Source organism: Rissa tridactyla, chromosome 5 (genome assembly GCF_028500815.1).
Source record: "Rissa tridactyla isolate bRisTri1 chromosome 5, bRisTri1.patW.cur.20221130, whole genome shotgun sequence".
Classification (NCBI taxonomy): domain Eukaryota; kingdom Metazoa; phylum Chordata; class Aves; order Charadriiformes; family Laridae; genus Rissa; species Rissa tridactyla.
Genome location: NC_071470.1, coordinates 3394342 through 3682699, shown reverse-complemented (window position 1 = coordinate 3682699; position 288358 = coordinate 3394342).

Below are 288358 nucleotides of genomic sequence, written 5' to 3'. Positions count from 1 at the left end.
GTCGCCATCCCTGGAGGTAATTAAAAGACGTGTAGACATGGTGCTGAGGGACATGGTTTAATGGTGGTTTTGGGAGGGTTAGGTTTATGGTTGGACTTGATGATCTTAAAGGTCTCTTCCAACCAAAATGATCGTGTGATTCTATGATTCTATGATTCAACCAGCTTAAGCATTAATGTATTTAGCTCCTGAATAATCTCTGCTGGCCAGTAAGAGGTCAGTCAGGTGTAGAGCATCACCTCCCATAATTTTGGAAATGTCTGACCTTTGATCTTGCCATGTTGTCGTGTTCAAGTTGCCAGCTTTTTCCTTAAAGTGTTATATCTTCCATGCCTGTGTTTTTTCCTCTCGATTCCCTGAGCTGCCAACTATGGTCATTGCAACAATTTCTCTTCTGCCTGTGTTATTACTTATTTCACGTGGCTCCCGTTCAAGTACTCCCAAAGCTTAACAACAGCCTTCCCAGCAAGACAGAGCCAAGGTCACGCAGCTGTGGGGCACCAAGGCAGCGCTGGGGTCGGAGAGCTCAGCTCGGGGGCTCTGGGTAACATTCTGTCTATAGTGCAGCTTGGCTAACTGCTTGCATTATAACTACACCTGATGTCGCTTATAAATTAGCAGTCATAAATGAAAACTTCTGTAAATATTTCATTCTGTAGTCTTTATGAGATAGGGTAAAGAATTTTATTTCCAGCATATAGTGCTGCATGATTATTCTGTCTCTAAAAAAGAGATAGAGGGAAGCACTTATGATGTCTGGAATAAGTATGTATATATATTTATTTATTTCTACAAATCTTTCTTTGAAAGCATGCATTTTCAGATTTTGGAAGAAGGATTCAGATACTTCCTGGTGTTTTCTCCTGGCACCCACAGCAACAGAAAACAACATTCTAGTAACAGAGCCTAAATGTGAGCATGTTTGATGATTTGGGCAGTGGGTGTTAGAGTACGGCACCATTGCTGTATTTCCTCAGCATTCTGAGTTTTGCTGAGGGGGGTGGGAAGGTAAAATGAGTGTGTTGCTGTTCTTAACAATACTTGCTTTTCCTAATGTTGATTACTAGAGCTGATGGCAAATCTCTCTCTCTCATAGGAGGAGGGGAAAAAATCCTAATAAAGACTGGAGAGGTATAAACCCAAGTGTTTTATACCCTTCAGGTCAGCGAATACATTTAAAAAGCAGGTGCCTAAGGGAAAATATAGAAAGAACAGAAGAGAAGACAGCTAGGTTTTGGAATACATGGGAACAGAGAGATTTGGCAAGGGCAGTAGCATGTGCTGGAGGGTGAAACGTAAAATGGAGAGAGAGATCGAAAGTAAAATGGAGAGGGAGATCAAAAGTAAAATGGAGAGGGAGATCAAAAGTAAAATGGAGAGAGAGATCAGCTTTAGCCAGAGTGGGAAAGGCAGCACTAGAACAGTAATAGTTTATGCAATGAGAACATGCCACTTTCCTGACCCAGAAAATCTGTATTTATATCACTTCAAAACATTGGACCTAAACCATTGTCTTGAGCCATTTTTTCTCCGAGGTTAAAAGACGGTTCTATGACATAATTATTCAGCGGGATTTAGCATGTGTCAAGCAGTGATTGCATACGCTTGTTTGTTTTCAGTGAGCACCAAATTTCCAGCCAGAGTTTTTGTTTTAATCTGAAAATAAACCAGACTCTCAGTGACATTGGCGCGACTCTGGCACTTGTATCCATTCTGTCATAACAGTCTGCACAGATTTCCATTTCAGCCCCTGGCAAAAGAGTCTGTGTGCCCAGTTCTCACTGATCTGAATGCGCGTCAGGCATTTGGGGATGTTTCGTGGGCAGAGAAAGTTGGAAAACTCCACAAATTATCATGAAAAATGAGAATGCCAGGTTTGTTTCTTTCCTTTTTGAATTGCCTTTTCCCTTTGTTTCTGTGATGAGCTTAGTATTGGTTTTAGGCAGTTGGCAGTGAGAACTGTTGGTACTTATTAACTTATTCTAGTTATATAGCGTAAAACTAGCATAGGAAGATGGCTGTCTGCATTAAGTGTGAAGGATGCATCTCCTTTAATGTTCAGAGAGCACTTTTTAAGTAGATTCCCTGATTTTTGTCACTTTCTGTGCTTTGATTCTTGATGCCTGGAAACACAAACTGGATTTGTCTTGGATGAAACTTAACTGGATCGTGCTCCAGAGGTGCATTGCACACTGGTTGCAAATGGGCAGGCAGGCAATGGCTGCAGCCAGTTTAAAACAAATGAAGCCCAGCCACAACCAAACCAAATCCTGAAATGTGGACAGTGTTTGTCTCAGCAGAGCCACTGTCATTGGTGTGCACAACTAGATGTATATACTTACTCTCACACTTCCATCACATCCCGATCAACCATGTCTCAGTCAAAAAACTTTATTTCAATTCAGCCCAAGCCTCTGCTCCGAAGGGCCAGGTGCCTTGGGTAGCTGAAATGGTTATCTACATTAAGAAAGCAGCAGGAATGAAATCATAGAATCGCCTAGGTTGGAAGGGACCTTTGAAATCATTGTGTTTGTCTTCAGGCAGACTGAGTGAACTACCTTTTGTCACAGACGGTGAGCGGAACCACGCTGGCGGTGGTGCAAGAAGCAATGCTGATCAATAATGTAGTGCCTGGTTGTGGCAGGGTCACGAGTCCTCACTTAAACCCAGAAGAGCAAACCGTGAACTCAATACTCGTATGACCATAAACATACATCAGATTTTGTGATGCTGTCAATTCAGATATGTTCTCGTCAGATCATAGAATCATAGAATGGTTTGGGTGGGAAGGGACCTTAAAGCCCACCCAGTGCCACCCCCTGCCCTGGGCAGGGACACCTCCCACCAGCCCAGGTTGCTCCAAGCCCCGTCCAGCCTGGCCTTGAACCCCTCCAGGGATGGGGCAGCCACAGCTTCTCTGGGCAACCTGGGCCAGGGGCTCACCACCCTCACAGCAAAGAATTTCCTCCTAATATCTAAGCAAAATCTCCCCTCTTTCAGTTCAATACTGTTCCCCCTTGTCCTATTGCTCCACTCCCTGATAAAGAGTCCTTCCCCATCTCTCCTATAGGCCTCCCTATACTATTCCAATTCTAATTTAGGGCTGGCTGTTGATTTGTCAGATGCCTAAGTTCACTTGTTCACAAATACTGTACAGATTAATTCTGTTAACAATACTCACGCTGCACTTCCTGACTGCTGTAGTCATTCAATAACTTCTTTCTGAGCATCTAATGAAAAGATTAGGACACCTTCCCCTCTATCTCTTCGAGTCACAGATTCCACTCTTTTTTCACAGAATTTTGGTTTTTTTTTTTTTTTGGGGGGGGGTACTGTAGATTTTAATAAATCATTTTGAGTAAAAGTCCTTCTAAAACTAATAAAATAAAAATCCTATGCTGATATTGCTTCTATAATGAAACCATATACAAAGAAAAGCAGCACATTTCACCAGAGTATTTTTAAACCATTTTCTTAATGAAGAGAAAAACCTCAATTTATAATCTTTGCATTCAAGAGCAATTTTCATTACTCATTTAAGAGGTCAGCATTAGATTGATGAATGTCTCCAAAAAGACTGACAATAACCTTTCTATGCTTACTCTTCTGAGATTCTGCCCAGCTCAGGTAATAAATTTGTTGTGACCAAAACAAATAAATAAATTAAAATAAAACTTTTGAAATTTTACACAGAAGTGCAGAGTAAATGAAGGAGAAGAGTAAGTAAGGGCTGGCTTTTTTCCATTAAAAAGGAGTAACTCCAGTGGCTAAAATTTAGGGTGAAAGGCAGAGAATTCTCCCATGAATCATATTTATATTAATCTACTTTTTCTTCAGGTGGTAGGATCTTTTACAAGAGGAAAAATAAAATTAATACATGATAAGATGTATAGGTGTAAAGTAGAAATTTACAACCAGCTGACACATTTAGAACCCTTTGTCTGTAAGTAGTACTATAAGAATGCTTTTATGGGTGGCTGTGGAGCTGGGTTTCAGCTCTGTGACTTCAGCTTGTGACTAATCATTCATGAATGAATATATTTATTAATCCAATTATAGATCACGGAGAGCTGCAGCTCAGCAACTCCAAAAAAATTTATTTGCTCCTCGCAGATATGTAGGTATGAGATAAATACATAATGTTCATACGGATCTATAGAGGATTACACAGAATTATTGCTCTGTTATGGAAACTCAATAGCGGTAGATTTTTCATATTCTGAATATTACATGGGTTTTTTCCCTCCAAATTTTTTCCTGTCATTCAAGTCCCAATAGAATCTGTTTGTATTTTGCCCAAAGCTTCCTGCTGTCCATGACTACCTGCTGTTTATTCCTCTTTTTTTTGTTGCTTATGGGACATGGATTAGGGAAATGCTTTTGTGTTGAATTACACAAAATGCAGTAATTGTCATGTGAGGAAATCATTTGAGTTATTGCAGGAAGTTTTTACCTTGGTAATTTTAATCCTTTATGATAAGTGTTCATTATTTTGAAAGAACCATTTCTTGACATCGCTCAGTACTACCCAGGTCTCATGCATGTTCTGACCTTGGGAAACCAGTTATGCCCACTAAACAGGTTACCACAGTCCTATTAAAGGCTTGTTCCTCTGAAAGTTCAAATACAATGCTACCTTCAAGCCTGATTTAAAATAAACAAACAAATAAATAAATAAACCTCTGTGTAAGTCAGCACTGGAATTTTTTCAAAGCTATTCGTTAGTTTTAAAAAATCCAAAGAGGGTTAAGAATCCTGTTGACACATGAATTCCCTGTTTTCTCAAAAATTTTGATTCGGATATTAAAATCCTGTTCCCCTAGAATACCAAATTGTAAATGATTCTTTCACTATTATCAGACTGACATCCTTTTGGTTCGTTCCAGTTAGACATTCTTTGATCATGAAGGCTCTTCTTGCATTATTAAACAAAACTACTGGAGTCTTGAGGTAGGCAGATGGGAAATTCAACTCCAAGCAGTTTCCATAACCTCTTACTTGATGAAGTTATTTCTGAACAATTTGTTAAAGCCTATTAAATGGAAACATTTGGGCATCACATACTTGTGTGATGTCTGACTTAGGCAACTGTGGCTTCAGGCCTTAAAGGCTTGGTTCAGTGCAAGCCCGCAGTGCCACTGATGAACAAGTCTGCCTCCGGCTCTGGGGCCCTCGACGTAAGAAGGACATGGACCTGTTGGAGTGAGTTCAGAGGAGGTCACGAAGATGATCAGAGATCTGGAGCCCCTCTGGGGGAGTTGGGGGTGTTCAGCCTGGAGAAGAGAAGGCTCTGGGGAGACCTTAGAGCCCCTTCCAGCCCCTAAATGGGCTCCAGGAAAGCTGGGGAGGGACCCTGGATCAGGGAGGGGAGCCATGGGACGAGGGGGAACAGTTTTAAACTGAAAGAGGGGAGATTTAGATGAGATCTGAGGAAGAAATTCTTTGCTGTGAGGGCGGTGAGCCCCTGGCCCAGGTTGCCCAGAGAAGCTGTGGCTGCCCCATCCCTGGAGGGGTTCAAGGCCAGGCTGGACGGGGCTTGGAGCAACCTGGTCTGGTGGGAGGTGTCCCTGCCCAGGGCAGGGGGTGGCACTGAATGATCTTCAAGGTCCCTTCCAACCCAAACCATTCTAGGATTCTATGGAAAAAGCATTCTTACTCCTCTCCCTGCCATGCCACGTCCTGTGTTCCCAGATTTCTCATTGTGTGTGAGCCAGGGATAAGCTGCCTTGCAAATACTCTCTGCATCTGAGAGGTCTCAGTCAGCACTTTGGGATGAATGCACCCGTCAACTTGATACTCACAGCCATCTTATCAAAGAGAGTCATGCACGGATAAACCAAACGCAGAATGATGGCATTATTTTGAATTCACAACAAGAAGTCATAGGCTTTCCTCGCAGTAAAAGAAAATGAATGGTAAAATATTTCATGTCTATTGGACTTCAATATTAATTAGGGAAATATAGACATCAAAGTTCGCAGAATGTGTAGGTTTGTGTGTGTATTAGATATTGGTCAAAATGTTGTATTTGTAAAAACAAAAAATGTTGCAGCATAGTCTTGATACATGCAATTTTAAAAATGTTTGTATCTTTGTGAGCGGGTGATATATTTTCATGAAACTGAACAAACCTCATACTTTCAGTTGTTTTCGCGACAGACACCTTGGCACCTTGGCACTGACAACTATGTAGGCTTAAGAGAGAATTGAAAACACCCAGGATGAGGTGTCAGGAAATAATTGCTTCATCGAAATAATGTTTATCTCTCAGAGGTCACAGCTTTTCTTAAAAAGAGAACTATCCATACAATACCAAGGGTATTGTATTTGTCCTGAAGAACTCACAGGCAACATCACTTGAAAACTTTACATTGAATTAATGTGAGAGACCGACCTGCTATTATATATGGCTTTCTGCTTTGTATTACAGTAATGTATAGTTTTGATAAAAGTCATGAGGAAAATTAATACGAGTAAGTGCATTAGATGCTGTAATATTTAAGCTACTTAAGAAACACTGTGAACACTAGGGTCAATTACCAGATAAATATGTCCTGGAGTGCTGATTCTCCAAATATATTAGGAAGTACCAGGTTTTGGTATTTTATTTCTGTCTTTTTTTTTTGTTGTTGTTGGGTTTTTATTTTTGGTTTGGGTTTTTTTTGTGGTTGGTTTCTGCCTTTTTTTGTTGTTGTTGTGGTGGGTTTTTTTATTGTTGTTTTTTCTGTGTGTGGAATGTGATTCTTGCCTGTTTATAGAAAGAGAGATTAGTTGAGCTAGATGACATTTGGTAGTAATAGATCTATTCAGTTTATCCAGGGAGTGAACGACCGTGTATATGCTCCAACCAACAAACCTGAGCTCTAGAGAACCAATTCAACCTGTCCTGTTACAAGCCTACATTTTGTTTATGAAATTTAGTGCACGCTGCCTGAAGTTCCAATCTGCTTTCACGCTTTTTTTCCAGGAAGAGCTGCTTTAAGCTTGGCATGCATCAAGGATGGTAATTGTCATATCAGAATATTATTGTAGCCAATTAGGTTTTGAGAACTTTCACTAATGAAAAATGCAGCTGAAACCCACTGGGGAGGACAGTTCTGGTGGTTTCAAAGTGACTGGATAATATCGTCTGAATAGTTTGATGGCAATCTTTAGATGAATCTTGTACATGGACCTGAACTTTCCCAAATCAGCAAACTTGAAATAAGCATTTATTTTTAAAACATTTTTTCAGAATTTAATTTAGGCTTTCCAAATCCTCAACAACTAATTTCACTGAAATTAAAACAATGTGACATTGCTCAAAACACTCCTCAAGTGTACATAAACAAAAATGAAATTAAGTAATATATAACCATTAGATGAGTAGCTCTACAGGAAAATGGGTCTAACTCAGCAGTAAGAAGAGTGACACTGGCCAAAAAAACAAATTAAAACTCCCCAAACTAATTTTTGTCCTGTATTTTGAAGCAGCTCTATCTAGAGCAAGAAGCTTCTCTACAGGTTTATTGGTCAGAGGCTTGATCCTGTTTTTTATCAAACTATACAATGAAATTATAGTGACAGTAAATAATTAAATCAAAGCAAAATCTCTGGGAGATTAATTTAAAAGTAACAAAGGATAAAACACCTGGCTTTTTTGAGGCAAAAATGTGATTGGAATTATATCTAGGAGTGTGCTCCAGGTAACTGTCTCTAATTAACACCTCACATCAAACATGGACAAGATGGCAAACACGCGGCCATTTGGGACTGATGTTAGATCCACAGAAAAAGCTTTCTACCCTGGCAAGTAATTACAGAGGTGAAGAGAGGGGGAAAACTACTTATACTGAAATTAGCCACACCAGTGAAGCCTTTACAATTGAATCAGCAATCAGAAAAAAAAAGTAGATGGACCACAAAAATGAACGCATTTGTTTTCTAGTCATAAAGCAGATATTCAGAGTGCTAGATGGTCTTCAGAGTATTTAATTGCTGATGTGGTGAGCATCTATCACACATTAGTGCTGTTAGGGACGTTGCTAAGGGTTTCATTTTAGTCAAATTGTATAGCCCTACTTGTTTGAGTTGTACTGAAATAGATGACATTACTCACCTGACTAAGCTTAGCAATATTTGACCCATTAGCTCTTCATTTGTGGGTTAAATTTCTTTTCATAAATAGTTTATAGGCATCATGTTGCTTATTGCACATTCATTTCCTTTTTCAGAAACTCATCTTTGAGTCTTGGTTTATACTGAAAGCAAATGGCCATTATTATTATTATTATTATTTTTGCCTTCATGAAAAAATAACTAAGTAGCACTAATTCTGGTTTCCATGGTTAGAGGTTGTCAATAAATTATTAACATGAGAACGACTGGCCTTGGGGAAAAATGATGGCTGTAGAGTTAATGAAAAATTATAGGCTTTTTTGAAAATCATTTTGAGCCATTTATGATTAACGTTTCTGTAGGTAGCTTGAAAGACTTAAGTTGGTTTTCACGTTAGATGAATTTTTTATCTCACATGCAGATATTTTCTTTAATAATCAAATTTCATTGCCAGCATTGTGAGTCGAGCTCCACCAACTCTGACTTTTTCCTCTGTGCCTCTGTGGGTTATTTTTCCTCCTGATAGTCTATATTTTCACCTAAAATAGAATAAAGCACAACTCATTGTGCTTTAAAATAAATAAATTAAATATTTTTGTGTCTTGATTATGTACACAGACGTGTTCTATATGCTCTTTAGTATGTTTCTGCTTATGACCTGCAGAATTTGTCTGGGTTATATAGTATCCTGTAGCACCAAAAATGCTTTGTCTTCCATATAAATAAGTATTGGAATAAATATTTCAAAACTTCCGTAAGGTATACTATGTAGATTCTCAAGAATCATTGTCCTTTGCTTCAAACTCTTTGTTCCTTTATTGAGACGTGGTCTAAATCATGGAACCAGTCCTGTTTTTTAAGTGGAATTGCGGTGGAGGATGTGTGTGTGAGTTGCACTCTGTTCTGCATTTACCTAGGTACTTGAGATAACAGTGCGCCAAATGACTAGAACTGACAGTTTTTCGTGAAGAAAGAAGATACTCCAGGAGCAGGTAAGCAGAATGCTGAATTTTCTATCTGATTGTGAAACTAGTTTAGAACGCCTAATAACAGACCCATTTTTATCAAATGGTTTTTCAGGTTGCTAAATATGTGAGCTGTGCTACTCTCCAAAGGCTTTCACATCATTTGCTTTCAAATCTTGCAAAGATTTGCCCTTTCATTCATTGTTTGCTTTCATTTACCAGCCATTTTAGCAGCTTGGTTCTTTTAGCTTATGTGATGGCACTTGTTTATCCATGACAACTCACGTTACTAATTTCACATATAAAACATATCATTATGAAAAAAACCTGCCAAAAAGCTGGAGCTGTAATAAAACATTCATACAAAAATGAGTTATGTCTCTGAATACCATAAAAAAGTATAAATTTTCAGCACCCAAAACTTCAGAATTCATCATTCTTTCTGTTTTCTCATGTACTGCTGACACTAAATTATTATCTAACAGATCTTTTACAAATCAAATGTAAATTCTGACTAGCAAGGTTTTTTTAAGCACACTATTTAAAAACAAAGAAACAAACACAAACAAAACCCACCAGCATTTATTTTCTTGTGTTGGTAGACTACAGGAAAACCACATTTTACATAACTAACTTGACAACTGCTTATTCCTTTATGGACAAATTCTGTTGCTTTTCCTCACACGCATGAGATAAATATTATAGTTTTGCCAAAGGACAGTCCTCTGTGTTTGTGGGACTAACTTTCTGCAGTACGTTGGGTGCCACACTTGACATCTCCCTTGTCAAAGCTTTCATCCAGGTTTCGTGAAGTTCACCCAGTATACTCAGTTATAGCCATTTACTTCTCACTGAAGTAACGGAACACGTGCACACCTGGTGACAGTATACATTCCAATGGACATGCTTTTTCAGCTAAGACCTTTATTTTCAATTCTGTTTGGTTCAACCCTCTGTTTTTCCTCATTTTGTTAATGTAAGGATGATTTTTTATTACTTCTTAGCGTAACCCACCTTATGTATACGTGTGTATATGAGTTGATGAGTATATGTGCAAAGCAGAGGTTTAGGTATTTTTAAAGTACTTGGAGTTCCAACCACCCACGAAGGAAAAAGCTGTAACTGAATTCAGGTTAGAGGGAGAAGAAGGAGAATGGGACCATTGAGGAAAAAATGTCCAGGTAGCCGTGCTGCAAGGTGTATAGCTTCCAAAGCAATGCTTTAGTGAGTAGAAGAACTGATTTTGAAATAAAAAGACCTGACTATATCCTTTAAAAAAGAGCAGAAAACTCACTATTCATCATACTTTTCTAGGACCTAGGAAATATTACCCTTTGCAACAGCAGTATAACTCTTGATATTACCCTTCAGGCAATGCAATTCCTGCTCGTCTCCGTACTGAATGTAGACACACCACAGGTCTTTCAAGTTGTTAATCTATCTTATAAAATCCAAAGACACAATATAAGCCCATCAGCTATTATTAAATTTAAATTGTATACTAGTTGTGCACTTAATTTCTAGCATTATAGAATTATTCCATAAATTCGCATAGTATACTTCATTGTCTGCGGTTGCAAGATAGCAGATTTTAGAGATAAGAATGCCTCTGAGTTCCTGATGATATAATTCTGCATTAGAAAATATTTTCTTGGGATCATATAATAGTGAGCGCTGATTTAGAATCATAGAATCATAGAATTGTTAGGGTTGGAAGGGACCTTAAAGATCATCCAGTTCCAAGCCCCCTGCCCTGGGCAAGGACACCTCCCACTAGATCAGGTTGCTCAGAGCCCTGTCCAGCCTGGCCTTGAACCCCTCCAGGGATGGGGCTTCCACCACCTCCCTGGGCAACCTGGGCCAGTGTCTCACCACCCTCATGGTGAAGAACTTCTTCCTAACGTCCAGTCTGAATCGACCCATCTCTAGTTTTAATCCGTTCCCTCTAGTCCTACCATTAACCGACATCCTAAAAAGTCTCTCACCAGCTTTCTTGTAGGCCCCCTTAAGATACTGGTAGGCCACTAGAAGGGCTCCTTGAACACTAATAAATTAAGGCATCTTGTTTAGTTAGAATCAGATAAAGCTTCATTTATACTCATGTGAATGAATTTTTTATCAGAACTAGAGCTGCATTTCGTTCAACCTTTATATTGTGGGGTTTTTTAAACTTTAGCTGTTATTTTGAAAATTTCCGTGGATTATGTTTGTATTTTTTAATTATTATTGCTGTTGCTGTCCTGAACTTGGGTCTACTCTCACTTTAACCAGAACTCCAGTCCTGCAATCAACAAAACTTTGAGTTTAGAGGGAAACTGGTTGCCATCAGAAATGTCACTGTGCTATGATTAAGCTGTTGGCAGGTCTGACAAGGCAACATCGTTAACGTTGCCATGGCAGAAACTCCATGTTATTTAGCACTATAGGCCTTTGTTGTTTTGGTGTTTCTTGCTTTTATGTATTGCTTGAGCCCTGTGTACACAGAGATAACATTCATATGTATTGCATTGCAACTCTGGCTTTACTTTGGATTTATAAATGATTCACGACAAATTCAATCACCCCGTATGGCTTTGAAGGTATGGTATTGTGTGAATAATCAAGTTCTTAAGGTAGGAGGAAAATTATTGCACGTACATTTGAAATAACTTCGGAAGATCAGTATTATACAGTTGAGGGTGATGACAGCATTGTATGTTCTAGAGTAAGAGAATATGACAATATCATATAATTATTTGAATAACTGAGATACAAGTTTCCACTCTCTTAACAAATGAAGCAATTTAAAATGTAAGATGAACAACAGTAAGGAATCGGGAGGTTTAAGATGAAGCAGAAAAAAAAACCAGACAGCAACAAAAGACAGAAAAGCAATGAACTGCACAGGTGAAAGATTATTTATTAGGAAAAAACCCTAATGTGTCATTTCCCAGTGTGGCCTTGTCTCACGCTTATGAATACTGAACAGTGTTTACGGGTATTTAGAGCACCCAAGTGTTGTCTGCAACTCTGACATGAGAAATCGGACGATGCCGTACGCAGGGGAAGTTAGAGTCACTTCTCTGCAAAATATGACTGAGAAGGTTTGGAGAGTGTGCTTTTACTTCAGAGTATTTTTGAAATGAGTACTCTGAATCATCTGAAAACTGGCTGGAGTGAAAGGAAACTCACATGGCAAAGAACAGTTCTTTGCAAAGATGTCTAAGTTTCTAGACAGCACTGAAAGGAGCTGTGTTTAGCTAGTGTTAGGATTAAAGTTTCAAAGAATGGTGTTCATTCTTATGAAAAGAAATATAACCCTGAAAAGAGTTAGTCGGCGAGATGACTAAAGGAAAGTGTGTTCAGAACGGAACAAGTCCTAGGTGTATATGTGGGAAATCCTTTTTCTATGAACAGAAGGGTCAGTTTTTGAAATTGTCAGGCAAAAAATCCCAAACATACTGAGGTCTAAGTATATGAAGAGATTAATATTCTTTAGATGATGTAATAGCACTCTCAAAGACAAATTAACTTTTGTAAAATTAGGATTATAGTACAGTCCTTGTCATTAGACAAATTATCTCAGAGTTCACAAAACTCAACCAGCTTCTAAGAATTAAACTGTTTCTGGCTAAATCCTTCCGATGCACCTTTGTAATGCTTTATTCACTTTCACTGCAAAGTTTTGATCCACTTTTCATTTGAGCAAGTCTTAAATTACTTGAACTGGAAAGTCAGTTTGGTAAGTTTATTGTGTTGGTATATTAAAGACCATCATATTAATTTCAGGCATACATATGAAGTAGCAACATTATTATCAACCATTCATCTTATAATTGTCTCTATGTGACAGTGCAAGTAGTTTAAAATTATTTTAGGTCGGTTTATAGGTTTTGCTGGCCTCATAAACAGAATTTTTCCCTTTTTTTATTTTTCTGAACTAAATATATTCACATTCAGTTGCTGTAACGTTTCTGAAAGTAATGAAATATAGCATTAGGTGAGACTTTCAGTACTGAGAGCCAGTTCCTGAGGAGAGCACGCTGCTGGTGTTTCTCTTCTTGTTCCTGGTATCTCCTTCACCGTTAGTGACCTTTGCTGTTTTGACAAGTGCACAAGCATTGCCTTGTAACCCAGGGAATACTGAGGCACAGTGGTAACAGGCTTACCGGATTTGTGTTAAGCTAACAACATGGTCTTCGCACACATCAGGACTTGCCTTGAGCAGCTTGGAGCTGTGTTTTAGCTTGTAATAGCAAGGATCTAATGACCGAGTGGTTATTACAGACTTCATTTAACTTTTGCTTACTTTGGTATAACTTTGTGGTGTAATGCCTTCTTACATATATTTTGTAACTGTGGTGGTGCAACACACAGCTCTTTGGCCACTCGGTGCTTGGTGTGATTCCCCATCGCTGGGCCACTTACCAACCTAGGGGACGGCAGGCACGAATTGCGAAAGATAAAGGACCAGAGCGTTAAGGCACTCCCTTAACGCGCCTGGCTCCTACTTCCCTCCTTGCTTGGGACTATCACTCCCCGACAACAACATCCGTACCTGGGTCATGGCCCAAAGGGAAGTGATACTTGCTAAATCTGCAAGTTCTGGACTTCCATAACTGGTGGAAAGTACTGGAATATTCCATCATCCGAGTTGGGCTGGAGTGGAAAATTACCTGATGAAAGTCAATTATCTCAGACCCTATAAGTAGCAATTCTAGCGAGATCCTTTGAGCTCTCTTGGATCGCAGCGGGCTGTGACCAGCACCTCCCCAGAGTCAGGATGCTGCTCAGGCTGACACCTGGAGGACGGAAAGGCCAGGGCGAGTCAACTCCCCATCAAGTCCCAGTTATTGCCCATTGAGGAATGCTTATGAATTGTGAGTATTTGCTCTAAACTAGAAGAGGGAAATTTTAACTATAAGCTAGCCTCTAATACACATTAGCTCTTACAAGTCTGGACATTCTTTAATTTTACTGGATCCAAATATTTGTCCATGCATGTGCAAAAGGGGGACCTGTCAACTCATTGGAGTCTCCTGTTGTGAAGGGACCTTTAGTCCTAATAGTTAAAAGCTTGGTTGTAAGATTGTGTGTGATCCCTTAAATGTTGTGTGTTTCTATGTTTGCATTTATATGTATACTTATTGATTTAGGATACCTTATAGTAAGTTAGTGTGAATCTTGCTATCTTCAAATCTGTAATTAAGTCGCTGTTCAATTATTTTGTTGCATCACCTTGTAAATCCTTAAATAGGTTAACGATTATGTGCTGCTAAAACTCTTGATTCACCTAAAATCATTAATAAATTTTAAATTGCTACTAAATCCTAACCGTCTCAAATATTTCCCTCCATGACAGTAACCAACAGGCAGTAATAGCAAGTATTTACCCTGGGTAAACAAGAGCTCTCTGTGATCCTAGAGTACAATACAGCATTGAGGAGTACAGGCATGGGGTGACCGCAGGAACTTTAAAAGTACACGAAATTTCTACACCAAAAGGGTTGTCAAGCTTTGGAACAGGCTGCCCAGGGAAGTCGTAGAATCACCATCCCCGCAGGTATTTAAAAGCCAGGCAGACGTGGTGCTGAGGGACATGGGTTAGTGATGGTTTTTGTCAGAGTTAGGTTGATGGTTGGACTTGATGATCTGAAAGGTCCCTTCCAACCAAGGCACTTGTATGATTCTATGATTCTACAAACACCAGTTAGTACTGGAGGCCCCAGGGCCTCACCAGTGGACATGACTGGTCATCAAAGAGATGCAGTGTTCAGAGCTATGTAAAGACCAGTTTAAAAGTCATGAAGACATTAAAAAGGAAACAAATACCTGCAGGGATGGTGACTCAACCACTTCTGTGGGCAGCCTGTCCCAACGTCCGTTCCAAAGATTTTAAATCTATGCAAGGATTTAATATCTTTTTATGTATTCTGAAAATATCTTCTAGATTTAAACGACTATGAAGTGAATTAGCTCATTCCATTAAATGTTTGTGTTTCCCAATATTTCTGGACTAAGTTTTCTTGAAGTCTGAAGGTTTCTGTTTAGCATTGTGTCGATGCTGCTCTTTGCTGAGTTTAGAGATCTGATTTTTCTGTATATATTCAACTTCTGTTTGAGCTTCTGTTAAAATAGTCTCATTTACTTTCCCATTCAGACTAGTTTCTCAAGCTTAAATAGCTGTCATTCTGTCTTGAACACCATCAGATTTTTAGGGAATTTCTTTCATAGCTTTCACCAATTTTTTTCCTCTTTGACTTAGTACTTGCAAAGGCTTGCCTGGAATTAGTGCCATCTCTACAAATCATTGACTGCAGAAAAAATGCTTTCTGTGGCTTTGTGTTTAGACTTTGGTATATTTTGGTGTGGTTTTCCTTCAAAATGGCTGTGTAAATTATTTCTTTTGTATAGAAGGCATTCAATCACGGGAGGAGTAAAACTATTAAGGTATTTTAAGTCTTTCTCTCTCTCCCTATTTATAAAATATCTTACTGCATATCATGATACTATATATCTCTGTATATGTGGTGCATACCGTGGGAATTTAAACCTTTTTTTTGAGAAAAAAAACGTGTTTTAGAAAGTGTCCTGTCATTGCACAGCAGCCTTTCCCATTCCCATCACATCGCTGGGCTCAGTGGCGTAGCAAGCACTTGTCTTGCAAAACGTACACTCTGACACAAAATGAATGATGAGGAAAGATGTAAAACAGGCAAACAAAACTAACATAAAGTCGGTATTTTTGATGGCCTGAAATCATGTACTTTCCAGTTTTTTCTAGGCATTCTTCTCCCAGTTGTGTTACACACCCCTCTGATGTCGTCCAGTCACCCTCTGTGTTCGACACGTTCTCTTCTCTGTGTCTGCCCAAAGAGCTGTCACAGGCTTCTGCTTGGGTGATGATAGACATAGGCATGGGAAACAAAACCGTTTTTACCTCGGAATTCCACCCTATTCCTGGTGCAGCATTTTATTTCTCAAAATTTCTTGATGAGTTGTATTCTGCTCTGCAGTATGGATCTTATTTGTCTGTGTAATCTTTGAACCTTTTTATTTGTTCTCACCTTCCTGTCATCTTCTGCAGAGACTTCTAACAGTGAACCCTGTAATTAAATTGCCCTTTACCTTTTGAAGACCATCCCTGAAACTCACTGTAAACTCACTTTTTTTCATGAATTCTTTAACTTGTGTAATTATGCAAATACTGGCTTGCATTACAAAATAGATGAGAAATGAAGTGAGACGGTAAGTGTCGTATCCTTCTGAAATAGACTGCTTAATGATGCCCCCTCCCACTTGTATCTTGTTTGCTTATTTCTATTTACTTTGTAAACTGTACAATAAAATGGGTTTTCAGGCTTAGCTTATTTGTGCAATATGAGAACAATTAGTTGCTTGTACTACATTCATTAACAGGTGTATTATTTTATAGCATATAGGTATGTTTTGACACTATAGGTATGGCTGTTACCCTTGATGAAAATGTTCATACTTTAACTAGACTTAGGTTTTTTTCAGAGTATCATCGTTAAACTTCTGGTAGTTTATTATGATTCAATATTGGATGAAATACACTCTTAGAATGATACATATTATGCCAGGGTACATCCTATTTCAAAGAATTCTTTGCATTTCTTTCATTGCCATCACAGGAAAAACAAGCAAAATGCAAGAATTTTAATTAGAGGAAAAACTGAAATTACTTCTGTCTTGAAGAATTAAGGGACCGGCAAACTGTTAAACCAGATGCACAGTCCATTAAAAGTAAAGTAAGCTTTTATTATCAGTATTTTTCAAAACCAGCTGCAGTTAAGAAAAGTGTTATTTCCAACTATAACTTATGAAGGATACTGAAAGCTGCCTTTGCATGTACTTTCAAGCGGAAGAAGCATTTTCTAAATATCAGCAGTGTTTGAAATACTGAGGTTTTGCCAACAGAACAGGCTGTACTGGAAAATGGAAGAATGCATATTTACTGGCATAAATATTGTTAATATGTTTAGACTACTGAGTTCTACTAACTTTGAACACTCACAATATGCTGTTTGTACTTCTAAGAAATTTTCTGGATCTAAGCGAATTGAGTTGTTGGTAGACTAAAACATAAGTCTATTATCCAGAAAAGTTATTATCTTTTCTGCTGACTGGAAATGAAACATGGGATATTTTTCTGAGATTGGAATTTTGGCTTGTTAGATTTTTTTGATTAGTAAAAAAATTGCTAAGTTAAGTTGCAATATCATGAATTGGATGATATATTGAGAGTGGAACAAATTAATTTAAGTGGATATTTCATTTTGTAATAAAAATGGAAACTAATTAAATAGATAAAAGTCATAATTAGTTCTTAAGAAATAGAGCCAAGGGACAATTTTGGAATATCAGCAGTCTGTCAGAATCTTGGGAAGCAGGCATATCTAGTTTTATGTGTTCTATCTATTGCAAATGAAACATTAATAACAGATCTTTCAAGGAAATTTGGAGAATAGGTAAAGAAAAACTGTGCTAAGCTGCCATAATAAGCACTCCTTCCTCAAAGAGGAGTTGCCATATTATATATTGATTTCTGCTTCCTCATCAGGTTTGTTTAGGTGGGAGATATTCAACAAATTTCTCCTTCTGTTGCAATGAAATTCCCAAATAGCTTAAACTCATGAAATTCTCCATAGCTTCCATTCTAGATTTCCAGCCCCTCTGACGTAATTAACCGATAGGCTTTTTCTCCTGCAAAATTGTAATGAGGTTACTGCCTAACCATATTGTGAAACGCTGCGTGCAGGATGAGTCATTTTCATCAAATATCATGAATGGCATTAAAATCACCGATGTTTTTTGAATTTAATGGAAAAATCATTCAGATTTTTAGCATCATTCAGAATGTATTTTTTAAAGCTGTATTGGCACTTCTTACCGAGCACTTTTTGTTTTCTTAGTATAAAAACAAGGCAATAATGGTTTCTTGCTTCTTTCATTTGCATTTCTTTATTCCAGTACATACTCTATCTCTATTTTAGTTGAGTCTTAACATAAGTTTCCTCTGATAAAATCATTCACCCTTCAAGCCAAGCCTCAATAAAAATGTTTTGTTTCTTTTTTTCTTCTTTTTTTTTTTCTCCTAGAAGAAACAGGAGTCCAAACATAGCTCCAAGTTTCTCCTCTGTATTTTCACAAGGCTACATACAGAATTTGCTGATCTGGTACTCAGAAGCTGATTTCTAAACTTTCAATAACAAAATGTAACAAATCACAAAATTCTAGCTTTCACTGGTCCTTTTTTTTCTTCCCTTCAACATGCATTTTCATGCATTTCCTTCCTGGACTTTGTTCTATTCTGGACTTCTCCACCAAACTGTCTCACTTTCTCAAGCATAATCCTAGTTCTTTTGAAAAAAATAATATATTGTACGCTTTTAAATTACTGGTTACGTGATGCTTTTTGGTTCATATGAGTCTGTTGTCAATTAAAATTATTTTTATTTTTTAAAAACTTCTATTTTCCTGAAAAGTCTGACCATAATAAAATAATAAAATTTATAGTGGGTTTGGTACTATATTTGCCATGGAGGGAATTCATTTTGAGCAGGCCCTCCTCTAAGAAAGGCCAGTCCTTACAATATATAGAATTTATTTCCAGCAATCAGCAAGAAAAATGTTGCAATGAACTTTATCTCCCACATGCAATGAACGTTTTGTTCATTTCATTAAAACTATTTCATTTGATAAAGTTTTCTCAAACAGTCTTTGCAATCTACTTATAATTACTCCACCAATGGAAAATGTGATTTATTTCAGTGTGTTGATTCCAGGTGGTTGCTGTTGAAACATATGTAGCCATGAATCTTGTACAGTCTTTTATATTGCTGTAGTCAGCATCCTCCTGTACGCATCGTCTTTAAAGCTATGAAATCCAAGAAGCATTTGAAACAACTTGAATATTACAATCAGTGAGTTTGCAGATGACACCAAGTTGGGTGGGAGTGTTGACCTACTTGAGGGTAGGATGAGTCCACAGAGGGATCTGGACAGGTTGGATCAATGGTCGAGGCCAAGGGCATGAGGTTCAACAAGGCCAAGTGCCGGGTCCTGCACTTGGGTCACAACAACCCCATGCAGCGCTACAGGCCTGGGGTAGAGCGCTTGGAGAGCTGCCTGGTGGAAAAAAACCTGAGGGTGCTGGTGGACAGCCGGCTGAATATGAGCCAGCAGTGTGCCCAGGTGGCCAAGAAGGCCAACAGCATCCTGGCCTGTATCAGGAACAGTGTGGGAGTAGGACTAGGGCAGTGATGGTCCCCCTGTACTCAGCTCTGGCGAGGCCCCACCCCAAGTCCTGTGTCCAGTTTTGGGCCCCTCACCACAAAAAAGACATTGAGGGGCTGGAGCGTGTCCAGAGAAGGGCAACGGAGCTGGTGAGGGGTTTGAAGCACAAGTCTGGTGAGGAGCGGCTGAGGGAGCTGGGAGTGTTCAGCCTGGAGAAGAGGAGGCTGAGGGGAGACCTTCTTGCTCTCTGCAACTGCCTGAAAGGAGGGGGTAGCCAGGGGGGGTCAGTCTCTTCTCCCAAGGGACTGGTGATAGGACAAGAGAAAATGGCCTCAAGTGGCATCAGGGGAGGTTTAGATTGGATACTAGGAAAAATTTCTTCATGGAAAGGGTTATCAAGCATTGGAACAAGCTGCCCAGGGAAGCCATCCTCCATCCCTGGAGGTATTTAAAAGATGTGTAGACGTGGTGCTGAGGGACATGGATTAATGGTGGTTTTGGGAGTGTTAGGTTAATGGTTGGACTTGATGATCGGAAAGGTCCCTTCCACCTAGACGATTCTATGATTCTGTGATCTACACATAAGATAATAGAGTCGTAGGTATTTCGTATTAGGCTTAAATCCTGGTGTTGAGCAGTTCTTGTAACATAACAGAGATTAGTAAAACCAATAGATTTTGGTAGCAAATGCTCATCATAGCACTGTGAGTTTGTCTGTATGTGCTTGGTTTATGTATGTGTATCTTCTAGTGCAGCATTTCTGGTAGAGGGAACGATTAATGACTTCAGAGAAAGGACGCATTTATGACGAGGTTGTGCTAGTAAAAAAAAATATTTATGCTGTTGGGAAGCTACAGCTTGAAAGCTGTTGAAGAAAAACAGAGGATCTCCAAAATCACAAACATGAAAATAGCACAAAAAGAAAGTGCAAGGTGGTGTCAGGGGCCCCAGGAATATAAATAACTTAGAAATGGTCAATGCTGCGTCATTAAAAAAATGCAACATTGGGAGCTGGTGGGGTTTTTTTGAGTAGTGGTGGAGGGGTTTTTTATAGTGAGGAGAGGAAGGAAAGGTTGACTGCGCCACATACAGAAAATTCAGGTACAACATGGAATTATCAAGTAATGAAGTAAAAGCAATTATGTTGTCTATGTTAGCACTGTAAAAGTGCTGCATTTTGGTCACAACAACCCGAAGCAACGCTACAGGCTTGGGGCAGAGTGACTGGAAAGCTGCCCGGCAGAAAAGGACCTGGGGGTGCTGGTGGACGGCCAGCTTAACATGAGCCAGCAGTGTGCCCAGGTGGCCAAGAAGGCCAACAGCATCCTGGCTTGTACCAGGAATAGCGTGGCCAGCAGGAGCAGGGAAGTGATGGTGCCTCTGTACTTGGCACTGGTGAGGCCTCACCTCGAGTGCTGTGCTCAGTTCTGGGCCCCGCTGTACAAGAGGGACATTGAGGTGCTGGAGCGTGTCCAGAGGAGAGCTACCAGGCTGGGGAGGGGTCTGGAGACCAGGTCACATGAGGAGAGGCTGAGGGAGCTGGGCATGTTTAGCTTGGAGAAGAGGAGACTGAGGGGAGACTTCATTGCCCTCTACAACTCCCTGAAAGGAGGCTGGAGAGAGGTGGGGGTTGGCCTCTTCTCCCAGGGGAATAATGACAGGACCAGAGGAAATGGCCTGAAGCTGCGGTAGGGGAGGTTTAGATTAGATATTAGGAAGAATTACTTTACTGAAGGAGTGGTCAGGCACTGGACCAGCCTGCCCAGGGAGGGGGTTGAGTCACCATCCCTAGAGGTGTTTAAGAAACGTCCAGATGTGGCACTTCAGGGCATGCTCTAGTGGCAGAGATTGTAGGTTGTTTGGCTGGACTCGATGATCTCAAAGGTCCTTTCCAACCATGAAGATTCTGTGATTTTGTGACTCTGAGTGACACTGACTTCTAGAGTGAGAAGGAAGAAACCACTGACATAAACACCATGTTCCTTCTGGCAAAGAGAAGGAAGAGGCCACCCGAGCCATAGTTAACAGCCAGCTCCTCCCAGAGAAGAACACAGGACTTCCATTTGTTGCAGTTCCTGCTGGCACTCCTGGGACCCAGGAAGGGTGAAAACACTGGAGAAAGGGGTCAATATCAGAAAGTTTATGTGTATCATTTTTCATTGTGCTATTGGGAATGAGCTGAATAATTGGGCAATCTGAATGGTAAGTGTGAATATAATTGTAACAAGACTGCTAATGACTCTGTGATTAGACTGTTTAGACTTAGGCTAACAGTAAATTCTTGACTTTGTTTAAAATTGCCCAGGTGTTTGATCCGGTATCGGTGGCCTGGAGGGCAAGCTGTTAACCTGGATGCAATGTTGCTTTCTTGACAGGAATAATATTTCTAGCAGGCAGCTCATATTTTTGTAAGGAAAATGGTCAGGCGTGATCTTCTGGAAGTAGATAGGATAATTTTGCAACAAAAATGGCGGTTTCCAGCATCAGGTTCCTCTCAAAGATTTTATTAGCAAGAAATTATTCCTTTATCAATAACAAATAAATTTTGCTAAAAACTGATAAATACAAGGACCTACACGGAAATAACATGTGTTTACACATGAAGAGATTACCGCAATCTAACCTTTTTCTCATTCAATCCCTAATATTGCAATCAACCAATTTAAAAGATTCTAGTTCTTTGTGATACATAGTAGAATTTGTCTTGCCTGAAAAGCCGACAATGCTAGTGATTTCTTTAAAAATATCATTTATTTATCTTAATTCAAAATATTCTAATGAGCATATTTTGTTTTGTTTTGTTTTGTTTTGTTTTTGTTGGGTTTTTTTTTGGTTTGTTTGTTTTTATAATACAGAATTTGTAGGCAGTGGTCACCCAAATCCCTGACAAATTAGCAAAAAGCTAAGAAGTAACTCTGCAGTGCTATGCTGGAAGTATGGAGTTCCTCCTCCTGTTTTGAAGTAGGTGGTGATAACTAGGACTCCCAGGTGCTACATATTATTGAAAACCATAATAATAATATAGTGCCTAGTGCTCCAGAACCACCAAGATGGAGCTCAGTGCTTGCCGCTAGTCTTTCAGCTCCACAGGGAACGTGACAGATGAAGTGAGGAACACAATCTTATGAAAAATCTCAATAGAATTAGACCAGCTGTTTTCTATAAATATTCAATAGCATCCAATAAAAATAACTTCAGAATTTTTTCATGGAGAGACGGTATGTAGAATTAAAGAGCCGAGTGTCTCTCCAGCAGGCAGTGCATCCCTGGCCGCTCTAAGGGAGCACCCACAGGAAGACACCGTGGGTAGGGTTCCTCTTAACTCTCTCTTGACCTCTGCAGATAGGGAATTATCTCAGGCTTCCATTATAGTTAATTGAACAAAGCAGATATCTTAAGTGACTTATCTGATTCTGAAATTGGTTTTTAAAATCACTTGTACTACAGAAGTAATTATCTCCTAACTGTAAAAGGACGAGGAGCAGAAAAAGAGTACTCTGTGATTTTTGTCTCATTTATGCAAGGCATCAAGAAATTCAGTACTCCTTTAAAAAGTCTACATATTTTCCTGTATGCATCAAAATGCTACCCAGAAAAGTAATTTCCTTTATGTATAATTTAATCCTGGTGAGGGTAACGTCATAGCAGCGCTACAATATACTCTGTGTGTACTGCAACCAGAGGTTGCAATTCTTGACAGTCCTTTGAGACATCATACAAAAATAAAAGCTTTGGATTACTGCAGAAAAGGTTTAGAAATTGTTAATCAGTCACATTCTAGCTCCAAGTTCATTGTTTGCTTTCTTTCTTTCTTTCTTTCTTTTTCTTTCTTTCTTTCTTTCTTTCTTTCTAACCTCTAGAAGTTGAAAATTCTAACATATCTTTCTACTACAAAGTTCTGCATTTCCTACTCCTGCATATCAATTTATTCAGATGTGTTTATCCATTAACGAGCAGACTGTAAGGCCAGGTTTCTAGATCATTTTGTCACATCTCTTGCACTTATAGGGGGCTAAGTGTCATAGTTCCCCTTGTACTAAATATGTGGGTCTGAAAAAACACAGCATCTATTTGTCTAAAACCAAACTGTCAGAAAGGAACTCTGTTTTAGTGTCAAAAGAGGAAAAATTTCCCCATTTAGTCTGTCAGGTCGTTATATTTCTTAATTAAGAATAATGTAAAAAAAATTTGGTTGTATTTCCAGCTTCCATTTCTGTGAACTCCTGTCATGGTCAATTGTTCTTTTTAGACCTGGTTATAAGATTAAGAGAATACAAACCCAAATATTCATGCCAAATCCACAACAAGACATTTCAGTAATATTGACTTGAGTAACATAATACTCAACTGTTAGTGTGATGCTCCTTCCTTGACTTTAGATTTTAAAATTTGAAATGGTTGTGTTAAAACTGGAAGCACTACTGGTAAAACTGGAAGCAGCTGAAAATCAGTAATACAGATTTCCTTCTAGGCAAAAATCCCTAAGTCACATTTATTTACATGACATTAAGTGGAAAAAAAAAATGTTTTTATTGTAGGGAATCTTAATTTGAGAAATTTGTGAATCTGAAATTTCTTGTTAAAGCTGGAAAATTCCTGATAAGGCATAATGGCTGAAAGTTCTATTTTCTTAGTACTAAGGGAGAGTTGTTACTTGGGACATGACAGACATCTTTTTCTGGATCAAAGCATGTTTGTCGTGGAATGAAATAACTTGACATTCTGTCATAATGTTTATCAAAGCACCTTTGCTTCTTGCAGGCCAAGCAGAGCCACTTAGATCTCTAAAACAGAATGTTTCAATCAGTACTAAGTGTCAATTATTTTCAAAAACAGAATTATAAAAATAAAAATATAAAGGAAAATACAGTTCTGATACACAAGTTTTAAAACCTTAAAAGCTTAAGAGCAACCCCCAAACCTAAAAATTAAATTCTTTAAAATATCTTTCTTTGTTCAGTTCAAAATAAAATACATTGTAGGTACTTTTAAGAAAGAAAACTTGCATTTTTTAGTTAATTCAGGTCACTTATATTTTATTTTAAAAGCTTTATCATATCAATTCATTAAGATAACTCTCAATAACTTTTAAGATTTGTCAGTTATCAGCTCTTAACAAATTTCATGTTTTAATGTTATGGAGACGCTATACAGTGGTTATTTTTAAACCAGAACACTATTAAGTGCAATGTGGAATTCCCAGTATATTACGTATTTAGCTTTGTTTCACATCAGCTATTTTCCAAAAAAACATTGTGGAATAAGATTAAGTATGTTGCTATTCTTAAATCTTTATTAATTGAATCTCAGATCAATTTTTTCATTGTTTTAGCTCAGACTTTATGGAAGAGTAATAGCCTGCAGTTATTGGGTCACTTTCCTGCTCTTTTAAGTTGTTGTATAATACCACCAGCCTTCAGTCTGCTGTAAATTCCGTGGTATTCCAAGATTTATTAAAAATTTATATCATCATTAAATGTTTACAACATGTAGATATTGTTTTATACCTCTTTGCTTACTAATGGACTGGAAAGTACTTTACCTTCCTTGTGCGATAAGAGGATTTATCATGCTGTTTCCTTCTGAGTAAAGAACAGAAATATTTATTGAACTCTTCTATTTTCTTCCATCATTAACTGCATTACCATTGCGTTCTAGTAATTAGTCTTCGTATGTTTTTACTGTCATATTCTTCACACACTTCTCTCTGTTTTCCTTAGTCTACAGTCCAAGGATTTCTCTTTGGTAGTATGAGCTCCCTTAATCAATTTTCCAAAGTGATAACTGTATTCCCTTTTTTAACTCCTGCATATTTCTTAATTAGTAGTAGCATTTACCTCCTATAGAAACAGGCTAGGTATTTAGATAATGGCAGGATGAGCAAGATGTCTTGTTTAGATGTATTTTTATTACATGTGGTAAAAGGCCTGATGTTCCACAGCTAGTAATGTGATTTGATTTTCCAGTGCCTGTTTGGGCACAGGAACAGGGTGAATATTCAAGGGATCTGTTATTTCCAGTTGAAAATACATCTAGCCTCCATGTAAAATACCATTTGAATTTTCTTTCTTGGAGCTGCAAAGTATTAAGGGTATAAAACTGTAGTTCTCAGTCTTCTGTACTTGCAAAAGTCTAGATTAATTCAGAGTGAAAGGAAGGAGATTGACTCTTCTGTGTTGTAGGCCAATTGCAAATTCGTAACAACACAGCCTCCGTTCCCAATTTCCTTGCGAAGTCCCAGAACGTGGTGAATACACAACCAACATGGCAGTCTTCCTTCCTACTTTATTGAGTGAGGTTCTGCTATTGTATGCAGGATAAAAGGAACCACTCCTAATTAAATCATGGGCAGTTAAAATTCTATTTAGTATTGATCATGCATTTAACAGCAAAGACTCCAAGATACCAGATCACTATCTATTGACATCCGAGCCCCTTGAGAGGTAATTAACGATGAAGCCAGCGGTATCGGATTAAACATTTTGCCTGTGGTTTATTCTCTGTGTGGGATTTTCTTCTGGCGTTCTTTACAATGATCACACTTGGGAATAAACCAACAATTTTAAGTTAAGGTGCCATAACTGTCATATCAAATAAAAAAGTCTGCCATTTCTTTTTGCAATGATTAAATAATGTTGAAAATTTAAAGGGCTTTTTAAAAGTACTTTTGACTGTTTGTACAAAGTATCTTCAATAATAACCATTTGTGTAACTTCTAAACCTATATGTCTGAAAAGAACCCTAATGAGAAGAAATGAATTTTGTATTTACAAAATCTATTTTCATGATCTTTTTAATAATCCAAATGCATAATTTTAAAGTAGCACTGTCAAGCTAAGTACTCTATATTAGGTCTTTGATTTATTTGTTTGAGAGGGATGTTCAGTGTTAAGAAGAGAGAATATAGTCTTGTGATTTCATTTAGCTAAATTTTGACCTGTGCTTTTTTGAGATTAATTAAAATACACTATGGAGAAAGGGGAGCAAATATTAGAAAAGTGAGAAAATATTAAATACTCGCTTCATGATAGAAGACTGATATACAATTCAAAGCTTTTATTAGTTCTTTAGTATGTTTAAAATACATAGTTTATTAAGAACATATACTTTAACTTTTTCAATCATACCTCACAGAATAATTTGCCAGTCAAGAACTGGAACTTGAAAACCTAGGCTTGGTTTTTAAAGGTAGCCAAAAAGCTGATGTAATACTAAGGACTGAAGGAAATGGAGAGCAGAACAGGAAACATGGTTATGTCACTGAATAAATTTATAGTACACTTGCAGCTTGATTAATGTGTGCTGTATTGAAAGATGAAGCAGAAAAATAATAATTTAAAAAAAAGAAAAGGTATGGAAAAAGATAAAAACAATCAAATGTAGAGAGCTTCTTGTGAGGAGTAAATAAATAGGTTTGGACTCTTCAATATGGAGAAAGGGATGATTCATGGGAGGGCATGATCGAAAGCCAGAAACTCATGAAAGCTGTGGAGGAAGAGAACAGGAATGTACTGTTCCTTGACTCTTCAATCCAGGAATGAGGTGGCACTTCATGCAATTAGCAAGGGAGAAGTTCAAAATAAACAACAGGAGGGAGCTCTTCACACAACATGGGATTGAACTGTAAAGCTGCTTCATGTGGATGCCAGCAGTCTACACAGCTTAAAATTATGAAAGAAAAACCTATCAAGATAAAAAAAAAAAAAAAAAAAGGATGGCATGTTGCTCAGAATCACTGAACTGTGGATTTCTGGAGGCTGAGAGAATATTCTGGGGAAATATCATTATATGCTTGTCCTATTATACTTTTTCCTACACATTACCCATTGGCTAACGTAATATTATGGGCCTTGTAAACTTCTAGTCCGATGTGGGCATTCCTGTCTTTTTATATTTAAAGGATCCGCTCAACAAAGATGTAATTATGTTTGCAGAACAGTAGTTATCAGGGTGTGATGAAAAATCTGCCAAAGTCTTTATAAAGAGAAGTCAGCCAACAAGCTATTAACTGAGTTCCTGCAGGATCCTACCTATTTGTAAAACTCAGCTAAAATAGCTTCAATGGACTCTATATACCAAAAAGTCCTTAACCACACCTCTCCCCCTAAAAAAGGGGGTGTTCAGCCTGAAGAAGAGAAGGTTCCGAGGGACCCTATTGCGGCCTTTCAGTACCTAAAAGGGGCTTATAAGAAAGATGGGGACAGACTTTTTAGCAGGGTCTGTTGTGATAGGACAAGGGGTAATGGCTTTAAACTAAAAGAGGGTAGATTTAGACTAGATATAAGGAAGAAATTCTTTACTGTTTGGGTGGTGAAACTCCAGCCCAGGTTGCCCAGGGAGGTGGTAGATGCCCCATCCCTCGAAAGACTCCAGGCCAGGTTGGACGGGGCTCTGAGCAACCTGATCTAGTTGAAGGTGTCCCTGCCCATGGCAGGGTGGGTGGACTAGATGACCTTTAAAGGTCTTTTCCAACCCAAACTATTCAATGAGTCAATGATTCTACTCAGTTGCCTTGTTTGTTTCTTCCACTGCTTCTATCATTGACACTTTCCATTTTCCACCAATTATTGGAAATCAGAGGCCACTAACACCAGTCCAGAACTACCCTGATTAAAATCCAGAGAAGATCCTTGACTGCTGTGGAGTTTCTGCATTAGAGCAAAGTATGCAACAACAATGAATTTTAATTATTTTTTTTAATCAAAAACGTACTTCTTTGCAAACAAAGGTGACCATAGAAAACTATATCAATTAATTATGAACTACATTGCATTTGACATTCATATCTGAGAAGTTTTATTGGCTTCCAGAGGAACAAGCCTCCTTGTGTGAATAGATTATATAGGTTTTGGCCCAATCTAGCACATTTTTATTTTTTTCTTTGTAGAGAAACGTTTAAATAACATTCTTAAAACATTCACACAAAAGGGAGGATGTTCTAAATAAAGACTTCCTACTGAGATTTAATTCTATTGTTCCGAGACATTGCAGCACATATTATCTCTTCCTACTGAGATTCCACTCTCCCTCCTACTGTATTTTCTAATTGAAATCTTTTTGTGGAAAAAAATGACAATTCTGTAATGCGCTTGTAATTTTAAATGTCAGCAAATTATGTCAGTAAGCAACCTTCAGAAGGGAGTTTGCATTAATAACTGTGAGTTTCCTATGAATTGAGTGACGTGTAAGTATTTGTCTGTAACTCCTTTGGATTATCAACCATGGCATTTCAGGGATTAACACTCTCTCTTCTCAGAATCTGAGGAGAATTGGTCAGGAAGCAGTTCATGAATTTTTTTAGTTTGACATTTTTGGGCTGTGATTGCCTGTTGACCAAGACGTTATTTGGGACTTAATATTCACAGCAATGTCAGTGGCCACCTCATGAGATAGTTTTTTTGATTAAAAAACCAAAACCAAGGGCGCTCCTAAAGCAGCTGAATGCATAACTGTGTCCCATGCACAGAAATGGCGGTCCTGCTTTCGGAGAGGAAGGCAATATACATAAACTGAAATTAGGGGTCAGGAAGGGCATCACACGCTTTGTGTGTCACACTGTGTGTGTCACATCGCATAGGCATGGCCTGATGCAATCCCTGGCTGTATAAGCAGGGAATAGCACTAGGAAGGTAATTACCTGGTTTTATCTCTAAATATTTATACAGAAGTATTTACTATATATTGGCTTACTATAGGTATAGTATAGATCAGGCCAATATTGAAATCTATTTATGATGATTACCATTAAAAGAATGAATAAAGTAAATAAGGAGGCATACGGACACTAGTTTGATAGATTTGGAGAGACTGAAAGCACCTCATCTATTTATCTTGTCAAAATGAAGAGGTGATTTGATTACAGTCCATAAATATTTTCACAGGGTGAAAATAAAAGATTCATTAATTTAGCAGGAAAGGGCATAACAAAGACAGCTGGCAGGCAGATGAATCCACACAAATTTGAATAGAAAGCTAGAATTTAATGGAGAGTATAGTTGATTCTCTGTTAGAGTACCTGGAGAAGCAGTACCTTCTATAGCTCCCATGTTTCAGATGAGAACAGTACCTCTCACAGACACAGATTTTTGTTACTGTGTTTTGTGGGACTCCGTTCACTATAGCTCCAAATGTTTTTAAATATTAATTTCTAGGTGACCTGGAAGGTCCCTTCCAACCTAGGCAATTCTATGATTCTATGATTTCAGCTAACCCAGAGTATTCTCTTTTTTTTTTTTTCTTTTTTTTCCCCTGAGTAAAATGATCTGTTTGCAGTAGAAGGAAATATTTTAGAGAGAGCACTCTAGTTTTTCATATTTAGGATCATGTCCTGGTTTCGGTTGGGCTAGAGTTAGTTTTTTTCCTAGTAGCTGATACAGTGCTGTGTTTTGGATTTCAGATGAGAACAATGTTGATAACACACTGATGTTTTAGTTGTTGCTAAGCAGTGTTTATACTAAGTCAAGGACTTTTCAGCTTCTCAGTGAGGAGGCTGGGGCTGTACAAGAAGTTGGGAGGGGACGCAGCCAGGACAGCTGACCCAAACGGGCCAAAGGGTTGTTCCATACCATATGATGTCATGACTTCTTTCCCTTCTTGTTCTTGTTCTTGTTCTTGTTCTTGTTCTTGTTCTTGTTCTTGTTCTTCTTGTTCTTGTTCTTGTTCTTGTTCTTCATCTTCTTCTTCTTCTTCGTCTTCTTCTTCGTCTTCTTCCTCCTCCTCCTCTTCCTCTTCTTCTATTTCATTTATTAAACTTTACTTATCTCAACCTTCAAGTTTTCTCACTTCTAGCCTTCCGATTCTCTCCTCCATCCCACCAGGGGCCAGGAGCGAGGGAGCTGGTGTTAAACCACAACAGATCATTAGATAATTCTGACTTTTATATCTTAATGTCATTGTTTAATTTTCTATTTTATTGTTATTTTATTATTTCACTTTATATTTCCATTGTATTATTATTTTGATAATAATATCAAAATGCATTACTTTTCCATTTAAAGATTTTTTAAAAATTAAAAAAAAAAATTGAACAGTGCTAAGGCAATTTCTTCTTCTCTTTTTTGCTTCCTTTCCCTTAATCACTCCCATATCAAAGATAACTGAAAATCAGACCAAAATAAAGATGGTTCGGCAGGATTAAAATATTTTTCTGTCTTCTGAAAAAGAGATTTGGCCAAAACATTTTTCATAGTTTGAATTCATTAAAGTTGGCGTTTAGTTTGCAAGTTGTTAAATTCAAGGTAGGCAGAAATTTAATAGTAAGAAGTCAAGCTTTAAGAGTCTCATTTGGAAAGTGGAAGAGTTTGTACCGGAGGTATTATCAAAACCGAAAGAATGGGTGATCCCATTTCTGGAGATGGCAAGTTGCTTTGCAGGATGATCTAGTGCTCTGTTCCTCTTAGAGTCAAGGTTGGGAAAGGTTACAGCCCTGCCTGTGGAAAGGCTCAGGCTGGCTGTATCCAACTAATACTTCTCCAATACCCAGCCAGAGTTTCTCTTTCATCTTTTTACTGGAAATCTCAGATGAGTTCACCTCTTTTTTCCTCTCTTCTGAGTTTCAGATCAATACAGCTGAGGGTTTTGTTTATGAAGCTACTTGTCAAACGGGCTCCAGATAATGCTGAGGCACTAATGCCTTTTTAAAATTCTGTTGTGTTATATTTAGTTAATAAACTTGTTTAGTTTACAATCAATACAGATGAAGGACTGTTTGTATGATGCTTGCTAAGTGTTATTAAAAAAAGATGCTGAGTGAGACACAGGAATGGATATTTGGTACTTCTACCTTCCAGAAAAAAACATGGGCCAAAGTAACTTCTATCTGTAGAGATAAATATATCATTTCTCCTTCATTGTAACGTTAGACCCAAATTTAGACAATGATAAATCTTGAAAATAAAAATGAGGCCTAAAGCATTCTTGTGAAGAACTCTCTTACTATTTCTCAAAGCTATCACGACGGAAGAAATATTTGCACAGTTTGCAAAAGGCACAGAAAAGAGAAGGTTATAGGAAAGAAGAATTATTAGGTTTCACAAGGCTTTATTTATGGAAGAAACAAATGTCTTGTTTTCAGCGGAGTAGCTGTGTTCTCAATTCATATTCACTTTGTGCTTTTGCCCCCAGTCCTTTGGTCACACTGTGGACAACATTTGATGTTATGCGAAAGAGGGCTAAGACTGAATGCATGAGAATTCTCCAAGTAGACATAGGAAAACATTAACAAAAATTATAACTGCACATAATCTACTTCAGCAAGTATTAGTTATTAAATTGACAGGTCAATCAAGGTCTTCCAGGTTTATGCCAACATAACGGCACACACTCCTGAGAAGATAATTTGGGCCATTAATATATTATCTTAGATGATTCCTTAATGCAAACACGTAAATTGCTAACACTGAACGACATTAATTAAACTACATCTCATTAATTACTTGTAGACTTCTAAAAAGGCAGTCAAATGTTGCAGATACCAGTTTATAATCTTTAATGATGCCCTGTTATAGGAGATCCCATTATCCTGCCGTGATATCTTCTATAAATTGGCTGCTCAGTTTCATCAGCACAGCAGCATTACAGATCCTGTGCATGGTGTTCTGGATTTCTGTTCTTTAGACGCTTTGTACAGGCTGAAAGGAGCATTCATGATAGAAAATCTTTTTGATTTGAGGATGATTCTCTATCAAGCACACAGAAGATGTCATGACACTGCATACCTCCGTTTCAGCCCACCGTATTTAAACCCACCCACTTTTGCCACCCTTTTCCTTACTGCATTGTAAGTGAATCTTCAAGTATCCAAAATCAGAAGTTAATTCTAGTAGTACTAAAAAACTACAAATGCCATATTTCCATGCTATCTTTTGAAACCTCTGCTCTTTTTGAATACCTAGGACATTTTCCTATATTATGGTATAAGTAAGAAGGATTTCTTTTTTCCCAACTTTCTTCAATGTACTCATGAGAATGATTTTAAGTTCTTAGCTCATAATTTCTCACTGCTTTAACCTTCATGTTCCTTTTCCCCATAGATTCTCTCAACACACGCATGCAGTATAAACTTTGCCATGTTTAATTTAGAGTGTAAGATCCGAATGACAGAGGTCTGTCACTTTTTTTTCCTTCTGAGAGAGGCAGTGTGCCCCTGGGAGACTAGAAATAATAAAAACATATAATAAGACTCAATATTAACACATATTCCCAGGCTAATTTCCTTGTCCCAAGATGTTTTTGGCTTCTTATCCTTGAACAAAGAAAAGCATATATTGAGATTACCTTGTGTATATATTTTGAAATTAGAAAGTACATTCAGTTTAGTAGCAGATATTTCCTTTTGCTTAGCTTGTGTTTCTGAAACAAAGTGCCAGCAACAGTGAGAGGTGATAATCGGATGACAGAGTGGGAAAGAGGAAGGTGCCCAAAATAGAATTTATTAGGTGCTATGGGAGATTAAGAGAGAAATTTTAGGCAGGAAAAATGAGCACAGAAAAGAGTTTTGATTGGGGGGGGGAAAGGATGGCATATTCAACTACAGTTAGAGAAACATTTGCGTGACAGAGTGGGGCATAAAGATCCCACGTATAAAATAGTCATTACAAAATGATTAGTTATAACGAATTCATAGAAAAAAGAATAAGGATGGGAAGAAAGAGGGAAAAGCTAATTTTGTATTTTGCATTGAAAACCTAAGCAGAATTCTTGCTGATTCTGTGTGGTGGAATTCCTATTTTTAGAGCTTAAGCACTCACCAAATTTTCCAGAGTTTCTGTGAGCTGTGACTGGTTTGTCTCTTTTGGAAACACAGAGACCGCAACTCTCTGGCCTAACCACTGCAAGCAAAAATGGGTGCTAATGAAGCAGATTTCATTGAAGCTAACAAGACCTGAATTTTCAAGAAGTGGGCATTATTTTCCACGTGTCTGTAAATTATGTCACGGCCACCTTCCTCCTCACTTTTCTTATTAACAGTTATATAGTCTGACTGGCAGCAAAATTTCCTTTCAAAGTTTCATTAAGTAGCATTTATTTTCCAGTACTGGCCACACTATTTTTTGGATTCAGCAAAGATGCCTCTGGTGCCCTCAAGATGATTTGACTCTTTTAAACTTACTGGCCTGGGCCTTAAAATCAGAACAGACTGAGGATAAAGCGTTCTTGTACAGACAAGAAAAACAAGTGTACAGAGAAGTATGTACATTCCTTTCGGTGGTTTAAAAAAAACAACAACAACCAACCAGACTCAACATTGCAGTATTTGGAGACACACCCACCCACCCACCCACAAATCTACCATCTGAGATGTGATGCAAGTTCTTCCAGATGGAGGGCCATGGAGATGCTGGGGGGGCTGGAGCCCCTCTGCTGTGAGGACACGCTGAGAGAGCTGGGGGGGTTCAGCCTGGAGAAGAGAAGGCTCCGGGGAGACCTTCCAGCCCCTTCCAGTCCCTAAAGGGGGCCTATAGGAGAGATGGGGAGGGACTCTGGATCAGGGAGCGTAGGACAAGGGGTAATGGTTTTACGCTGAAAGAGGGGAGATTTAAATTGGATATCGGGAGGAATTCTTTCCTGTGAGGGGGGCGAGCCCCTGGCCCAGGGTGCCCAGAGAAGCTGTGGCTGCCCCATCCCTGGAGGGGTTCAAGGCCAGGTTGGACGGGGCTTGGGGCAACCTGGGCTGGTGGGACGTGTCCCTGCCCAGGGCAGGGGGTGGCACTGGGTGGCCTTTAAGGTCCCTTCCAGCCCAAACCATTCTATGATTCTATGATTTCGTAATAAACTAGTACAAAGAACAGAGAAACACATAGCCCCTGAAAAAATATGCAACGTTTAACCGTGGAACCCTGGGATACAGTGCTGCCATGGCTTGGTGGAGGTCATAAGGTCTGTACAGAGTTTGCAAGGCCTCAGCGCTGGGTTTGTCAGTCTTGCTCTGTGTGAACTTCTCTTGACCTGCCTGCAGCTTTGATTTACTTGATTTAGCTGGGACAGCAATTTCTGTAATAGACCAGGGGGGCCATAACATCAGGAAAAAGAGCAGAAACTCCAAAAAGTGTGCATAACAATTTTAACTGTGTTATTATGATGGTTGGACTTGATTATCCTAAAGGTCCCTTGCAACCTAGATGATTCTATGATTTTATTACTATTCTTTCTTTTTCTGTTACAATTATATCTGGACTAATGATTAGACTACTAAAGTTTCAGTTATTCTAACAATGAATTTTTGGCTTTCCTTACGTACGGGGTGTGCTGCTTCTTTGCCCAGGAGCAACATTTTGAGCTTAACAATTGCTCAAGGGTCAGATCTTGTAAATCACACTGAGCAGCATAACGTCACACATGTCATATTTTTGTAAATTACTTCAAAATATAACCTAGTACTTCTAAAAAACTAATTTTTAGAGGTGAAAAATATTGGCTTTTAATATTTTTTTCTAACCATAATGAAATTAGTTTAATTTTAGTCTGTTTTAAGTCAGTGAAAACTCTTCCTGATCCTAGTGAAGTACTAAAGATAATGACAAGGAGGAAATGTTTTTCAAGGTTTCAGTTGAAACCTTTTTGAAATATTTCTTTCCTCTCCTTGCTGGAGCCTTTCCCTGAAAAGTACTGTGAAGTTTTTAAATTTGGTAAATGCGAGATCAAAAGAGAACCTTTCACCGTACCATAAGCATTTCCCTTTTATGCACTTAAACCCACTTACATACACTTAAAAACACTGACTAGATCATACTGAAAATTTTTCCTCAAAGTACAATAAACGTGCTCTTTTTCTAGGGTCTGCTACAGTTCCAGGCAAGTCTCTCCCTGAATATAGAGGCTGTGGTGATTTTCTGCTCCCTGTCAGTAGGGACAGGGCTAGTTCAAGCATAAGTTAAAAGGAGTTAATGCATTTGGACATGGTATACATGAAAGAATTTATAAATTTCACCCATATCTTCCTGTGGTCACTGTACTTCATGGACACTGAAGCCTTGATTTGAGACAGACAGAGACTCCAGGAGACTATTTTAGCTGGTTTGGGTATAAAAAGTGGTGCATCTCTTAAGAGCCGTAATAAAGCAGGTAAAAACCAAAGTTTCTGCCTTTTTGTCAATGCTGGTGGAAGGAGAATAAAAGTCAGGCCTCAGCAGGCTAATAGTCAGCCTCCCGTACTATTTGCTTAACAGCAGTGCCTGTGAAAAACAAGAATCCAAATCTGTTTTTTTTTTTTTTTCCTTAGCATGGTAGCACTTCAGAATTTTGCATAATGCTCTAAAGATGCAGAGAAGTATTATTATCTCCATTTTACAATTGTGTAACAGCAATACTGACACTTCACTGAAATTATGCATAAAAACCTGCCAGAATATAAACGTGAAATTAGATCTTTTGAGTCCTCCATTAGCTTCTTTCGTGCCACTAGCAACTAGTTTTCACATCAGTATGCTGGGTTGCATTGACTGTGGTGTCAGATTACCTTGCCTCCAGATTCAAGATCAGGATCCAAAAAAAAACAAACAAAAAAATAAAACCAGGTGTAAACTGTGCAAAGAATGACACACGATGCACAGTATGGAGGAACTGCTTCCTCTGCTGAGCTGCTAATACAAATCGGAAGTTCCCGACCCACTGCTGATCCGCTCACAACACTCATTTAATCCACATAAATCTTGACTAAGAGATTTTTATATTATTTTGTGGGTTTTTTTAAACTGTGAGGTTTCAAGGAAGAGCGGATCGTCCTTGTACGTTCCAGGGACTGCCGCTAGATAAAGTGAAAATGAAGCGGATTATGCTTAGCTCTGGCATTGTTTCTTGTCGTGCAGAAGAGGTTATTATATTATGTAAAAAAAAAAATCAGAAAAAAAAGTCGATTCACTGTTAATAAACCAGATATGGAGAAATATTTTGACAGGCGTTTAATCTGGAGCTGATTCACTTATGCATGAGAACTTTACAGTTCAGCTTTTTGTGGGTTATTCGCCCACTACACTGCTTTTATTGCTTGGCTACAAAGCAGTTGCTCGTGATTAACAGTAGTCTAGACTAGAGGAGATCTATATCCAGGCTTCTGTTTAACTAACCTGAAAGTTTTTGCCTTGTTTTCTTTTAATTTCCCATTTTTTATTGTTGTTTAGAAACCAGGCGAGTTTGCCTGCTTCGTGTTTTGTTCTGCGTATTTTGCTTTAATATAGTCCAAACCCAAAACTTTAGTTCATTTCCTAATTCCCTTGGTTTTGTGGTATTTTTTGATTTTTTTAATTCTTATTTTGTTTTTCTGTGGTTTTTTTTCTTCCCCCCCCTCCCCAGTCTGCATTTTAAGTAACAAGGTTTGGGAGAAATTATTTTGCCAAAATTTGAAATCCATCAAACATTATGAGTTAAAATCACCCCTCATGTGGTTTTGCTGCATTCATTAGTGCTGTGGCAGAGATTAATTTGGCCTCCTGAGTTCTTATTTTGGCAACGAGAATAAATTATTAAGATTTGTGCTCTTGGAACTGTATAGCTTTCTTAGGAAAATTGTAAAATAGAATAACACAATGAATATCTACCAATAACTTTGCAAAATCCATCCTTTCACCACTCTATTTCTTTAAAATGTTATTTAAGGAGCCGTTATATGGAAGGTCATAGAATCAGATGGATTTTTCACCTGTGCCTTTAGTTTCCTCTCTTTTCACACATGACGTTACAGTCCCACACCTCTGTTTGTTAGTTGTGGAACTAACATTATTTTTCCTCTTTCTCAAACATCAAAAAGCCTATTGTGCTTCTCCAGAGAAGCTCACACTAGAGATATATGAGAAACAACAATGTTATTTTGACATTCTGTCCAATGCTAAAGTCGTGTCATTTATCATTTTCCATTCTTTAAGTGAACTGGATAAGGATTTTTAATCGATAGTTGCCACCTCTAATTGCATCCTTTGTTTTTTCTGTCTCTCTGGATTCCTACTAAATCATTTAAAAATCATATGCTCCACCATTACTCATAAGAGTATATTGAAAATATTGAAAACCCTAGGTATCTTGTAAACGGATGGATAGAATTTTAACAGAATGGCACACTTTAGCTTTTGGTACAAGTATGTTCATTTACTTTTTTCGGTGGAAACCTTGGCTTTGTATTCAATATTTACATTTACTTGAATAACCAAAAAGGTTAAGGATTATTTTAACCTTACACGAACAACACTAACAACATGTACTTCATGCTGATAATGATCTCGGGAAGAAGGGACTTCCTATTGAGCAGTTTGCTCAAGAAGTGACAGTATAAACCTAACAAGCACAGCTGAATGTATTTCTACTTATCGATTTTTTTTTTCTTGAAAATTAACCTTTAAAAATAACATAGCTTTGAAAAGGTAGATTTTTATTTTACCTATGGTTTTTTTTTTGTTAGGTAAACATTAATGCCAGCAGATGGAAATGAAATGCTTGTTTTTTCTCCCTCTCATTTGATGCTAAAACTTCACTTGTGAAGTACGGTCATAAAATAGTCACTTGTGCTGTCATAAAACTGTGTTTTTCAATCTCATCATAATCAGTCAAATACAAGCTCCTCTTTAGCATAAAAACATATATTGAGGTCTGAGAATTAATTACTAATCTTTTCCTGCTGAGTCCCCAAGTATTATTTATAAAGCTTACTAGCGTATGCCAAATGTTAGTATAATTAGAACATAATAAATTAAATTTACTAGCTAGTCATTTTATGAATTTTAATAATTCTGGATAAAAATGGAGATGACCAATTATTTATTTTTTTAAAGTTTACATACACTGTGTCTGCATATAAAGACAAGTTATCATAGTACATGATCAATTATTAAGTCTGTAATGGTATGACAGTTTTGGCATAATTCTTTTCAAAGTCACAGCTGTACTATGGCAGACTTCTTGCAAAATTCAAAAGGTATTAAGAGGCAGTAAATTTTAGTCATGGATTAAACAATATTATTTTTATTCTCTGTAAAGGACTTATGTCAAAATCTATAAACTTGATCTTATTATCAGTGTTATATCAACCTACATTACTTTACCAGATGTTGTCAATTTGTAATTTACACTTTCAAATAATACACTAATTTTAAATGCTGCCTCATCAGAATTATAAATGAAAAGGTGTTTCTTCAGTCTATTGTTGTTGAATAATAAAAAGCAAAGTGACATGTTGCTAGTATGATTTTTGACAGCATTTTTAATTAGAAATAGTTAACCTTAATAGATTCAGTAGATCATGTGCGTGAATGCTACTGTCCTAGTTTAAATTTCATATTAAATCTGGTTAGATAAAATAAGGTTAATACGCTATAAAAGAATAAAATTGTTATTTTTCAGAGTAGGCTAGAGGTAGAGTTAATTATTTCCCTAACTTGCACATTATCAATGAAATTCGTAAGATGATGCAAAATTCTCAGCTTCATCTAAAGCAGTTTCTTTTATTTTTCTAGTGAAATGCTAATGTACGCAGATGGATCTATCAATTTGCAACGGCAAAAAAGCAAGAAGAAAAAGAAATACTTTGTTTTTACATCACCTATCTGACAGTTGCTATTGAAAAAATTGCTTAAGGCTTTCATTGACATAATGATGTAAAGAGTGTCATCTAGGTGTAGATCATTCTGCATGCAATTGGGTATACATCTATTTATTTTGAGTGTGAGAGTGGGAAGAAGTATCTGGCCTTAAGGCTACTCTTTTGATCTAGAATAAAATTACAGTTGTAGCTATAATCTTTGTTGTCAAAGTATATTTTTCCTTTCCGTAAAGTAAAGAGTGGATGGATCACATAGTTAGAACAGTGGCAGATTCGTGAGATCTCCACCTGTTTCCTCCACAATTAAATGTACTTTGGCCAATGTGAGTTGAAGATGACTGTGTCCAAGAGTTTAGAGTAATAGAGCTGATAATCCTTTCAGGTAGCTCAAAAAGTCGTTTGAACTATAGTTTCAGCGTGTTCGTCTGTCCAGTCAGGGAGGCATTGCATTAATCTGTGTTCAGAAAAACGTCTTTGTAAGCAGAAGGAGTATGATTCTTTTTTAACCTGCAATACTGTTGTTAGAAAGAGAAAATATTATTACAATGGATAACTCTTTCACTGTGTTAAACCATAAACACTACTATCACTAATGAAAGAGCTATCTGCGCTGTGGTTACAAAATAAATGTTGTTTTGATTCAATGTTTTTTGTCAGAATTCTGCCTTGGATATCGTTTTGGACTTTCCTAAAGCCCTGTAAAAGCTTTACTTTTGAAGTAAAAGCAATATGTATTTATTATTTTTTGAAAAATACCTAGTTCTACTTTTTTTTTTTTTTTCATTTAAAAGAAAAAGAAAAAAGAATGGTTCATGTATTTCAGTCTTGTTGGAACAGCACGTCTACACCGGTGACTCCCTGCAGGCAGGTAATTTAGGATTATGGAATCCCATAAATGTTTGGAAGGGACACCTGGGGGTCTCTTGTTCCAGACTACCTCCTGAAGTGGGAGCACTGCCAACACCAGGCGGGTCAACACCTGGAGCTTTGTGTAGGCGAGTGTTGACAAACTCCAAGGGTTCCGCAGACTCTCTGGGCAGCCTGGCCGTTGCTGCAGTACCCTTGAAGTGAAAAGCACATTCCTAATGGTGAGCAAAGATCAAGACAACAGCAGGATTGAGTCCTAAACTGCGGGCACCAACGTGTATTGTTTTGCGGTGCACTGTGCCATGGAAGCTGTTTAAACTAACCTTCACGGTGGAAGAACTGCCTGCAGTATTGTCCTGGTTTGAGTGCCACAGGACAAATTTCTCTTCTAATGTGTGGGAAAACTGCACTTTTAGAAGACTCTAATGTCTGAATTGGTGAAAATATTTACTTTATACCCGGTTCTGGTGTGTGGGTTTCAAAGCCTCAGTGTTTTCGAGCTCATCAGGTGTGGGGATGAGGAGAAGCGAGACCCGGGCACTTGACCCAAGCTGCCAACAGGGTTATTTCATACCATGAAAGTCACATTCAATATGCATTGGAAAGTTTACTGAGGAGTTCTCTCTCACTCCCTTGATGGCTGTGATCCAAAGAACTTCCTCACCCCGGTGCCAAAGGCCTGAGCCCTTCCTTTCCTCCCGCAGCCGCAGCGCTCACAGGGTCCCACATTGGCCCTCCCTGTGGGGAGTGCACGGCTTCTGCTGATGGAATGGATAATCCTTGTGTATTTTATGTTGGTATCAGGATCAATATTGGTTCTTCAGTGTTATTAATGATAATTATCTAGGCTTATTCTATTAAATCTCTTTATATTTCAACCCTTGGATTTCCTTGTTTTTCCTGATTCCCCTTCCCGGGTGGGGAGGGGTCATCGGGTGAGAAAATAATTGTCTAAACGACAATAAATTGCTGTGGGTTCCTCAAACCATAACAAGTATTCTCCCCAGTTGTTCATTTTGAAGCACTCCACACGATCTGAAGAAAGCTGAAGCACAATCTTTCCAGCCGAGGGACCTTGGTCCAGCTGAGCTGCTTCCACAGAACCTCATTGTCATCTCATTGGTAGTTTGCTTCGCTTCTGTGTGCACTCAGACAATTTTCCATGGAGAGCTTATTTAAACGGCACAATACAACGTTGAGGCTTTTTGTCCTTTGGAACGGGAACTGTGTCCTTTACAATATGCACCAGGTTGGCAATTCACTCACATAGTTGTGAGAATAATTGTAAGCCTGTGAGAAAGAATGTAATCTTTCTGTGCAAGAAAGGCACAAAGCAGTACGATTAAATAGAAATTGTAAATGCTTTGTAAAGTGGAGAAAAAATATCATTTCAGTCAAGCTGTCCCGCTAGTAGTGTCAAGCTAAAATGGTATTTTAAATATTGTTAGTCTTCTCTAAATGCTGCCTTAAACATTCTCTTCTTGGCAGCTGCAATATTTAACACTTCAGACATCACAACAAAGCGTGTATAATAACAACCATTAATAAATTTCCTTATAAGAAGCCAATGAAATATAATTATATTTCCCTACTTATGCTTTAATATTTGTCACAAAAAAAGGTTTGATTGCTCTAATTCACAATTAAATTCTTAAGTAAATACAAAATTACATGATTTTCTGGTTTTTTTTCCAGTGCGCTCCTGTGTTCTGACCTTTAATTGTTTTATGATGTTGAATTTCAACCTCTCCAGGGTGGACTATACGATGTGTGGCATTTGGCAAAGGGAAGAGCATGGTGCCTGAAGTACTGAACAGATAGTGTAGTGACACCAACTAATAGGAAACATTTGTTTTCTTTTTTCTTTAAATTTAAAATTATTGCCTGTTTTTACCAGTTATCTCCATCACCAAAGCCACACAACCTCAAAATATCTCAGGGACCCAGGATTCCCTGTGAAATAAAAGGAAGCTGAAGGTAATTGCCGCTTTTCAAAAGTTCAGCATCTATTATCTTTCATACAATTAGCATTTTATAATTAAAACCTTTTCGTGTTTCAATCCACACGTAGAATCTTGACTCTGAAAAAGCACTATGGGCTTAAATTCCATTTCTTGAAGTGAGAAGATCGACACTCTAAGAAATAAAGTCCAATAGGCACTAACAATGAGAAGTTCTCCCTTCCTTGCCAAAGGCCTGAACTGAGGCTATTTCTCTGCAGAGGAAAGAGTAACTTCTGAGTCCATCTGGTCTTGGTCCTTTCCTTGGACATTGTTCCCAAGGTTCTCATTCAGGTTCCTCTACAAAGCTAACGATTTTATGCTATGAGTACTGTACACGAAGACTGGAAATTGGCCACCAGTTCATGTCGTATCTGATTATCAGTCTCCAACTGAGCAGCCAGTTGGCTGTGATGGGAAGGGATGGACGGGACAGAAGAGCTGATGCTCAGGCACGAGCTAACCGATCTTTGACAGGAGACGGCATCTCTTCCAGTAATGGTGAAAAATGAATGTTCACTCACGATAAATGGCGACTCAGGCAAAACCGGCCACAGAAATCCACAGAGAAATTCAGAAGAGGCAGAGCAAAAGCAGAGCAAAAGCAATCTGTTCATTCACGTCCCAAAATACGGAGCGTACCCGATGCAGCCTGTTAAAAAAGGATGATGTCTCACTGTGGCTGCCATTTGATTTACCAAATAACTAAATCTCAAAGTAGACTAATTGAACAGATTAGCAGGATATAATTGCTACCCTTATTACCTGTTCTTGGAGGAATTATAGTGAAAATTGTCTCTCTAGCATTACCTTCTCCTGCAAAGCATCTGTTTGAAGTGAAACAAAAAATGAACGTGTGAAATTGAAATGATACATGCACACTCTGTCACTCTCAAGCGCGCACACACACACACACACATTCTATGCGACTTTGGAAATATCAGTAATTATGTCTCCAGATGCAGTGGAACAGCGGGGCAAAAAGCAAGGCTATAGATGCAGATTATTTAAACCTTGAAAGGCATCAGATGGTAACTTAGATCCAAATTTGGCTTTGTCAGCTAAAAAAGCCATGCTGGATTGTGGCTTGTGAGATGAGATTTTTTGCAAAATAGTTTTTCTTATTAGGAAAGACCAGTCCATAATGAAGTCTTCCGAAGAAATGGACATTTAAAATAGTAACGAAAGATGTTTTATTAACAACAGAATAGAAAAAAAAAAAACCAAAACCCAAAACTTCAGTCCTGAGATCAGAGGATTCCATTTCTAGAGAAAGATTTTATGATGAGATGGGAAGTATTTCTGGAAAAACAAATTAATCTGCAAAAAACCCAAGAGGTTCTTGGCACAGCACACCTCTCAACTGAATGAGAATTCACATTAAGATGTAGTGGCACACCTCAGCCAGAAATAGAGATTGATGTGCCAAACAATGTTCGTCCTTCTCTTTAAACCATACGTGGAGAAAGGAAAGCAACAGACTGGAACTTCAACTTAGACCTTTGTTAAAGCCGTTGCAAGTGGTTAAGTTTTCTTTTCCAAATGTTCCCTCTTTCCAAGCCTACCTTCTCAAAATCCTTTTGAAACCCTGATTATCTGAAAAATATTTTTATTTTTCGCCTTTCTTCTTCCTAGTCCTTTTTCAGAGTAAGAAACACAGGGAAAAATAGGGAGATGAATATATGATATAAGTAAAACCACGTCTTTCTAAATACATATGCGTGCACTTGCATACACATGCCCGAAAGGTTTAGAATGCAAAAAAGGTGCATCAGTAAATTACAGGGGTTTTTTTTGGTTCAGGATCCATATTAGTCCAGAAGTTCAATCTTAGATTTTATATTTGACTTAAAAATCATATTTAAAAGTCCCATTTAATTAATAATGAAAATCTCTTCTTCTCATCTTCATTTTTTATTAATGGAGAAGAAATTTTCACCTTCGCCTTTTTTCTTGTGGTTAAAGGTTATTGACACTAGAGCTGAAATTCTGTTCTTTCTCACTAGAGGATCTCACATGAATCTGTGCAGCCCTATAGCTAAACTTCATCTAGTAGCCAAATTAGTTAGTTTAATTGCTATGCTAGAAGCCACTTGGACTTTCCTACACTGTGTTGCATTATCGGATAGCGTTTGGTTTGGTGTGTATCAGCTTTTAAATCTGTTTACCTGTTAGACAACACGGAAGAGAATAAATTCAATATTGTTGCACCACAAAAGCATTATATAGTTGGAGCACCTGTTTCCTACCCTCCGCAGTATTAGGAAGACAAGGCCAATTAATATATTACATATAATCACAACCAAATTAAATGTTCAATGTGTTGTGAAATGCTGACTGGTTGACGGCTAAAGCACAGAATTGGCAGGCTTAAATAATTTTATAGTAATTAGAAAGAAATGGCTTTGAAAAGGGAAATTCTTTCAGGGATCAAAACTTTTTTTCACTCTGTGCCTTGTATAGCATCACATCACAGTGTTTTTCTATATTTATGAAACCCTAATAAAATATTACAAAGCGCAGAAGTTTTTCTGAGGTTAAGAATCTGAAAGTGTTTTTAAAGCTGAGCAAAATAATTGTAACTTAACAGTATTTTCAAGTTTCTGAAGTGGGGAAGTGCTGAATGAAGAAGTGTAGGTTTCAGAGGCAGGCTAATAAGGCCGTCTCTCTGTTGATACCACACTGTTCCTCATAGTCATTATCTAGCTCATTCGCCTGGTATTTGGGGCAGACCCGACAAAATGAAGCTCACACCATTTAAAACTTTATGAATCAGTTGAGACAAGGCCTTATGGGGGCATATATTCTGATAATGTTACTTTATCCTTCGGAGTAATATGCAAAAAAAAAAAAATAAGTCGATGGAGAGCAACATGGTATTTGCTGGGAATTAACTGTTCGAGGAAGGGAAGTAGATTACTGCAGCCCTCGATAAGGTGCATCTTTATTATTGCTGTCTCTGGCTCGGATTTGTTCTCGTGTTTGCTGTCTGCTACTAACCCTAAATCTCTTTCAATGCGCCAGCTTTCACAGCTCCTCCCAGTCACACTGTCCTGGGTTTGCTTTATTTTTCCCCAGATGTTTTAGCCTGTGCTTTTCTATGTCTATTTTGTTATTTCCTGCCTGTGTCTCTCATACTTCTCATCTCCCAGCTGTTGTCCTCAGGCGAGTATATAGTACTTCCCAATGTAATACTATATGTGAATTTAGTTCTGCTGTTTGCTGATCTTCAAATCATTAATGAAAACGCTAAATAACAACAGACCTAATATTACACCTGACACAAAAAGTACCTAGGAAAGTTCATGTGACCATTCATGATTTATCATCTTTTTAAAGTATTTCAATAAGTATTAAATTTTTGTTGCAATTACAAAAGTTTGTTCAGGTATAAAACCGCACAGATGTTATTTAAATGCTTACATTAAAGATGCACAAATATTGTAAAACTTCTGTTTCTGCATCCTAAGAAAAAAAATTACCTGCTTCTGGATAGTTAATTGAACTAGTAATTACTTTTGAACATGTGGGTTGGTTGTTTCCTGCTTGAAATAATTACCCAGTGAAGCCTATACCAGGGCTACCAGCAGGAAGCTAACAACTGGTGTATTGGTGAAAAGTTTATAAAGCACTCTGTGCTTTTTGTTCTGTTTTTTTTTTCCTTTTTTTTCCTTTTCTTTGCCAGACGGAGGAACAGATGGATGTGTAATGCACACAAAAACTAAGTACATGATCTCAGCTCTCAGTCAGCAGCCATGTGGAATGTACAAAAATCAGGTGTAGCTACTCCACAGTTGTTGGCTGCAAAGGGATTGACTCATTCCTCTAAAACCAGATTTCTAAAGTGAATAGTTTGGTTTTCAACTTCCAAAAGATCAATTAGAAAGTTCATTTCTGAGCAATAGAACTATCACCATCATTGGTGTGATTTATGGTTGCAAATCATGGGATAAGTGATAGCACACTGCTTCATTAATTCTTCAAGGTTTGTTTTATGGCCGTTGATAGGTGTTCTGCACTTGTGCTATGCTCTCATCTCTCTAAAATATCTGTGTTTAGTATTTATTTGTTCTCAGCACTATGATTAGAATGCTGATTTTCAGTAATGATAGTTTAACTATCAAGTATAATTCTATATGTTAATTTTTTTCGCCTATACATGCACTATTCCCTCATTCCCAATATAACTGACATTTCAGTCTCAGCACAGTAAGAACACAATCGCAGTTGTAAATGCATTGTCAGATTGTGCTTTGGTTTGCCAAAATGGCTCCTATATTAATTTGGGGTCATTGACTGTTAACAATATGAAATGTCATGAATATGAACTAAATCAATGTGATTACCACAGTGGAAAAATTAATCACCTAGCTTGTCTTTGTCATTTGACTACTAACAGATAGGAATCTATAAACATAAAGGCAACTAAAATGTACCTAGGTATGCTCTTGCATATTTATCCTCTCGATAATATCTTTGAAAAGAAGGCCATAAGGGACACATTCAACTTCTGATGTAAAAAACTGAGAAGTGAAAAAATATTAAGTAAATGAACGTAATTTAGAATCCTTTTTCCAACTCACAATAATTATTCATAATGTCAAGTCATAAAATACTTCAGGAAAGAGTCAAGGAATAAGTAGGGAAGGTATAAGGGAACAAACAAAGCAAGCCAGAAGGCTTTTATGCTGGTAACGTGGAGCCTTTTTTGTTTCCATCATCACCTGCAGAAAAAAATTTAGATATGCACAAGAAGACATGATAAGCATTTAAGGGGATTATGTTTGGAAAACAAAGCCAAAAGCTTTTGGTTGTATTTGTGTTACAATGACTGTTTAAAAAACAAACTAGGATAACATATTTGAATGTGCAACTGAATTCTAAAGCCAAGATAATAACACAGAAGTTAAATCAGTTGATCTGTTCATGCCATCACCACTCCTGAGAACAGAAACTTATGGTAAATGTTATGGTTTGTTACAGTCTGTGGCAGAGGAAGATATTTGGATGGGCTAATTCATACCTGTGATTTATTGAGTGTCTGTTTACAATTTTGAATATGAATTTCCTTTACACTTCCTCTTGAAAATTTATGACTAACAAGGTCTATTTGTCCCATTGTCTTTGTCGGTTGCTTGTAGCTTGGGTTTATTTACAAAGGTTCAGTTTAATGACACTCCTTTTTAACAATTCTCACCCTCCTTAACTTCCAGTAACTTTAATATCCTACAGACTCAACTTACATGAACAATTGGGGGCTAGGAAAAGGCTAAAAAAATGCAAATCTATATTTTGCAATCAACAAGTCCCTCTTTCATATATGGACTGGTATGTTTTAAAAAATAGTACCTGTGCCCATTCCTAGTTTTATTTGGCTTAGAATGTTTCCTCTGATAGTGCAGGTTTTGATAGTTCATCTCTTTTATAACTACTAAAAGATACAAAGGTTGTACTGAGCACTACTTTTATGGTCAGTCCCCAATGTCACCAGTGACCCTGAGAAGTTGACGTAATTATTCCCTAGATCGGTTCCCAACTGTGTGAACACTTTCATAGACCACCTCACTTAGACACACCTGAACATGCAATAAATGAATGTAATAATCAATACATTTCTTCCACAAAAAAGTCACGATTGTAACTCAGCGTAGTTCCATCATGAGACCCAAATCCAGGATCTGAAAACTGGCTTAACCTTGGTGGAAAAAGCTGAGAAAAGACAAATTAAATATTTTTAAATAATTTGAGGTTTTAGCACTGTGGATATTTCAGGGTATAATCACAAATTAGTACACTTTTTTATTAATGACTTGGTAAACTGAAGAATCCAAAACTTTGAATACAGTATGAGTTTCCTGGAGCAGTGGAGGCTTATGAGTTCCCCACTTAAAGATTTAAATTCAAAGTAGTGCTTCAAAAATAACTAACATTAATAGATAAACAACATATAGATGAAGACAAGAGTATTGGTGTACAGTACTTTAGTATCAGACAGTATACAGCAAAAAAAAAGTATACAGCGGGAAGGCACTGGACCCAGATAGCTTTATATGAACTGGGAATTTTACTCACATTTTTGTAGTTAAACTCATAGTTCCGGAGTATTTGTGAGCTAGCCAAGTACTGCTCGTTCCTTTTCCTCTGGATGTTTTTGAGTGCCCTTTAGACAGACTACGTTCCAGTAGGTACCAGCATGAACCAAGGAAAGAGACTGAAATGAGAGAGAATTCGAGCAGTATCCCGTTACGAAGGCAATTGTTTCTGCACTGATCAGTTTAGGACAGAAACAGAGGGAACCAGGACATGTTTCCGTGAACAACCTGAACCAGGACATCGTGGCCTGTGTCAGGAACAGTGTGGCGAGCAGGACCAGGGCAGTGGTGGTCCCTCTGTACTTGGCCCTGGCAAGGCCCCACCTCGAGGGCTGTGCCCAGTTTTGGGCCCCTCACCACAAAAAAGACATTGAGGGGCTGGAGCGTGTCCAGAGAAGGGCAACGGAGCTGGTGAGGGGTCTGGAGCACAAGTCTGGTGAGGAGCGGCTGAGGGAGCTGGGGGTGTTCAGCCTGCAGAAGAGGAGGCTGAGGGGAGACCTTCTCGCTCTCTGCAGCTCCCTGAAAGGAGGGGTTAGCCAGGAGGGGTCGGGCTCTTCTCCCAAGGAACAGGTGATGGGACAAGAGGATACAGCCTCAAATTGCACCAGAGGAGATTTAGGATGGATATTAGGAAAAATTTCTTCACTGAAAGGGTTGTCAAGCGTTGGAACAGGCTGCCCAGGGAAGTGGTGGAGTCGCCATCCCTAGTGTTTAAAAAATAGGTAGACATGGTGCTGAGGGACATGATTTAATGGTGGTTTTGTCAGAGTTAGGTTAATGGTTGGACTTGATGATCTGAAAGGTCCCTTCCAACCAAAACGATTCTATGATTCTATGTTGCTGAAGCTGAAGACAAATATGGAGGAAAACCATTTGGGCTAGGAAAATGCGAAGGGGCAATTTTCCCTAACACAGAGCAGGGACATGTACATGGTGTGCTAATTTCCAGCCTCTGCACAGAAAATTTATTATAGGAAATACTAACTGACACCTACAGGTTTACTTTTTGAGCAAAAAGCTGTACTCATGAAATCAACCAATTGCATTAATGTAACAAATTAAGGCTACTATTCTGTGCATTCATATACTTCATGAAGTGGAAGTGAACTGACAGCAAGGTTCACTTCTGTTTGCACACTTCTGCCTTTGTAACACGCATTGAAAATTTTGAGCAGAGTGTACAGAGGACTTTCTGTAATCAACATCATTGGGATATCTCCAGTTGGAATTTCTTTTGTTGGGTGTGAAGAAGGCCTTACAGAGTAGTCTTAGAAACATAGCAGGCACATGAGGGACTAAACCAAAAAAAAAAAAAAGAAAAGAAAAAAAAAGAAGGAAAAAGACATTCTGGTCATTTTATGCTGCTTTAATTAAAGAAGGAAGCCAGGATATTCCAAAGATGATCTTTGCCAGAATGTACATCTCTTGTTCTGTCCCAGGTCTACAGTCTTCATCAGTAGCTGCAGTACAAGTGGGACTATGAAGACAAGAGCTCCTGTGTAGTGACTTTCATTTAGAATGCATCATAAATGTAAAATTACCTAGTTCCATTTGTGTCATATTCATCAAAATTATTTAAATAGTTGGCTCTGGTTGGTTGGTTGGGTGGGTGTATAAAAATATGTATAGGGCAAATGAAAATAGATATAATAATTTTATATATTCTCATTGTAACAGTAACATTGAATTTCCTTCTGAATTCTTTTACTGCTACTAAGTACTTGAATAGGGAATTTCTCAGCAAATAAGTAAATTTCTGCTGTTGTATGGAGTCCTTCATAAGTATTCCAAACTGATATTTTTGATGGACTTTCTCACTATCTGTGGCTGGTTAATCCAGATATTTCTCTAGCAAAGGTAAACTCAAATTCCATTTTAAGACTGTAATACAACACACACAAAATAAAAATAAAATAAATCTATGTACATTGGAATTAATGGAAACTAATAACTCAGGAATAGAGCCCATTTTTCCTTTGAAATGCTCTTCACTGTTCACAGTTGTCTGTCCCATCATAAATCTTAATGTTTGGCCTCACTGTTGTTGAGGACAAGCATGCTTTGAAGACTGCAATAGTGGATCTCCAAGGAAGCCATTTGTCTGAGCTAATTTGAAAATGCTGATGTTTTGATTTTTACAGCTTTTAAAATTTTTTTTTTTAAACAATGAAGGTCAGTTGTATCGATATTAAAAACTGATTGTGAAATACAGAGTGATGAAGGTACGTGTTGAGGTAAAGCAAGCAGGATCTATAATCTGTCACTTGTAAAATATCTTAATTTTCTGCTGCCTTTTAAGAAAAATATCATATTTTTTTTGACAAGCATAATATTGTTTTTGCTGCCAGTTGGGTCCAATGAACAGACTTGCCACCTTTTCTTAAACGGAGTTCCGCATTTGCATACATATGTTAAATCCTTGTGAGATAACTGCATGAAATTCACCGTATAATTACATGAACTCTGGGTACAGAAGTGGCTGAGAAAATGGAAAAGGCAATTATTTGCTGGCAATAATCCAAAACTAACAAGAAATGCTTTTCAGGACTTCAGAACATATAGAGAAGCAAGTAAATATCATGACATTCAGGGAAAATAGTTAATAGGATCTTTCAGCAATAAGTTTGCAATTGCATATCTACAGAAAAAGACTACACCTACCTTTCAAAATCATACATTCCATAATGTATTTGGTTAAAGGAAGATTTTCATCTAAGAAGTAACTAATACTACTTTGTTCATCTTTCTCAGTAGAAAGATTGTAACAGGGTGTTTTGACTATCAACAACTTTAAAAATAGGGTTAATTCCTTATTCAGAAGCTAATAAAATTTTTCAGTAGTACTTCATGGAAAGTAAATTACAGAGTAAAGCATTTTGTCATACAGGCTTAGCATCATCTTTCTTGATATTTTCTTTTAAAGCATATTTTATAAAAATATATTGTGTTTTTATAAATAGTGCATTTCATATAATATAAACTCCAAACCCCTTCGAACTGAAACATAATCCTGTCTCTTATGTAGCATCTTTACTGATGTAAATTTACTCTGAACTGCTTGTGCGAAGGAACAGTGAATTAGAATAAAAGGCAGAGAAATTTCATGTTTATATGGTACTTCTTTTCCCTTCTTTCACACAAAGCCAAAACAGAGCTCTCTCTCCTCAAACTGATGTGACTGGCAACTGCTGAAGCCTATAACATCAACAGAGAGATGATGCAGAAAGCATTATTTATGTTTAAAAGTACCATTCAGTTATTATGTATGAATTAGATTTTTGTAAAACAAATTTTGAATTAGATTTTTGGAAGAATAAAATTTGCTGGGAAAAGAAAAGAGCCCAGTTTGAAATCCTCTGACATCTATTCGACTTGGGATGCAAATATATAAAATATGGCTGATGCAGATATCATATTTACTTCTAGTATTAATACTGAAGGCTTCTTCATTTATTCCTTTTTAAAAAAAAACAACAACCAACCAACCGACCGAATGTTCTTCTCCTTCACATGCTTTCCCAGAAGAAGCTATTCGGTTTTTCTCATTCTTTCAGATGTGGGTCTTAGAGGCAAGATACTCTGGTTATTCTGGTAGCGTGGCCGTCGGTACTCAGAGGTATATAAGTTCAGCACAATATTTCTAAAAGGCTTTCGAATCTACAAATCTCTGAATGAATACAGTATCATGTAATTTAAAATTACAAGTTTCCTTTAAGTGTTTTTACCAGTAAGCAGGAATTTAGTAAGTTGCATAAATATGCTTATAACAAACATCATCAACTGTCTTCCACAGATACGCTCTCTCTGTTAACTTTTGAAATTAATTGATGCATTTTTTTATGTTAAGTGTTATGAACAGCTTTGAAATATAGGCATTTCTTCTTCACTTTTAACTCTTAACTTTCTGTAAGGTAGTCAGAAGTAGATTATTGTTAGTAAAAATAAAAATGGATTTTTAAAAGGCATAACATCTGAAATGGTGTCCTTCTGCCTAGGAGACATTAATTAAAGAAAACTTTATGGTAGTCATTCAAGAATGGAAGGATGCTTCCTTTAGGTCTATGGAATATGGCATTGTTTATGAACCATAAACTGTACAAAATAACTTTAATAGCAGTAAATGTACATTTGTATTCCATATCCAGGATGGTGATTTGAAAAAGGTTGTACTTATACTTCAGCGAGGTGTCTTTCAAATGAAAAGTTATTTAAGGGCTAAAATCAATTGGTTATAGAGTATCGTGTTTTCTGATGGGAATTAAAGAGAAAAGATGACTGGAAGTTGTTTGTTACGATGATAAAATGAGTTTTTACCTCTGGTTATTATCAGCCCATACATTCATCATTATATACTACTCAATTTTTTTATTATATTGATTGATTTTATGGCTCAAGACAGTGTGTACTTGTATGAAATTCAGAAAACATTGATTTACTTAAATTATTCAATGCTTCAGTGTATAGCTATTATGTCATTTAACACTTTAGACAAATCAATACACTTTTAAAAATTGCTTTCCTTATTCAGAAGGTTTGCAAATGTGCTTTTCTGGAATCATTAGTTTGCTAGAAGGTGACGATGTTTTATAAATAATCTATTTTAAAACTATAAGGGGTTATATATATGTATAAATGCATAAATAGTTACAAGTAAAATGAATAATTTAAGTTTGCCTAAAGCATGCTGTGATGTAGAATATGCCTTTACATTTACAACATTATTCTCAAATCTATCATGGTATGGCCATATAAAGCTTTTTTGTTTAACTAGTAATCATTGCTGGATATTAAGAAAGTTTCTCTCGGTACTTTAAAGACTGGAAAGTTTGCCCTTTGGACACTTTCAGTTGTCTGCGGAAAGGGGATAAATCTTGAACATTAATGGATTTTTGTAGTTGGGCTACAGAGAAGAAGTATATGATCAAATATGACGAGCGAAAACGTCATCTACAGGTAGATAAAGCCACTATAAGAAAAGAAATCGGTGCCATGAAATGCACAGTCCTGAGACAATTGCTTTTGCACTCTGCGGGCACTTGGGCCATTACTCCTGGTACACAATCACTTACGGTGCCTGAACAGAAGTTGTTTTACAAAATAAGACGTCTCACATTGATTAAAAAGTGATTGATTACAATTAAAAAAACCAAACGACAAACATTTATGTTTTTTACTAAATGTATAACAGAACAAAGAAGCTGTTGAACAAGCGGCTTGTAGAGCAACCTTTCTCCTTTTCACCTGCTAAATAGAGCAATAGGCTGAGGGTTAGTTCTGAAAGCATTTATTATTCAAATTTCCATTTATTGACAACAATACACAAGCTTTCGTATTTCACTAGAAAGTAAGTATTTCAGTTCCACCCATTTTACAACGAAAGACATTATTCAAATCTGTTGGGGATACTTTTATTTCCCTGACTGCAAAAATCTCTAGGAAAAAAATCAAACAACCTGTATTTTGTTCCTTTATTGGTAATTTGCTTCTTCAAAATTAGAGTGCATGCTGAATATTCTTTTTGACTGGATTGTTCAAACTTCTTCATGCTTATGTTGGACATATGATGAATTAGCAGGATATCTTTTTTCCCTTGTTCCATCTATGTCCTATTCCAACTACAAGGGAAAAAACCCTTTACCTACCTATTAACCGTTTTCCTTTATTTGTTTCATCCCTTTCCTTAGCAATGTTAACTCCCACAGACTCACGATAACTCACATTAATGATCTGGAGCAACATCTCTATCACAAATAGCAGTCCACAAGATTATTTCTAAAGCTTAAGACTTTACATACAATCCATATGTATAATTCATTTCCATAGAGGTTTGAAGTTCAAACTTGCTGCGTTGCAAGATTCCTTCTGTTTTGCTCCAGGGTCCGTGGAGCTGTTTTAGATCTTGAAAATAAAAATACTCTGTAGGTAGCAGTATGGATCAGTTTGTTCAATAATCTGTCCTACCTGAAATAATATAGTGTGGTAGTTAAGAAACACCTTCAAGAATCTTAAACCACCCTATTTCTAGAGGTCGAATTGCATTTAAATTGAAATAATTAAAATTGCCTTGATTCTGAGGGAATTGTCTAGGGTTTCTACAGTAAGATGTATGTTTTCTGCAGTATCTTCCATATTACTGATATTTTATCAGATGTAGAAATATTTTTATTGGAAGGGCTGATGCTTGGGAATTATACAACTGTAGTGCAGGATCATATCGATTTATTTAGTGAGGTGTTGTAAGGAAGTACTCTACTATTTAAAGTATTAAAAAAAAACATTGGCAATTCTTAGGCTCTTACAGAGGTGTGCTCAATAACTAGTGAAAGACGTCCCTGCCTGCGGCGGGGAGGTCAGACTAGATTGTCTTTAAAAATCCTTTAGAACACAAATGATTCCATGGTTCTGTGATTCTATGCTCTACCTTCTGGCCACACGGAAGTTTTGTCCTACCTGGAGGGACACAGAGAGAAACGGCCAACTGAAAATTCCCACTGCCTTCTTGTTGCACTAAAGGGCGCTCCTAAAAAGTCAAGATACATCCTCTTCCGTAGAGGATCCTCTCTTCCAAGAGATAGAAGGTGTAAGATACAAAGTGGGTATATTGTGAACTGTGGGAATTATATGCTTCTATAAGGAATATAAATTTAATAATAAGCAGTCTAACAAAAATCAGGCTGCCAGTTTTATATTGTTCCGGGAGAGACACACAGATTGTTTGTGGCTTTGCTGGGCATGTCTTTCAAATAAACAAAGAATATAAAATGATATATATTGAAACATCCAAATATGCTCTTGGGGAGATTTTCGTTTTTATTTGCTGAATGATTGGTTTCAGTAGGAGATTTTACGTGGGGGGTAATGATGGTCTTGCCTGATTGAAACAGAAAAACCCACCAACGTGGTGAATAAAAACATGAAAATATGAGGAAGAAAGTGGAAGTTATCGATCTACCCTTTAGTGGTGTTCCCTTATGAAGTATGGGTTTTACAGAAAGTCAGGAACATGGGGCTCATCTGACACATTTAGTAGAGGATTGGAATAATACTTTGGATTTAAAACATTAGGAGACATTGTACTGGGCTATTCAAATAAGGACACTTATTTCCTATTTCTTGAAAATCCTTTCCTTATAACCATAGCATTCTGGTGGACTGAGCCACCAACAGCTCAGTTTATTCCATATGTAACCGTCAGGACCTAGTGCACCTAATTAATAAACAGATGACAATGGCCCTGTAGGTCCTGAAGTCAGTAAGGGCTTTTGTGCTCCACTGCCACAATATCCTTTCTTAAGGGATGCATATGCCAAGACTGGCTAATGGCACAGCAGATGCTTCATCTTGATTTCGGGATGGCAGGAAGCCAACTGAGATCCCAAGGTAGTGTCCAGACAGTTATGGAATGAGCTTAATCTTGTTACAGCGGGAGGCAGAGTTCTCCCCAAGAGTGCTGAAGAGGACAATCCAGTATGGAAGTCTTTTTTCAAATTCAGAGAGCAAGGAATGTAGTGGGGCCACCTCTTCAGGTGGCCCTGAAGGCGGCCCTTCAGGTGGCCACCTCTGCATGACCAACATCCTAAAGAAAGGCTTGGCACCCTCCACTCCGTTGAGTGTGGTGGTGAACTTTCTGGTTTAGCTCTGTCTGATGGCATTCACAGACACTTTCTGGGGACAGCAAATAAAAACCAGGTTGCAAGTTCTTGTCCAAAGAAGTGGGCACAAGAATGTGACAAAACTCGTCCTGCAGTGGTGAACATCTAGCTGAACATGTATTAAAGGCACCTGTAACTATAGCAGAAAATAACATTTTGCGGTGTAATTTTTTGTCACATTCAGGGCACATGATTTCCATATTATCAGTAAATGATATTTTGGGCAGAACCTTGAGTGTAAATATTGTGGTATGCACAATAGAAAATTTTATCAGATATACAAAAATCTAGCAGATAAAGGGACAGTATAGTGTCTATTTAGGTGACTGCTGTACCATTCTGACATTCAAGGAATTCGGGGACGCTAGGTGTCAAGTTGCACACTGTACAAAACCCCTCTTTCCTGATTTCAGTTTCTCCCAAGAAGAAACATCTGCGAGATTTAACCCCTATAACATGAGCATGAGTTCATTCTAAAGAAACCTAGCCATGTCAGTTGCTTTCTGTTTGTTCACAAGAGATCCATCCTGTTGGAATGGCCATCCAGTTGCTGTAGGACATAATCTTTGCTTTATAATCATGCCTGCTTTATTGTAACAGTCCATGAGAACTGAGTCCATGAGAAGTCCTATTTCTGGCCACCCTGTAAGTGCAGGAACTCTTAAGGCGATGATCAGTAGCTATAAACATAACCAAAGGTATCTGTAATTATTTAACCCAGTACGATACCAGGATGGACCACATTTTTGGGGGTTCCCAATAATGCAGGTTGGCCATGGATTTTCTCAGACAAGTAGAAGTTGATTCTTGATTATTATTTGGAGCCATTTATTTATTATTTTGCCTTTCACAGATACATTTTGTGTTTTACACTGATTTTTTTATTAGATTTTTTAAGTAGTTACAAGGGGACAGAAATTAAGCCAAAATGTAATTGGTTTAGGCAACTACTTTGCTTTGTGGCAAGCTGAATTAGTTTGGATAGAGAAAGCTCTCAGTTAAGAAGTCTTGTTACTTACCATGCCTGCCATGATTTCACTGTTATAGAATAGGCAGTAAATAAGGAAGCAGAGCAGAGGGGTCTTACCATTTCTTACCATCCTAAAGAACCCGTGTCTTCAGTAGCCTATGGCCTAGGACTGAACAAGAACATGATCTACAGGTTACTGTATTCTCTTGATATGAATACCATCTGCAGAGTCATGACTGACAAATACTATTAGTGCCATAGCTCTCTAGAAATACAGATTGTGTGTCTCATCCTTTCCTTTGCTCTTCAGGGAGAAGATTCCACCCTGTTGTATTAAACATCCTTTTATAGGCATGAAAAATTCTGCCTTGGTTCTTATAATCTTTCTGCTTTAATTGAAATTAATACTGTTGACCGATTCTCTTTAAAAAATCATATGCGAAATTGGCTTACGAGTCAGCTTTAGAGATCTGAAAATTGCTTAATGTAGCATTTAGGCACAACTGACTTCAGAATAGTCCTGTAATTGCAGGGGAGGAGAGAGTCGGTCACTTCCCTCTACTAGAAGTAGTGCTGTGCTTTTTTTCTTTTCTACTAACGCATTAAAATCAGAAAAGGAGCTAACCTAACCGGCGTTCCTCAGCAGTCCTGGGGGTGTGTCTACACTGAGATCAGCAGTGCAGTTATGAAGAAAATGTCCCCACCATCCCACTTATCATGGGATGACTCATGTCACCCAGCAGCTGCAGAGCACATGCACCAGGTTCTACTGGGAAGAAACTCAACTGGAGGACACGCTCCAGGAACACACCTAATGCTCATTGACATGCAGTCCGTCCACAGGACCAGGCTGGCATTAGCCTGAAGTGATTTAATTTGATTCCATTTTCACTATAATGCTTTTACTGACCTTAATTTTCCCTCCCTGGTGTCATGGTTACATGGTAAAATCTGTTGCTTTAGCATCCTTTTGGCAATCCTTTACCAAATGCCAACGAGGGAAAGCAGTTCTTTGCCTACTGCCTTGTTTCAGATGGTTCAGTAGTCCACGATGAAGAAAACTTTAAAGTCCCTTGCCCAAGTGGAAAAGTCAGATCTCTGAGTCACCACCCGATTTCTCAACTTTCCTTCTGCATAATCTTTCACTTCTTGTGGAGAAAGGTCTCCTCAGCTTCACAAATTGCAGGGTTGCAGTTAGCCTTTTCTGCCTGCCCTTTACAGCGACTGAACACATCAAATTCTATGGGAGCTGGCACATAAAAAAGGTACTATCTCCTACATATTCTTTTCTACTGTCACCCTGGGCTGCTTTTATTAACTACTTTTTCTTTCACTTAGGTCTTTTTAAAATCTTCCACTTTTATGTAGTACCAAACAATGTTCTCTCATCAAGCAGTCACCAGAGGACCTAAGATAAAGGTATCGCAAAGGCAGGTCTATGTCACCTACACAGACAGACTCTTGAACGCGATGCCAAAGAGCAGGGCTCCTGCTTGCCATCGGCTCTCCTGCCCGCGTAGGGACGAGCATGGGTTCTATGGTAGCTGGAAGGAAGACAAGGAGAAGAAAGGAGATTCTGCACTCTAGGAACCAAAAATATTCCCTTAGATGTCTGGCTTTGGCTATATGGTACAGATCACTTCAATGCTTAAGTTCTTCAAAGACAGATTAAATGGTATTTCAAATGCTTCGAGTGAGGTGGAAATTAACTCACTTGCTGGGTAAATGCCTCTACGATCAGGGGGAAAAAGTCTCTAGTACCAAACACTTTTGGATCAGTCTGGCAGAAACAGGCAGAGAAGAAGCACCACCCAACAAGGCAGAGATGCTCTGGTGCAGTTATTTCATGAATAACAACAACGCTACCAAAGATTTCCCAGTAAGGCAAAACTGGAGGCGAGTCCGGATATTCACAGTATGCTGGCTCCTGCCTTTATGGCAATTAAATGCATCATTGAATGCTATTACGGAAAATTTACAAGAGAGACGCTTTGTGCCATGTCTCCTAATGATTGTTTGGGCTTATCAATGACATAAGCACAAGATCTTCACAAGATCCGTGACATAGCGTGCCCGATATCCTCTAGAGTTCCTAATAGCGTGACAGTCGAGTGGCTGGAAGAAGTTACTTATAGCCAGGTTTTCTAATAGCAAACATATAGATAAAAGGTTTAAACCATTAATGACCTGTATCTATTCCCCCTTAACTCCAATTAAACCTTCCATCTTAAAGCTCCCACCTACCACCATTTGTGACTGATAGAGCTGAACGCGACCTCTCATTTCAACCTCTCTTCTCCTTGTGCATCTGTCTTTCAGCAGGCTGGGAAACCATTTTCCCTTGCCCCTCCTCTCCAACTCAGCAGTTTCAATACCACATTTTAGTATTCCCTTTGATTCTCGTACTTGCAGTATCCAGTGCTGGGCTCCAGACAGGACCTGTTTTCTGTTTAAATATTTGGTTATCATTTTCAAAAGACATGTGATGCTCACAAAGATAGTATCCTATTCTTGGCAATATTCTATTTCTTGGGGGTCTCCTTGTTTTTTCCTCCTCTGATTTAACCCAATACATTATCATATACATAACAACTTGGCCTTAAGAGGGATAGAGAAATCCTTTGAAATTAACCTTAAAATGTTCTGAGCACATTTTAGTTCTGCATTCTTGCGTTGTGAAGGTATATCATTCATTAATTTAATTTGTAAAGGGATTACTTCAGAGTAATCTCATTAGAGATGATCATATTACCAGATAGCCTTACATAAGACAATCTTATTAACTGTGCCTCAGGATGTCACTTTAGATATCTATTTCATACCCCAGATATAAATTCATTATATGCTTCAAATTGGCTTCAAACCTTAAACTGACAAGTGTTCTGCGTGTTGTGTGTTAAACACATGTTTAGTATCTTTGCTTTTGTAATTTGTAAATATAGATGTTTCCAGTAAAATTCTAAAGAATTTAAATGTGAGTGGGTGTTTGAAGTACTGTGTAACCACATACTGTAATTATGCTCTACCTCACGTAAGATATGTGATTCATATCTTCAAATGACTTTAAATGTTCTTGCTCAGACTTAGTTTTTCACCCATTTCTTTTATTGCTGCAAGTATCTAATATAGACTACCTGAGACTAGTAATGGACGATTCCTGTTGATTTTGAGAGGATTTAAAATTAGCCCTTCTTGTTCCTGATTGTACAAAGGTAGATTCGAACAAAAGAAGTGTCCTTGGGTTTACTGTAGGAGGAACATGTTTCTATCCCAAAACACGTGGTGAGGAAGGAACTGTGTTATGACACTGTGACACTGCAAATCAAGAAATGGTTTATATGTAGTTATCGTTCCTTTTTCTGTACCCTGGGTTTTTAAATGCAAGAAGCCAGCTGGCTGTGCCTTCTGGAACAAAGAAGGGTAATGTTTGGATTCAAGCTGATGGAAAAAGAAGGTTGATACAGACATAGTGAAACATGAAGAATTCTTCCAAGTTCCTCGGCTATGACTTTTTCTTGAGATCTTAAAAATATTTCCCTCAATATTCAGAAACTCTGCCAGTGAACTGCACAGTTAAACTGTTTTGCCAGTTTTTGGTGCCGACTGAATCTTTGGTGCTGATCTTCCTACTTCACTGAACAGGATGGAAAAGATTTCTCAAACAGCTGCTTCGGTTTCCGAAACTGGCAATCAAATAGACTGGCTTCATTCCCTCTTCAAACAGTTGTTCATTCAATCCAAAAGGATGGTGCCATTCCTCTTCCTCTGTCCCTCCTTTCCAGTACAAACGAACACACACATCAAGGATGTGCTAGTTACTTTTGGCTAATTGCCACAAAATATCCGTTATTTTTTTTTGTTTTTTTTTTTTTATTGTATGAAAAAATCCCATAAGGGCATACAATACACTATAATATGACAATTTTAGATGATCACAGATGATTTATGCTTTACAGTTTTGTTCAAGTTGTGCTTACGTGTTATCTGAAAGATCTCTCCAAGACCCTGGGAAATGTTAGAGAGCAGCGTGAGCCTTGCTGCCCTGGAGGAGAGCGCGGGTGTGAGAAATTGCGTATCTACCACCACAGGACTCTGAAGTCAGATCTATGATTTTAGGCAGTCGTATTGAAGGTCCACATGCAGGCGGTAGGAGGACTGTTCAAGTGACGTGCAGTCAAGTGCCCACATTATAATGATAACATATAGCTCCGCTTTGCCTTTATCTCACATAAGACTGCCACTGTCGCAGGAATGGTTAAAAGTGCTTGAAAAGCTGTTCTTGATGAAGAATGGCAGACTGAAGCACTACCCTAGCAAGACAGTGATTATAGTGGAAGACAGAGGAAAGAAAAATTGCAGAAATGGTCTAATACCCTGTCTGGAGAGCACAAAAAGCAGCTCATTAATTTAGTTTAAGGTTTACATAAGGCAGAGCGGCATTCCAAAGTAATGCTTTCTATCAGTTCTGGTTGGCTGGGAGACACTGCTGCATTCTGGAAGCCGGCTTTGTTTTATGCTATTTATGTTTGTTATTTTGTCAATTCTTGGCAGGGCCAAAGTAATGCAACATAGTAGAATTTGAAGCTAGAGTGCTGGAGTTTATCCAACCATCCCCGAGGAGTGTGAGGACAGGGCAGCAGAAACTATCATTATAGAGTATTTTAGCCAGCGATGCTCGTGCTTGAAATATCTAACACGTAGTCCCCAAAACTCGCTTTCTTAATGTATCTTATGGCATGGTATTATGGATAAGAATTTTACTAAAGAATGACCCAATGGTAAGACTTTCCTTTTCCTACCAAGACATTCCAGACAACTCTGCTGATGTTAGCTCCAGCAGCACCACGCTGGGAAAGGCGGAAAGAGGCAACGCAAACCTTATACACTCGTGTAGCTCCTAACAGCATCCTAAATCTACACTGAATACTCAATAATAACAAAAAAAAATCAGTGGCAATTTAAGAATTGAGTGTGATCTAGTATGAAGCTGCTTAACATGCAAGTTGTATTCACCACTAATTGTAGACTCAGTGTGAATTTACAGTGCAGTCTTATAACCTTAATGCAAGGATGGCAATAGAAAGATCAATACTGAGAGATTTTACTGAGCTCTAGAGAGAGCTGAGTGACAGAGGATGACCTGAAAGCAGGAATAATCAAACACAGGTGACTGATGGCAGAGGAACTCCATGAAAGCAGCATCATTGAAATTAACACCTGTGTTCACGGGAGGAGCAGTGTCAGACTATAATTTAAAATTGTAAAAGAAGTTCCCTCTCTATTTTCTTCGAATGAACTGATTTCAAATTGTAAGATGTTGTCTGTAAAATGGTAAAAATACGTGAAAAACATTTCTCTAAGCCAATGACCACCATGAATCTCTTCATCTGACCGGAAAGAAGGTGGAGGCAGAGCGACACTTGCAGTCCCCACTTGCACGTAGAAATGCTTTTTTTCTCACAGTTATTGGGGAAATGTATGCCCACATTTGAGAGCAGATTTGGAACATTTGCCTTTTGATATGTGGTAATGCATCTTATCTTTCTCTGTAATTGTACCTTCTAATATACGCTAGCTATAACCAATTTGTGTTATAAGGGTGTAAGATCAATGGGTTTTAATATACAATTCACTAAATTAGGTTCAGAATTACATAGTCAGTTCTAGCCCACGGTGCTGGAACTTTATCTGAAATATCTGAGAAAGTCTGAATGTCAAGATGGATGGTACAGGAAATGGAAATTACGTTACTTTAGAGAAAGAATCATGGTAAATGGAAATGTATATAAAATTCTTGAAATAAGGTTTACAAGAGAAATACAGTTATATTATGATATAGTTAATGATGAGTGTTACAACAAAAAGAATTTGGGTCAGGAAGCTGGACTTCTTACTGAGCTACGTCAGGGGTAGCAACTTTCAGCCCTTTTGAGGTGGTGGTTAACTCTGGAAGAAAAAACGTCTCTTGAGGTCAGAAGACAGAAGCAGGGAAACCCCTTAGTCCTTATCACAGGAGCTGTGCAGGCACACGGTGGAGCATGGGCCGCTCCATCAAAGGCAGCACGTGTCTTGGGGGAAATACCATCAACACAGGACATCCAAGGAACAAACAGCATGGCTTTGTTACTCGATTTTTCGTCGGTTTTTGTGTTGAGTAAAATGTGCTCACATTGGCCTTTTATGCCCTGATACAGCTTTTGATTCTCTTGCCTAAAAACCTGACGTTAGGGCTCTCAGTCCTGCCGTTCACCCTCCCTAACTGAGAATACCGTTGCTAAAACAATCTTACACATTTGGAAAATGCCAGAAATTGCACTGTTTTGCTGGACTGTTTACTTATAGAAAATGGAATGTTCTAGTTCACTAAACTAAAAATATGTCTAAATGAGCACATAAATTTATTCAGTAATTTTTTGGGACTGGGTAGCGTTATTGCAAAGGCTTGGTGAAATTGTTTGCTTAAGGGTTCTGATGAGATAGTCTTTTACTATACTTCCTATTTTTTAGCACAGAGTTGTGCAGTAATTACAGTATATCAACATCTGAAGAACAGGCTGGGAGCAATTGCAGTTTTCCCTGTGGACTTGATAAAAAATTGAGAATCACTATCCAAAAAACTACATTACCTTTCTTTACATCTGCAGAATTTTCCTATCTATCCAAAATGTCAAAAGGAAATACCTTTGAATTTGTTTCTACTGCTTTTAATAATTTAAATCCCAGAAATATTTTTATAAATAAAACAAAAACTGTAGCAGAGTGCTGAAACTTTAATGTTATCGTAAAGTGGGCTCAGTCTAACATACTCTGTTTACAGCGCTCTGCAGGAATTTTTATCTTACAGTGTTTCTTCTTGGGCAGTAGGGCAAAAAAAAGGCAAAGACAGAGTTTCTTCAGAAGTTAGTCTCCTGCCCAGTCTTAAACTTCTTCCCAGGTTTTCCCCAGTTCACTTATACCTTTGTGATTATTGTCAGGAGACTCTATGGCTTTATTTTCCTCATCAGCTTTCACTGTGTTACAGGCACTAGAATCCTATGTATTTCTGGTTTTCCTACATCCTCAAACCTAGGAAGTGCTTTTTTCCATAGTAACTAACCATCTAACGTCGTATTTCCAAACCTAGCAAGTGCTTTTTTCCAATATAACTAACCATCTAACATCATATTTCCAGATGTATAACGTTGATCACACATTTAACACATAATTTCCTTTGTAGACACTGCAAAACAAAAGCTGTGTTTCTGCTTTATCCATCAGCAGTGCCGTCTTTTTGTTCTCATGCGTGTTTGTAGCTGTCTGGATTGGCAAATTTTGGTTGTGCTTTATTTATTTATTCATTTTCCCCGCTTTCAATTCCGCATTTTTATTTTCTGTCACTAAATTGCAAAATTATTCAATACTTTTTATGTGTTCCTGTTCAATTGCAATATTAGTTTTTATATATTTCAATTAAGTTATTTTCTAGTCAGCTAAATTAGAGAAAAAGGAATATCCAAGTCTTGATCTGTCATCACAATTGCTTATCACACCCTTAGGTTTAACATTTTGGGAGACACATAAATCAGCACTTTTCCAGTGAGATTAGAGCTCAATCATGGGTCCACAGATTAAAAATAAAATAAAATTAAAAAAAAGTATTCTATGAAGGTACATCAGAACAAACAATATTTCTGTTCTTATCTTTTTTCATATACTCCAAAGGAGTCTAATGAGTCTAAGATAATGAATTATTGCGGCTAATGAGATTGCTTTACATTTTGTCATCATCTCGTTCGTGGTGGTGTTTTTATGTATTTTATGAAACTGTTAGTGCGCTTGTACCACTGAATCCTGACATACGAAATGATATTGAAGCTTCTAACCTAAATGTTCTTTCTGTGTTAATCTCCAGACCTCTCATTTACTCTCAGGTAATTTTGGTATAAAGTATATAAGTCAACACGACATCTGTGTTGGTTACTTATGTAAAGAAAAAAGCAACAAACTCCCTAATATTATCTGCCTCAATTCCTGACAAACCCACAGGAATATTGTCTTTGTTAAATGTTTGTCCCTGAAGAAGGAATGATTGCATATTTTACTAGCAAATTATTCCGGTTTGGGGATTTCTGTTAATTTATCAAATATATCATACATTTGCAAGAGGAAATACTTCTGCTGCTGACAGAAACAAACTTTCAGATCCAACTGCTGTAGCAAGAGATCTAATGTTTTCATCTTTTTTGGCTTGTAACTAAACCTTTCAGGCAAAAATTCTCATCTGCACAGCGTTGTCCGGAAGGAAGGAAGAGAAAGCTGTGCTGCAGATGGAATTCTTGCAAGGGAATCTAAAATGATGAAAAAATTCTGCAGATTGTCATCAGCTTATCTGCTCTACAACACAGGGCTGCAGCTTTAGCTGAGGTACACATCCGCGAAAGCTATCGGTTCTGATGATAGATTTCATCCTTTTGTATACCGCGTATTCCTCCTATGATCTTGGCCGTTAGTACGGGGTTGTCAGATTTCCAGCACTGGTTCACTAATTGTGCAGGCAGGTAGGTGTATTTTTTGCCCATGCCATCAGTTTCTGAATTCTAAGTATTCCCACGTATGCAGACACTCCGGTGGTTAACAAAGTAAAATGAACATTAGCAATACGTTCTCAATTACATTTCCTTCTGAAGAGGTTGAGTTGTTTCATTTCTGGACTCGCAAAGGTTATTTGGGGGAAAGAATCAAAATGATTTTTAAGGAAGTAATTTAAGTTATGCTAAGGCGTAAGCAAGAGGAATATGTCTGGTGGTTAATGTAAAACTTACAGAAAATTTTTCATTTCCCTCATGCTAGTATTTCTCAGGTAGAAATTGACTTTTTCACAGACTGCTCAGTCTTCTGTTTGTATTTGCGGTTGATAATATATAATTATTTAGTACATATTACTTGGCAGCATACTAAGCACAGGTAAATTGTTTTCTTCATTTAACTATTTATTTCTTTAAATCTGCAAACTTTCTTCATATGTAAATGTTCCAAAATCCAAAGTTCACCTCTTAGAAAAAAGAAATAGCAAAGGAGAAAATACTGTTTGTAAATAAGTAAATGTTCCCCAGTCCAATGGCTTCTATATTTTTTTCCATATAGTTTTCATTACGTTACTTTAATACTTACCCCAAAAGAAGTGATTAAAATAGTGTTTTGGGGTTATTTTTTTTTTTTTTTTTACAGTAGAGGAATAAAAATTACATCTTTTAGCAGTGGATCAATCTAAAAGAATTAATAAATAGGAGAAATTACCTAGATAAACTTACACAGTATATTATTATTTTTGTTATTATTATTATTATTATTATGGTGGTTTTTGCTGTAAATTTTGAAGGGAGCAATTTGAAAGGAGTTAATTATAATATGCCTAACAAATATTACATTTGAGTTATGCTTCGACATAGTTATATGAGACCGAGAGAATTAACTGTTCCTTGGAAGTACATTTTGAAGGAAATTCAGAGTGTTTTAAAAGGGTACATTGTGACGAGGTAAGAAACTCGAGTCATCTCTCTCTTCTCTAACAATCACTATAATATATAAGGCTTCGGTTTCTGTATTTTACTATAATTACTATTACTTAGGTGACAACGCATTTTTAACTCACATTTCTCTGTTATGATTTTAAGTGTTTTAATATTTCTTCACTTCAGAGGGAACCGAGGGGAGCTTGTATCGTCGCTGTGTTGTTCTTTTGATTTCTGCTAACAGCCTGCCCATTTCCACCCCCCGTTGAAAATGGGAAGCTTTGTTTAAAGCACTCTCAATCACGCACAAAATAAACTCCTTTTTGTTTTTGTTTTTGTTTTTTTTTTCCCCCCATTTGGAATACTTGATAAACAGTCTGCAGATATTTCAAAAAATGAGTACTTCACTGGCGTTATAGTACAAGTGTCCGTACTGAATTGTTTGATTGACAGGAATCAAAGATTCATTACTTTAGTGACAGCATTATTGTAGATATAAGCGACCAAAGGCACTTACACGTAAATATCATTTTCTTATAGTTCTATGCAGTAGTTAGGACTGACTGTAGCCTTTTATGTACATTATGTTTATGAATACACAAATACTCAAATATGCCAAATTTTCCTAAATGATACAAACACGAACAAAAACATCACCCTGAAACCCATTCACGCTCACAAGAGACTTTTTAATTAACAGTTACATCTGTGCTAGAATACTATATTTTGCAAAGTTAGCAGCAACCTAAACCATATTATTAAATTTTGAAAAAGAGTGCAAATCTCAGTAGACCTGTTTAACAATTCAAGAACTAATGTGGAATGATACCTCTGGCCTCCTGAGTCTAGTTTGGAAATAGCTAAATTTTCCATAATGATGACATTAAATATTTAATAGTATAATATTTTGAACACCTTTCCAACATAAATGACATTAAAATTTAACCTGTTTAAACTGTTAAAGGTTATCTGAGAAAATTCCATTAGAATACAATTTCAAAACCAATTAAAGATAACTTGATATTAAAAGATGGCTTTTGTGAAGAAATTGATTTAACGTAAACAATAAAAAACGAAGATCAAAGTGAACAGGGAGTTTTTTTCTGAAGTATTTTGTAAGGTTATGGAGTAAAATTATGAAAAATATTTTCTTTTGCAACATGGTACTATTGATCCGATGTGATCTGTATCAGAGTCCAGCCGCGATCCTAGTTCAACCACTCTATTAAATCATAGTAAAAGTTGTAAATATTCATAAGGGTATGAAGAAATATCACCCTTTTAAGACAAGGCAAATCTTCATTATATCTACAAAAGGTCTAAAATATTAAAATAAAATAAAGTTTAAATATAAAGGAAAATACTTATTATGTTCTGGCCATGAATTATCCCCTTGTTTCTGCTAGCTACCAAGAGATATTCTAAAGGGACTCTGTGACTACAGCTTTGATTTTGTCTTCATTTTTTTTGAATACCAACTATGTTTGCTCATCCGCCAAGGTCCTGTAGGCAGCAGCCTATGAGAATGCACACGAGATCTTATGGGAGCAGGAATTCCAGCAGAGTGGGCAAAAAGCAGTTCATGGACCCACTCTCTGCCTTCACTGGGTTGACATCTGATTATGATCCCCCGCATTTCTATATAATGGTACAGGATTTCACCGAATGGACAGAAAACAATTAGAATTCCCACATCAGCAGCGAGGAAGAAACATAAGTGTTCAGTCGCAAGAAGCCGAAGGCAGCATTTCAACTCCGCGTAGGCAACATTCTTCAGGATTTCACAGCCCTGCATCAGTTTGCAAATGCGACCTTCATGCTGAGCTCAAACACTTTATATTGCATTTTAAGTAAAAAGTGGAAATCTTATGGCAGAACTCCTCTTTTAGAGTTTTGCTCATGGAGAAGAATTAGAAATGCCAGGGAATTGACAGTGTTAGTTTATTATTTGAAATGTGGTGGTATGTATTACCAGCTTGATTTTTAAGCTGATAGTGGACAATTAAGGCAGCCACAAAAGCAAACTTTTGTAAGACTTCTGTTCAATAAATTTGCAGTTTATGGCTCTCGTTCTCCAAATATTTCTGTATAAATTCATTCTAAATAGTTGTATTGACTTTAATGGGGTTGTTCACGCATACGATTGGCAGAACTGGGTTTTATTATTAAATCTGTAATGTCACTCGGGATTCATGATGTTAGGTGATATATAATGGAGAATGTTATTGTCATTCCTCTGAGAGCAAAACACTGTCTACTACATTCATTAAAGATCCCTTCTAACCCAAACTATTCTATGATTCTATTATTTTTGGTTTTAAGGTAAGCAAAAATAAAGCGTGAAAGGAATCACAGACCATGTATCACACCCCACGCGGTATCAAATTACTCTCTTTTTGAAGCTCGGGTAAAATAACTCCATTTAATTGGAAAATCAATGGCAACTTTGAATTGTCTATCGCTGTCTTTAATTTAACAGGAGGGGACCAAGGGGAGGAAAAAGGCTGTGAGACTTCCTCCTACTTAAAAACATACGTTACAGCTTAAATCCATTCACTATGGCTCCTTGTGTGAGAATGAGTGGTCAGTAATTTAGAATGGATGTCAGAGACTATGATGATGGACATAGCTGTTAGGCTAGTGCTAACTCTGGGTTTACAGCCGCTTCGTAGGTGGAGACCTATGAAAGAGCCCTGAAGGAGCCTCTTCATGTATGTGGCTGTTTAAGGTCATGTTCACTGAGAATATCCAGCCTCTTAACAGTGTTGGTTTTAACTAAAGCAATATTTTGTTTTCCTTTTTGAAAAGGAAATTTGGTGAAATGATAAATATTCCTATAATTCCTTGGATATTTTGGACATGTAACACACTTAAGAATTGAGCACGGGCAGAAAATCTTGTAGACTTTATGAGGTGCGTGAGAAATTTGAGTGATTGCAAGCAGTAAAATGATAAGACCTTGCCTCCCATTGGTAGAACATCTTCCTATGAGCTCTTTCCTTTTTTCCTTAGCTTTGGTTTTGCTAAGGATGTGTGTCCTTTCAATAATTCCCTATGAATAAATTTCTCTGCTTTGCACTTTACTTCTTAAATAGAATACGAAGTGTTATAACAGATTTTGATTATGAACAGTCTCTAGATTTTTAGAAGAGGATCATTTCCACACCAAATCAGCTTTTATATCTATCTTCACTATCATAAAGCTTCTTTACTTTTCAGTTATCTGTTTTCTGATTGACAATCACCTTTCTGCAGCGTTTCTCTCTTTGAGCCATCTTCCGATTTCTTAATGGGCAGTTTCTCTTCTTTACCCTCTTCTCTCCATGATGCTTTATCTCATTCACTTCAGACTTTCCAGAAATATATACATTTAAGACAAAGCTTGAGAGATGATAGCATAGCTTTAGTCGAGTTCAGAGCAAGCAGTACTGTCAAAATTCAGGCTTTTAATTGGATTCCAACTCGGAGCAACAATATGAAGAATCTAGTCTGTTCTCCCTAAAGTACTATTTTAATCATAATTGAAGTAATCATTTACTCTGCTAGGGCCTGATTCTTCAAAAGTTATTGACTGCGGTAAGCCCTACTCACGACAGCCTCTGCCAGGCTTGGTGTTTAGCATGAGAGCTTGCCTCTAGCTGTAATTCCCTCCGTTCCTCTCTCTCTTCTTCCTGCTTTTTTATAGAAATATTTTAATCTGCACGCACAACCATCTTCACATCTAACTTTTTACATATATTTCCCGTAAGTAATTTTCCATTCTCAAATCTTGACTTTCCACTTTTTTATTTTATTATGCAAACGGCTTTTATTGTCCCAAGTTAACATTTACCTTAAAATGAATTCTAAGACAGTAAAAAATTGAACTCTTCTTTCATTACATAAATTCCTTTGTATTTATAACATGTGGTACTAATAATTTATTAGACAACATGTCATATTTTAGTCCACAAGAAACATAATGACTTTCACACTGGGGATCAGCATGGGTCTCGCCTAAGGGAAACTTGATTATTTGAACAAGACAGAAGACCTATTGATTTAATGTTCAGGCCTCCAACAATTTCTCTACAGCATGATATTGAAACATTGTGTGAAGCTCAACATTAAACTGAACACTAATCTTAGAATTAACCAGCAGGCACAGGAAAAAAAATGCAAGATCTTAATTAGCTCATCAGTTATGTAAGTACAATCCTTATTCACTTCAGCAGAAGTCATATATGTACGAACAGACAGATGCCATGGGGTTTTAATTTTGATTTTTCATTGTATGGCTATCTTTAATGTTGAACTAAGCTTTTGCAAAAAGGCTGATAGAATTAATACTGATAGAATCATAGAATCATCAAATTGCCTAGGTTGGAAGGGACCTTTCAGATCATCTCGTCCAACCATCAACCTAACCCTGACAAAAACCATCACTAACCCATGTCTCTAAGCACTATGTCTACCCGTCTGTTAAATACCTACACAGATGGTGCCTCAACCACTGCCCTGGGCAGCCTGGTCCAATGCTTGATAACCCTTTCTGTGTAAAAATTTTTCCTAATATCCAATCTAAACCTCCCCTGGCGCAACTTGAGGCCATTTCCTCTTGTCCCTTCGCCTGTTCCTTGGGAGAAGAGCCCGACCCCCCCTGGCTACCCCCTCCTTTCAGGGAGCTGCAGAGAGCGAGAAGGTCTCCCCTCAGCCTCCTCTTCTCCAGGCTGAACACCCCCAGCTCCCTCAGCCACTCCTCACCAGACTTGTGCTCCAGACCCCTCACCAGCTCCGTTGCCCTTTGTTGATGAGTAGGAGAAAATATTTGTGATGTTTTCCAATGATTTGCCAACTTTGCAAAGAACTAAAATATTTTAAAGCACGGTTTAGCTTTGGTTAGATTTAATTATTTGCAATGTTTAAAGCAGGACAGGTTCTTTCAAGAACCTGTAGAAGGTATATGTTCACACGTACAAGTCTTCCACTCTCAGAATTACTCACTCGAGTTATCCATTCATTATTCTTTTTTTTTTCCCAAGGCGAATTCTTATAGCTAATATTGTACAGCTGTAAAACAGACATGGGGCTAATCAAAATCCCAAATGAAGTGTTCAGACATCTTTGCAAATGGTGGTGGAAGGCGTCTATACCTTCTCTCTCTTCTGTTTCTTTTTAGTCCTGAGGTTAGAATGATGTAAGCAAGGAGAATGGGGGTTGCGGCTTTAATAACTATTGTAGATAGGTAACTTTACCATGGGGTTAGTTGAACAAGACTGTTCTTAATTTAGCTTTTGAATATCACTTGATGGACAGAACGTACCTACATTCATTTTGCTCTTCCTGCATCTTGGAGAAAATGAAGACTCCTCTGGAAAGAAAGATACTGAGTTCTTCTTTCAGCCAACTCAGCCTCAATGATTTGCTCTTTATGAATGGAACTCCACACATGCACAAATGTTTTCTTAAATCATTGATTAACACATGCTGTTTTTAGTAACTGCTTCTTCACACTGCAACTTGTTAATTCGTAAAGTGGTTCATTGAGTCTAGTACAACAGATCCACATTGGTCATATCGTCTCTTGAAAGAGCAGAATGACGCACCCCATCAATCTCAAGACTTCTTCCTCTCCTCTTCTTGTGTTGGAATTCAGTGCCCACCAAGCTTCTGTATAAAAATGATTCAGACCTTTTTCATAGATCTAGGCACTATCGTTAGTATCGCAGGCAGTAAATTACACAGTCTGCGATCAGATTGACTAATGGATGTTCTGCTAAACCATCTGGCATGCTTCTATTAAAAAGAAGTTGTTTTTTTTTCAGATGGAAAAGCCTTTCAGAAAAGTCTATCCATCATAGCTGAGCGCACTGCATCTTGAGTTCCTAACTATTGCATCCTTATTCTTTTCACATTTTTTATATTTATTACTGTTCCTAGACCCAGTAACTCTGTATTTTATATCTTTTGAACACATTTATTTGTGTATGCTCCTAAAGACTGAAAATTTTGAGTGAAGAAAAGGGCATTAGGGAATAAAAGTAACTTTAAAAATGTTTTTTATTCTCCTTTAAGGAATTTTTGGTGTAGGTATACAATTTCATGTGGACAGCTATCACAGAACATGACTTACTGTACTTGCTTTCTTTTCCTCCGGTGGTGATCAGCTTGCGCAGTATGTGTGGCCTTAAAATCCAAGCACTGTGATGCTCTAAGAAGAGATATCAACCATGAGGACACTATTTTGTCCTAACTTGTGTTCATTTTTAAAATATTTTAGCACTCCCTAATTTTATGAGCATATCCCTTAATATATTTTCCTTCTTTTAGTCTTATTGAAAAGTAATAAGACCTCATTTTTCTAACTAGATGTGTAATCATAGGCAACCTCCGGTGTTGTATATCTGAAAAACTCTACACTGTAAATATAAAATATATCTATCTTCACGCATTCCATAAAAGCTTAGTCTGACAGTTCAGTAGCTGTTTGAAAAGAAAAATGATTTCAGGTCAGAAGACAACCCAAGACTATGGAAGATGGAGTCGAAGAGAATTTGTTTCTTCTAAACTATGACTCCAAGAACGGGCTTTAAGTAAAAGCTTCTGACCCTGAGATACACACAGATGTTGCTTATTTCGTTGCTTTGAAGATAGAGAGGGATGAAAGTCTGAAAGAGGAAACAATCTAACTAAAATTTTAAAAGCCAAAGGGAGACAAGGCACATTGCATCTACCATGATAAGACTCTTCTAAAGCTTGGGCTTTCATTTACTAGATTAGTATTTATTAATGAATACATCACCTTGGCAATGCCGTGCACTGCAGATGTGCTATTTGGAAGATATTAAAAAATAGCTTCTTTCTTAGCCCAGATGACGTCTGTCAGAGCAGCAGAAGACAGTCTGTTGGTGCATTTTGGAATTCATTCATACAAGCACGCATCTTTGTGCTTGCTGACTTCCCAGCCGTAATTCTGACTAAAAGTTCAGATAATCATTAAAGTAGTTATCTCAGCCAGCAGTTCTTGTGTTATCTTTCTATTTGAATAGTGGCATCATTGGGGATTTCCTGTTAAAGATTACTTAGAAACAGCCGTTACCACCGGAAAAGGTTAGCAATGACATTTCACCTCTCTGTACGAGCTGTGTGCCAGCTGCCGTGACAATGCATATGCACATACGCACAAGGTATCTTTAAAACCCAGTTTTATATTGCCTAGATTTACCAAACTCCTACGGTTTTATGCCCATTCAAGAAAGCCTGTCAAGAGTTTGTCAGGGATAAGATTCACAGTACCTTTCCTCAGTAGCAAATTCACAGGAGAGGCATCTCCAAAAATGAGCATTAGTGCATTAGGAAGCTGTGTAAACCTTTGGTATGGCCTACAATGCGGAATTCTAAACGCACAGAAGAATTCCTCACAGTAGGCTTTGTATTTTGTGTTAAGTATGTTCTACCAGCTGACAAACGTGGTGTACTGCTACGCTTCCACACTGTTACAAATGACAACGCATGAAATTACCAGTGATTGTGCACAGTGGGTGACAGTACAGACTGAACATTCACCACAGAATAGAGAATTATTTATTTTTTTTTCCATTTTGAGTATATAAAATGTAGCTAAGACTGCTGTAAGAAGGAAATACAAAGATGGATAACCATTTCTAAGAACAACACATACTCTCCTCTCCTTGTGTTATAATGCAGAATTGTTATAGCACTGTTTTTTCAGTGCAACAGATATTTTCATGGAGATTCTTGCACTGGGCAACCCACATTCATTTTTTTGGCAATGCCAAAACTACCTAGTTCCAAAAGCTTTTGAATCAACTCCTCTGTGCCATGGCATTCAGTACTTCTATCTCTACATGTGCTGCTTAAACATTCTCTGAATTGTGTTAAGGCAAAGTTTGTTGAGGGAATTTAAATGTAACTCACGCTTCCTAATATGTATCTTCTAAGCAATGAATAATTTCATGTGTTGTGCTACAAAAGGAGCAGAAAAAAAATATTTTAGCATAGAATAAAAAGTTTTTACTTTCCATGACGGCAACACACCACCGTATTTCCTTAGTCGCAGAATACATGGGTATTACGATAGACTAGATTTCGGACTCTGCCATTTCACTTATCCCTGTGTTCTTGTGATGGTTGCTACCAGTTTGATTTATTATTTTTTTTTTCCTTATGGGAACACAGAACGAGAAAAGTAGGAAAAGTGGTGGGGTCAAGCTGAAAGAGGGAGAAATTCCAGTTACATATGATTGGAAAGAAAAGTTTCAACATCCTGAAAGGTGTGAGTAAGGCACAGCAGAGAGTTGGAAGCCCGAAGCTTATGCAGCGTCCTTGCTGAGAGAAGAATGCAGCGGGGAGATGGGCCTCAGCTATGGTGGAAAGAAAAGTGCCTAAGAGCCAGGGAGGGTTCTGGGGGTTTTTCTGAAACTCAGAAAGTCAACAAAATAACAAAAACCAGGCCTTGAAAAAAGGACCTCCCTGGAAGCACACAAGTTTAAGGTCTTTTTTTTCCTGTTTAGTCTTTCCAAATTCTTTCATATTAACTTTTGAAACATATGTGATATTCTAGGTTATATTTGCATATCATCTGATTTCTTCAGGTGTAAAATCCTCTCAATATTTTTAAAAAAATATTTACTACAGAGAAAAGTTCTCCCAGGTCTGACCATCCCCGGGGACTTCTAGCCTTTCATTACCATAAAGGACTGACATCTATGTTGGTGTTTATGATGTCGTATCTTGTCTCATTTGCAACTCACTAATGAGCAGCAGGCAGGTTTCCTGTGTTTGCTTGAAGTATGGTTGCCATTTATGTTTATTTAAAATTAAAAGTTATTATAGGGAAAGTTTTCATGCTAAGATCTGACTGTTACCTTAAGAGTTATGAAATTATATTGTAGTTTTAACACATTAACAATCTAATAATATTTAAATAACTCTCAAGAAATATCGTCACATAGCTGGAAAGACACTGTAGTAATTGCAATAATATCTAAACCAAGAAGAAAAGGTCAAAACTGCTTCTTGGATAATTTAGGATTAATGATCCTGGAGGGAGGTCCTTGCATTTTAGTGACTCACCAGAAACCATTGTAAGAAGGAATAATTATATTAAAAGACCAAACCCATCAATGCCTTCTCTGCTATAATTTTCAGACTAAAATTATCTCCTGACATAAAGGAACATATACCAAACCTAAAACTTATCTTCTGCACTTGGCAAGCATGTACAGTTAGTCAGCAAGGTATAAAAAAAGAAAAATAAATATTTTCAAATTAAATCTTGGTGTAAGCAGATCAAGGGTAGTTTTCTTTTCTTTTTCTTTTTTTTTTTTTTTTTTTTTATAGTGGCTTAGGTCTGGCTAACTATTTTCTATTTTTCATTTTGTAAATTTACTTTTTTTTACTGCATTTTCTTTACCGGCTTTTCTATGCAAAAAGTTTTCAGGGTAAATGATTGAGAAAGAACTTCATTGCTTTGGTGTGCTATTCCTAAAGTTGAATGTAGGAACACTTTCCAAACAATGTACCTATATATTATTCCGGAGGGGGTGTAAAAGGCAAGAAGATAACAGTCCTCTTAGGGGCATGGGCAAATGTGAGGCCATACCCATAAGATGAGGTACGTGAGAAAGTACCTGTTTGGCAGCTTTAACCTGGAAAGCTTCCGAATAGAAAATAAAATACAAAGAAGATAAATACAAAATAAATCTGCGAAAATAAGTTGTTGGTCCATTTTAGGCTTTGAAAATAATCCAGTTGCTGTGATTATAAGAGTAAGAGCTCAATTACACAGCATCAGTTTATCTCTATTGCAGTTCTCTGATTTTATTTTCCCTATTTTAACTTTCATTTATGAAATGCCTCTTTCTTTTTATATGTCTGTTTGTCTTTGTATGTATATGCACATAGTCAGGAACATTAATGTGCGTTATTTCTAACAAAAAGGCGAAATGTCTATTTTACAACTACACAGTAGTTTGGCAACCCTCTTGCAGGATTTTCTCCTCCTAGAAATGAATTCCCTAGTTGCAATAGATTCTGGAAAGATGATAGAACAAACAATGCAATAGTTCATGATCTTTATTTTCTTCTACCAAGAGCACATTTTTAACTCACATTCTCTTTATCTTGAAATACTGACTACTTTAACAAAACATAAAATGCACAGTAACCTTTGGGAAAAAGTGACCAAAGTCACATTGCGATTTGAAAGTACAGCACTTAAATCATTACTGGATCAAAGACTTGATCTCTTCCTGCCTCTAATTTCATCCTGGTACTTTATAGTCAGAGGAAATTGAAACTCTACTGATACAGTCATTTATCTATTGTAAGTAGTTAAGATGCCTAATAAAATATTATGTAATAACATTATCTTTGAAATATTTTTAGTTTAAATAAATACAGTGTCCCAGTTAAGTTAGAAGAACGAGAAAAACAAGTGGAAATACTTCCAAGGAAATGAAGAACCGGATTTTGCAAAAAAAGGAGGGCACCTGAGATTAGCACTTAGCAACCCTTTTAAATTACCCACTTGTCTCTGTGAAGTTCAGCACGGTGTCGGCTGACTCCCAGGCACCCATTTTCCAAAAAGGAGACCATCCGGGTTAGGTTTCCAAGTGTCCTGGAAGGCTCATGCAGAAAGCTGGGAGTCCTCACAATGCAATTCTTACCCAGAGCCAGTGCATTAAATGTCGAAGCTATTTTATCTGAAACATTAACTGGGGAGGGGCTGTTTGCAAGGGCATGTAGCGATAGGACGAGGGGCAATGGTTTAAACTAGAGCAGGGCAGGTTTCGATTAGACATTAGGAAGAAGTTCTTTACACTGAGGGGGGTGAGACACTGGCCCAGGTTGCCCAGAGAGGTGGTGGAGGCCCCATCCCTGCAGACATTCAAGGCCAGGCTTGATGAGGCTCTGAGCAACCTGATCTAGTTGAAGATGTCCCTGCTGACTGCAGGGGGGTTGGACCAGATGGCCTTTAGAGGTCCCTTCCAACCCAACACATTCTGTGATTCTGTGATTAACAGTTAGATAGAGGAGGACTTCAATTCCATTTCCCTGTGGCTGAATTTATTGCCTCGCGAGACATTGTAAGGAGTTCTTAGATGAGCTCAGAATTCATACGGCTTCATGGGGCTGGATGTAAATCTGTTCCTTCCACAGGAAAGCAGAAAGTCACTGTTTTCTTTAAACGATTTTGAGGGATGGTAGTGCAGCTTACCCTTTTGCAGAACAATCTGGTGTTAGGCCGTTCTCACGTGCACTTCAGTGCCCTTCTGTGTGTTAGGATGTTAAAAAACAGTCTGCCATTTCCTAGGAGAGTACCTAATGATTAAGCTTCAGGCGATTTTGCTCTCAAAGCTGTGCCACTCTGCAGAAATAATTTAAGACTCATCAGACCATAACTTTCTAGCTCAGTGAGTAGGGCACTTACCTAAGAGAAGGATAGGCTTGGATTAGAATTTCTCCCCCAAGCTAGTTGGTGTGATTTTTCATGAAATAAACATTCGAGAAAAGACTGAAAATGCACTTGTTTGAAGGATCAGAAGCTGAGACTTTTACAGTGAGGCCAAGGGAGGGTAGTGAGGGTCCCCACTAAACCTGAGGAAAACAGTGAATCTAGTTTGTCTTCCACCAGGTCAAATTCTCTATCCAGAATTTTGCGTCGAGAAAAGAAGATAGCACCCACATAGTTCTTCCTAGTTTGGGTTTTGGTTTTTATTTCTTTTTCAATACAAGTATCTTTAGCCGCATCTTTTGTCCAGAGTTTGGTGCTTTTAGGATGTTATGGTTATTTTTCAGAGCAGGCTAACTGCTCGAACTTTCAGAGGGCAAGAAAGACTGCCAACTTTGAAAATCACAGCTCTCCGAAAACTCTATTTTTAAGACAGGGAAGGGATCATTGTATACTGCCCTTAAGAAGTATTACTAGATAGAGTTTGAAACTGCAAAACTTGTGGACATTTAGATCATAAAGTTTTCCTACTTACATACTCTTAACATACCTAACTCCTTTCTATGGGTTTTGGGCTACATACCTAATTCCCTTTCACTTCAGCAATATTCAAGGGCACTTAAGAGGGTAAAAATTTGTCCCAACTACATACGTATTTCTTGTAATTCAATGAAGACAGCGTAAATACTTCTTACTCTCAGCGTGGTCATCAGTAGCAGGGGTATGCTGAGATTTCTTTGTAAATGATTTTGTTATTTGTATGTAAATAAGTAATATGACTGCAATCAGGCCTATTAACTTTCAAAATGTAAGAAAAACTCCATTTTCCACTTAGACTAGTCAATAACTGTAGCTGCACACAGCTCATATCTGCAGAATGCAATGGCTTCCTTCCAAGCTTTCCCTGTAGGACAGAAGATGAAGTGAACAAGCAATGCCTAGAGGCACTAACAGGGAGTCAGGACATACTAAAGTTGCACTCCAGATGCCGTCAAGTAACCTTAGATACCATTATGCACAAAAAGCCTATACTAAACCTTTTTAGAAACCTTTTTGTAAACCTTGTCATCAAATGGACGGTCTGACCCGTCTCAGAAAAATCGACAAGCTATCATTTAGACACAACATTTATGAGAAAAATCTTACTTCTTGATCTAATATCTTTGTGCCTAGGAAATAAATAACTAGGGGAAAGAAGAACCTGGAAAGCAGAAAGGGGTTCATTCTGCATTAAATTAGAAAAAATATGTCTTTTTCCATGACAAAAAAAAAATGGGTTTTATGCAGACCATGATCCTAGCTAGAATAAATAAAAGTGAAAAATTCTGAAACTGCTTTAATAACAGTGTTTTATTACCATAAGTTTTTAGGTAAGTCCCACTTTTTTATTTTTTTCCTTAATTGTAACCACCAATAAGAAGCTGTTACTATGCCTATCGTAATTAGTCCTTAATTTTGTATGCAATGTTCTTGGCCCAAAGTTATTAGTGGTGTCAAAATTTTGGTTTTTAAGATGAGGCTCATAAAAACAATCTTCTTCCGTCTGGAGGGTTTTAAAAGCAACAGCCAAATGTAAGATGTGAACTCATGATTCAGGAAGCGGGGATCCTTCTGTGTGAAGACTACAGTGCACTCTACAAGAAGAGTTAAAATGTCGCTACTGTACTTTAGGATTTTATGGTTTCTGCTCCAAGCACAGAAATTGGGGTAGCCCGTGCTCTGGTTACTCCTAGAATTGCAGTCTGTCTCCAGACGGAAGGAGGTCAACAAAGTAGAGGATCTTCCTTCACTCCAGAAATCTGCCACTACAATTATTTTAAGACAAGGCATTGGATCAGGCACCCCTAGGCACAGTACGGCCGTAAAATATTAATTCGTAGTAACAAACTTGCTATTTTGAATGGTTCTTTTTTTTTTTATGTATGGGTAAGCTGTCTAAAGCTGGGTTCTCCAAAATAAAGGCACCTGAAATCACACACAAAAACTCTAAAGCATAGAGCACTCTGAAGTACAGAAAATTCAAAAAAGTAGCAATATATATATATTTTATCTCCCCCATATCTGTCTAGTTATTAAAGACACACTTCAAGACATAAACCCAACAGCAAAGAGCATAAAGAACATTAATTAGAATCATTAGGGATGTCTCAGTTTGCCTCTTCATTTCCAAATCTACACAGAACCCCCACTGCGGAGTAGTGCTTGAGTGAAGAGTCATAGGTAATACACAGCTGAGCCACCTCGGGAAGAAAATGTTTCATATTGCCTTAAAAAGGCAACACCTTTCTTGCCTTACCACAGAAGAGGCGCCGTTTAGCTGGTTATTTTTCTATAATTTTTAAAGAAATCGTGTATCATGTTATAAGAACAAATTTTTATCTTCTCTGATGGGAAATTGATCTACATTTTCCACAAGTATTTCTTGAGATAGAAACATACCTCTTTTTTGGTCATCATTTATAAGCTCTTTTATTATAACTTCTTAGGCAAATGTGCAATTAGTGTGTTTAGTTGTGACAATTCTGGATTAAATAACAGGGCACAAAACCATCCAGAGTCAAATAAATATTTTTTGCGATATTTTAAAGGAATATTATGTTGCTTTGTACTGCATGTAATCAAACATGGGAACAATCTTAACCTGGCAGCTTGAGACAACCAGTCTCCACTGAAGGAGTTCTCTTCAAACAATTGTCTCCAGAAAAAACTTTTTTTTTGTTGGGAGAAAGCAATTTTCCTTTTTCTATTTTAAAAGTCTATAAAAGTACATACAAGTAAATACAAAAAAGACTTATTTTTTCACTCTTTCGGACAAAACCAACTAATATTTCAACAGGAATGAAAAAAATATTCATCTTAATACAATTTTGCTAGACAAAACAAACAGACAAAAAACCAAACAAAAACTCCAACCAGGAAATATGATACAGAAAATAAACACCTAAAAAAAAAAAAAGAAAATAAAAAAAAGAAAAATGAGGCTATAAAATACTATCTGAGGACTCTTCAGCACTAAATGTTGTGGAAAAGATTCCCACTAGCTGGGAAATAAGAGAAAAAACATAAAAATTAGAAAATACAAAAGTGACATTTTTATTACCTATTTGGCTTTTTTTCCAAATGAGGTATCTTCAAGGCAGTCAAAAGACTTGTGTTTCTTGTTGCTTTTTTAGCAACCAAAAAAAAATAGCCGTGGTATATTTAGCTATCAGCCATTCTTGTAGTCTGCTGTGTTTAGTTTCAGATTTTCTGTGTTTTCATTGAGTTTTGAAAAAAGCTGCAGAGTGATTTCTTACAGAAAAATGAAAGAATCTGTGGAAGGCAAAAAAAAAATACCTTATTACCTGCAAAGTGTAAGTTAACTGGACTTTTTTGAGAGAAGCCTAACTTAGAAGACAAAAATTTTTAAAAGATACATTACGCTGAAACGAAATGCACACTGCATGTATATTTAGTCTCTGTATACACAGGAAGCCTTATATAAATTCATCTTGTAACTTATTCTCCTAAACTCCATTGAGCTGTAAATGACAAACCCCTCTGCAGCCTGGGCTGCATCCCCAGCAGCGTGGGCAGCAGGGCGAGGGGGGGATTCTGCCCCTCTGCTCCGCTCTGTGAGACCCCCCTGCAGTGCTGCCTCCAGTGCTGGGGCACCAACAGCAGAAGGACACGGAGCTGTTGGAGCGGGGCCAGAGGAGGCCCCGGAGATGCTGGGAGGGCTGGAGCCCCTCTGCTGTGAGGACAGGCTGAGAGAGCTGGGGGGGGTTCAGCCTGGAGAAGAGAAGGCTCCGGGGAGACCTTCCAGCCCCTTCCAGTCCCTAAAGGGGCTCCAGGAAAGCTGGGGAGGGACTCTGGAGCAGGGAGGGGAGCCATGGGACGAGGGGGAAGGGTTTTACACTGACAGAGGGGAGATTGAGGTGAGATCTGAGGAAGAAATTCTTGGCTGTGAGGGCGGTGAGCCCCTGGCCCAGGGTGCCCAGAGAAGCTGTGGCTGCCCCATCCCTGGAGGGGTTCAAGGCCAGGTTGGACGGGGCTTGGAGCAACCTGGGCTGGTGGGAGGTGTCCCTGCCCAGGGCAGGGGGGTGGACTAGATGGCCTTTAAAGGTCCCTTCTAACCCAAACCACTGTGTGATTCTATGATCAACGTTAGACTTGGTTTGTTTCCATGCCTTAGGACCACCATACACGTTGTGTAGCGACACATTTAACTGGTAACCTGAGGTGGGCAATAGGCACAGAATGGTCTCACGTGCACATCAGCTATTAAACCAAAGGTTCAGTGGGATGTGAGAGATCCAAACATTTATTTAGGCATCTAGATTTCACATGACAGCATTCTCAGAGAGGTAACCTGCCTGTTACAACCACTTATCTTCCATTGTTGGCAATTATTAAATGAAAGAAAAGAGAGAATTTTTAGAATGCCTTTAGCTATTCCTTCAGTATTTAGATCTCAGCTTGTGGAGAAGTGATAACACTTCACGAACAAATCTATGATTTTGTAATACTTACTGTAATATCTTTCTGACAGACTTTATTACTGTTGGCACCAAGTCAAATGAGAACAGTCTGGCCTTACCGTTTCTTTGCTCCTGTCCTAACACTTTGTTCCTGCTGCTTTTCGAGATATTGCACCACAAAATTCATGAAAGCTGTGCTGCTACTCACATATCCTTTAAAGCTGGATCTACTGTTCAGACTGAACTGACGGAGAGAGCTACGTACTTTGAATCTTAACGTAATAAAGTTAATAAAGTCAGTTCTACCCATACAGGAGGTAACTATTGGTGTAGAAGGTCACTGTACACTCAAAGCTGCTCTTTGGTAGTGGAGTATGGAGGAGCACTAATAAGAACTGGGATTGCTGTGTCTCACCACTGCTCTTATATTCTACCTGAGGGACATTATGTCAAGGAATTCAGCCAAGATAAGATTTTGTGTGCACGCATTGTGTATGCAGTGGCAAAAAGTATAAATTCATTCAATTATAAGTTCATTCAGTCAGAGAAGCAATAAAACAGCTAATGTTGAAAAGGAAAACACAATACTGTACATTGAATGATACTCAGTGGCACTTCACTCTAGTGACCACATTACCCACATAATTCTGCCAAGGTCGGTGAGAGCTTGAGCTACCGGACACATAAATACTGGAAATGTAAGTTAAACTTTCTCCTGGGTCAACGTAACTTGGCTGCTGTCCTTTTTATGTTAGTTCTTGAATTTGATCCGTGAATGAACATTCCTATTCTGTAACGCTTTCCCCTTTTGCTGAACCTGTGGGTCAGTTTCAGCTTGCACCTTGCCCCACAGCACGGACATCAGTCCGCGTTTCATGCTCCATAACAAAAGCAAAACCAGAAAACCTCAAACCTTGCTGTATTGGTGAATGTAAAGTTGACAATGAATATGGTGCAGATTTTGCACTGGGGACACAGAGTACATGGTTACGATACTGGTTTGTTCTGTTCAAGCAGAGGAGAAACCCACTGTCCCTTGCATTTTCCTGTACCAGGTTATATTTTTCCCCTACAGAAAGTGTGCAAGGTTGCTGTCCTCTAGCCTAGCATCCATTCATTGTCTCTCTGGATACAGGCGCCCACTCGGGGGTTTTTGGAAGGTCTGACAGATGGAAAGGTGGCAGCATTCACCACTTGACACCTAAGAAGACAAGATAGTGATTCTCTTGCAGAACTCTATCACTATCTGGTGGCAGGGTCTTGTGCTTGTCATCGGACGCCTGGGGGCTGGTTTCCACCAGCAGATTGCTTAGAGAGGGAAAAGAACCTCCTTCAGCCCAGCGAAACATCTCATTTTCTCTGTGTTTCCTTTCCTATATGACTGAGAATGAGAAAAACTGGCATCTAGGAGAAAGAAGTATGTTTGAGTCTCTGGCACGTAGGGTGGAATAGCCTGGAATTCAGATGCAAGTTGGAAGTGATCATCATATTTTGGGGCGTGTATGGGCAATGTGAAATAATAATCAAGATCTGCTAACGAATAGGAGGGATCTCACAGGAATACATCACAGTGGACTTCAGCCACAGAAATCCCAGCAGTTTTTGTAGGGTGGATGTGAGAATTTGCCTTTTCTGATGCTGAAGTTTTGCAGAGCCCAATTGAGAAATAATGGCCTGCTGAAGAAGTTACATTAACACTTTCTTTTAGTTGCTGTACCAGCACTGTCACAGAGAAAGGATGTCAGACAAAGGGCTTTAAAAAAAAATAAATTCCTAGTAGCATTAACATTTGCACAGGTGCAATGTGAAATGTATAAATAAACACTAGAAAAGCATTCTCAAGTACCAGCTCCTCTATTTGCAGGTCAAATGTGAAAAATGTACCCAAGTTTTTCAGAGTTCCAATTCTAAATGTTATTTTTTTTCACTGTATTATATCTCTATAAACATCTGCAGTTCACTAGAGAATTGAATATCATCAAGGTCACCTTCCCAGTTTAATTAATATCTGTTAATATTCTCATACTAACTTTCTATCACTCAATACTGTCCTCGTAGATACTGAGATATTTGATACAGAGGTCATTCGATTTTGAAATTTTTTGGCATATTTTAGTATATTGAGTGTTCCTGTGAATCGAATAATTTCATGTGGTCACGAAGCTTAATGTGAATGCAAACTGTGGTGTCCTGGCTTGTTTCTAATCAGCATTAGAGATGTGCCAAACTGTCAACAGCTCATGAGCAATATGAGCACTATAGCTCTTCACACCCCTTTGAGTTCATATCAATCATTTGAAAATAACTTTTTTTTTCCCAGAATGAGCTGTCACTATCAATTTGAATGGTGGCTGTTCGGCTGGAATTCGTCCAGTTTTTCAGCAAGCCATTTGGTACATTACATCGTGGAGCAAACAACTTGCAAAAGCAGATTCGTTTCGTGATGCTTGTAGGACAGAAATGTATACTTAAGCGTTCCAAGCTTCCTTTGCCAGGTGAGACTCAGCTTTCATCTGTGCAATCTAAAGCAGATTATTCGAAGAAAAGAGACTTCTGAGACTTTATCTAGTATGTTACGATCCGCAGAACTTTACATACATTTTTTCAATATGTAATATTTTGAGAGAAGTAACAAGGTTAGGATCAAATGAAATAGGAACTCCCTGAAATGGTATATATATCTTTATCTCGTGCAATAAATAGTCTGTGTACAATTTTAAGAATCAGTTTAGCAGATACTTCCCCCCTGAAGAGAAAACCCCCAAAACCCATTATTGGTCATTGAACCTCTCTATTTCTGCATCTTTTGAGGAAATTAAATATATTTTTATCAATTTAATGCAAAATGGGACTTTTTTTCTGTTCTTTGCTTTATCACAGGTGCCTTTTCCTGCTTTACTTTGCCCGATTTTAATATGTGATAACAGTTTCTGGTGCCTAGAACACCATAGGAAGAGTAAAATTATTTATCTTTGAAACCTGTTAGGACAGACTATTTAATACCTCTCCAAGAGGCATACCAAAAAAATGATTCAATTGATGACTTTTCTTGCAAAATCATAGAATCATAGAATCATTTAGGTTGGAAAAGAACCTTGGGATCATCGAGTCCAACCATCAACCCCACTCTGCAAAGTTCTCCCTTACACCACATCCCTTAACACCACATCTAAACGAGTCTTAAACACATTCAGGGATGGTGACTCCACCACCTCCCTGGGCAGCCTATTCCAGTGTCTGACCACTCTTTCTGGGAAGAATTTCTTCCTAATGTCCAGCCTAAACCTCCCCTGCTGCAGCTTGAACCCATTCCCTCTTGTTCTATCGCTAATTACCTGTGAGAAGAGACCAGCACCAACCTCTCTACAATGGCCTTTCAAGTAGTTGTAGAGAGTGATGAGGTCTCCCCTCAGCCTCCTCTTCCTCAAACTAAACAGTCCCAGCTCCTTCAGTCGCTCCTCATCAGATTTATTCTCGGGGCCCTTCACCAGCTTCGTTGCCCTCCTCTGCCCTCGCTCCAGCACCTCGAGATCTCTCTCATATTGAGGTGCCCAGAACTGGACACAATACTCCAGGTGTGGCCTCACCAGTGCTGAGTACAGGGGGACAATCACCTCCCTCCTTCTGCTGGTCACACTATTTCTAATACGAGCCAGGATGCCATTGGCCCTCTTGGCCACCTGGGCACGCTGCTGGCTCATGTTCAGCCGCTTGTCAATTAGAACCCCCAGGTCCTGTTCCACCAGGCAGCTCTCCAGCCACACTGCCCCAAGCCTGTAGCGATGCATGGGGTTGTTGTGGCCCAAGTGCAGGACCCGGCACTTGGCCTTGTTGAAGCTCATACCGTTAGCATTGGCCCATCGGTCCAATCTATCCAAGTCTCTCTGTAGAGCCTCCCTATCCTCATGCAGATCAACACTCCCGCTTAGCTTCGTGTCATCTGCAAACTTGCTGATGATACACTCTATGTCCTTATCAAGGTCATCAATAAAGACGTTAAACAGAAATGGTCCCAACACCGAGCCCTGAGGGACACCACTTGTGACCGGCCGCCAGCTGGATTTAACTCCATCGACCACCACTCGATGGAGTCCAGCCAGTGCTTGATCCAGCAGATCGTATGCTCATCCAGGCCATGAGCCGCCAGTTTTTCCATGAGAATTCTATGGGGGACAGTGTCAAATGCTTTTCGAAAGTCTAGGTAGACAATGTCCACAGCCTTTCCCTCATCCAATAATCGGGTCATCTTGTCATAGAAGGAGATCAGGTTTGTCAGGCAGGACCTGCCTTTCATAAACCCATGCTGACTAGGCCTGATCCCCTGCTTGTCCATTATATGACTTGTAATGGCACTCAAGATGATCTGCTCCATGACCTTCCCTGCTACCGAGGTCAGACTGACAGGCCTATAGTTTCCCGGATCCTCCTTTCTGCCTTTTTTGTAGATGGGCGCTACGTTTGCTACCCTCCAGTCCATTGGGACCTCCCCAGTTAGCCATGACTTCAGGTAGGTAATGGAAAGTGGCTTGGCGAGCATGTCTGCCAACTCTTTCAGCACTCTTGGATGTAACCCATCTGGTCCCATAGACTTGTGTGCATCCAAGCGGCGTAACAGGTCACTGATCACTTCCTCTTTAATTGTGATGACCTCGTCCAGCTTCCCCTCCCTGTCTCCTAGCTCACGAGGCTGGGTGTCCAGGGAACAGCTCGTTCCACTGCTAAAGACTGAGGCAAAGTAGGCGTTGAGCACCTCAGCCTTTTCCTCATCCTTCGTGACTGTTTCCCTCTGCATCCAGTAAGGGAGGGAGATTTTCCCTAATCCTCCCTTTGTTGTTAATGAATTTATAGAAACAATTTTTGTTATCCTTAACAGCTGTAGCTAGGTTGAGCTCTAGCTGCGCTTTGGCTCTCCTAATTTTCTCCCTGCATAGCTTTGCTATATCCTTATAGTCTTCATGAGAGACCTGCCCCCTCTTCCAGAGGTCATAGACTCTCCTTTTGTTCTTGAGGTCCAGCCAAAGGTCTCTATTTAGCCAGGCCGGTCTCCTTCCCCGCCTACTTGTTTTTCAGCACACGGGGACAGCCTCCTCCTGTGCCTTTAAGACTTCTCTCTTGAAGTATGTCCAGCCTTCCTGGGCTCCTATATCTTTCAGGGCAGCCTCCCAAGGGATTTTGTCCAGCAGTCTTCTGAACAGGTCAAAATTTGCCCTCTGGAAGTCTAAGGTGGCAGTTTTACTAACCCCTCTCCTTGTTTCTCCAAGAATCAGAAATTTGATCATCTCGTGACAACTGTGCCCTAGATGGCCACCAACCTTTACTTCCCCCACAAGTTCTTCCCTGTTCACAAGAAGCAGGTCCAGGAGGGCACCTTCCCTGGTCGGCTCACTTACCAGCTGTGTGAGGAAGTTATCCTCCACACATTCCAGGAACTTCCTGTATTGTTCCCTCTCTGCTGTGTTGTATTCCAGGCAGATATCCGGGAGGTTAAAGTCCCCAACAAGAACAATGACAAGTGACCGCGAGATTTCCCCCAGCTGCTTATAGAAAGCTTCGTCCTCCTCACTGGTTTGGTTGGGAGGTCTGTAGCAGACTCCCATAGCAATATCAGCTTTATTGGCCCTTAACCTAATCCAAACACTCTCCACCCCATCATCAGTGTACTTGATTTCTGAGCTCTCATAGAATTCTCTAACATACAGGGCCACTCCTCCGCCTCTCCTTTCCTGTCTGTCCCTCCTGAAGAGCTTGTAGCCATCAATTGTGGCACTCCAGTCGTGTGAGACATCCCACCACATTTCTGTGATAGCCACTATGCCGTAGTTTTCCTGGTGCATCATGGCTTCAAGGTCCCCCTGTATGTTGCTCGTACTGCGTGCGTTGGTGTAGATGCACTTCAGATGAGCTAAAGATTCCAACACCTTTTTGTGAGTGTGGGCCCCATTTCCCACCAGACCCCTCCCAGGTGCTTCCATGATTTCTAAACGTCTGTCCCTTCTCTCAAATGAAATGGCAGAGCCAGAGTCCTTGCTAGTCCACCATCCTTCAAGCCCTGGGATGCCTCCCTTGGGTTTATTCCTGATGGGCCCAGTTATCTCCCCTTCCCCCCTCATATCTAGTTTAAAGCCCTGTCAATGGGCCTTGCTAACTCCTGCCCCCCTACCTTTTTCTGTGTCTTAGAAAACTAACAGAAGGTTTTCATTGACTTCTGTTACATTTCTGACCAGCCACAGAAATAAATCGTAAGCATCACACCTCTTCCTTCTTTCTCAGCAGAGAAACAGGGATTTGGACAACAGCGGGAAGCTGTTGAGGCTTTATACCCACCCTCATTTCATTTTGTTCAGGTAACTAATCTGGGAGGCTGGGAGAACCTTAGCCAGATGAGGAAGGAAACGTTTCAAGGACATGAAAGCTATGACTGTTCATTCCCTGGATACCCCATGGATACCTCAGCTAACTTCTGATTAATTGATTTGATCTTTTTTGTTACTAAAACTATTTTCTCAAAATCTGAAGAAAATGCAGCAATTAGTATTGTACATCTTTGTGTTATTCCAAAAGGGAAGGGGAAGGGGAAGGGGAAGGGGAAGGGGAAGGGGAAGGGGAAGGGGAGGGGAAGGGGAGGGGAGGGGAGGGGAGGGAAGGGAAGGGAAGGGAAGGGGAAGGGAAGGGAAGGGAAGGGAAGGGAAGGGAAGGGAAGGGAAGGGAAGGGAAGGGAAGGGAAGGGAAGGGAAGGGAAGGGAAGGGAAGGGAAGGGAAGGGAAGGGAAGGGAAGGGAAGGGAAGAAGGACTACTAAAACTTAAATTAACTAAAGAACCTCATAGGATATTACTTCATTTTGAATAATTTTCAATGAAATTCAAGGTAGGGTTCTATAAACTTGTAAAAAGTGTTATACTTGGGTATCGTATTTCAATAAGCCATTTAGAGCTTGATTATGCCTTACTTGTAAATTCCAATCTCCTATTTACCCAATGAGAATAAGAAGGGCAGCATGAAGCACGGAATCAGAATTGAGCTTTAATTTTTACTGCATCTACAGCAATATTTAATTTTCTAGTCATGCTGACCATCTTGTCAAGGTTTCCTGTGCAGTTATTATGTTTCTCTTTGAGTGGAACATAGAAATGAATACATGAGAAATTATCACACCGAAAACTCCTCCTAAGCAAAACTATGAAGCACCCAGATCTATTGAAATACAAATGTTAACACCTATTGTTAGAGTATTTCACCAAGTTGCAATACAGTTTTATCTGGTTTTCAAAGTGGGAGCTTCAAAAGAAATGCAGAAAACAAGGTATGTGATAAAGCACACTAATTAATCAGGTTTTCACAAATAAGGATCTGTAAGTGCCTACATAATAACAGTACCTTTTCTCCTCCCAGCTCTGTCCTCTGCGCTTATGAAAATAGCTTCATATATTTATGCCAATTTGTTATTGATTTTATAGCATTTTGCTATTTTTTCAATAAATATTACAGTGATTACCGAGCGTGACACCTTAAAGCAAAAATCCCCTGCATTCCAGCAATTAGGTATGATTTGTATATCATCCATTATTGATTTACTGTTCCATCTAGATAGTGTAATAGTTGATTTGAAATCTAGCAACCATTATGAAATTTATTACTGTCAAGAGAGTACAATAAGTAATAGGAAACAGCTTAGTCAAATAAAAGAAATACAGTCTGCACTTCTCCACGAAATGAAAATTCCTGTAACTGCTTTTAAGACGCTGTTGAGTCATGAGTAAGGTCAGGCAAGATAGCATCGTCTCAAACAGTTGAATGGCTGTATGAATAATCTGAAACAACAAAATGTCTGTGCTTGCATTAGCATCTGAATTTAGACACGATGTGAAATTAAAGGAAACTCTGCAAACGTGCAACAAAAAAGGATAGCTATTCAAAATACTCTGAAACAAAGAGCGTGTTGGCAAAAGCAGGAGAAGAGTTTACGGTGAAATTCTGAGCCGTGTAAGGACTTCAAGAGGAAAACAACATAAAACCACAGAATTTTCCTCTTGCTGGTCTGCATCCTTGGAGATGCAGATTTTATTGTGCCCTTCAGGTACCAGCAGCCTCTCAGAACAGACACAAATAGGAAAATCCCAGGGACACCTAAGTTTTTCAGGGGATTCCTTCCAGCATTTGGAAAAAGTGGAATTACCACGAGCCAGGTCCTGTCCTGGTTCTTTCTGGTGGGAAAATGCTTCTGTGTTACAGCCATGCGCTACTGCGCGGGGGAACTGTGACGGTCTTGCCTGGTTGTTTCATGTTTGCTTTTTCTATTTTTGATGGGGAGACTAAATAACACTTTCTTTTGAGAAATTAAATATCGCGGTGAATTTCTTGCCACGAATAGTAATATTAGCCTGACTCCGCAGGCGCTCTGCGTGCAGAATTCCTTCTGAAAGAACGGAAATAACTGCCCAGAATTGCACCCCTGTGGAGTGCAGAAGACTTTCACAGTGCCTCTGTGAGTCCAAACGGATCCTGGGAGGAAACGCTGGTTGACCAGACTCCATTAGGGTATTTTGCTATGATCTTGGGACAGTTTATCACTACACGAGGGATTTGCAAGGCTGCTAATTAGAGGTATTGTAACACAGCTGAGATCCTTCAACATCACAGTGTTTTGTCAAGGTTTACAAAGATACCTTTGGAAGAAACCAGACTAGAAAAAAAAAAGAGAGGCACTCTCTTTAGATTCTCTTTGTGGCTATTTTAAGGTCACTTATGAAATTGAACTCTGATTCACTGAGCATCACTGCGTTTATATAAAAGCCCTAGTCAGTGTTCCAGCAGAAAAGATCATAGTGACGACTTTTGGCCAAGGGATCTGTTCATATGGTGGCAACGTACGTTTTATAGGTGTATAGCAAAGAGATAGCAGTTTTAAAAAAAACTGACAGATTGGTATTATTTGTCCATGTCATGTTAGGCTACATCATTCAGGTTTTGCTATGTTGGAATCAACATGAATGCTTAAACATGTCTCTGAAATGTAAGAAATAATTGTCAAATATACATATTAACCTTTAGCTAGTCATGACGAACACGCCCTGCGCCCTGATTTTTGTAAGACTCTGCCTTGGAGAGTGCAAAAGTTTGTAGAGCTGGGTTACAATGATGAGATTCCAGAAAATTTTTGGCATTTCAGTGCAGACACAGGTTTACTTGAATACAATAACTTAGTATAATCAGAGCCAGTAGCATGATAAGACTTTTTATACATCACATCCACGTAACAGTCCCCTCTTTTTCCTTTCCACACTATTAAAAGCAATGCGTGTTTACCTTATGTCTTTTTTAATTCTCATAACACTGGCTTTCAACATTCTTTGCTGTCTAGACTGCTGGTGTTTTTTTTGTTGTTTTTGTTTTGTTTTGTTTTTGTTGTTTTTGTTGTTTTTTTTTTTTTTTTTTTAAGATTGCTCATTTTCCTAATTCATTCACAGTTACCTTGCCACGTCTATGCCTGAATCACTATTTCACATAATTACAGGAGACATGGTTTGGCCTGTTGCTGTCAGTCACCCACTTTCGCTGACTGCCTTCGTCGACATTTATGAGCCGCTGGTGATTGCTGCTCTAACCGTGCCATCGCGAACCTTTCCAAAGCGCTGCGTGGATGCGTCCAATTGTTCTCTCTCTGGCCGCTCTGCTGATGCCTACCAGACTTGTTCTCTAAACTTTAACATGCTATTTTTCAGATGCACTTGCCAAGGTGATCTAGCCTGGCCGTTTCTTGTTTGGTTGGTTGTTTTTTTTCTATTTGCCTTGATATTTTCTGTTTGTGCACCTGTTGACTGTCCATCTGTAGATGCAGTGCCTCGAGCCCAGATTTGAGCCTCAGATGATGAGACACAATTCCAACTACATGGCCCTGTAATTTAATGGATACCAGAGATGAAAGCTCCCTATCAGGGATTTCTCATATTAATCAAAGAATGCTCATCAGCAGCTGTCTTTGCTGGAGAAAGATAAAGTACACAGTATCAACTGATTGAAAATCATTGCTGCTTTTGCTTACAGTGGTGCTAAAAAAATGTGCTGCATTTGTTAAGTGGAATTTATTAAAGCACTATAGAAAAAAAGAAAAAGGAAAGACAAATCTTTCTGTTGCAAGACAGCTGATGAACACCCTGGAGGTGTTTAGTGGCTTCCTGAATGGTGATGTACACAGAACGCTTTGAGAACTTGACATGAGTTGGAGGGTTACTTTACGGCAAAAGTAGCTCAACTATTAAAAATTGGTTTGTGCTCAGAAACTGCAATTTCCACAAATTCAATAAATATTCATAACTCCACATTAAAACAAAAAATAAATACACTGTGTCAGTTCCTTGCCCATGTTCACTGTTATCTCTTGTTTCTTGTGCAGTTTATATTTCATAATAAATTCCTGATACGCTGCAGGGGTACCAACACTGTCTTTAAAGTAACATTTCTCTTTGAAGGACTGAAACCAAGTGGTCTCTCCAGGGCATCATAAATCTTAGTTTTCACTTGGAATGTGGAAACCATAAAAAGTATAAAACAATATTTAAGCTTCAGAGTAGACCAATTTTCAATATAAAGTGGGATTGTTATGACAGTAAAGAAATGAGCAGATGAGAGTAAGGATCCTCCAATTTACAAACCCCTGCCAGAAGGAGGATATAGGAAAGACTTGGACCCCAGGGACAGCACATGACAGAGCAGCGACCAGAAAGCTGAAATGACCCACAAGGATTCATTCATCTTTCTAAGGTGCATGTCCAAACAAGTATAAAGCGCCCATGTTAAAATACTGCACTTTAAAGTCTAATGAAGAATATAAACAACATATATTTTGTGTCATACTGGAGTACAATATGATTTTCGCGGATCAGAGGTCAGTTTGTTAAAAAAAATATATGTATATCTCAGAGGGTTTTATGGAATTAGGTCATTTAAGATTGTGTTCACTAATTGCAGACACCATCGTGATAAATTTAAGCCATTAAAGCACAGCAGGAGTCTTCTGAGACACAGCGTTTTCTGTAAGGCCTTTGAACAAATTCACTGGTTTAGAAGCTCTTGGAAAGTCAAGAAAAATAAGGGAAAACAAATCTTCAAATTGCTCTGGTCCCCAAAGTTCTGTCGCATTCTCTTTCGGAGACTCTCCAGGGTTTCCAGCAGACAACAAAAGTGGACAGGCTCAGAATGATCAAAGGAAAGGCTAGAAAAAATGTCTTTTTGGTAAGATAAGAAATATGCTTATGGTTGTTTAAAGTGCAAGCACAGGACTTAGCGCTGGGAATGCTTCTAATAACGGTGTGTGAAACAGTACGTGTGCATGATGGGGAAGGAGTGAAATGCCATGACAAACCCACCATGTTTGGCCTCATTTTGTACTGCTGGATATCTCTTTTCTAACTCGTCAAAGAAACAAAATCATTAAGAACTAAGGTGTTTTGATTGACGTCAACCTTCCCTGGGTTTCAAGGTTCATTGATAAAGCAATATGCACAAGTCCGGTTTTCAAGCCTGCCCAAAGATAATTGGAAGCCCTTGGCCAGCAATATTTCAATCACTTCCTTTCTACCACACTGAATTATTTATTCGCATCGAAAAAAGCATTGAGAGTTTTAAAAGGTTCCAATAAATTGTCTTCAGACCACATGAAAAGGTACTATTGATTCTAAATTCTAAATAATGTGAAGGGGACAAACTCAAAGATTTTCCTTTACAATGAACGTTATAGCGGTAATATTCATTTTGTTTAAAAAAGAAAAACTGGAGATATATTACTTCAGTGGCAATTTTTTTGCAATGAACTAAAGCAATAAAAACTAAAGCAATGAACAACTGCAATGGCATCATGCATGAAACAATAAAAATTAGAAATGGCTGGGCTGGGCTGGATGTTGGTTATCATTTTAGATATAACAGCTTTTTTGAGACTACGGTCTTAAAATCAAACATATTTATGAGTCCGTATTAAGGATCTGAACTATAGGTTATAAAGAAAAAAAACCCAACCAACAAACCAGCCAACAAACCGAATAAAGTAAAGAATGCAAAGGAAACAGTAACAGATTTTGAGAAGCTATTTCTTACTCAAACGATCCAATTTGGGTTGGAATGTTACCCATATGATCTGCAGGGTGTCCGTAAGAAACAGAGCAACAGCTGAATAGGAAATGGCATCTGTGGCTTAGGGAAAGACTTGGCAAGAAAAACAAACAAACAAACAAAAAGGTTAAAAAATGCTAAATGGCCATAAAATCACAGTCTTCCGTGAAGCATAGGGGTAGTTTAATTTCTTAATTTTATTTTCTGCTTTTAAGTAAAGACTGCTAGATAGAAAGAGATTCAAACTGCCATTTCCACAGGAAAAAAAAAAACCACAACCCAAACATGTTTTCTGCAAACACTTTATAAGTTTTATTTTACGTTTGTGTAGAGTAAGTGCATCAGTAAGGAATACAGCTCAGTGGTTACAAAACGCTGTTTCACAAATCTAAATATTGAAATTGCAGTGACTGGGGCACCAGGTCATTGCGGATGTGTTAAAGAGTGGGGGGAAGGAAGGCAAAGCAAAATCAGGTAAATGGAAGCCTATATAAAGGAGGAATGCAGCAAACAAAATTCCTCCACCAATCCCTAAAATCAGCAGAATGTAGGTAATTCCAAGCTGACCCAAGATCCTCTGATCTTGTACACAGCACTTTTCAAATATTCTGGAAATTTTACATTACAAAAAAAACCAAACCAAGAAACAAAAAAACTCTAGCAAACATCCCAGCACCAGCAAAAATTTAAAGGTGGTCATAAATCAATGGCTGGGAAATGACATTCCCTCATTTCTTTGGAGCTCAGCAGTTTGAACCTCGGAGGACTAAAACCATTGCAGCAGCCGTGTCCTGATAGAAGGCGAGGAGATTGTCCATTTGCTGTAGAGGCCAGGCAGAAGGAAATTGGAATAGCTGTGGTGTGATATAATGAAAGTTCAGACAAAATCCTACACGTGTGGTGTATCTCACCTGAATTCAGCCATGTACGTAGGATGGAGGAGGGAGAGGGTGTGCTTTCAATCCACGTACCAGAGACATCTCTATCGACATCTTTGGAGGCGCGTATTCCTCTACAGTGACGTGAGCAACTGTACAGACTAAACAGGTAGTGGTTTTTACTGGGACTCATTCTGTACTCAGTTTTTTGCCCTAAAAGAAAGGTCTGAATTCTTAAAATATTATGTAGTTGGCTTCAGTATTATATAAAAAATATAAACATAGAATCATAGAATCAGAGAATCGTCGGGGTTGGAAGGGACCTTTAAGATCATCGAGTCCAACTGTTAACCCAACACTGCCAAAACCACCACTAACCCATGTCCCTCAGCACCATACTCTATACAGTACTGACAGCACACAGACTTGACTGCTGAGGCATAAACGAATAAAGGGGTTTTTTTATCCTTATCTTTCTTCTGATGACTTGTAACCGTAAGTACAAATAACAGAAGGACAATGTATATGATCCAACAGCAAGTGAATATCTGCATTGTGAATGAGTCTGAAAACTGGGGCAGAGGCCCAAAAGAGAGGCTAATTGTGTGATAGATGCAATGTCCCAACAAAAGGCTGCTGTGTCGATAATTTGACATAATACTGACATAAACCTGATGTTGACAAATGTAGAGATGAATTAGTTAAAGAAACGCCGTTTGTAGATATGTGAAATATGTCACGCATGACATTTATCAGAAGTTTCTTATCAACCTAGGAAGTTAAGCACTTAATGAAACAAACATCGTGACTATACCATGTAAATAATTAATTCACAAGCTTAGATGACAGTTTTTAACAAAAAATTACTTTTCAACTAGGACTAATAACAGCTAAAATTTGGAACTGACAAAAAATACAGAGAATAGTGACAGAAAGTAAAAGTTTCATAAGTTCGCTGAATGCTTGATGTTTGAAATCCTGTTTTTCGGTCACTGCTGAACATACCATAGAGAGTTCCCGTTTCCCTGTTTGCTGATGGTACGACAATCGAAGACATTGGGAAGGCTAGGAAAGCACAGCCTTTGCAGACATGCAAAGTATGTGATGAATGACTGTGGCAAAAGGTTAGTCATAGCATTAAAAAAAAAAGAAAAAAAATATCAAGTTCATTTAATTCATGAAGTTGGTAGGAAAAAAAAAAAAGTACTCTGTAGAATTCTAGCAGCTCCATTATCATCTTGGCCATGAAACTGTGTATTCACATTATGGGACAGAGGGAGATGAAAGCTGATGGCTGTCTGCCACGTAAGTGGTGCAAATCTGGCCAGCTCTTACGAAAAGAAATTGAAAAGAAAGTTTCATAGAAAGAAAATGCATAAGACGCGTATAGACTATTTTCTTTCTTCCAGCCCTCAGTTTCCAAACTGCTAAATGTTAATGGCAAACATACAAGGAAATCCCATTGCTTGCGGTTTGGGGGATTTTTAAATGTTTTTGTGTGTGTTTTTTGCCATGTTAGAGATATCTCTTGGTAGTACTTCCCGTCTTCTCATGAAAGTCTAAAGACTGCGGTATATTTCTTTGGCATCTTGACCCCAACTATAGTTACAGTGTTTTTATACTTATACTGGTATTCTGTCACTGTCATAAGTAAGCCTTGGGTAGTAAAGGCGTTATATTATCTTCATTTTTAAAACAAACAAACAAGCAAGCAAGCAAACCAGAGAAAGTAAATAATTTCCTTGAAGTTAAGACAGAAAGTTTATGGATTCATTCAATTTGTTTCTGAATCTTCCGAAACGCAGATCAAATCAGAATGTTGTTCAACACTAATAAAAGAGAAAAACAAATGGTGTTTGTAAATGACCAAAGAAAAAAAAAAAAAAAAGCACCACAAAAACCAAACAAACCAAAAACCTGCATTGTGAATATTTGAATAAATTAATACAGCAGAGAGTTCACAAATAATCTATATGCATAAATATACTCATATGCAGAATCCATCAAAGAATTTTAAATAACAAAGTGCGTTTGTAAAATTCATGAGTGCTCATTGACAATTTGCAACCACACTCAGAGGCCAAATTCAAAGGATACATTGTTTTCAATGAATAATTCAATATATTCTCATTGTAAGCTCTTTAAATGCAATTTTATATTATGAATGGATTACTGCTTTACAACAAATTTTATTTCATTTCCTATTTTTAACTGCCTGTAAAATTCAAATTAATCAGTTCCATTTTGCAAAGCAGTAGGAAAGACAAAAGCAATAAAAAGTTTCTATTTGTCGCAAGTTCTTTAATAAAAATCATTTTTTTAACCAGTCCCTAACAAAATGTATCCCTTAGGGACAAGCATTTATTCATTTAAGTGTTTTTAACAAAAAAAAAATTTAATATTTGAGGCATTTTTGTGAGGTCAAATAAGAAGAAGGGTTAGAAGCTCCTTTATGTTATTTCTTATACATGAAAGAGACCTAACCTGCTGAGTTTGTTAATTAAACTTGCATATTTTGTTTCGAACGATGTTCGGGTTTGGTTTTCAGGTTTTTTACTTTCTTTTGGCAACTGATAATTCTAATACTATTATTATGTACACAGCAGTAACAGAATTCAATTTATGGAATGCCCCCAGCTTTAGCACAGAGAAATTACAGAATTTAATTTAGAAGAGCGCAAAGTTTTATCTAATTCATTCTTAACTAGATATTATACTCATGTTTATTACCATGTTCCTTAGCTTCTTGATAAGTCAGTATAATTTTACTAAGTCCATTTGAAGAAGAGACGAACCAAAGCTCATTGTATGTGGAATTTTTCCATTCCCTACTGCTCTTCATCTAAAATTCTGCAGTCATAGTAAAATTAGGATGTTTTTATAACCTTTTAAGCAACTTACCACAATGTTTTTATTGGAATAGGTACAGTAAGCATTCTTCTATTATTTTTTTTTTCTGGTTTTATTTAGCAAGGAAGGCGAGACTTGGTTTGAAACTAGAAAAAATACCCCAAGCCAGAACACTCCTCGGAGCCCCAACCCATGATATCTTGTGTGGGATGGCAGCTGACTCCGTCCACACTCAAAACTAAAACAACATATCCCGTCTCCGGTCAGAAAAATATTTAAAGACCCTGTTTTGTGCTTGTGTTTGAGTTCATGTCTTAATGAGATGGCCAAGTGTTTTCTGGAGTGGAGGAGGTACGAAGGAAAAGCCAACAATTATCTTGTCATTACGTGCGTGACTTACTTATAAGACATTTCCCAATGTGAGTCAGGCTGCGGGAAAGAAAACACATATTTGCATAGGCAAAGCCGTAAATGTGCAAAGTATGTGACGTGGCTTCTCCTCTAAAAAGACGAGTCTCAGACGTTAAAACCAATGAGTGAATACTGTTAAAAGCGGCTGGGGAGTAAGAAAACAAAACTGTGAAATGAGAAAAAAATATAAATAAAATACACTGTGGCCTTAGCAATTAAAACTCAATTTGTTTTCAGTACTGGAAATCCCGGATCAGATGACTAGAACCATAAAACTGAAAGCAAATGCTTAGAATTGAAGTCGACATAACAACAGCAGCAAAAACTTGGTGAGATTGTTTCAAAGAAAGCTTCAATAGGACTAAGTCACCCTTAACCATCAGAGTGACTAATGAAGATGAGTATAGGCTTTTTAAAAAAAAAAAAAAAAAGAAGAAAAAAAGAAAGAAAGGCAGAGCCAGAGGCAGGTGCCTAGAAGACATTATGCCAGTAAGTGACATCCCTGAAAAGTTTTAAACAAAGACAATCTGACAAGAGTAACAGACCACGCAAGCTCTAAATCAGTTAAGTTGAAACAAATCTTCTTGCAACTCACAGATTAAGCACCAATATCCCACTGGGAGGAAAAAATATAGGGAAAACAGAACAGTTAACCTACCTGTTCTGCAGTGTGCTAGCCAATGGAATTGTTAAGAATAGTGATGTTAGCATTAGGAAAGCAATATGTAGGAATAAAAGATAGCCAGAACTAACACGAAAAAAAAAAAAGAGAATTACCAGCCTTAAATGTTATCTCAGTGCTAATGTATGAGACGTGCAATGCTTGCAAGTTTTCTCTTTCAGGAACAAAAGAGACAACCGCAGGTAGAAACATCAATTAAGTTTTTTGAACGACATATAGAAAATGCCAGTCACTAATGAAGAGTTTTAAAAAATCTCACCATGTCTACGACAAAAAGGAAGCGTTTGGGACGGGCACTTCAGAAATGGGATACCCGCTCTCAGTGACGCTGTCGATAGAAACCAGCCAGTATACAGAAAGAGACATTTAAGAAAACTAGAAAAAGAGTATTAGCAGGCAGGGGGAGCAATCAATATCAACACCACGGAGCAGCTGAAAGCACAGGAAAATGACATGATGGAGCAGAAAGATAGAGTTTCTGCCCTAGGCACCTGTACTAGCTTGGTAAGGATGAAATGTGGTATAAAGACACATTAAAGTGAATGAAGCAGGTCTTTAATCCTGATATGATTCTTTTGCACTGCTTTAAAAGGATCAAAATCCAACCCAAAAGGACCAGAAAAGGAACCTCTGCTGGAAGAGAGTCTCTACTGGCATCTTCAGTGGGCTGCATGGTACCCATGCAACGGAGGGGTCTGGAGCACAAGTGGAGCAGGTGAGGGGTCTGGAACACAAGTCTGGTGAGGAGCAGCTGAGGGAGCTGGGGATGTTCAGCCTGGAGAAAAGGAGGCTGAGGGGAGACCTTCTCGCTCCCTGCAACTGCCTGAAAGGAGGGGGTAGCCAGGGGGTGGTCGGGCTCTTCTCCCAAGGAACAGGTGATAGGACAAGAAGAAAGAGCCTCAAGTTACGCCGGGGAGGTTTAGGATGGATATTAGGAAAAATTTTCACACAGAAAGGCCTGTCAAGCATTGGAACAGGCTGCCCATGGAAGTGGTTGAGGCACCATCCCTGGAGATATTTAAAAGCCAGGCAGACGCGGTGCTGAGGGACATGGGTTAGTGGTGGTTTTGGCAGTGTTGGGTTAATGGTTGGACGAGATGATCTGAAAGGTCCCTTCCAACCTAGATGATTCTATGATTCTATTGTTCCATGCCTTACAGTTCCTAGCAAAGAGGACCCATGTGTACCAGGCTGTGTCTGGAGCACCGCATTCTCAGTGGATTCTCAAGAACCGATCGATACAGATTTCTAAACCTAGAGCAGCTTCAGAGGTTCTCCTGCTTTGTGCAGGAGTGGCAGACTCCTTGGTAGCTTGGGGGACTTACAAAGTTCTCTTATTTGTGCTGAACTATCTTTGCCTCTGAACTTTCCAGTTCTTTGCTGAACATAATTCAACCAGACTCAGGGATTATGACCTGTCATTTTTGGTGATCATGAGATTTCCTGTGGCATTGCAGAGCAGTTTGTCGTGAATGAGTAAAGTGTAAAAAAAGAATTTAAAAATTTAAATAGTTTATGACATATTTCCAAAGGCTATATATATTAATGAATATTTGAGATACATTCATTCAGTGAACAAATGATTTGAAGATGTCAAGGAATGCATTTTAAGTGGAAAAAAAAATTCAAGTGGTTGATATACATCTCAGCATTGCAGTAATCTTTGGAATTTTAATCTGGAAAACTAAATCTGTCACCCACTGGTCGCTTTCATTAGATATTCCTAATAATGTCTGTTTCATAAGCTATACATCTTCTGCCTCACAGACTGTTTGCGTCCGTGGGTGAGACACCTCACCAAGCAGCTGGGAAACAGTGGGGTACTCAATGTATTTTTCTTTGATGGAGCCGATTCCACAGTCAGGATTATGTTAACTCACACAAACATTAGACGCCAAAGAAGCCACAGTAGCTTTTATTTTACTTCTTCTGAGATATAGAAAAGAAGTGGAACTGAGTTCAGTGGAGACGAGGTTAGATACTGTCCGATCTGCTTGTGCACTGGGCCAAACTTGTGTTAAATTCAATGAGTTAGCGCATAGTGGAATTACAAAATAATAAGAGGAGTCGAGTTCAATAATATTCCTTAAGAACTAGCATTTAGGAATTGAAAAAGATGAGAAAAGACACTTGCCCTGAAGCCTATTGACATATAAAATTATGCAAATGATTTCGTTCATATACAGCATTAGTACATTGATCATTCAAAAATACCGAAAGTTATAAGGTGAGAAAAATAGCATGACACTGATATAAAAAATAGGAGAAATCTTTAATTTGAATTATAACATAAGATTTTCAAGGAAATTACAATGTTTTCATTTTATAATAGCACAGGACTTATGAAATTTCTTTTATAAGCTCTAGGTATACTTACAGAAGAGCAGAGAAGAAACAAAGCAAAATTGTTTTTTAAATAAAGATAATTGCTCAACCAATTCGAGTCTGCAAATATCCGCAAATAAAGGAAGAATCGAATACTGCCAGAATTTGTTCATAAATGTTGAACTGTTTATGGGAGAAGACTTCTTTTAATTATATTGGGTTGAAAGAGTTTTAACTACAGCAAAGGACAAAATGGCAGCATGTTTCGACGACTTCTTTGTTTCCATCCCTTCGGCGTATGCTGTCCCCTCAATTTGATCCTAAACCAGTTCTAGTAAATTGCTGAAGGATAGAGATTTATTCCCCAATGACCTGGAGACAATCTTGTACACGCTTACAACAGTTTTAAATATTTAGCATATTAATAGTTAATAGTTAAAATGGCCAAATATGAAGCACCTGACCAACAGAACTTCTTGCTGCAGTGCAATATGTTTTGTTTCATTTTGGAATGTGAGTTTTCAGCTGTCTTTTCCCCTGGATAAGGAACATCTGCTAAATCTGAAATTTGCCCATAGTCCCTACAGAAAAGAAAATAACAATTAAGCATATGTCAAAAAGCTGGGAGAGGGAGTGTGTGCCTGGAAGTGAAATGGCACAGTAGGACTTGATTATAAGGCATGCAGGCACTTAAGAGATGGGGTGTGAGATAGCCAAAATGAGTTGCCGTGGTGTGTTGGGTTTGCATGGCAAGGTTTTGGTAGCAGGGCAACTACAGGGGTGGCTTCTGCAAGAAGCTGCTAGATGCTTCCCCCATGTCTGATAGGTCCTAGATGGACCCACCACTGGCCAAGGCCGAGCCCGTCAGTGATGGTGGTAGTGCCTTTGGGAGAACATATTTAAGAAGGGGAAAAAAAACCTGCATGGCAGCAGCCAGAAGAGAGGTCTGAGAATATGTGAAAGAACTCTGCAGACACAAAGGTCAGTGCAGAAGGAGGAGAAGGAGGTGCTCCAGGCACCGGAGCAGAGGTTCCCCTGCAGCCCATGGTGAAGACGATGGTGAGGCAGGCTGTCCACCTCCAGCCCATGGAGGTCCATGGTGGAGCAGAGATCCACCTGCAGCCCATCGAGGTCCATGGTAGAGCAGACATCCATCTGCAGCCCATGCAGAACCCCATGCTGGAGCAGGTGGCTGCCCCACGAAGCCTGGGAGCCCACGGGGAGCCCACGCTGGAGCAGGCTGCTTTCAGGAGCTGCGGGCCCGTGGAGAAAGGAGCCCACACCGGAGCAGGTTTGCTGGCAGGAGTTGTGACCCCGCAGGGGACACACACTGGAGCAGTTTGTGAGAACAGAGAACTCATGTTGGAGAAGCTCATGAAAGTCTCCCACAGGAGGGACCCCACGCTGGAGCAGGGGCAGAGTGTGAGGAGTCCTCCCCTGAGGAGGAAGGAGCAGCAGAGGCAACGTGTATGGACTGACCACAGCCCCCATTCCCCGTCCCCCGGTGCCACTTGTGAGGAGGAGGTAGAGAAATGGGGAGGGAAGTTGAGCCCGAGAGAAAGGAGGGGTGGGGGAAGGTGTTTTAAGATTTGGTTTTATTTCTCATTACCCTACTCCGATTAGGTTGGTAATAAATTAAATTAAATTTCCCCAAGTCAGGTCTGTTTTGCCTGTGACGGTAATGGGTGAGTGATGTCCCTGTCCGTATCTCGACCCACAAGCCTTTCGATATATTTTCTCTCCCCTCTCCAGCTGAGGAGAGGAGCAATAGAGCGGCTTTGGTGGGCACCAGGCATCCAGCCAGGGTCAACCCATCATACATGGCCAAGATGTGACATGTAGTTATAGAAGCAGAATACATTTAGAAATAAAAGGAAGTTGGAACACCAGAGTAATACATTTGAAACAGGAGGGAAGGAGATGCAAACAGGGCGGTAAAGAGGATTTGAGATTCACATTAATAAGCACAAAGAGGTGAAAATAGTTTTGGATCTGGAAAGGGAGGTGATACTAACAGTGTAGCTGCAGATGGCCTTACACATGACAGTTCCTTTACGAGATCCATTTCCACTGAATTGCCTTGACAGCCATCTATCACTGAATCAGAATTAGGTGACAGCGTGGCTCACAAGGAACTGAATAAATTTTCAGAATATATCTCATTCTTTCAAAAAGCCACAGGGTTGATGTTGCTGTATATAAATTGTCCGTTTATAACTGCCGATAACTTACATGCCCCTTAAACCTGTAACAATTATGGACCTCTCTAGTGGACGCTGTGTGCGTACTTTGATGATTTCAGCACAGCCTGGCGTAATATTTCTGTGGAAAGCAGTCAAAGTTGTTGGGACATCTCAGGTGACAACCAAGCGGAAGTGAGCCAACGAACGCATAGCCTTTTGTGTCTTCTCGCAGGCAGTGGCTAACACAGATTTGCTAATGGAAAACTTGGCACATTTCTCTGGTTTTCTGAAGCGTCCAGCTTCCACATAGGTCTCACGTAACTAAAAATAGCCACTTCTGCCATGAAATGCACAGGCCAACTGCCGGCCACCCTACATGCAATGGTGATGCAATTCCATCACTGGATGGTGCTATGAATCCGCTGTGACAGGGTGTGCCTGATCTTAGAAAGGATGGTACCCGCAGCTCAACACTATTCTCAGCCTCCTGTCGAGTGACTGCCGTGAGGCTCAGTACAGCAAAAAATGTGAGATACCTGGATAGATCTGCCGTGAGCACCAAGACCCCGCTTCAGTGGTGACAGGTTTTCCCATTCCTCCGTTGAAAGCTCCTTGAAGTCTCTCTTGCTGTACCACAACCACATATCGGAGCTTGACACCCGTTTTGGGACAAAGCAGGTGATGGAGGGCAGCTCTTCTCAAAGACTGGTATAAAAACAGGCGTGTGAATGTCCTAGATACAGGATGAGGTGTTTTCCGTGAGGATGCTAAATGGGTATTTGTGCTGGGGGTCGGTGCCCAAACACGCACTGTTGAGCGTGCACTACGAATAGCTTTGGGACAGTTTGTGGATAAAGCAATATAAATACAATGGAGCCCTTCAGCCCCAGTGGCTTCCACTGAAGCATCCCTTGATCTTTCAGGAGCTGGAGGTCTCGTTTCTTTTTTGCAATGCTTCTTCAGTGTCCTGTTAATCAGTTCTTCAGTAGTTACCTCTATTTTTCCTCGTAGTTCCCTACATTCCGTCCTTCTTTTACATCCTTCAAACTCTTCCATTCCTAAAGTCTGGTTCCTCCTTCCTATATTCCTTTAGCTGAGAAATTCAGCTTGCAGATGTATTCTTTCATCTTCGTTGTTCCGCTAGACACATTTCACTGTACTGTATCCCCTTCCTCTCCAACAGTGATTAAGGAATCATCACCATTCTTCCTGAAGACAACAGAAACTCAAAAGTGTCTTTCCCAGCACTACATTTATGGCTCAGAGAAATCTGCATTCAGTTTCGCTTTGAAATGGGTTACAAGAACACAAAGAAGTTAACCTGAAATTAATAAGAACTCATTAAATGTGCAGGTATCAGAAAGACTGAATAAACTTGGTCTGTTGCCGTGGTTTAGCCTCAGACGGCAACAAAGAACCACGTGCCGCTCGCTCGTGCCTTCCAAACACAGGAAGAATCGTAAGAAAAGGCAAGACTCTTGGGTTGAGACAAAGGCAGTTTAATAGAACAGCAAAGGGAACAGGCAAACAACAACAACACGGATAGGGGAATATACAAACGCGATTACGGAACTGCCGCTCCCCCGCCGCTCGCCGCTCGCCGGCCGGACCCGGGCCGCCCCAGCCCGCTTTTAAGCAGCAACTTCCTGCCCCCTCCCCCGGCAGCTCAGGGTGGGCGTGGCTCACATGGCATGGAATACCAGGAAAAGTTAACCCTATCCCCACCGGAACCAGGACATTATCCACCCCTTATTCCATACCATCTATGCCATGCCCAGCAGGTTCCAATGAATTGCCACCACTTTCCCCTGTTATATATATATATACACACACACATATAATACCCTTAGTTTATGGGTCATCCCTCCAAAGTGTCCGTTGAGTTCTTTTAATCCACGGCTTTGGGCTCCATCTGTTAGAACAGTCTCTCAGGGCAGGTGAGATGCTGGGTGGTGCTGGTCTGTTGCATGCTGTATTTTTCGGAGCTTGTGACTGGTGCACCTGGTGTGGCTCATGCACGCAGTCCGTGGGCTGAAGATGTAGATCTTGAGGAAACTGCTGGGCGCCGACTTCTGAGATCAGTTCTTATCCCATCATCCCTGTGCCTTACTTGTAGTACAACTGATAGCAATTATAGCAATGAGGACATACAGTGACAGTGTTACTTAGCAATTAACAGCACACAATCTGATTCATTGGCTATTCTCGCCCAAAATCAGATCTCCATGAGGTACACATCGGACTTCCCCATCCTTCCGCATCACCCACCAAGTGCACCCAGGTCCTTGGGCAAAAGCAATCCCACGGATGGGTTTGCCTTTGCCTGAGGCAGGACTAACCCAGACTGTCTTCCCTAGCATATTCTTCATGTGCACTACGGGGACTTTATCCCCTTCTACAGTACGTGGAAATTTTGATTGGGCAGGGCCAGCCCGATTGTTAGATCCCCTGGTGTTAACTAGCCAGGTAGCTTTTGCTAAATGCGTATCCCAATGTTTGAAGGTCCCACCACCCATTGCTCTCAGTGTAGTTTTTAACAGTCCATTGTATCGTTCTATCTTCCCAGAGGCTGGGGCGTGATAGGGGATGTGATACACCCACTCGATACCATGCTCTTTGGCCCAGGTGTCTATGAGGCTGTTTCGGAAATGAGTCCCATTGTCCGACTCAATTCTCTCTGGGGTACCATGTCGCCACAGGACTTGCTTTTCAAGGCCCAGGATAGTGTTCCGGGCAGTGGCATGGGGCACAGGGTATGTTTCCAGCCATCCAGTGGTTGCTTCCACCATTGTGAGCACATAGCGCTTGCCTTGACGGGTTTGTGGCAGCATGATATAATCAATCTGCCAGGCCTCCCCATATTTGTATTTCAGCCATCGCCCTCCATACCAAAGAGGCTTCAAACGCTTGGCTTGTTTGATCGCAGCGCATGTCTCACATTCATGGATGACCTGTGCAATAGTGTCCATGGTCAAGTCCACCCCTCGGTCACGAGCCCATCTATATGTCGCATCTCTCCCTTGATGGCCTGAGGAGTCATGGGCCCACCGAGCTATGAATAGTTCACCCTTATGTTGCCAGTCCAGATCCACCTGAGCCACTTCAATCCTAGCAGCCCGATCCACCTGCTGGTTGTTCTGATGTTCCTCCGTGGCCCGATTCTTCGGTACGTGGGCATCTACATGGCGTACTTTCACAACCAGATTCTCTATCCGGGCAGCAATATCTTGCCATAGGTCAGCAGCCCAGATGGGTTTGCCTCTGCGCTGCCAGTTGCCCTGCTTCCACTGCTGTAACCACCCCCACAGAGCATTTGCCACCATCCATGAGTCAGTGTAGAGATAAAGTACTGGCCATTTTTCTCGCTCAGCAATGTCCAAAGCCAGCTGAATAGCCTTCACCTCTGCAAACTGGCTCGATTCACCCTGTCCCTCACTGGCTTCTGCAACCCGTCGTGTAGGACTCCACACAGCAGCCTTCCACTTTCGATGCTTTCCCACAATACGGCAGGACCCATCAGTGAACAGGGCATATTTCTTCTCATTTTCTGGCAGTTTATTATATGGTGGGGCCTCTTCTGCACGCGTCACCTCCTCCTCTGGTGACATTCCGAAATCCTTGCCTTCTGGCCAGTCCATGATCACTTCCAGAATTCCTGGGCGACTGGGGTTTCCCATTCGAGTTCGCTGCGTGATCAGTGCAATCCACTTACTCCATGTAGCATCGGTTGCATGATGTGTGGTGGGGACCCTTTCTTTGAACATCCAACCCAGCACCGGCAGTCGAGGTGCTAAGAGGAGCTGTGCTTCTGTACCAACTACTTCCGAAGCAGCTCGAACCCCTTCATATGCTGCCAATATCTCTTTTTCTGTTGGAGTGTAGCGGGCTTTGGCTCCTCTGTATCCACGACTCCAAAACCCTAGGGGTCGACCTCGAGTCTCCCCTGGTGCTTTCTGCCAGAGGCTCCAGGTAGGGCCGTTCTCCCCGGCTGCAGTGTAGAGCACATTTTTAACATCTTGTCCTGCCCGGACTGGCCCCAGGGCCACTGCATGGACTATTTCCTGTTTGATTTGTTCAAAAGCTTGTCGTTGCTCAGGATCCCATTTAAAATCATTCTTCTTCCGGGTTACTTGATACAGAGGGCTTACAATTTGACTGTAATCTGGGATATGCATTCTCCAAAAACCCACAATACCTAAGAAAGCCTGTGTTTCCTTTTTACTAGTTGGTGGAGACATAGCTGCTATTTTGTTGATCACATCCATTGGAATCTGACGGCGTCCATCTTGCCATTTTATTCCTAAAAACTGGATCTCCTGCGCAGGTCCCTTGACCTTACTTCGCTTTATAGCAAAACCAGCGTTCAGAAGGATTTGGACTATTTTACTCCCTTTCTCAAAAACTTCTTCTGCTGTGTTTCCCCATACAATGATGTCATCAATGTACTGCAGATGTTCTGGAGCTTCACCCTGTTCCAGTGCAGTCTGGATCAGTCCATGGCAAATGGTGGGGCTGTGTTTCCACCCCTGGGGCAGTCGATTCCAGGTGTATTGGATGCCCCTCCAAGTGAAAGCAAACTGTGGCCTGCACTCTGCTGCCAAAGGGATTGAGAAGAATGCATTCGCTATATCAATCGTGGCATACCACTTGGCTGCCTTGGACTCCAGTTCGTACTGGAGTTCTAGCATGTCCGGCACAGCAGCACTCAGCGGTGGCGTGACTTCATTCAGACCACGATAGTCTACAGTTAGCCTCCACTCTCCGTTAGATTTTCGCACTGGCCATATGGGACTGTTAAAGGGTGAGCGAGTCTTGCTGATCACTCCTTGAACCTCTAGTTGACGAATCAGCTCATGGATGGGAATCAGAGAGTCTCGGTTAGTGCGATACTGCCGCCGATGCACCGTTGTGGTAGCAATCGGCACCTGTTGTTCTTTGACCCTCAACAACCCCACAACAGAAGAATCCTCCGAGAGACCAGGCAAGGCAGACAACTGTTTAACTTCCTCTGTCTCCAAAGCAGCTATGCCAAAGGCCCAGCGGTACCCTTTTGGGTCCTTAAAATACCCTCTCCTGAGGTAATCTATACCAAGGATGCATGGAGCCTCTGGGCCAGTCACAATGGGATGCTTTTGCCACTCATTCCCAGTTAGGCTCACTTCTGCCTCCAGTACAGTCAACTCTTGGGATCCCCCTGTCACCCCAGAAATACAAATGGGTTCTGCCCCTCTATAGCTTGATGGTATTAAAGTACACTGCGCACCCGTGTCCACTAGAGCCTTATACTCCTGTGGGTCTGATGTGCCAGGCCATCGAATCCACACCGTCCAATAAACCCGGTTGTCCCTTTCCTCCACCTGGCCGGAGGCAGGGCCCCCCTAATACTGGTCATAGTATCCATTACTCACTTCTTGCATAAATGACTTGGAAGTTCCTTCAAGAGGATCAGAAGCAAGATCAGGCCTTCTGCTTTGTCTGGGGAACGGCCCACTGGAAACTGGGGCGGCACTTTTCCTGGAGGGATCCCCTTTTGTGGTTGTCCTTCCTTGCAACTCCTGTACCCGTGTCCGCAGGATCGAAGTAGGTTGTCCGTCCCACTTCCTCATGTCCTCCCCGTGGTCCCGCAGGTAGAACCACAGGGTGCCTCGTGGTGTGTACCCTCTGTACTCTCTCTCTTGAGTGGGGAAATGCCTGCTTCTAATAGCTGAGATGCTGGCCCGTGCAGGTGGGGAGTAGGACATATTCTCTTCAAGTTGCTGGACCTTTCGCAACAGTTTCTCCACAGCTGAGACAAGGGGGGAAGAGAGACTTTCTTCATATCGCCGGAGCCGGCCAGCTACCTCATCCACCGTTGGTCCCTCTTCACCTTTCCATTCCATTACTGCCAGGGAGTTGGCATATGACGATGGTGCGCTCCGTACAAACTTCCGCCACATGGGCCTTGTGCATCGCACCTCATCAGGGTCTGTGGGTAAGTCTGCATTGTCCAAGTCATAATAAATCATCTCCCGCACGGCTAATTCTCTCAGGTACTGGATACCTCTTTCCATGGTAGTCCACTTGCTTGGCTGACATACAACATCCTCGCTGAAGGGGTACCTCTCCCTCACGCCTAACAGGAGTCGTTTCCAGAGGCTGAGGGCTTGGGTCTTTTTCCCGATCGCCTTGTCAATGCCGCCTTCCCTAGACAGGGATCCCAGCTGCCTGGCCTCCCTACCCTCTAATTCCAGGCTACTGGCCCCATTATCCCAGCACCGGAGCAGCCAGGTGACAATGTGCTCGCCTGAAAGTCGGCTAAAATCTTTTCGCATATCCCGCAGCTCACTCAAGGATAGGGATCGAGTAATTATCTCTGGTTCTGCCTCTTCCTCCTGCTCTCGTGATGGCCCTGGTTCATCATCATCTCTTACTAAGCGAACTGATTTCTTTGTGTACTTCTTCTTCTGTATGGGGGCAACTGATACTGGCATGGGTTGGTTCCCTGGTTCAGTGGCAGTGGCTACCACGGGGGTTGCAGTAGCCGCAGTGTCTGTCGCAAGGATTGCAGTAGCCGCAGTGTCCGCCGCAGGGGCTGCAGCAGCCGCAGGGGCCGCCGCAGGGGCTGCAGCAGCCGCAGGGGCTGCAGGTCTGGTTTCCATCTCTTCCCCTTGAGGGTGCTGCATAATTCTGAGCAGTGCCTGGTAGATACTGGCCAGGGCCCAGCACAGCGCGGCGAGTTGTGCCTCTCTAGAATAGCCACGGCATTTTCCCTTCAAATATTCTACCACTTTATCAGGGTCCTGTAATTGTTCAGGGGTAAAGTCCCAGACCATTGGAGGTGAGTAGTTCTCTAGGTACCTGTCCATGCTCTCCCACATGCCATGCCACCCCTGACTATCCAGCCTCGGAGCAGATCTCCGGGTGGTAGTCTTAAATAGTCGCTTAACCCTAAACAAGACCTGGAACGTATTCAGGAGACATAGCACTAGGAACACGCTAGTTTGAGTATCCCAAGGATATTCAAAATTCTCAAAAGCTGTCATACCTGACCCGAAGGAGAAAAGGGAGGCAAAAGGGCTGGGGAAATTATTAACAAATTCTGAGAGACGGTGTCCAATGTACGGACAGGACAGCAAAACCACATAAACACCCCAAAATAGCCGTCTGAACAGTGATGTTATCATATCATAAACAGATATCGCACAGGACAGCAGAATGATAATCCTCATCCCTGTTCCAGACATGGTAAACAGCATCGCAGGGAGTACATAAGCCATATAGGAATTTATGTAACACAGCCATGAGAACAAACCAAGCAACATGATGACCAGTGACTACTTACCTAATAAAATAAATGCATACAAAAAAACCACCAAAACCGTTTTTTCCACGTTCTAGTTGGATTCTGTCGTTATCTCAACCCTTCGAGCCCCACGTTGGGCGCCAAAAAGGACTGCCGTGGTTTAGCCTCAGACGGCAACAAAGAACCACGTGCCGCTTGCTCGTGCCTTCCAAACACAGGAAGAATCGTAAGAAAAGGCAAGACTCTTGGGTTGAGACAAAGGCAGTTTAATAGAACAGCAAAGGGAACAGGCAAACAACAACAACACGGATAGGGGAATATACAAATGCGATTACGGAACCGCCGCTCCCCCGCCGCTCGCCGCTCGCCTGCCGGACCCGGGCCGCCCCAGCCCGCTTTTAAGCAGCAACTTCCTGCCCCCTCCCCCGGCAGCTCAGGGTGGGCGTGGCTCACATGGCATGGAATACCAGGAAAAGTTAACCCTATCCCCACCGGAACCAGGACATCTGTGAAATCAAGATTTATAAAAGTATCTATTTCTATGTCTGTGAGTTTCTAAACCCGACGCTGTATTTCCCCTGTTTAGCCCCTTGCACGCTCATTCACACCTGTCAACGGAGTAGCCAAAATAACATTAAACAACATTATCCCACATCCATTTTGCAACCATACAAATGGTTACACAGTGACATTAAAATGTTTGCACATGGACGTTTGCATTTTGCACAAAGACGTTGTTTGCGTACCAACTGATAAAAAAAAATGCTGAAAGCAAAACATTAGCATAAAGAAAGTGCTTTCGTACCATAAACTGGAGAGAAAACAGAACGCAGCATTTCCACAATGGCTAAACAATGCCTGTTCTCAGGGTACTGATATGACCTATGATATTAGCAGAATGTTAAGGCACGTCAAACTTATTCCGAGATTGCTAGCAGAGTTAACAGGAACCTGGAAAACTCTATATTAATGAGTGAGGATCAATAGTTAAGATGAAACCAGCACTTTATTGATCATAGGCCACTCTCTTCTATTAAACAATAAAACTAATTAATTTCACAAGCTTAATAAGTGAGACAGCGCTGAAGACAAACCATCCAGTTGGAGATTTCGACTTCGGTACCACATCTGCTCAAAGGTCACACCACTCTCAGCCTGCACGCAGTCTGTGTGCAGCACTGTGCACTATGAAAATCTATTTCAAAATCTCTGTGTCGATCAATACAAAAATACCTTGCTCAATATTTCAAATCCAGTAATTAAAACATTTTTATGCCCTTCTTTAAGCAAGGATATTACCTTCCTCTTAGGAAGGCACTTGGGTTCCTTAACAGTCTTTATCCAGTATATCTATCACTAAGAATTATCCTCATGATGATGTTCTTAACTACATATATTCATTATTTAATAAAGTAGCTATTTTTATGATGGAAATGATCTGGACATGACAAATAAATTATTCAGGATCATAAGTATGTTGTCATTGACACCAGGTGTGAGTTAAAATTTTTAAATTAGTCTGCTAGCACTTTTGACAGATCACGCATATATTTTGTAAACTTTTTGCTTACTTTGCTATTTTTACCAATTCATTAGTTTCTGTTACTAGGCTGCATTGTAGAATTGAAGAAGCATTTAATAGAAGCCATAATGTTTAGATGATTCCTTAATTACATTCAATCATTTTGAAAGAAAAAACATTCATTTTATAATTCAAGAATCGTAATCTTAACTTAGAAGCTAGAAAATGTTCGAAAGGTGACAGCAGAAAAAAGAGATGTTTAATTGAAATTTTTCCCTAAATTTTGCACATAGAGGTTATTCTTTATGTTACATTTTATGTATCTACTTACTTTTGCAACTGGAAAAAAACACTTTCCTATTTACTCAAGGTAGTAAGATTAAGAGTAAAACCCGTAAAGGATGAAGAGGAGACTTGGCCTTATTGACCTATTCCTACCACACTGGAACATAATCAAAGATTAGATTTACAGTAGAGCCCTGGATCAGTTGTACTAGACTTTCTGTTGTTCTCGCTGCTCTACTGCTATGTCAATATTGTCTTTGTGCGCTGCGTGGAGAGAAAACAGGGGCAGGCTGTCTCCTTTCCCAACACTCTCTAACGTAAACCGCCTGCCTGAAAACTTTATGCAAAGTAGACTTGAGACTATTTTGTGTCCCGGGTGATTTGTCTTTGACCCTGAGGCATAATTACTATGTCTTGAAGTTTCTTGGAACTAAACGCCAGCAATAAGAGTAAGGCAGTATTGAGGTGTGCCAGAGAAATGCTTTTAGGGTGACTACCCAGAGGTGTATAGAGAGGTGTGGGGCACACTACGAAGGGTGATGAGGGTGCTGGAGAGGTGCAAGATTTTCTGGGGTTTTGGAGGACCGTCCCCCTTGGAAGTAGGAAAAATTGAGGTTAGCAATTAGCAGACGTTTCTCCTGTCCAATGTGCCAGTTTCCTCTTGGAGGGATGTGATCCCAGTGGAGATAGTGAGTGAACTTCCATTCACGCAGCATGGGTAAGGAAACCGCAGCCTTGACCAAAACAAAGAATAAATCCTGTTGACAGTATTGACACCTCCACAGACGGAACTGTGAACTTCTGAAAGAGGGGAAAAAAGGTGAGAGGGATCAGGGAGCAGTGGAAAAATACTCAGGGAGCCAATAAGGTCACTGAGGAACAGGGAAGGCAACTTTTCCAGTTGTTTAGCTGTCTTTCTCCTTGCCTAGTTCATCGCCCATCTTCTGCCCATATTATTAAGAAACATGTGTCCATGACTGTTGAGTAATGGCCAGCTATACGACATAGAGATTCCTGTGTAACACATTTATCATTCTGCTACTGTGACGGCTGTAGGTGTGTCTGCTCATTATTATTTAAATCAGTTCATAAATATTTCACTCTAAAATCCGGTTTAAATAAGCCTTACATCTGGTCACTGTAACACTGTGGTTTAACGTCTGTTGTAAGCCTTAATTCTAGCCTGATATAATGCTATTGTATAGTCATACAATTTCATAAGGGCACTTATACAATAAAACAGGGATTTAATGGAGCACTTTATCTTTTTGCAATTTTTAGTTTCAGCTGACCATAGCAAGTGAAGCTAAAGGTTGTATAATATTGCACATCTCCCTCTGGCAGAATGAGTCCATTGCATGGAAAAGTTCTCCATTTTAAGAAAAGGACGTGAGTTTTTGAAAAAGGCTTAGCTAAGATTTTCCCTAAGAAATGGGAATGTATACAATGCATTCCCCTCGTTTCCTTCCAGTTTCCCTCTTCCATTTAATTTTCAGTGTTTTAAGTTATGACTGTGGAGGCGTTGGAATGATGCGAGAGTAATACCATTTTCAAAGCATAGTGAACCTTAAGGGAAGTAAATACAAGTGAAAAAGGATATTTTAAGTCAGTGGAGAAATTCAGAAATTGAATATAAAAGTAGAGAGTTTCCCTTATATTTCCACATTATTCTGTGCTAACCATCACCACAACGTATTCCACTCAAATACCCCAATCTCCATAATCTTCTCATTGTGTATGAGCTTTGGGAAAAAAATTAATGGGAGGACTCTGAATTTGTCAAATGAGGATTAGGACAAGAGAATAGCAGAAATGGCACCATTTTTTATTAGCGCTCATATATATGCAACTAGTCCCTACAAAAGAGCATAGTAGGAAAAAACCGGTGGTATAGAAAGGTCGGCAGCCGTCTCACTTCACAGAGGGCAAACACGTCTGTGGAATGCTGTCAGGCGTTTGTCTTCTAGCTCTGTCCGTTATCATACATTAAAGTATCCCCAACACAGTGATTCTCTCCAGGCAGATCAGACCTGTTTGTCTTTGTGTTACACAGGGTACAAAGCATTACACTAATGGAAATTCAGCGTAATAATGCTAATACTGTGCAGTATTTGTGTAATAATAATAATAGTAATAGTAAAGATAATATAATGCTACTACTCTGTGTTTAATTAACAACTTTCATGTAAAAATCTTAGGTCATTTTAAAACATTAGTTCAGTAGACTCCATGACACTTTTGTGAGCAAGCAAGGAAAACAAAGCACAGAAATGGGCAACCTGCCCACCAGTGTGTGCAGTTTATTTCCTCTGATGTCATCCATCCAAAAATTAAACGTCTAATATAAGCTCAGAGCCTAGGATCCGTCTATAACCAAGACAGGGAAAAAAATGGTTTCAGGAGGGGTTTCTACCATCGATGTTAGGCACTGATTTTATGGTAGGCCTTCCTTCACCACCTAAAGCTGGAGTAGATAGGGATCTTTAAGGTGGACAAAGTCAAGTGATAAGAATCTCATCTCCGGTAGCTATATGGCAAACTTAGAGGATCTTTATTTGCAATCTTTTCTTTTTCTCCAACTTCTAAAGAAAATATTTAGCTAACCATGTTGCTCACCTAGGCTTTTCACTGCTGGCCTCTGCTCTACTATTACGCTAATTATAGAAATGTAATGCTAGAAATCAGCACCAGGTATTTATAAGTGGCTTCTGAAATGGTCGGGACAGATTTCCAATTGCTCAGAGTCATCCTCTGGGAAAATATTTTGAAATGTTTCAATGCTCTTATAGGCTAGATTTTTATGGCCTGATTTTTCAAAATTGCTAGATATCCAAGCTGCTGAAGACTTCTGAAAACAGACCACTTATTCTGATGCTAAAAATGGGAGATGAATTCCAGGGAAATTCTGGCTGAGAATATTAATGCTGAGTTCTTTTTAAAATACTAGAGATTGAGAATAATAAAAAGGATAATGTAGCTGAAAATATGCAGAGCCACGAACAACCAGTGTTTCCTATTTGTGAAACCACCCTTCTTGAAATATGAAACCTCTTGTGATTTTCCTTACTTTCAAATAAACTCAACATGCCAAAGTTATCAATAACACATTTCCAGCACAATTCTCTTTTGCTTGGATCCTAACATAGTTTTGGTGCATTAACTTTCCAGCTGAATGGCTGGAACTTGGTGGTTTAATTGCCACTTGCTCCATGGTTTAGTGGATAAACTCAGCAGCTGTTGCTCTTTGTTGGACGTGGTTTGGAGAATCTGTGGATACTTCAGCCCTTATTTGAGAGCCAAAACATTTTGACCCAGCTGCGGTGTGCAAACGAGCTGGCAAAACTTCTCTTCAAGCAAATATATCCAATTCATTCAAACTCTGCTTACAATATGTTTGAGACTAGACGCTGAAACACCAGAAACCCATGATGAGTAACAGGCCAAGACCAAATAAACTGTGAGTAGTAGTGGTTGTCTTAATACTGCTCGAGAAGCTACACTTTCTACCAAGATTTTGGCTATTATGATGTCTCCGGTGGAGCTATTCCCTTGAGATTGAATTCGGATATTAAACCTGTCTTGCCAGATATCATGTAGGCGCTTTTCATTTAAAGAAAATTTTAAAAAGTGAAAATAAAAGGGCTATGGTAACACAGTAGCTCCAGAAACCATGACAGAAAGCATATCATTTGTCTGTTTAGAGATATGTACCTGTACTTCACTTAGATGCAGACTTAGAAGTGTTTAAGAATCTCTCAGTACACTGTCCTGGTTTGAGGTGTGATAAACTTTATGTTAGTATTCTTCTGCATAGAAAACATTTGTCACCTCTTCTGAAAATTACGGCTATAGACAAGTTTCATGAGCCGTGTTGTGCTTCTAAATGCGTCGTATGGCAACCTCTTGGCTATCAGAATACACTTCACTTCTACAGTCCATGTTGAACATCTGTGGGTCCTAAACCATGTTACAAAACTGAAAGCATTTTTTGCATGAGATGCAGAATCTTACAAGGGATGTTTACATTCAAAAAGTTAATTTAGTTTGTTACTTGCACCACTGAGGTCAATGAGTGTTTCATTACTGACTCAGTAAGGATCCACCATCTGCTTGCTGAGCTGTTGCAGTGAAACATAATTAGAGGAATCTTACCATTGCCTGGGACTCATGACAGATTACCTTGTGCCCTGAAGTACGGCTTTTATAGGACAAAAACTGAATGCCAGATTTACAAATTTCTAATGAGTTTTCTACTGAAAAGTAGAGACTGAGTCCTTCCAGAGTCCTTCCAGTACCTGAAGGGGACCTACAGGAAAGCCGGGGAGGGGCTGTTTGCAAGGGCATGTAGCGATAGGACGAGGGGCAATGGTTTAAACTAGAGCAGGGCAGGTTTAGATCAGACATTAGGAAGAAGTTCTTTACACTGAAGGTGGTGAGACACTGGCCCAGGTTGCCCAGAGAGGTGGGGGAGGCCCCATCCCTGGAGACATTCAAGGCCAGGCTGGATGAGGCTCTGAGCAACCTGATCTAGTTGCAGATGTCCCTGCTGACTGCAGGGGGGTTGGACTAGATGGCCTTTAGAGGTCTCTTCCAACCCAACACATTCTGTAATTCTATGATTCTATGGAACCATAACTCGAGATGTACATAGGTACATTAAGAGTTGGGTAATAAGCAGCTTGAGCTCCTATATAAATAATTTGGCAAGAGTAGAGGACTGCAGAATATGAGCTGACCACACGCTTGGTACCTCTTTTGAGTACACCTAACTGGAGACGAGGGGATGTAGTCATGGAAGGAGCATTTTCGCCTTGTGTAAATTCCTATGTCTCTGAATGAATTTCAGACCAGGTCTTGAAGGTGCAGAGGGATGAAATAGGTAGGGCAGTGGCAGCCCCAGCTGGTGAGCTCTTTGACCAACCTCTGCTGCTTGGCACAGATTAACCTTTGAGCTTGTCTCTCATACTCTTAACAGTTTAATTTCGCCTATACTTCTGAACAAATCGGGCCCAGATGGTAAAACTAGAGTTTCAATTAGTGCTGTGGCCTAGCTCCAAAGTTCACATAAAGTAGGAAACACACTGGAATGCAGGTTTGTAAAATATATGCTTAAAACCAAAGAACTGATAGGGGACCTGAGGCCTTTCAAACTTTTACTATGTGGTGGAACATGAAGCTCCAGCATGAGTTTCAATATTGTTCCTGGGAATAAATGTATAAAAAGAACAAAACAAACTTGAAGTGGATTCAAATTTACAGCACAGAACTATTTAAGAACAGCCTGCAGAGGATTTACATGAAGACGATTGCTGTCAGAATAAAAAAGAATACCTAGTTTATTGCTTGAAAAACTGGCTGAAAAGAGTCTCTGTATGAAACTGTAGTGACAAACAAAACGTTTTATTGTTTTGGAAAGGTATAAATTCCAAAATTTGAGGTTCGAGACCTTACAGATGGCATCTGCTACAGCTCTGCTGCCAAATGTGCAATACAAGTCCCCAGGTTCAAGAGAGAGTTGTACAGAAATAATGTTGATTTTTTTTTCCTTTCTGAGGGACAGATTACAGTAGCAATATTTCTTTTCATAAAAATTGAGTGAAAGCATGTCCCAGCAACACCATTCTGAATAGAATGAAAGAACCAAGAGAGACAAATAGAAAATAGTCAAAGAAAAAAAACCAACATCCTAATAAAAAGGTTTTTCTATGACCAGTCGCATGACTTAACTTCATTCAGACTGTATGATTTATGCCAATACTCTTAAAAAAATAGACCAAAATATTATTTTCTCTACAGAACAAGAATAGAGATAGAAATAGCATTTTGATCAAGAGATACAATTCCACAATGTGATGCCTGTAGCTTCCCTTTAAAAATTCCCAAGCATGTGATTCTCATAAGATTTCTTTTGTTTACAGAATCACCAAACGAGTTTCCGGGTTCTTATTTGCCAGGACGCTGTTTAATGGTGAATTCTCCCTACCTGCAAGTTACTGATCTTCCCTTGTAGTTGTACGACATGAAAACTGGAGATTTCTTTGAGTCAACGTTTTTCTATTTTTTCTGTTATATGTTTCATTCATCACACAAAAATATATTATTCAGGTTTTGGATTCTATAGTCTGAAGTAATTTATTTTGTCTGTTATGTGAAATGTCACTTACATGGAGGGAAAATCTGGGCTCACTGAACTTAACAGAAGTAATTTCTATTGACCTTCAGAGGGGCAAGATTTTGTCCATAGTCATCAATGAAGACATCAATATTTACTAACAGTTATAAGACATCTTGGTTTGTTGTTTTTTTTTTTTACTTACAATGACAAATAACTGAGGTACCTTTGGTAACTGTGAAAATTGTTGGCAAATGCTGACATTTTATTAGTGACTCCTACATTGATCATGTTAAAATACGACACACATCGATTCTTTACTTAACTGTTTTATCCTTCTTGGCAATGACTAGGACAAACTTCTGGTTATGTTTTTCTTTGGAACGTCAATTAAATTAGTGACAATGAATACTTTTACTGATGCTGAATAGTTTTGAAGCCTGAAAAATCACATTATTTTACACTTTTCATTTTTGATCTTAACAAAGTTATTCTTGATTATCATAATTTTTCTGCTCTGCAGTAACATTTTTCTATGGTCATTTTTGAGACTTGTGAATGGTTTGGAAAAATAGTAGATGACACGCATTGACCTGACAGTGGTTCAAGCACTTCAATTATAAATATACATTAATATGTCATATTGCAATGACTAATTACATTGAAATGTGTTGACTAATTATCCCACAAGAATTCTACACTGTGGTATTCTCACAAGGTGACACCTGCAAGTGCAGGCCTGACAATTTGATGAGGGAAGAGGCTTGTAAGTAGGACCTTTCGCACCAAATAGCCGCCCTGAACAAGTCTGTGTGAACGTGTTCTGAGTTTCCTGTATCCTCATGAGGCTGAGACCCTCGCATTTTGTCTTCTTACAACCTGTTTTCTCTTTTTTTTCTATGGAGCACCTTGTAAATCCTTACAAATTTAGGAAATGCAGTATTTGTCCCCCTAAGCGCCCCCTGCAAAAGCCCCACACCAGAACAAACGAAGAACTAGGAAACATTTCTCTTTCAGGAAAGAGAATAGGCATACAATTAACCCTTGACACTGTTATGGTATTGTAATTGATGTGTTTACATCATGAAACTCGAGAACCTGATAAAGAATCTTCCCGTGCTAGTGATTTAGAATGTAAAAGAGAATCTGTTGAGCTAATCCTCACTGCTGTGTTCACTATGTCACAGGGTATGTTCACAGTAATTGTACTTTCTCTTGTAGAAATTAATATTCAGTGGAGCACTGTTAAAAAATCTCAACTGTTACGCACTTTTTTCCCCTACATAAGTAAAAATTAATGGTGATGATAGCATTTAAAATAATATTCTAGTATATCCATATATTATGCAAAACCTCTATTGATTAAATTAGAAATGTTATGTGTAAACATATATAAGTAAAACTAATGATTAATGTGTGCAATCACAGCATAATATCAACACAACATCACAACACAATATGATAATGTTTTAATAACGTGTATTACAAGGAAAGTGATCAAGCTACTAAAAGCAAAAAAAAGGAATTTTATATTACATTTAGTGAACTTGAAATTTTTGCTTGTACCTGGCTAGTGGTATTATCAGCTTGAGCTGTCGGTGTTCATTCCTTTTGTAGGGAAAATTTATTCTAAAACCAGTAACATCTGTTCGGTCATTTAGCAGATAAAAATAATCATACAGGTACCAAACATCATAACATGTAACATCCCTCTGTGATTGAAAGCCGACTTAAAACAAGCAAGTTTCTGTAGTTTACCAAAGCCATTTAGAATAAACCCATGTCTTTAATATGAATTCAGGTGGCAAGTAAAAATCCAAGATCAGGAGAAAGTGAAGGAAGAAGGAAAGAAAAACACTGATCAGGGTTATAGATGTTCTGTCCTGGACATTGATGAAACAGTCATTACAGACAGAGATGGCATCCTGTGAGGAGATGGATTGCTGCTGCTGCTGCTACTTTGCTGAAGGTGCTTTGAAATGGAAATAATAACAGGCTGGAATGTCCTGACCAACCAAGGTTGTATGAGGAAATCAGAGCTGTACTTGGCAAACGATAAGAAAAATTGCAATCAAAGCTGGGTGGCAGAAGTGCAACATGCGTGTCCACGGAAGAATTAGAATTAGGCAATATGGCAGGGATTTGGAAATGAAAATGTTCAAAAGCACAAATGAATTCTCTTTGTTAGAGACAGTTCAAACCTAATCTTCACTAGCACAGGAGTGCACATAAAAGCTATCTACTGACGTAATCAAATTTGGATTTACACCAGCATCTGCAGTGGCAATATTTAGGCCAACTTGTTTTTATTTTCAGGTTATGCCGTTAGACTGGATGAAGCCTTTCTGATAGTCACAGAGAAGTGAAGAGGGCGGCAGGAAGGGGAGCCACTGGCAGAATTCTGTCAGATAGCTCTCTGGAGCAATGGTGGCATCTCTGGGGCTTGCAGTTCTTGAGCAGTTGTGCTGAGTGTGCAGTGTCAGGGGTTTGAATCGGATCAGACATCAATTATATTGAGGTTCTGGAAATGGAAGCACCTCTAGTGGACTATGGGGCTTGCTGTGGAGCTGTGACATCCCAGAAAGCCCATCCTTGAGCTACAGAGGAGGAAGCCCGGTTACCATGTTAACTTTCTGGACAGCTCATGAAAAGGCTTTCAAAACTGAGAACACTGGGGTTCAATGCAGGGTTTTTTAGTGAAACCCTGCCCACAGTGTTAAAGCTCCTTTTAAACCTAACAACCATTTATTAACCTCCTTCAGGCATCGAGTAGCTGAAACCACTGAAGGCTCTGGTTTGAAAAAAAGCAGAAAGAGTACAGGCAAGGAACACGTGAGGAAAATGATTTCCCCAGTTCTTTTGGGGAAATCCTGTGGATCTGCAAACTGTGCAGTAGATCGAATCTGAAGAGAAGAGAGGGCATCAGCTATAACATGAGCAACCATTGGGAACATGTTAGAAAAAAGGCAAAGAAGAGATTTAGGCCAGATGGAGACTGAGTTTTTTCCTAGTAGGAAATGGACCTGTGAGCAGAAGAAAACATTTTTGTTTTTTTTTTTTTTTTTTGCTTTTTGATTCCTCCTTTGAGGAAACTGCCATTTTTTGAATGTTTTTGTCCACATGGCCCCAAACTTTGGCTAACAATTTTGGTGAGAATACAGAACGGTGCCATATGTTCATTCTGTGGCAATTTTGTTAAAATAGCTATCTTTTAACAGAATCATTAAAAAGAGTATTAAGTATAAATGCTGACAAAACAGCTGTCACTTTGCTGTTATAATATGTTTATAGTAAGGTTCTGACACGAGCAGGTTTGGAATGTTTCCTGTTTCAATTAAAATCCCTTTTGTTTAAGAATAAGAAATCTACCAGGTCTCATTAGTTTCCTACAACCCCTGTTTGCAATTCATTTGAAAGAGCTATTGGTTTTGAAATTTTGTTATCTGAGTGCTAATATTGTGTCACTGACCTGCAGAACGCAGCAGACACGCTCTTGCACAGCAGTTCTCGGACTAAATTCGTGCCCTCTGGGAAATGCAGAATGAGCCTTAAGAGAACGAAAGCCTTTGCCTTCTCCCTCCCCACTTTTCCTCTCTGTTCCCACCATTCCCAGTCTCTCTGAAGGTTTCATCTTCTTTGGTAGTCTGGAACACATCTTCTTGAAGCCCAAAGGGGGACAGAGGAAAGGGGACCGAAGGCACAGGTTTCTGAGGGTTGAGTGCACGCAACATGTTGGAAAGAGGTCTACCACCTCCTCCCACCACCCCTTACCCCTGTGAAGTGAGGGTGGCGCATCAGGGTGGCTGGCAAAGCCATGTCTTTGAGATGGTGTGAAGAACCCAGATGTCTAGGCTAGGGCAGGGCAGATGAGTAGGGCTGGGGCAGACAGGGGGATGGATGGGGATGTCTGGGGGAATGGGGACTCCACCGGGCCAGCCCTGCTGGAATGAAGAATGGACACAGAGAGGGAAGAAGTGCTTGCTGAGATCCGGAGTTCAGAGTTTTGTGTGGCTGGGTCCCTACAGAAGCTGGGAAAGGGTTTAATGAAATCATAGAATCATAGACTCCTAAAACAGTTTGGGTTGGAAGGGACATTTCAAGGCCATCTAGTCCAACCCCCCCTGCCATAACCAGGGACATCTTCAACTAGATCATGTTGCTCAGAGACCCGTCCAACCTCACCTTGAATGTTTCCAGGCACGGGACATCCACGGATGGGGCATCCACCACCTCTCTGGGCAACCTGGGCCAGGGTTTTACCACTATCATCGTAAAAAAATTTCTTCCTTATGTCTTAGCTTAAATCTATCCTCTTTTAGTTTAAAATTGTTACCCCTTGTGTGGGGAGGTTCCTTCTCTCTCTTTTTTTTTTTGATGAGGAGGGGAGAAGGTGCGGTCAATACATTATTGTCTTCAAGGATATGAGTTAGGGATGTAGATATTTGACGTATCCAAGGATTTCAGGGAGGCCAGAGAAAGGAAGAAGTGAGGGAGGGAGAAAAGTAGTGCTAAAAAAGGAGTTGTCAAAAAAGGCTCAATCCTGGTGCTACAGTGCATTAACAGACATAAAATTTATTTCTGTCTTACCAAAAGCAAACACAGATGATGTTTCTGATAATTCAGTGAAGAAATAACTGTTTGGAAAAGAAAAATGTCAATATACATAATGCTTCATAGATTCGTCTGAAGTCTATCTATGCAAAGCAGAGATAAATGCTAACATTTGGATGGGCTGTGACAGGTTTTAATATAAATAATTATTTTGCCATTTTTTCAATGCTTTAAATGTTTATTTTTAATGTTTCTGCTTAAAGATAACTCTCTTTCAAGTATCTACAAACATGTACCGAAAACTGAAGAAAGGAGAGTGCGGAGCAAAGCAGGAATAGATAACAGACCCCAGGCATTTGCAGGGATCTTTGCTCTCGTTCTTTCATCTAACAGCCACTTCCATGGCTTCCCAAAACTTCTGTCCACCATTTTTGCTTTCAAAGTACAAAATCTTTGTTACCAGTCCAAAAATACGACCAAGTGCAACACATAAATTCCATTTATTGCAGGTTTCTGAGGTATACCACCAGTCCTCGCAATTTATGACAAGCTGGTCATTTTGTGACATGCTTCTTAAAAAAATGCAACCTAACAATGTTTTTGACTAGATCAATGGAATCTGAATGACTGACTATTTTGCACTGCAATATATGAAAATGTTGCTTAAAATTTTGCATTGATAACAAAAGTACTTAATTGCTGTATGACCTCCTTTGCCACATGTTTCTTTGACACTGTAATCACAAGCGAAAGAAGGAAGACTGTTCTGGTCACCCTGGTTTGCTCAATATTTATTTAGCACATACGAAGCTGTTTTCTGTATCTTTTTTCTCATTTGTGGAGCTTTTCACTCTTTTCCTGCAACATACTCAACAAAAGTAACAGGTCTCCTGTAACAGTAACTAAATCTCATTTTAATTTTCGAAGTGTGGAGCACTGTGGAATTCAACATGCTAAAGAACATTTTCAGTTATCATTATCACTAAATAACATATAGCTTCAGAAAATGAAAAGAAAAAGCCAAAACCTTAAGCCAACTTCCTCAAAAATCTGTCTGTCACTGAACTACTTTCCATTCAGTCTTTGAATGGAGCCAAATGTCTAAGTGTGGCTCAGAAGGAAAGACAACAGGGTGTTGGGCTTCATTCTTACGGTGGTATTTTAGGTTCCTGTGCGTGTCTAAGGAAGCACATCCCAAAAATGGTACTCTTTTAGCGCTCATGATTGATTTTTCCCTAGCTGTTCAATGTGAAAACTTCTTTTCTGTAGGCAGGAAGACAAAAATAATTCTGATTCAAGGCAGTTTCAGTTGATATCACTCAAGACTATTTGAATGTGCACCTATCCCATCTCAGGTCAGATTGTGAGCCACCCGTTTTTCTCTATGAGAAACCCGGAGAAAAGTCAAACCTCATCATACCTATCTACATAGACAAATACAATTGGATCATTTTTATCCCATGGTATTAAAGTGGGGACCTTAAAAATTGCAAAGAAACTATAGTTAACAAAGATCATCTAAGATTTTTTGCTTCACAACTTTTGTTTTCTCATTGCTCCTCTCCAAGTAAGAAAGAACAAGTTGATTCATCTAAGATTCCCGTTCCCTTTTGGTCACTTTTTCTTCTTAATTGCAGAGAGGAAAAATTGGGGGTTTTTTGTGTACTAGTTAGTTGTGTGGAGGACATGAGGAAAAAAAAGCTGTTTGTGTACCTTTTCACGTTTTGCACATAGGTCATACTATATGTTGTGGTTTCTTTTCTTTTTTTTTATGTACATAGATATATCAATTTATGGTAATCAAAGAAGAAAAGGGACAAACTATGGTAAGATGTATTCATCCTGAATGATTTAATTTATTCAGTAGAGCACTCATTCTAGCTGAAAGCTCTCAACTGTAGTAAAAACTGGTATTTTATTTCTATATAAGAATTATCACCCCACACACTTTAATCCAGTACATGAATAAGACAACCTATTGTGAATGAACGGATGATACAATAATGAGAAAAAAGTACTAAAAAAAAAATCTTTAGAAAGATCAACATATTTTTTATATTGTATATGTATAAAAAGGACAGATTAGAGCAATCCCTGAGATGAATCTGCTCTGGCATTACAAGAACAGTGGCTGCACCAAAGCTCTCCTGTGTGGAACTTCTCTTTGAAATCTCATCATTTTTTTTTCTACGTCAAGAAGATTTGAAAGAAACTTTAAAACCTATCGTGTCTTTCTAGAGGGACACTATTATTTCTATAGATGTTTAAATCAGAGGGAGATATTTTGGAAATAGTAAACCTGGTGTGAATTTCCCATTGGTTCCTACTTCTTTTTTCCACTGAGAAGTAAAAGAAGGAAGTTAATGTGCAAATTTCGGCTGTACTAGAACCACAGTCTTTTGTAGTGGGCACTTCCAAATTATGCGTGTATGAAAATTTTATTCTTGAGGTGCTGTAGATAAGGATAAAAAGGAAGTAGAGGGAAAAAGAGGAACATGAGGTTTGAAAAAATGATGTAACATAATAGTAAAATTCAAAACAAACGCAATGTATTATGTTGGAAGATATGATTAGGGAGAAATTGAACATATTTCTCTCCCCTTATCTTCCCGTTTTACCGGTAAGAAGAGACAGAGGGAACATCAAATGGGACACAATTGGATTTTAGCGCAGACATTCGTGATGCACATGAGTTTTCACCGGGGAATTCAAACAGCCTTACTGAAGTGACTGTTGCTGCCCCTGTTTGACATACAGAGAAGCGGAGGAACACGAGAACAAAGTTCACAGAGGGTGCATTTAAAGTGATTGTTACATCTGAAACCACTTAAAGAGAGGGCAGCTCAGACTTGCTCCTTTGGGACAGGTATGGAGAATGATCTTAGGTTTTTGCCTCTCTCTCAATATTATTTCAGCTTAAGATGCTCACACCAACCTGTTCCTTACTCCCTTATCATGACGCGTTCTGGACGAATGGTCACCAACTAAATGTCATTTTGAAAATATTTTTTTGCATCTCAAGTTCAGTAATAGACATTGTGTAATATTATCTTTGCAATCCTGATTGACATCAGATAATCATACCACTCCCTCATTAACACAAAACTGAAATATTTTTTCCTTACACATTACGACCCATATAATCACTATGAATTACTAAAGTAAATAAAGTATTTCAATAAAATTAGATTATTAATTGATCTACAAATTATTTGGGCTGTTCTGCTGTCTGACATCTGCTAATATGGGAAGACACTGAAAGCCTAAATTGTCTGTACTTATTAATTCCTGCGGAAACTCTTCAGGTAAACAAATCCTGTTGACGAAACTAAATTTGTGAACAGATTAATCAGTCTGTCCCTCAGAGCTCTGCAGACACACCTTCTTTCACTTTCTTATAATTTACATTTTTTCGTATTTACATAATAGACAGGTCTGTGCTTACATATTGTTGTGAGGCTGGTCGGACTTTAATACCTCCATCATATTCCTGAAGACAGATTACAGTCTATAACTGGGAGAGCCTTTTATGATGTGCAAAGAAGAACACCACCACAAGCCAAATCCCCCCTAAGCCTCCCACGTATGCCTCAAATCAGTGGAAAGGCACAAAAATAACATTTACAGCACCTAGATGTACAACTGTACTCAATTCTTTCTGCACAGATCACGTAAATGGGAGGATCAAGATCTGAGAATACCTTGAGTTGGTGCAGGCAGCGATGCAAGTGCCAGCACTCGTAGGAAGGACCGGGCAGATGTCCTGATTTCAGCTGGGAAAGAGTTAATTTTCTTTCTGGTGATTGCTGTGGAAGGAATGTCAATAATACCTGTCAGTTTTAGTTGTTGCTAAGTGATGCTTACACTATTCAAGGACTTTTTCAGCTTCCCGTAGGAGCACAGACAGAAGGGTGGAATGGCCGATGGAATACTCCATGGGGGTTGGCCAGGGGATGGGAATTGCCACTCAGGACAGTGCCAATTCACCAGGCGGTGGCTGACCCATGTCATTATTATTATTATTATTATTGTTATTTTTCCTTTTTTATTATGATTTCTATTAAACTGTCTTTATCTCAGCCCATGAGGTTTTTTCCTCCCTTTCCACCCCTTCTTTTTTTTCCCTCTCCCCACCCCCCCTTCTTGGGAGGAAGAGTGGAAAACTGGGGGCGTGAGCGAGCGGATGCATGGTTCTAGTTGCTGGCTGGGATAAACCACAACAGTAGATGTATGGCCTTAGGCACAGTCAAAAAATATTTACAATGTCTATGCGAGCAGTATGAAGTATAGAATAGAATAGAATCATTTAGGTTGGAAAAGACCCTTGGGATCATCGAGTCCAACCATCATCTCCACTCTACAAAGTTCTCCCTTACACCATATCCCTTAACACCACATCTAAACGAGTCTTAAACACATCCAGGGATGGGGACTCCACCACCTCCCTGGGCAGCCTATTCCAGTGTCTGACCACTCTTTCTGGGAAGAATTTTTTCCTAATGTCCAGCCTAAACCTACCCAGCACGTGTAAATCCTCCTTTAGTAAAGGAGCAGCTTCAATAAGCAGGACTTCTCAGCTCCTCCAACCTCTCCCAAACTGCAGTGAGTCACCAAGCAGGCAGCAGAAAGCTGAAACGACAGTTGCCTTTTCAGAGCCAAGAAGTTCGGAGAATGGTAGGTGCCAGGCAGGTGTCTCACCCGAGATTACTGTTGTGTAGCACCGTGCGCGATAGAAACAGAAAGAGAAGAAAACTGAGCTAAGCAGCACATGTTGCTATCTCTGGTCTAATTGCTTTCTGCCTCTACATATTTGGATTTTTTTTAAAGTTTGAAAGTTTGTTCTAATTTTAGTCTGATGAAGAGCTTTGGCTTGCTTTGGCTTGCACATTGTTCTGCTGTTCAAAACCTCTCATTTATTTATTGTTTGCAGCCTGCAGATCTGACCGCATTCTTGTTAGTCTTTGTTCACGTTTGCAAGTTTGATAAAGTTCTCCAACGGTTGAACCTGGTTTTGAGGTTTGTGCAGCTGCAACAAAGGAGGAACGACCTATATTCAGAAAAATTGTTCTGTAAAAATGATGAAAACTTTCCATGACTGTGTCTAACCTGTGGAATAAAGACATGCTTTCCAGTCCTGGGTCTGTGACTTGTTTCCTTATCTATCTCAGACTCACCTCCTGCCCTGCATCTTTTTTCCGCTTTTCTCACTGTGGAAAAGTGGTTGTGGTGTTCATGGAAAGGAGGAAAAAATGCGTCCCAGTCCTGTGCCGGATCTGAATGATCAAAGAACCAGCGTTACAGACTGTTCTGCAAAACATTTTGTGTCAAACTCATGGGATCTAGTAATGTTGCTCCATTTTATCCTTAAATGTTTAGCATAGAAGATCATGATGAAATTGACACTCGATTGATCACTGTACATCTGTCTATACCCATGTACATCACCATGTACACCAGCACTGATTGATAATCACGCGATTCACATCATTATCATAGCAACCTTCTATGAAACAAAAGCTTTTTCAATCAGTTATTTCACACACTGGTTAGGAAAAAACCCCAGCTTTTATATCACTTGCCTTTTTGTATGTGTTATTTTTCTGTAAGCTTTTCAGCAACAGACCAAGGGCTGGAGGTGAGCATACAGACATCAATGTTCTTAACACAATTTGGAAACTCAAATCAATGAAAATCAGCTATAAGTTCAGATGCATTTGAGATATTGAGGTAAATAGCATCATGAGAATATCACCAGTTGTCTCTGACAGTTAATCTGGAACATCAAGCTCCAAAAGCCTGGGATAGTCAGTTCCCAAAGTGACAGCAACCACAGAAAACCCTTCAATTTTCTCAGCGCTTGGTTTTCAATTACAGAGCTTCTGCCACCATTCTGCCTCAATACAGAGCAACAAATTGCAGCATGCATCATGTCATCCAAATCAATTATACCTGCTTCCACACTGATTGTTTTCGTTTTTTCTCGGAGCGGTGAACTTTGTTCTTTAACCTTCCAGGTCTCTCTAAATGGCACATGGGCTCTCAGAGCTGTCCCACCACAGTAACTCTTGAGTCACTGCTGTGATGGGCTCCTCTGGCACTTGTGTGGCCATTCTGCATTGCTACAAACTGAGCCACGTACTGCTCCCAGCAGCTATACAAGACAATAAAATTGCAATAATTTCGTCTCTGATTTGGAAGACAAGTTTTTGTAGGGCACGCGGAAATCCGAAATGGGCATCAGAGGTTGTGGAGTTACAGCTCAGTCCCAAGAAACGCAACGTTCAGCCAGTGGACAAGCTCTGATGATTTTTACCCAAATTGTGTAGGGGGAGGAAAGTGGATACGCAACCTCTTCATGGGCAAGGCATTAAGGTGGTGGTGTGAACATGGAGATATAACGATCAGGATTAATGTGATAGACTACAGGAGCTTCTCCTTTGCATGGGAAAGGGTAGGTAAATAAAACTTGCCAAGGGAGTCACAGTTTTAGTTCCTCTACGAAGCTGATGATTCAACGTACGTGTTTTACTCGTGTTGGTTAGTCAATAACAATTCCTGAAGGGTTTGAACACTGTGTTGGCATTTATTTACTGGTGTCAGTCATGTGCTTCATCTATCAAGTGAATTGGTATTCCCGTGGGATAAAAGATTGAAATTGTATTAGAAACTGGAAAATTTCTTTCCTACAGTAGTCTGGCAATTTTATTTCCAATCATGGATTATGGCAGTAAAATCAGGCTTATATCAAAATTAAAAACAACATGGAAAAATTAATTATTTTTTTTTTCTTTAAAAACTCCATCAATTCCTATTTTATTAGAAAGATGTAGTCTATCACATAGTAAAAGGTAGACCAGTTAGGGGGATTTTTTTACCTATAGGTAAGTACATGTTCTTTTATGCACACACATACATATTTAGATTGGCCTTGAGTGAAATACTAAGCTGTGAGAATGAATAACCATTAGTTGTATTGACGCATATGTCACTGTGGCTCTTCTCAGACAAAAAGCCACCTCTGCCATAAGTTGGTCAAAGCCAGGAATAAAAGTCCAAATATTACTCTTTACAAATGTGTGGTTTACGTCTTATAAAAGAAGGCTAGCAGATAAAAATACCTTTGATTGTGCAGCCGCTGTAAATGCATATTCACATGGACTTTAGGAGTCTCTTTTATTCTGAACACTCATGCTGTGCGAGACTGAAAATTATATGTGGATATATAAAGATGAAATGGGCTTTGAAAAGGCAGCATTTGTTTGTTTATTTTAGTTACATGTAAAATTGGGAATGCAATGTGCATCCAAATACATAGTCTGGAAAGGTGATTACATCCTAGAGCAGATAAAGTTGCTGTTTAAGTGACTAAAAAGTTTCTCAGCGTGATTAAATAGTGAATTCCTATTGTCATACCATGACTGGTGTGTTATGTCTGTACAGTGCCAAACTGTCCAAATTTCGGAACTTGTGTTTTATAGCAACCCCAGATGACACTGATGGATGTAAATGCTTTTATAAATGATGTTATACAGCAGCACTACAATGTGCTCTTGAAGTTCCTTTAATAAACATAGTCCCTTACAGCATCGATATAACATCTCTGCTGGGTCTTAACCATAATGAAAGTAAAAATGACAATGTGCCAAAATAATATGTCACTGCCAACTTAAACCTCGCAGTAACAACTGGAAACACTAGGATTTTTAAAACATAGCTCTGCCATTTCTTTTGCTTTCATTCTGCAGTCCCCTCATCATTTCTCTCTGGCAGGTAGGGATGCTTCTTTCTTAGCCCAGGCATCATTTTCTGTTTCGTACCTCATGTATGAAACGACTCCTTCTATACAAAATTAAATCCCTTGCTTTCTTCCTTCCTTCCATCCTTTCTTCCTTCTCCAGTCCTTCCTTCCCTCCTCCCTCCCTTCCATCTTTTGGTTTTCAAAAGCAAACTAATAATTCATGTCTTTTGCAGCTTACAGCTATTCTCCTTCCTGTTCCGTATGGGTTCTTTTCAAAGATTTTCAGTGCTGCTGGAGCGCTCTACAATAGCACTTCAGAAGACAGCTCCTATTGTTTTGTAGAATGCGCGTCCTTAAATCATGGAAACCTTAGGCTTTTCCATGTCCATGTCAGTTTGCAAAGGTACAAGTATGTCTCATCCTATGAAAGGCAGAGAACACACAGAAATAGAAAAAGCTGTTGGTGTGAGCTGGTAGTGAACTTAAAGTTTCAAATAATTAATTTGTAACATGTTAGCTTTTCATTTCAAGTCCAGTTAATTTATTTGAACTTTTTTTTTTTTTCCTTTCCTTTTCCATTGTCTGTGCCGCTGGGCTTAGTCCCCATGGAATTCCAACAGGGTCCACCAACAAGAGGGGGGAGTAGCACCTCATTTGAGAAATCAAAGGACGTCTTTCCATTATGAAAGCTGGAAAAAGATAGTAGACACAAAAAAAGCAAATTAGAAGAAAAAAATAAAGCTTGGAAACTCTGGGTTAGTGCTGGCATTTGTCATCAACTCGTGGCAACAGATTAAAATGAAATACCGTAACCACAAGGAGAAGGTGATTTTTCTATAGCTAAAGCACAGGGCTGTTTACGCACTGATCTGGAATCCATTTCTAGTCTAAGCTTGCCCTGCCGTCCCATCCTCAGTTTGGACAATGGAAATGTGGATGCCGGTGCCTTAACTCGTACCATATTGTACCTTTCTACAGCGCTTTGCTTTTTATGCTGCGTTCCGATGGTCTGGACTGTGCCACTGCGGTATTTCCTACCCTGAGATTCCTACCCAAGCACAAACGTCCACCCATAAATAAGGGCTTACATTACTCAGACTCGCACTGCACACGCCAGTTTCACGTTCAACAGGCACATTCTAGAAAGGAGGACAAGTTAGGGATAAGTGAGGATACCAAATTATTCAAGATAATTAAAATAAAAATTAATTACAAAGAGTTGCAGAATAAACTCATAGTACTAAGCAGTAGATGGCAGATATAAACTAATGCACTTGGATGAAGACAAGACATTGTCAATCAAAGCTCTGACAGCTTGAGTCCTTTTGGATGTTTGAAGACAGGCATCCAATGATGAAGTTATGAAATCGTCTGTTTTATTGTTGGGGAGTTTTTTGTTTTGGTTTGGTTTTTTTTGTTTTTCTTTTCATCTGGTCCGCAAATCTTCTGAGGTCTTCTTTTAAAAAAGAGGACAGAAAATCTTGTATTTAACATTCTTCTTTCAGGCAAAAAACTTAGGTAAACGTGAAAAAAAAAAAGTCTGTAGTATGTTAGGTAACAATATACTTTAAAACAAAGTTACATTGCTCATAATAATATATTTTATGGTAACACTAAGGTTTTTTAGATATACCTCTGTAGTTTTAAAACACCAATTACATAAAATTCCCTGGTTCTACTGATTGACCCATACAATTGCGTACAAGTCCAAAAGACTTGCAGTTTAGGGTAATGGAGAAAAAGATCTGCAGACCCACAAACCATGTTCATAATTAATTTTGCTGCCCTCAATATTTTGCTGCTCTAGTTGGCAACCTATTCTGCTTTTATGGCAGAGTCAGCCCTGTTTGCATACTTATGACCTGTCTATTATTAGTCCATTTCCTTAAGGAAAAAAAAGTTACTTGTTTGAAATTAATCTCAAAACCAGCTGACCAAAAGCTGTGATATTTGCATTCTTGCAAATCTGATACACGAAGGCACATTAATTCAGCCTTTTTTACCAGCTGGCCAGATTTTGTTTGCACTTCTTTTCTTTTTTATAAGTGCACATACTAATGTTATTCTTTGCTTAGCTTTCCTATTTATTGTACAGGTTTATAAATATGTTCTTAGGGAGGCTAGGGAAAATGCATTTCAAAAGAATCGGCATTTTTTCCTTTTGTTCTTCAGCAACTCTTTTTAATAAATCACTTTCTTTATACATAAACAATGAAAAGCTTTAATCCCTCTGAAATCTGCTCCTCTGACTTCTCTGCTTCTGACTCTCATTATTATATGCTGCAACTCTCCTATTTCATTAGTTATAACCCAAAAGACAATAAATTTTTTTCCCATTCTTATCCATGATCACGAAACTATCTCTGATAAGGTACTTTAAATACATCCTTTAATCTGGTCTGTGTCTCTTGTAAATAATACACTAAATAACCAAAGAATATTCAGGTGAATCATAATTTATATCTACTACAAAGATATTGTTTGTGTAATATATATGTATATTTTGATATTTCCTTCCACTCTCGCTTTTACTGTATATTGTCTTATGCTTTGGATATGCAATTGAGTGGATTAGTTCATGAATCAACCTTGAGCCCCATTGAAGTGGGGAAGAAATTTTTATAAATAAGGCTGCTGTCATGCACAATATTTTAAAATTTTAAGGTAGACTTCAGAGTGAGATTTCTCATTTGTGACCAAGACCACCAGGATAATGACTTTTTAAAGGAAGAACAAGCTTAATATCACATCTCTGGCTTGTGCAATAATACAATTTTAAGGATAAGATTAAAAAAAAATATTTAACAGTAGGCAGTGACATTATCTGTAACAAAGTAGAAAAAACTTAGTGGTAGAAGAGTGCTGGGCATAAAAGCAATATGTTAAAAAGGCAGCCATAAATGATACATATGGTCCCTGTCCGAAAAGCAGCAATCTTCTGAGATTTCTGTGTTTCAGAATAGAGAGAATATTTCCAAATGGTCTCTGAGGTCCCAGGTCCTGATCCATGGACCGAACAGGAATTTTCCTGTCTGAACAGGAAGTTTCACAGTATCCAGCCAGGCCTTTGCCTTGAGCATTTAGAAATCAAGACATCAGGTCACCCTCAGAATCGAATCATAAGTAAATTTAATATCAGCCAGTTTCAGCTTCTGTAAATTAGAATAGGCACATTAATACTAGCTGTGGATCCAGGCCAGCTGTTGCCAGGCTTCATCTTTGTATTTTAACTTGCAAGACTCTTGTTTTTTTTTAAATTTGTCTGTCTTTAACAATGAGTAAGCAGTACTACCACTTGGTCAAAACTACTAGGGCTTCCCGTTCTTTATTGCCTTTGACCCTGTTGAATATACACAGCTAGGACAGGCCTATTTAAGGAAGGTTTTCTGATCAGATTCTGTGTTAAATTCCTTCCTGCCATTGTTTGGCCAAAGACAGGAGACTGTGGTGAAGGCTTTGTCTTCATTCAATTTACTGATTTATTCCAGTTATTCTGTGTGACACATAGAGGTTATGTTTTCAGATAGAATAAAGTTTAATCTGATCTCTAATAACATGAGAGGATCTACTATTCCTTTTTTCTCTCGGAATTGTGTTATATGTACAGTTTTTATGGATGCTTTAAATTTATTCTATAAAGATGTGATTCAATTGTTTCTTGTCACTGTGGTATTTCCATTGACTCTCCCTCTCGGTGACAGCAAAAAATTGTTCCTCTGCTGTGTAAGTTGTGTTAAGTAACGATCCCTTAAAAAAAAAAACAAACAAAAAACTACCCAGTGAAAATAAAAATCTTCTGTGCAACTTATTATCACTAAAAAAAAGAAATATGTTTTTTTTTTTCTGCATGTTTGCACTCGTTTTTCCTAACATTTATTCATCAGAAAGTAAGAGAAAGAACAGTAGGAAAAGAAAGAGTAAATGACAGTTCCCAAGATTTTCATTGATACCAAATTAGTTGTTACAAATGGAACTTTAGAGCTTCTTTTAGCTTCTTATGAGCTGTAGTAATTTCCTGAATTTTCTTCAAGAATTAAAAAAAGCCCATATCTGTCACTGCCACATTTTTGTCTTTGAGAATCTGTCACCTTACCATTCCCTCAACTAAATTCTACCTCTGCCCAGATTTCTGTCGCTGCCTCAACATCTACATTTACTGTGATGGTAGTAGAGATATAGATGGTTACTCTTACCAGAAAACAAAGCTATAAAACCTTATTTTGGGTTATTTTTAAAATGAAAATGTGCTGCTGTTATTTCCCAAACAATAATACAGTGAATCACTTTGTTCACTTTTTAATGATAATAATATTCTCTCACAAATATTTATCCCATAGTTATCAAATTACATAACTGAGTTATCCAAGATAAATGTAGGATTCAGGTTATGAAACCTATGGAATGTAAAGAAATGAAGCCATTTCTTGCCTCTTCCAGAATGGAAAGGGAAACAGGGTTTCTTTTACTTGCTCTGAAAGCCTTCAAAGATTTAGTCTGGCCTTAAGCTTCGATATTTTCAGAACTCATATTTGATATCCATCTTGTGCTACACTCGCACATGCGAATGATTTCTTGGAGAAAAGACTCACAAAAATTGTCACTGTCCAATAAAATTTAGAAGTATATGTAGAAAAATAATGAACAGAATGTTTTTCATCTCTGGGTACTTGTATAGTCTGTAAATACACGGTACTTATTTCTCTTGAAAATTCTGGCCTTTTCTGGAAAGCATAAATAAGGACTTTAGCGAGCATAGCATTATAATTATTTAGCCTAACACCTGGGTGGCAAGTTGGAGAAATTTAATATGTGTCTGTTTCATTACAAAATTTCACACAGTGATGATTTTTAGTAAGTCTAGGAGGAAATCCTTCTCTTTCTTTTCTGGACATTTCACAGTTGTTTCTTTTCAAGACTTGTAAGACACCATGTGCTTGATTTTTATAGAATTTGACAGTGAACACTAGAAGCAGCTTGACAATGATTTGCTGCAAGCCCAGTGCTATACCTTGTCACTGAAATAACAAGGCTGTCTTTAACCTTAAGAACGAAATGATATTTTGCAAGAATATGGTTGAAGAAAACTTTCTTCCTATGCTCGCTCTTCTTCTGAAACTTTTTTCCTATATCTGATCTAAAATTACGTGTTCATCTGACCTCGTTCACCTGGACCATTAATCTGCACTATATTCAAAACCATTTTCAGACATTTTGTTTTGTAAATATATCATCTGTGTCAATAAAACATTTAAATTTTTACTTCTACTTTTCAAAAATATACGTTCGTTCCCTTGTCACAGCTTGTCAGCCTCATTGGTATGGTGCCTGGGTTCTGGTAATTACCCATTGCAATATGCTCCAAAGCGTCATTTTAGTAAAGCAATGTAGCTTTTTCCTTATCAATAATGGTCAATTAGCAAGAGAAGTTTATGTTGCTGAAACTAAAATGGCTATTCTGAGAGATCACCACTTTACTGTTCCTTCAAGTTCCTGGATTTTTATTATAGTAAGGGAGTATTTGATTTTGATTCTGTGTTTTCTTATTCAGTGTATTGACTCACACCTTGTAATATGAACAAACATTGAGAAACGTCAGTAGATACTGACAAAGAACAGAGATAGATTGAATGTTTTCTCCTGGTAAGGTCCTTTCCTTTCTTTTCCTTTTATTTTTGGTACTCAGGTCACATATTTCTTCTTCTGGTAGGTATTATCATATTCTTTAACAAGAAAAAATAACTTTTGGATCATCAAGAGACATGAAGTCCATGGGTTCTGGTAGTCCAAATGTAATGTAAGACTTGCAACCAGACTTGAACGTTCTTTTTTAAATGAAGGGTGTTTCTGTTAAAAAATACAGTTTTGGTCTTCCAAACCCAGTAATGAATTCATGTTGAATCTGCTGAAGAGTTGCAGCTGTGAAGGCAAAGAAATCAAGACACAAAATCCTCAAGGCTAGTCTCATCGAGCTGCCAAGGTAGGAAATGGCATTTATTATCCCAGTGATTATGAATGTGGAAGACTTGGATTCTTTCTTTGCCTCAGATATGGCAACCGTTTTGATCCTGACTATGGTAACTAAGCTGAGCGAATCCTGCCCAGCATCCTGACCCCGTTCCTGCGGGACTGTTCTGTGAAACGTCCTTCAGAAGCCAAATTATACAACGGCAGTGTGTGTGGCAGATTTCCACCCCTGCTTGTTTGCTTTAGGTTTTATATCACAGAAGGGTGTCAGTGGCTACGTTTCTTTTTCTTCCCCCCCCCCGGAAGGTGAAGATGGGAAGATGGTCTCTCATAATTTCTTTAAAAGAAGCTATAATAGATACGAGGCTTAGTTCTTTCCTCCCTCCAAATTCCTGCACTTCTGGATACAGGCTTCAACTCTGGTTAAGGGAAATTCCTTGTTAAAATATTAGCACACGATTTGAATCATGTTCAAAATCTTTCCTGTTACCAGGAACAGTTGCTTTATGAGTAAAATGAGGATAGCTGATTTAAGAAGAGGTAGCAGGGTATTGTGAGCAATGGCCATATGTAACAAACTGAGTAGTAGTCACAGCTGCTAAATCAGATTGATTTGTCAGTAATCACGTAAGCTAAACCAGATTGATTTATCTTCCTTTTTAAAACGTGACCAATTTAGACCAAGAACGTATGAGATAGTGAAGGCTCATAGCAGAGTATCCAAAACATCTGAGGTGATAAAAAGGAAAGCGTGAAGCAGCCAAAGCCATGAGGTTATGTCAGATAACCAGAAGGAAGAGCAGAAGAGCAGCGAGTGCTTGCAAGGAGATGGTGACCTGCCTCTTGAGGAGCTTGAAAAGTGCAAGAACCTCAAGTGCTTGACTCTCAGAAGCCAAGGGAATGACAAACCCTGTGAAATTTGGGGGAGAACATCCGAATAGAGAAATGCCAGGCTGAAAACGCAGTATTGGATTAGCATCAGAGAATACAATTTGAAGCTAAGCATGAAGGGAGTGTGAAATGGCAGTTGTTTGAGCCGAATGAAATGCAAACACTCATCCTAACAAAAAGAACATTTGATTTTCCATTTTACTCAGTCTTTAAAATCATAATTGTTAGAAGAGGGAATGTGAACACCCATTTCCCTGGAATTAGGAGAAAACATATGTGACTATTTGGCAATAATACAAAATTATCTTGAATTTTTAGATCCCTCTACAGACTTTTAAGAGCACTCAAAAAGAATGAGCAGAATTATAGATCACAATTTCCTTTCCTCCCCCACAGTACTTTTGTCCCAAGAAGGAATAAGCTGAGCTGCCATCACCCTAAAATCTACCAGCTTATTGCAGAAACCCCCTTTCACTAACAAAACCTTCAAAAGTCTATTCAGAATGTCTTTAACATCACCGCAGCACAAAGAAGTATTAACATGGATGACAATTTGGTCTCACGTGATTCTGAAGAGAAGCCCATTTAAAAAAAATAAAAATAAATTCCAAATACAGAAAACGATTATAGTTTTAATCTATTCCTCTCTGCTTCTAAGTTATTTTCATATAGTACTGTTTTATATATCCTCTGGTTTTCCTTACTCTACTCTTTTTAAGCTTTCTTCTCGGGATTTCTTTAGTCAATATGAATCTGATAACTTCTGTGCTTCAGTTAACCTTTTGAACCTACGATGCTTGTATGGATTTGAAATCAAATCAGATGCATTTATCTACCCACACTTACTAATAGCCCAGATAAAAGTCTTTTTAAAAGTATCTGTTTATCAGCTGCTGACTGCAATAGGTTCTGCACCTTCAGGGAGAATCTGGCAGAGTTTTCTCTGAGCTTGACCTTCCCTAAGCTTGCATAAAAAGTGGAAGACAAATTACTTGAGGATAATCTCACAATATGAGCAGAGGGACAAATCAACAGCAAATATAAATTGGCGTACTTCCAACAACTTCGATGAAGCTACACCAATTTATACCAAGGATCTGGCCCAGAGCTGTAGCATGGTTACATACCTACCACCGTGGTACCTCTCCCTTCTCATGAGTGTCATTCCATGGAAATAATTAATAGCCTCATGACGAGGGCAATAGATTTGTAACTTCTATGATGAATTCACAGAAAATTTTTGTGATACGCAAGGGTTTTATTTGTTGCGTAAAACATAAATATATGCAATTTGCGCCTTTGTATCAGCAAATTACCAGGCAACGTATGTTTGAATTAGTTAGAATCATGCGGATGCCACTTTGCTAAACCTTTTAAACAGCTTACCTACACTTATTTGAAATTAGAGTCACTTTAATATAAAGGAGTGTACACCAAAGAAGTGAAAGGGTCAGCGCTGCTATAATTTTACATTAGCAGTGGAATCCATAAGCAAACCTTTGTATCACATAACTGGAGAAAGTAAAACACACCAAAAAAATGCAAAAAACAAACAAAGAAATAATTGGTATCTAAAAATTTAGCTGAATAATCTCCTTATGGTCCCTACAGGTATATTGGAATTAATGTAAAAAACCCTATAAATCTTTAAATGAAGCTCACTGTAAAACACAGAATTGTCATGGGGTGAAGCTTACCCAAAAACACAGCCCAAACAAATGAGACATTGACTATATCTGCCCAGCTCTAAATGACTGGGTTAATAACGACCTAAAAAACAAAGAATAATGAATTAATTTTGTTCTACTACTGCCGTTAATATCCAACTTCTTATAACGAAAGTATTAAATAAGACAATAGCCCTCCTTATTTGACCAGAGAAGGTGGAGAACACATAAGTGGTCCTCCAATGGTATGGAAAATGTTGGGTCCAAAATGGAGCCAAGACCCATTGGGACCAGGCCACCAGATGGGACCAGATCCCTGGAGAGAGGGTCCTGGTCCCAGTTCCCTGGCTTACGGTGCCTGTCTGAGCTGGTGAGGACTGTCTGGGACCTTGTTCCCTGCAGAACTGTGTGTGGGATGTGTCGAAGATTAGAAATCGTTGAATAGCGACTGCCATCACCCTCCTGCTTAGTGAGTGGCTTTGAGATATCCCTGAGTGGTGTGGTTCTGTTCTTGTGTCCGCCCCACCTCAATTCCCCTACAACAAGAACAAATGTAACATATCGATGCTGTCACCGTATTAATTAGCTATATTGGCACTATTTCCACAGGAGTTTTTGCTGTTTGGAAGAATGCATAACAAGCAAGTAGAGAGTCACACTAGTCATTGCCTCTTGCTGTCACCAGCTTCTGTGAGCCCTGCTTTTCAGGACGCCCAGTAGGTTGAGTTGAGTTCTGCTATTTCCAGTTTCCCAATTCTTATTTTTCTGATTTCTTCATATTGTTGAATGATTTTTTTCCAGTTGGGGCAAAAAATTCTCTTTCTTCCAGGGTTGTTGTCATAAATGTCTTGCTGTACATTTGCTTGGTTGGTTGGTGACATGTGGTAATATTTATTCAACATTCTGGTACTTCTATTTGTCCCCTAACTTCTTCATACTCCCTTTCAAATCTGAAGTGTATTGAACTTTTCCTTGCTGTACATCATATGCCAGAGAGGGTGGATGACAATTTTGTAAGGTTGAGCGTGGAGGCTGGCACTGTGAGGGTATGCGCGCTGCTGGACAAACAAAATTTTCTTATGAACGCGTTCCATATCAACAGCTGTCACATATGAATTTTTTTCCTATTCTTTACAGGAAGAATATCTGACATCAGTCTCCGTTCAATACCCATGAATCAAAGAAGTATTATTTTCCCAAAAGTATAAAACTGAATCCTTAGAGATATTTAAAATCAGAGGTATTTAAAATCACCTGCAGATGACAACATATTATAATGTTGGTTAATGTTCAGAATAAACATTCAGAGGAAAAAAAAAAAGAATAACAGTTCTGTTTATGCCTTTTGGCAGATAAACCAAACCCAGAGATTTAAGAAATAGCTATTAACTTTATGCACTGGGCTCTTGGGTTTTTCTTCCGAATCACCAAGACACTTCATGACTAGTGACACAACATAGCTCTGAAGAATGAACAAAAAAGCTGTATTTAAATCTTAGAAAGAGTGATAAAAGAGAAGCATGTATCAGTCAGAAAAGGGTAAAGTTGGGGAAGCATGTCCAAGAAAACAGAGCAAAACTGGAGATTTCTTGCTGTTCTATATTGCTAGGCATTTATATTCTGATATGCATGGTATGGAGTCTTCATGATAAGGATAGAGATGGGATGTCTGACAAGATCTTCCAGACAGAAAGAAAGGGGAAAACCCAGTTATAAATACAATTAGCTACTTTTAGATGACATACAAATAGATATAAGAAATATGGCCAAATGACAAAAAAAAAAGAAAAGAAAAAAAAGCATCATCTTCTCAATTGTAACTTTCAATAAACCTTACCAAAATTGAAAGTTTTAGGATCAGAACTCTTTTGTCAGTTTTAATTAGATTGCAAGTCCCCTGGAAACTGCCTACCTTGCCAAGACCTGTATTTTCAGGCCTAGACCCTGCAAGCATATGGATGTTCACCTTCACATGACTATTACTGTGATATTCAATGAATGTCATGGATGATTCTTTATGCAAATTACGCAGTGAACTAATTTGCACAGCTGCAAATCATTTTCTATAACTTCCGTTTATGGTCGCCTCAAGCAGAGTCAAGGGTAGCACCGAGAATATTAAAACCTGCGTATGAGGTTCCTATGTGAGGGTAGTTTTTTGCAGGGAGGTAAATAAGTCGGGGCTGCTGGAGAATCTCTGAGCTTGCTTGATGCTAGGACATTTTGGTTAATGAGAATCACAGAATCATAGAATTGCCTCGGTTGGAAGGGACCTTTCGGATCATTTAGTCCAACGATCAACCTAACCCTGACAGAAATCATCACTAAACCACATCTCTAAGCATCACGTCTACCCGTCTTTTAAATACCTACACAGATGGTGCCTCAACCACTTCCCTGGGCAGCCTGTTCCAATGCTTGATAACCCCTTCAGTGTAAAAATTTTTTCCTGATATCCAATCTAAACCTCCCCTGGCAAAACTTGAGGCCGTTTCCTCTTGTCTTATTGACCGTTCCTTGGGAGAAGAGCCCGACCCCCCCTGGCTACCCCCTCCTTTCAGGGAGCTGCAGAGAGCGAGAAGGTCTCCCCTCAGCCTCCTCTTCTCCAGGCTGAACACCCCCAGCTCCCTCAGCCGCTCCTCACCAGACTTGTGCTCCAGACCCCTCACCAGCTCCGTTGCCCTTCTCTGGACATGCTCCAGCACCTCAGCTGGTGAACACTGAATATCTAAATATCAGCTGAAAATCTTGGTTATTTCCCGAATCTCCTGTTCTGACAAAGGTGGAGCTTTGCTTATGGAAAAGGTGTGAGAGAGGGAGGAAAAGCGCAGATGTGCTTTCCAGGTGGTTGCAGAATGCTCTGGGGACCTCATCTCCTACAGCATCTGGAAGGTACCTGGGGTCTTTTGAGGATGATGGGAGTCAGGCAAGAGAGGGGACAGTGAAAGACAGCTTTGGGTCAACACTGAGCACACTCCATGTCCGTGGTCCCTTGCTAATTTCTGCTACAGTGGCTGCTGGTCTCACTCAAGCCATATTCTCTTCCTTCCTATTGGGGGTCTATTAAAAACACATGCAGAAAAACCTCCTAAGTTTTCTTGGCCAGTGGGCGGAAAGTGGCTTTATACTCTAAAAAGATAAAACTGAAAGAAAATTCCTTCTTCTTCCCCTCTTTTTCCTGGATGACCAACGGAATACATGGATACAGAATCACAGAACCACAGAAGGAGTTTGACAGTTGGCCTTATGAATTATTAACATGTTTAGCTAAGCACTTGTATGATTTGTTTTCTGGAGTGATGCTTAGGTTCTGCTCAAGCTGGAACTATCTTTATATTGACTAATGCAGTGGGATCTTGAGTCTGATTTTACTTGTAGGCACTAATATAATATAAATAATACATATTACTGCTACTATTCCATTCTGAGGATGAGTCACATAATTACATACATAAATTCCCAGTCAAGTGTGAAGATGAGAAAAGTGTATTCAACAAGTGATCCAACCATAGAACATTTAAGAATGTGAGAGAGTGATGTAAAGCTACTAAAATTTGCAATCCTAAAATGTTGAAAAATAATTTGAACTCAGAAGGATTTCATTTGATACCATTCAGATCTGGAGCAAAATATATCTTGCAATTCTGAAGTGAAACCATTTGCAATTAGAATAGGCTGAAAAAGAGGTGACTTGGTATGTTTAGACAGAAGAAAACAAAGGACTTGATTGTAACAGGTTTACATAGTTTTGACAACAAATCCACTGAGATGTGTATCCCGTAACACACTCCGTGTTGGCAACAGTCACACAAGAGCGTTGGGCAGTAAATCCGGGAGGTGGCGGGATACGGGACTGCAGAGAGGCATGGGAAAAAGGCATGAGAGGCACAGGGCAAAGCGAGAATGATAGAGAATGGTTTCCAGTTTTTCATCTTTGGCTTCCCACATCAGGCTTGCCTACTGATAAGTGATACTAGACTTGTGATACAAAGAATGTGGTAGAAATAGACCAGGAGGGAAGAAGAGATGTGAAGGCTTTGGCACTGAAGTGAGTGCAGGAGTGAAAGTCGGGGGAGAAAGTACTTCTCATACCCTTTGCATAACTCTAAAAGGAATGAAAAGAAGCTTTCTTTGGTGTTAAGACTATAAAGTCAAATAACATGGGATTAACTGTAGCTCTTCTTGAACCAAAATTAATTTCCTTTGGGAAAAAAAATATCAACAAAAGTCATGTAAAATTCTTCTATTTAAAATTTCAGAAAGAGATGGTTTTCTTATGTACTTTAAATGTATTTATCATAGACAACCGTGTCCTTGATTGTGGGAGTTCATATGTCACTCAGGTGTAAGATAATCGAAAATCATTGTGAACTTTTATGGCGTTTCTTCTGTCAGCTGGAAGTCAGTGAAAGGTAATGAAGTCAGGATGGTGGAAGTTTGCAAACAGTATCAGATGTTAAACCATTCCAGGTGTTCTAAGTGCTACTCATGTCTGAAAGAGAAAAAAACCACACCCTGCCGTTTGAAGCTGGATGTTGTTAGGTTTCATTGCTTCTTTACTATTCCTCGCAAAGCTGTAGGCGAGTGAAAACCAGAAATACAATGTGTTTTGTGATTACGATTGTGCCAATTTATTTTTTTTTTTCATTTTTATTTGGAGGAGTGGGCTGGGGAGACAGGTTGTTTGGGTTTTTTTGTTCTGTTGTTATGAAGAAATTTTCTTCTGGATACATAAGGTTGTCAGGTTTATTACTCTCTCCTTCCTATTCAAACAGATCTTTCTGAACAAAGTATATCTTTAATAGTATTTAAGTTGCATATACTTTTTAAAGACTATCAGAATTTCCATATAATTTATCTCCAAGATGATTAGGAACTCGTTTTCTTTACTAAGATCTTCAGCTGATTGTGGTAAAAGACAAACCGTTTTTTGGTACTTTGCGACGAGTAAATTTCCATTCAAGTAATAAATATGTTGACAATGATAATAGCAATAAGCTGTTCGGAAATGTATGGAAGCAAGCTGCGAGGAAGAAACAACGGACTATTTCCGCAGACATATTTTTACTCATCAGCCAAGAAAACGATCTAAACCGAGGTTAGGTAGTGGCGTGCAAAGGGCAAAATAGAGCTGATATGTTACTTTGGGTCCTACTGAAAATTAGAGTCCGAGGCACAAAACAAAGAACCTGCCTTTGTCTCAGCATGGGCAGGAACAATTAAAATCCCTTTCTCTGGATGCTGGATCAGCAGGCTGTGCCTGAGGAAAGCTGGCGGAGAGCCATCGGCTGGGGAATCAGCGGGCTGCCCTGGGAATGCCCAGGCATCCCGCCTCCCCCGAGCTGTCCCTCTCCGTGCTGAGCTGGGCCTTAGGAGGGAGGAGGGAGACAGAAGAGCTTTGAGACACCGGACTAAATGAAAAAAGAAAGTGATCTTCAAATTGAGGAAACACCTCCTGGTTTTTATGCCTCAGTGTTTAAGGGAACAAAACTCTTTTCACTCTTTGTTTTATTAAGAGTTCATCAAAGGCATACTTCACTAACAGAATCAATTTTCCCAGCTTAGGCAGACAATCCATTAGATCAAAAACACTCAGTTTCTTGGGACAGGAAGCGATGAAACTGGTGTTAGCAGTGAGATCCATTTTTCCAACAAAGCAGATTGTGTGTTCATATTGCTGTCGAATCAATATGCAATAAATAATGGAGATGCTCATAGATATAAAAATAGCCAGAAGGAATTGATATAAGACCAAAAGGAATTAAAACAAGACTTAAAACCGAGCCAGGAGACTCCACAAAATGAATTAAAGCAACATCTGGAAACTTCCCAAAAAGAATTGACGATGAACTATTGTTAGAAATGATATCTTTGTCTGAGTAGCAACTGCAAAACCCTGTCTCGTCTGATGAAATGGAGGGGAGCCATGAACTGGCTGCCCTGGACCAACAGGTTTTCCAGGAGCAGAGGAGATGAGGGAAACTTTGTCTGACTTGAAATTTGCTAACTGAAATGGGCACTCAGGGGTTTGGGTAGTTAAATGGTAGCCTTGAGAAGAAAATTAAAGAGACTATGGAAGACAACTGTCTGGGGGAGGGATTGAGACAGATGAGATGGCCGCTGAGGCGGGATGTTTGCTGAAGTTTTCCATCTTGCTTTTACTCAAAAATGCCTGCAGGGGAGAGGTCGGATTGGCTCGGCTCAGATAATACAACCCTCCACCCCTGTATCTTTGAGGGAAAACTCCCTGGGAAGCTTATTTGGCACGGTTCAACATCCTAGTCCAAATGAATGGTTGGGGAGATGAACAGATGAAGAGCATATGGTCGGAGGCATGGAGCAGTTGCGAGAGGCACTGTTTGCTCTGAACCCGTAGGCACATTCCCGGGGTAGCGGCTGGCTCTCTTGTCTACCCCCCCATCAATTCCTCCTAAACACAGTTCTTAAGCACATTGGAATAATTTTGGCTAGCAGGAGAAGTAACTAAAAAGCTAAAAATACCGACCATTCAAATTGTTTGCATGTAGTGAATTGCAGCCAAGCAGCTGTGCTCCGGTCAAAATTTATGGGCCTGATCCAAAGCCTGGTGAAACACCTAATTCCGCCTGCTGCGATGCCCACTTTTCCTCCTCTTCACCAGTTATGGGAGCGGGGCAGGTGTAGAGCCTCACTCCATATTGCTGAACACGGATAACGTTTCTTCACACTACAACCGTCTCTCTGCACAGGTGCTGTGCAAATGCTGAATGCTGGGAGCTAACGCAAAGGCTCTGCTCTTCCTTCAGCGGTTTAGCTTATAGGCTCGATCCCAAAGGAATTAAGAAATTTCTTCCATGAAAAATTGTGTTTCTTTAACCAGCGCTCAGAATGCTTCCAACATCTCCAGCTGACCCCAGGATGATGAATGAGGTCATCTTGCTTAAGTCTATGTTACTTTACATTATGTTACTGCAGCTCAATAAACACACTTAAAGGAAAACCTCGTTTTCATAATAGAAAAAAATGAAATGCCTTTCTGATATGGCTTGCGTCGTTTCAGGTCACCCTGTTCTCTCTGCCATTTATTGAACTGCATTAGCATCACCTTCAGAGGAAGCAGGTCACCCTTCCTTTTATGTGAAGATACAAAGTGGTGAAGTGAAAAGGGTGGATGAAGCAAAAGCAAAAATTGCAATTAGTTTAAGTGCTGCTCTTAGAGCATTCCAGTCAAAATTGAGAATTGAAAGGAAGAAATAAGGGGGAGGAGGAGGGAACAGTTCTAATTTAAATTATAAGTTTTTATTTAAATTTCAATGCCTAAGAAAAAGACAAAGAAACTGGGATACGACTAGTGTGAAACCCTCTTATCAAATATACCTTTTTAATCTAAAAATTGTCACAGGTAGGCAGTCTACATGATTGAAATACATGCTGAAATTCGTTCTTCCAGAAACGTTTAATCTCTCTCTCGAAATGGAAACTATTAATTAATGAAACTGTGATTGTTTTCATCAGGGAATTATTCTGTAATAAAAAATGGCAGGATTATGCTCTTTATGCTGCTTTTCCTATTAAGTGACAATAGCACTAAGATAACTAATGAGATCCTCGGAACCTTCCTTTATGAATAGGCTTATTTTGAGCTGTCCCCCTTCCTCAGAAGTACCATTGTTTTTACCATCCTCATTTGCAAAAAAACAAAACAAAACCCTTTCATCTGGGTGGATCATGATTTTCCAAGTCTCTGATGGCTGTGCGGATGCACACCAAGACATAACTTGGCCTTATTAAGAGGGAATATGTTTGGGAAAGCCATTATGAATGCCTTCTGTCCTCGGGAAAAGATTTATCATCTTCTTTTTCCTGCTTATAATATGTTTTTCTTAACTGTTCATTGCAGCACCTCTACTCTTCATAAATCTATAACTACATTGGCCTATTTGCCTATTCATACCTGGAATAATGTGTGAAAAGATTTTTTCATTCAAAGAAAGCGTGTATAACAGTGATTGATTCATGTGACAAAAGCAGTATACAAATGAAGACCACAGGCTATGGATCTAGGCAAGACAGCGCAGTTCAATCTACGAGCAGCAGAAAAATATGTATCTTTACACACAACTGCATTATCATAGCAGATTGATATCATTAGGATGGCTCTAGGACTTCCTCATTTTTTTTCTTCTCTCCTTGTGATTGCTTTTATGACAAGCAGCATTTCAGCAGTTCTGTGAGACCGGGATATTCCTTGAGATTTGATCAAACCGTTTACATCACAAAGTCCTCCAAAAAGCTGGACTTAAATGATGAGAAGGTTAGCCCCTTTTTAGGAGCAAAGAAAATGTATATAGAGATATTTTAGGTTGTTTTTTTTTTTCTTTTTCTTTTTTTTAGGATGTGCATAGGGCTGTCAGCTTCTGAACTGACTGCCAAGGAGTACAGTCTGGGAGTCGATTGGTAATCGTGTTTCCACATGAGGTTGATAATCAAGTATTTGCATATACTATTGAAGAGTATGAAAGAAAAATGAAAGGGGCATTTAAAGAGGAAGAGAAGACAGTGTATAGTCAGGAGAAAAGAAAATACTTATTTTTACTTAAATTCTTGTATCGGTTCATTTAAGTGTTGAGCTGCAGGATGGTGGCATGCGTACAATAGCAGGAGGGTTCTATATAGACAGCCTGCTTGTCCGTGCTGAATGAAATACGGAAATGAAACATGTCAAATATATTAAGAAGTGAACTGGATTTCTAATATATCTATATTTTTGACAGATATTTAATAGTATGAAAAATGTAAAGCTGCGCTCATCTTTTTGAACTAACCCCATTTTAGCTGGAAAAAGAAACATTTTCCCCCTACAATGAATCACATTTCTTACAGTCATGTGATTTTGCCATCACATCATGGGGTGGAATGAGTAAGAGGAGAAATGGAACACACCTTGTTCTTTGCCGCTATGCATCATCGCATCTTGTTTCCAGCTTTGGAAGAGCTGAGCCACTGCATGGCAGCCAGGAGCACATAACTGGCTATCAGATTGAGTGTGCAGTATGTAGGGCTCTGAAGTCAGGGTCTGGTAGGAGGAAAGCATCCTCATTTCCTTAATTAATACATTTCTTGTCCAGAATGCATATGATGGCTAATCAGTATCTTTCCTCCCATTGCAGGAACAGTGTGGTGAGTAGGACTAAGGCAGGGATCGTCCCCCTGTACTGGGCACTGGTGAGGCCCCACCTCGAATTTTGGGCCCCTCATGACAAAAAAGACATTGAGGTGCTGGAACATGTCCAGAGAAGGGCAACGGAGCTGGTGAGGGGTCTGGAGAACAAGTCTGGTGAGGAGCGGCTGAGGGAGCTGGGGGTGTTCAGCCTGGAGAAAAGGGGGCTGAGGGGAGACCTTCTCGCTCTCTGCAGGTCCCTGAAAGGAGGGGGTAGCCAGGGGGGGTCGGGCTCTTCTCCCAGGGAACAGGCGATGGGACAAGAGGAAATGGCCTCAAGTTGCACTGGGGGAGGTTTAGGATGGATATTAGCGAAAATTTTTATACTGAAAGGGTTATTAAGCATTGGAACAGGCTGCCCAGGGAAGTGGTTGAGGCACCATCTGTGTAGGTATTTAACAGACGGGTAGAAGTAGTGCTTAGAGATATGGTTTAGTGACGGTTTTTGTCAGAGTTAGATTGATGGTTGGACTCCATGATCTTAATGATCCCATCCAACCTAGGCTATTCTATGATTCGATGATTCTATAATGAAGAAAGTTGCCTACTGGGGGTACCTGGAAGTCCCTTGACTCAGCAGGGATTAGTCAGAACCACAGTTTACTTAATTTAGCTTGCTGCATCTCTCAGACCTTTTACCATCAAACTCTGCAGTACAGGTCCTATTCAAAACTCTGTACAGCTCCCCTCACTGCAGAGCCATGCAACCTTTTCCCATACACAGTGAGCACAGGTGGGTGATATTTTTGTATTTGATATTGCAAAGGAACTGGAAATTATGCACTGTATCATTGGCATGTATAAAGGTTAAAGCTGTGGAGTTATACAGAAAAAAAAAAAAGGAAATAACTGGAAAATATTTTTTTGCCTTCAACATTGGACACACAAAATTTGAGGGCACCAGCACTAAACTACAAACGCTGGTTATCCATGATTAAGAACTAGATGCTTTATTTACGAACATTACTAAGCAAGCTGTCCCTGAAAAAGAAGCATTAACACTAATTTCATATCCTCTGAATTTTCTCCACGATGTACAAAGATACCTAATGAGAACATGATGACAACTTTATCTCACAGACAGATAAAGCAAAACTCATTAAGCAATTTTTCTTCTGCCAAATATAAGGAGGATCATGACAGCTTCTTAGAGCTCACAAATCTCAAAAATTAAACTTGCTGAATAAAGGAAATTAAAAAATCACTATTTTTAAATAGCAATATGCCAGAATCTGGTAACAAGGGAAATAGTATAAGAAGTAAAACTGAAGAATTTATTATTTTATTTCTAGTAGAAGTAAGAAAGGCTTTCAGTCAATTTTGCAAACACACTTTTTTTCAGGCTCTTGCTGGTTTTTGTATGTTAGTATCTTTATTTTGAAATGTTTTTTCCTGATTTCATTAGGCACTAATATACAGCAATCAGCAAGGCTAGTTTTTGCACAGCTTCAGATCTTTCAGGTGTTATGTGCGCCTGGGCGAGAGGGTAGTTTGCTCTCGAATTTAATATATTAGGCATATTTGTGTAGGAGTCTCTAAGTTGGGATCTATTTCTAGCTGGATTACTTAACTCTTTTGAAAATAAAGAAAAAGGTGCCTACATTTTTTCATAACCTTCTTGTGCTCCGTGGTTTAGAACAACGATACAAAAACAAAGTTCAGTCGTATAAAAAACTGATATAAATATTTTTTGCTGTGGAGATTAGAAAATACAGTATATACTCATTTAGGGGATATTGAGTGAGATATGAAATTTTTGGTACAAAATGTTGTCATATGAGACCTTATTTTGCGCCCTCTCTAACATCTCAGATATTTTTTTTCCCCTAGATCAGAAAGATTCACTCCCACCCTACCTTTTCCTAGTTTGTAGCAAGCTTGTGAAAAATTTCAACTTTATAGATGCTTAAGTGATTGAATAACAGCTTTTCTAACTATTGCTTGCACCTGTTGCTATCCTAAAAAGAATTTTCAGAGGTCAGAAGGATGGGCAATATAAGTGACTAGATGAGGAGTTGCTTTTCTTGTCCTTAAACTAGAAAGATGGTTTTGGGTTGTTCCAAGCCTACAGGTAAGTTTTTCCCCAAGCTAGGTCTGTACTAGACAGACATCTACAGATGGTGTATTATGTTATAACTTCAGTGGTTCATCTAAGAGGCTGAGAAGGCAACATAATCCCAAGACAGACTTTTGACAAGCGTACTGCTAGATATGGCAAGACATAGAAACATTTGCGAGGAATGGGGACCCTAAAGCACTCACGACACCGCTTTCTTACCTACATGAAGACTTTTGAAGAAAAAAAAGCTGTGCTCCCAATGTGGGATTCCAGAATTTTTTTTTGTATCCATATAAATATTAGTAATGTATGTTGAATGAACCCTGCACTCTGAATCAAAATAAGATATTTTGCTTTTCCTGCCCCTGTGGGCAGGAATTGTTATTCAGACCGTGTCGGCAACCAAATGTGACCACAGATCTCCCTGAATGATTTCTCCTAACCTTTATTTCTACCAACAGATTATCAAGTAACTTCTTTGACCATCCTAGCTTCTAGACAAAGCCCTATACTATGAAGGTTAATATAGCCTTCAACGTTTTCAGCAATACAAAAGAAATCCTGAAGAAGTCCAATGGTGAGTATAATTGAACAAACAGAAACTGCCTTTCTCAATCTCGGTCTCCAGGTTCAGAGTTGATGGATTGTGTTCCTGTTCCAGCTGACATCCTCCTGATGAAGACCCTTTCATTTGAAACAGACGCTTGCCTCTCTTTATCTACCTCGTCAAGATCGTTTTCCCTTTCACATTCATTGCTATCTGTATCTAACTTGGCCAGGGACTTACAGAGAATTTGCTGTCTGTATCACCCCGGCAGATTCTTGTGCTTGCCTCTCTTTGTCTATCACTTCTTTTAATTACTGCTACTCCTGAAACAGGCTGTTTATCCTCTACAGAACAGTTAAACTCATTTTTCTCACCAAATTGTTTACAAAACTGCTGGAGGAAAATTGAGACAGGGTTACTTTTTTTTTTTAAAAAAGTCAATTAAAAAGTGTTCAGGAAAATGGAAGACATCTGGGTCCCATTTGAGTTTGATAATAAGGTTCATACGGTAATAAATACCTGCAAGCTCTCATTACAAATGTAAACATATGTATGCTACAGAAGTCTGAAATAACTCCAGCACATAACCACTGCTATTGTACGTTTAAACACTGATGATATTAATTGATTTATACCAGTGAAATCACCTTAATTACCATTTTTCATTCCAATTAAGTCAATTGTGTTATTACTTTACTTAGAAAAACTTTCAAAACTTATCTTTGCTACATAACGCTCTGCCAAACTTCATCCTTTTTTTGGCACTGCCAGATTTCATCTTCCTTTGTGACTCAAAGGTAAGTTTGTAACTGAGAACTTTGAAAGTTGTGATAATCTAACCACAATTGAACCAGATTTTGCTTTGTGGACATTCAGACAAGTGTTTGTAAAGACTGTGCTGAGAGTACACGAAGGAAGGAGGGGAAAAAAAAGTAACATGGAATAAATAATTTACTCATTTCCCCAGTAAAATTACTCCTTATAATTGTAATTTTGAGATAAGGTTACAATGGATAAATAAGCTTATGGTAATGCATTTGGTGAGAACATTTTTCTTGAGGTTCTGCAACGCATGGATGACTGTCACAGTATAGCAGAGTCCATTTCAAGATATAACTTGTTTCAGTCAGGCTTCAGAAGATCTTGTAAGAGCACTGAAATTTATTTGTGTTGCCTGCAGTCTTTTTCTCAAATACAGAACCTGTGTAAAATCCCTGGTTTTGGGGCATACATTTCTAAAAAGTATATTTCCAAAGAAGGTTCATCAAAACCGATACCCCAGGCTAACCAAACAGAAGCATCTTGGGTCTTCTAAGGGATTTAATAGCACCTGTGGGTTCCTTTGCTTCTAAGGGTAGGACGAACATGTCCAAATACTTCTTAATATGGTTACTCTCATAAAAAACTTCAGCAGTGTAGTTCTGCCATTAGCATCTGGTTTTGTTCAGCTTATTTTTGAACTATTGCTAAATTATATGCAAAGATGATGCTTATTTGTATTTTAGATGTGTTTTGATCCTAAAATGTAGGCTACTGTTTTTGCAAATTGATATTTTCTCAACTGAAACCACACTTCTGTCTTTTTCCAGACAGACGCCCATAACATTTACACTTTTACTACTTTGCTCTTTCATCAGGTACTTTAATTAATGAAGCCCTCTTCCTTGCTAGAGGTTTTAACAAACTTCTCGCCATGTCTTTCTCTGTTTTGTTTCAGCATGTTCAAGTGTATTCTGAAGGGATTTAAACTTTCTCTGGCCATTACTTCTTTAGCTTGAAGTGAAGGCAATTATTTTGCCCCTGAAGACTGTTTTAAGGGCTTCCTACAACCATTACCAGAGAGATCTCTTGATTCTTATTAATTTGCAGGAATTCTTTACGTTCCTATTTCCATGACATATTTGAAAGGTGAATCTTCTAAAAGAAATTTGCTAAGCTACCATGAGCAGCTTGTGCTTTTTGTAATAGTTGTGTGATGGGGAAGTGATATGACAGAAATCCATTCTTCAGTGTATTATACTGCAGGTAAGCTCAACAGAAGAGAAGTCTATTTTGGACTTCATCAAAAAGCAAATGTATCTTCTAGTCTGACACTGCTGTCTTTCTAAGCATTTGTCAGGCATCTTATTAGAAGGTGACTCCGTTCTGAGCCTCTCCACATTCAATTTTATGCTCAATTAAAAGCTTCTACCCATACTGAGAGAGCTGGGGTTGTTCAGCCTGGAGAAGAAAAGGCTCTGGGGAGACCTTCCAGTCCCTTCCAGCCCCTAAAGGGGCTCCAGGAAAGCTGGGGAGGGACTCTGGAGCAGGGAGGGGAGCCGTGGGACGAGGGGGAAGGGTTTTACACTGACAGAGGGGAGATTGAGATGAGATCTGCGGCAGAAATTCTTGTCTGTGAGGGCGGTGAGCCCCTGGCCCAGGGTGCCCAGAGAAGCTGTGGCTGCCCCATCCCTGGAGGGGTTCAAGGCCAGGCTGGACGGGGCTTGGAGCAACCTGGTCTGGTGGGAGGTGTCCCTGCCCAGGGCAGGGGGTGGCACTGGGTGGCCTTTAAGGTCCCTTCAGCCCAAACCATTCTAGGATTCTATGATTCTGTGATTATGATTCTATGGTTTTACGATATGCTTTGGAACAGATCGGGCAGGATACTGCAACAGGTAACTTGAGTGTTTTGGAGGTGCAGATGTTCAAGTTGGGGAGGGAGTGGACAGTGTTCAGATTCCTCAGCTGCAGGAGAGTCGGGGACTTCCTGCATGGGGGAAGCATCCTTCAGCAATCTATATTCAACCATGTGCGCAATTTTTCCTCTTCTGAATCTCTTTGGAATATGGCACGTGACTGTACCGTACATGAGAAATGGGCCCCAAATGCCAAATGCAAACATGGATTTAGCAACTCAGGAGTGTAAATAATAAGAATTATCTAAAAACTCGAACATTGTGTATTCACATACAGGAGAGTAATTTCGTTTACAAGAGATACAAATCTAGGTTATTTTCAACACCTAGGACATATAATAGAAAAGAAGATAGCAGCAGATTTTTACCTACTGCTGTTTAATGTATTTATCGATTTGAACAGTTATAGCAAGGATTTTTAACAGGGGGGAAGAGAGAAGAAAGGGGGAAATTATGTTTCCCTTTCTCAATATAAATAAAAGAAAAATCCTAGCAGGATTTATAAACATTTGTCAATTTATGCTTCAGTAAGTGAAATCTAACCTTCTTTGTCTGGGCTTCCCACTAGTCTGTGTGAGAAAACTGGGTTGAAAATGGAAAAACAAAAACCATTCAGAATTAAACATATGTTCCAGTATATATTCAGCATTTTCTCTTCTTTAGAGTCTGGCAATTTCTTCAAGGACTGGGAAAATGTGTAATTTGAAACAGCAGTTAAGAATAACAGAAGAGTTAGAGGAGAAGCAAATGAAATCGAAGAGATGAAGGAGAGTCCATTCCCCTCACACTCTGTAAGACTGTATGTCATTAGGAGCCAATGCCTCCTACTACAAGATTTTGTGTTCAGGCACTTAAGGCTTCGCCAAGCTAACCAGTCAGACTGAAATGTCTCATGCTGAGTGCTTGTTGCAAAGTGAATTTGTTTAGATTTTGCCAGCCAAAGTGGTTTAGCTCTTTCCAAGAACGACACCAGTTAAAAAATCGGTTGGCTGGCCCACACTAAAAAAATTTAAGTGACCTTTTCGTTGATGATCTTTAAGTAAACTCAAGCTTTGAACTTGAAAATTGGCAAACTATTACAGTATGTGCCTTTTCTGTCACAGTGAAATCTGTCTGAACTTGTCTATGAGCTATAAGATGAAACAGAAAAGCATAGTTTAAAGAAATTTCCAAGAGGGAGTTTCACATTTCTCTGAGGATTTTTTTGCCATGCTAAGCTTGCCTCAGCCTGGTGCTGGAAAGGGCCCCAAGCTCAGAACAGCAGTGGGTATTCCCTGACTGGGTGAGGAACCTGCAGAGCAAGCGTGACATGAGATCCCAGGAGCACGAGGGACGTAGACACCGGAGTAACTGGATATGGACACAGGTGAGAGAGAACAACTGGAGGAACAGGCAAGATGGGAGGAACAAAACAATATGGAGCAAGCGAAAAGATATACCGAGCCTACAGAAACTGAAAGGAAGAACCTGTGAACATGGAGACCAGGAAAATGCCGGAACAGAGAGAGGCAGTGCTGGAGAAAGGAGCTGGTACTATATGTGGGATGAACATCTTGGCCAGGGGCCTGGGAAGGTGTAAGTAAGAAGAGCTGGTGTAGTACAAAGAAGGAAAGGCCGTTAGAAACCACAAAGGTGGTTAGAAAGAGACAGAGTCGGTGATATTGCAATTGGGAAGAACAGAGCGAAAAGTCTATTTTTATTGGAGACTGCTTTCCTTACAAGACCAGGAGAAAACTGTTTCTGAATCCCGCCTTTGTTTTTCAGTCAGAACTATTGTGAAAACCAGTGGCAAAATGTCCTGTTTCTTTCTACATGGGACGCTAGTGAAGATCACAGGAGAAGACAACGAATTACTTCTGTCCGCTCAAAGGACAGGCAGAATGGCTAAAATGAGTTAATCCACATTTTGTCCCTGAACGTGGTCAGTAGCGGTTATTGGGGGATAGAGTAAGAAGCATGGAAAATTACAAAGGTTTGGCTGCCATTGCACAGAAATGGGATGATATTTACTTTCTAGGGATCTATGGGTTAAGAAAAACCTAAGCTAGGGTTTGCAGCTGGGCTCATTGTTTTTACTAACTTCTGATAGATTTTGCTGTGATAAAGCGAAAGATAACATCATGTAACAAAGTGATTTTTCATTCCCTGTCTTTTCCCATCTTGTGAGAACCCTATAGCCACATTTATATAAATGTTAAGACTCTGGGGTGCAACAGCTGCGATTTGAACATACCATGGTATTCCTACTGGAAAATCAGGTTCTAACAACTGGGCAACCAGCTATGTTTTTCTGGCTACCAAATGTCCTTACAACTCATTTCTGTGTCTGTAAAACATACATAATAATGGTCCTCTTATTGCAGGGGAGCATTGTGAACATAAATTCAATAATTGAATAATACTTGTGAAGAGTTCTAGTAATACTTTTCTGATTGGAACAGAAAAGTTCCCACAGATATTAATAAACCTGTCTTCTGAGTTTGAATTATGGAATCACGGAATCACAGGATTTTCAGTGTTGGAAGGGACCTCTAGAGATCATCTAGTCCAACTCCCCTGCTAAAGCAGGATCGCCCAGAGCACATTACTCAGGACTGACTCCAGGTGGGTCTGGAAAATCTCCGGAGAAGGGGACTCCACACCCTCGCTGGGCAGCCTGTTCCAGTGCTCTGTCACCCTCACCATAAAAAAGTTTTTCCTCATATTTGATCGGAACTTCCTATGTTCCAGCTTGTGCCCGTTGCCCCTCGTCCTGTCACTGGGAACCACTGAAAAGAGTCTGGCTCCATCCTGCTTAAACCCACCCTTTAGATACTTCTATGCCATAATAAGGTCTCGCCTCGGCCTTCTCTTCTCCAGGCTAAAGAGTCCCAGCTCTTTCAGCCTTTCCTCATAAGGGAGATGCTCCAGTCCCTCCATCATCTATGTTGCCCTACGCTGGACTCTCTCCAGCAGTTCCCTGTCCCTCTTGAACTGGGGAGCCCAGAACTGGACACAGTATTCCAGTTGTGGCCTCAACAGTGCAGAGTAGAAGGGGAGAATGACCTCCCTTGCCCTGCTGGCCACACTCTTCCCTGTGCAGCCTAGAATTCCATTGGCCTTCTTGGCGACAAGGGCACACTGCTGGCTCATGGATAATTTACTGTCTACCAAGATCCCCAGATCCTTTTCTTCAGAGCTGCTTCCCAGCAGGTCCACCCCTCACCTCTACTGGTGCCTGACATTCTTCCTCCCCAGGTGCAGGATCCTACAGTTGTCCTTGTTGAACCTCGTTAGGTTCTTCTCTGCCCAGCTCTCCAGCCTGTCTAGGTCACGCTGGATGGCAGCACGGCCCTCTGGGGTGTCGGCCACCCCACCCCCTTTAGTATCATCTGCGAACTTGCTGAGGATACACTCCGTCCCCTCGTCCAGGTCGTTGATGAATATGTTAAACAATACTGGTCCAAGTATTGACCCCTGGGGGACACCACTGGTTACAGGCCTCCAACTTGACCCTGCTCCATTAATCACAACCCTCTGAGTCCTGTCACTCAGTCAGCTCTCAATCCACCTCACTGTCCCCTCGTCTAGTCCACACTTCCTCGGTTTCCTAAGGAGGATATTATGAGAGACAGTGTCAAAAGCCTTGCTGAAGTCAAGGTAGATGACATCTGCTGCTCTGCCCTCATCCAGCCAACCAGTTATAACATCATAGAAGGCTATGAGATTGGTCAAGCATGATTTACCCTTGGTAAATCCGTGTTGACCACTTGCAATAACTTCCTGCTCCTGAACGTGCTTGGATATGACATCCAGAATGAGTCACTCCGTTACCTTCCCAGGGATGGAGGTGAGACTAACTGCTCTGTAGTTCCCTGGGTCCTCCTTCTTGCCCTTTTTGAAGACTGGAGTGATATTGGCCTTCCTCCAGTCCTCAGGCACCTCTCCTGTTCTCCAAGACCTTTCAAAGATGATGGAGAGTGGCCAAGCAATAACATCTGCCAGCTCTTCCAGCACGCGCGGGTGCATCTTGTCAGGGCCCTTGGAGTTATGGAAGTCCAGTTTGTCCAAGTGGTCTCTGACCTGAATTGGCTCCATTAAATAAGGACTAGAGATAGACAACACAAAAAACTAAAAGAAAGAAAGCATAGCATTGAATATTATTAAATGCGAGCTATCCATCCTGTGCACGAAATGAAAGAGGAATCTTAAACCATTATTATGTGATCAGGAAGCTAAAGAGTGTACAGTAATGAATAGGAGGGGTGCTCATGATCACTTAAGGTTGTACAAAATTCTGGCATTTCCTAACTTCTAAACGCATATCCCTGGAAATCGCAAAATGCTGCAGTGCCATTTATTTGCCTTCATGTGTTTTATTTGACGCATAGGGTGGTCTGAGTCGTAAAATATATGTAAGAAAGAAAACAGTTTTAAGAAAAATCCTAATTTTTCTGGGAAGCTTTAATAAAGTGTGCCTTATATGACACAAACTCTTTAATTCTTCAAGTGTATACGTTACTGAAAACTCAGGCATGTATTTCAATTCAAATACTACAAAAATGAAATTGAGGTGAAGCTTTTTACTGATTGATTGCTTCTGTATCCACACTCAGTTCAGCAATGAGCAATCAGACAAGTTGCTTTTTATCTGGTTCTGTTGTGCGAAGAGTGAGAAGAGGTCAGGGGACAATTATTTAGGTTCATTTTAAAGAATTGCCTTCTTTCATCTCATCATTGTGGTTATAAATTGAATTTGTATTTCCTGTTTATACACAGCATCCTTGGAAGGTCAGGGCAGGCATATTATATTAACTAGAGCTGTGCAAAAGATTGATTTTTTGGTTTGTTGGCCCAAATAATGAATAAATGCATGTAATGGATCAAAGGAAACAAAATATTTGGTGCTATTGCTGTTTGTTTTTTTTTTTTTTTAATGTTTTAAATTAAATTGGAGAAACTATAAAAGTAAAAGGCAGTTTCGAAATGAAGCATTTTGCCCCATTATAATATTATAACCCCTTAAGAAAGAGTATTTTTTATTTTGGTCTGGCACTGAAATAGATTTTCTGTGGAATCCTTTACAATTTTGATGGGAGTTTGTTTCTGTTTTGATTGAAAACCATGTTTCTAGCAGTTACATTTTTGTGTGACTGAGGACACAGCCTTTATAGTTGTCCATCTGACATTGTTCAGCGTAACTCTACTTAGATACGGTTTAATCCAAAACTCATGCAATGGAATATTTCGGTCCTTTTCCACATGCAGCCTATCAGTCCCCTATTTTGCATAATTTCTTTTAAATACAGTAAGTTCTGAGCTTGTAGGCTTAGTCTACCTTTAAAAATACGTCATGGCAAAGATGCGCTACTCTTTCAAAAGTGAAATACGAGTCATTTTCTTGAAATCACATATGTCTGAAACAGCTGCTTTAATGCATATCAAATGTTTGCATAATTCTTTTACTCTTATCAGAGACCAATTATGCAAAATTGCAGGAAAAAGGAAGATTTATTTTTGGAATTGAGAGGATGAGTCACATGCAATTTGTTATGATCTTAACTGAGGAGCAGTTCCAAACTGTACAGATTGCAGTATAGAAAATACTCCTCTTAAAAGGACTTATCTATAAAAGCTGAAAGTATGAAAAATATAGCTTTTTGATTCTTGATTTTGCAGTTATATAGCCTTTAAAATTCCTTTTGTTTTAAGAAACATGTTTCCTAACTGACTGGAGAAAAGTGTCAGCATGATATTTTCCTTGATGGTTTATATTTCAGAAGATAAAAAAATTCGGTCTGCAATTTCAGCAAATAATCCATATTTTGTCAATGTTCTTATGGGGCTATATTGTTATAAGAGTTGACAGGAATCACAGCATAATGTTGAAAATAAGTTTATTGCTGAATGCTTGTAGATAGTCATTGGCTATAGTATACTGAATTCTTTATTTCTTAATATGTCATTAATAAGAAAGTGTAAATAATAAACTTCATAAAGAGAAATACACACTTAAGCCGTCATCAAGCAAAACTATTCATGAAGCAGTTGTCACTAAAATACTTTGAATGTCAATATCTCTAAAGATAACGATTTCGAACTAAAAATCTGAATTTAAAAGAATTGCTATGAAAAAAAAGAAAACACTTGAAATTTCTGAAAGAAATAGAGTAAATGATAAAGATATTCATTAAATTTAGTTTAGAAGTGAATTATAGAAAAAAGAAGCTTAACAGGATAGAGGGGAAAGAAAAGGCTGATTGTAAGTACATTGTCCATACATCTGAACATACTTTGGCTTCCTGTGTAATTTGAATGACCATAGGTTGATTGTTTTCAGATTTATGGCTTAGTTATGTTATTTTGAAATTTCTGTGAAAACCAAAAATGGTTGTGTTTGGTTTACGTGGCAAGGTTTTGGTAGCGAAGGAGGGCTGCAGAGGTGATCCCTTGGGAGAAGATGCCAAGGGCTGACCCACGCTGGACACAGCCCATTCCAGCCAGCTCCAAAATGAGCCCATTGCAGGGCACAGCTGAGGCTGTCAGTGATGCTGGCGGTGCCGCTGTGACAGCACACTTAAGAAAGGGTGAAAAACATCAGGTGGCAGCTGTGAGAGAGAAATATTTGAGAGAAACGACTGCGCAGACGCCAAGGTCAGTGAAGAAGGAGGGAGATGAGATGCTCCAAGCACCAGAGCAGAGATTCCTCTGCAGCAGAAGATCATGGAGAAGGAGGTTGACCCCTGTAGCCCATGGATGACCGCAGTGGAGTAGATGTCCACACTGCAGCCTGTGGAGGACCCCATGATGGAACAGGTGGATGTGTCCTGAAGGAACCTGCAGCCCATGGAGAGCACATGCTGGAGCAGGTTCCTGGCAGGGCCTGTGGCCTGTAGGGGACCCATGCTGGAGCAGTCTATTACTCATGGACTGTACCCTGTGGAGAGGACCCACATCAGAGCAGTTCTTGAAGAACTATAACCCACAGGAAGGACCCTCAATGGAACAGTTAGTGAAGGACTGTGTCCCACGGGAGAGACCGCGTGCTGGAGCAGGGGAGAAGTGTGAGGAGGAAGGAGTAGCAGAGCCAGAGTACCATGAACTGACCACAAATCCCAGCCCCCCATCCTCCCTGAACTGCCTGGGGAGGGAGGAGGTAGAAGAGTCGGGAATGAAGGAATGAAGTTGAACTTGGGAAGAAGGAAGAGGTTTTCAGTTTTGTCTTTGTTTCTCAACACCCTACTCTGTTTTTAATTGGCAATAAATTAAATTAATTTTCCCCAAAATTAAGTCTGTGATGGTAACTGGTAAGCAATCTCCTTGTCTTTATCTTGACCCACAAGCTTTTTCAACCTGTCCTGGAGGGGACGGAGGGTGAGGAGAGAGCAGCTGGATGGGTGTCTGGCAGACAGACAGGGTCAACCCACCACAGTACTTTTAAGCCATAAATCTTCCTTTAAGTCATGTTTTACAGTAACGCCAACTGAATTATTCAAAAAAGAAAAAACAAACTAAAAAAAAAACAACAAAAAAGCCCATGCTGCAGGAAAGATGACTGTGTATGAACATTTGTAGCACTTATGTTTTTTAAAAATTTAAAAATTAAAAATTTAAAAAATCCTTTTATTGTGAGTGTACAGATATAGTCAGCAGAAATTTCAGTGAGGCTGGCACATCTTACAGAGTAGTATGCCCACACGCGTAAGAAGTTCAGAGTACCTATGTGCTCTTTCCCCTACCCCAAATTTGGTCCTTCACTTGCACTTTGTAAATGTTAAGGAGACGGGGGGAGGGATATGTTACAGAAATTGCTACAGCATTTACTTATGAGGGGGAATAGTAATGTAAAGGGCAGTAGCCAGAATCTGGAGTCCATGATCTTCATGTCATCAATATTGTATTATACACAAGAGACTGTTCTTCTGCATGAATTACAGGTTCCTCTGCAGAGCTGTGGAAATCCTTTGCTGAAAGGAAATCTCTCTGTGAAAGCAACCTCAGAGAATACAGAGCTTATGACCACTGGGAAAATCCCTTGAAGCAACAAAAAGGTGTGATTGTGCAAAAACTTCTCTAGCAGGAAGATCATCAACTTTTGGTAGGACAAACTAAAAGAAACTTCTACAGAAGGTACAGAAAGTAGATAAACCACAAACTGATCTAAGCAAATGCCTTGTTAGAAAGGATCCCTGAAATATCACCAGTTCTCCATATTTGTAGTCAGTCACTTCCATTTCTCCTGGACATTTGGTTGAAGGCCAAGCAGCTTCAATGTGGATCACCGCATGTGAACGTGGCTGCTCAGGAAGTTCCTTTTAGTGACTTTGGATCAATTCTTTGGCTTTTAAAATTGCATCCTTAGAGAAAGTTTCCATATACCGTTGCTACATTAAACCCTGAGCTCAATGATTAATCATCTCCTGACACTGCAAACTGTTTTCAACACGAATACATGTAAAAATAAGCAGGCTGTATCACTAAAGATCAGCAAAGTTATGCTAAATTTGTTTAGCAGCCAGGTACTTAAATTATCTGTGAAAACTTATATAAAATTAATACTAAAGTGGCAAAAGTAATTACTAAATGGGAGCTCCAGACTGTTACTGAAAACTGATGACAGTCTATTACTGAGCATTTAAAAGTTAACCTTGCAAGATTTACTACTACTTTGGAGTCGGGTATCAGGATGAAAATACTGCTGCTAATGAATCAGACAACGACTAAATAGTCTGTCTCTCTAGATCAAAGCCATCTTTTAACAACATAATCTGAACTCCTTGGTCTTCAGCCTGCACTCATTACTCAAGGAAAAGGAAATGAAGTTAACAAAAAAATTTCCTGGGTAAGGATTCTACCAGTCATTTTTATGGTCTTGCTTAGAAAAATAACATTAATGAAAAAGTCAAAGAAATCATAGCATCTCTCCTACAAGCAAGTAAATAATAGTGACACCTAGGAATTAAGTAGATTTTCTCACATGTATGTATTCCTCTCCATTACACGTCAGAACTCCTTTTCTAAGGTAAGTTGACTAATTGCACTGTGTTACGTAGCTCTGAAAATGTCGTATCGCCTTATGCAACAGCTGTCGATATAGCATAAAAACAAGAACCGCAGCATTAATACTGTTTTCTGTATATGTTTTTTAGCTAGGTTACTTTTGTACAACTTCCATGAGTATTTCAGAAAGTCAAGGGCCTTTCTGACTTCTCTTGTCCATCCCAGGAAGCGTAAAACAAAACTTCTTTCAGTGTGATTGACACAGGAACAGGTTTTCCAGTGCTATTTTTTAGAATATATATATATATAACATGTTCAGTCCTGACAAGGAAAAAGCACAAACCTTCAACTATCCTTCAGAACAAGCATTAAGTTAAACCTGAAAATTTAGTTCAGATTATGGGAAGGAACACGTAAAGGTTTCCAATATTTATTAGACTACTTCAGTGAGCTAATTGTACCCGATTCTTTGGGATAAAATAGGTGCTGATGCAAAATCTGACATGTGTACTGTGCCTCAGAGTGGAAAGAATATGAATTCAGTCTTATCTAGAGACCAGAAAGCCTGCTGAAAGTGATCAGCCTTTGAAGAAAAGTAGAAAATTGGAAGTTTTCCCTTAACAAGAGGGGCATGTGGGAAGTCCTGGTCAGAGAAAATGCTAGGAAATGCCAGAATACCAAGTGTCCCATCTTATCTCAACATGAAAACTACTCTGAGAGAGAGAGGGGAGCTTTTGACTTCTGGCCAAGAATAAAAACTGCCTAGGAAAGGGAGAAATATGATCTAAGCTGCCTTTCAAGGAAGTGAAGGAAAAGAGAAAGAGTGTATTTGTTTACCACACAAGCTATTCATCTACCTGTGATACAGCCGTTGTACCCAATTAAATTGAGTTTTAAACTAAAGAATGAAGTTGTTCTTCTTCCTTCAGAAACATTGCATTGATTACTACATTTCTGTGAACTTCTGAGCTGTGTTTTAATTTGTCTATGGACATAACAAATCTGTAAGGGAGAACTGGCTTTTGTCTTGGCTTGTTATTTGTTAGATGATTTCCTGGCTACGGTTATTGCCTGTGGCACATAATGCACACTTGTCTTTTCTCAAGACGGAAAATTTTCTTTTCATTACTACATCAATCTCAGGATGTGGTGGGAAAAACACAACAGAAATTGGTAGAGATTAAAAAAATAAAAAATTCTATGGGAAGAAATGTTAAGATAGTATTAGTCAGTGCTACAAAAATAAAGACTTATACTGGGCTCCACTGCCATTCAAATCCATTCAAATCAAGGACTCTGTGTGCAGGCTTGTGGCAACCGATACCCAGTGTCTTTGCATGCAGGTCATTTGGATCAGGAACCACATTTATCCACATTTTTCCTACCTTACTAAAATTCAACAAAATCTTAAGTATAGCTAACGTGCTGGTAATACAAATGTTGTTGTGTATGTGCCTTAATGATCATTATAAACAAATTTTTGAAAGACTTGGCTGAAAGGGTATTACCGACAATTCTACCACAAGACCACTTTACAATACATCGTAATTTCACCACCGTCATATTACACATGTGGCTCTCTGCCACACCAAAGTCATAGCTTTCCAGCCTACTCTCACTGAAATTTGCCAGATATTTTGAGTAAGCCACTAGATTTCAATTCTGCTTCCTTTGTATCTTGGTTATGAGATCCACTGAAAAGTCAGTGACCTCAAAGAGATTTAAAAGCAGATCTCTATCACTCTTCAGGCACCAAATTGGCTAGTTACCCAACTGCAGGCATAGCTGTGTGTCAAAACTGGTGCTGACGCTTCTAGGGGACAATTACCAGTTTAAGCCCCAGCCTGAAGTGGTATTAGTGTTATTTGTCAGCCAACGTAAACAATCAAGGACCCATTTTGCTTTCCATTGCTTTGGTTCTACTTGACAAGATGTTGAAAGAATAAGATCTACAGAATAAGCCGTAGGTGTTATGCAGAGAGGGAATTTTCGTTTCACTGCTACAAAACTCTCCCGCCTTTTGATGGTGGGGCATGAAATTGCTTTGACTGCAATTAAGCAGCTGTAAGTAGAGCAACACTTAGTTTCTCTAGGCACCTAGCTGTGACTTTTTTAATTCTTCCATGTAAATGAAATGGATAACATTTTTTTTAATTGCAGCTTCTTTCTTGAAGTTACAGGAGGTTTATGAGGGGGTGGTGTTCTTTTTCATCTAGATCATATTGTCTCTCTAACGCCTAGGTTGTTCTTTTGATTTGGTGGAAGCATGTGGCACTTGGTAAATAGCATGCTCAGTAGGAAGTGGCAAGGCGCTTTGCCATCACAGTAGGAGACTACAAGAAATCTTCTTCCTGTAGGGGATAAGTGGAGCATCCAAGATCCAAAGGGAGGAGAGTAACATTTTCCACAGCAGAAAGAGATGTGGACTCTTTCTTCAGACTCTTGGCAGGTCATCTTCTTTTCTGTGAACACCAACTTATTTCCTTTTTCCTTCTGGATGCTTTGTAAGTACCTTAAACCCAAAAAAGGAATTCTTGATCCTTGCTTCTTAACTTTTTGTGTATGTCAGGTCACTGTGACTACTGACAGCTGCACAACTGTACATGTCACGGAGGTCTTTAAGTGTGTTATCTGTTACTTTTCCATTTTCTGACTCTATTGAGGTCATTGGACATTCTAGTTATCTCCAAACTTCTGAATCCTTCTTACTTCATCACCTTCTAGATGTGCACAAGCCAGTAACATCCTCGGTGAAGGCTTCATCAGTTCTGGCTTGGAAAACTAACTTCCCTGTGTCTACCATGGTTAAAGTCTCTTCCAGACACAGCTGCTCTTCTTCCTTATGTCTTATCATGTCACATGTCCTTGTCCAAAGTCACTGGCTTCTCTGCTCTAATAATGATTCATCCATCTTTTTGCTGCAGTGTTTGGCCATCAAGTAAGTCGCTGCAAAGTAAAAAGAGACATTGCACTTTCTCTCCTTCCATGAGCTCGTGTTGACTATTCTTCCTACTTTCACCTCTGCATGTGGGGTAAGCATCCCCTAGCGGGGAAAGCCAAACGTGGTGGTACTTGACCCTGACCGGTATCCCTGCACAATAACACAAGCCAAAAAAGGGAGGATACAGAATTATTCTCTTTTCATCTCTTCAAATGCAATTTTGTCTCAAGGAAGATGAGTCTCATACACTTTGGCTCATGGTTCATCTTTCATTTCCTTGTTCACTCAATAGAGAACTAACCATCATAGAAAAAAAGAAATTAAAAAACCCTAAATGCTTCTGACACTCAGTATTTGGGGTAAGACAGTGGCAAATATGTATTAAAAAAGGAAGAGCTGCTTAAGTACATTATAATTTGAATGTATACTGCTACTTTAATTTAATTTATTTATTCTATTTTATATTTCTCCACATTTTGTCAAAGGACAGTAGTCTCTTTTCACAGTGATGAATGCGTGGTTTTAGCCATAAAATACTTCCTAAATCTTCAGTTTGAAATATTAAGCTGTTTTGGGGATTTATAGGCTTCTGCAGAAATGTCATCAGAACTATTTATAAATGGAAAAAATGAAGCGAAAACATAATTTAAATTCAGTCCCTCTACAAATTAAAAATGTTTGTTATTGCTGTAATATACAGCAAAATATTATCAGACATATGGTATTGTTATGTGAACCATATGCCTGCATTGCTTGCTGAGCATATGGTAAGAGTTTAAAATAAGCAGCATTATAAAAATATGATGGGCTTTAAAAATATATCATTTACAACAAACGAACTTTTAAATTTTTGTTTTGTTTTGTTTTTATAAAGCAGGTATTTGCAGGAATATGTCTGACAAAATTCCCTCCTGCCAGCTATTGAAGGTGTGTAATATTAAGAGTGTCTCTTGCCTGTTTGGCTGCTTCCGTCTCCACTGGGAAAGGTTGAAATTAGCTCACGTCATAACCAAAGTGTAAGGAAATATGTTTTGCTGAAAAAAACCCACCCTGACATTCTAAAAGGCAGTGGATAGTGTGCATTAAGTACTGTTGTGTGCTACTAAATGGGACGGAAAACATTTTGTTACGTGTCATGGACTCCTGTTTTGGAACACAATCCCACTCGTAGAAAAGTAAACTGGGCAAAACTGTAAAGCAATCGACTTCTGCTTCACCTTTGAACTCCTCCAGAAAGGATTTGTTCCTAAAGGAACAAAAAGATTATAAAAAAGCTCAAAAAGGGACATGTCCTTTTCTTCCCGTCTTCTCTGCCAACAGGTCACCACTGTGATGAAGAGCCTCATTCCGTACGGGCTCATATAATGTTCCTATCAGCACAGGATATCACCACATCACCATGCCTTATGTTAGTATTATAGCCTATTATATTTCCAGTTACATGTACTTATATCAAATCTCTTTTGTTGTGATTACATTAGTTCAGCTAAGATTTTAGTAGCATTTAAATCCCATCTCCATTCTTCACAAAATAGGTAGTTAATAATGTACAAACCAGGCAAACAAATAAAAATCTCACTGCGTTGCTTAATAAGCTACCTGATTTTTTTGACATTTTTCAAAAAGAAGAATTTTCAACTTCAGTGCAACAATGCACCATTTGTTTCTACTACGTTCTTGTTTATTATACAGTTGTCAGGATTTTCATTCTCTCTCACTCTATCCTTCCTTCTGTCTTTCTTTGCCTTTCTTCTTTTAGATTCTGTAGTATCGCTACAGTAAAAAAAAAGAAAATATTGATAAACGAGGCTTGCCATTAAGGGGAAGCAATTTGCAGCAGAGTGAGAAGTTATAACGGTTCTTTGAATTATGGGAAGGTATTCTTTTGAAATATAAATGTGTGTAATTATGTGAAAGTGTGCAAAACTATTTGGTTTTTGTTCCTCGTTTTATCTTTCTGAGTTTTACCGTTAAGGCTGGACAACTAATGGCCTGTTTGTTGGTCAAATAAAAAACAAAAATGGAAGAGAAGGTTTTTAATTAGCACATATTTTGTTTCATTTTCATTCTTCTTTTAAAACCACTTAAAACTTTTTTTTGCTTTATCTGAATCAATTGATTTTTAAATGCAATATTGCTTTCAAATTAAAAAGGATTTTTTTTTTCAGAATTGTACCTTTTCTAAATTCACAGCTCAGCAAATCAACAGAAATTCAAAACTGTTTCTCTACCACTAAATTTATATTTATTATGTATGGATTAAAAAAAAAAAAAGAGGTTATTTCAAACATCGCATTTACCTATGTGTAAGAAAACATGTGGTATAATATTTTCTTTTCATTCCACTCCTGTCAGTTCTCAGTTTTCTCAATCCAGCTGCCTTCTCTTTGACTCAAAGATTCTTTCAAGTTTTGTCCAGTTTGAAACTCAGACTGGTTCTTCTACTCCAGAACACTTAACTTATCTCTATTTTTCATGTATGATGTTCTTTATTTCAGAAATTCTCTATTCAAACCAATCCCGTAGTTGCTCTTCTTAAAGCATTGCTTGTAGTCAGGCTCCACTGCAAAGTCATTAAAATGAGAATCTTTTAAAGGCTTTTCACAGACCTTGGAAAAGATCCTATACATATATTTTTTGGGGAAAGTGTGCAGAATTCTGCATGGAATGCTTAGATTTTATACAAAGTGCATGTAGGCTGCTTTTTCTATTCCCTGCTATGCAGAAGAGTAGATGTAAAGGCATGGGCCTTTCTATGGAAAAGAGGAGAGAAATTGTCGAGAATTAAAAGACACGTTCTTAGCAAAATCTTACCAGATCTTCAGATAACACACCCTCAAAGTGTGTAAGTTTTTTTTTAGTTTTTTTATTTTATTTTATTTTTTCTCCCTGATCTATATAAACGGTAAGGTAAATTTGTCAGAAATCCAATAAGAAATATGGAGTAAACTTCTTAATCCCCATTCCTGGACATCTGGTATTAATACGTGTTCGTCGAAAATGGTTTGACAATTTGGCATTTTTCCATTAAGACTAATAGTATTAGGGGTAAGAGACGTGTCAGTTCAAAATTCCGGGTACAATACAGAAGTGAGAATAGGCTCGTTCCACATGCATACGTTCAACTGCAATGTCCATTTACCGTTTGGTCCAGTGACAACCACAGCATTATACCTGCACTTGCAATTGCAAGCACAACATGGTCAGGATAAATATTGATGAATTAGAGTGAATTGAAGGGGGAAGGCAGCTTGGGTGTCATCCAGCAAGGAAGCACACGTAAGGATGACTTTGTGGAAAGGACATCTGGGGAAAAAAAAAAAAGGATTTGTAATTTGCTTTTTGGTACAAGTTAGGAAAAAAGAACATCACTTCTTCCTTGGATGTGTGGGGAGATGGGCGTCTATCGCATCAGCAGGCTCTGCCAACAAGATGATAGAAAAAATACAGCCCTAAAACCTTCAGCGATTCAGCAAGGTGAGATGTAGGTTTTCTCTTTCATTGCAGTTTTCCAGAAAAACAGCCTCGGTTAAAATTTCGAGTGAAATGCATTGCCCAGTGCTGCATTATGGCATTTTGCACCTGATCAATCACACCAGATGACGTTTCACATCGGGGTGTGTGTGTTATCACTCTAGTCACTTCACATTAGAAAATGACATATCAAGTTGGGAATTTGAATCGAAGGGAGGACCATTTTTAGAGATGACATTTATGGGAAGTGAGCTGTCAATTCAGACTAATTTTTCTAGGTGTGGTCTGACATCAGCATAATGCGTTTAACCCTAAAAAGCTGCAGAATTGCTTGCCCATCAGGGAACTATCTTTATCAAGTGAGGGTTGGGTTGGTTTTTTTTTCTTCCTTTTTTAAAAAAATATATATGTTATTGGTTTAATTCAGGGATTTAAAGAAAATCTTTAAACCATAAAATTATTTTCTCCATAATTTTCACTACTTTTTTTGCATCCCACCCTCATGAGAAAATACTGTTGCAATTCCTTTTGCAGTAGAAGCCAAAGTAGTCTTTTAAATGCTTTTAAACATCTTGTTGCCTCTGCAAGAACAGGAACATTGTGTTCACACAGCACCTACCTTCCCCTTCCCACATTTCTAACCCCAATGGAGCAGAAGCAAACTGGACCTGGGAAAACTACTGGCAAGTCCTTCTAGGGCTCTTTGGTCAGAAAGCAAAGAATTAGGTTTAAATATTTGAGTTCATAATAAAAATAGAAGTCTTCAATTACCATCTGTTTTTAAAACTTGCCATTTTCTATTTCAGATTGTCTACATTTCTTTCCTACTCAGAAAGACGAAACCATGTTTGTTAACTTGTTTGACTTAAGCAAAAGAAAACAAGAACCGGGCTGATATGAAATGTCCATGGGTTAGAGAAAGAAATATCCTTCGTCTGTGAGTTGCTCACCTCCGTGGAGAAACATCACTGGATGCATCAGCATATCCCATCCTTCCCACCATGCCTACACAGTATTGCTTCCCTCTGTTCAATGTCCTGGCCTGCCGAATGCGTCCTGAGCAACACTGAATATTACTCTTCTGTATGTCATTAGATCTTTCATGCAAATCTGTTGTTACAGGAAACTGTTAATATTCCAACAGGATTTTACGCAATTATGCAAAAAAAAATATGTGTCATCGCTTATGACTGTCTTGCTGAAGAGTAAGATGATGCCATTTTGTTTTGCTCCACCTACTTCACCCAGGTGATCATCTCATATACTTTTACCTATCCCTCAATGGAGAGATAGGTGAATTTATAATTTTATATTTAAAGTTTTCTGTCCTTTTCAGAGGACTAGAAAGAGTTTCCACTGATCGTGTGGGTGTAACTTGCCTTGCAGATTGTGAGTAACTTATGAAATTGCATGGGGAGACACTGGATTCTGTAAAATCTTCCCCAAAAGTGCTCTAACCTGGAAAATCGGGAGAGAAAAGACAAACAGATGCTGATTTCTGGTGCAGCTGGGTGCTGCGTTCCCTGCACCCGGAGCTGCATCTCAGACCACAAAGAAGTATTTTCTGCATGGATAAGGGAAGCAACTATTGCAAGCAGCTAGAGACAGTGCCTTTAAACACTGCAAACTGCATTCTTTCCAAGCAAAATGTTCTAACTCAATTTAAATCCAATCATTAGACATTCTGCAGTGTTTTGAAATTTGCCTATTTCTTGACAGAAAAATAGCCAAAGCGCAGATGCAATAGGAATAACTAGCGTCAGACCCATGACAATGAAAGAGACAATGAAAAATAATAATTTAGCTAAGGCAGTTGTCACTGTTGGGTTAAAAAAACCCAAACATAATATGTAAAATTCAGGTAGATTCCTTTCACTACGACTTCCAGAAAATAGGATGCTTTTAATTTCCGAGCATGATGCATTGCCCTTTGCAGTGTTATGGCAGGTTGCATCTGATCAGTCACACCGGATTACATTGCACATCAAAGCAAACGTTATCATTCCAGTCACATCAGATTAGAAGATGACATATCATGTTGGCAATTTGAATTCAAGTCTTTTGAAGGGTAATTTTCGAGTGTGGGATTAAAATATCCAGCCCAGCCAAAGGTCAATAGGTACACTTCAGATATCAAATGTGCCGCATTTGGCACGTTTTCCTTCCTTTTTACACTGGGTTGATGAAGCTAGATGCAATAGAGATGAAGGTGGGAGAAATAAGGCAAAAGGACACACTTTTAAGACATCAAAGTCTAAACTACAGCTGAAAAATGTGTACAGCAAATGGAGAAATAAAACTGAATGCCCCTAGCACAGACTTCTGCGTGGAAGATGTGTGACCACAGAGAAATGAAAACGGAGGGACTAATATGATTGTGCGATGATTATTGAGTCGTGTTGCATAGCCTGTACCGTAAGACATACACATATGTGCATCCTCTTTATGGCTATGTCAGAACTCACCTTTCAGCTTCGTGTTTCTAAACACTTGCATTTGAGATAAATATGTGGGATACCGGCAGTTAGAGGCAGGACCTGCAATCCGGAGATGGGGAAGCCAGAACAGCTTTAATTGTCCTTTGGTCTCTCTTAATCCTGTGCTGCTCTGCCATCTCCAGTGTCATTTAGATATCCCAAGAGCTGACATAGAAAATATTTTTAGTTATAACTTCTTGTTTTGTCCAGAATGCCTAACAATCACGAATCTGTAACTGCTCGTCTTGCCTCCTGAAGTCCTTCTTTAGCTGTTCTTTTCTCTAAGAAAAATTTAAGGACTTTATTTTCTTGGCTCAGTGTGTGAAAATACTGTGAATTAATTATAGAATCATGAAACTGTTTTGGTTGGAAGAGACCTTTAAGACCATGGAGTCCAACCATCAACCTAGCACTGCCAAGTTACCACTAAATCACATCTCTTGGCACCATGTCTACATGTCTCTTAAATACTTCCAGGGATGCGAGGCTTAGAGTCATGCTAATATCCTCATCAGACCCTTAGTCCTCCCTGTTGCTGTATGGGCAGCCCTACAGTGAGGCTTCAGTCCACCAGGCAAAGGTCAGAAGAACCCTGTTTGAAAAGTCTCCAAAGATCCACCTGTCACTGCGGGTGTCACCATCATCCCGCATAACGTGAGCTTTTCTGTGTCCTATGGGTCATCTCCACGTCCATAACGAAAACCATGAAATAGGGCATTTCCTTTCTTTTCCAAACCATTTTCCTATGGCCGTGAGGCATCTGGAAAAGCAGTTGCTGGGAAGGTGAAGATGTAGCCCACGCGTGGAGCAGGAGGCCGGGTGTATTGCACACACTCCCCACTGGCTGGTTCAGCGATGCTCGGCGGATGCTGCTGTGCGCACTGCAACATGACCATCCTGTCTCTCAAATGTACCGAGAGAATTCCCAGGGATCCAGAAATTTAAAAATTGCTCTGATTGTAGATGGGTGGAGTCTGCCTAAATCAAAGGGATTTTACATGAATCTGGGCATCTACCTAAGTGGAAAGCAATGCATAGTTACGGCTGTGTTGTTTGTTGAGAGCCTAAAGTGTGACAAGAAGTAAAATCCCATGGAAAGCTGCCTTTTGAAGACGATGCTGACCTCCACCCTACTTAGTATGAAGAAAGCAATATAGCTTTTTTACTACCTTTTGTATTCTAAAACACTCATGTTATATCTATTTATATAATGTAAGAAACTATAAGAAAGTCAGATGCTGCAGTTTGACACAGAATCGTAGAACTGCTGCTCCAGATGACTGGAGATCATCAAGCTCAACCTCTTACTTAAACCACAACTATCACCAACGCTAGATCAGAACAGCCATGAGTCAGACTTAAAAAAAAACCATAAAAAACCCATAGTGTTAAAATAGCATTGCAGCCCTACACACAATAGCTTCCTAAACTCTAGGTTGCTAAGACCATTTGCCCTAGACAAAGATCAACTATGGTTTCCCTTTTCATTTCCAGGTTCTGATCAATGCAAGTGCTATGTTAGTGTTCCCTTCATGAATAAGGACTGCAAGCTAGGAAATGAGTGTTTCTGCTCAAGGGATTACAATTTACTTTCTTATTTCCTTGCAATGCCTTCCCACTCCCACTCCTACTATTTATTTTGTCAATACATGTGACTGGAAAAGTGTCGTTTCGTCAATTTTATTTTTTTTTTCCTTTCCAGTTTAGAGAAAGAAGCATAAATATCTTGATCATGGAACATTTTAACTGATTTTTTTATCACTACTGTGATTCAGTTCAGTCCACTGGTAATATATGCTGTGTTTTATTAATTGGTTCTTGGCAACTAGCCTGCTCGTTCCCATTATAATGCCTTTTTTATCTAATAAGCATTTTGATAAAGCTAAGGTTATTTTAATAAGATCTCTTATCACAGGACTTCAAGTTAAAACTCATCTGTTTCCATGTGAGATTTTGAATCCTTTTCTGTCCTTGGTTATAGCTCTATAAATCCAGAGTAAAATCCAGTTCAAGAAGATAAGATCAGATGCTGCTGTCAGGATTGGAAGCCCATGTCTAGACACATATAAATCTTCATGCTAAGCATGAAGCGATGTTGACTATGACTGCCAGTAATTACAGTTTCTCATATTCATTGGAATTTAATCTGAAGCATTTGCCTACTCTTAAACGTGGAGAGGTTGACATGGAGCGATAGTATCTTGTATTTGCCAAAATATTACAGACACAAATTTCAGACAGGCTTCTGGGTGCACACACTCTTCAGCAGTGTGAAAAAGAAATGTGATTCCTCTTCTAATTTCACTTTTTCCCCACAAGCTCCCACTGTTCCTGCTCCATTTTTTATTGGTTATTTTCAGGGCTTGGAATGTTTTTGGTTCCAAGCGCATTTAAATGCTGTTGCAATTATTTTGATGCTGTTCCAACTAAAAGGTACTGCGAGATTTTCCTCTCACTGCGGTTTACTCCATATTTACTCAGGACAGAGAGGCATCCTTGAAAATGGAGATGTAATTTGTTTTAATCACTGGATTTCTCAGCACGCATATATGCAAACCTTCTTACATTTCAGGTTCTAATGTTTGGGGTTTTTTGGTGATCTGTTTTGGTTTGCCCGTACTTACTCTCCAACCTGTGGCTAAGTCATCCCTAGACAGAGTTTGGCAAAAACACTATCTATCTGGTGCATTCTAATCCTAAAATTAGTATTCTAATCCTCAACTATAGACAACAGGTAATCTTCAAGCTGACAGTTATATGATTCATTCAGTTTCACGTTTTCATTAAGTGTGGAAGATACAAAAAGAGGAAAAGAAGTACACAGTCTCAATCTTTTTTATATTGGTATTTATTCCCTTTGTATTCATCCAAGCTCACCGTAACGCAAGCAGTCTAATTTTTTAGATTTGAAATTATTTGGGATTTTATTTTTAAAATAATTTTTAATACTCTTGTAGAGATGCTATACATCTCTATCATATAATAAAGCCAGGTGGATGAATAGTGGTCTTATTGAATGTAAGTTCTCCACAAAGTATGTAACATGTCAAGGACTATCTATAGATACTTAAGAAACCACTTTTTAAATTTTATTATATAAGTATGCTATAGGCCTATAGCTAATTGTCTTGATATGTGTATTTTTGCCATTTTTAAGTTTCTAAATTTAGGCAGCATTGTTGGAAGACATATTCTAAGGTGTACTGAGACAAGTGACAAGTCCCTAACTGAATCAAAAAATGCAGTGAGAAGTGCAGTCAAGCTCTTTTGGGAGGCAGCTAGGTCCCTGGATATTCCCTCAAAGCTTTGGAAGTCTATGCTTTGGGGATACTGAGGATATAACTTTTTTTCTGAAAGAGCAATAAAAAACACTTCACAGCAAACTGTGCTCCAGCCCTGATTATCATTCAAAAACTTCCTTTTGACTGTAACAAGTCATGAAAAAAGATGCCAAGATGCGGATATTCTCTATTTTTCCTTTGCTTTCCCAAGTAGTGTATGAGAATGCAGCGCAGTATGTACAGCAAGGTTTTTGGTTTGCTTTTTTTTAAACTTTCAGATGGTTATTTGCTAGGTTTTAGATGCTAAGACAGACGGAATAAAACACGATCAGTGTAAATTGCTGGATTGCCCATACAAATACCAACGAAGAAGCAGCTAGCTGTAGACGCCATATATCTGTTAGTAGTTTATATATTTATACAACAATGATTTTTCAAAATCCTGAAATGAACATCATAAACTGGCAAAGAAGCAGAAAAGTTTGCAGTCGTGTTGGAAGGTTGCCACAAATGTACTCTGGTGAATAGTGAGCGTAAGAGTAGTAGTGAATCTCTTTTATGGCGCTGTTATCAGGACATAATGTGCTGGTTTTATGGCATACCACCACAGCCAGCACCCAAACTGCCAGTGGAAATATAATTTAGGATCTGATGTGAGATCTTGTGGTGCATCGGTAATTTAATTGGATCTTTCATCATTCCCATCTCTAACTGTCGTTAGCTGATAATTGCTTATCCTAAAAGAACTGGGGAATTTTGTACGTATTTGACGGAGCTCAGTGTGTACTCGTCATTTAAACAGAACACAACCTCCTACACGATTGCTATGCTGGGGAGAAAAGAAAGAACTCTTTAGCCTCTTGATCCCCAGGCTGAAGTGTTTTCCTAATCTTTATAAATGTTCCTGTAAGCTCACCGTGGTTTTTGTAGGTTTTTGTGTTTGTTTTTTCTTTTTTAACAGCTAGGGGCATAGGTGCAGTGTTCTATTAAACCATGGCCCCCGCTAAGCTCATCCAGAGAGGGGCATGTATCACCAGACATTCCCTTGAATCTTGCAGGAGGTGTTGCCGTGATGAGTATAATGGGAGAATCTGAATAGAACAGAGATGAATGAGCACATTTTTACTCTAAACATTTTACGTATCATTTTGCTTTCCCAGCAGGTGGTTTGAAGGTGCTCCTCACCACTGCTGTTATGTACTGTGCAGAAGGTCAGAGTAGATGATCATAATGGTCCCTTGTAGCTTTATAATCTATGAATCTATACTCCCGGGGAATTGTAAGTGCTAAGATATCTGCTTAAAAACACTGGTTATAGAGGAAGCAATCAAAAACGACTGGGAGAAGGCACCCCCCACCATCCCTCCTAATAAGGGTTCTGAATACATAGATGGAGGAAAATTTGTGACGCAAATTATAGATGGATTATTTTTTTTTTTTTTTCAATTAAGAAAGAAGGAAAAGAAGCTGCGCAATTTCAAAGCAACTCATACACAAAGTTACTGACAAGGGGAACAGTAAGGGGAACCTTGGAAATATCATAACAGGCAATTTGATCGTAGCAGGCATGAATTTTGAGGAGAGACAATAGGGCAAAAAATGCCTGATATTGATAATTATTTTGCTGTCAGGTTCAGAGAGAGCTTGCGAGTTCCTGAAATATTAGCAAAAAAGCAAACAAGTAGTAGAATTATGAATAATCCTGAACCTATCAGATCACAGGCTTAAATTTCAGCTTGAATGAAGCAAGGAAATAAATATCAGGAGCAAAATGTCCATTGAATAGCTAGAAGATAATGGAATCATAAGGAATGAGCAGCAAGAACTTGTCAGGAAAAAGAGAGATGGGTTTGTTGTTGATGATAGAATTTTAATTTTAGTATAAAAAAAGGAAAATAGATTTTATAATCTATTTTTGCGTGATTCCTGTCTCAGGCACTAAAAAAAAAAAAAAAAAAAAAGAAAATCCTTTCATATTAGCTGTCAAATTCCCTCTCTCAAAATTAATTAAAAGTCTTTTGGACAGGGACACTGTCATATGGACTGAAAAGTGACTGAAGGGCCATTAACAAGGGATAATGATACACAGCAATGTGTCAAGTGGTGGGGGAGCTGCCGAGTAGCACTGAAGGGACTAGTGTTAGTTCCAGGTTTTTTTGACATCCTCATTAATGATTTGAAAGTGGGAGTAAACAGCAAGTTAATGAAATTCACATATTATACTAAATTGGGAGGCGTTGCATACACCAGTGATGGCACAAAAATAATAGGAAGGGACCAAGCAATATTAGAATCAGCAAAATGAGATTGAATTTGGAACAAGGCTATCTAATAATATATGAAGAAAAATAACCCAAAACATAGCTATGGAGTGGGAGAGAGAAACCTGGAAAGCAGTAATGCTTAAAGAACCATGGAGGTGGTAATGGGTAGAAAATTAGGCATGAATCTATAGAGTGATATGGCATTAAGGGAGGCCAATGAGCTTTTGGGTTTCATACAAAGAGGTGTCAAAGAGCGAGGAAATAATAATCATTCACAGCATAACACTCACACAACTAAGCCTGGAATGTTTCATTCAGTTCTGGGCACCGCTTTACTAGAAAAGTAAATGAGCAAATGAGATGCATTTCAGAGCAGAGCAGCAAAAATGAACAGAAGATGAGGGAGAACATTTTAGGAAGAGAAAGTGTAAAAGCCAAATGCCACTTTGTGTACCTTGGCCAAATGACAACAGACAAGGGACGTGAGAACACTGTGTCTGGATAAAGGTTGTAAACTCCAAAGGCAAAAAAGGATTTAGGAAGGAACAAAGTGGTAGCAATAAATTTAATGGGATCAAATTAGGAAATGAATTAAAAAAAAAAAAAAAAAAAACAACCTAGAAAAATTAAATACCAGGAAAGAGTTCTTGGATTAAATGGTGTTTCTACTTGCTTTTGTTTAGAAATGTCCATGAAAATGGACATTCAGAAAACAAAATGTGTTACAGTTGTATTAATTGTGCAGTTTGGAATTTCCTAGTAAAACACGCTTTTTGTTATCCTCTTGACTGCTGACTAAAACTCAATTCCAGTATAATCTGGAGGTAAAGTGGTAAAGGTTGCATTGTCTGGAACATTTTATGAAGGGCTAAATAAATCAACTCTCCATGTTTTAACAATCCATGCAAGTATTAGCTAAAATCAATAACTGGACAGATATATGAAGGACAAAAATAACAGAACGGATGAATAGAGCACTCAATAACCAGAAATATAGGTAGAGAAAGGCCACACTGGCTAGACGGGTAGTGAAGCAGAAAAGCTGTATTCACTCCTTCACTCTGATAAGGAGAACAAGAGAAGAAGCACAAAACACTTGTGAAAAAGTAATTTTGGTCCCATCTAAAAATGTGGGGTTTCCAAAGAACAGCTCTTCCCTATTCTGATGTATTTTTTTTTTTTTTATAGAAACTGTATACTTTATTTGCTTCTCCCTTTCTAGAAAAGCATCAAATGAACATAAAATTTAGTAAAGAAAGAGCTCTTTTTTACTGGTTCTGAAACTATCTTGGAAGCTTCTATACTGGTAATACATATTGCTAACAAACCCTAACATAGTGGTCTAAGAAAAGAAATTTGAAAACAAATCATTAAAACATAAAGGCTTTCATTAAAATAAAAATCTGTAAGGAGATGGATTAAGGACACCTCACCCAGGGAAATTAAACTAAAAACTCAAGATTTTTCCAGGTCTACATCTTTCTGTACTGAGTTGCAGAAGATTATGAAGAGACAGCAGGGGAATAAGAGTGACCAAAAAGCCCAGCTCCCTGTAAGACAGAGAGAGAGCAGGGATGAAATAAGACTATGTGGAGGCAAATACGTAACATACTGATGTTAAACAGGACATAGTTACCCACATTTTGCTGTCTGGTAGGACATCCCTTACAAGACTCTGCTTAGGCGTACCTTTCACGGATGCCTGAGACATGCCCCGGCTCTTTCTCTTATTAATATTATTTTGTTTGTTAGGAAATAGCATACGCTGTTTTGAACAATTCGATCTGCTTGTGTGTTTTGAGCATCCCCTTCAGTTCTCATTTCCTGGAGACGCTCATCCCCTCTGTTCTCCATACTAATCAGCTCTGCAGTTATTTTGTTGTTACGTATATTGTTTTGGGCTCAATCAAAGTGAAATCACACGATTTCTGGGTTTTTTGTCTTGCTAAACTAGATTTGATGGCATTTAAAAAGTAACGAATTTGTATACAAGGATCCAAAGAAACCTGGGATATTGACAGAAATAATTGCTGGCATCAGTATGTGATTGACACATCTTAATTCAAATGTAGAACTCAGTCTACCTTTTCTTTTTAGTGTGCTAACGTGTCTCTGTACCACCTCTCTCCAGGAAATATGGTATAGTCAATGGTATAGTATTTTTCACATGTGAGCAATGTTGCTATTTTGATCCAACCGCACTGTGACATTTAACCTTGTGTGGAAGGTTACAATGACACTAGAAGATAGTGAAAAATGGCTGAGGAGCAGGACGATGACACTGTGGCATGATATGATTTATTTTTTCCATAATTTGCTTTTCAGCTCTTCCTTTTCTTCCATTTCTCATGAGACTAACATGTTCACCTGAAGCAGATTAGTTAAGGTACAGTTTCACCCACTCGAAAAGACAGGGCTAATTATAAGGGCTGTATGGTGAGTTTAAAAGTTGTGAAGAACATCTTAGACTTTAAAGCTCAAATATGTTGTGAAAGACTTTTTTGAAGCAATGGCAGAAGCTACACAGGTATTTGTAGGCACACGTGAAATGAGATCTTGCAGGGGGCACCTCCACTGCAGGACTGTTCGAAATGGAAGTTTTGTTTCATTTTGTTCATTGGTGACGAGACCAACACAGTTGTGACTTCTGTAGACTGCACAGGCCTGACAATGGTCAGTTGTGAAGTTGTGTCCGTGATTGTCCCGGAGGGCAATAACTGTTTTCTGCCTTTTCTCTCCAGGAAACTCAACCTTGAGGATGCAGAATCTCTGTAGCCCACACAGTGCCTCAGCCACACACCTCCTCTCTCTGTCCCTCTTTTTCTCAAGGGCTGTGCTGGTTTTGGCTGGGGTAGAGTTAATTTTCTTAACGGTAGCTGGTAAGGGGCTATGCTTTGGATTTGCGCTGGAAAGAGTGTTGACAACACAGGGATGTTTTAGTTCTTTCTGAGCAGTGCTTACACAGCATCAAGGCCTTCTCTGCTCCTCACACCACCCCACCAGCGAGCAGGCTGGGGGGAGGGCACAAAAAGTTGTGAGGGGAAACAGCTGGGACAGCTGACCCCAACTGACCACAGGGATATTCCATGCCATTTGATGTCATACCCAGGATATAAACTGGGGAAGAAGAAGGGAGAGGGGGAGGTTTGGAGTGATGGCATTTGTCTTCCTGAGTCACCATTATGCCTGATGGAGCCTGGCTTTCCTGGACATGCCAGAACACCTGCCTGCCCATGGGGAGCAGGGAATGAATTCCTTGGTTTAGAATCATAGACTGTGTTGGGTTGGAAGGGACCTCTAAAGGCCATCGAGTCCAACCCCCCTGCAGTCATCAGGGACATCTGCACCTAGATCAGGTTGCTCAGAGCCTCATCCAGCCTGGCCTTGAATGTCTCCAGGGATGGGGCCTCCCCCACCTCTCTGGGCAACCTGGGCCAGTGTCTCACCACCCTCAGTGTAAAGAACTTCTTCCTAAGAAGAAGTTTTGCTTTGCTCACATGCACAGCTTTTGCTTTGCTTATTAAACTGCCATTATCTCAGCCCATGAGTTTCTCACTTTTACTCTTCTGATTCTCTCCCCCCATCCCACCAGTGGGGGAGGGAGCGAGCGGCTGCGTGGTGCTTAGCTACAACTGGGGTTAAATCACGACAAGGGTGTATATAGTATGGTCCTAGAAAGGCACACCATATGGAATATGAACTACTCAGAGTATTTACTACTTACTGCTCTCCTCCACATCTCTATGAAACCAACTGTAGCCTCTGGGTTTGAATTAACAGATGCCATTTCTTAAATCAATAAAACTACTACATAGAGGCTGGATTTTCAGAAATCTAATACCTCGCAGAGATATAAGGAAATGTAATGGGAACTACTTCGGGACTGAACAAACGTAAATCAAAGGTAATAGCTGCGTAATGAAGTGCGCAGACATTCGATAAAAAAATGCGGCTGCTAGTCTTCAGGCTAGTCTAGCCAGTAGCCTGCAGCCTTACAGAAAAATTCACAGCTATTTAAATTGTAGGATCATTAAACTCTGTTAAATCTTAATTTTTATAAGCAATAGACAGCTATTCATAAGACAAAAGCAAATAAGAATAACAGAAAGACATTGAAAATGCACAAGCTGGTCAACCAATATTTAGCCACCAAAAGTCCAATGTATAACAATGCCATAAATCTCACTTTATTCGCTTTCTGTTCCATGATCTAAGAGAAGCATTAATACTTTTTTCCTTTGGTTTTTCTTTTCCTTTTTTTTCCCCTCAATTTTTGATTATTCATATTGTCAAAAAAACAATGCAAAAAAGTAAAAGCTGTTTAGTACTTTTAACTTTGAATCATTATGACTGTAGAGAACAGAGGCTTCTATCAGGATTATGTCCTCATGCTGCTGTACAATAATGCAGATTTACTCCTTTATTGAAAAGCTTATACAATAATAGATAGATTCGCAAAGGCACAAAACTGATTTCCTGCTTTCTTTCTATATATATTTGGAACGCTCTTCCTGAAAAACACTGTTGTAATTGTAGAAATGTAAAAAGTGTGGTAGCTTGCATGGCATTGCGATGGAGAACACAGGTTGCGGGCAAGAAGAACCTGGAGAAGCCTGACTGTGTGTGCGCAGTGGCACGTGGAAGGATGCCACTTCAGTTTTTGCACCTTCATGGCAGACTTTGGCAGCAATCCGCTGACAAACGTAGTATCCCTTCTTATAACTAGCTGGCAGGCAATCCAGAAGGCAGAAAGGCGTAAAAAGTATTTTTTTTAACTAATTTATTTGCAATTAAAAAACAAAACCAGAAGATCAGAGAGTCCCACTGCTTACCGACGCACCATTAATTCTTTTGTATCTTCTCTGGCTCATAAGGAAGGATTTTAAGGAAGAGAGGTTAATGAGTTGATAATAGGCACTCGAGGGAGCGTACATGAGGAGTTTTGTGGTCCAAGCTAAAATCTGAAAAGTAGACGGCTGTGATGAGCTGGTACAATGACAAAGGCAAAAAAACCAACACAGGAAAACAGGAGAAAGAACAGTTGGGAAAGACAGAGTACAGAAGTGTAAAAACACTGCACTGAAGGGTATTACCAATTCATTGCATGTAAGTCACAGATTAGGTTTCTTGAGGTCTCATTTGTTTCCTACAATCAGAATCTTATTACAGACAAGAGGACCACGCCAGATACGCAAACCCAGTAATTTACTGTTACCCTAATTAAAGTCTTATCAGACTAATGGAAGAATTACTATTAGTTCAAATTATACTCACTTAAAACGGTGTATACACAAACTTTATAGTACATACGCCTTTCTCTGGTGGTACCTTCAGCCTTCTACTGCCCTCCTGGGTCCTGAAGTCAACGCCTTCAAGATGAGGAGGGAAGTTTACAGAAAACCTTCAGCATCCCAAGTCCTTCACTGAGACGAGTAAGGTATTAATGTTTACCATTTCTTTGTCCTGTATCTAGGCATGATTTTGATGTTTTCTAACATGCCTTACACTTTGCCCTTTCCTCCTTTTCCTGCAAAACCACATTATGTCTGAATTTGCTATACAAGATGTGTATTATTGTTGGATACTTGTTCTTTGTTTTCTTAGTTACCCCAAACACTGATTTTGCCAAGCTCCCAAGGCTGTGGTCATTTTATATCCAGTAACTGACCACAGCTGAGATGTTTCTACCCCTGTGGCCTCCACTGTCATCGTGGGCATGCACTTTCAAGGACTCTTTTATCTCCCCATACATGCAGTCCTCTACGCTGCATTTTATGCCAGGGCCATAGAGAATTCATTCTAGCCAATAACTTGTTATTACTGTATTAGCTATAGTATACATAACAACAGACGCACAATTGTACCAAACTAAGCAAAAGCTAAACCGGAGTGGACAACAGGTCATTAGATAGCTGGTATCACGAACTAAAATAGTCTCCAGGGAGGTCCGGACAGGCTTGAAATCTGTGGTGGCAACTTGGCACAGAGCCTGTGGCCTCTTACACATGATGGTAATGCCATATTTACCGCGCTCCGAGGCTGCAGCGGGAAAACAAACACGTAGGCAGAGACTAAAATATGAGGCAGTAATATGTCAGGTAAAGAGGAAAATGATCTTGGCAGTTATGACTAGAGCTGAAGAACTGGTGAAGAGATGATACCAATTATCGAGCAAGGACTGACATGAGTCCAAATCGTATTTTTAGCATTTTTATTAAAAGAAAAAAAAAAATTCTGGTCCTGACATTAAGTGAAACAAACTGAATATTTTCTGAGTATTCACATAATAGCCCTAGCAACTAAAATGCTTTTCTAAGAACGTCTGTAAAATTTTGTAGGAAAACACTAAGTGGGAGGGGAAATCTCAAATATATACTTGGAACAGCATCAATCATTGTACAGGTCTTTGGTTTTATTTGTCATTTACCTATGTTAAGTATATAAAATAATAATCTTTAAAAAGCAGTTCTTTCTTTCACTGAACAGACTATAATTTCTAATATTCAAAGTTAAATCCTTGAAAAGTGGCATTTCCATGGTAATAAGTTGATGTTACTAATACAACAGCTTGAAGTGGTTCTTCTGGATATTTCAGCACTGCATTCCTATTTGGGCACTACAAAAAGATTAAATTCTTGCAAAACCAAGTCAGCAACAACATTCTTATTGTGGTGAGGAGATCTAAAGCTTTTGGCTTGCAGGACAAACTTAGGCTATCTGGAAGAAGGGAAATTGCAAATACTGCGTGAGATCTCGTTCCAATTTTATATCTTAAAAAAACTGAGCATCATCAAGGCTTACTAGAATTAAAGCTGCTAAAATATAAGCTGTTTTGACCAAAGCATTCCAACACAACATGAAAAAAATGATAGTATAGGGTTGACAAGTAAATAATTTTCATTTGATTGGAAGAGAAAAAATTATTAATAAATAACTAGAGAAATTTTAGAAAGCCATTCTAAGAGGAAAAAGAATATTTTTGTTTGTCAGTTGTTTTTTGTCATAATCAGGGTTTTTTTGAGTTCCCTATTGTATGCAGAAAAAGATTACCCTAGATGTAGTGTTACCAAATTGGGTGAGCGTACGCCTTTCCAATACGCACCAAAAGTAAATGACTCGCACTCTAAAGATACTGATCAAATCATTAAAATGAAGAACTATTCATTTGGAACAATGTATTCTACCTCAAACCCTCCCTCACTGCCGATAGGAACCGGCGTGATCACCTTAATCCTTGCAATTAAATTTTCCCCTCAGAAAAGTGGAATAAGACTTATTTCCCTTGCAGCACAAGGGAGGCTCAAATAATCGGGACAAAAATGTATGTGGGTCCCAAAAGCACTGTAAGTAAAGGGCGGTGTGTCAGTATTCAGTGCCATCCCCCGCCCTGTTTTTTTATAACGAGAGAAGGAAGAGGCCTGATGCTGCTGACGACCAAATCTCTGCAAAGGGGGTATCATTTACATTCTCATTATGGGTACAGCGTCTATAAAAGCAATACTCTGATTTACCTTCATACTCCTGCTGAGAGAAAATGCAGCGACATAGTCCAAAGCAAACATAGAGCTAGGACTTCATGCAAAATATTTGACAATCTTAGATGAAAGGTACTAAATAAATATTATTGCTATTATTACCGTCTGTGGAGAGCAGCACTACAGGCCTTTTTGGAAGGCTGACTTCATGGAAAATCTTGTCATTTCCATAAAAAATATTATGTTAGAAATTGGTGTAGCCTTTATAACTTTATGGGGCTATAAAATGTGATGGTTCCAATATTAAACTGCAGTGAAAAGTAATGTAAACAATATAAAAAGTATACAGAAAAAATCTATTTATTAATGATACAAAAAGTATTCGGGGAAGAAATCCATATTAAAGGTTGGAGGGTCCAACAAGAGACTAAGCACTTTACAAATGCTGCTTTTAAATCTATCCAACATTGAAAGTAACTTACAAATGTTTCATTGCGATGGATTTTCACTTATTTTAGTTTAAGCATAGCTGATTGTGCGTCATAACAGCACTATATGGCACACCCGCAAGATAAAAGCTCTTAAGTGTGTATTGAGGACTTCAGGAAGGAGAATCAGCAGGTTACAGAGATGAGATAGGAAAGGAATTACTGGGACAGGAGTTTCCAGCCTCTTCCTCTTGTCAAAGCTCTTCCCACCCATCCCATCCCATCCCATCCCATCCCATCCCATGGCTTGCCATTGCTAACACGAAATACGCTCACGGATTTCACAGAAATAGGGATCAGGGCTGAAAACAAAAGACTAAGTAAGCTTTGAGGTTTACTAGTATCTTCTCATCTTTAAAGACAGACACTCTGTAAGAGTTTAATGGATTGTTCCTATCCCGGCGTATTCTATAGACATCTGTCAATTATATCAGTCACTATCACTAGACTTGTTTCTTTACAGAACATGAATTAGAAAGAAAAATCTGGGCATCTAAAACACAATCTGTATCCTCTGTTTCTCTGTAATAATTCAAAAAAATAGCTGCTTTTTGATCAGCCACAAGAGCAGTTTATAATGCTATGCTCAATTTCCTATTACTAATATTTCATTCCCACCTTACACCACTGAGGTATATTATGGTCTTGTTTCCTCAAGACAAATGAAAAATAGGATTAGATGCATTTCAAGTGATTTTTGTCATGAGTCGCAAACAAACAGCACAAATTCTTTATCAAAGTAGTTTTGCTAAAACTTCTTTCACTTTTGTTTGTGCAAATTTGAAATCGAAATATGTTTTGAATTACAAACCCTATTATAGTATAAGGTCTAGTTTGTTCTGTAAATTAGTTGAAAAAGACGGAAACACATTTTATCGATAAGTGACAAAATATCTGTCAAAGTAACCTCTCTTACTTACTGATCCAAGTACAATGCTGTAAGCGTCCCAAAAATATTGCAAAACAGTTGACTAACAAAGCCATTGTAAGACTGGAGTTCACGACACTATTTCATTATAACAATATCTGTATAAAATTTGTCCAATGGTGTTCTTTAATTCTAGACTGACGCAATCGCTGAAGTATTGAAAAAGGAGAGATATTGTCGGATCATCATGAAAGTATGAAGGCTCGAGCAGAAGAAAGCTGCCTACTGTCCTGATGTGTAGGATGGCGCTGCTGATAAATTAACCTGCAAGTGAACTTGTTGCTAGCAATTCAAAAAACATGGCAACAGTCCCATGGACTACATTTCTTCACATTCAAATGCTGAATCCCTATTAACAATCTCATATTATCTACTGCAAGTATCTTTATGCAATTTGCCTGATCTTTATTGTAAATAAGAAAGCAGAGCCAATAAAATACATTCAGTTTTTTACAGACGCTGGGCTTAAATCACATGATTTTGAGATCAGTAAAATGTAAGCATCCCTATTCCTAAAGGTTGCATTTACACAAAAGAGAAGGGAAACTACTTTTTATACATTTCAATTTATATGACATTTATTAAGATTGCTGCTTTTAATTTTAAACCATAAGTTCAACAAAATACGTATATTGCTCAATGTCAAATATTCTATTTATTTTTATTTTATTTTTAGCTAGGTTTAGTGGCCAATTTTACATTGTTCCCAAGACTGATACAACCGTACTTGTAGTTCAGACATTCTTTTAATGTTGTTCTGGTCTTGATATATATCAGGGAACAAAAGTACTGAGATAGGAAAATGTCACATTAATCTTCAGATGTTGGTTTGCATTTCAAAAGATAAATAAAGGTAGAACAAACAAAGATAATTTAGTAGACAAATCTTCATATCGAATATTTTAAAATGTCCAGTGTGGGTGGTTGCTGTGATATGATGGATCATAAAGGAGTAAACAAATCTCGACTTGCTTCAGAAACAATTTTTCCACTCATCCTATAATTCTTAATAATGTGGAACACATTGGGATAACTGATAAGTAAATTAGACGAGAGTGTTGGGAAGTTTATAGGGGTTTAGGCTGGTGTTAATTTCCAGTCTGAGCAGAAGCTGAACACTGTTGCAGGTTTAAGCGTAGGTTTACACGTTTAACGTGTCTCTGGGATGGGAGGGTAGAGCAGCTCTGCAGCGTTGACTGTCATGGTCTTTTTGGGCACTACTTTATTTCTCCTACAAGAAAGAGAAAGGACAAAGAAGAAATGCCCTATGGGATTTTCCTTGATGCACAATCAAGGTCTTTTGCTGAGGTTACAGACTTACTGTTCATCTGTCTTTACAAAAGACCAGGGTGGAGGGTAATAAAAAAGGAAATACTAAGAAGGGAAAGGCTTTTCTTTCTCATCAGGCTTGTTCTGTCTGAACTTCTCTTGACCTGCCCACAGCTTCATTTTATTTGGCTTAGCTGTGACAGCAATTTCTCTAATTGACCAGGTGTCTGAGGTTAATTTCTTTTATTTTGTTTAGCTGTGTATGGTACAGCCATAGTTTTATACAGGTAGCAGTAACTGAAGGTTGTTGTAGGTAGAACGAGACATTTACCACGCCAACACCATGTTTTAGTGTAGAGATGTAGGATGATGGGAGCCTTGAGAAAACCCAAGGTGTGGTATGAAGGAGTAAAGGATGGGGTGACAAGAGATGGGACACAGGCTTGGCACAAGACACCACTAGACTCACTAGCAGTCGGTGAAAAACAATACATAGCTGGAGCTGGACATAACTCATCCTAGGGGTAAGAAAGAGAACAAAGAAATAGCATCCAACATATATAAAGTGCACCATAAACAGTAAATTTGGATGTAATCTAGAACTGTGGACCACTGAAGAAAGAGTAACATGTTAGCATGCTAGCAAACATACATAAACGACCCAAAGTGGAAAGGGGGGGAAAAAAAAGAGAAAAATCATTAACAAGAACATTGTATTCCTCCTGGCAAAGGACTTCAAACGGTGACTTGTCATAACCTCACCCCACCAGCAACATCAGCATGGAGCCACTGACCTTTGTACCCAGGGGAGCAGTGGAAGACAGAGCATAACACCAGGAAAAGGGATAGAAATTAAGTGTCTGTGTTACAATTTTAATTGTATTGTTGGTATTATTGCAAGCTTTTCTGTACATAAGTACAGATTTTTTCAAGTGTATTATTATTCTTTGTTTTTCTGTAATAATTAGATCTAGAATAGTGATGATTCCTGAATTAAACTGTTAAGATTTCCATTGTGCTAACAATAAACTCTTGGCTTCATTTCTATATGTAAAGTGGACTTCCCTCACCCATAAAGAAGATTCCGAGTGTAACACAGGATCCAAGAACTCCAACAGAAACTTTGAAACGTGTGGCAAACACGCGGCTTTTTAAATGACATAAATATTTCCCAAAAGTGGCAAAATGCAGGGAATATTACCGTCAGCATATTGTCCGACAGGTACCCAGGCAGTTGAGTTGGGGAGGAACAGGGAGTTTCGTCAGTGAATTACGATGACTCTCTGGTACCTAAGCACGAATCCAAATAATCAAGACCTTTAGCACCTCTTTCTCAGCAAAGCACAAATTAGGAGATTAGCAACAACCAGATAAGATTCTGCTTGAGGCTAGTAACAGCTCCTTCTGACACCGAGGAAAGTGTCAACAAATTTATATGTAATGCAGGGGCTAATGAGTCCTCCTAGGGTTTTCCAAGCTATTTTGGTTAATTCAGGGAGAGAAATTAGAACTGAAATGATGGCAAAAGCAAACTGTACAAGAAATGTATTTACATATCATCATAGTTAGAAAAGCTACGGGTCACATCCGTGCTGTAAGCAAACAAGCGTCTTTGCTCTGACAGTTTCACAAGGCATCGTTGTAGATCTCTGTGTTATTAAAGAACAATTAATGAAACTAGAAGCTATTACACAAGAGCAAATGGACTCAAATGTACAGGGACGGCTAAATCACTGAGCCACCATGAGAAAAATCTACGCATATATCCATATTTACACAACTTAATAAAACGTGCCTCAGTGAAGGATGTTCTGACCAAATACTAATTTAATTATTGGAATCTAAACAATTTCTCAAATTATGTGGTATGAAGTGTCCTGGCTAAAGAACCTACACCAAGCCCAGAAATTTTTAATCTGCTTTGAAGATTACTCTTTCAGTCGATTTCTGTTTGGTGTGTCTTTGGCTATGGTCCGAAGTGTGAGTTTCTTCCGTGTTACAAGAGCGTTTCTTTCTAACAGTGTTCTTTGCTACATGGTTAATATGAGTTTTTATGGCAAAAATAAAAATGAGGATGACGAGGTAATATGTGCGTTTTAAGATTCTTTCTATAATTTTACTGAGATGAGAAATACAAATTTGGAACGCAATCAAAACAATTTTGGGAAAATGTATTTAGCAAACAGAAAAATCAGGCGATCGGGAAGGCATTGCTCACAGTACCCAGGCTGCCTCTACAGTAAAAATAATGCCCAAGTACGCTGCCTGACCAGAGTTAGCTCTGCTAAGAAAGCTGCTCAGTGAGTGCTTTTTTGGCAGCTTGCTGCTCTAATTAGCCTCTCTGTGTAACACGCATCGGTCCTCGCTGCTCACTGTGAAGGTCCAAACCACTCACCATTTTCTGTTCCTCAAAAAGACAGACTGGAACTCAACGTACGGAGCGGGCTGTATGGGTATTCTTTACCTCCGAGGGTCTGACGCTGTAGCATGTGAATCTGGATATGTCAAAGCAAAACGCGGCTAATCTAAAAGAAACACTTGCAGCTTTGACAGCTTCCGTGGCAGACTACTGAAAAATTAGAGCAGCAGGCTCAAATACTAAAATGCTCATATATATGCAAGAAGAAGGGCTCATACAAGTCCTACCAAGACTCCCCACAGAAAAGAAACAGTAGTACTCTTAAGCGAAAAGGGACCTTGAACAATAATTTGGCTGTAAATGAGTGTGTTAGACATTTAAGAGGGAAGCAGACCACAGGTCCAAAGTGGCACTATTAGACGCAGGCTCTGAATGCTGAATGAGCAGAGACATCTGTCCGCAACCCTGATTTAGGGGCAAGATTTCATTAGTGCAAATTGTTTTCTAACTGGCAGCTCTAGTTCCTTATGCTCTATTCAGGGTTTGTTTCTTTTTTTTTTTTTCAAGCACTTTTCTTTGTCATCCTGAGAGACGTGATGCAGCTACAGATGTCCTGGCCAGCACACGCCAGTGGTATGAGCCATCATCTTCATCAGAGAGAGGTGAGTTGCTGGGGAGAAGGTAACTCCATGAAGTAAATTTTAGGGAAAAGGAAATACTGCACAGTTTCCTACTACCTGTCTCCTAGTCCATCAGAAACAAGGAATACACAATGTGGTTGAACAAAGACCAGGCTGGACGGGGCTTGCAGCAACCTGGTGTAGTGGGAAGCATCCCTGCCCATGGCAGGGGGGTTGGAGCTAGATGGTCTTTAAGGTCCCTTCTAACCCAAACCATTCTGTGGTTCTATAAAGAATAGCAGAGCTGCTGTTTGAAAATGGAGTCTCAAATCTTGCCAGTAAAATAGCCTTTTCTCAGGACTGTTCTTTAAGCATCTTGGCCTGCCAGGCCCAGCCAAGCCCTTAGAGAACAGATACAACCCTGGACCCCAAATCCAGCCTGCTACTAATGGTGGTGAGCATTGGCACACCAAAATTAGTTTGTCCCATTGCACACAGACCATTCGACAGTTGCCTTAACAGACAATGCTATAACTACTGGCGCATCTTTTCCTTAAAAATAGGTGGAAAATACTGAAAGCAAAATTGAAAGGTAGCTTTGTCAAAAAAAGTAATGACCCAACACAAAAACAAGACAAGAAGAAAAAAAAAAAAATTGCAGTCTAAGTGTAAGGGCTTTTAAATTAATATTTTTACTAAACAAACCACGCCTTTTTGTCCTTGACCTTCTTTGAAGCGTAACAAAGTTACAGACCAACCAAACCGCACAAGATTTAACTATTTTTCTGTTATTCCTCTTTTATGTGTTCACCATTTCCTTCTCAACACCCAGGAATCTTATTAATTGTTTTTAGTGGAAAAGCTACTATTATTTACCTATTGCAAGGTTTGTTTGGGGTTTTTTTGCACTCTGCATGACATCTGGTCAGTAATTTCATTAGCACAAAATGCCACCTTTAAAAATGACAGCACTATTTAATGAGAAGAGATTAGATTGTTTTAAAAGGTTGCCTCAAACCCTTGGTGTGGGGGTTTGCCGTGCAAGAGTGATACAGAAACGGAAAGCGTGACTTCTTGAAATTTTCATCTGCTAATGAGACCAGGATTAAGAAGGTTGATACATTTCACCTACAGTTTATTTTTCAAGAAACTTCGAGTTAATACCAGTCAAGAATAAACAACAACATCTTGCTCTGCACACTGTCTGAATGTAATGGAGAATATGCAAATTTTTTTCTGTGTCTGATTAAAACAAATCCAGCATTGAATGTAAAACTGGTTTTGAGTTCTTGCAAAGTATGGTTCACAGAAGTATTGCTACTGTATGGGTTATGAAGGAGAATTGAAAATGTTGCTATATTACAACATGAAAAATAACAAATAACACGTTATTACTAAGTGTAATATAATATATGCAGACAGAAGATTCTAAAAAAATTATTATTTATCAAAATTTTTTCTTTTTTCCTTTTTCTTTGCTTTTGACAAGCTCTTTACAGTGTACAAGCTAAGAAAGCAAATAGACACTCTTTTTGTGGCCCTTGGGTCCCGCACCACCTTTTGATAAGCCTCAGTGAGGAAACATGTATGACATTACAGTAATTTATCGCCTAAATTAGCTTCAACTCCAGATATCACGCTATCGATGAAATAACACTTTTGCATTTATTAATTTTATTTCCCATCTATAGCTCAGCTTATTTAGCATCAACATATTGATAAAATTTACTAAAAGTACACTTCTCAATTTCCTGTTTTCCTTGATACGTCCTCCCTATTTTTTTTCTTTTTCCTTTCTTATTTTTTTTTTCATCTAAAACATTGTTTTCCTTTTCTGGAACATTATTTCTAGTTAGCACTAGCAAGAAGTCTATACACTAAATTCTGGCAAAGAAAATGTCCCTTTGACGTGCAGAATACTCAAGCCCATGTCACAGATATTGAGGTAAGGAAATCAGTGAAAAGAAACACAGTGAAAAGAAGAGAGATCTCGAATAAAATGCGGGCACTTGGCCCAGAGGGATTGGGTTGCTGTTCCAGGAACAGAGGATAATTGAGAAGAAAATTATGAAACAAAGGGAAAAAAAAAAAGAGGAGAAAGAAACTCTTTGCACACAGGGAGATCTTTCTGCCCCAACACGGCTCACAGCTTGCAAATCTCGGGTTTTATATGCTGTCATTACTCTGGAGACATCTAGATGTCCTGTACAGGATTATGCTATTCTGCTAAAGTTGGGCTTCTTTCCATTCTTTTCCATTTCTTCCACTGGAGAAAAAACATACTCAGAGAAACTTATTTGAAATGCGGGGATGAAGAGAGCATTCAGTCCGAGTTCTTAAGCGATTTAAGAACTTGACACATAAATATGTAAACTAAATACATATATGTAGACCCTCTGCTTTAACAGTAGAACAAAATATATTTGTTTGAATTACTTGCCTCATATGAGGTAATCAAGATACACATGAAAAAGTAGTTCACGCTGCAGTTTAATGTAAAGTAATCACTAAGGCTGGGACACTGGTGGGCTCTAAAAACCATAACTACCCCCACAAATAAATAAAACCCTTATAGCCAATTCTGTCAACACATAGCAGCAGAGTCTTTAGGATATACTTAAAACATGCAAGGAGATACTGATTGCCCTGAAAAAGTATAACAGACTTAAAGTGGTTCTTTTATGTCAATGACTTCTCAATGAGCCGGTCTTGACTTACTTTGTCAGAACACTAGTCCCCTTGGTTACTGAAAGGGTATAAGTGGGTATAAACAGTTATTCTCATAGGTCATCTTACAGAACCAGAGTTAGACATTCAATGAAAAAAAAAGTCTCACCCATATTGGACATGAAAAGTCTTAGCAAGGACTGTACATAATGCCTTGAAGCTGCTGCAAACAAGTATTAATTTTTTATATAGGAAAGTTTCTAGAAGAATTTCAGAAAGGGAGGGAGATGGGTGGCTCTTGAACTTATATAAGCTTATTTCATCAAGATAAAGAAGATTAATAATTGGAAATCCAAATAATAGCTCTAAAATGTAAAGAGTGCTCTGATAACTGAAAAGTTCTATTAAAACCATGACTTAGTATAATTAAATTATCTAAGATTTCAGAAAACTTTTCTGTCAATCTCAGCTCCTTAGTTGTGTCATACTTCTGAAGGGAAATGGTGCGCACGCCTTATTTTCCGAAAGAGTCTGATATAAATATTAAAAAGTGAGAATATGTTATTGATTGATTCTGTCTTAAGTGATGAATGCAGAGAGAAGCTTTGGCAGACTTCTACTTTATTCACTGTTGAATTACTTAATAATCTTTTCGTCAACTATATTGAAGATATGCAGACATCTAGGCGCAACTTATGCCATCATGGCACAATTTAAATTTCACTCCCATAGTCAGGTTGGTCCCAAGAGTTTTCATGGCCATAAGCCATCATCTGCAAAGGAAACGATAGCTTATGCGTTTGCAGACCACCATACATCATGATTCTAAGACCTTCAAAATGAATCCCATAGTGTTCCCAATACATGTTCACATTCATGCATAGTTGGAAATGAAGAAATATCTCTAATTTCAGAGAGTACATCTTGCTGTATTTTGCATAATGGCTATGAACGTAGTACATCAGATAAATGAAAGGAAGTAGCTTTTAGTGCAGTGTTCTGTCACGGGAAAATAATAAATCAACAACCTATGAACTCTAGGTCCATTTGAAGCATATTTAGAGCCCTCATTAACCCATAGAGGCCAATTTGAATAGAAGCCATTTAATGAAGATACAGAGGGGATTATTAATAATTTACTATGATGGGAGAAATGGAAACAAGCTAGAAATGGTAAAGATTACCCAAATGATAATGAGATGCAAAAGTGGCAACATAATCACCTGAATCATACAACAAAGGCTATTGCTGAGGCACAGATACTAAACTGCTGCATAACTTTGTACAATACAATCTAAGGGGCTTTGGGGATGTAGCCCAATAGCAGGAATTAATGATTCCCTGCTCTCAGGCAGGAACCACTTGTTTTCCTTTTCTGTTTGCTTTTTGAAACTTTTAATTAGTGGAAAGCCTCCTCAGTAGAGAGCATTGGATTGAAATGTGGCTGTTCTGTGGTAGAATCAGCTACTTTAGGCTAGTTGCCACGTGTTATATTTAAAACGAGTTAAATACCTGCAAGACAAAGATAATACGATTTTGGCTTTCCCCACACCTGGATTACACAAGAAGGTGGAGTGTTTCTCCTTAGTGTATTTTTGTCTGCAAAAACATCAATAAATATAATGAATGAGGAGTGAAGGAGCTCTTGTAAAGCTCCATATGGTGTACATTATCCTGTTACATTAACATGTGATTTAAAAGTCTTTGCAGACAACAGGACTCTTTCCACCCCAGAGTCACCCTAGACCTCTGTTCATGCTCATGCAGAATAGAGCCGAATCTACTCTGGGAGGCAGGGAAGGTGGAGTGACCAGCTCAGGCCAACACTGTGTTGAGTCAGGAGTGATGTGTCCCTGTCTTTACCTGCCCCAAAGAGAGTTATGGCCGTTTCATACTGGATAAGCAGTCACAAAGCTCACTGAACGCTCACTGAAAGGGCTGGCCTCCTTTCAAAAGTAAGTGTCAGCCACCATGTGCAGTCATGGCTTCGTACAAAAGAGAAAAATAATTCCAGGAGCTAAATCTCCTCTGTCCAGTGCCCTGACCAGTAAATGGCATGGCCATGTGGCTTCCTTTTTGATTCCCTCTATAGAACCATAGAATTGTTTTGGTTGGAAGAGACCTTTCAAATCATCAAGTCCAACTGTTAATGTAGCACTGCCAAAACCACCACTAAACCATGTCCTTCAACACCACATCTACCTGTCTTTTAAATACCTCCAGGCATGGCGACTCCACCACTTCCCTGGGCAGCCTGTTCCAATGCTTGACAACCCTTGCGGTGAAGAAATTTTTCCTAATATCCATCCTAAACCTCCCCTGGCACTACTTGAAGCCATTTCCTCTTGTCCTATCGCCTGTTCCTTGGGAGAAGAGACTGACACCCCCCCGGCTACCCCCTCCTTTCAGGGGGTTGCAGAGAGAGAGAAGGTCTCCCCTCGGCCTCCTTTTCATCCAGAACAGCCCATAGTGGCTTCCGTGTTGTAGTCTCCGGGAAGGTGAAGGTTCGAGGTTTGTTTCCTACATGCCCAGGCAGGCAACTGATTATGAGTTGACTTCTTTCTAAGTGGTACAATCACTGTGCAACAAGATGCCACCATGACCTGCCGTATTTTGGAAGAAGGGAATGAGCCCTGCTTCATTTTGGAAAGCCAAGACAAAGATGCCTGACTTTCAGAGAGGCTTTAGACTGACGGTTGGGGATGCTTCCATTGAGTTTTCAGTAAGGTAGGTGAAAGAAAGGATTTAAGTCACAGCTCCACCTTCATCCTTTCCTAGTTGCTACCTATGGGTTACATACTAAAAGTACTGATTTAACCTGCCAGTCTGATCAGCATCCATTTGTCGCCGTTACTCTCTATGTTACTCTCTCTGTTACTCACATATAAAGATCACAGGCAAGTAGAGTGGGATCCCCAGTTCTGTTCTGAAGGATGGAGGCTGATCTTACAGCATCGCAGTACTCAGCTTTTACTAACAGAAAAGTTAACTCATTAATGAAGTTTTGATGCATGCTGTTTTGTAGAGAATGATTACACACGATTAACAATGCCATTAAAGTATGTCCACAGTTTTCTAGCCAGCTTTCCTGTGGTTGTAAAATTTGATTTTGTGACTAATAAAAAGGAAAAGAGAAGTATTATGGTAGGAATTATATTAGTACCTTGTCTTGGGTTCTAAAACAACAAAAAAAAGTCTATCTTTCTACAGAATAAAAAGGAACAATGGCATGCATTGCCTACCAGCCAAAAGACTTTTTCAGAAGACAGGAATGCTCACTACCGCTCAGCTGCCTTATGCACACAGAATTATTCGGTATGTTTGGAGTATCCACATAGAACTCCTGATGTTTATGCCCATCACGGCCCTTTTTCCTGAAAGATCCCAAGTCACAGATCCAATTGCATACTGCTGCCATGTGGTGCACCATTTCCATAGCCCGCACCAGTCCAAATCAGAAGTTGCCATGCAGTGGTCAAGGGCCGTGCCATCAGCTTTGTCACTATTGCTCTATGTAGTCCTTAATGCGAGTCAGCCCCATGTTGCCATGACTACCCACCAGTGAACGAGACATCTACTCTGCTGATGCTGGTCTGGTCAGACATTACTGCAAAATCAGCTGTAGTACAACGTTGTTGACAAAAAAGCCTGTTGTCACTAAAAAGCCTTTTTACATTACACCAACAGGAGTTCAGAAAATCTACTTTGGTCTCACACCATCACTCCGGAGTACTCAGGGAAAATGCCCTCTCAGCTTACCATGTTCAAACCTTTTCTGCTCTCTTAGGAACACTAATATATAGTGTTATCAAAGGAAAGGCAGCAGAATGACAAGGTGGCCTTGGATTTACCAGGGCCACAAAAATGATCTGAGGGCTGGAGCCCCTCTGCTGTGAGGACAGGCTGAGAGATCTGGGGGTGTTCGGCCTGGAGAAGAGAAGGCTCCGGGGAGACCTTCCAGTCCCTTCCAGTCCCTAAAGGTGCTAAAGGAAAGATGGAGACAGATATTTAGCGGGGCCTGTTGCGACAGGACATGGGGTAATGGTTTTAAACTAAAAGAGGAGAGGTTTAGACTAGACAGAAGGAAGATTTTTTTTACAATGAGGGTGGTGAAACACTGGTCCAGGTTGCCTGGAGAGGTGGTAGATGCCCCATCCCTGGAAACATTCCAGGCCAGGTTGGATGGGGCTCTGAGCTAGTTGAAGCTGTCCCTGCGCATTGCAGGGGCATTGGACTAGATGACATTTAAAGGTCCCTTCCAACCCAAACTATTCTATGATTCTATAATTTAGGATGCTTACTTGGTAGGAGGTCCACATCCCCGTGCCTGTACAAGCGTTGGAATGCAGCAAACTAGAACTGAGCAAAATAGAATTACTTTAAATGAGAAACTGAGAGTATCCCAAAACACATAAGTATTCAGAGATTGGTACCTATTCTAGGATGTGACAAATAGTATATAAAACCATGGGAGGGTTTAGAAGTTTTTCTAATATGATTTTTTTTTAATTATTGGCAACATAGTGGGTGAACACAAATTTTTGAAGGTTTGTAAGTCCAACAGTTTGTTTCATTTGCCACCATTGTAAATTGCCCCAAAATGTGTTTAGTTTCATGCCAGAGGCACTGAGTGTTATGTTTGACTCATACCAATTTGGTTTTAGTTTTTGATGAGACATGCCTATCCGTGGCTTGCTTTTGCAGTCTCCACTTAACTGGACAAAGCTGATGGGTTTAGAGTCTTTATGACGTATTTAACTCCATTTACATTTGCCTTATGTGCTGAAATTACTAAAACTGACATAGCTGAGTATTATGCTTGCCAACTGATGGAATAAATGAACCAAAGCAGCTAGAAAAGCACATTGAAAAAGTTATAGTTCAGATGTAAATTGAATTCCTTGATAATATTCAGCATGACAAAGTTTTAGTGCATTCAGCCATATTTATATGAAACATTCAGCACAACTGGGACCCTGCAGGTTTGCGAAAACGCTTTGTCTCCATGGTTGAATATTTATTAGAAAGCTGGTGATACCAATCTCAGTCCCAAGAGGTAGCACCTCTTTAAGTAGTTCAGTATTCTAAGCTGTGGCCAAAAATAATATGCATTGCCAATAAGCTTGACTATTGACTTGAGTATTCAAATATAAAAGATTTAAAATTAGAAAATTAAAACATCCACTGAAATGGTTGCATGAATAGGTATTAAGTGTTGCTAATCAATACAATTCATTTGGTTGTGCAAATATGTATGAAATGGTCTTGTTATCAGTGCAAAACATTTCTCATGGGAAAAAAAATTCTGAAGCAGACATTTATCAAGTCACTCTGATTAAATCCTGGCTCTAGGAAATAGTGCCATATGAGCTGGGGTTTAGTCAATCAAACCGAGATGAAATCCATATTACAACTTTCCAAACAATCGTCTGGATGATAATGCAAAGTATTGCCTGAAGGAAGAAGGAAAAGAACAGAAATATTTGATGACATGTGGTATTTCCATGGATATTCATGCTCTAATGAGAAAAATGAACCACAACCACTTCTTTTTATTTATTTTTTTTTTTTAATTCTGCTTTATGAATTAAAGTGACACCACCAACACAAACAAAAGGTGCATGAAAAAGTATATGGGGGAGATGCTAGTAATTCTTGAAATATCAGACTTCTCTTTTGGACAACTCTATGTGTAAAAATGTATCCTGTAATAAAGGTTTTGTCTGGCCTTCATCTTGGCACATTACCAGGCCTGGTCTGAGAATTTAAAATCACCTCATGTTTTTGTTTCTTTTTTTTTGTGCAGGAAAGTGAAACCATCCTCTAAGGTGGTAGACTAAATAGGTTAACTCTGTCTGTAAGTGATGAGAAGTGTCTAAATTCCTGGTTTCCATACCAGGAGAACGGGTTTGAAATGAAACCTCGAGAAAAATGTTGACTGGCTAATAAATTTCCCCTTCTTGAAATATTCTGTAAATATTCAAAGTCATTGGAACCTTTCATTTTAGAAAAAAGACACCTGTTGCTCCTTTGATATAAGAGATCAAAAATAATTAGTGTGAATTCTAGAAAGTCTAGAAACTGATTAAAATATTTCTGTTTTCTGTGATCCTTTGGAGACTTTGTCATCCTCTGAAGTTACCACTGGAAGTTACAGTTATTCATTCAGGACGACTTTTTTCTAGTTTGAACTACTCGTTTGATTCTAGCTTTTACTGAGCAAACTGAAAAGTTACTACAATATGTTATTCAGAGGATATTGTCTTTCAGACCGTCTTTTATGTGATTTCCTTAGAAGACTTCCCATAACTACTTACTTATCATCTGAAGATCATTAGTAAATTCCCATCTCTTTATATCAAAGGGTTTTAATGGCTACAAGGGAGGTCTACAAAATCAAACTAGCTCATACTCTACACTCACCTTCAACTCTTGAAAAAAAATTAACAGCCTTACAGAAAAAAAATATTCTACTTCCATCAATCTGTTCTTTAAAGATAATTTTTCCTTCTAAATATAAACGGAATATGCATCATTAAGTAATGATGAAACAAGCATTGATTTGTCAGTTCAGTATGATAATATTTTGATTTATAGTTCTTCAGTGAAGAGGTAAGGTATTGTTATCAATATTTTATACTACAAAAGCACAAAGAGGGGTTTCTAACTGGAATCTGAGAAGGAAGCATCGTTGTATCACAGCACCCTGTGACCACTCATAATTTCCATGTGATAATGTTTTAAAGAAGAATTCACTGAAGGAAAGCCACTGTCACAAAGACCTGTTACTAAGAGCGTGAGCCTAAGACACTGATATTATTAATTTTCAACTTATACTTTTGACTCCTTTAAAAACTGAAAACAAAACAACAAAAAACTTCGGAAGTCAATAGGGTTTTCCTGATAAAATTTTCAGTTATTGTTACAAAGAGATGGATCCGTGGCATACATAAACATTTAATCAGAGAACATTTTTGAAAGCTTTGTGTAAAGATAATTAGATTGGTTTAATGATTACCTTTGTTCTGTGGGTAACCCTCATAATTAGGTAATAGATAATCGCTTTTGTATTGCTTCTGAGAAGTAGCTTGAAAAAGCAAATATGCAAAGAATATTGTTTTTTTTTCTTTCACTTTGCTCTCAAGCAAGATTTTACTCGTGATCCTACTGGATCCGGTCAGTAAAGATAGTAAAGTGGTCCTATGCCACACAAAGAAAGCCAGCATATAGTAGAACAGCAATTCCAATAGTTTTGTGACATCCTAAGCATTTTTCTTTGACTAAAAAAGACAGTATCTTCAGTCTGATATTTACATACAATCATTCTATTAGAAGAATATGCCAAAGGCACTAAACTATCAGAACTGAAATGTTTCAAACAATACCAGATGTGTTGGGGGGCAGAAGAACAAAAATGCACTTATCTTTGTTGAGGTACCATCAATCTGGACACATTTTCTTTTGGTTAACGTCCTATCACTAACTATATTTTTACCTCCATGTGTTAGTCTTATATAAGCAGAAAAGAGATAACTTTAGTGCTCTTTACACATAAGTGTATTCTAATCCACTGAGCACTTTTATATGTAGATAAAAATATCAACTGAGACAAAGAGCATTTAGAAACCTCATTAATAAAAAGAAAACACTTCAGAAATGACAAGTGGGTACATTTTCACGTAGTCACTCTGTTCATTTCAAATGCTGGTTTTTATCCTGAATATTATGTTAAAGGCCTCTATGTTTTGAAGGCCCTGAGTTAAAGTGGACACCAAAATCAATTTCTATTCTGCACTGTCATTAATGAATAAATGAAAAACTATTTCTAGTAAGTGTGTTTTATGAAAACCATAAAGGTTTAGTGGAAAGAATGACAGGAAGAGTGTTTGCTGATTTTAATTGTAGGAATTGGAATAATACCATTTGAGAACTATCAGTATTGGAAAAAAATATATATTTTTCTATATAATGATTTAATTCTTTCTTTGATGTAAGGATAATTGATTTTGTTTAGTGTTTGCATATCTGTATCTATAATAATGAATTGCCATAGATAGGGGTAGGAAGTGTGATCATCTTCCATGAGCTGAACTGATGCCTTCAATAGAGCAGTATTTATTCTCCTAACTTCAAATTCTCATTTTTTATGACTTCCAAACTTTGATAAAAATTAGGTTAAGATAATATCCCAGCCTGCAAAGAATTCATAATATTTGTCAAGTTTTAATACACTGAATCCACAGACGAAAACATTTGAAGCAAAGTTTTGCTGTACATCAGAAGGAAATGACAACTGCTATGACAAGCTAAGATGGGACAGAACACTCAAGTGAGTTCCAAATCCTGTTGATACCCATAAAAACACAAGGCACATGTGAGAGATTCTGGAATATTTTTGCTACAATATTTTTGGTTATTAGATAGATATTTTGATAGAATCATAGAATCATTTAGGTTGGAAAAGACCCTTGGGATCATCGAGTCCAACCATCAACCCCACTCTACAAAGTTCTCCCTTACACCATATCCCCCAACACCACATCTAAACGAGTCTCAAACACATCCAGGGATGGGGACTCCACCACCTCCCTGGGCAGCCTATTCCAGTGTCTGACCACTCTTTCTGGGAAGAATTTCTTCCTAATGTCCAGCCTAAACCTACCCTGTTGCAACTTGAAGCCATTCCCCCTTGTTCTATCGCTAATTACCTGTGAGAAAAGACCAGCACCAACCTCTCTACAGTGTCCTTTCAAGTAGTTGTAGAGAGTGAGGAGGTCTTCCCTCAGCCTCCTCTTCCTCAAACTAAACAGTCCCAGCTCCTTCCATCGCTCCTCATCAGATTTATTCTCCAGGCCCTTCACCAGCTTCGTTGCCCTCCTCTGCACTCGCTCCAGCACCTCGAGATCTCTCTCATATTGAGGTGCCCAGAACTGGACACAATACTCCAATAGTATAACACAATAGTTTTACTTTCCTCACAGCCAGTCCTTGTACCTTCCATTTTCTGGTTCATAGATGTCATGAAGGACAAATCTTCTCATAGCCTGTAGTCTTATAAACGACCCTGTAATCTCGCTGTAGTAGTATTTATGTGATTAATCTTGCTCATAATGATGACTGCAATCAGTAGGGAAAGAAAATGAAACATGCCCACTTCTTTTGATAAAAGATTAAAACATGGACAATTTCAAGTACAGGAACTCATCCTATTTGCATCTCTACCAAGTCATTATGTTTCTCTGTATACCTCTCCCTCCACCCCGCTACCCCACCTGGGGTCTTTTCTTGTGGTGCTTTTGTCAATAGAACTCTGAGGCTTGGCCTTCCAAGAGAGGAGGGAATGGTGAAGAAACTGGTACGGCTGCAATTTCTACTGTTGAGCTGGGCCAAAAAGCTTTTCCTAATTAGTTCATAACTTTCTCTTCTCAAATATGGAAACAAACTTTTTGAGTTTTTACTCTGGGTTCTTTTCTTTGTTAGAGGTTGATTCAATTAGCTGTAGCAATAGCTTTCTTAATTTATAAAACCCAAGTCACTTCAGAATTTCCTTTAGTCCTAGGAGAACAAGTTTATTTCCAGACTTCCTTCAGAACTTGTACCGTTGAAACTAAACCTTCAACACTCACTCCTAAACCCCAAAGTGCAATTACAGTCTCATATTTTTAAGTATAACTACCACTCCCTTCAGTACTTTGGGTATCTATCTCACTGATTTTCAATAAATTACAGGTGTTTGTAGAACACCGTTCTCTGTATTTCTAACCAGGAAAGTAATGCTTACATTAATTATGCAAAATGCTTTGTGAAAATGAACTTCCTAATACAAGTCTTTAACATTTTGATTACAGCGGTGTAAATGTGAAATCCAGCAGTCGAGTGTTCGTTTCAGGTGTGGTCAGCAGAGCTCTCCAGTCTCTATTAGAACCGTATTTTTGACTTACTGTGCACGTTCATTCTACGTTGTCAGAACCTGGCCTTCTACAAGTATACGCATATTTTAGATACAACAGAAGGTTCTAAAACTTTCCAACGTAAGAGAGCAAGTGGAATAGATCTTTCCTTCCATAACACTGTCCAAGTGATCGTACATTTATTTTTATTCTGCAGAACTCAAGATTTTACTTTTATCTTGTTGACTTAGGAAATTAGATAAAGAGAAAAAAGATACAGCTTTTATGCAATGATAGCATTCCTCTTTTTTTTTAAATAGAACCTATTAAGAAAATTATTAATAACAAAATTTAATTTTTTTAAGATATATTACATTAAAAAATAGTTTCCAACACACATTAATGACTGTGACTAACAGTGTCAATTAAGCTATTCCAGATCTGTTGCTCAGACATTTGGTTCTACTTGTCGATTTTGTATCTATAGTAAATTCAGATATTATTCAATGTCTTCTATATACCTAAGCCTACTTGGGACCACTCTCCTCATCATTTCTACAGAATAATTATGCAGATTCTTTATTTCTAATATTGGTGAGCATATATATATATTATTTATGAAAAATAGTATTTTTTTGCAGCAGTACTGTAAGATACAATAAAATAATTTACAATGTACTACAATATTTCTAAGTTCTAGTAATATTTCCCTTAGCCAAAAAAGAAAAAAAAAGAAAAAAAAAAGAAAATAATCAAGGTAGCTCACAGAAAACAATACAAGAATGGTTAAAAACAGGGGAGTAAGTGCTGAGCACATGATAGCCAAATTGCTTTAAATCGAAAGAGTGGTATTTGTTGCATTGAAATAAGTAGAAGCTGAAATAAGACTAATGAAAGGGGTTCCAGTTTCCGGTCGCAGAATTACCCACAGGCTTGATCATATGCTTTATTTTGTTGTTTTTACCCTCCTGCTGAGTGAATCCTGGCTCCTCTGAAGGCCATGGCAAAACTCGTGCTGACTTCAAAAGGAGACAGTGCTGAAGCCCTGAATAATAAACAGCCTGAAGCAAATAGAAATGCTTATTAGGAAAGGTGTTCTGGTCTGGATATTGCTAGAAGAGAACAAGGAGAGAAAATGCCCCCCTGAATCTCAGGATTCTTGGAAACAGCATTTTGTGTCCTCGTTTATCAGTAAAAGTTTAGGTATGAGACAAATTTTTGGCTGAGATTTGCCTGTGAGTACAGTTTCACATGTTTTTCCAAGGCATACTGGAAAAATTGGTCAAAATTATCAGTCTTATCAAATGCATCTAAGAATGAAATGGCATATGATTACCCAGTTTGTCTAAGATTCTTTTTCTTTAAGGCTAATCACCTCAGTAGCAAGGCTACAGCTGCAAGGTTTTGGGGCACTAAATGGACCAGGGATGGGCATCTTCCCGTTTGCAATCCGATAAAGAACCAAAGCCAGGAATAAGTTGCTGCGATCAAGAACAATCAAAAATCAATCCAAAAGTAAGAGAAATTTGAGATTGGAAGTGGCAATTTTCTCTGCCCTTCAGATGCTTTAAAAGTCCCCCCCCCCCCAAAAAAAAAAAAAAAAAAAACAGATTAAAATGTCATTCAATGCCTTTTTAAAATGAAAAATCTGGAGCTTTTGTATGATTATTTTGACCTCACACAACTATTGTTTTCCTGAGTATAAACTACCAGAGCCTCCAATGTATCGGTTACAATATATATAACAATAACTATTACAATATAGTGTAAAATACTGGAGTGCCCAGGTCTAATTTTCCTCAGTTCCTCAGTGGAAGGCAGGTGGTATAGACACAGAGAGGGAGAGATGGCAGAGACATGGGAAACCGATACAGATGTTTTTATTTATACCGTACGAAGCGATTTTGATTCCCATTTCTTTCATGACAGTTGGGATGAAAATGAGTAAAGGTGATGGAAATTTTTGAATAGTCCTAAAAAATCACGTCCTTCTTAACTCCACTGTGCCATCTTTAATGCAGGCGCTGCGGATCCGGGCTGTGTATTACCATACACTTAAGTTTTGCAATCTGTTCTCGCAAATCAATTTTACACAGCTTGAGAATGTGGGCAAGTTAGTATTTGCGCTATAAAGATGTTTCAGAGGGGAAAAGAATGAAAACAGTGTTGTAGCTGCAAACAAATCAATCGGACTGTATTAAAACTAAACACATGATGCCAAAGATGAATGTAGAGACAGAAACAGGGACAGAGATTACCATGGGGTCTAGACACATACAGTGATTAATCATCACACACATCCAGAACAGAAAAGCACAACAAGAAACAGGTTTTTTTGTTTTGGGCTAGACAGAGAAAGAAAATTATATTATGTTCTCCATGGATGAAGGAAAAGATGAAATAGGTATTAACCGTCCCTCATTTGCACCAAACCGAAAAGCTGTCTTTCAGCTGGCTTTATTTTTTGTTATTTAAAAACAATCCCATAACTCGTTTTTGAATTCAGAACATAAGCATATCTGTTCCTTTTTCAAAGATTCATTTCAATTTTAAAATCATATTAAATAATTATATTGGTTTTAATTTCGCAAAAAATCAATTTAATTGCATTCAGAAAATCTGAATACAGGAAAGAGCTGTAATGCTGGGCTATTTTTTTTTTCTTTTTTCCATAAGTTTTGCAATTACAGTATAAAACTTATTCAGATGTAAGTATCGCTGAATGCAGTTCTAATTACTGGGTACATGACTCTCTTTGGCTACGCAGGATAAGTTAAAATGAAAACAGTCTATTTAGATGTTTTTTCTGCACACGCAGAATACTGAGACAGCACTATGGTGCTCAGAAGCAAACTGATGAATTTTCCAGCTTTGGAGACAAATTTCGCCTTCATACAGAGGCTGATAAAACAAATGCGTTTGTAGCGCCATATGATAAATAGAACCTATTAGTATGAAAAAATAATTCTGCAGAAATAGCTGTGAGGATTAGGTCATAGGAGCATCTGCATGCCAGCTGGGGGCAATACACCGGATTTATTTACGATTCTTTGATATTTCCCAGGTCCATGCGTGAGGTGGGGGGGGGTGGTGGGAGATATCTATCTTATCTTTTATTTCTTTTTAAATATAGCCTCTGTATAAACTTCCCAAATACCCATTTTACTCCGATTTTGCCACAACACTTTATCCAAACCAACAGGTGCCCCCGCTCGTCTCTTATCAACAGATAATTGAACATACAGCAGTTTGCTCTATATGTGACAACAGCAGAAAGTTTTTGCAGATCTATTCGCACCGTAGATTGAATCGTAGAATCATGGAATGGTTTGGGTTGGAAGTGACCTTGAAGATCATTCAGTGCCACCCCCTGCCCTGGGCAGGGACACCTCCCACCAGCCCAGGTTACTCCAAGCCCCGTCCAACCTGGCCTTGAACCCCTCCAGGGATGGGGCAGCCACAGCTTCTCTGGGCACCCTGGGCCAGGGGCTCACCGCCCTCACAGCAAAGAATTTCTGCCTCAGATCTCATCCAAACATCCCCTCTTTCAGCGTAAAACTGTTCCCCCTCGTCCCATGGCTCCCCTCCCTGATCCAGAGTCCCTCCCCAGCTTTCTTGGAGCCCCTTTAGGGACTGGAAGGGGCTCGAAGGTCTTCCCGGAGCCTTCTCTTCTCCAGGCTGAACCCCCCCAGCTCTCTCAGCCTGTCCTCCCAGCAGAGGGGCTCCAGCCCTCCCAGCATCTCCGGGGCCTCCTCTGGCCCTGCTCCAACAGGTCCAAGATCTCTAGATCTATACAGATCTACTCCTGAAATTGGCTTGTGCCAGTTGGATCCTCTCTGGAAGTACTCATCACCTCTGGGACTGTCTGAGCTGATTGCTTAACCAAACTTCCTTCCATCCTGCTTTATGTTTCTCTTTAACCTCAGGAAACTAAAGAAGCAGATGATGTATTGCTGTAATTCTCAATGGAAGAGGGAAGAAGTATATGCATGGAACTACGTTGGGCTCCCTTTCATATTCGTACATGTCCAGGAGAGGATTTCAGGGTTTTTTAGCTGACTTCAGGGCAGGATATGTGTAGGGGGTGGGACTGGGTTGTTGTTGGTTGTTTTCTTATGAAAAAGAATATTAAACTTTGTGATTATTTACACTATTCTTTCTTTTTCTCCCGCCATGCTCAGGTAGCTTATGTGCTGCTAAAGGAGAACATGATTTAAGACTCATTTTAAAATGTCTCTAGAAATGACATAGTTATTGAAAAAAATAGCAGTGTAAGACAGGTGGAAAAAAATAAGATGGTAGAATGAAATACTTCTGAGGACAGTTTTGTTGTACAACATTTGGCCTTAAATAAATGTATGGGCCTGCTTCTGAAAATATATTACATATGTCAAAGGAACAGTAATTAAACTGCTCCCTCTAAGCCTTTTTGATAGGCCATTTTCAGAATGAATGGTTGAGGCTGAGAAAGGGCACTTGGCATTTAAGAACCCTACCTTTAGGATATTATTCTCCTTGCTTTCTCATGCTCACATAATTTTACTTTTTTCCTACCAACTGAAAGCAATGCTAATATCCGCTATTTTTGCTAAAGACGACCTGTAAAATAAAAATTATGTGTCACATAAATGTAATTGTTTTTGTCATTAAAAAAAGAAGATCAGTTAGTTGCATCTTATATCAACCCTGAAGAAGAGAGACGTCTCGTGGGTTGATCATGGTGAAAATGGCAAATTTTGCATTTTGTCATTGATTAATGGAAACTGACAAAAGCCACAGTCACTTCTACTAAATCACTCAAAATAATTACTACATGCTTAAAATGGCGTTATGGTGAATAAATAATAATAATAAAAAAAGGCAGTGTCAGACCAAGACCCTTAATACACTTCTTCAAATGAGATAAGGAAACTGGTAGATTCTAGAAGGTTTTTACTAAAACTGATGTAACAGAATTTGTGTTTAAAAGAATTACTTTCACCAATATTACCATTTCACAATGACCTGTATCTTGGACCTAGATTTCTACTTTATATTAACATAGACACTTGCAATAGCATACATGTATATAAAGTAACAAAAACTGAATTAGTATAACTCCTTTAATGCTGAAATTTCAAGAAAATAAGTTGTAACGGAATGACATAGATAAAATTCTGTATTGTCTCTAGGAATTATTCACAAAGTGACAATGCCAGGTGGCAGAAAAGTCTTTGCTTTCTGTATTCTGCTAGAGGACGTATTTTACATTAATTCAGACAATCCCCTCCCTATTGGAATGGTTTAACACCTTTATGCCATTTCTTTTCTTATTTGTGTATACCACACAGCAGTTCATTTCCATGGACTGTAAATGTGTATTTTCAGACAGTCTCCAGTTGATATTTATGTGTCTTATCTATTTACTGGAAATAAGGTATATTTTATTTGTTTTTTAACATTTTCCAGTTTTCTGAATGTGATATAACTGTGTTGAAAGATTGCACAGATGCAAGAATTCTTCCTACTCTGTTTTAAGGTGGAAAAAAATTCTGTATCTATTCATCAATCTCCGATTTTTAACGTAAGATTCTCAGGGCATTTGTTTTTCTCCATGCTGTAGCAACAGGTATTAGTTTTTATTTGCTATACCAGTGACAGTAATAGAATGCCAGCACTCTTGCATGGATAATAGTCTTTCTGTGCCTGTCTTAGAAACTTCTGAGTTTTTTGGGGGTTTACTTTTGCTTGTGTATTATTTTTTCTTAAAACTGTGAAGTTTGGAAACTATAAATTACAAACACTTCCAATACAGAGTCCTTAGGGATACACCGTAATAAAAATTAAAGCCATCTTTATTCGCTAGCCAGAAACAAAGGATGCCTCAAGAAAATGTAGAACGGAATGACTCTGCAATTACAGGCCTGACGTAAATAGCCAAAATGAAAAGTATTGTAAAAAAGGGAACATTTAGTGGAACTCAGGAGGAGACAATGGAATTACAATACCAGAAATGCTAATAATCCATGGTTTTGTCTTCTGTAAGAATATAAATGTTCTTCCAGTTGAAACAAAACAACACAGACCTTTGATTTCTCTTTTGACAAATGATTCACTCACAATGTTTTAAGTGTAATAAAAAGAATTTATAGGAATCTTTCTGTTAATCACAAGAAATACAGTTGTAAAGGCAAAGAAATATGACAATTCTTAATAAATAGGTTATTGTGGCCATGAAAAAGATTATTTTGCTTTTTCCCCTCGGAAAGTACAAATTTCTAAAAGCTTGTATTATACGACTGCCACCCACCATCCACCTGCACGTTTGCTTTCGTGAGAACTCTCACAAGTTCAGCAAAACTGATGCAACGCCTTCTGATCCAGGGAGCTCCTGCACTTCTGTGAGGGAAGTTAGGAAGAAGCTTGTGAAAAATAAACATATTCTTCCGCCAGTTCTCCTTTTCACAATCACCTAGTGCAGTAAGGCAATTCACACTAAAGTTTTATAGTCCTTAAATGTACTTCTTCTTGGTTATTTTACATGGAAATTATTGGTATATGGAAAACATTTTTTTTTTAAATTTTTATTTGACTCCTCACTATATGTGCACACATGTATACATGCTTTTGTGCATCACATAAAATTAACTAGCTATTGATATCTGCTTTTATATCTTAACATGAGCTATTATTTTTTTCATTTATTACTGTGTAAAAAAGTGTACTATTTAACACCAGCTTCTTTGAAATAATGAAAAAAATTGCAAAAATGTGCATTAATCGTCTTAAAGCTCTCCGTGGGAAAGTATTTTTCTGTCACGGTGTTCACTTGCAGTCTAGTTAAATACGCTTAATTTTAGGCAAATGCTTAAATCTTTCATTCCATTAAAGTAAAAAGTAACAGGCAATTAGATGTTTTAGTGAAATGAAGACAGACAAATGTCTTTAATAATTGTCTGCTAAGAGATCCCGTCTTCGTAAGACCAAAATTAGGTGCAACTTTAAATGTCACAAGCCAACCTTTATTCCCAAACTTTGATACGGAGAGAGAACGCTGAGACACAGTGCAGGAGTCTACTGAAATCAAAATATCCGCAAGAATAGAAAAATTATAAACGCATATGAGCTAGTAGACATTATTATCTGTGAAGCACCGTTAACTACTAATGGGAGCATCATTAACTGCTAAGCTTGTTTCACATTATATTAAGAAAAATTGCACTGGTTATTGACCACTGTTTTGGGGAAGGAGGATGAAGCAGGTTCTGAATATGGCGATATCAAATCTGCAAGTCCACAGGCAAAGAAGGAATCCTACATTCGGTCTGGGCTCAGAGACACTTTTCCCCGCTCCAGAGATTTTTCGGAAAAGGTCTGGTTTTCATCATCACTCGTTAGTATTGCTATCAGCTGGAATATGGATATGATCAGTTTCTTTAAAAATTATTTGAGCAATTATTTTCTTTTCCTCATTTTCAAAGGAAATGCACCATATAACGCTTTTGCAGAAAATACTAACACTTGATTGCCCCTCGTTCTTTTAATAATTGTTCAGCATACATCTTTTTACTTCAAAAAAATGCCATTTTGTTCAATTGACAGAGACTTCAATAACTGGGTATTGAATCCACCTAATAATTCGGGATGGAAAATTTGATTTGAAAGAATTCTTTATGGAAGCTCATGTCAGAAGAATATTGATTCCTATTTACAAATTATATCCTGCCCAGCTGCATGTTACACACCTTCTAATTCTCTGGACTGCATAAAAGTTTCAAACTTTTCTCTTTACCAGATGATACAGACATTCAAGAAAATATTCACTGTTTTTTTTAAAGGAAATGAGACCTTGTGAAACTTACACATACAAGATGTTACACTTCTAATAGTTCAGAGACACAACTCCTAGTATAGAAATCTTCATTTTTAGAGGTAATTTTCTTTTGTAATGAGACTAGCTTGACATATAAAAGATTTCTGTAAGAGTTTATGCTAGAACTTTGCTATTGAAGATTTATTGTTAAACTGTGGGGGAAGAGATTTTCAATGAAAATGTTCTATTCTATTCTAAGAAATTCACAAGTGAGTTTTTCAATATTCAATTTCAAGGGTGAGATTAGACCTAGATTCTAGAGTGTGTTTCTACTGTCTTTAACTTGAGTCTTGTAGATGGTTACAATGCAAGTGTATAAGTCCAGAAGGTGGATAGTGGAAAGCTAAGAAGAATAAGGCTCAATATTTAAATTAATTTTCATTGAACTGTAAAATGGTTCTCTGAAAATGTTCTTTGCTCAACCCTGAAAATGAAGGAGAATGTACTCTTGGGAAGGTACAAGGAAATCCTTGGATTTGTTGGCCTCCAAGCATGCGGAGTCAGTAAAAGTGGGAGATTACTTTAATCACATTCACATGCTAAACGCAGCTCGCCAAGCTTTGAAAAGAATGTCCCAGAAGAAGGAAAAGAAGAGGTCAAGATGAATCAAAGTAGCAGCAAAGATTCTCATGGCAAATATTGCACTCTAAAGCTGCAGCCCACAACTTCTTCACTGAGAAGAGAGTTGAAAAGCTAGTGAATACACGTATCTCCTATCTTAAACCTACAGCAATGCCTCCCTTGATCCCACTATCCACTTGATCCTGCTAGTGTGGAAGAGGCATTTAACCTTTTTTTGTGAACTGCAGAAATTCCCACAAAAGACCTGAGGAAATTAATGGGTTGATGCCTTCATAATCTGTGTCTTCAGTAAAATGGACAGTTATCTCACACCTTCTGAAGTTATGGAGAGTTTTGCTGCAGTAAAAAGTAGGAATCAAATGGCAATAAAATGTATATATTTATTAGCAAATACTGTTAGTGAATGGACAACTACATAACTGAAAATAATAACCAAGTTTTCAATCATTTTAGTGAAGCCTGAATAGTACTTAGAGATAACTTTTTTCTTCTACATGATACTAATGTCAGCAGTTATTAGAGGGAAATCTGTCACATTTTGTTACAAATCAGGTTAATTTTAAAATCCCTGTAAAAAAATGAGGCTTCAGAAGGGTGATTTCTGGAGATTCTTGTTTAAATTGTATAAAACCATAGCAGATACTAGTACCAAATTATTCTTTGCTGTACGTTTCCAACCTAATTTCAAAAAATAAGTGCCTTCTGTCCAACAGCCTAAATTTTGTATGTAAATGTCATGCCAACTTTGTTAATATTTTAAAACCAATTCTGATAACAATGACAGACAATATGGATGGAAATGTTTTCAAATGTACTTGCTGTGCAAATACTCTTCCTAACCTCGTTCTTTACCTCAGAGGTTTCATATTGTTGAGCGGTAATCATAGAATCACTGAATGTGTTGTGTTGGACAGGAACCTTAAAGGCCATCTAGTCCAACCCCCCTGCAGTCAGCAGGGACATCTCCAACTAGATCAGGTTGCTCAGAGCCTCATCCAGCCTGGCCTTGAATGTCTCCAGGGATGGGGCCTCCCCCACCTCTCTGGGCAACCTGGGCCAGTGTCTCACCACCCTCAGTGCAAAGAACTTCTTCCTAATGTCTCATCTAAACCTGCCCTGCTCTAGTTTAAACCATTAGCCCTCGTCCTATCGCTACGTGCCCTTGCAAACAGCCCCTCTCCGGCTTTCTTGTAGGCCCCCTTCAGGTACTGGAAGGCCACTATAAGGTCTCCCTGGAGCCTTCTCTTCTCCACACTGAACAACGCCAACTCTCTCAGTCTGTCTTTGTAATACCACAGCTCTTTCCCATAGTCCACTTTACCAGGTAGAACTACTTTACTGACTAAATGACAGAGTAACTAGCCAATGAGACACGACTATTTTTGTATTTACATGGTAAAGGGATTGAAAAGCAAGCTGAGCGGAGTTCGCTACTATCGTAAGAGATGCATAAAAGATATGAATCATTGAAAAGATTTGCTGTCCTCATCCATGCCTGTGAGTAATTCCTATTAGTGTTAAACAAAAGCAAATTAAAGTGACTGATGTTGTAAGTCTGATTATATATTCTGTGGGCAAAACTTTACCCTTTGCTTTGGCATGCCACACACTCTGAAGCACTGGAGGCTGCATGTTGGCTCAAGGGCAGAATTTAGCAGTGGGGATCTAGAGTGGGCAGTCATTTATTAAATGTGCTGTTAGATCCTCAATTTGAAGTGCCAAAGCATATCTCAGAATTACAGCACTACAATTCCCATCAAAATCAATGGGAATTTCATGGATATACCCTCATATAGTGCTTCAAAAGCCTGCCTTTAGCTTCCCAAAACGCTTCCCAAAGGTCTTCCCAAAGTGCGTTGATTCAAATAATGTTAATTAATAAAAAGTCACATTACTAACTTATGATAAAATCAGTGCTAAGACTTTTGACTTTGAAGATTTAGTTGAAAGTATTTGAGGCCCAGAAAATTAAAGACAAAGAGCAGAGCAGTGTGAATCAGAAAGAGATGATAGAGGAACAGTAAATAATGAAGGAGAATGTATCTAGATAGAAAATATAAAGAACATTTAAAAGACTAATAAATGACAAAGACAGTTCAATGCAGATAAATGTAGAACAGTGGTGACTTTGATGAGTCTTTATAACACAACTGTGCATGCATTATAAAATAGGAAGAACAAAAAGTGTTCGAGTCAAAAGAAAACTGTGTGTATCATTGATGTAGAAAAAGAAAGCTCGCAGACAAGTCTTAACACATGGATGAATGATGACTTTGAGAGAGTCTTTATGACAGAAGTCTGTTTTTCATAAAGTAGAAGTACGAAAGAGTAGGAGTTAAAAAAAAAAATAAAGAAAAAAGAAAAGATAAATTCTACATGGACTCTAAAATATGAAACAACCGCAGCAATGTTTCTGTAGAGGAAAAGAACTGATGTAGATGAATTGGTCTCTCTACATTTCTAGCACTGATCTGACCGTGCCCGTTACACAAAAGCAGTATTTACAGGAAGGATTGCCTTCCGTTTGGCCACTGTGCAGTGATTATTTCTCAAGTGTTTATTTATCATGAGCAGTAAAAATGCAGTGGCAGCGATAATAATGTTCACACACAAAAGAGACAGACGAGGGAAGAAAATAGATATGAATATATAAAAAGGTATGGAGGAAAAGGAGCGGATGAAATCAGAAAGCAAGAAGAATGAAGAGACAAACAGAAAGGGTAAATGGGAGAGAAGATGAAGCAAAAATGATATTATTTATTAGCATAAAGGTAGGGGGAAAAAGGAAGAAAAGTCTAAAAAGATACTGCTTAGGCTCAGGTTTTCCTACTTTCTTATAAAAATAGGCAGCTTTAAACAAATAAATATTTTGGGCCTTCTGCAATCTGTACACTTTCTAGAACATATCCATATGGTGTGTCTGAAATCAAGGACTACTTACCCCAGTGTCTCCTAACGAGGAGCCGCTGTACCCTGCTGTGCTGCAGTTCCTTGTCCTCCCTCCTTCCTGGGCTGCTGCTCCCTCTCTTCAGAGGATTTAGCACAGCAAGGAGCAGGGGCAGCCAAACTGTCTCTCTAACCCGCAAGACTCCTGGTACCCAAAGTGTACTCTCTGTTCTTCTCATCTAGTGAATCTCCAGCTATCCATGGCACCTTACAAAAATTTCAGTTGGGAATTACCCTTCGTTTCAGCCCTTCTCGTCTCTGTGGAGGTATATGACTGAGCATCTGAAGACCATGAACATCATTGAACCCAAACTCAGACTGGTTTTTGCAGTGGTTAGGCTAATGCGTAAGCCGGCAGTCTCTCTCTGGGGGATTTTGGTGTCAGACTGGTGTCAGATCAGATAGATAAGCTCGAAATGTAATTTCCAGGTTGACTCCCTCAGACCTTTCAGGTGCAACAATCCCATGTTGCCCCTAACAAAGTCAGAAACCACTTGGCCTTAAAAAAAATGGTGCATTAAACACATGACCAGAAGTAGACCTCAAGCACTTGCGAACTCTAAACGTAAGATGCTAGAGTTTCTAGAAGCACAATTTCTTTTGGGGTTTAAGGCATCTAAATAGACATGTCTAAAAGTGTAATTTTGGACATAGGCATCTCAGTTCTATGAGCAATCCATGCTAGGCTCCTGAATCATTTTAGGAAAGTCACGTCTAAAGAGGACACTTCCGATCTGAGAAAGCTACTACATCAGGTTCCCTACAGAGTCACAAAGATATTAAAAATTAGTTTGCATTCCACCTTGTAATTTCAAACTTTTTTTCTTGCAATTACATGAGAAGAAAATATCTTTAATGAAAATTGGAATTCTAACATCTTTGCATGACTCAGGGGCAAACCCGCCTTTCTTCTACTGCAGTCTAACTCTATTTAAGAAATAAAAGCAAATCACCTTACTAAACTTACATAAACCAGACTGCTCTATAGTTCCATTTTGGCAGAGATGTTTTTCTGTTGAGTCTGGATCAGTGGCATTAAAAAAAAAAATTGGGTGCCCTCAGTGTGTACTATCCTGGATTCTAAAATATTTACTAGGGGTTCTGTGTGTTTAACTTGCCCTGGAGTATAGCTGGTATGCTTTAGTTCCAATTTTTTAATGATACTACTCCTCCTGCCAGTAATTTTTATACCAGCTGCACTGGACTAATTATGTGGTTTTCTCAAAAGTCTATTTTTGAAATAATTATGGCCTTTGAGCATATAATAGACAGCAAGCTTTGGGTAGGCAGGAGTAAAGAACTTTCCATTTGAACAGAAAGGATAAGAAAGTTGGCGTATCGGTGTTACATCCTCATTTTGAATGCATAAACCTGTACACCACCTCAGGGTGCCTATCTAATAAAGAATTGCTCCTTCATATTTATGTCCACATTCTGTTAGTTATTTTTCTAGATACATATTTTATTTTTTTTTTGATTTCTCATTAACTGCATTTTGCAAAGCTTCTTGGAGTCCAATGAAATAAATGCTAAGCACTACTAACCGCACAGCGTAGAACCATTACTGGTGCATTATGCCAGAAGTTTCTCTCCTCTAATTTCCCTTACTGACCTGAAACCGCTGAAGAGCTGCGGCTTATACCCATGCATACTACGAGGTCACCTTAAACACAACGCGAGGCTCTCTGCAGTTTGAAGAAAATTTTTCAACAGTCTGCTTAGTTGGTAGCTTCTGTTATTTTATAGAAATTAAGTGAAATATGGAAAATTGTGATGTTTGTAAAGGTTTATTCTGCAGGATGTGTAGGGGTACATTTCAGAGCTTTGAGCTGATCCAAGCCACGTGACTCTTTAAAAGTTAATGAGAAAGTCACAGCTAGAATGGCATGTGATAATCTGAAAATTCACCCCTTACTGCCTCTTTAGATTTTCTGTGTCATGTGTTATGGTAATAAATGGTTCTCAGCATGAGGTTGATTGAAAGGGGTATAGCTGCATGAAACAAAGAACTTGTCTTTTCTTCATGATCTCTGAGTAATGTTATTAGCATATGCAGGGTCAGCTCTGAGCATCAGCAACCTTTGTGACCAGGGAGCCTGGAATTACATCAGTGTGAGTGAACTTAGACATACTTTCATAATTTGTCTTTTCAAGTTGTGTCTCAGAAAAGGAACCAAACAAATATACGGTCTTCTTTCTGCGTTATCCTTGACTACCTTTACTGTGGCTCTATCATGGAAAGTCTCAAGGCCTATACTTTTCAAATTATTACAAAAAGCCCTTAGTCTTGAAGAAATCTAGAGAATATATATCAAAATGAATGGTGAATTGATATATATATATATATATTACTAGTTTTGAACAGATACTTTCCATACTAACATTGATCATTGCAGGGAGTAGGGCTAGATGACCCTCATGGGTCCCTTCCAACTTGAGATACTCTATGGTCCTATGTAGGGTCATAGGGAGGATTCAAGAGTCATCCACATGTGCAGGGGAAAAAAAGACACAGTTGAGCATATTCTTGATTTTTCTTGCTGAAGACATTCAAGGCCAGGCTTGATGAGGCTCTGAGCAACCTGATCTAGTTGCAGATGTCCCTGCTGACTGCAGGGGGGTTGGACTAGATGGTCTTTAGAGGTCCCTCCCAACCCAACACATTCTATAATTCTAGGATTCTATGCTATTTCAAAAATTTTAAAAAATAACCTAGATGAGTAAAATCACCATTCTCCAAAATAGTATGGCTTTGTTATGGATGTTTTTTTGTTGTTTTTTTTTTTTCTCTTTTTGGTCTGCAAAACTAGTTTTAAATAGATAAGAACATGGGTAAATTAAGGAAGGGATAGTTTGATCAATTTTTTCTTTTAGGAAGTATCTACAAATTTAATACACAGCAGAGAGGGTAGAAGCAACAGAAGGTAATTGAAGGAGAGAAATTCTAGGTTTAGAACTAGGTAGGCCTCTTTAAAAGTCTCTAGGTCTTGCTGTAGAGATTTTTCAAGGCATTATTCTAGAAAATCTGATTATGGAGATACTACAGATAGGAAGCAATATTCACCACTCCAGTTTTCTCAAGTTATTTTAGCTTAGTGTGGTGTTGTTATTGCAATTGAAATACGTAAATAGTACAAGACCTGATTGTGGGCAATGTTCTCAGCATCCTATTTAAAATATCAATTTAAACAGTGGGGGTTTGTTTTCCTGAAATCTACAGCTGCCTAAACCTGCAGCTGGCCCGGAATTTAGTGGTGAATGCTAAGTGTATTTTGTTTTGTGACATTAAAATTCGGCTTGCACTACCAAGTAATTTATGTGTCCATCCAGCTTTTCATTCAAAACTTTAAAGTATTCTTAAAAAAGAGAAAATCATTATGGCAAATGAAGAAGCAAGTAAATAAGTTTTTTACATAGGAACATGAATTGACTACTGCAATAAAAGCCACTTAGAAATAGAATTCAATTATGTATCGTCTAACTATGTGAACCAGAAATTTGCTCTGGACAGCTATGACTAATAATATTTACTTTCAAGAAAAGTGCTATGCCTAAAATGTTAAAAGATGGAGGAACTATCGTATTAGCACTCTTCTAATACAATCATTCATCCCATGAAAATAAAAAGAAATAAAAGTCAATTAAAAAAAAAAAAAATTGAGGGCTTTTTTGTTATTAAGAGGTTAATGTGCAATACCTGTGACTTGCTGAGCTCAGCTCTCTTCCCAAACCCTCCCTCTTTACATGTATGCTGCACCTTTGAGATCATACAGAAGGTCATATAGATTGCACTTTCATTTCTTATTTAGATTCAGAGGACTGTTGATTTTCATCCTGAATAATATTGACCAGTGAACTATTCCTGGTTTGGTGGCTTCATTATTTTCACAGTTTCATCTAGTTATTATAGTATTTTTGAGAAAACTGCCCGTTATAGCTTTGTAAACCCATTAAAATACTACAGTCCTGCAGTATATTCCCCAATGTTCAATCCACCTCATCAGAGATTTCAGTAAAAGACACATTTTTGCTGCACAGGCTCAATTTCGGTTTGTTAGGTGCGACCACATTGCTCACAGCACCCTGTCGATGACAGTAATCAGGGATGTGTTCCCGTCTCTGCAGGTAACCTGTAGAGGATCACAAAACAGGTCACAGGCTACGACGGTACTGCTCTGTCCTACACCATGAATAGCATGAGCTTTACCTTGGGTTTCCTTTCCCCTTCTAACTCACCTCAAGGAAACCAAAAAAAAAATAAAATTATAGGATCCCTGTACGGTTTCAGTGACTGCACAAGGCATTACTTTGTTATTTCATAAGAAAAATAATTAGTTTTTAATTAGAAAAAGCTAAAGCCCTGAATAAAAAGTAAGATACAGTTACAAGTCCAGACAGGCAATTACAGATAGACATGCCAGCTTTGGTATGAAAGCCATCTCCCCAAGTTAGCATAGGTCTGTTCTTGGATTAATAAGTGCACTCAAGGGGATGCATAAACGATGTTGAGGATGATCTGTTCTCACTTTTATCTACAATTTCAGTCATCTGGAAACACCTTCATACTGCAGATGAGCTGGAAGGCTGGAGAGATGTGCCCCAACTCTTCACAAGGTTTACTAGCCTGGAATCGACTTGTTTCTGTGGCTTCCAGTTTGCAAGGGAAGGAGGCGAGATGAGCTTGCATCTCCTCGGGACACAGATGAAGTCAACACCATTCTAAACAGACAAATTCATTGTTTTCACATCTACTCAGCTGCAGAAATGCATTTTAGTAAATTAATTAATTTGTCTAAAGTCTTCTGAGAATTAGCTGTTGTCAAGTGCTGTATGGATTCCAAAGAAAATGAGAAAAGCTGGTTGCCAATGTTTCTGTAGACCCAATTAAATTTTTTACAGAACACATCGAGTTTTGATGAAACATCATAGCTCAGTGCAGCTCAATATGACAGCAATTGAGCAGTGCCTTATCCTGGAATCCAGTGTGTTCAGGTAGACCTTTAACGAGTTGCAAACTTGACACTACACTTTAAAAAGCACTGTTATTGACTTCAGACTAACCCTAATTTGATTTAATAATATTTTAATAACTATGATTTAGCATACGCTTTTTGACCAATGAAGATTTCATGATGTTTTTTAGCTAGTAGATTTTAGTGAGCTTTCTTGAGTGCTAAATTAGAATGTCAAATTACAGGAGATTAGAAGATCCGTACAAGTTTGCAGTTTGGACTTTAAAACCGAGTTTCAGAAAAATGGTGCTTAATTAATAAGTTCAGTCTTGTTAATACTGATGGTACTAATCAAAAGTGCCTTATTAAAATGTATTTATGTACAGAAATGATAGCTGGAGTACTGCTGTCTATCAAATACACTACAGTATTTCAAAAGTATTGTCCTCCTGTGTATCTCAGAAGCTTATAGAGACATAATTGTCTCCCTGGAAAATAATGCATTTTTCTCTTATTCTCTCTCTTTCTTCTTTTTCTTTCTTTTTTTTTATTTCCTTTTAATTTCTGTTGTTTCAACTAGGGGCTTCTACTCCACAAGTTAATGCATAAATACATTCATTTTGTAATGCGTATTCATGGTAATGAGTGTGCCTGCTCTTGAATTTGTACTAATAATACCCTGAACCACAAACTTCAAGTTTTTGCTTTTCTGGTCTTCGAGATTTTTTGTTTGAAACTGTTTGGTCTTGGTAGTGTTATTGTATTGCATTTAACAGTGTGTTATATACAGTAATATGTAATAATCAATGCAATAAGAGGCAAGATGAAATATTGGCCCAAAGGTCCAAATCCCTTTTTCTTTTTTTCTTTTTTTTTTTTCCCTGCCACCCATTTGATTGCCTTGGGAAGGATAGATAAAATTTGAGTTTAAAACATCAACTTCTTTCAGGATGGAAATCAAATTATGTTTACTCTTCCCATCTTCATGTTGACTTCAATTGAACTGAAACAAGTTAAAAGGCATAGTTTGGTTCCCTGTGAACAGATTTAATAATTACATGGCCAAATCTTTCTTCTCGGTTGGGATCTTTTGTGTCCTTTATTTAGCATGAAAAATCCAAGGAAAACCTGGATGAGGGGAGAGAACCTTTGCTTTCTACTTGTGCTAGTTTTACCATGTCCTGGCTGTCTTCTCATCTGTGAAACCACCAGAAAGCAGAGAATTTAAGCCAGTTATGCTTAATATATTGAGCAACCTCTCTGTCTTTGCAGAGTCCATGAAACTCCCTTTCTTCAGCTGCCAGCCCCATGTCCTCCTGCATTTTCACTCACTAATCAGTTTCCTGGACTGTCCTTTCTCTGTCTTATTGGATTAAGAAAAGACTTATGGCAAACTACTTTGTGGTGAAATGGGATTTTTCACAAGAATATTCCCTTTGCTCTTCAGGGCTTTAGTGGATACAGAAGAGCTACTATCACATCTTTAATAAACTTGTCTTTGAAACTATTGAGTTATGTCATGTGAATATTCCCTTGGGTCTTCAGGGGTTTAGTAGAAATAGAAGAGCTACTATCACATCTTTAATAAACCTGCTTTTGAAACTACTGAATTATCTCCTTTTCCAGTGTGCAATGGTGCTTATATGTGGAGAAAAATGCCTGGGTTGATGGGTTATCCTGAAGAATGGATTTCATGCATAATCTAGTCAGCATGTACTCCCTTGGGTTCGGTGTCTGACAGTTTCCCTGGCTCTGTGCTTGCTAGACCAATTTGCGTTCACTTGGTTTGCTTGAGGAGCTGGTGACAGTACTCCACAAAGACCAGACAGTCTTTAGTTTTCACACTTTGCTGGATCTGATTTAGGTTTGATTTATTCCCAATAAAACTTATTGAGGCAGAGAATTTCTTATTTGTCCTTATATTTTAGTAATTCCACTGTTTCTTGCATTCATGGAGTATTTGGTAGTTCTTTTCAATTCAGTAGAAATCTCTAATATCCAAACGTCACTGTCATTTTATTTTGCAACCGTTTGTCTTTGTCCATTAGATTTCTGTCTTAAAGCTACATGAAATAGGTACCATTGTGTTCTTTCTTAGCTCTTGAACAGTCTTTTTATTTGATATGGTCAACATATCCAATCACTCTGCTTCATTACCAGGAGCCAAATTCCCAAGATATATGTTAAATGCAAGTTAATTTTATTTTCATATTGCATTTTTATGCTTAAAACCATATTTATTATATCAGGATACACTAATTCCTTACTTAAATATTGCATTTCAAATCAACTGGTTTTATACTTTACTGTTTTCGTGCATTATCAGAGTTGCTGAGAAGATTTTTGTTTTGAAAAAAAGGATCAGAGTTTCAATATATTAAGAGCTAATGTATTTGATCAAACTAAGTTTAGCTACTCATTAATCCTCTGGTTGCTTACTACTGTTAAATCATTTAATTTTCATAACATTTTTGTCTCTTTACCATTTCCATAATTCCATTCTTCTTGACCCTCTCTCTGCCTGCATAGCTTTCCAAACTTCTCCCTTTTGCTGTGCAAGTGCTGACACGTTCACCATACTGGTAATTGATTGGTAAGCACGCTATTATAGTTTTAAAAATGAAGAAAACCATTCAGGTTGGTATGCCAATTTTCCAGGATGTAAACTGTATTCACGACTACCAGATTTTTAAATGCCGTTTGAAAGCGTAAGCGGATAAGGTAGGAATGCACACATAACATGCACTTCTGGTTAATAAAGAGTAAGTTAGAATTAGTAACCTGTGTTCTTAGCTCATATTAGTTGTCCACAAAACGCTCTTAATGACTGGAAACTGTTACTATCAGACCAGTACCTGGTTCTTTTACAGTGCAGATACTTCTTTGGGTGGAATCACTATTGACTTACCAAACTATACGGACACTTAGAATCCCACAGGAATTTTTTTCTCCCCCGAGGATGAGTATACAAACCCTTTTGATCCACACAGTCAAACAAAAGATTGTGAGTTTTACAAAAACTTAGTCCTGTAGTTTTGACATTTCTCTTTTCTCCAAGACAAATATTAATGCAATTCAAAAGATCTGAAAAATAAAAAATAATATGAAAAAAACCCATAGAACCACATGCTCCAAGCAACCTTTGAGTGCTGTCAATACAAATACATATAAACAGCTGCTACACATTTTTGGTGGTACATACTCTATAAATCAAAGAAAATTGTAGGCAAAGATGAGGTAGTTGTTAACTAGCCATAAAGTTCCCAGTCATGGCAAAATTCAAAAGACTCACCCTAGTCATGTCATTAGGGGTCAATGTAAGCTGTAGTCAAAGGTCTGAGTGCAAGTTATAACAATGCTTCAATTAATGCGATTAGCTAACCCATTTATAACAGTGGGGCCAGGTAGCACATGCAGAAGTCTTGATATGGCAGCTCAGGCTTCAGAGGGAAGAAAGATCCTCACTATTTCCATGAATTCACAGATGACTTTGGAAGTCTGTGAAGGCATAGTATTCAAATTAGCTAGTTTATTGCCAGTTCAGCTATTTCTAAATGAATTACAATCACACAGGGAGTAAATGAATACGAATCAGTACTATGCAGTCTGCTAAAGAAGTGTCCTGTGCAGTATTTTGAAAGTATGATTAACAGATGTATATAGTTAGAGAGAATTATAAAACTTTTACTGTACTCCTTGAGATGATTGATATTCCTAGAGACAAGTGAATAGGAGAAAAGGCTTTGATTCTCTACTCCAGAGCAGATGGATGGGAAAGATGATAAGGAAATCAAAATGAAAGGAAGGACAAAAAAATGTAAAACAAAAAAAGAAAAAAAGTCGATCAAAGGAGATGAAGACAGAACAACTAGAAGTTTAAGCAAGCTGCAGTATCCTTGAAAATGGAAAAGTCCCAGTCAGCACAGTTACCCTATTTACTTTGTTAGTTTGTTTGATGAAGAAGCACCCAGGAAGCCAGGTCAGGGGAGGCTGCAGGCTGCCTCAGAAGCCTACAAAGAGACATTTCCTTTGTTCTAGGTTTTGGACCTGGATCTGACATGCGTGCTTCGCAGTCCATTTAGTCTCATTAAAATTGGCACCAACATAAATTGCAGAGAGAAGAGGCTGTATCCTCCCTTTCCATGGACGGTCGATTATTCCTGTCCCTCCCTGAGCCTCTTCCATGTCCTTTATTGGTTTTCTGGGGGAGTGCTGACGGGTTCCTTTTGAGCTAGTTCACCATGCCTTTTGCTTTGAGATCTATAGCCAGATATGGGAGGGAAGCAAGACCACTGCCTGTTTTGGCAGTCGATAGTCATCTATACTGCCCTAAAATGACTGTCAAACTATGGGGCTAAGGCAAGAGGGAGCTCTCATTCTGAATTAGTATAATCCAGTCTTCACCATAAAAGTATAATTTAAATTAAAAGGTCTTGCATGCATATGTAACAGCTGTTAAAACGGTATAGTTACATAAAAAACTTAAGGTACCTGTACAAACAAATAAAAAAGAGATATTTCTATTTCCAGCACCTCCTCCTGCTGAACAATAGTGCATCCACAAAGAAAAAATAGAGATAGCATCCAATTAACCTTCAAGCACATAGTCTTAGATAAAATCCATCTCATTAATTCAATCTAAATGTCAATAGAAGTACAGTTTTTGTACTGAATCCTATATCCAAAAAAAAAAAAAAAAAAGGTTGTAAATAGAGTTTAAGGATGAGAGAGGGAAAATGCAGCTTCTGGGAGAGGTTGAATATTTAGTGTAGGGTTGCTTTATTTGCACCTCAGAGCTCACCCCATCCCAGGCACTTGAATTCCTTGAGTCTTGTGGCCAGCGTAAGGGCAGTAGGGAAAATGTCTGGTAGAGTCACAATCCCTTCTGCCTTTTTTAATTCTGCCTGAATTAAAAAAAAAAAAAAAAAACCCCAATTTATTAGTGACATCAGTTCTTGAAAGCAATCCACATGCCACGCCACTAGCAGTCAAAGCGGAATAACTGTATTTTCTAAGGCAGTTTACATTTTAGTCAGACTTTTGAAACAGTTAACAAGCAAACAAACAATCAAACAGCTTAACTAAATGTTGCTCCATTGTAACCAGAAATAAACAAAATTCTGCCTTCGCTTATGTGTCTCGGGTGAAACGATGGAGAAGAAAGAAAATTGCTAGGGAGTTTTCTGTTCTGTTCTTAAGCTAGTACTCTTAATTGCGTTTCTGTAGCACTTGTTTCTCTTCTGTTTTATTAATTGTCTGGTAAAGGAAACTTGCTACCACAAAACGACGTACAAGCACCTACCTTACTAGTGATTTTTTTTTAAAGTACCGCTTGGGAATAAATCACTGGCTTCATATGAAACACAGCTGACGTAGAGAGTCCTTTTCCTCTGTTTTCCTTAAAGTTTTAGACCATCTCTTAAATGTATTTATTACTTAATGATTGGCATAAAGGCACTTATTTGCACAGCTGGGATGATGCCGGTTCACGGGGACTCGGAGTGATGTATTCTGCAATTGCAACTAATCTATTTTATCTAAGTGTTTGTTCTCAGAGGCCAATGTCTGTCTGGAAAGTTCTTGTGTGTTAGAATGAATGTTATTTCTTTCAGTGGTTTCTATTTATCACTGTGCTGTGGGACACTACTGGCAATTTAGAAAAGAATAATGCCCTCCAGGTTAGAGACCAACAGCAGGAGCTGCTCCCATAAAGACAAATGTACTAAAGATTTATCTGTTTACCTATGTAATTTTTCCCTCTTTAAGATACCGAGGGATTTTTGTGCATCATTTGCTACTGATTTGTAAGAGGTTGTTGTCTAAAGTAAAGAAACATAGCACCTTCGCCTTCTCTTACCAAAAATTCCTCATCTTTTAGACATTTTGAAGAGAACAGAAATTATTTCATAGTGAATTATATTTGCAGAGCTCTTAATGAAGCTACTAAAACATATAATTACCTTAGTGATCCTGAGTACATTAATGGTTTGATCCTCAGTAGAATTGGGGGAGGCAGGGAGGGGGAAGCAGCTGTCATGTTTCCAGGAGCTATTCCCAAGTAGTAAAGACAGGCTGTGCATTTAAAACTTCCACTTACAGAAAATAATGACAAAAAACTAAGAATTAGTGCTGTCTTGAATTAATAAGTTAATTATAGCCTTAATTTGTTTTTGTATACTGAGCTGGCATATGGAATCCTCATTAAACCTAATGACAGGTTGTTTTCAGCATATTTATTATTAAAAGCAACAATAACCAATGATTTCGAGAAATATTGAAATTAATTTTAAAGTTCAAAAACATAGGAGTAACATCACCAATTGTAGATTTTAATTTGTTGACACTGGCAAAAGCTTCGCATTCAAAGAAACCGTGAAAAAATTGACCTTAGGTGTAACAATTCACACAGGTAATTTTATATATATCTAGACTTGCATACGTGTGTGTGTATGTAAAATTATATGCAAAATGGAGACAAATTTTACAAGGATAATTAAAAATATCATAGATACACACATAACTTGTGGCATGAGTATTTTTATGGGATACATATTTCTGGGGGATGAATTTGAGCCCCAGGTTCTGACATAGGGGAAATATGCCTGGTCAGTCTCACCTGAGATGTTACTGGAAAGTGAAATTAAGTACTTATGAGATAAACCTGAACACCTGGCTTTTTTTAATCAGCCTTGAAGTGGTGCATTATGGTATTTCTGAAAGAGATCAGGGTTGTTTAGAAGTTGCTGCTTATCAGTGTTTTGCTGGTAACCGAGTAGTCCCTCTTTGCAAAAGTCTTCTTCCAGAAGGAGGTTCGCTTGGTTCCTCATATCCAAAATCTTCTTGCTAAAGAAAGAAAAAACTATCTGAAGTAATGTTTGGAAGGGTGAGTGAAAAGGAATGGATGGAGTAAATGGGGAACTTTGTTGCTGTCACGGAGTTGACATCAGAGTGAGTGAGAAAGAGCCAACATACTGCAACTACAGAAAACTGTGTTTCAGGTCTTAAACAACAACCAAAATTTAGACTGCTTCTAAAAAGAGTCTGGAAATTGAACTTCATGGATTGTCTCCTTGTAGGTAAGTAAGGGGAGAATGAGGGCTGATGTATTAAAAAAGCCAGGTTTTGCTTTTTCTTGCACCTTTTGCATCAATGCAATCCGATGAAAATCAACGTGGTTACACACCTGTTACTTAGTTCTGAACTCATATAACTATAGCAGTCAGTGGTTGCTTGGTTATTTGCCTCTATTAGCTTATATTAGAAATGTTTTTCTGATTCAAAATCAAAGGCCTTAACCCGATCAGATCTTCTAAAATCTGTGTAAATAATTGTGTCGAGCATCAAACAACAAGCAGTTTATTAAAATTGATGTTCTTTTGCATAATGTTCCCTAATTCAGAGCACTTAATATTTCTTTTCCAGTGCAATGACTTAATTGATTTTATATCACTGTATTCTGTTGAATGATTTATGCTTAATTTCTTGCTGTCCAATTAACAGTATAATAGATTGCAGTTCATCAGGGATACTGCATCTTGAGCAGTGTTATCCCTTCTGAAGGTGAGAGTCAGTCTTCATCAAGCCAGCTTTAAACTGATTCAATCCTCAACATTTGACATCCCAGTTGTAAGCCTCCAAATTCCCTTTGCGGTTTTTCATTTTATTCCAAGTGGTCCAAATACTGTATCATCTTCACTTGGATTATAGAATTCAAGAAAGTGAAGAACAGTAGAGGGCAGAGGTAGGTACATTTAATGATGAAATTGAAAAGTACATGAAATCAATATTAATTTGGTATTGGAAAGTTAAGTGAGGAAAACATAGTATGATACAGAGGACAACTTGTGTTCTACGACTTCCCAAAAGGCTTCCTACCACTGAAAAAAAAAAAAAAAAAAAAAGCTGTGATGGTGATTGACCAGGAGGCTAAACTGGTACTGCAGAGGATTATGAGACCTGTAGGAGAAACCGGGATGATATTTTATTGTAAATTTAAAGAACTTCACATGACTTTCAGTGAAATAAAATTATGGACACTGTCTTCAGAATTCTACTGGTTTTCATATTGAGATTACATTTCAAACTTGAATGTTTTGGGGGAAGAAGAGAAGGATGTTCACACTGTCTTCTGGGGAAAGGAGTGATGTGAAACTACAATTAAGGGAAAAATCTGGAAAATAAGAATATTTTAGATGAGAAAGTAAGTAATGAAAGGCAGAGGGATAGAAAGACAACAGAGAGGACTGGGATTTTTTTTTTTTTTTGTGACAGTGTAATGCAACTATCATTTGCTTTAAATAATAAATAGTTCCACAAACACTGGAACTAATAGAGTTGTGTTTCCAAATGATTTGTGTTTCATCGGATGGCTTTTTAAATGAAGTAAACTAAGCCTGCAGCATGTTTCCTGTCCTTATTAAACACTAGAGAACTCATATGAGGAGGGAAAGAGAGAAGGAGAATGAAAGTGAGATCATGTCTAATAAAGTTCAAACTTTGATTGAAGCTTTTCCAAGAATAAAAACATTTATAACCTGTCTCTTCTATCTACACCCTTCAACACTAGAATGTGTGCATTCAGTAACAGTTCGGTTCATCCTCCGGTCTTTCGCTTGGTGTAGGTATCACTATAGCCTCTTTCCTGCCCCTAGCTAACTATTTTCACAGAGCTTGTAAGAATGTAACATCTGAAAAATCTGTCTTTTTGTCAGATTTGCTAGAAATTGGCCAGCCAGTTCAAAAGTGCTGCAGGATCAGGGATTGCCGTGTTCTCCCAACTGCATTGGCTCATGAACAGCCTGAGTAGCGTGAACTTTTTATTCAGGAAAGAAGGGTGAAAAAAAAAAAAATGAAAGAAGGAAAACAGAAATCACCCTCTTGGAAAGTTTTGCTAGTTTGTTCATTTTTTTTCTTCCATTTTTTTTTTGTTATGAAGACTGAAGGAAAACTCTTACTTCTGCCTAGTCCTGGTTTATAATGTTTCCTTCTGGTGACCTGGGCACAGGGATTTCATTTTGAATCTGTTTAGCAAAGCATGAAGTTGCCTGGTTCATGCTGCTCTTCCATTCTGTCCTACTGGGTTGCCTTGCTGCAAGTGAAAATAATTCCCCGTCCTGGACCCATGTTGTATCAAGGCATTACTCCTGACAAGGCATCCCAGGAGCCAGCATTTTCTGAGTTCACCTTGGGAATAGCAGTCTAACTGGAAAGCTTGCTCCTCAGGGGAGAAAGGGAGCCTCCCACGTTGAAGAAGTAGCTCTCAACGCATAACGCACCCCAAGTAGAAAATGAAATTTGATGGTAGATCATTTGAGATCAGTTCAATTTATTAAAAAGGAGTTGTTCTCACAAGAATTCTGCACGCTCAGTGCCCAGCGGTAGCTGTGAGCCCTTCAGCCGAAGCGGGTGCAGGAGGACAGGGCACCGCGGTGGCGTTCTTCCAGCCAGATGATGACTGTGGAAGTGACCCCAGCAAATCCCACCCCCTCCCCCGCCGAGCCAACGGCTGTGCACAAGGTCAGTCGGGGCGTTTCAGGCATCATGGCCATCGACGCTACCGTTTCGGCCTGACCTTGGTGCCTGGCTTCATTCTCTTTCCATTTTCAACCCCCTGGCCCCTGCCTTCCTCCCTAAACCATTTTCTCTCCCCCTGCCCTCCCTCTCCCCCGGCTCCTCTCCTGAACAGGAGAATCTCCCGCCGTTGCCATAACAACAGACAGCAACCTGGCCCCGGCTGGGCACTCCTGCCCTTTTCCTTAAAAATTCAACCTCATATAAAAACATTTGTGTCTCGTTCTCTCTCCGGAATCCTTTCCACTCTGGCTCTAATAGGAGAAAGACTCACTCTGCTCTGCATGTAGCCACTGTCCTCTCTTACTGCCTCTCAAAACACCGTTTTCGCACCACAAAGAAGCACAGATTTGATGCTTAATTATCCCCTACTGAGCTTCCTCTCTAATGTACTCAGAAGGGCACGCCACTTCGCGGGCTTCGCGGTACGAGTAGGTTTATCTTTGCCATCCCGGTGCTCCCCTCCGCAATCGCCGTGCTGCAGCCGTACCACCCGGACCAGATGCGGGCTGATAGGGAAACACAGCTCTGCCCAGACAAAAAGGATAAGGAAACGTGGAGAGCCGTGCTACAAAGTCATCATAGCAGATAGCAGCAACAAAAAAACGTCCTCTGTCCTCGACTAATCCATCAGACTAAAAGGGATCAGCTTGGTCGTGCTTTTCCAGTCATTGGGAGCAAAGATATCATATAATTCTGCAAAACGTCTGTGCTGTTTCATTTTGACTCTTGTTTTACAGGGAATAAATTTCTCACCTGAACACCAGCATAGACACAAGTCTATAGGGCTGGATAAGAGTATTTAATTTTAGTTTATTCTAATCTTGTAGCCTAATGTAAGTGTCATTCTGGCACATATGACTCAGATGTTAATCAGACTTTCAGGTTAATTCCTGTTCCTGGAACCAAATCACGTCAAAATGCAGACAGGGAAAGTTGTCTTTGACTTCACCCATTCTGTCCTTTTAGAGTGTACCTGGCATTGTCCTGACAGCCAAATTTCTGGAAGCCCACGGAATTCTGGAAGCATCCAGGCCCTGGAGCACTTATCACAGCATAGTGAGTGTGAGCTAGGTGGAACAGCAGGCAGATAATGTCAGTATCACAGAGCCCTCTTTTCCCTCACAATTTGGACAGCAAGCATTTTAGAAACTCTCTAATGTGTCAGGGCCCAGAGATTATTGGCATGGAGTTCAGTTCTTTGTAGGATCTACCTGCTGCAGCACATATAGCTTCTCTAGACCACAGAGAGGTGTGGATACAGAAGGAGCAACAGAAATATTATTCCCTTTGGTTGGAAATTTTGGCTAATTTTGTATTGACAGCTCCATTAAAACAAACAAACAAAAACCAAATAAATTAATAAATAAATATATATATAAAAAATATATTATTAGCTCCATTATCTCCATGAATCTTTAGGAAAGACTTTCATGTAAGTCAGCATCCTCTGATACACCCACATCTTGTAGGAAATGGTCTCTGTAGGTAAACAGCATCTCATTGGTAGCTATACAGATGCCAGCCCAGCTACACGTCTCTATTCAGTGAGATCGTGCCTCCAAAAGGTGTAAGAGATGTGTCCTATACTTTCTTTATAATCTCCTTAAAGATCTTCCTTGAGCATAGAAAGTTCCACCTAAACGTGAGGAGGAACTTCTTTGCTGTGAGGGTGGCAGAGCCCTGGCACAGGCTGCCCAGAGAGGTGGTGGAGTCTCCGTCTCTGGAGACATCCCAAACCCGCCTGGACGCATTCCTGTGCCACCTGCTCTGGGTGACCCTGCTCTGGCAGGGGGTTGGAGGGGATTATCTCCAGAGGTCCCTTCCAACCACCACCATTCTGTGATTCTGTGATTGAGTGTCACGGAAACACATCTCATCAACACCGTCTCTTTCTCCAGTGGAAGAGTAAGCTGCAAGTGGTTCTTCACCTCCACACAGTACTTTTTGGATGAAGACGACCACAACCATAACGACTGTTACTGGGTGATGAGAGCTGACACACAGGGGTGCTCTATAAAATAACAATTCACCCCCCTACCATGCCAGGATAATCATGAACCCCAAGGAAGCATTGAAGAACCAGTGGCCTTAGGAGCATCTTGGTACAAAAGGAGGAAAAATGGGTATTGTTTAGGGTGTGCCTTTAGGAATTGAGACATGGAAGTGGGAGTTTCTTGTTACCCTAACTTGAAATAAGGGTTGATTTCCCAAGGCTAATGTCAAACCTTCAGCTCATCTATTTAAGCAGAAATAGTATGAGAGAAGGAAATACGAGTGAGATGTAGATACCTAGTTCACATAAAAATCGTGCAGCCAGTTATTCTGTTCAACCCCAGTCCCCTGGTGGGATCCCCAGGGATTGTCGGGACAGAAAACAGTTTGTTGCAGAGTCTTTTATGCAACTAAGTAGAGGAACTTTTTGTTTGTTTGTGCCCATCCCTTCTGCTGAGCATTTCACACTCCTAGCCGTCTTGCTCATCCAGCCAGCTACAACTTCTGTGACTTTAGAAAGATTAATTTCTAAAGCTCTGACATTAACGTTACTCTGCATTCAGGGAATAGCATCTGAGTAGCAAAAAAATCTCAGTGCTATGGCAAGCTGCTAGGGGGTGCGTTATGGGGTCTCTGGAGGGATTAGTTCGGAAACCTCAAAGTGACTTTTGTGCCGCTCGGGGCTATATCAAAAGAAGAGAACCCTGAGTCGAAACATTTCTGTCCCCCAAAATGGCTCTGACAGCCCTGCTTCATTCAGCGTCTAAGTCCTAAGCACTGTTAACGTGAGCTTCTGTTGCTGATAATAATGTTTAACAGGGCTTCTTTCAGAGCTTCTCCAAACCTATCACGTCTGGTTCTCACGGAATCCGCTATGACTACTCTTCTATCTCAAGGTCTCCAACTTCAGTTTTAGAAAAATGAAATGTGATTGTTGCACTGTTTTTACTTCACCTCAGGAAAGAGAGAGTTTATTTCATGTTTCAGTACATTAATAAGGCAGAATTGGCAGCAAGGACCAGGAAAGAAGGCACAAAGGTTTAGGTTAAGAAAACAGACGCAGGTAAAGTGCAAATAAAACTGAGTAAATAGGAATTTTTTCCATTCTTCTTGTATTGGGTGAGTGGGCAAATAAAACTCTGGGAAGAAACTGCATGGGTTGAACCAAATCATTTTTTTTTCTAAAGATGATGATGATGACGACAATGATGAAGATGTTTAATAATAATAATAATAATAATAATAATAGTAATAGTAGTAATAGTAGTAATAGTAATAATAATAGTAATAATATAATTGTTTCAGTGAAAAAGGTATAATTCTTTTTCCAAACTGGAATATTCTACTTTTAAGATAAATAAAAATTTCCATTAAAAAAAAAAAAAAGGAGCTTTCGAAGTGGATTACAACCTCTTTCAGCAAATGTCAAAACAAAATTGTCTCACATCTTTTCATCCAAAAATAAACTGCGGCAATTTGTTAATCACTTGTCATCTCCACTGACAAAAGAAAATTTGCAAACCTACACTTGGACAAAATGATACAAAATACTTTGTTCTAATATTAAGGATAGGAAGAAAGTAGAGACAAGGAAAAGGGCTCCAATCTGCTTTACTTGTCTGCACTTGATTTGGATTTTCAGTCATGGATGACATAAATTTTCCACTGGCTGTTAATATATACCATGTCTCATACCACACTCGGCAACAGTTCATTGAGTTGACTGGCCTCCAACGTACCTGTCACCCATCACAATTAACTACACTCACTGTCACAAACAATTTAGTAGATCCACATCTGTGCTCAGTCAGTCAGCCCCAGCTGTGATGTGCATATGTCTTATTTGATGAACCCAGCTCAACAACAGGCTTCTTGAAAAAGCGTTAAATACGGTGACCTGAACCAAATACAGCAACGTCTAATCTGTTTACGAGCGGATTGAATTTACATGCCTTCTGCGTTCTTCCAGGCTTCGGGGATGCGCCGCACTGCCACTGTGCGATTCTCGTTCTTTGAAAGCTGTCCCTTGGCCAGAAAAAAAATTACAACTGAAAAGATTCTCCTCGAATGCAGCGGAATAAACAATAGATCTGCTAATTATTGCCACTGGTATGGTAGACTTGACACATGGTTGCACGGGGAGAATGCTGAACTATGTACACACTTGACTGTCTGCGTTGTTGCTATATTTAATGTTTGCGCTGAGCTCAAGACAATGATTCTAGCCGGAATTAATATTTTAAATAAAGTGTGGTGATCCATAAATTTGAACTAACCAATCTGTTAAATAACTAGAAATTCGTGTTCATTCAGTAGCTGACATAAAGTAGATTCTAAGCTGCTGCCGATATTCCAATACCTGATTAAGGAAATGTTTTTATTTCTGGGGCGGGGGGGAAAAGTGCAGAAGTCTTACAGGATGTATTAGTAGATCAAGATTTTAAGGTCACAAGGATTTTAAGAGCACAGAGGGAAATATGTCGCACCTGGAAAATGTATATCTGTGTTTTAAAAGTGTTTTCCTTAAAGTACCCCTAAGAATTGTTCCTACCGTAGGCAATTCACTCAGAGGCTGTTCTTTTGTTTTATAAGCATGCTTGACATTTCAATGCCTTTTTTTTATGTTATGCTGTCATATATAGCTGGGCAAAAATTGCCAAATGAAAATGGTAGCATTTCGTAATTCATTTGTCCAAGTAAAGGCAATTATGGAAGTCACAAGACAATGAGCAGTCAGTCTATAAATGCCTGCCTGAAATGAAAAGCACAGTGTGATACTCAAAGAGATTATATTTACTGTTACTGAAACTTTCAGAATAATTTTTTATAGGACAGAAACAACTGTCATCAGATTCTCTAGTCGTGCTGGTCAGTAAATCAAAGGCACTCGCTCAGTGAGAGTTTTAAGAAGGCCAGACGTTGCCTACCTTACTTTCAATGACATCCAGTAAAATTTAATGCTGTTTTTCAGCTCTGGATATCCACTCTCCCCAGTCTCAAATGCTGATCTCGTGGAAATAAAAGCTAGTGCCACACTTAAAGCTTTCCCAGTTTCAGGAGTAAAGTAAAAGAGAGTTGGGAAAAAGCAGAGAGGGTACTGGTTGCCATAGACTGGGTTGATGTTAGTTCTGAAGAAATCACATATGAAACTTCTCTCTTCCAAGCTGACTTGCTGCCTTTTGGTTAAAGCAACAGAGATTTAGGGTGATGGTTATGGCACCTACCTTGTAGAACAAAGGGACATGAACCTATCTAGGAAAGATGGTATTAGCCAAGGGTGCAAGGAAATGAGGTGAGTGTAAATATTCTTCACCTGGTGAATATTTCTTCTTGGTGCAGACTAACGGGTGAAACAGGAGCTTGGTTTCATGAGTCAGGAGTCACTTAGCTTCACCTCGCTCATGTTGTCACCCTGGGGCTACTGTAGTCAGGGAACAGTGATTTCTCTGTCTTGTTTAATAGATGGAGGGATTCATATCTACCACTGAGTGATAAGAGCAGTGTGTGATGGTGAGAAATGAGGTGTAGGTACAATTTTACTGCCTCTACCTGAACAGAGAGAAAACATTTCTTCCACTGCAAAAATGGACGTGGAGAACAAGTGTAAAGCTCTAATGACAACATATACAAACACGTAGGGTAACGCAAAATCAAAGGGATCCTCGTGCCTTGTGAAGCTAGTGAAGACTTCTGCAGAAGCCATTTCTCAGACTTATGTCTGCTCATTAAGGGAAGGAGAGTTGTGTAAGACTTGGTAAAGCTCTCACAGATCGCAAAGTTGTTTACCTCGTGTTTTATTTTTCTAGATCCTCAAAGGCATTGCGCATTTCCTAAGAGGTTCGGTATACCAATAACTTCTTGGTTCACGGACCTTCTCTCTTAGACCATGCAACCATAGAATAAAAAGGTCACCATGTGAAATAAATGATTGCTCACAGAGTTCAAATAGCATATTCCAAATATAGCACACCCTGTTAACTGGGATTTCATAGCAGGCCAAAACAGGTTGTAAAAACTGCTAGATAACCGTTTGATGGAAACACCTTAAACTGTTCATGAGAAGTTTCCAACAGAAAAACAGGCCATAATTCTTAGCAGATTGTCAAGATTAGATACTACATCAATGTTTTATGTGAAAAGCAGCAGTAGAAGGAAAGTTTAACAAAATCAGATTACAGGAATGCTAGCCCCACATGTACCAAACATGCTACCTAGAGTGTATCAAAGTTAATAAATTGTATAGCACTTTTTATTCATTTTAATTTACAAAAGCTTTGCAAATGGTTTCTAAGTTATGTTTAAGTAGACCTACCAGGTAGTTTATGAATTGTTAAAGAACGCTTGGCCATCCATCAAGTTGTTTGTAACCTGATCTAAAGACACAGTTTTAAAAAGGATAAATTCGTGTTTTGGTCTTCTACGCCACACATATGTAGAGCAGGCAATGCTACCGGCAGAGAATTTAAGTTGTTATTTCCACCAATAAGAAAACATAGAATAGTGCAGAATAGCGTAGGCTAGGGTTTCTGAACCCTAGGTAGTAAGTGCTGAGAGAGAAGAGTGTGCAACCTATTTATCCCCTTCATTTGCTTTAGTTCTCTCTGGACATGGTTCAGAACACTGTGACAGGTTCATCGACATGGGATATTTGCTATCGCAGATTTACTTGCTGTTACTGATCTCATTCAAAAGATGGTTCTTACGCCGACACGATATCAACGAAGCAGGAGCCACTGTGGTGGTTTGATTTTGAAATCTTTCCAAAATTAGGATTCTGTAGAAGGCTATGGCAAACTTAAAATTTTCAATTTCTCTGTTTCTTTTCAGTATGAAGAGTATTTAATTCTTTAGGGGTATCTAAGAGGAATTAAAATCCACTGAAAAGCATACAGATTTGTGCTTTTTTCCTATTTAAGTCGCAACCGTTATTCAAAATTAGAGCTGGGGAACAGAAGAGGATAAAGTTACAGTTGAAATTTCTTAATTGGTCCCATTCAGTACAAACTAAGATATATAAAATGTAAATGTCACCATAGAGCAGGCTAAAATTCTATGATCTGACATTCTATCTACTGTATTTATTTCTGCTGCATGCATGTATAGAATGAATACTGTTTTCAGTCCTAAAGAGTACTTCATTCTCTCAATGCAAATACATATTTTCCGTTGGAAAAAATAAATACAGCAGTGTCACTGAGATCTTTTATTTAGTCCCATTGTAAGCTGGGTCTGTTTAAAAGACCAAGCATAAACTGGGGACAGAAGAAAAGAAAGAAAAAATCGTGTTAGAAGATATCAAAATATATTTAACTCCTGAAGCATTCACAACCACTAACCTTGAGTTAGATGATATTGAATATTACGATGAAAATCCGTTGGTCACAAGTGGCCTGACAGTAGTAAAGAGCTGTCACATCTAATAGGCTTCTCATGCAATTTCGTATCAGTTAGTGATATCAATAATTGCAGTTCAAAAGAGTTTCCTAAATTGAGAGACATACAGTTGCCCCATCTGTTCCACAAAGGACAGGGAGCATTCTGTTGATTTTATAGCATAAGAGCAGCCTATGAGATCAAGTACTGTGTCACTGTTATTGAGGCCATAATAATAACGGGCACTGCATTCCTGGAGATTACAAAACACACTCTAATTCTGACGTTGAGGTCAAAGATCTTGGGATTGAGTCACCTGAAAGCTGCAACGTATATTCAAAATTTCGTACAAAATTGAAATTATATTATCAATTGGAATAAGAGTTCATGCCCATAAATTTATTATTAGCATAAATCCATTTCACACCACGTTATGCCCTTAACTCATTTTGCACAACATACTGATGTCAGACATGATGAAAAGTAAATGTCAAAAGGGAAGGCTGCACTACCCGGCTGGAGTAACTCTATTAGGGTTGAAAGTCGCTGCAAAACTGTGAAGATCTACTTGTTAATTAAAAGCAAAGACTGGAAAACTATGCCGTGCAACAATAATAGTACCTAGACATAATATTAGAGTAATCATTATGAGGTAGTTTGCAGAATAATTTATTAAAATTGAACTGTCAATTAGCTCATAAGCCTATTTTCCTAGAACAGATCAACCCAGTGAAAAAAAAAAAATTGAAAAAATTTTCTAAAGAGAAAGGGGTTTTATTACAGATTTTAAAGGAAATTAAGTGTCAGTACTTCATACATCAGCATGCACTTTACTCCTTATGTACATAGTGCAAGGCATATTTATTGTGCAAACCTCTATGCAGTACATAGTTAACAATTAAAGGAGTTAGATTAAGCTATGATTTCCTGAAAACTCAAAAAAAAAAAAAGGTATGATATTTGAATGAGTAACTCAAACTTTTACCACAGAATAAATGATTTTTCAGATTTTTCTTGCATTATAGCAAAATTAGCAATGTCACCTCCTACTTTTTTTTGTGAAATTTTGCTTTTCTGTTCTCCCAGGTATAAAAGTCCAGCGTCTGAAGATTTACAAGTTTAGTCAGAAGGTATCCAAACTCGGAAATGCTCCCAGGTACAGAACTGTCCTTTTAAATGCCAGTGTCTTCTCTCACAAATTTTTGGAGGCTTTCGCTTGGGGAGACATTGGCTGAGGCAAGCAGGCAATTCTGACTCGATGCTTTTGCAGAAGGCTGGGCCAGGAGAGGGAAAGAAATCCCTGCAGGGCTTTTGCCAGGAGAAAAGAGCCAAGAACTCACTCTCACGGCTGAATAGAAAGGAACAGCATAAAGGTTTAGATCTTGGGGCACTGGGTTAGGATTTTATTTCCATTTCTGGACAGCTTTGCTTACTACTATTGCATGAGAAATCCAACAAGTTGATGGGGTGGGTATTTATACAATAGTTAGCTGATTAAGTGCTTGAACGGGATATGGTAAACAGAAGCTTCCAGTGACCCCATTTCAGACAGAAAAGAAATGAAAAAGTATTTTTAGTTTGGTAGGTGGAGTCCTGACTGTTTTTTTAGTTTAGGTTTTTCTGGACAATAGTGTATTTTTGATGTATTTGGGGCACACTTTGCACAGAGAGGAGACAGGTCCTCACAGGCGCGCTGCTGAACGATATCCTTACACTGTGTTCAGTGAGGTGGGATTTTGTGTTTCGTTTGGGGTGGTGGGGGCTGTTGGCTTTTTCTGTTTTTTTTCATATCAGAACATTGCACTGTGAAAAATATCCGCATATTTTTGGGGGCTGAACACATGGTTCTAGGCTAACAGGTCTGTCTACTGTTTCTCTCGAGCAAGGTCTTCAGGGGCTGTATTTTGCAGCATGAAACAATTTATTCTGTTTGTGATTCTCAATCTTTCAGGAAAATTTGTATTGAAAATGAGCAGGGAATACTCTTTTTCTTCTTTCAGTGATGTCCTAAGGAATATAAATTTGTTACAATAGCTCCTGATTCCAATTGCGTTTCTTAGATGGTTTATCCAGTGTTTCAGAAAATATGAGATGCAAATGCTCTCAAAATACAGTTAGGCTATTGTTCTTTATAATTCTTGGATGCATTAAAGAAAGAACAGGTCCAAAGATAGATGACAGAAGTTTAACAGAACTATACTATAGACTAAACTGCTGGAAATAAATGTGCAAACTGTACAATTATCGAACAATTAACTTTTTGGACTGCATTGTGATCTACCCTCAGGGTAAAATAGACCAAAACACCTGTTAAATAGCGTAAAATCTAATTTTACTTAATGGCCTTTATTTCCCTAATTTGCTTAGTTCTTGGGAAAAGCTGCGATCAGGAAAAATATTTTATTCCCATTGTGGAATGAAGTGCCAATTTGTTCCATTTCCCTTCAGTGTGTGTATCGCACTTATGCACAAAGTGAAATTCATTTGCAGATGAACTGTATAGCTCCGGAAAGTTGTTGCGGGAACTATGACATGCAAAAAAAAACAAAAAAAAGCTTTTGCCTCTGTTTGTGTGTGCTCCTGAAAGCCAAGCTTTTACTTTTATGGGGGTGGATTCTAATGATTTAGGCCAACAGAAGTCACAACGGATTATATTAAAATCACAGAAATTATTCTCTGAATGTGCTTGAGGCCTTATCAGTTCTGAAATCTCCCAAAGACTCTTCTGCACACAAAACGCAAGATGTATGGAAGAGTATTTCTCCCTTCATTACAAACTTAATCTAGGCCACAGTATATTAGAAACCAGTTATTCCAGTATACTTGGCCTCTCTGCAGCATTCAGCATCCAAAAGCCTCTGTAAGAAGTTAATTGATCTTCCATGAGTAAATCTTAAAGATCTCATCCACACAAATCTTGATTTCTATTAAACCTGAAGTGGCCCAGCAAGCCCAAATGTTACCTCTTAAAAATAAGATGACATTAGGAAGGACTATGAAAAATCAGGAGTTAAATTATTTTTCCAGGACATGATTCTTTACTGTCCGTTTCAAAATCCTTGAAAAAAGGTGAAAAAGGCACTTTTGTGCATTCAAAGAAAAAAAAAAAAAATGGAGGAAAAAAAGAGGGTTTTTTTCCTACCCCTTAAAGCTGTATGTAAGAGAAACGTATGTAAAACAGTTTTCATAAAAGCAGTGCTTCGGGGTGGACTATTCCAACAACAAAAACAAAAATAGAAAAAGGGGGTGAATATTAAATCCAAGATAGTTCTATACCTAGAACTTGATAGTTATATGGGTATTTGGTAACTACCTATTTAATGGCAATACAGAGGGCATGGGCAACATATAAATTAAGTCATAACACCTGGGCTCAAATGTATAACGCAGGGGTAAGACATAACTAACAGAAGAAAACAAATCACATACAAATGAGTCCCAAATCATTCATCTGTAATAACAATTAAGTTCAATTCAGGGTTTATATTTCCCCACCCACCCACAAAGCTGACTTGAGATTATTTTTCTCCTTTTTTCAAAACAATTACATTCTATATTAGTTGAATTATATTATCGCATAGAAATAAACACTTACACTCCCTAATGATGACAATCATTTTCTAGAGAACAAAAGGTTCGCTTGCTTTTGGTTTTTTTTATATAAAATGTATCTTTGTTTATAATAATCAGCAATTAGTTCTGGCAATATCCCTGTGGCTCCCCCGCCAGCTGGAGAGAAAAACAATTACATAGTTGGCGTTCCTTTTAGGGCAGCAGCTCAGAGTCACTGTACAAGCAGCTATTTTCATCAGGGTTATTTAGAATTTCAAGAATTACCTTCCCAATGAAAATGGGAAAATTTTCTCAAGAAATCATTTTCATCCTTTGTGCTTCAACCCAAAACCAGATGACACTTGACAGTCAGCAGGTGACGTTCCGATCAGAAAGTAACACGTGTATTTAGAAGAGAGTTTCAGAATGCTTTAAGGGATTTACCAATGATTTCTGGTTAAATATGGAAGAAAGAGATGGGAGAGGTCGGAGGTCTGAGGAAAATTCATATAAATAAGGATGTAAGTTATGCCTTCCATTGAAAGAATACTGGAATGATAGCTCTCTTTCTATTATATGTTTTAACAGATGCTGGCTTTTGTAAGTAGCATGTTCTAGACATAAAGTAACAAATGTGAAAGACAAAAAGTTAAGATCTAACCACCCCCAAAAAAGATAAAGGGATGAGAGTTGAAAAAAGAAAAAAAAAAAACAAAAAAACAAAACAACAACAAACCCTGTAGAAAATTGTAACTGCTGTCGTTATTAGCTGGCTGATTTCTTTTTGGCATCACAGTAGATCCTCAGGGAAGAACTGTGGGATGAAAACACAGTATGATCTCTGGCATGGAAACAGGCAAAAATGCGACTGCTGAAAACGAGGGATACTGTAGGAACAAATCTGACATTGGTATCTGGATTGAGGAGCTGGGAGAACACCCTAAGAAAAGTATAAAATAATACTATGGAGAAATGGGAAGGATGCAGAGAAAAAGTTTAAAAAGCATTATGCAAAAGAGAATGACGAGGAATGATTCACGTGCATATCAGTTAGTAAAAATTACAATGTATTTGGTCAGGAATAGCAATTTTTATGAAAGGAAGTGAATGGGACTGCCACATTTTGTACTAAATGGAGAAGATACGGTTTGTGGGTGAAGCTAGAAAGTAACTTAAGGGCATGTATAAGATGAAGAAGGGAGAAGAGGGCTAACAATTGCACGCTTAAAATTCAATGTATTATTCCCCTGCAGACTGAATTGTGTCCAGCATATGCTGCAGGAAGAGCAGAGACACAGTTTAAGAGAATGCCATGGATTTTTAAGGTGTCAGGCTGTAATATCGGAGATAGCAGGAGACAAGGAGAATAGAAGATACATAATGAAGACAAGAGCAGAGAAGATGTATCTAAATCACTCGAAACAAACTGATGAAAGTATTGGGAGCTGCAGCTGATCCAAAGAGTGATACTTCCTAGTGATATAGACAATTTTCAGTTCTTACCTTTATTTAGTGATATTTCTCTCTTAGATGGCAACCTGCTGAAGTTCCGTTGGCAGTTCACAGGGATTACTTTGTGCTGTTTCATGCCTTCAAGCCCTTCTTTGCATCCGGCGGCATGAAATTTTCAGTGAATAACTTAGGAATGAAAAGAAAGAGAAAATTGGGAGTGAGGCACCTACATATCTTTACAAACCTGGCCTTGGGAAACAGAAACCCCACGGGTATTCAGTGGTACTTGTGCATGGAATTTTGGATCCTAAGACACATAGATATTCTTGAAAGTTTGGCCCGTAGGCATACAACACAACACGTACTGAAACAGGTAAACAAGCATGATCTGTGGTCATCTACCTGTTAAGAAGACTGGCTGGGAGTGGACTGTGGTCCACATGTCATAAAACTGTAACAACACACCTTTCTGTACAAATTCGTAGGTCCTGTGAGGAAAAAATATCTCAGACACAGCATTTGACACACGTGGCTAAATGGCCTTCACACCAGAGCTTAAAACCGAAGAGTGGGTTCTGCTTGAACTTTCCAACCACTCTGAATTTCACACAGCGGCTATACATAAGTATCATAGAATGATAGAATGGTTTAGGTTGGAAGGGACCTTGAAGATCATTCAGTTCCACCCCCCTGCCCTGGGCAGGGACACCTCCCACCAGACCAGGTTGCTCCAAGCCCCGTCCAACCTGGCCTTGAACCCCTCCAGGGATGGGGCAGCCACAGCTTCTCTGGGCACCCTGGGCCAGGGGCTCACCGCCCTCACAGCACAGAATTTCTTCCCAATATCTCATCTAAATCTCCCCTCTTCCAGTTTAAATCCATTACTCCTCATCCCATGGCTCCCCTCCCTGATCCAGAGTCCCTCCCCCGCTTTCCTGTACCATAAATATATACCCCCAGAATGGGGTACATATCAAATTCTTCTTACAGTGAAAATGGCTGAACGTGAACCAATAAAACAGAGTGGAGAAACTGCTCACACAGTTTATTGTTTTAATAATGCCTCTCCCCTTGCCTAATGCTCAGTGAAGAACAGTGCACTGATTATTTTTTTATACTGGCCAGATCCTCGAATTAAAGCCTGGACCCAGCATTCTCCCTGCACATTGGCAGGCACTATGCGGCTTCAGAACAGATGTTCCAAGAATCATACAGCCAGTTTTGCAGTTGTTTCTCCTCTCTCTGCTCCCCCCTGCTTTTCTCACTCAAGTGTGTAATGAGTCGGTAGCTGATGATGTTCTGACACGGGCTCAGCTTCTCCAGGTTTCCATGGGAGTTCTATGCATAGAATATAGCTCAACACACATCCCTTACATTAGCCCTTGTTAAAATGTGCCCAGGATAAGAGAAAAAAGGAGAACAAACCATTTTGAGCTGCATTATGTGCTGCTTCCTGTCCTGTCCCATGCTTTGTACTCATGGAGAAGGTGCAGCAAAGAATTCATCCACAGCTCTCTCTTGGGTTTCGCCTTGAAACCAACGTTCTGCCATTTCTCATTAGATAGGCCCTCCACTGTAATAAAGTATATTGTTAATAAAGCCAGAATACTAGGCCAATCAAAATTAGCAGCAGAATAAAATGACTAGGCAAAGATTTAATTTGCTTCCCGAAATCATTTAACTGTCCAGATGTTTAGCCACAGATAATTAATATAGTCATTTGGGTTTTGAAGAATTGGCCAAAAGAATTGTCTGGGAAAATCGAGGAAGCATTTCTTAAATGTTCAGTTCAAACCTTGGCTACAGCTGAGATGCACGGATTCATTCTAACCCACATTCTCTCTGAATTCCTGCCTTTTTTGTTTCTGTGGTTTTGTTTTGTTTGCTTGGGAAAAACTCTGCATTATGAAACTCTGCATTATCCTTTTTTCTGCATTGTCCTTTATTCTGCATTTTCTTTTCACTTTTTCTATTTGCTTTTCCCTTCTCCATCCAATTCCTGGCCACTTGTTCTTCCAAGAATTTACTAACATTCCTACATTTTTTTCACTTGCTTTCACTTCCTTTTCCTCAGTCCTGATTTCCTTGGCTCCCTAGGCCAGAAGCTGCTTCTTTCATGTTTACAGTGAATACTAGGCAGGAAAACACTTTTTTTTCATAGTTAAAACACTAAATTACAGAATATTTATATTTAAAAAGTTACTATGTCAAAACCCATTTCCCCTCTACAACTGCTAAAATTTTGATTGCTTTCTTAAAACCTGTGAAAACTGAGAAAGAAGAGATATTTAACTAAAAACATCATTTCAATCGGGTTTTGGGGATAATTAATTTTACAGAGCTCAATACAAATTAGCAACACTTACTTCACATCTACTTCAAACCTAATATTCAATAGAAAAGGGGAATAGACTTGTACCGTCCAGCAGACTGTATTCTCTTTAGTACACTACCTGAATGGCATCCAGTAGTGCAAGTGTGGCACAATAAATAAAACATCAAAGGAAACTACTGTCTTAACCATTCTTTTTTTTTTTTCTTCTTTTTTTAAAAAAGGCTGAAATCTAAGACAGGAAGAAAAAATGTGGGCACCCGTTTATTTTGCAGGATAAGAAGATTCAAAAAGAGGACGTCCCAGCAATGACGTGAATTATGAAAGATCATATTAGCCTCTGTAGGTCATGTGGTTAAATTTGAATTACAAGCTTATATACAGCTCTCCTGGTAATCTTGTATCTCGTGGTGTCTAGAAAACTGCTGAACTTCCACAAGTTCATTGTGGAAATCATTGAACACTGAAAATCACTGAACAGTCACGGTAAGTTTTTATAGGGTCTAGAAGTGGCTAAATACTGTTTACTAAAGTAAATACTAACTCATAGACACCTTAAAAATGTAATCAGATTATGAAACAATTTGGCCAAAACAGTAACCGTGAAAGAAAGACACCAAAAAAGGAAAATTTTGGGAGACTATTTAGTAGGTATGGGAAAGAGTGCTCTAATTCTTCTTTAATAACTCAAGAGAGGATGAATTTTACCTCTAACAAAGTATTGGCTGTACACTGACACGAATAAATTTGACGCCTGGCAGGAAAAGCAACTGCTAAGATCTACTTAAGGTTTTATAAATCTATCTTGTGGTGCAGCTTTGCTATACCATAATAAAACAAAAAAAACCCCTAGACTTCTGGCATTAAAACTAATTAGGAAGTAGAGTGAGGTTTGGGAAAGAGGCCCAGATGAGGTCAGTAAAAAGTTTCTAAATATGTAAAGGACCTAAAAAGTAAGTAATGCCATGCCAACAGTTCTTTCAAGTTTTAGCAAAAAAAAAACCCTCCTCACAATCAAGTAAGTTTTATACCTTTTGAAGGCAAGTAAAAACCAGCAACTTTTCTCAAGTTTGTATAAAATATCAGTCCCTGCAGAGTCTGTAGCAACCACAGTGACGGCTTTAAGAACCTTCTAGCCTTTGATCTCATCTCATTCTGGAGAGCTATATCAAACCACTTTGATTCGACTAATGACTACTTTTCCCCAAAACAATTTAAAGGACCATCTGGATGTTCTCTAAATAGAATGGAATGGAGGAAGACGCAGGATTGAGAGAAACATATCAGAATGCAAAAGGGCTTAAATTATTGAAGAATAACATCCATCTTCAGAAAGGTGAGTGAGGAAAACACTATTGCTTTCACCTTTGAAATCTCCCCTGAATTGCACACCCACGTTGCCACCCTGTTCTGAGGACAATCACTCCCTCGCCACGTTCTCAGTTATTTTTAAAAGTCTTCAGTTTCACTACAGTCTCCCTGTCAGACCTCAGAAGGTAAAGCTTTTGATTTATGTTCTTAAGTCTTGGAGGCTCTTGTATACTTTGCTAATAGCAATGTTTACTGTGAAATATTATAGATTCATCTCTCATGCTGCTTCTGAAAAGGAAAAATGTACCCTAGATTTATCTTATTGTCATAAGCGCAGTCCAAAATTGTTCTTAGGAGAGCATTAAACTGTGATTACAGCCTATGCTAATTGACAACTAAGATAAAACTAAATTCAGGGCAGAGAACAGACTTAGCAATGTATGTAATTATTTAAACAATTCATAAATCTGGCGGTCAAAGTCTAGGGCTTGGTTTGACCTACCTAAGGTACTAGGTATGACCTGTTGAAGAGTTAAATATTGGAACAAAAGCCTGTTCCACCGTTGCATCTCTCATCTGCAATGAGAAAACTTGAGTAGAGAGCTGGAAGAGAAGCAGACTTAAAGCTTTGTGGGTCAGCCGCAGAGAGAAAGGCGTGCTGACACACACAAAGCATTAGCACTTAGGGGAAGACTTACTCATTGTACAAGTACTAATATATTACCTTAGAGGAGAAACTCTTATACTGGTAAGCACAACCTCTCATGAGTCATTTATTGGAAGGAGTACGAGTAAATATTCAACAGTGTAAGAATAGCTCAGTCTGTAGCAATGAGAAAGAAGAGAATGACTAAACAATGATCTCTGAGAACAAAGCAAAGCTAAAAAAGGATTATTAACTGCGTGTCTTGGCCATTAATTTCCAAAACTACTGCTCCTCAAGGAGATATATTTTAGAAAGCTGTTTGCAGAAACTGCACCATTTTTTCTTCCTGTGCTGATCTATAGATTTTTTATTCAAAATATGCAAAGCAAGAAAGAAGATCAGATCAAAATCTAGAATGTTTCTTTCACATCAACTTCAATTCTTGGTTCATAACACTAAATCTCTCTTCACCATATATTCATTCTCAGTCTCTCTCTCTAAGCCCTGCGGAAGGGCTAGAATTTCCGAAGCTGGGAGGAACATTACGCCTTTAGAAATAGACTCGTAAAATTCTTCAACCAGGAAAGAAAGAATTAGAAAAATAAACAGTCTGAAATGATTTGGTGCTGGCTGAATGAGGGTCTTCTATTTACAACTGATTTTTTTTCAGAGACGTTTATTCCTCTAGACTTTGTGTTCGTCTGTCTCTTTGTTTGTTTGTGCTTTTGTTTGTTTCTTTTCCCAGATTATATTTATTATTGATTGGAAAGATAAGGTTTTTAATGACAAACCAATGAAATCCTAAGTCAACAGCTGATGGAAATGAACAAGTACAACACAATGAATATATGAATAACAATTGGAGCTCTTATGTAGGGTTAGATTCTCTCACACGCTCAAGCTCAGGAAATGTGTGATTACATCTCTCTAAGAACGGCCAAGCAACCTCAGCAGCAATTTCTAGAACTCTTTCTAAGTACTAAGTTAATGGGAAGTATGTACACACATACTTTTTCCCACCTGGCAAATAAAGACAAGTTGTCCAGGGACCTTCCAGCCGGTCACGGTAAAGATGTTTGTGAAATTTCAGATGGACCCCAGTGAAACCTGGCACTCATCAAACACGGTACTTTTTTCCTATAGAGCCCGTACTTACCATACTTTCCCAACAACCTTTATTACTGCCCCCTAATAAGCTCAATTATTTATGAGTTAATGTGAAGGTGCTTTAAAATTCACAGGATTTAGCCCTAGGATTTGGCATTCCATTGTTATTTTAATTCGTTCCCACTGCCTTTTTGAAGCTTTCTAATTTTTTTACACTGTGCCTCTTGCAGCAATGGTATTACCATTAATCTTGTAAAATTTACTTTGTATTTACCTTGTTTGTCTTTCTAGCTCTGCAGTATTTGATTATGTCACAGTATGTATATGTTTATATATAATAGTGTATGTGGAGGGAGATAAAATATGGTTTTCTCATAATTTTTCAGCCTTCATTACGTTTCCTATGTTACTAAATCATTTTGAAATTCTAATAGGACTACAGCTGGTTGTGTTACTGCTCAAAAGTGAGAAACTATTGCTAACTTTAAGTCAGTCTATATCTATCAGGATAGGCTTTAAATTCCAAAACATGCAAAGATTTTCAGGAAAATTATTGATTTTAAAATTGCACAACAAAATAGAGAAAAGGAAAACTCAGTTATTGTAGAGCTTTCAGTGCACTGAGCTAGTTTTCACTGAAGTTGCCTCAAAAAATGTATCTGGAGTTCCTCCAAACATTGCAAGTAATTACTCTTTTAGTACTGTCTCACAATATGTTATGATGTGAATGTTGTGACAAGCCATTGAGGGTCACAGCAAGAATGTATATTTAAAAAAAAAAATGACTGTAATATTTACAATGTGTCTTTTAGGCAGAATGCTGCAATTAGAGCATAACCCTAAAATTCTTGGTAAGGGACTTATATGAAAAACCAGCTTTCCTTACTCAATGTTCAAACTGATTTTAAAAGCAGAGCTTTGACTCACAAGGCATTTGTCTTGCTACTCCTCTGAATTACTACGGCGCTTAAGAACCAACCAACTAAAAAACCAACCAAAAGGGCTTGAGCTGAGTTTTCTGACCTCAATCTGGCCAAAGATATCCCAAAGCAAACGTGAAAAATGTTAAAGCGGCACTTCCACAAGTCACACCTGCACAACTAATTAGTACATGTCACTTTAAAAACTTCAGTCATACCTTGTGATGTCCTTGGCCAGACACACGTCCATTTTAAAAAGAAACCGAGGGGCGTTTTTCCGCTCTGCTCAAAAGTTTTATTTTAGCCACACATCCCAGCAGTGAGGAAACAACACCTCGCCCTCCTTAGGCAAGGTTGTCCAACAAACTCGGCCAATGCTTTACACATCCTCATTTGTGAGGCATCTTCCTTATCACTTTTACTCCATCTCTCCCAAATCTTGCTGGAGTGCATATACTCTGTCCCCCCTACGCATTCATTAATTTACACGCTCTTGCTGTAAGACAGTTTAAAGGTTCTTCTGAGAGCACAGCTTAATGCATACTCACTGGATGAAAAAAAACACATTTCTTAATCTTAACAAAGCCATCAAAAGGACACTCTTCACTGGGATAAATCTCCCCCTAAGTCAGTCGAGCTAGTTCACAAAACACAGGTCTAAAAAGGTCATTATAAAGTTCAGCTCAAAATCTCTAAGCTCTTGAGCAGTGTGTAGGTTTGGCTTTGCCCTTTGGCCCCGCAGTCAGCAGCCAAAGACTCACACCCTTCCTCTCTGCAAAATCTGGATACCAATTTTTGGACAATTGTATGTGGAGATCAAAAGAAATGGAAAAAAAACCCCAAAAACTAGGAGATGGGTTTCTCAACTCAAATGATGGTGTGGATATTTATTTCTATTTCATGGGGAGGGACTCTTGATCAGGGAGGGGAGCCATGGGATGAGGGGAAATGGTTTTAAACTGAAAGAGGGGAGATTTAGATGAGATAGTGGGAAGAAATTCTTTGCTGTGAGGGTGGTGAGCCCCTGGCCCAGGTTGCCCAGAGAAGCTGTGGCTGCTCCATCCCTGGAGGGGTTCAAGGCCAGGAGGATTTCAAGGCCAGGTTGGACGGGGCTTGGAGCAACCCGGGCCATCGTAAACCATTCTATCATTCTATGATTCTCTATTTCCTAATAAACATTCTGAAAAAGATCTTAGGCTGGGTGTAAGCTGCCCTTCTATTCCAGTAAGCGCTTATGGCAGATCACTTACAGCTTTCAGGCGAAACTAACTCCAGCACCATCGATCTTCATACCAGCAACACCAATCTCTACTTCATTAGAAGGAAGACATACCTTTTCTCTACTTCAGAAAGACACGTCTTTATATCCCTATAAATAAATTTTTGAAAGTGTATATTTATTATGATCAGTTCCAATAAAACTCCACTTTCCTTCTTCTGTTTTCATACATCATTTTGAAGATGCTGGAGTATTGATTAGGGAACAGGAGCTTGTTCTTGTATTGTACGCAGTCAATTCGGAATGGTTTCTCTGTAATACCACAATAGTATTTGATAAATCAACAATGTTTAGGTCTGGTGCTACCAAAAAAATCAAGAAATTTTAGCGTATTAACTTGTGATGATATGTAAAACATTTTGGGTTACAAAGAAATACATAACTGGGACTATTAACATGAATAAGCTGTACAAAGGCAATCTATTCACCAAATAATTCTGAACCTGTTCCTACACAGGTCAAGAGCAACTCCCCATTCGTAGTTTGTGCTGTGAATTTAGTATTTGAATTTGTAGTATGTTAGTTGGCATTAGGGCAAAGGCCTTTTTGTACTCGAGTCAGATAATATGTTCAGAGACGTCTTTAATATAAGTATATTCTCGTAATGTGATGGAATAAGAAAGAAGAATCTCTCTAAATCACTCATATAATGATTTGGTAATTTTTTTCAGGAGTGAAAAAAGAAAAAATATGTTATTTTAAAAACACAAATTTAAAATATATCATTTAGATATATACAATATATTAATCATTAGACCTACATTAGTATTGTATGTGCAATAGAGGTCTTAAGGCAGATTTGGCCCATTTTTTTTTTAGTTACTCAATGGAAAAATCAATTTATTTTCATAAGATTCAGATGATACCGAAGTTTTATTTTAAAAGACTGGGTTTGGGACCTGCAATATATTTTACTGTCAGAAATTAAGAACAATCCCATGGAACAAGTACAAGCCTGCTCAGATATGGATAGGTTTGGTTATATATGAATAGATATGAGACTAGTTTCAAGTAATTCCACTGATTCTAACAGCTACTGCATCCTCTTAGTTGCACTGGGTTGTTGAGTAAATTGGTCCCCTTCTCAAGCTTTTACATGACAAAGAGAAAATGGGATGGTTCCAATAGATAGAGGGGATATAAGCCAAACTTAGACTTAATGTTAGGAAACCTAAAGTCAGGGACATTAGTGACAGAGTTCATCCTCCTGGTTAGAAGGGTAGCGATGCCACACCAAGAATAAAACACTATTTTTGCTACAATAGTACTATAACCTGAAAGAAATGGAAAATCTATTTTTTGATCTTTCTCTGTGATAAGGTGTCATGGTAACTATGATAAGCAATGACATATGTACAGAAAATTTACTTCTTACAATGCCTGGGATTCTTTGCTCTTCAAACTGTTTTTGGTAATAGTAAACAAATGCCTAACATACAGTTAGATAAAAAAAAAGTCTTCTCTTTGCAAATCACTGAAATGTAGCAGTAGTTTATTTCACTTTGTGGAACTGTATTGCGCTTTCTGGAAAGACAGGGTCAATCATTCAGAGCTGAAAAATGTAATTCACAAATTCATTAGCAAAAGAACTTACTGCAAAAACTCCTCCTAGAGACATTAAAAGTGCTACAGTAGGAAAAAAAAAATCTTAAGTTTTAGAGCTATTGTTTAATGAAAAATAGTTTAACTTTGAATATTTTATTAATTTATTTTCAATTTGGTCGTTTCAAAAACCTGCTTCATTCTCTGATTCCACCGCAGAATTTCACTGAAGATCAATTTGCTTTTCTTTTTTTCTGTCATCTCACACTAGCTTGTAATTTGTTATCATCAGTAAACAGGATTCTTCCCATTCTAATTCTTCAGAAAAAAGCATTTGACAGAACCTAAAGTAGAATTTTATTTAGCAGGTAGGAATCCTTGAAGGATGGACTTTCTGAGCTGAGCTGAGCTGATTCGCTGTCGAGCGAGATAATTTAGTGCCACCGTTGTGGCAAAATTACGACTACGCTGAAGTTTATCAATACTTGCCATCACATAATTGTACGTCTCCAATACAGGAAAATGTGTGGCATAGCTGGTTCACCTCTGCTCACTGCCTGTTACTCTCAGGGTTTGATGAATAAACTAAAACAAGGCAAAAGAATATAAAAGAGGACATCGGATGGTAGGGTACATTTCCATTTCTTCTTTGGACAGACGTCGATACGAATACTAATGAGCAAGCAGACCACTCGTGTTTTACAATAAACAGAGTTGAAAAAAAAGATTGCAACTAAGGCAGTACGTAGCCAGCTTTATTTTCAACTCAATGTTTTTCTTGTGTCATCTATGTAATTTTAAATTTATCTTCCACCTGAATTATGCAGGCTATTTGCCATACAAAATTGATATTATCATTTAATCTTATCTCGCTATTCATTTGTAAAGTGCCTATAAAAATGGCTCCTAAGTGCAGGACTGTGAAGATCAATGATATAATAAGCAGAATAAAGCATATTTCAATAAATCTCTTATTCTACAGAAAACTGCCTTTGCTTTCACTGTACACTGAAAATTAAAATCTAATTTCTGACTTCTGTACCTTAAGATGATACTTCCATATGTGTTAGGGATGTCTTTTCTTGGGTATCAGAGCACAGCAGCAAGAGAATATTAACCAAAAAAAGATATAAAATAAAACCCATGTTCAATTATGCACACACACACACACTCACACACCCCGATATGAACACAGAATATGTAATGTGCAGAAGATGGGCTAAGTAACTCATAATTGCCTAAAAATAGTATTTTTGAACTATTTAAAAGTGAAATATTTTTCTGCATGTCACTCATTTGGAAGAGTGCTGATTTTCTACTCAGTAATGCATCTAGTTTCTTTTTTTCTGTGTACAAATTATGAGCAAATGTGTTCCTATTTGAATTTTTGGAATCTTTTAGTAACTACACCATTACCAACTAAGTTAATGTGTTCATTGTATATTGAGTATTCACTACAAATATCATTGGAAATATTCTTTTTTGGTATTATATTGGTTGTTCAGCTGAGCTAGACAGAATTTTTTCTGAGCTTGCTCTGGATGACTTTCAAAGCAGCAGAGAGTTCAGAAAAACTCTATGAAATTTTGAGAGTAAGAGCTGTGCATGCATGTACGTATGCCCATGTCTGCATTCACAGGGTGGGACCGCTGCTTTTTCACAGCCTTTCCTGTGTCCAAAATGTATTCGCATCTTACCTTTGTAAAGATAAAGGTTATCAGAATAAGTACTTACTGTTTTGGCAGTTGTGATGTTTTAGTATCTTCATAATATGATATATATGTCATTTCCTCAAATTCAATAAATATTTAAGTGCAGTTCCCAGTTTTCCTTCTCTACATATGCTGGTTGTGCAAACCATGCTATGAGGACAGTTATTCCCAAAATACATCTTACTATCTTTTTTTTTTTTTGATGTTGTTAAATCATTGAATTTTAAAAAAAGAACCGAGAATTATATGCCATCTTCATAATCAAAAAAACAATTCTTTAAATTGAAAGTGAAAGTCAAATCTTCCACCCACAAATGGCTTCTTCACAACCTGTGCCTTTTTCCCTGAGTTTGACAATGCTTTTGATATCGTTCTGTCATTCTCCCAGGCATGAAGACAGCAACGCTGTTTACATTTAGCATGAAATTCACGCCTACAGAAAGGCACAGGCTGTGCAAAGCAGGATTTAGGTGGGCGGTAATTAATATAGCTGGATAGTGTTAGTCTGTATGTAATGGGAAATTATCTTTTAATGGAGACATAGAGACTGCTGTAGCCTACCCTGACAGGCGTGGTGGGTTTTTTCCTAGATTGCTTTTATCCCAACTTGGAATTCTGTAAATGCATTTTCATGGTGACTGCTTTGTCTCTTAGCATTGGGGAGCTTTTGTCTGCCCAGAAAAAAATTTTCCGTGCGGTAGCGTTCTCTTCATGTTAGGAGGCCACATCTGCTGAGCAAAGCACGCGATAGTGACTGCGTATCAGTGACAGGCACTAAACCTGTCGAACAACAAAGTGAGGACAGGCAGAGGACTGAGACGCTGCTCTGAAGTGTCTCAAGGGCTGAAAATGGTGAATTTAAGCATTTTGCAGGATTCCTACAGGATTCTGGAAGACGCTTAGTACCACTTTGGCTGTATCTATAGGGTCTTTGAAAGCTGATTCTTGAGACAGGACTCAAGTTTCTGAAGCCAAGTGGTTAAATCTAATCACACTACATGGTGTAGCAGAACCTCAGCATGAACAAGTTACCACCATTGTGTTGCCGACCTGCCTTGGTAATAGGTGCCTCACTCCTTAATAAGGTAAATGGGAAGGACAACATGGAGGTATTTTAGAGAATCCATTACTTTAAGCTCAAGTGTTATCTTTTGTCAAAAGATTACTGAAATATGTAAGGTAGTGTCATTTTTTCTTCCAAGAAGAGCTGCAGTATCGATGAGAGTTTCCATCAACACAGCCAGAACTTACATAAAACTGGGAACCAAATCTGGACCCCAAAAGTCCTAAGGGGCTGCAGTTCATAATGTTGCAGCTGATAGTCTGTCATCTCTTCTTTTGTAGAGCTAGCAAAATTCAGCTTTTTGTGAGTCATTCTATTCAGGATGAGAAAATGATGATTCAGTCAGGCATTACTCTCTTGATGAAATCCTCTTTACAAATAAAGTTTTGATTCCCTGAACACAGCAGAAATCAAACAATAAAGCAAAGTACTTTTGTCCATGCTCTGAGATCTTTTTAGGTAGTATGTGCCTAAAAACTCTTCAGCTTCCTTTTTGGCTCAGGGCAAAGCTATCTTTTCTTCATTGCTGTATGTTTATTTCTCGGAAAGCTACACCCACTCAGTCTTTAATCCCCACATTCCTGTTTTCCAAGTTGTTTTCTTTGTGCCCAAGTACTAATGCTGTGGCATATTGTAAGCAAAACCATTATTGCGATATGATTTTGTACGTGGTATCACAAGCATGTCTAAGGAAGGCAATGCACCATGTCATGAAAGCAGAAAATTATTCATTTGACTTTGCCATTTAACCAGCACCTCCTGAGTTTATGCCTTCAGGCAAAACACTGTCCAAACAAAGCACCTTCATTCCCTAGGTAAGCTTTTCTTTGGACAGAGCTGTGTTCTTGGGGTGGAGTTACTTAGTGGTTTAACTATGTTCTTACTTATCCTGTCTTAGATGAAAGGTGGTGATTACAGCTGTCAGGCTGAGTGAGGCCTTACCTAAACATAGTAAGGATGAGCGACGATTTGGCAGCAGATAGCTCATTAACACTGAACAACATTTTCTTGTACACAAGCTGGTGCTGAGTTTCTTCCTAAAGGATTTTCTCCATCTATGTCAAGGCACTTTTCTTGCACATCCGAACTAAGAGGCCTGAGGATCATTAGAGTGCCAATATCCCTTGTTTAAATTTGGTACATGAAATTTACTTCAGTATGACAGTTTTCACCTCTATTTTCTCTTTATAAATATTTATAAGTCATAGAGTCATAGAATACGAGGTTGGAAGGAACCCTCGAGGATCACCCAGTTCAACCTTTCTTGGCAGAAACGCGGTCTAGACAAGATGGCCCAGCACCTTGCCCAGCTGAATCTTAAAGTACCTGGTGTTGGGGAATCCACCACTCCCCCAGGGAGATTGTTCCAAGGGCTGATTGTTCTCATTGTGAAAAATTGTCCTCTTGTGTCCAACTGGAATCTCCCCAGGAGCAACTTGTACCTGTTACCCCTCATCTTTTCCACATGACTCCTTGTAAAAAGGCAGTCTCCGCCTTCTTTGTAGCCACCCTTTAAATGCTGGAACATGGCGATAAGGTCTCCCCTAAACTTTCTTCTTTTCTCAAGGCTGAACAAACCCAGTTCTCTCAGCCTTTCCTCATACGCAGGCTGCCCAGTCCTTGGATCATCTCGGTGGCCCTTCTCTGGACCCTCTCCAGCCTCTCCACATCCTTCTTGTATAGCGAGGACCAAAACTGAGCACAGCATTCCAGGTGTGGCCTGACCAGCACTGAGCAGTGGGATAATGACTTCTTTATCTCTGCTGGCGATGCCCTTGTTGATGCAAAGAAAGCCTTGTTGGCTTTCTTTGCCGCAGCAGCACACTGTTCACTCACATTGAACTTGTTGTCCACTGGGACCCACAGGTCCCTTTCTGCAGAGCTGCTCACCAGCTGGGTAGATCCCAGCCAGTGCTGCACTCCTGGATTATGTTTTCCCAGGTGCAAGACCTTACTCTTATCCTCGTTGAACTTCATGAGATTCTTGTTAGCCCACTCTTCCAGCCTATCTGGGTCTTCCTGCAGGGTGGCTCTGCCTTCTGAAATGTCCACTTCCCCACTCAGTTTGGTGTCATCAGCAAACCTCATCAGGGTACAGTTGATCCCATCATCCAGATCACTTATGAAGAGATTAAACAGTGTTGGGTCCACTACCAAACCCTGCGGGACCCCACTTGTGACAGGTTCCCAGTTTGAAAAGGAGCTATTGACCAGGTTGGTCTGCGTGTGGCCTGTCAGCCAGTTCCCCACCCACTGCACAGACCTAACACACCAGTTCCTCTAGGAGGAGGCTGTGGGGAACCACGTTGAAAGCCTTGGAGAAATGCAGGTAGACAACATCCACCTCTCACCCCTGATCAACCGAGCAGCTTACTTTGTCGTAGAAGGCAATCAGGTTTGTCAAGCATGATTGGCCCTTGATGAATCGGTGCTGGCTTTTCCCAATCACGTGCTTCATTTGACTTGTGATAGCCCCCAGGAAGATTCGTTCCATAACTTTCCCAGGGACGGAACTAAGGCTGATGGGCCTATAATTTCCTGGATCCTCCTTTAAGCCCTTCTCGTAGATGGGGGTGACATTAGCCTTCTTCCAGTCTTCTGGGATATCGCCCGATTTCCATGACTATTTAAAGATTATGAAGAATGGCCTCGCAACGCCATCAGCCAGCTCTCTTAATGCCCCCTGGTGAATCACATCAGGGCCCATTGATATCTAGGGGTCAAGCTTCTGTAATAGTTCACGTACCAACTCTTCCTTCACTGATGGTGGGTCTGTGTTTGCACCAACCTGGATTGCTGTTCCCAAGGCCTGAGGACCAACAGTGCTGGTAAAGACAGAGGTAAAGAAAGTGTGGAGAACCTCTGCCTTTTTAGCACTGGTAACTAATTCAACTCTCCTCTTGAACAGCATGTTATCATGCTTTCCATTTCATAAATTTTAACTCATTGAACTCTAGGAAAAAAAGCTAACATCTTCCCTAACAATAGAATATAGTCTTAAAAACCTGTTTCTGTGGCTGCCAGATACTTCAGCTTCACTTCAGTATTTAGTCACTTACAAAAGCAATCTTCTTTGAGTACTACATGTCCTTGAACATTAGTAATTCAAATTATAATTTGCTTCAGAGGAAACCACTCATTCTCAATTCTGATAGCAGGTTTGATTGCTGATAAAAGTCAGAAAATAAATTTAAAAACTGAACCAGGTTAAATTAACAACAGGAAAAATAGTAGAGTATAAAAAACACTGAAGTAAACCACAAGTTTACTATTTTCATTAAACAGACATCTTGTTTTCCAAGTGGTTATTAAAAAGCAGAAGTGTCAGGTTTACTAGAATAGTATAAATCAATGAACTAAACAAATTAAATCTTAACAGCTTGCTCATTCAGAGACAAGCCTATTTTTAAACACAGACCCTTAAAAACCAAACCATCCCAAGTCTAAAGCGATGCCATTCACTATAACTGGTAAATGCTAACTGTTGTATTCAAACTCTTTAAAAAGTGCTGTGGCATTACTGGATGTTGCTGTAGGGTGACGCTGCCCATAACACACGGCAGGGGCCTGACTCGGAACCCCATTATTCCCTAAAACTCCTACTCTTTTTCATGGATTTCTTGAAAACCACTTCCTTACTTCCGCAGTTTTAAGTGTCTGCTTATTCCTCCTTCTTTATATCCAAATTCCCTATTCCCATTTTTCCATGCTGTCTCTCCACATAACTGACCTCTATATAGATTTTTTTTTTTTGTTTTTGGAAGGGTCTATCAAATTCCCTCCTTATCGAAGGGCCTCTGTTCAGCACTACTTTATCTTATCTCATCATTACAAGTTTCCCAGATCTTTCCATCTCAGAAATTCTTTACACTATATCGAATATAACTGTGCTTGCATTTAATCTGCCATCTTGCCAGGAGCTGAAAATACCTTCAATTTCAGCATGTTTTATTGCTGAAACACAGTGTTTTCCCATTCTTACTAATACTTATAATGCTGTATGCCTTGCTTTTCCCTCTATTCTCCTCTTCTTACTTCTCTCCAATAGGGTTTTGTTCTCTCGCTAAGATCTCTGTTTGTCTCCACCTTTTCACACACGTACTTTTCTGTCCTCTGTTATTATTTTCCTGTTATGTCTGGGAAAGCTACTCATGGTCTTCGCATTTTGAACTGTAATAGGAGGACATGCTGAAATAAGAGAAAGGCAAGGAAGGTAATGACATATACCATTATCAAACCAGTAGAATATTCTGAGTTGTAGAATATTTGCATTCATCAGATTATTTGCACATATTATTTCTTAGGACAAAATAAACCAATTATATGCCCCCGGTCTAAAGGCATGGTGTATAAGCAGATAGGCAGATACGCCTGTTATAGGGGATGCAGTTAAGTTAGACCCAGATCATGGAGTTGTTTGCATGTTCTAGTTCTTACACTAAATAGCGAAAAATAAGAGATTGGGTGTTGAGCTTTTAGTATGTAATTTTCTTCTATCTCAAACTCAGGCAATGTAGCTTTCCTATATAGATCACAGCAATGGGTCCTATAATGTCAGTGAAGCAAAAAACATACAGATGCCATTAAAAGACAACCAATCTTTGCAGAGCCAATAAAGTAGCAATTAGATAACTTACATCTGCATAAGCTAAAATAGGCGAGAGGAGTTAATTAGAAAATCTTGTGTCTGCCTGTTTTCTTAAGGAAATTACCTTACTAGATTCTTCTTCCTTATGCCCCAGAATCCCTCTTGGAGAACACATGTGGAGGAGAAGGAAAGAGCTAAATTAACTCCTAAATACTTTTAAATTTCTAGAAACCTACTTGGTGACTAAGCATCCTTAAAAGAATCAGATCAGGGTAAATGCTCAAGGACTCTTAAACAAATGGCTCACCAATGCTAACAAAGCCATAAAATACGTTATGTCTGCATAATCTATTCACCCCTTGTACTTTGCTTTCTGACTAGGAAGGCAGACAAAGAAGAACTGCACGTCCCTGTTCCTGTTGCAAAAGCCTAAACTCAGCTCAGCATTCAAACCCCATTCCCTGCTCAAAAAGCAAAGGACTCTGAGCTGGACCTTGAAAGGTATATGCTGTGGAGTTACCAACATTTTTTTCTGGCTGTTTAGTAGCTCAGTGGTGGAGCCCTTCACATCTCTCTTCTTTCAAACTGAATGGTTAAATGAGGATGAGCTCATGAGCTAAAGCCCACAGGATGAGAGGAGTCCTTGGCCAGAGTTGGACTATCTGACAAATTACGTCCTTCCTTCCCTTTTTCTCTTCCATTCTCCTTAACAATGGCTTATTATGAATTACATCTTGCATGGCAAAGATCATCCCTTACATAGTTTTATATAGTACTTAGCTTTAGTTTTATATAGTACTTACCTTTAGTTTCCCCTCTGTAGATACAGATATTTTCTTCTAACTTAATTCTAAGAATTAAAACAAAGTCACAATTGGATCATGTTAATAATATCTAAGAATGGCTTAGGTTTCTTCCTTGCATGTCTTCTCCTGAGGAAATATTTTGCATGTTTTTCTTGGAAAAAAACCTAACAACCAACCCCAAAAATTCAGATGCACAAACATAAATAAAGGTAAAGATACTTTCAAGTAAGCAAGCACTTCAAGTAAGCAATCTCTAAATATTAAAAGCATGTTAAAAGGAGTCTAAAAATATGGCACAGGAACATAATAATGTGTTTAAATAGAATTTTGTATCTGGAAAAAAATATGAGGAGTGTGTTCAGGGGATCATTTTTCAGAGTTGTTTTCTATTCAAAGTAGAGAAGCAGTTAGGGGTTAACACAGTCTACCCAAAACTGATGACTCCTCAAGATATTTGCAATTCTGTCTCCACAACTTCATTTATTGATCAAGTTGATTTATGCCTTTACCTCTGCAATTCCTGTAAGAGCTAAAGATGTGGAAAAGTGAGGAGAGCTCTGTTTTTCACAAAGGCTTGTTAAATGTATTTTAGTTTTCCAAACCCAAATAAATGACATTTCAGATACAGTTCTAACCATATGTGAACACGACTACTTCACTGAGATGAAGGGAAAATAATAATTATCCCTTTTATTATATATGATTGTTCTCTTGCTTTTTAGAGCACTTTTTGTAGACTTTCCTCAGTTTATTTATTTGTTGTTTAAATTTCCTTAATTATTTTTTCCAATTTTCGTTCTTTTCTCTGTCTTTAATATTTTCATTTACTTCTGATTCCTTCCCATTCTCTTCTGCCTTACAATTTTTTTCTTTGTCATTTGTCTGTTTATTTCTCAGAACTATTGGGATTTCCTTGTTATTGTTCTCCTCGTGAACTCCTGACAGCCAAGAAGCAATGAAAACACTGCATTAAAAATATTTAGAGTGATATTCTGCCTTATATATTTTATATTTCTAACTGTGTTGCTAGGTTTTGTCTTCAGTTCTGTCCACTCCCTCATGTCTTTTGTTCATGGTTTGCTGAGCGATCTCCTTCTTCTATGCGTCCTTGAGTAATTTTAACTGATTGTCCTCTCATAGGTGCTTCATGCCTAGCATCCTCCTAAAATTCAATTTTCATGCAAGTATCTCTATTAATTAAGAAATCTGGATAAGGAAAAAAAATATTAAAAGAAGAATCTTCTTCAGTCCATTCACATGCTTAGTCTTAGGGTAGCAGCTTCCTAATGTGGCTGACAATACTTTCTATAACACATGACTTGAGAGTCCATAATCTCACCTTTAGAAGGCTAGCCACAAAAGTTTATAATACTTCAAAACCTCAAGACGAGGCCATCTGAACACAGCATTTTTTTATTTTTTTTTTTTTATTTGGCTGTTATCTCTGGTAAAATTTCTTCTTAAAAAAGTAATTTTTTTTCATCAACATTTATGGTAAAATTTATGCTTAACTTTTAGCCATGTTAGCTTCTATATGTGCTGAAATTTTACACCCTAGATGAGTCACCGGATTCTCAACTGAAAAACCTACAGCCCTAATTTCTACCCAATCGTGTTGTTTGATGAGGCTGACAAAATTTCAAGCATATTTCAAACATCATCCTCTGTCGTAAAAACTCAGTGAACTGAAAACATTTGATTTCGTTTTGTCCAGGCTTAATCAGCTTTTTTGCGTGGGCCTCTTCCAGTCAACAGAAATTTGCTTCTTTTAAAAGACTCAAACTTGATCATGAAGAGAAAGCCCCTTCCTCCCTTTCGTTTGGTTCAAGCAGCGAAGATGAAACTCCACCTGTTTATTTTTTCCTAGTGTATTCTTTTGTCAGGTTACACCGCTTCAGTGGAGAGAGAAGACCATATACACTTTAGGTGGAGCCCCTCGCCTTTAAAACAAGTCAGATTCAGCGGGATTTCCACAAAATCCCAGACCCTGTTCCCTGCTGCTCCTCGCTGCCTTATTATTATTTGACAGCTTGTCTCCCTGGGGGGACTGTGAATATTTTGCCAACAGCCAACCCAAAGATTGTCTCCAGACAAAAGAAAGTGGGTTCCTTGCTGCATGCACTATGAATTCAAATCCTTGGAATTTCTCGGGAGATAAGCACCAAAGAGGTTTGATGAAGGCTGGTTTTGGGGGAAAAAAATTACCTAAAGCTTTTTGCTTCAGGTAGCGAGCCTTCATTGTCTTTTTTACCATTAAGAGGTCAAATTTTTGGCAAGTGGGGAAGAAAAGATAGGAGCTCTGGCTTTGCCCTGGTGCAGTGGAGCATAGGGTCTTGCCTTTCAAATACCTTAGACACCTGTTAATGTACCCATTTCCTTCAAGCTTACCTTACAAATATTACTTCCTACTGGCTCCACCACATTTTCATGTGGTTTTGCAGTAGTGTCGTAGCTTAAACTGCTCGACTATTCATACATTAATTGGCAATTTTCTGTGGTCAGAATAATATACTTGAACACTGTGTTATGTTTGTGCTGAGACGAAATACAGGAATTTTTATAGTGGCAATGAAGCACAATCAGCAGGTGTGATTATCATGATAACTACACCCCTGGGCGCTTAGAAGCACATGGCTGCATCTGGTCCATAGTTATCTCTCCAGGGGTGAGATTATTTCATGATAACCACACCGCCCTAATGGCCCATTGCTTAAGTAGTATTCATGACCCCTGTACAGAACCCTGCCTGTATTGAACAGACTGAATTTCTCCCCCATCCCAGCTGTCTCCGCTTTTATGGTTTTAATATAATTATTTTTTTGTTCGTTTCTATTCACTAAAAGAGGTGCATTTAATATAAATGCAGAGTGCATTCTCTTTAATACCAGAATTGTAGATGAATAAAATGTATGTTTTGGACTAAAACCAACCATTTATCTAGATTCTAGGTATAGCGTGGCTGATTTTGTGTCACACATCTGGTGGAACCTGACTGGCATTATTTGCCATGAAAAATCTCGATTCCAGAATGAGGGACTTTCCCAGGGCTCTGAGCAAAGACTAACAATTTCTGCCTTGTCACTGTACTCTTGCTAGAGAAGGTGTAAATAAAGAAATGAGAGCAGGGGCAAGAATTTCCGATCCTTTCTCACCTCGTCATCGTTGACAAGCAGTGCGATTTGCAATTAGACTGAGGATACTCTAAATTGTTACGGAGAAAGAACTCCAGAGTTCAGAGAACCCAGGGCTGGGCAAGGCAGATATGAGTTTAATGCCACCCTTGCAATTCCCGTCATCATCTGATTCCTGGTGTATGTCCTCAGCTGTGGCGGGGCTCTCCTCATCTATTTCTATGTCCTTTGTCACCTAATTAAATCTGGCTAATAGTGTGCAACTGTAAACACCGCATAAACACTTAATGAGTACAGAAAGAAAAGAAGTACTATAGCTGACGGAAATATCTTTTATACTTCATATAATAGATTATTTTGCCACTTCCCTTTAAAGGTTAATGTATTTTCCTGGCAGTTTAAGTTGAGCACAAAGGCTTTGAAAGAGAGAAAATGACAGGGAAGCGAACGCTACCAAGTAAAAAACAAAGGCTTTCTTCCTCTTAATGGGACTCAAGACACCACTAATCTCATCTGGTGTAGCTGATAAGGATAGGCATGAGATGGTGAAATGGATTCAAAAGAGAAATATTTCTTTATTAGGCACATTCAACTTTCATTTGGGTGTTGGTGGTTTTGTTTTTCTTTCTTCATAAAAATAAAAAGCTAAGATGATTACTTTTCACAAGGTACTAATCATTCAATGAGTTAAATCAATATTTTATTTTTTAAATTGAGGGGATGCCACAAGGTATTTCTTAATTAATTTCGTAATTCCTAAGAGCAATTAAAAGGATTATTGTGAGAACGACTGTTGTAATTTAAATCAATTTTAGTACATAAAGTCATTTTACCATCATATCCTCTCTCCCTAGCAACAGTGGATCGGAGCATGACAGGGAAGTGAAATATGCCCCCTGCCTCCAGGCAGGGTAAGCACAAATTAGAATATTTGATTGCCTGAGTCTCACACCCCCCTCCAGTCTGAAAAATACTTTCAGGCTTTTCTCTTCCAGGGCTTTTGTGCTTGTAAAATTTTCTATGTTTTACACATAGGAGTCAAAGGAAAAACGTTTTTAAGTAAAACATGAAATTCGTATTTTCTGTTCCTTTTTCTTGTGAAACGTGTTACACAAAATAGGTATGAATGTAAAAGCTGGGAGGAATGGAAAATCTCCGATGGAAGCCACTGAAAAGAAATATTCTCTTACATTAGAATTATTTTTTGAACACTAATGGGTAATGCAAAACTTGGAAACAGACAAACAATGGTCTTTTAAGCAATGTAGTTCTACATCTAAATTTTGGATCCACAAGTCTATTCAAGAGGCAAGTAGCAGCACAACACAGTACTTTGTTTTTTCTTTTAACTTCAGGAATCCCAGCTCAGAAGTCCCTTGAGAGCTCAGTGAATAATTTAATTCTTCCTCTAAAAGGAAAAAATGTCAAAATCCACAGGCTTTTCCTCTTAGAACATCTAAACAAAATTGTCTTCCTATGCAAGTCATAGTTTTACTTCTTGGGCAGCCACTCAAGCGCCTGTCTAACAGAGTTCTGTGTCACATACTATACATGGAAAAGCAACAAGAAATTACATTCAGCCTTAACTTCAGATATTCCACGCAACTTCTATGTGAGCATTATCTTTAATAACAGTTCTCCAGAAGAAGGGAAAAACTCAGTATCTATCTCTTATAATTCTTTTTGAGTTTTATTAGTAAATACCTCTTTTCCCTAACAGAGCACAAATTCATGAGATATAAGGGAACAAGAGGAGACTTTTAAATAAATTCCTTAAGCTCTGTTATTCTCCAGCTGAATGATACCTGAGCAATTCCCAGTGATTAACAGAGAATGGGGTACTTCTGGAGAAAAGATGACTACTCATTCACGACTTGGGATGCAAATCAAAGTGTAGAATGGAATTTTTCATTCTGAATTTGTAAAACAAATTGAAAGGAGTTCCTCCTCATTGACATAATAGTCTATATATTTGGCATGTCATCTGCAGGAGCAAATGTTTTGCCGCTTTTTTGGATTTTAGTCTGTTCAGGAAAACATGTAATCTTGTGCCGAACTTTCATCATGTGAACTGTCCCACAGAAGCTGAAATGATATGATTTTAAAAGATCATTCAAATCCTTAAAGCTCAGCTTATTTCTAGTTGTTATCTTTTACTGAGGTCATGCTGTTTAGCAGTGTAAAGTATCGGACATCAGGGTGTTTGTATGTCACTGAACTTATCTATGAAAGCATTTTTATAACTGAAAGGAAGATTTTTACTGAGGAACCTAAAATTCCTTTGTGCTTTCTTCTGTAATGGCTTAAGAAATGCCGACTAATCTACAGTTATAATCTGGCAATCAGCCAGTGCTATCAGTGAGACATTTAGCCACAAATTTCATGGTACAAAGAAAAGTTCCTAGGGTCAGTTTGTTCTTCAAGATATCATTCATCCCTCTTTGTATGTGTGTCAATGGAAATCTTCTTGCTTATAACTGAGGAAATCTTTTTGTTGTCATAAATATTCTAACCCTTGAAGGAATTTAGAATAAATCTGATTATTGCACTCTCAGGCTCTTAAATAAATTTCTTGCGGTATTTCTTTTCAAACAAGGGAAAAATATTCTTGTTTGTATGAAATCAAATATTTTCAAAGAACAGAAAGCATTGAGAGCTGTGTATTTGTTATACATCTCGTTTGGCAGTGCTAAATGAAACGACAGTGAAGAAAATGATCACCTTTTCCTGTTAAGGATGGAGCTGTTTCGGATCTTAGAAAGTATAGTGCAATTAGACAAGAGAAATAAGCTATAGGAAAATAAGGGTGAAAAACACCATTAACAGGTCTGAAGGAATGAACCGTACTTATAAATATCACACGGTAAAACTTGGCAAGCAGATGAAGGGGGAGCAGTTTCAATGTTAATTCATCATTATTTTGAATAAAACCATTAGGATTCTTTCTTTTAGCATTAGGCCATTACTGAACTTCAAATAATGCTCACTGTGATTTATATCCCTGATTAAAGTATATAGCAATCCATTCACAGAGGTTCTGTTACGTATTTTATTTCACTAAATAAGCTATCTCTTTTAAACAAAGATTTTCAATAGCTTTGTACATTCTGTAACTTAAGAAAAAGCCTGGCAATAATACCATTGACAATAACACACAAAAGATATTATAATGTTTTGTTTTAACTTTCTCTTGTCTAATAATAACTATTGAAAAAATAAATTAACATTTATTTGTGAGGTTTATGTTTTCTCTGAACATATGACAAACGTGAAGTATACCATGCATAGCAGATTCCAAAGTTATTAATCTTTTGGATAAAAACTAACCAAATGGTAACAATGTCTTCTTGAAAAGCAGATTCTCCTTCCATGAGACATATCTTTAACATATAAATAATTGTTTACTAAAAAAACCCTCAAAACATGCAAGATTTGACTTGTGATTGTAGGTGAACGCACCGAGAGATAACAAGATAGATATTGCAAAAATGGTGAAGAACAAGCAAGAGTTAAGGCTATGATTGCAAAGCCATAGATTATACGACAAAAGGAGCCTTATTTTAGTATTCTTTGCAGATAAAAAAATAAAAATAAGACAACTCTGAAAAAAAGGATTTTTTTTTTTGTAAAACAGTTAAATTTTTACTAATTTAAGCTCTCTAGAGACTTTAGAATTTAATGAAAAAAAGCAATCATACTTAAATTTTCTAAAAATAGATATTGGTTACTTTGAAGGTATCCTAAACAAGAAGGAAAACCTGGACTCTGTTAACTATTTTAAGTTCTGCCCAGTGTAGACATAACACGTAGAGTGAAACAGCATCACTGCACTTTTGATGGAGAATTGCCTTGGCACTAGTGGACCTTCCAAATAATGTCTCTTTCCCAGTAGTGTACATGTTGTTTGTTTCTTACGTAATTGAGATGACAGACTTCTTGAAATGATAGGTTATAATTTCCTGGTACTCTTACTGTGCAGTAATGAAACTATTTATGTATAATAAAGCAAGACCGTTTAGGCTACCAAATAGAAAAAAAGCCATACAAGCATAAAACCCCCATATGTTAACTGAGTAATTCGTTTTCTGACAATGGTTGCGCAACTTCCTTTACGTATGCATTGAATAGTCAATGGCCTCTACCCTCAAGAATGCTGAGAAGAAACAATGCAATCATTCTCAATAAGACAACGTGACCAAATAACTATTAAAAAGAAAGATACTTTTAACAATACAGTTTTAGCAAAAAAATTTAAGAGTCGAAAAGCTTTTATATGTAATTGAGTGTTTGGATTTATGAGAACAAACACTTCGTCTCTTATTAAAACTGATGAAACTAAAAGAATCTATTAGAAAAAGAAGTGGCTGGATATTTTTTTAAGAATTTCTACCACAACAGCAAAGACAATCTACCTATCAAGTTGATGGAAGAGTATTAGCCCACTACATATAAAGTAGCAGATTGGCTATTCATGAGCCAAAACGTGTAATGAAAGATCTCATGAAGGAATGGAGCCAAATGGAAAAAGACAACAGCTCATTCTGAACCCAGAAAAAAGTGAATGAGAGAGTCCTCCCTCTTCCATGTGTTTAGAGATAAAGAATATTTTAAAAGCCCTTGGAGTGGATCCAGCTCATTTCTCTGACCTTCTTCTCAACCCAGGATTGCCCTTCCCTGATCAGTCTCGGTGCTGTAAGAAAGCAGAAGTTAAGGACAACTCTCTCCTTCCTCCCTGTGGCACCTGCCTGAATCTGCACAGCAAGTTTTCAGGACAGCATCCTTCCACCATGCGATTTCACGGAGACAAACAAAAAAAGTGAGATGACATTGTAAGGGGCTACTTAATAACAGTTTTCTTTCTAGGATTTTGAATGGGCTATTTAGATCATTTTGTATGTTTAAGCACAAAAAGCTCCTTTACTTAAACATGGAGTCATTTAGACGACTTATTTCTGGAGAGGATATATAAATCAAGTAAGCCAAAATAAACAGTGGAATTAAATTCACATCTCGCATTCATCTTTCACTCTCATGGCAATGCCTTGAATAGTTTCTTTTGAGAACTGACTTGCTTATTTTAGTTGGGGAAATGTTTTTATAAATGATATGGGTAATTTACAATAATCTAGCCAAGAATGACAATCTCATCAATGAGTTTCTTTTGCGCATTTGTAAAGATTTCAGGTATCAGGAATACAGTGCAAAGCTATGCACTACTTATGGGAATAAGATGTATTGGGTTTGGCTGGGATAGAGTTAATTTTCTGCTTAGTAGCCTGTACAGTGCTGTGTTTGGATTTGTGACCAAATCAGAGTTGATAATGCCAGCATGGTTTAGCTATTGCTGAGCAGTGCTTACTCAGCGTCAAGGCCTTTCCTGCTCCTCCCATCACCCCACCAGCGAGTAGGCTGGGGAAGGACAATGGGGCAGAACTGACCCCAACTGACCAAAAGGGTATTCCATATCCCATATTGTCATGCTTAGTGGTAAAAGTCATGGGGAAGAAGGAGGAAGTGGGTATGTTTGGAGTGGTGACATTTGTTTTCCCAATTGACTGTTTTATGTGATGGGGCTCTGCTTTCCGGGAAATCTCTAAATATCTGGCTGCCTTTAGGAAGAAGTGAATGAATTCTTTATTTTCCTGTGCAGCTTTTGTTTCACCTATTAAATTGTCTTTATCTCAGCCCATAACTTTTCTCCCTTTTACCCTTCTGATGGACCTCTTAGAGGGAGTCCAGAGGAGGCCTCAAAGATGCTCCAAGGGCTGGGGCCCCTCTGCTGTGAGGACAGGCTGAGAGAGCTGGGGGGGTTCAGCCTGGAGAAGAGAAGGCTCCGGGGAGACCTTCGAGCCCCTTCCAGTCCCTAAAGGGGCTCCAGGAAAGCTGGGGAGGGACTCTTGGTCAGGATGTGGAGCCATAGGATGAGGGGGAATGGTTTTAAGATGAAAGAGGGGAGATTTAGATGAGATATTAGGAAGAAATTCTTTGCTGTGAGAGTGGTGAGACCCTGGCCCAGGTTGCACAGAGAGGTGGTAGATGCCCCATCCCTGGAAACATTCAGGTCAGGTTGGACAAGGCTCTGAGCAACCTGATCTAGTTGAAGATGTCCCTGCCCATGGCAGGGGAGTTGCAACTAGATCACCTTTAAAGGTGCCTTCCAACCCAAACTATTCTACGATTCTATGATTCACTCCCCCATCCCACTGGGGGGAAGCAAACAAGCAGTTGTGCAGTGCTTAGCTGCCTCAGTGGGTTAAGCCACAACTTTAGGTTTAAAAGTCTTGTCTACAGGTAAAACCAGAACTAAAACTGTGTTCTTTTTATTTTAGACTTTAGGCAAAGGAAGTAGTCTCTGGTGTGATCATCTTTTACTTCGTTATGTTTTTGAATTATCCTTGCCTTTCTCTAATAATAAAATAGTCATAATTAACAATCGTTACCCTTTTGTTTTTCTTTAGCTTTAAGTCCCAATTGAATGCAGACAACTGCAGCCAGCTAAAATTATGCTAGACATGAAATTAAGCCTGGCATAAGGAATAAGTATTAAGCACCGAGCTGTATCTTTTACAGAAAACATCCAGACTTAATTTTAACATTTTTAGGATTGTAAAATAAAATGTAACACTTTATAAATTATATGCTTGCTTTTAAAGTTATGCTGCATTGTTATTATAATTTATGTTTGCCGCTGAATCCTCGCAGGTCTCTCTCAGGCTGAAGATCCCATCACCAATTTTCTTTACAATGCAAGTATGATCAAGCCAAGCCTGTTCTTCTTTTGAACTCATGGATTTTTTCATTACAAAACTTCTTTTTTTTTTTCACTCTTACATTCACTTGCATTCCTGTTCTCTTAAAAATCTACAAAAGGTTGTTCATTTGCCTCTTAAAAAGTGAAAACAGAACCTATCCATTGTTCTCATAACAAGAGTATTACTATGTTTGTATAAAAAGGGATAATTTTTGCAATTATTCTTCTCAAAGAGAAAATATGAGCTAAGTTCAGTAACTAACATTTTCTGTGGAATATTCCCAAGTCATCACTGCCTCTTCTTTTCTCGAAGTCTGAAGGTACTTTTAGAATAAGAAAATTATTAACTTCCTGAGGTAGCAGTCTTGAACTCTCATAAGAGATTTCTTCATCATTCTGAAATATAATTGTATCGTCCTTCTCTTTACTCTCTTTTCCATCCTCAATAGGGAACAGAAATACCTGTATAATATTTCTGTATTTTGTGAATGTTAATAGCCATATAAAAGTGACTAGTCAGCACATTTCTGGTCTATGTTCTTTAAGCGGTTTTAATACTGAAGTCATTAGTTGTGGGGGCCTATAGGGATTTTCCATCCCTCAAAATATTAGAAACAGTTTACCCATTATAAAACAGGGTACTTTGAAGTTCATTTATTTCAACTAAATTCTTTATGAAGTCAGATTAGGTGTTTGCAATATCTTCTGGCCCTACTTTCTGTGAACCTAGGACTCAAAACATAATTAAAATAAACCAAATCTAAATCCAAACACTTGCAATGAGACATTTTCTAGATTTTGCTTGCTTTTGACAGGAAAAATAAATACAGTTAAGCTCTAAAAAAATCAGAAAGCTACTTTTTATTCAACCACCGTCACCATAGCTTGTCCATTTTATAAATATATAAGGATTCAAGATCATTTCTTGACTGAATAAAAAAGTTAAGTGGAAAGTGTCCTTATAGTTTAAACTCAAAGGGAGAGGATTTTCTCACTGGAAAAGCTATTAAAGTCGTATGCTTTAACAGATTGTAAATACATAGTAAGTCGTTGCCTAAAATCCCATGCGCTCATTTCATAAAGTGGTGTGAAACACCAAACGTGAACGCCTCTTTGAACTTAACCACTCCTCTAAGTGGGTACCCATAGTTGTAGAAGAGAAAAGGCCAAGCACCTTGTTAGCACGTGGAAGCCTTGTTGTGGAACCAGTCAATAATTTTGCAGGAGAAGTGGGAAGGATTTGGACGGCTGAAACAAGAAGGTGACTGAGGGCTGCATGAGTAAGAGAAGGGGTCGAGGTCTGTAAGTTTATTAAAAAAAAAGATGTTTTATAACAAAATACAAAATGGTATTACAAATAAAATGATGAATAAAAATGCTTCTAACATGTAATCATTATTATTATTACTTCATTTATTCTGTGTGTTCTAAACCATGACAATAAGGTAATTTATTCAGCTGGTAACTTCCATGTATACTGACTTGTCGGCGTTTTCAGTTGTTCCTGATATAGACAGTAGGCTGCAAAATGACATTCGCCTGTTGAAAACCTTTATGAGCGGCTAAAGAGGAGTTTATACTACCTCATAATGTGTTTTAAAATGCAGAAAGTAATAACGAATGTCCTTCACACGTGATGCTGAAGTGTGTTATCACACTTCACTGGCCAGACAAAATTTAAAACTCAGGCAACATTTAATACAAATTGCCCCCAGAATCAGTGGTTTTCTAAACAGAATTATGTTTTGATAAATTTAAGAATGTGGGCTGGTCCTATTAAAGCATAAATTCTTCCTTCAAAGCCCGGCATTAAGTTCAGCAAAGGCTCTAAGTTCTTCACGGCCAGCTTTCTACTGCATGAATGTACAGTACTTAACAGCCCTGTACTCTTGAAGAGTAATGAACATGAATAATATAAAGAACACAGAATACACAGAACAAATGAAGTAATAATAATAATTATTATTCATTTACACACCTAAGTTTAGCATAGTTTTCAAAGCATGTCTTTTAATATATGAAATACATAATATATCTCTCTCATAATGTGCATGTTGTGAGATGGGATGTCAGTCTTTGTTTTCCATCTCCCTAAAATCTTAATATCCTCAAGGTAATTTATAGTTTTCCCTAATGGACAGCACTGAGTGCAAAATCCTGAATTTTGCAATTAATCAGAGAATTAAGGGAAGAATTAATCAGAGAATTAAGGAAATAAGAGTAAGGGATAGAACTCAGTCTTGCTCTCTGAAAGGTGACATTGCCGCATAAACTGTGTATTCCACAAAAGGATTGTTGTAACTGATCCAAATTGCAGACACTTTACTGTATACAATCATAAACTGCTTCTAATTGTATTACCAGTGGTCTTCTGAGCATGACTTGGTATTTATGCATTGTCTTCTGACATCTATGAGGCTAATTGATATACATTTTCCTTAACACAATTTCCTTATTGATAAGAATGTCACACTTCCAATTAAGATGGGAAGTGAATGGTTTTGGCAGTTTTCCAGAATTTTTCAAGTACAGTCTTATTCCTTTTGAGGAAGTTATAGGATGTTTGTAAAATTACATTAACAATAAAATTAGCATTTTTGCAAGGTCATGCTGCATGAAATTCTGTATAGATGGTAGCTCTCTTCAAATGCATTTGACATAGCCAGCATTGGTGAATTGAATAAAAGAGCTGTCTGGAGAAAAGCATTCCAGAAGACAGTTTTCGTAAGTGGTTGTTGCAAAATTAACATCATCCTACTGCAAAATTTAGACTGTTAAATCCATACTCATGGTTTTGGCAGTAGTTTATGAGTTGCGTTCACCACTGGGATAAGCTACACGTATTTCTGTTATAGAGGAAGGAGCATCTGAATTGCTCTTATTTTCTAGCTTTATGGCTGAGGAAGTCATTGGTTACAGCTGTTTTATTCTTCTTTAATTTACTAATATTTATTAGAACAGCATAAGTTTCAAATAAATTCACTTGGTTGCCTCACTTTACCTGCTGTGGACACAAAGGTTTAAGAGCCAACAAGATTTTCACTCCTTTAAGTCCTTTTCCATGAAACTACAGAAGAGAACTAACCTATCTAAACATCACAGAACCTTGGGGGCAAATGAGAAAATTTGGTGGACATTCACCTCTAAAAATGAATGGGATGGTGTAATTTTGCTTTAGTACGGACACTGGAAAGTAGTGGAAATTTTTCTTCTTGGAGCTTTCAAAATCTGTTAAACACACCAGCAATGGCTTGGTGTTTTGAGGAATTTCCTCACTGTCTTTGGTGTCACTTGTCAAACACAAGGGTGTAGGCACCTTTTTTGAAACTGTGATTACTTTGGCAATTTGTCATTTTCCACGAACAATCCAACAATAAGATTAACTTACAGTCATGTCGATGTCTACTTAGCAAAGAGTGGCAACCATCTCCATTTCAAAATGGATACAATATTGTGTTCCGATGAATCAGAAGTGCATAAAAGCACAGGGATTGAAATTGGTGTTCAACATTGAAGAAGGACAAAATGGCTCAAGAGGACTGAGGAGAACAAAAGGTGATGAAATGTCTATGCTCAACTTCAGAAAGTGAAGAAAGAAGCAGATGAGTATTGTACGTGCTTAGTTTCACCCTGATCGTGTTGCTCGTTGTGTTCATTTCCACATTTCCCATCTTTGCCACTTGAGATTGCAAGGTCTTTGGGACAAAAAAAGTTCTCCTATGTGTTCAGAGAGCATCTAATGCTTCCTAGTGCTACCAAATTCTACTTAATAAATATATTTATTTAATGTATTTTCGGTTCCATTTGCAATATGCTTGCCAGAAGCAGAGGTCGATATATTTATAGCCAGTAATTGGGCAAGAGGTCAAAAACATTATCTAATGTAACTTTTTTCATCTTTAATTAAATTCCATTTGCATGCACTGCAGGAATAGCTACAAAATTAAGTTAAATAGCTCTGTATTTTAATGTTTATTAGCAGAAGGTCATGATGACAACAACCCCCTTTTGCAAGATTAGCAACTTTAGTCCAGAAACCAGTTCATATATGCTTTTTATCAGTTTCAATTCTTATATGTCAAAAGTTTTCATTTTTATCAAAGCATTATAGTGGCTGTTGATAAGAAAATTAGCCAACTGCCTCTTGCTCCTTCTTCATGAGATTATACAATTTTTTTATCATCAAAAGCAGATACAATGACACACTGTAGGTCAAGAATAAGAAAATTTAATTGTAATCCTCTATCATATTTCTTACTAGACAAGCAGATTAAGAAACCAGACCTCAAGATTTTCTCCAGTGTCTACCATTGTGACAAATTACTGCTGAAAAAAGTCAAGACAGACACAATGCAAGGGCCAAATCCAGCTTCCATAGAGTTAACTAAAATTTCTTATGATTTCAGAGCAGAAAGTATGGCTTTACCAATAGTACTGTACACCTTCTCAAACTAATAATATATACATTTCATATTCTAATTTATGTGCCCTACAATGCAACTGTTTTTTTTCCTCTTGTAGGGTTGTCTAGAAGCATTAAGTATGCTCTTCCCTGCCAACAGAATTTACAGTATTAGTGGCAACAGAATTTATAGTATTAATATGCTTTGAAATTTTACATTGTAATTGTTTCATGGGAAATAAGCCTCGAAAGACCCTTGAGAAGTTGTCTAATCCATTCACTGCTGCAGGGCAGTGAAACCATTCCTAACGGGTATTTGGCTAATTTGCTTTTCAAAATCCCTAGTTATGGAGAGTCTACAATCTTCTCACTTAAATTAGTGCCTAACTGTCCTTACTGTTGGCAAATCTTTTTTTCTGATGTCTAATACGACACCTTCCTTGATTCACTGTTACCTATTATTCCTTGCCTTAATCCCATGACAGTGAGTTTACGCCTTTCTCATTTTCAGCAGTCTGATCTTGGTACCCTCATCCTTCTCTTTGCCAGACTAATCAGTTCCAAATACTCCTGTCTTTGTAGATCACCTATCATTATTATCATTCTGCGCAGATCTCTCACCAGTTATTCTGTTTTATTTTTCCTGAAAGAATAATGCCTACAGTGGGATACAAAGCTCTAGTAGATGCTTTATCAGCACTGAGCAGACTAGAGGACACACTTCACCTGTCTTTCATGCAATTCCAACTAGTCTTTTTCTGCAACAGTCGTTTGCTGAGCCACGCCACAAGGTTTACTCTGATTTTTACATTCAGACTCATTTTCTTCTGTGTCCTCTTAGCTTAACCATCCACACTGTACTCATATGGGGTGACTCGCAGGATCCCTTTTGCTGTAAAATGTCCAAACCTTTCGACATTTAATTCTGTAGTTCAACTGTGATGGGGACTCTTCCTGTAATGCCCATGCATTCGTCTGCCTTGAGTCTTGATGCTTCCGTACTCCTGAGCATCCAACGCTATGCCAGCAGGTCTGACTTACCATGAAATCTAGTAGGGAGCTACTAGATTAAGATTCATGGTAAGACACAGTCTAATAAAAATCATGGGGCAGAGAACTGCTGACCGGAGTACATAACTGCTCTAGAAAGGCCTACGGAGCGAGAAACTGAAAACGTTCCAATGCCTTGTAAGAGGTACTGGACTAAAACCATTTCAAGTGCAATTCATTTCTATACTCCAGACTGTTCAAGAAGGGACTAGGCACAGATGGTGACCATGAATCAGTTGCCCAGGCATGAAGAAATCACTTTGGAGTGAGAGCAAAGATGTGACAGATCACTAGACATTTTCTACTCATGCTGCTTAAAAAAAAAAAGCCGTAGCTGGCCCGACCTAGTGCTGGCGATAGCCTGTACACGCTGTGGTTGGGGCCTTCCAAAAGTCCTTACAACCAGGTCTACGATGGCGTGACTCCATGAATCTATAAAGGGTCAACATAAGCCCAGGTCATACCTGCAGAACTGCAGCTTGGCCGGTCGACCCCAGCTCATCTTTCTGCAGCTGTTTACTTCTCCCTGCAGTACTTTGAACTTGTCCTTCTTGACGGGCATCTTATTTATTTCAGACAGGCATCCTAATTCGTCACGACCGTTTTTGCATTCTAACCTTGCCCTTCAGAAGGATATCCTTCCCAGCCTGACAACACGTGCAGACTTACCAAGGCACACTCCATCACTCAAGTAATTAAATACCAACTAGTGACAAAAACAGGAGAAAGCCTTGCAATAAAACCTCCAATTTGACAAAATCCCATTTTGAGGGTACAATTTGTTAAGCACACCTTGACTAGTGTATTCTCCCTAATTGTATCTTTTCTTTGCATTACTCTTATGGATATGTCTAAGCAGGTAAATAAAAGACAGGTCAGGACAAATTCCTATCAAAATGGAATGGATTGACTTGTGTCCACACTGCCTGGGGCCACATCCTTCTACACCAGTAAAGAAGGATCCTTCCAGATGACCTTCCCCTAGCTTGCTATGTCCAGTGAGACAGACCCATCGACAAACCAGTCACTTTGGACCCTAGGCTGTCTCAAGTGAGTTCTGGGCCCCAAAGTTCAAGTATGTGATTCACCTTATTCACTATCCAACTAACAGTTTTGTCTCTGTTCTCAAGCCTGAACCTCTTCAAGTATTTAACTGCGGAAATGAATGACACATCAACCTAACTCTGACAAAAAACATCACTAAACCATATCTCTAAGCACCACGTCTACCTGGCTTTTAAATACCTCCAGGGATGGTGCCTCAACCACTTCCCTGGGCAGCCTGTTCCAATGCTTGGTAACACTTTCAGTGTAAAAATTTTTCCTAATATCCATCCTAAACCTCCCCTGGTGTAACTTGAGGCCATTTCCTCTTGTCCTATTGCCTGTTCCTTGGGAGAAGAGCCCGACGCCCCCTGGCTACCCCCTCCTTTCAGGGAGCTGCAGAGAGCGAGAAGGTCTCCCCTCAGCCTCCTCTTCTCCAGGCTGAACCCCCCCAGCTCCCTCAGCCGCTCCTCACCAGACTTGTGCTCCAGACCCCTCACCAGCTCCGTTGCCCTTCTCTGGACACGCTCCAGCCCCTCAATGTCTTTTTTGTGGTGAGGGGCCCAAAACTGGGCACAGCACTTGAGGTGGGGCCTCACGAGTGCCCAGTACAGGGGGAGGATCACTGCCCTAGTCCTGCTGGCCACTCTGAGTATATACATATATATAGATAACGACTCACAGAGCTCTGTCCTCCTCAGCCCGAGAGGGTGCAGGCTGAGGCTGCCGGTGCTGCCCATGTTCACGCGTGTCTGTGTGTGAGCAGTGGCCATCCGTGCCTATGTGTGGTGCACACACGTGTTCCATGTGCCTGTGCCTGATGGGAACACGACTTCAGCCCTGCTATGGGTTCAACCCGGGGCATGGAGCTGCACCACCATGGGCTTTCTCCAGGGGTCTCATCCAGCCCCATATTTAACCCTAGAAATGGTACCTGAGGACTTTTGCAGTGCAAAAACATGTCTAGAAATGGCTGAACTCTCCCTGCATCTAAATAAAGTTTCTAATTTACGCATAGTCCAACTGAATTGTGCAACTGGAAACAACACCACCAAAAAATAAAGGAAAACTAGCACTCCAGCTATTCACACTCTGAAGTTACTGAAATGAGATCGAAGTCAAGTCCCCTGAGATTTCATAATGCAGATGGCACCACTTATTTGTATGACATTGCATTAGGTATATTAAATAGAACTATGGCCTCTCTAGACCCTTCTTTCTTCTTTGTGTAAAGTAAATTAACATACCACAACATCCAATAATCAGGATTGTGAGGAAAACCAGGGCTAAAGTAATTGTGTTCAAGAATCGGTTACTGTTTATCTAACCCTTCCCTCCCTGACTTTGTCAATTCACACAGGATATATATCCGAGAAAATGTACTGTTTGATCTGTTACAGCTAAACCCTGGCAATATTATTCAATTACTGATTTCAGGACTATTTTTTCCATGTTATAGTTACCTCTTTTCCAAACATATCCTGGATGTGTTTGCACAGCTCTCATTGTCTCTGCTGTCTGAAGAAAGCTGACACTCATCTGCACTTCAACTGTTTTGTTCTTCATTTTAATTGGGATATTGTTACTGCTTTTTTCTTTCCTCTTTCTTTTTTCCTCACTATTGTTCTGGCTGACATATTACTTGATTGTTATTTTTTTTTTTTTTTAAATTTGGCAGATGTCTTCATCATCATCATCCAATTAGAGGACTGTCAATGAGGATGTATGGAGACTAGACACTAAATAGCATGAATTATGTTTGAACTACAAAATGCTTTCTGTAGCATTTACAGAGTATCTCTTTGAGGCTATATGACTGCAAGTACTAAAGCCTTGTATACAGATAGAATAGAGTTCTGAAGATTTTAGGTATTTATGTGAGATTCTAAAGCCATTGAGTTCACACCTGATGTTTAAAAACAGGCTTTGTATATACAGGACATATAAAATGTCTTTTCTTTCAGCTAAAATTACTGTGTTTTCTAACATCTCCAAAATTTAACATCATCTATTGCAATACCTTCAGCAATTTTTAGGATTTTTTCCCTCTAAGAGCGTTCGTCTAATACGTGTTTTTCCTACTTTGAACCAGCCAGTCTCCTCACAGGCTTTCAGATCAATTTTGGACTTTATGATTCTAATCAATAAAATCAGCCTTATGAAAAAGTCTCCCAACCTCTTCCTTGTAGTAAATAAAAATTCCAAAGGCGTTCAGCACTCTGCCAGGGCCAGAAGCGAAGCTAGCATCTTAAACGACACCAAACAGGGTAAGATATGCACTCTTTGTGGGGTCTCCTGATTCTTCTAATTTTGCGCTGTGCATCACATCGCTTGTTATACAAGGCGGTGAATGGCATAAAAATCTTTAAACCACATTGTATAGGGAAAAATAACCATTAAATCAGCTATCCAGTCTAATAAATGTGGTTTTGTAGGCACAAGCATGCTATAGATGCATACAGTTTCTCACTGTAGAAACTGTATTTGAAGACAATGCAATTACTACATATATAAAGAACTGGGAAAGCACAAAAATAAAAGAAAAATGTACTTATCCCATGCCATGACAAGCTTGCTGAGGCTTTAAATGAATATATATATTTATAAAATTGCCTTTGACAATTCACACGATCTGATTATGTGGCAGGATGCTCTGACAAAGGATTTGATTATATGGTGCACTGAGCTGTGGCTAGTAAATAATAACCTTCACCGTTCATGCTTCTGCTTGTTATTGTTAGAAGAGTGGCACAATATTGAAAATTAGTAAGTGCCATAAGTAAATCAATTATTGGTGCAGGACTACACAAACCATTTGGAAAAGGTAAAGAGGATAAGCCACGTTACTTCTGCTGCGTTAAGGAAGCAGGAATGTCTGCAAGTGAAACATCGACCATTATGCATGAGCCATAAATGGGCCAAAGTGAATAACACAGGAAAAGTTGCTGTATATTTTATGTGGAAAATATATTGTAAATTTCTATGGATGGTAGTTTCTTAGTGAGTGTTATCTGATCACTTCTAGTCAGAAATGAGAACCTGCTTGGTGATAATTAAAATCACAGAATGGTTTGGGTTGGAAGGGACCCAAAGCCCACCCAGTGCCACCCCCTGCCCTGGGCAGGGACACCTCCCACCAGACCAGGTTGCTCCAAGCCCCGTCCAACCTGGCCTTGGACACCTCCAGGGATGGGGCAGCCACAGCTTCTCTGGGCACCCTGGGCCAGGGGCTCACCGCCCTCACAGCAAAGAATTTCTGCCTCAGATCTCACCTAAATCTCCCCTCTGTCAGTTTAGAATGGTTTCCCCTGTCCTATGGCTCCACATCCCCAATCAAGAGTCCCTCCCCAGCTTTCCTGGAGCCCCTTTAGGGACTGGAAGGGGCTGGAAGGTCTCCCCGGAGCCTTCTCTTCTCCAGGCTGAACCCCCCCAGCTCTCTCAGCCTGTCCTCCCAGCAGAGGGGCTCCAGCCCTCCCAGCATCTCCGGGGCCTCCTCTGGCCCCGCTCCAACAGCTCCGTGTCCTTCTGCTGTTGGTGCCCCAGAGCTGGAGGCAGCACTGCAGGGGGGTCTCACAGAGCGGAGCAGAGGGGCAGAATCCCCCCCACGCCCTGCTGCCCACGCTGCTGGGGATGCAGCCCAGGCTGCGGGGGGGTTTCTGGGCTGCAAACATGTATTGTCATGCTTCATTGTTCAAAGTGGTTTAAATTAAGGTGTGCTCCAAACTTTTTGTGTTTCTAAAAAAGATTACCTTCTTTCCCCCTTTCCTAAATAACACACTCTAAATGACAATGTCTGTTAGAATGAGATCGTCCTTGTCAGGGCACCGAGGGCACTATCGAGCCCTACTGTCCCTTTTTCCGGCTCCCTACCCGTGGCCCAGGACACACTTCAGCTCAGCCCAGGGCCCTGAGTCCCTCACCACGGACTGGCCCAGCCATGGAACAGGGGCTGCCCGGGGATTTGAACAGATATCAAATAAACTCACAGCGTAGTACTGTAATCCCCTGCTATAGCGGGTACACAGAATGGTTCGGGTATGGATCTGCAAAACCTGTTGACTTTCGTGGACCAAAATCCTCCAACAATACAGAAATGATGCTAGATAAATGCCAACCTTCTGCCATAGCGTCTCAGCGTGCTTTGCTTCAGACTTACCAGCAGTTCCTCCCTACAAACTCATTGTAGTAATCTATTTGTACTACAGAATATAGCAAACACGCCAGTTAGGTACTAGCACATATACTACTAGATGCCATAAAGACACAGACTTTTTATTGTTTTCAAAATAATTTTCCTTCTGTTCTCTCCTCCGGATCATTTTCCTTTTCTATAAAAAAATTATACCAAATTATATGCCTGGATTGGTAGGTTTTGTTGACAGATGATGCAAAAATTCACCAAAATTCTAAAGGAAGAAATGTGTTTAAACCGTATTTAAATCTTTTTATTCTGGGAAATTGCGTTTTGCAGAAGAAACTGAAATTTTTCAGCAAGGCTAGTGCTGATTTTAACTATGCTCTGGTTTTTTTTGCTCTACATTACATATCAATAGGTTTGAAATTCTTTGCACAATGATCTGTCGTTTCTTATCACTTACCTTGTCGTACTGAATCATTAAGAAAAAGATATTATCCTTATAGAATCACAGAATGATAAAACAGGTTGGAAGGGACCTCAAAAGATCATCTGGTCCAGCCTCTTGTGGGAAAGGGACCCTAGATGACATCATATAGCACCCTGTTCCTTCGCATCTTATATGGCTGAAATATTTAGAAATACAATTCTTAGTGCTTAAAGGCCCAATTCTTGCCTTATGAATACAGGTACGGTGTAGACTAATGTTAGCAGCTTAGGCTTCTACTTTTGTTAGTATTGGTACTATGACAAAAAGTCAGAATATTTAATTTCCTATTTCAAATTGTCAAGTTGTAGCTTACAAGAGAAACAGAAAACACTTGAGTTTATAAATAAAGAAACACAAACTGAATAGGAATTAACAGCCCATGTAAACATCATTAAAATAAGATTAAAAATATTTTTCTCTTAGGCTGATGTATAATACATCAGCAGTTAGTAGTCTATAAATTGGCATCATCCTAAAGAATATGGTTTAACACAATTCAACACCAGAAACTACTGTGAAATTTTATTAATCACCAGCACTCATAGAGTAAAAAAATAGCAAATTTACAAACTTTGCTTTGAAACCAAGAGTAACTTTTCTCCAAATATTTCTGTCTTACAGGAGATTTCCTAAAAAAATAATTTCAAATGAGATTGAAAGTAAAAATGGTATGATTTTTAATCTGACAAACAGCAAGGAAATCTAAAATAGAGCATTAATTGGAAATTATGTTCTTTAATAAGTTAATAGAGAAGAAAAATGGTGAAAGTCCAACAACCACACAGCTTGTCACCCAACTGCAAGGTACTGCAATACTGCCTTTTACATGGGAAAGGGTTTCAAAATGTATTGACGAACAAGAATCAGAGAAATAGAAACTTTTGAAATTTTTCAGGTAAAAATTTGTTCCAAAGTATTCAGATTATCCCCATCTTAAATACCCAAAATTATACACCAGTTGTGCTTTTTAAAACAGGGAATGAGATAGAAAGTATTTTACATAGTTAGCCAAGTAAGTATGGCTTCTTTTACAAGTTTTTAAAGAACACATTTTAAAAGCGGTGGCAGTACATATTGATATAAAAAAATGTATTTGAAATCACAACTTCTAAGAAAGTATTTCTAAAAATTATACAGTTTGTGTTTTTATTCTTGCTATTTTTTTTTAATCCTAGAACCATGCCACAGCTGACAAAAAGTCATTAAATATTTTGGTTGATGCATTTATATTTTGAAGAAAATAAAAACATTTTGACAGGAGAGCTAGATCCATCAAGAGCTTTTTAAATGTATCTGGTGTCTATTCCCCGGTTAATCAAGATGTTTGATTATTTCTTCATTTTCCAGAGAGATTGCAGCAGCCTTTTGTAGCACAGCCTAAGTGTAGGTTCACATTTACAGAGATATCGTACAAAGAAAAGTGTGCCTATAGTAGTTTTATTAAAACAAATGTAATGTTTTTGGGGTATTTCCATTTATGGACTGAGTACAAGTTCACATTTCTGTAAGACACTAATACAGCCTGATTTATGACTACAAAAGATAAGATTATTTCAACTGATTTATGGGATTTAAAAATTAAGAACGCATGGCCTACAACATACTCCCAACCAAGACAAGAATAAGGGTGTCACAGCTTGGTTTTACCTAGTGTAGAAAGATTTGTGGATTACTCCCCAGACAAAAAAAAAGATTACAAATGACCCAAGCAACAGAGATATGAAAAATCCTTAAGGACACTGCGAAGATTTTAGTGAAAGACAGAGACCCTTGCAAATGGTACATGCATCAACACATTCAGCAGAGTGGAGATTGCCATACGAGCATCTCCAGGCGTTCTTCCAAAACCTTTCGAGTCCGTTATCATTTATGGGGTAGGTACAGCATGAAAGGGAATTCTTAAATCTGCCAACTAAGTATTTGTACAACTGAAGTGCTTATTTTCTCTTACAGTGAGAGCAGTCAAGAAATCATTGATTAGACTAGAAGACAAATACACATTTTAAAGTGATTTTTTTCATAGTCTTGCAAATTTCTTCATTTTCTCGAACTGATATCTCTCTCCCTATATTCCCACACTCTCTATGCTAAAGATTATTCAGAATACAGATGTGGGAGTATCGCTGGAAAGGTAGAGCAGAGGATTTTTCAACAGTTTCATGGTACTACTGGGAACTAATTTACTTTAAAAAAACAGGTGAGAGAAAGATACACGGACTATGAGCTGCATTGAACAGAAGGATTCTATTCTTTTCAAAACCAAATCCCTCAAATAAAGCAAGTATTTTGATATTCCTTCTTTGTCCCTAATTTCAAGGAGACTTCCAACACCATAAACTTTATGGAAGCTTGGAGAATTAAAAAAATAGTGGACAGTAGAACATGTCAGAGAAAGGAAAAAGTAAAAAACAGCAGAAAGAAGAGGAAGAAAGTCTAAAAATTCAGGAAAGAGCAGAATGTTATAGTCAGGAAAAAAAGACAATTGAGACAAAGAAGTTAAGTAAGATAAGAGGAAACAAGAAAAATTAAAGTAAATCAAGCAAGAGAAACATTGAGTCAATTATGAGCTTGGTCACCTAGCCAAGAAGTTAGAAGTAGAAAACCAAAAAAATAATAAGTATTCAGGGAGAACATGAAAGTTGGAGAGATTAATTTAACATACAAACAAGCAATCATGGCTAATTATTATTATGTATGTGTTCACAGCTCCATGTGGCCATGAGAGATATCTATATAACTTTACATAGGGACCTGAGCCATCTTTCAAGGTGGTAGGTAAGAATTTCTTTGGTGGCTTTAAATCCAATGGGTGTAAAACACTTCAGTCCTCAGTTCACCGCTGTGTACAATTGAACATAGTTAAAAAATAAGCATTTTTTATTTTTACAAAAACAACAACACTGCCGTTTCATAATGCAATAATGTCTGTTTAATAAGGCAGACATACAAAGCTTCTGTTTTCCAATTTTTATGTGTTCTCATCTCTTACACTGTCTGGATCATCTGTATGTTTCATTGCAGAAGTGATGCTGTGACTGCATCCATGATAAGGTCGTATCCATAATTTACAGAACTGCAGTAACACTATCGCTTCACGCACAAAAATGGTTCTGGAAAGTTTTTTACCTCTCCAACTTTGAGAACCAGCTGCAAAACCCATGCCTGTTACTACTTTACGAAATCTCCTCGTAGGTTTATGCATATTTAAATAAAGGCTGGTTCTAATCTGAAAATGCGAGCCTACTTATCTTTTGCATGCTTACACATCCTGGTAGCAGATGTTGGGGAAGCACTTGAAAGGAAGGAAGAGCTTTCCATTTTTAACAGAGTGAATTTCAGAACAGAGCAAGCAACACATGGACTTTTAATGATAATGTTTGCCTACAGTAAACAGCACACTTGGTAAGTCCTGGTTTTATTTGGGCTGCATATATATAATTTCTAAAGTACATTTTGCAAAATGAAGAAAATTCCGGCAAAGTACACTGGTGAATGAGTAAACAGTGTAAGGGATTAGGGAACAGACAATCCTGCAATACAACCCAGTAATGAGCCCTCTAGCTCAGTTCAGAAGAATTTTAATTTAGTGTGGTGAGCTTCTCCCTTGTTTTCACAGTAAAAAAAAATAGAGATTTTTTTTTTCTTTTCTTTTCTTTTTTGTTTTTTTTTTTTTTTTTTTTTAAACTTTGGAAACTAGGATTTGAGCTCTAAAGCCAAAGCATGCAGGGATTTTCTGTATAGTGATTTAGTTGTAATTCTCTTCGTATTCAGCTTAGTAGAGAAGCTCTGGAATAGCGAATATTCCCAGAACCTGAGGTACAGCAAAGTGAGGACAAAATATATATATATGTATAAATAAAAGAATTTAAAAAACCCACAAAACATGGAAAAATGTAGTAATAGACAATGCAACCCAAGCTTTTGAGAACATTTACTGGACTCAAAGCTAAAAAAAAGCTCGAGAAATAAGCATAAATCATCTATTCCGGCGAAAACATCTTTTAACCCTACTTTGATGGAACTGTGCAACCAAATTGAAGCCAGGAAATCTTCCGAAACAGCTGGTAATATGATCCTGGCAGAAAATGTTCCAAGTAGAACAAGTAAGGAGAATAAGAAAACCTTCCACTTCAGAATAACAGATTGTCCTTTGATGTGAGACCTTGTCTCTAGTCTAAAACAATTTGACTTAGAACTACTCTGGAGTAGTTGTGTCCTTCTAACCAGAACTACCTTAACCAAAGAAACTTTTACTCATTTTTGCTATTTATTTTTAAAATTTTATTTAATTTTATATTTTATATTTTTATTTTATTTTTATATTGTATTATTTTTATATTTTATATTTTTTATTTTTCTATTTTATTTATTTTGGCGTTTCAAGGTGAAGATGTCAAAATCATAATTTGAGCTGGAAGGACTAAGAGCGCTCATCACAGCAACACACCTCCATTTGAAGTCAGCTGCTAGTACACCGTTTGGTGTTACTCCGTTTTTCAGTAATTTAGTGCTTGAAACGAAATATGAAGTGTAGGAAGCATTGTGTAAATTTCTACATCTTGGCAAAATTATCCCTTCTCTAACAAAAAAAAAAAAATCTAAAAGGTTTACATTCAAAGCAACAAAATATTGTTCTTGCTGTTGTGGGTACTTTCTGAGAAACCGCTTTCACCAAATGTCCTGGTTGTCCACATCCCACAGAAACTTCCAAAACAGAAAAAAAGTGGTTTATAGTGCATTTTTACCTTCTGTGGTATAATCAATTTACCTTAGATTTTCTGTTTCTGTCTGAATGGGGTACAACTCATTAACATTTTCACCACTGATGGCTGATAGGGCATTTTTCTGGCAGCAATATGCAATAAAGTGCTTGGAAGATAAGGACCGCAGATTATTATGGAAGACACTTAGTCAGTCTTCTGGGTTTTATTCCTAACTTTTATTGGACTATGGCAACTCTGCAGAACATGCTATTCAGCAGGTGGTGCAGTTTGACATGGAAAAGTCACCCCAGAACTTAAAAGTCACATCTAGTGAAAAGTTAGTGCCCTGTTTATCTGTGATAAGTTCTTAAGCCCTTCACCATTGGGCTTTTTGATTGGTTGTCTGCTTTTGCTGAGACTATCAGTAAGGTTTGTCATATTCTGCAGTTCATCAGTGCCCCACACTTCAAATTAACTGAGGTACCCAAAGTGCGGTCATTAAAATGATTAGATTTTTGCCTTTAAAATTATGTGTCCCCCCCCTCTTTTTTTTCTAATTCATACTCTTTAGGTATTGCTTGTGCTTGTGCTGTCTAATAAAGTATGGAGCTAAGGCTGAGGGAAAACAAACAAACCATTTTGCTCAGGAAATCTTGATAATCTCATTCTGTAAAGATGGTTCTAACTCTTCCACTTTTTGTCCAGATATAGTCAGCTTCCAGCGTAACCACTCTGGGGTTCTGTTTTAAGAACTCCCTTGATCTTAAGGTCCCTTAATAATGTCCTTTGTATATGAAAATACTGGGCAGTTTGTGAGAAAAAATGTGGCAGAAGGTTTTTGACGGAGAAGACACAATCTGAACCGAATTGAATGCAAGGGAATATTTTCAGTTAAATTAAACAAATTTGATTTTATTAATGAGTCCAAGATTAAATTAAATTGAAGAATTAACAATCTAGACCATTATATGTTTATTCTCTTTTTAAAATAAGGTGGGTTTTACATGTAGTTTTTCAAAATTTGGGTATGACACTCCTGTCCAGCATGAAAAGTGCCCCTTTTGTTGCTGGGTGATGTTAACACGCATAAAAGAACTCATCGTGTTTGGAAAGGTCTACAGACTTGATGCTAATGGAAAGTAATAGAGAGGAATGCATATCATTAGATATTTTTTTCCTCTTCCAGATATATGACAACAATTGTGGGTTTTACTTTGCTTGCTTTTGATTATTTTTTTTTACTTTGCTTGTAGGTTTTCACCCTCCAGAGAAACATTTGTATATGGCATTATTAATCATAACATATAAATGTAAAATGCTTAGCTTACATAGCCAGTCAAAATTGCTATCCCATATTACACTTATTGCTATCTGTTCTTTATTACTTTTGGAACAGGTGGAGCTCACAGTAAATTTCGGCCCTGATCTCATAAATACAGCCCATATTCCCACACTGTTAAGCAGATGAAGGCTGAAATAATGACTTACCAATTTGTTGAACACCTGCCATGGTGCTAGCCATAGCTCTGAACCTACGCATTGCTCCGTACTGTAGTTGTGCAGACACGTGCGCACTTTGGGAAAAAATAACAGAACAGCTTGAAAGACCTGCCAATTGGAACTGTCAGGAGTATGTATAAATGGGGTTGTTCAGCCTGGAGAAGAGAAGGCTCCAGGGAAACCTTAGAGACCATTCCAGTCCCTAAAGGGGCTCCAGGAAAGCTGGGGAGGGACTCTGGAGCAGGGAGGGGAGCCGTGGGATGAGGAGTAATGGATTTAAACTGGAAGAGGGGAGATTTAGATGAGATATTGGGAAGAAATTCTTTGCTGTGAGGGCGGTGAGCCCCTGGCCCAGGGTGCCCAGAGAAGCTGTGGCTGCCCCATCCCTGGAGGTGTCCAAGGCCAGGTTGGACGGGGCTTGGAGCAACCTGGGCTGGTGGGAGGTGTCCCTGCCCAGGGCAGGGGGTGGCACCGGGTGGGCTTTAAGGTCCCTCCCAACCCAAACCATTCTGTGATTCTAAGATTCTATGATAATTACTTTTCTTCCAAAAATATTAAATATGACATTCCAACATGCTTTGGTCATACTGTGAGAATTCCATTTCCATTTTTTTAACTTTATTTTATTTTTTAATATGATAAGTTTGACTTTTGAAAAAGAATAATTTTGAACTTAAAAAAAAAAAGCAGCAAAATCCTCAACACTGGCCAAAACATTTTATTAATTTCAAATATTTTTTTCACATTTGTAAGTGAAAGTATTTCTATTATGTGTGTATTCTCACTACTGCAGTATTTATGAATTTGGGGAGCAGTAAGAGAGGCTGACTTTGTAGCTTAGTATTCAACCACTTTTTTAGAAGGACTAGATGAAATTCCTACTCTAAAGGAAAGATAGCAAATATCTGAAACTGTGTGTAGGCACCTTAACTATATACACACAATATACAAAATGCGTAACCAGAATTCTGTGAAGATGAACCGGAACCAGAATTCTCTTACCTACAAAGGTGAGAAAAGAAGGTTAAAGTGAGACTCATTTCTGTACCTGAGGTCCCTCAAAGGTATAGCGTGACTGAAGAAGAAAAGCAGGTTGTTGCACGAGCAGCGGAGCTAACCTTGGCTGGCTAATGACGACAAGCCCACTTCATCCCTTAATCCAACCTGACCATTTGCCAGTGTCGATTTTGAGAACCTTGGCCAGCCAAAAACCAGCACAGACTCCCACCAATGCATTCAAGCTAATCGTTCAACTACACACATGTGTTGATCGTCTGGCTGTGTACATATGCTATATACACTGGCTATTGTTGGCCAATGTGTACTGGATAACTCTACATGCCTTCTTTTCATCAAGGTCTCTAATTGGGATTCTTGATGTATCCAGGATGACAGAGACTTCTAATCCCAAAATTTACTTAAAACTCAGCAAACTGTTCAACTGTTATTAGGCAGGGACTGATAAATAGACAGATTATCCATAAATACAACCACATGAGCCTCTTTTTCTTAGTCTAAATCCTAAAAACTGTGTAATCCAAAAATTGTGTGTGTTAGCCAAGCTTGAAAGGCTAGAAATAGGCTTGAGTATCCTCTTGAATCTTGTTTCCAGGTGTCATAAGGTCAGTTCATGAACTGCCAGTAATATAGTTTATAACCCAAGTTTCCTAAAGGGATAATTTACCTTTGATTTCTTTCCAAGTATTATTTTGAGTATTGTGAAGCAAATTGTTATTGAATCCATAGCATAAATATGATGAAAAAGAAGTCCCACAGTTTATGAATCATGTTGTGAATATGTAAAAATCCATTTGAAATCAAGGGGAAAGATGGGTGCTTAGCATATTAGAAAATCAGACATAGGAAGTGTAGCATTATATTTCAGTTTTGAAAAAAAAAACCCTGTATTTCGCTATTCAAAGACAGCCTGTAATCAAGTCTCAGTGGTTGTCATCGGGGGTTAGGGAACGACTAATCTTAAGCATTTACTGAATCTGCAGTTGATCGGAACCAAACATTTAAGACATTGTACTAAATGCATTGGGCATTTGCAATGCCTTATTTTCATTTACATATTTTTGTTAGAAGGAGAACACTGAGATGTCTTGACAGGCTTGATGTGCTAGAGAATAGAATAGGGACACTGGTATAAAACAGCAGGGATTTGCCTGCCTTTTATACTTTTATGTGAATGTTTCTTAAACTCCTATCTGTTCTTGCAAGCTGCCAGGAAAAATTCCGCATATCCAACGCTGAGAAAAGTCACAGTATATTCCCTTTAAATATCAACAATCTTTTGTGATTCTTGGCTTTTAAATATTCTTTTCGTTCTTTCTTTTTAACTTTTCAGGTCATGATGGCACTTCTGGTTAACATTTTGCATTTTGATATGGCTTTTTACTGGCATTTAGCACAGCTCAAGAGTTGTGCACTTGTCAAAACAATAAAAATCTGCAGCATATATGATTTTTTTTAGAAATGTCTAAGTACTGTTAGCGTCAACAGGAAAGAGAGTGACAATGAAGTATAAAATAAAAGTACAGTTTTTGCTTATAGGTATCCGGCAGAAGTCATCTTAATTTAATACAGTACTAAAAATAAAATGACAATATTTTACTTGAAATGAGGAAATACATGTCCTAATAGGTGATGGGCCAAAGCGGTAGTAATTTTAATCGCAAAAGACACTTAAACAGCATGATACCAGACAAAGACATCAG